The sequence below is a fragment of the Jaculus jaculus genome, chromosome 1 (genome assembly GCF_020740685.1).
Source record: "Jaculus jaculus isolate mJacJac1 chromosome 1, mJacJac1.mat.Y.cur, whole genome shotgun sequence".
Classification (NCBI taxonomy): Eukaryota; Metazoa; Chordata; class Mammalia; order Rodentia; family Dipodidae; genus Jaculus; species Jaculus jaculus.
In genome coordinates, this window is record NC_059102.1 from 260,874,863 (window position 1) to 261,163,220 (window position 288,358).

Here is a 288,358-nt window from a genome sequence, read left to right on the forward strand (position 1 = left end):
TACAGACTTCAGTGTGAAGGAGGGGAGAGCTTCCAAGACTGGGCCTGGATAGATGGGAAGGAGGTGGGAAACACTTTGCTGGCATAGGGTATGGGGTGGCAGAAGCAAGGACTTGGGAGCTGGGAGAGGAGCAGGGTTTGTGTAAGGCCAGGATAAGTCAAGTTGGGTGAAGGAGTCCAGAAGGGAGAACACCACACTCCCCCTGCATTTGCCTTCCTAATTTTGCTTAAGGGCCTAGAGGGGTGTGTGGCCCAGAGGGTCCTAATTATTCTCTTCGCCGGTTCAACCCAGGGCTCTTGGAACTTCTTTTTCAGGCTTATAATAGACAATGCTAATGTCTTGATTAATATTTAATGGTAATGATGCTAATAATGCCTGCATTTATGTGGTCTCTCCACTAGCTCAAAGAACCCTGAGTTCTTTTTTTTTTTTTTTTTTTTCTGGCTAGCTTAGGCAGTGGGAGGATGGAGGACAGGGCCAGGGCAGTGGACAGAGATCAAGGCCAAGGCACCAGGAAGCTGGAACTCAGCAAAGAGAAATGATCAGGCTAGGGTTATAGAGCCCTGGAGGTCAGGCTGGGCCTAGGACTGGGTGCCCCTGTGCCCTGCATGAGCTCTGGCTTTGTCTTCATGGGGTATCAGGGTCTGAGGAGGACAGCCTTGGTAGGGGCATCTTTTGGACTTTGCAAGAAGTGTGCCCTCCAGGGAGCATGAGAGAGCAGCTTGGGGATCAGTGGTGACCCTGGAAGTGGGCTGGTGACTTCTATAAGCCTGCCTAGGCTGGTTCCTTCACAGCTATGAACCAGGAGCCAGAGGGGCAAAGGGAGGGGACTGGAGTCCTTGAATAGATTTTGCAGGCCTCCTTGAACCTCAGACCCTTGATCAGAATTCCTGGACATCTGTTGTACCATCTCTGGAAATGAACGCATGTCAGTCATGACCTCAGGGCCACTGGGCAGCACTACCCAGACAGTGCCAGCATGAAAAGGGCCGCCCTGGTGCCTGTGGAAGAAGGAAGGCAGGTGGCTGGGAGGCTGTGCAGTCAGACAGAGCTCAGTTGCCACTTAACTATTTATATGCTGGCTGCATGGCTTTAGGCTTCAAAGCCTCCATGTCTTCACCTGTGAAGTGGAGAGGAGAGGCAAGGAATTGGCATGAGTCAGGTAAAGTGGTGTGCATGTGCTGGACAGTAGTGGAGGGGCAAGAGAAACCTCAGGATTTTAGCATCAGTGGCAGGAGTGTCCAGTGTTGGTGATGTTAGTGGTGACAGCCTTACCAGACCGTCTCTGAGGTTCGACTTGTATGCGTTTGCTGGATAGCCATCCTCCATTTCTTCCTCCCTCCCTCCCTTTGTTTCTTCAGATGCAGAGTTGAAGTCCTGGGCGGGATAAGATGCCCATAAAAATGAAGGAGACCCCAGGCCAGTTCAGGTCCTAGTTCACAGGACCCTGGTTCGATTCCCCAGGACCCGCGTTAGCCAGATGCACAAAGGGGCACATGCATCTGGAGTTTGTTTACAGTGGTTGGAGGCCCTGGTGTGCCCATTCTCTCTCCCTCTCTCTCCCTCTTTCTCTGTCAAATAAATAAAAAGAAAAAAAAAGATATTTAAAAAAAAGAATTGAAAACATGGAAGGCTATATTATGAATTATGAGATTTGTTTTAGGGAGAGTAAGGAGGGAAGGCAGATCAGAACGCCCAAGCCAAAACAAATTCTCCCCCTTCCCAGCCGAAGGGTGGGGAGCAGAGATGGGGAAAATCTCACATAAGGAAAGTCTCACACACACTCGTGGAAAACAAATCAGGAAGGCGCCCCAAACTAAAAGCAATCCTCCCCCTTCCCAGCCAGGCTGGGAAGGGGGAGAGGGAGATGGAGAAGATAGATGATTCCCTCACAGAGGGAATCGGGGTGCTAAGAAGGGTAAGGGGACCAGAGTTTGCCAGAGGAGCCAAGAACTTACAAAAGGAGCCAGGAGGTGTGGCTCGGGACCATTTATATGAATCAAACATCCAGTTAGAATGAGTCTCTGGGCTGGAGAGATGGCTTAGCGGTTAAGCGCTTGCCTGTGAAGCCTAAAGACCCCGGTTCGAGGCTCAGTTCCCCAGGTCCCACGTTAGCCAGATGCACAAGGGGGTGCACGCGTCTGGAGTTCGTTTGCAGAGGCTGGAAACCCTGGCGCACCCATTCTCTCTCACCCTCTATCTGTCTTTCTCTCTGTGTCTGTCGCTCTCAAATAAATAAATTAAAAAAAAAAAAAAGAATGAGTCTCATCAGCAGATTCAGGTGTGTAAGGAAGGGACCTGATTGGTTGCTGTGCTTAAGAAGCTGACTGAGGAAGAGCCAGTCTACAGATGTGCTAAGTCCGGGATAAGGCAAGAAGGCCGGAAGCTGTTGCTGAGAAGTTGCTTCCTGTAGCCATCTTGCACGAGATGGAAACAGATGTAAGTTCTAGTCCTGCCTGGGAAGGCAAGGTGGCATCCATGTGTCTGTGGGCCAGGCCCTAGCTAACTACCTGCCAGAAATAGGCTACCTTGGGCTGGAGAGATGGCTTAGCAGTTAAGCGCTTGCCTGTGAAGCCTAAGGACTCTGGTTCGAGGCTCGATTCCCCAGGACCCATGTTAGCCAGATACACAAGGGGGCGCATGTGTCTGGAGTTCGTTTGTAGTGGCTGGAGGTCCTGGTGCGCCCATTCTCTCTCTCTCTCTCTCTTTCTCTCTCTGTCTCTTTCTCTCTCTGTCTATTGCTGTCAAATTAATAAAAATAAACAAAAAAAAATTTAAAAGAAAAAAGTTACCTTGCTCCCCATCTTGTATCACTTCCTTTTGTGTGTGTGTGTGTGTGTGTGTGTGTACCATATGTGGTGTGGTGTGTGGTATATACAGGGTGTGTGTTTGTGCTGATGTGATGCCTGGTGTGCTGGCCTGCACTGGCTGCAGAAGAGCGTCAGGTGCTCCCCTCCATCACCCATCCACCTATTTTTCCCTTAGGGCTGGAATTACAGGTGTGTGTGTGTGCGTGTGTGTGTGTGTATGGCCACCCCTAGCTGTTTGTGTGGCTTCTGGAGATTTGAACTCATGATCTCAGCCCCCTTAGACACTCATAAGTATACTAAACCATGCAGCTATCTCTTCAGTTCTCTTTTCTGCCCATTTCTGAATCAACTCTTTTCAGTTTGCATTGATCCTGTGATCCACCTGATGGCTTTCTGATGCATTCGTTTTCTGCTTGTCATGGCTAAAGAGTGCACTTGCTGCTGCCTACAACCACGTAGCTGAATTGATTCATAACTCAAAGTTCCTATCACAGTGTCTGGTACAAAGGGGGTGCTCAATAAATGATAGCCACAGATGCCCAGAAAATATTGTAGTCATCCACCCATCCATCTATTCGTTTAACAGACAAGTGTTAAGTGTAAGGGCTGGAACTGGAGCGCAGAGGTAGAGTGCTTGCTTGCCTTGCATGCACGAGGCCCTAGGTTTGAGCCCCAGCTCGTCAAGAAACCATATCTATATGTCAAGTGTCTCTTGTGCCTAGAGCTGTGGTACAGAGGAAACTAAGACACAGTATGCAGGCTAGTGGAGCTCACAGTCTAATGGTGGGGCTGATACACAAAACCAGTCAAAAATGCAGTCTGGTAAATGCTATAACCAAAATCTATAGGGTGCTACCTGCTCTGGCCTCATGAGGTGGGAGAACAAAGGAAGTGTTTTTGTCCTCCTCTGAGGTAGGGTCTCACTCCCAGGTTGACCAGGAACTTACTCTGTAGTACCAAGCTGGCTTCGACCTCACGGCGATCCTCCTACCTGCCTCCCAAGTGCTGGGATTAAAGGCGTGTATTACCACGTCCGGCTGTTTTTTGTTTTTGTTTTTTTTCCCCCTAAGAGAAAGCATTTTATTTATTTTTTTTTAATTTTTATTTATTTATTTGAGAGTGACAGACACAGAGAGAAAGACAGATAGAGGGAGAGAGAGAGAATGGGCGCGCCAGGGCTTCCAGCCTCTGCAAACGAACTCCAGACGCGTGCGCCCCCTTGTGCATCTGGCTAATGTGGGACCTGGGGAACCGAGCCTTGAACCGGGGTCCTTAGGCTTCACAGGCAAGTGCTTAACCGCTACGCCATCTCTCCAGCCCAGAGAAAGCATTTTCAAAATCTGTGGGGTGGTACCTGCTCCAGCCTAGTGAGGTGGAGGAATAAAGAAAGCATTTTCGTGGAGTCCTGGGAGGACTCTCAGTTCACCAGTAGCGAGGTGTCTCTGGTTTGGGATAGAAGGAGGCAGTGACTGGGTAGTGCTAGAAAGAAGCAACTTTTTGTGTAAAGTGGGCATCATGGCAGGATGTAGTGTGTCCAGAGTAGAGGGTGCAAGGAAAGGATGCACTTGGAAGAGCAAGCAGGACTTGGGGATCGGAGGAGGGTAGAGCTATGGTGCTGACACAGACCTGGAAGCAGAGGGCTAGCTAGCCAGATGTCATCAGCAGTCAGGGGCAAGGACATGGAAGGACTTTTAGGTATAAAACTCAGAGCTGTCCCAGCCAGCCAAAAGTCCTCACTTGGGTGCCCAAGAGCTTCTCCTATCGCCACAGGGAATCAGAACCTCTCAGCCACGATGCTCCTTTTTGTGGGCCCACATAACTAGGCTTGATTGATCAAACAACAGTAATGAGGTGGAGCTGTGGGCATTTGGTACAGGAGATTAACATTGGCAGTCTGTTGACTTAAGTAAGGACGTGGCCCTTGACAAGTGGGAGTATTGGAGTGCTTCATTCACCCCATGTTTCCAAAAGGCCTTGAGACCAAAAATAGGCTTCCCTGAGAAATAAAAGAATGTGCCTCAAGCTTGCACCATCCATCATTATTTATTTATTTTGTTTTTAAAAATATTTTATTTATTTAAGAGAAAGAGGCAGATAGATAAATAAATAGAGAGAGAGAGAGAATGGCATGCCAGGGCCTCCAGCCTGTGCAAATGAACTCCAGATGCATGCACCACCTTATGCATCTGGCTTACATGGATCCTGGGGAATCGAGCCTAAGTCCGGAGGCTTTGCAGGCAAACGCCTTAACTACTAAGCAATCCCTCCAACCCTTATTTATTTACTTATTTTGGGCACAGGGTCTCATTTAGCCCAGGCTGCCCTTAAATTCACTGTGTAGCTGAGGCCTGGCCTTGAACTCTAGATTTTCCTGCTTCCACCTCCCAAGTGCTGGGATTATGGGTATGTACAACCCTAGCTGGCTTTTTGAAAAAAATACTTATTTAGGCTGGTCATGGTGGTACACACCTTTAATCCCCGCACTTGGGAAGCAAAGGTAGGAGGATCACCATGAGTTCAAGGCCAGCCTGACACTACATCATGAGCTCTAGGTCAACCTGGGCTAGAGTGAGACCCTACCTCAAAAAAATTATTTATTTATTTCAGAGAGAGAGAGTGAGTGAGAGAGAGCATGGGCATGCCAGGGCCTCTTGCCACTTGCAAAGGAACTCCAAACACATGCACCACTTGGTGTGTCTAATTTTACATTAGTACTGGGGAATCAAACCCGGGCCTATAGACTTTGCAAGCAAGTGCCTTTAACTGCCAAGCCATCTCCCCAGGCCCACACATCTGGCTTTTGTAACATCAGTTCTCATCTGAGAACTCCTGTTTTGCTGGCCTGCCCTGCAGAGTGCAGAATAATCAGTCATCATACTTGTAGAGGTCCACTTCCTTGAAATACATGTAGTGTTCGATACATGAGATACATATTTTATACCCACACATGCACACACATAGCCCCTGGAAGATCTTTTGACTTGATGATGGTATGAAAGTGATATATGTTCAGTAGAAAAACATACTTCAGTTTTGAATTTTTTTATGAGTGAAGAGAGAATTGGCATGCCAGGGCCTACAGCCACTGCAATCGGACTTTAGACGCGTGCGCCCCCTTGTGGGCTTGTGCCACTGTGTGTCTGGCTTATGTGGGCCCTGGAGAGTCGAACATGAGTCCTCAGGCTTCTCAGGCAAGCACCTTAATGGCTAAGCCATCTCTCCAGCCCCAGTTTTGAATTTTGATCTTCCCTGACTAGCGACATGTGGTGTGACACTATTTTACTATTTTATCTCAAGCTGTGGTGCAGCACGCTGTGAAGTGATGATGTTTGGTAAATTAGGAGTGGTAAATACATTCTGATTGACAGTGATTTCAATCTGTGGTGAGTTCATTGGGATATAACTGCAGGAGCATCTGTATATGCTACATTTTGTTTGTCTGGAGTATCCCACTGAATCCTTGCCCTTCACCCTTTCTGTTGCTCCTCCTGGTTCTCTTCTGCCTTGATCAGGTTGCTGCAACAAAATACCCTAGGATAGCCAGCTTATGCTACGTCAACATTGCCTTCTCACCGTGCTGGTGGTTGTCAAATACCATGTCATGTGACAACACTTCCTGGTTTGCTTCTTGCTCCAGATTAGATTCCAACTCTTTCCCTGACACCTAGATCAGTGTGACATTGTGATTTGCTGTCTCCTCCTTCTCCTCCTCTTCTTTTTCCTCCTCCTCCTCCTTCTTCTTTTGTCTTTTTTTGAGGCAAGCCAATAGATTGGCCTTATTGTTTAACTGGAGACAAACACACACACACACACACACACACACACACATACACAGAGAGAGAGAGAGAGAGAGAGAGAGAGAGAGAGAGAGAGAGAGAGACGGAGAGTGTAGCAGACAGTTTTATGTCACTGAGATGAACTTTTGGACCAGGCACAATTGTGGAGGAAGGGACTTACTGAAGCTTACAGACCAAGGGGAAGTTCCATAATGGCAGAAGAAGGTGGCCCTGCTTTCACAGGTCCAAGCAGAGAAAGAGAGAAAAGCCACGGCATACAACACACTTTAGGATCTCCAGGTAAAAGTAGGCACTCTATATATCTTCAGATTGAAATTTCAAATTCACCACCACACCTGAGGGCCGGACCCTAAGATCTACCTCCTCCAGCCAGGTGGCTGCAGATCCAAACTACAAACTAATAAAATATGAACTACACTGGGGGCCATCTATTTAAACTACAACAGAGACACACAGAGAGAGAATTGGCACAGCAGGGCCTCAGCCCCTGCCCCCAAACTCCTGACACATGTGTCCCTTGTGCGCATGTGCTCACTTGCATCACTGTGCGTCTGGCTTACGTGGGACCTGGAGAACCAAACATGAGTCCTTAGGCTTTGTAGGTAAGCACCTTAACTGCTAAGCCATCTCTCCAGCCCCACTGTCTCCTTTAGTCCACCCTCTTTTCAACTCACTTCTGTCATATTGACCCATTTGTCCTTTCTGGAAAGGGCTGGACTCGTACTGCATTTCCTTTATGCTGTTTGTTGCTTAGAAAAGTGATCATCTATCTGCATGCTGGATAAATTCCCCTCGCCCTCAAGAACAAGGTCCCCAGAAAACCCTCCAGATCTGCCCTTATCACATCATAGGCTTAGTAATCGGAAACCTACTTGTCTGTATGTGATGGGCCTCTCCATCGTGTGCCTTACATCATTACCCTCTCAGCTGAGAGTTGGTGAACAGTATATGTCTGTCATCTATTCCTCTCTGGGGGTGAGGGTAGAGGTAGATAGGACTAGGTCACATCATACTTCTCTCTCTGCCCTGGATGTCCTGGAGGTCAGGCCAGCACCAGTCTGTTTTAGTGTCAAGTCCCCCGAACAGGTAGAGTGCTGTAGGGGTGCAGGACCAAGTGGTTGGTGGAGGTCAGGGAGGAGACACAGAAGGTGGAAAAGTCTAGAGTGAGCCAGTCGTGAAGGTAGAATGCGCAGCCTGGTCAGGGAGCAGCACTTGGCTTGACTGCCCATTTGTCATCTCCATCTGGTGCGGCACGTGGCAGTGCAGGCTGCAGACCTGTGAAGACGCTGCCCTCACGGGTCACAGAGCCAGCTTAGTGTGCCAGTTCCCTCGCTGCCAAAGGCTGTGAAGAAATACAAGGTCCAGACCACAACTTGCGCAGCTGCGTGGGGCCTTGTGTACTGGCCTGAGCTTGGGCCAGAGCTCTTCTGCTGTTTTGGAAGTAAAGATACGTTTTTAAACAAGGAGCCCAGAACTATATTTGGCACTGGGCACAGAAAGGGTGCTGTTGGTCCTGAAGTTGGTGGTGTGGCCCTACTAACACAGTACCTGTGTCAAAGGCATTAGGGCCAAGTGATTCTCTGAGGTTCCCCACTGCAATCCCAGAGAAACAGGGCTCCATCAGCAATTTCATCCTCTGCCCTTGGCTTTGTAACTCATCGGAGGTGTTGACAGAGACCTCTGAGATCCTCGAAGCCAGGGATATGGTCTAGGTGTAAGAAGGCACTATGATTTTGGTTTTCTTTTTAAATTTATTTATTTATTTATTTGAGAGAGAGAGAGAGAAAGAAAGAGGCAGACAGAGAGTGAAAGAGAGAGAATGGGCATGCCAGGGCCTCCAGCCACTGCATATGAAATCTAGATGCATGCACTACCTTGTGCATCTGGCTTATGTGGGTCCTGGGGAATCAAACTGAGGTCCTTTGTCTTTGCAGGCAAGCAATGCCTTAACTACTAAGCTGTCTCTACAGCCCATGCACTGTGATTTTTTTAAAATCATTTTATTTATTTATTTATTTGACACAGAAAGAGGGAAAGAGAGATTGAGAATAGGCATGCTAGGGCCTCCAGCCATTGCAAACAAACTCCAGGCGTGTGTGCCCCCTTGTGCATCTTGCTAACATGGGTCCTGGCGGGTTGAACCAGGGTCCTTTGGCTTTGCAGGCAAACGCCTTAACTGCTAAGCCGTCCCTCAAGCCCTGCACTGTGATTTTTAAATGGTTAAAAACTCACAAGGCTACTTCATGACGCATGAAAGCGTTAATGAATAAGGGCTGACTGGAGCACAGCGATGCTGTCCTCCTGTCCATGTCTGGCTGCGTCATGCCACACCTCCAGTTAAGTACTTACAATGGTGGCTGTATGGCTGTCAAGCAGAAATCTTTTTCTACTTGGTTCCTTAGAGAAAATGTTTGCCAACTCTGAGTTCAAGACATTCCTCTGTTATCTGTAGCTTGGGGTGCCAGTCACCGACACTTGGGAATGGGGTTTCTTTTGATTTTAGCTCCATGGTTCTCAACTAGGGAATCATAGTCAATTTCACGTTGCTGGGATGAATTTCCAAATCAGGCACAAGTTATGGGAGGAAGGGAATTCATTGAAGTTACAGATCCAGGGGAAGTTTCATAATGGCAGAAGCAGCTGCCCCCCTTTCGAAGGTCCACGCAGAGAGAAATACCATCATAAACAAGCACACCCCAGGAACCCCTGGCAGAGCTCAAGCACTCTGCACATCTTTGGGCTGTAATTCCAGATCCAAGCCCAAACACACCTTAGGGGTAGACCCTAGGATCCACACACAATAATACCTCTTTCATCCAGGCAGCTGTAAATCCAAGAAGCTTTAATAAACTCCTGAATTTATTGGGGGACACCCATTCAAACTACCACAGGAATATTTAGCAAAATCTGGAGACATTGTCACAGTGGGGTGTTCATGGGGAGTAGAGGCCAGGATGCCTCTCAACATCCTGCAATGCCCAGAACAGCCCCTCACACCTAATGCCCCAGCCCCAAATGTCACCAGTGCTGGATCTGAGAGGCCCTGGGTAAGGCAGGGATGGAGCAGCCAGATCCCTAGACTCCTAGTGCCTTGGAACTGAGCAACCGGAAGATGGTGTGTATAAAGTGAGGGATGATGGGAAGGCCTGAGGGGGAGGAGTCCTTGTCCTGGTCCCCTGGAGTTCTTGTACCACCGGCTAAGGCCTCTGGCAAGCTTCTAAGAGGGGAGGGACTTCTTTGCCAGCACCCCCAAGAGCCAAGATAAATTCCTATATCCTTGGTGAGGTGATGGAAATGGCGGTGATTCATGGCCATCGATATTATGGGAAGCATGGAGGGGCTCCCTGGGGGGGGCAGCAGAGCAGAGTACCCCAACTCAAATTTAGGCGGAAGGAAGATGAGGCTTGGAGCTGCGGGAGGAGGTTGGCGCTGTTCCCACCTGCCTTCTGGGAAGTGTGAGGAACAGATGCTATGGCTGTCAGATGAGAGCTCCTGGCACTTTGGGAAATTGCAGAATTAACAAAAGGATGGTTGCTTTCAGGGAACACAAGCAGGGGCACCGTGTGCACAGCTGGGCCGGCCTCTGGAGACTCCCTTTCCTTGCAGGCGAGCAGCAAGATTCCTTATGCCTGGCCTTGGGGCTGCTTGCGGATGGTATTGGGGGAGGGAGGGCAGAGGTGACTGTGTTGTCAGGCCTGGGGCAAGAACAGGGTCAGGTGAGAGCCAGAGCCAGGGCCAAGGCTGTCGATAGCATGGGTCACAAAAGTGGCAGGGCTGTCTGGAGGTCACCTCATCTATCTTTCTGCCTTTGGGTCCAGCCCCAGCAGATGGCATCTTGCCGGTGGAGGACCCAGGCAGAGGGCTTCTCAGCAGGAATGAGAATTCACCAGCTGTTATGTGCAAAGCCCCCAGAAGTAGCAGCCAGTTCTCTTTGGAAGCTTCATAGACAAAGAGGCATATCTGAGGCTCTGCAGGAAGCCAGTGTGTGCCTTCTCCTTGTGATTGTGAGCAGCCAGAGGGACCTCACTCAGGACACTAACCTGACCTGCAGAAATGGCAGTCTTGGGCTGGAGAGATGGCTTAGCAGTTAAGGCGCTTGCCTATGAAACCTAGGGACCCAGGTTTGATTCCCAGTACCCACGTTAGCCAGATGCACAAGGTGGTGCATGTGTCTGGAGTTGGTTTGCAGTGGCTGGAGGCCCTGGTATGCCCATTCTCTCTCTATCTGCTTCTCTCTTTCTCTTTCTCTCAAATGAATAAATAAAATATGTTAAAAAAATAAGTGGCAACCTTTTGGCTATAGGGGTGAGGCTGAGGAAATGGCTCAGTGGGTAAGATGGCTTGCTGAGCAAACACGAGGGTCTGAGATGGCCTGAGTGTAATCCCCAGCACCCATGCGAAAAGCTAAGTGTCGTGACACATGATCTATAACTCCAGGCCTATGGGGAACGGGCAGTGGAGACTGAAGAATTGCTGGGTTTTGCCGGTCAGCCAGTCTGGCTGAGATTGGCAGGCCCAGGTTCAGTGAGAAACCTCATCTCAAGGAAACAATCTGGAAAGAGAAACAGAGGACACCCAAAATCAAGGCATGCACATCTATACACACACACATGCACACACCCGCACACACACACACACACACACACACACACACACACGTTCACTCATTATACATATGCCATACACTACACATAGTATACACACATACTCATTCACTATATATACACCATAGACTACACACACCAAACACACACACCAGTGCAAATGTTTTAATGCAATTTGGAGTTAACTTCAATCTGAAGAAAGTCCTAATCCTGAGGTCTGAGATGTTAGGCATTTGTTCAAGAGAGCTGTGGGATCTCTCCCAGGTGTCAGGAACTGGTCTGCTGGTGGAGGGTTGACTAAAAGTTCCCCAGCCTGGTGATCTGGAACAACTTTATCCTTGCTTGTCAAACCTAGTGACTTTTTTTTTTTGGTCATTGGAGCTGCAGCAGCTGAACTATAGGATGGGGGATGGCAGCAGGGGAGCTGGGGACATCTGACAGTCTGGAGACCCCTGGGAATTGACTCAGAGAGCTCCTAGCTGAGCCGAGCATCCATCCAGTGGGGAAGTGAACTGGCCATTGGTCATGCCCGTGACTGGAAGGGTGAGTCAGGCCAGAGGGCAAGGAGCAGCAGACAGATGCCGGAGGTCACAGGCCTCATTTGTTAGAGTGCCATCTCTCTCTGTCAAGCCTCTCCAGGGGCCAGCTGACAGATGCACCACGGGGAAGGGCAGGGAGCCTCCTCCCCATTGGCCAGCATGCTAGCCTCGTTCCCCTCTCCTACCAGGTTTCCCTTCGCTCTCTGCATTGTTAGCTGGAGGCCCCAAGGGGGTAGACTTCAGATACAGGGAAGCCGATGTATGTTGGTTTTGTCAGAGGGAGTCTCTGAACCAAGAATCTATTTGGCTAATGAAGTCATAATTACTCCCCGCTCACTAATAGGATGAAAGCTGGGGGCTCAGTTAAAAGGCACTGATGGACCCTCGAGAGTCATCTGATGGTTCTGAAAAGGGGCTGGAGAATTAGAAATGGAAAGGGGTAAATGTTGAGAGAGAAAGGGATGCGGGGTCCTTTCCCCGGGCTGGGGTCTGCCTATTTCTGGGAGCCTATAACATTTAGCATAGGATAATATTCCTGAGAATTCTCATATGGCCTCTTCCTGCCCCAAACTATCCCAAACTCCCCTATACCTAGCACAGCTCATGGCTGTCTGCTTTATTTTTTTGAGGCAGGGTCTCATTCTAGCTCAGGCTGACCTGAAATTCACACTGTAGTCTCAGGGTGGCCTCGAACTCATAGCAATCCTCCTACCTCTGTCTCCCCAGTGCTGGGACCAAAGGCATGCACCACCATGTCCGGCTTGCTGTCTGCTTTTGTAGGAGGCTGATTAGTTGGGGAGAGCACAGGCCCAACTATTTCTATTGGGCTTTGGAATGAGCACAGTTTGAAGTTTGTATTTCCCTCCACCTGGCATTTGCCAGTGCCGTCAGGCAGGACATGTGTGACGTGAGAGCCTGCTTTCCCCAAGGACCTTAGCTGTTCGGAAGTGGCAGGAGGTGCCTTTGATTCAGGTGGTGAACCCATTTCAAACTTAGGAAAAAAAAAACATTGTGAGAAATAATAGCTGTGGTCTGCTTCTCATGCACAGTCCAGAGAGCACCCAGGATTGCCCAAGGAATACACCCACGAGCCTTGTTTGCCCAGCCCAGTTCGCCTTGACCCACATGGCCCCATAGAAAACTCAAGAAAGCGGCTGTGGCTCAGAAAGGACTTGGTGGTTTTGTTTTTCACAGAGGTGGTTGCAGGGCCTCGGCAGGGAGAAGTTTGCCAGCATTTAGAGTTTTTTCCCCTTTTGGTGGTTTGAAGCAGGTTTCAGCCCAGTCTGACCTTAAGCTTATATGTAGGCTATTGAACTGACCATGGTCTCTGTCAGTTCCCCTCCACGGGGACAGATTAGATGGAAGAACCGTCATAGTCAGAAGAACCCTAAATATCATGTCCACGGCCTGCAAGAGACCATGGAAATGAGATTCCAAGTCTCAATGTGAAACAGCTTGGGGGGGAGGTAATTCCATCTGATTTCATCAAAACCAGTGTTGTAAGAGCTTAGAGAGAGGACACTGGCTCGGTCGTCTCCTATGGTCATCCTTCTGGGACAAGCTCGGGCCTTCTGGACACCTGGCCTTATCTTCTGCCGTGAGGGATGACTGGCCGGTCAAAGGCTGAGCTGTGTCTGCACAGCCAGGCTGGAGCTGGAAAGAGCAGGAGGGAGAGGGCGAAAGGCGGACAGTGCTTTGGGACAAGTGAGCATGGGTTCCTAGGCCTGGAAGAGAGACAAGCTCCCTTAGTGGGCTTGGTAAAAATTAACTAATGGGGCGTAGGACAAATCCCTCACTTTCAACACTCATCATTGTCACCCCCCAACTGCTGCTGCATGTACTCGATTTAGGAAGATAGGTATTGCGTGTACCCCACCTTCCACACCTCCCACCCCAGTGCTGCACAGGTCATAAACACAGTCAGGCAGGAAGCCTGGACACCAGTATATCTAGTTGTACTAGGGACCAGTCTCATGTACTTAGGGATCACTCACTGTGCCTGGTGAGGGTCAGGCTGGGGGAGCCACAAAGATACAGGTGGCATGAGGCACTGGCTCTGCCCTTGGGGGTGTTATAGCCTGGCTAGGCATGGAAGAGAGGGGTCCTTGAAGTGTCAAGGAACTCATGTTGAAGGCCAAGGGCAGGAGGAGCAAGTGATGGAGAAAGCCCCTAGGAGAGACAGCGCAGGGGCCAGGGATTTGAGCAAGCTGAGAAGAATACAGAGGGCTTTTGAAGAAGAAGACAGGCTGGAAAGAACATTTTCGTAGGCAGGAGAGGAAAGTGTGATTACATAAACTCTTAGAATTTTCACATCTGAAGTGATTTGATCTTTACCACCGCTTGTGAGGTAGTTACAATCATCACCCCCATTTTATGGATGAAGACCATCAGACAGAGAGGTCAAGTCACTTGCCTGAGGCCACAGGCAGCGCCTGATCGATCCGCAGTAGCTCAGGTCTTACTCAGCGTTCATTGCCCTCATTGTCACATGACCATAACCTTGGCATTGCCCACAACCTCTCCTGGGCTCTCTTGCCACTATTAAGGGGGAGAAGGAGGGATTGTTGCTGGAGTGTGTTGAGAGGTTGGTAGGGGTTGCTCTGGCACAATGTCCTTGAACTGTAAATGCCAGGGTTGATTTTTTTTTTTTCAGTAGATGCCCATTCATACCCTAAGTGTAGCGGTGGTAGCAGGTTTGAGTCAAGCTGGCTAGCCTTGTCATTTCTCTTGGGGACATTTTCTTACCGTTTGGAGTCAGTTTCCTCAAGAGTAACAGGATAGATGGCTGCCTCAAAGGCTGTGTGCTGGGTGAAAGAAACCATTTAAGGCTGGGCACGGAGCTCAGTGGCATAGTGCTTCTCTAGCATGTACAAGACCCTGATTTATTTTGAGGGGGGTGGTTTCAAGGTAGGGTCTCGCTCTAGCCCAGGCTAACCCAGAATTCACTATGTACTCTCAGGGTGACCTCGAACTCACTGCGTGTTTGATCTTCAGTACTGTAAGAACGTTTGTATAAAGCACACATGACAGTGGACGGTGTCAGCCTCTTAAGTGGTTTATGTGACTATCATGACTCAAGGGCCAGCTAGTGGCCTCTTGCCTCTTTGTCATCAGCATTATGAATGGCTCAGTTCCCTGCCGGTTCCATGGTCTCAGAAAGTCAAGGCCCCTCCCATAATTTCTGTCACCCAGGAGGCTCCGGCTCAGACCCTGAACTCTTAGGCAGTCTCTGTTTTGCCTTGCATCCGTGTAGAATGCAGAGGTCACCATTTTTGCTATTTGGCATAAAACATCTACTAACTCAAAGCAAATTCATGAATGGACTAGGCATGGCTGTCAAGGTGGAGGCCCTGAGGGACCATGGCTTTCTCACTGGCCTCAAGCATTAGTAGCCTGTAGCAAAAGGACCAGGTAGGGCCTGGTGAGGTGGCGCACACCTTTAATCCCAGCATTTAGAAGGCAGAGATAGGAGGATCATTGCGAGTTGGAGCCCAGTTTAAGGGTACATAGTGAATTCCAGGTCAGCCTCCCTGGGCTAGAGTGAGACCCTACCTTGAAAGTCCCCCAAAATAAATATTAAATAAATAAAAATAAAAATAAAAAGGTATACCAGGTAGGTTTGTTAAAGCAGATACCAGTTTCCTAAAGTAGACCAGTTTGTGTTTCTTCCAGTTCCCGGTTGGACTGTGGACGGCACTGTTCTAAGATCTTTCTTTTGCCTGTCTGGTCGCCTCCAGTGCTCCTCGGTTGTTCAGAAGCCCTCAGACCTCCCCTTCTATTATGAAGGACTCAACTTGATGCTGTTTGCAGAACCTCCTATCCAGTCAGTTTTGGACCCCTTCACTTCTCGGGCGTCAGCACTTTTAGAAGACAATTGGGATTTTAAATACATACTAAGGATCTCTTACATGCTTCCATGCAAAATCATGCTGCCTCAGGCTGCATTTGGCTCTCTACAGTCAGAATGCTTGCTTGGGTTCCGTGTGGGTAAGGTCAATTCCTAGTGAGCCCAAGCTTGGACTCAGGGTCTGTGTGTGCTAATTACAGGTCAACACAATGCCATGCTTTTACGCACTGAGATCTGAGCAAATCAGCCACACAGGATGGGGTAGGAATGGCAGTGAGGCTTGGAGCAGGACTGTTGGGCCACAGCTGTGGCTCCAAATTGCTCTAAGGTCCACTGCCTGGTCCTTGCTTCAGCAAGAACTGACATCAAACAAATGGGCCCTGATGCATTAAGTAGGGAGGGGGAGGTTGGAGTGGCCGTGTCTGCGTTTCCGCATGTCATATACCGCTGAGCAGTGAGGCTGGGATGAATTCCCCAAGTGCAGCGCTGGGCAGCTGGGCAAGAGCTGGTACAGCCTTTGCTCTTAATAAAGATTGTAAAATTGCTCGTCCCTCTCCCCTCTCCCCCGCTGGGTCTGATAATCCGACTCCAGGCTGGAGATTAGCATTTCTAATGAGCTGGGAGGTGCAGCCTAGGGAAGACCGGTGTGAGGGATGGCTTAGTCTGGGGTCCCTGGGGCTCTGAAGAGGGGCACGTGCTTCGTCTGGCTTCGGTTGAATGGAGGTTGGCTTTCTTCAAACAACATACTTAACTTCCTTTCTCCACTTCCGCCCCCCCCTTGGATGGATGGATGCTCCTGCTCTGCCCTAAAACGTCACTGCACGTTCAATATGCAGACATCCCAACCCCAAAGATGAAGAAACAAAAGCTTGAATTCACCTAGCTACTTCTTTCAAGTGAATGACTGTCTCACTCTTTCAATCCCATTTCTTCATTTTGCCCTTTAAATTGGTACTTACTAAGTGATAGGTGTTGGGCTCTGGAAGCAGACATGAAAAACAAAAGCTCTTATACTCAGGATAGTCACAATTTAGCAAAAGAAACAGACAATAAATGTCACTCCGTGATGCCTAAAATGGATGCAGGGGAGGCACAGTGAGGAATGGAGACCCCTGTAAAATGCGCACACAGAAGTCTCAGGGAAGCCCCGAGACAGCATTACCTAAATTGATGCCGAAGATGTGTCTGGATGAACTAAGTCATGTGTGCCCGAAGTCCCAGGATCACGGAGGCTGAGTCCCAAATCAGCCTGGACAGCCCAGCACAGAGGCCACGGTTTGATTTCAAGGAGTCTGGGAAGGATAGTCTATGAGGCAGAAGGAGGAGGGAGTTTAGAGGTGTTTCAATTCTGAAAGAGGCAGGGTCTGAAGTCTGGTGCTGAAGACCTGATGGCCAGCTTCAGTGAGTAGCCCAGAACTGGCGGGAAGGGCACATGGAAGGTCAAGAGGAGAGCTTTGGTCCATAATTTTGAAGGGGGGGGGGGGCGGTTGAGTTAGGGTGACTGGACTCCTGAAGGTAAAAAGGGCAGGAAACTTTTTCTTATCTTTTGTCTACTTACAAAGAACTGTTTTGCCACAGTCAGGACCCCTCCTGGGAGGGAGGTCTTTTAAACATTTTTGTTGATTTAAACATTGTGGCTGGTCAAGTTACTGCGTATCAGAGCTAATCTCTTCCTGAGACAGCCCCTAGCCCTAACCAACCAGCTGGACCTCTGGTTCACCTGGGCCAAAAGACAGCCCACCACCCTAAGGATATAAAGACCTCTGATCACTTGGGAACTTCCAGCTGTGGGTGAATTTTCCCTCCGTTGGGCCTGGGCTGGCTCAACCAAGGCTCAGGCCCAGGCCCAGCCAGGAGGACCCCCAGCCCTTACTATCTGCATGGGTTCTTTATCCCCTCCAGCTTCTCCCATGGCAGGAGCTCCATGAACTTTCTTTTTTCTTTCCATGCTTTCCCCCCCCTGGATTCGTACCTGGTCACATGGACTCGAGCTACACGTGACCCATATGGGCTTTTGGGCTCCACGTGGTGTACTTCTCTCCACTTTATCTCCCCTTACCTCCCAGCCTCCGCCTTTCTGCAGTCCTTTGTAAGATCTGAATAAAATGTGGTATTTAAAAAATCATTCTCTTGAATCTGGAACTGCCAATTCTTCGGTTAGTTTGCAGAACTCAGGGCTTGGGGTTCCAGGAAGCACCCCAGAACCCCAATTTCCTCATTACAATTTGTTTATGAATCCTTTGTCCAGGAGTCTCTAACATCACTTGCTTATTTGACCATCTTCTCCCAGGACGGTGAGCTTCGCTAGATCTGCAATTCTATTATCATCATGAATCCATATAGAGTGGGTTTTGGATGCATGCTTTTGAGTTGAATTGAGTTATGAAACCTGGGGGGTGCAAGGCATTTTTGGATGTCAGGGAGAGCTGAAAATAGGTTACAGTGACCAGGATTAAGGGCGTGTGAAGGGTGTGGTGGAAAAATGAGAATTGAGGGTAAGAGCACCAAAAGGTCTAACAGGCCAAACCCAGGAGTTTAGATTTTTCTCCTTTAGTAGTGAGCAAAGCTTCAAGGAAGGGAACAACATGGCTATATTTGTATTTTAGAAATATCCTCTCGCTATGGTGTCATGGGGAGGAAGGCAATATAGGAGGGGCAAGGACACTTCATTCAGGCCACCAGGGCTTACTTGGATCAAGGATGAGACTCATACAAATCAATGTGAGGGACAGATATTTAGACTTAGTATGGATACATTGTATGTTGGTACCGTTCTTTCCCACGTCCCTACCCCCATTCTGCTGGGAGCCCTCCTTAGTGGGGTTGTGGGTTATGTGTTGTGGGAGCAGCAGACAGTTATTGGGGAGAGGCAGTGCCTCTGGACATGATGTCCCGACCTGTGGCTCTAACAGTCTTTCTGCCCCCCCCTTTCCACAAAACTCCCTGAGTCGAGTTGGGCAAGTTTTAAGTCTACTTCAGTGATGGGCTCTTAGGAGCCTCTAGGTCTCTGCCTTGGTAAGTGTTGAGTGCCCTCAGGGTCTGTCTCCTTCACCCTGGTGCTGACTGTCAGGCTCACCATGGAAACTGAGTTAGTGAGGGACAGATTTTCAGAGACAATCTGTGAATTCAAGAGTGACAAGATCTCTCTCTCTCTCTCTCTCTCTCACAAATAAATAAACAAATTTATTTTTTTTGAAAAGAAAGAAAAGGACTGGAGAGATTGCTTAGTGGTTAAGGCATTTGCCTGTGAAGCTTAAGGACCAAGGTTCAACTCCCCAGAACCCATGTAAGCCAGATGCATGTGGTGGTGCATGCTTCTGGAGTTCATTTGCAGTGGCTACAGCTAGAGGCCCTGGTGCACCCATTCTCTCTCTCTCTCATAAATAAATAAATTTAAAAAGAAAAAGAGTGACATGAAGGTTCAGAAGTGTGGGATATGCCCAGTGAGTTGCCTAACAAATCAAGGGGAAGCAGACCTGGGAATAAAAGTCTTGTTCTAATCTAATGAAACGACAGCCCCTCTCTCATGTTAGAGAGCATCATGAGGACCTTTGCAGGGAGAACAGGCACTGTGGGCTGGAGGGTTACTTAAGGGTTCCTTTGGTCAAGAGAGTTGGGTCTGCATTTTGGTGGTCTTTTTTTATTTTTTGCCCTCATTTCCCATTTCTGCCTATGAACCATCAATTATCTTTGTGCCGAGTGGAACTGCCTCCCCGCCTTATACACCAGCCTGAGGATAGAGATGGGGTGAAAGTGTCTAGGGCCCCTCACTGCTTATCCTCTTGCCTCTGCGATGACACTCCCTTGGTCTTCAGTAAGGCTCATCAAAACTACAGGCTCACACACCAGGGAAGGCTGCGGTTGAGCCTGGCTCCTCAACCTGCACCGCCCCTTGTCTTTAGTATCTGGTAGTTGGTTGAGATTCCTTTTTTTGTGCGCATCTGGCTTATGTGAGTGCTGGGGAATCGAACCCAGGTCATTAGATTTTGCAGGCAAGTGCCTTAACTGATGATCCATCTCTCCAGCCCTTTATTCATTCTTTTAGCAACGTTAAATGTCTGCTTCGTGTCAGGCACGGTGCTGGGCATATACTGATGTTCTCCCACCTACTGGCAAAGGATGCAAAAAGAGGAGCAGTAAAAGATGAGGCATCATTGCAAATTTCTTCTCAATCTCTTAGCTTCCCTGTCATGGTGCTTTTTGTTTTTTGTGGCATGTGCACACAGCCCTGTTGAACCAGAGGGTGTCTTCATGGCTGTACATATTACTATACTTGTCACTCTGTGTTTAAAACACAAATTGTGTAAATGAGTTTTCCAAACTAAGACCAATTTTTAGATGGAGGCTGGTATGGTAGAATGCCAACAGCAAGGGTCTGGAGAATGGCTCACCAGCTGAAGGTGCTTGTTTACAATGCCTGCCAACCTGGGCTCAGTTTGCCAACACCCACACAAAGATGAATGCAGGTGGTACATACATCTGTGATCTCAAAGCCCCTATGACAATGGGAGGTGGAACCAGGAGAATTTGAAGGTCACAAGCCAGCTAGTCTATTGTTTGCTTGTAGTCTGGCAGTTCATTTGCCACAGTGGCAAGAGACCCTGTCTCAAAGAAGGTGGCGCACAAGTTCTCAAAGGTCAAAGTTGTCCTCTGACCTCCACATGCATGCCATGGCATGGGTACCCATACACATGCTCACAAGTAAACAAGTAAATATTAGAAAAAAATTCCACCTCCAGAGCAGGCTGCTTTCTGGTGCCCAGGAGGAATTCTTTGAGTCATGTGTTTGTTTTTTTTTTTTGCTATTGTTTGTTGTCTGAAGCCCAGGCTGACCTTGAACTCACTATGTAACTCATCCTGGCCTTAAATTCTTTCTTAAAAAAATACTTTTATTGGGCTGGAGAGATGGCTTAGTGGTCAAGGTGCTTGCCTGTGAAGCCTAAGGACCCATGTTCTACTCTCCAGATCCCACGTTAGCCAGACGCACAAAGGTGAGGCAAGTGCAAGGTCGCATATGCCCACTAGGTGGCGCAAGTGTCTGGAGTTCAGTTGCAGTGGCTGAGGCCCTGGCATGCCAAATCTCTATCTCTCCTCTCTCTTTCTTGCTTAAGAAAAAAACAAATTAAAAACATCTTTATTTATTTGCAAGCAGAGAGCAAAAGAGAGAGAGATAGAAAAAGAGAAAAAGAAAGAGACAGAGGGGGGAAATGGGCACACCAGGGCCTCTTGCCACTGCAAACAAACTCCAGATGCATGCACCATTTTGTGCATTGGGCTTTACATGGATACTGGGGAATTGTGCTCAGGTCCTTCAGACTTTGCAAGTAAGCATCTTTAACCATGGAGCCATCTCTCCAACCCCTAGCCTCAAACTCTCTCTCTCTTTTTTTGTTTGGTTTTTCGAGGTAGGGTCTCACTCTGGCTCAGGCTGACCTGGAATTCACTATGTAGTCTCAGGGTGGCCTCGAACTCTCGGCGATCCTCCTACCTCTGCCTCCCGAGTGCTGGGATTAAAGGCGTGTGCCACCACGCCCGGCTCCGGCCTCAAACTCTTGATCAGCTACTAGCCAAGGAAAATGAACAAATCACATGACTACAAGGTCTATTTTGAACAATTTTATTATACGTTTAGTGTTCTCTATACAAAAAAAATCAGTTTTTTTTACAGTGATTCAAAAAAAAAAATTCTGAATAGTTTGGCCTTTTCATTGCTCATGCAGTCAGTTTATAAGTCCGTATATTAGATGGTCCTCCATGGCCCAGAAGTCCCAGCTGAAGGTTCATGACATCCTCAGATACACATCTGTCGCTGACGAAGTTGGTTAATGCAGAGTAACTAACACAGAGGAAGGAGAGGACATGACGTGAAAGGGTTAAAATGAGCCTGCCATGGAGAGTTAAACGTTTAACCAATGAGACAAGATCACACAACCTGTGGGTGTGTGCCGAACGTGGGAAGGGCTAGAGACACAGGGGAAGACGCTCTCCACTGAAAACACCACGTTAGAATGGTGAGGTGGGGGAAGTATGTGATGAGGGCAGGGCAATGGTCCTCCAGGAGCCAGCATGGGCTAAGGGTGGGACCAGGACAGGTGGCGGCCCTGTCACAGGCGACTGATGCTCAGCTCGAGAGAGGTGAGAAGTTGGCAAAGAGCTGGGGAGCCGGGCAGAGGGTCAACACTGACTGAGGACCTCACGCTGGAGAATCAGAAGAGCAAGTAGGTCGGGGTAATCTGGTCTGTGTCGGTTTTGAAAAAGAAACAGTAGTGCACAAAATTCTGGACATCTTTCCCCAGACTTTTGTGTTTATTGCTTCACTGAAGTCTTTACAGCTGCTGAACTCCAGCCCAGCAAATCCCAGGGTGGCAGGACGGCCTGGGCCCTGCTTCTCTCCAGCAGCCAAGGGCAGAATAGATGGAGACCCCCCAAACTCACTTCTGAGGAATACCGCGTACCAGATATCAGCATGTGAGAGAAAGCACAGACCTCATCCTGGGGTCCTGTCAAAGTTTCACAGTAGCTGGCCCTGGGCTGCCTGTAACTGCACGGCTGGTAACCACAGGCTGTCGCAGACAGGCCGATCTTGAACTCGAGAAATTCCTTTTTAGTGTTCACTCAGGGACGACTTAGGGGCACCGGAGAAATGGTGGAGAGGTGCGAGGGGTAAAGAAGGGGACAGAGCTCAGGTAACACGTGCTGAGGCAGTTGCGGTGAGATGAAAGAACACTGGACAATGGAGTCAGAAGGCCCAGAAGGCTCAAGTTCAAGTCCTACTCCTGCCCTCACCAGCTTTGCTGTCTGAGCACATCCCTCTGCGTCCCTGTATTTTCATCTCCCTGTCTGTACAATGAGTCACTTCAATTCGATCAGCTCTGAGATTCCTTCACATGTGAAATCCTATTCCGTCCTAAGCTAAATGCCTCTGTCTCGGCTTCGTTTCCATCCTCCTCCCCCCGGAACACCCCTTTAGTACTGTGTGCTCATAAAAGCAGTACTACTTTCCTCGGTGGCTGGAGGCAGCTTGGTCAGTCTTGCAGCCTCCCTAGGTGCTTATCCTCCTTCCTCTGTCCTCCCCTGAAAGTATCTCAAGAAGCCCTTTTCTGAGAGAGGAGGCAATGCAAGGCCACTTCCTGGCCTTGGGACTGCGCAGGGTGGGGGACAGCCACAGGCCTGGTCCCATGCAGTTGACCCCTGTCTAGTTGAAGGGAGGCTCTGCTCAACATGCCTATGTCTCCCAGGGCACTGAGACTCCTTCTGACATTCCACATGTGATTTCTGAGCCACCAGGTGAAACCGATGGAGGGTCTTTTGCTTCACTAGAAAGACACCACTCTGTGGTTGATACTGGACCTAAGCACAGCTATGGGCTTGAGCTGGGCAGAGGCTGCTGGGCTGGTGCCAGGGTTGCAGGGCCACCTCACCCCAGGACGGCTGGGGTGGGAAGTGGGCTGTAGGCTATCGCCTAGCAACTTGCTGCTCTCCCACTGAGAAGTGAGCCCTAGCTGAGGAGACAGGCAAGGGAGGGACAAGCCTGAAGAAGCAAGGTAGGGGAAGGTGGGTCCAGAGAAGGTGCCCTTCTGTGGAGTGACAGTGAGGCAGCTTCATAAATACCAAAACAAAAAGACGTCTCACCAACAGGCTGTTAGGGCCACCCCAGGATTGCCTGGCTCAGCCTGGCACTCCAGGAGGAGCTGGAAAGAGCCAAAGCCTGGGCCGCTCCAGGAAGCATTCCTTCTCCAAACCACTCCTCGCTACGCTCTGTCCACAGGCACCTAACATAGGTGGCCTCTCTCCCTCCTCCACAATGTACACCCTGACCACACTCAGTGCTTTGAGGTTCTTTATGGACTCACGCTCTGCGAGATAGCAAGGTCTGGACTGTTTCTCACTGGACACATTTCCTCAAAATACAGCCACAGTCTGCTGTGTGCATGCGCATGTGAGTGGGTATATACCATGGCTGGAGAGGTCGCCCCTTAGATGGAAGCTCTACACACATCCTAATCTCTTCTCGGTGTTGACCATGGCCAGAGAGACTAGGAACACACACTTGGCTCATGTTGCCGATGCCTTTTGCTGGGTGAGTAGTCAGCACGGGATGACTCTTGGCCATGAGATCACTTCCAGGCCTCTTGACTTGCTGCGAGGGGGTAAGCCAGATGTCTCTGATTGCTGGGGGCAGAGGAGATGGGCAAGGGAGGGAATCAGCCTGTCTTTCCCTTTAGGGGAAACTCAGCCCTCTCTGCAGAAGCAGTCTAAAAGATGGACAAATGGGAGGCAGCTGGTCCTGACCTATGAACACATCCACCTCTGAACAAGGGTGTTCAGAGGGTCTGAAGGAAGAGACAGACATACTGAAACTCAGATAGGCTAAGCAAGTCACTCAAGATGACAGGACACAGAGACTCTGACAGCTGGGTGCTTAAACCCACCCATTTTGACTGCCATATCCTGCCCAGATCTGTTGTTCAATAGAACTGAGGTCTCCCCTGGAAGCCTTTCCCTTCCAGCTTGGAGCAACCAGCAGCTTAAGAAAGCATGCTTCCAACTCAATGGTCACAGTAACTTGGTTGCTCAGTTCCAGTAACATGAGCCTTGGGACCGCATCTGCCTTCCCTCGCTTCCTCACATGGTATTCAGGGCTCCAGTTTTGGCCCAGACTGGGTGCTCCAAGTATCTGATACAGGGGTAAATGGAGACAAGCATGCAGGCAGCCACAGTACTTCCAACACAGTTGGAATGGCAGCCTGGTTCATGGGATAGCTAGTCATGGCAAGATGTCCGACACCCCCCCCCCCACCACTCCTAGCTATACTGGCTGAAGCACCAGCAGCACCACCTCCTCTGGAATTGCTGTTGGTACGCTTTGGGGTGGCTGCTTGCGAGCCAGCTGGCAGGGAGTGCTGGGCAGCAGTGCCCTCCCGCTGAGCTGAGGTGGACTCTGGCAGGCTCGGGAAAGCGCTCTCTCCCCTTGCCGGAAGGAGCGGTCTCCCCCACACCACACGGTAACCCCCACACCTCGGAGCCTGTTCTGTCTGGACGCCTGCCATCTCTGCTCCAAGGAACGTTCGTTCTCCAGCCCCAGATCTGCTCCTGCCTGGTGATTGTTGGGGCATCTGTCAGCACCCCGAAACAGTAGCCTGAGAGAGGGGCTATTGGCCTTCTCGTCACACACCAAGCGCAAGCCCGGTAGGACTCCGGAATGAGGAGCAGAAGCAGCCTGAGGGGTTACTTCTCCCCTAGGCCCTTAAGACCAAAGTAGCCCTTCCCAGGTGGTCTGTGTGGTAGAGAGAGGGGATGACTATCTACATCCAACAGTTCCTTCTTCCCCAAGAGCCTGCTGCGCATGCAGTGGGGTTCACTAGCTGAGAAACTGACTACTCTGCTCCCAACCAAAGTATTTTCTGGAAAGGCTGAGTTCAGCTCACACGCATACTTCCCCCACTTTCCCACGAGGGGCAGTGGGCCTAAACTGCAGTGACGTTCAGCTGCATTCAGGAGGTGCAGGAAGAGAGCCAGGGGAGGAGACCCTGAGACTCTTCCCAGGCCCCGGATGTTTACCCTGTCTTCTTTCACCACGAGAGTCACCCCTCGGGCCCCTAGGGAGCAGCCCTGGCCATGGTTTGGACCAAAGGACCACGACACACTGTCTGGTTCAAACAACATTATTGGCTCAGCTCTGGGGTACGGTGTCTTACCTATAGAGTGTGTATATGGGTTTGACCTTCAACAGGACGCAAAGCATTGCTAATACCTCTGCGGCTTAAAAGTGTGGCAAATGATTCTTTAGGAAAGTCTCTGAAAGGAACAGCTCTGGTCCTGCCCAGGCCCCTGGCCAGTAGTTGGAGGCTCCAATTGGAGGCCATGCCAGTGACGTGTGATCTGGGCAGTCAGCTTCCCCCGCCCAGCGACTGCCTCAGGCTGCAGACACAGATACAGGGTGACACTCTAGCTCAAGATCTTTCCGCACTCTGCGTCATGGAGGTTAGGTACCTTTGGTTTCAAAGTGGATTAGGTGGGGGACGAAGGCAGCACCTTCAGGCTGAAAAACCGCAGGCCTGCGAGAGTATCTCCATTTGGGCAGCGGGGTTAGGGTGTGTGTGTGTGTGTGTGTGTGTGTGTGTGTGTGTGTGTGGCTGCTTCTGGTCCTGAAGGAACACTTGCATAGGCTGCCCTGATCTCGAGACACACACATCACTGGAGGCCTCAAGGCTTGCAGGGTGGGGCTGAGAATCTAGGAACTGCAGGGGGTAGATCAGAGCTGCATAAGGCATACGAAGAGCATTGTGTCCTTCCAGGCAGAGGCGTCACAGTACCACTAATACAGTGCACCTCACAGTACCCTGATATGTATGTACCCTAATTCAAGGACAGATAGGCTCAGTCTGGGGGTAGCAGGTCCCCATCCAGAAACCGAGTCAAACACAAGTTGGAGTCAGACACAATTGAAAAAGGAGAAGATAGCTGCTAGAGATGGAAGGGGGAGCAGTGCCTTCACCTTCCCCCCCAAACACATCAGCCAGGCTCCTGCATCACAGGGTGTCAGTTCCTTGAGGGTAGCAGCGTCGACTCCAGACCACGTGGATGGGTATGGTCTTCTCTCAAGCCTGGGTTTCACCGCTAGCAGGAAGTCCAGACCCAGTCCTTTCTTCTCTCCATAGGCACACCAAGTTTCCCAGGGACCAGGCCCCGACTTGCTTCTGCCTGGGCCCCAGTCACTGGCGTCCTTCCCATTCCTCTTCCTGCGTCTTCTAGAGTCGGTGCAGCTCATTTGTGGACTTTCTGGAGGCAGGGCCAGGGTGAGAACGAGGAGCAAGAGGTAAACATCCCTCCCAACAGAACCAGAGTGTGGCAAGGAGGCCTGCCCACTCTGTCCCTGCCAAAAATACTGTCATTTTTTTTTTTTTCTTCCAGAAAGGAGCCAAGCCCAGCTCAGCATGGACAAGGCTGAGGCAGATGGGTGGGGGAGGGGAGGCATATGGCGAGAAAGGCATCCTTGGGAAACACGCCGGCCCAGTGGCAGCTTGAATACTACGGCTTTTCCGCATGTTGTGTTTATGGGTCAATCCTTTTTGCCTCTCTTGTGGTTTCCTGGGGGAGAGCCCACCTATTCTTTTTCCAGGAACATTTTCAAAGGAAAAGAAAATGGAGACATTGGGTGTGGATGAGGAAGAAGCACAAAGCTAAGAAAAGGAAAAAAAAAGAAAGAAAGTACCATAACCAACAAAAATGGGTGAGGGGCATGTGTGCCAAGGTCAAGGGCAGGCGGTGTGGTGGAACGCACAGGGTGGCTACAAGGCAGGGCCAGGGACCAGGGCTCCCTCCAGTGAGCATAGCTCTAGCTCCTCCACACTGGTGACAGTCAGGGGTATTGGGGCATCATCGGGAGGGAGCTTGTAGGTAACTGGTTGGGCACCAGTCCTCACAGCTTGGCAGAACCCCATGGTGCACCCTTGTCCCTGAAGGTGGTGGTAGCTTTGCCGTAGGTCTGCAGTGGCTGTCTCCCCCTCTCCCCTCCTCCTACTTGCGAAGTCGTGGCTGCTCCTGGGGTGCTCCGTCAGGCCAGAGAATAGATGGCATTGACGGGTGATGTGGCCTCTGAGCTCTCGTTGCCCTCTGTCTCGTCCTTGTCCTTTTTGACCGTGTACTGGCCGATGAAGGAGCCGTCTTCGTTGAACTGGCCCTCGCCGCCTTCCCCATAGTCCACCAGGCTGTCATCACTCTCCTGCTGCTTGATGGTCCCATCCAGAGACGTCTGGCTGCCCTGCAGCGGCTTGTTGTCCTCATCGCTGGCCAGAGAGAGACAGAAAGTCAGGACCCAGCCTGCCCAGCACAGCAGAATGCAGGTGGGGTGGGACAGGGCAGATGGCTTCCTGTGAAACGTGTGCTCTGTGCACCCTAGAACCATCGGGACCTCTGAGATTAACCAGTCCCAACCCTCCCTTGCCCAGCAGGCTGAAGCGAAGAGGAAGGTATCTTCCTCTAGGGCAAGCATCTTCTCCAAGGCAGGTGGCATGCTGCTGCAGACTAGGGCCTGGAGCCTACACTTCTAGACTCCTGACTTGGGGTCCTTTCCTAGAGGCAAGGTCACTTACTGTCTACAGGGTGCGTAGGCAAGGCAGAGGATGGCCGCCTCACAAGCAGCAGAGCCGCAGCTCGTGAGACCGTGTGGCGAGGGTCGGGGTGGGGAGTTAGAGTCCTAAGTGTGTCACCCTTTGGCTTTGTGACCTGGCCACAGCTGGTCCATCAAGCAGAGTGGAAGGCGGATATTCCATGACCTGTCACTCTGCAAGACGAGGCTCGTCTTGACAAGTGAGTGCCTTAACGGGACAGGCCTCTCCTCCTCTACTTCCATGTCAGCGTTGTTTGCCAGTGCAAACCAGTGCTAGCCCAGTAAGCAAAAGAACTGGGATGGCAGGAGTGAGGGATCTGCAGAGGAACGCGAGAGGCAGGAAACCTGAAAAGATACTAGGAAGGGTCAGAGGAGCCTGCCAGCCGTCCCCTTAGAGGCCTCCGGGCCCTGTCCTTAAGACCCTCCCTGGTGAGCAGAGCTGAGAGGCTAGGGGAAAAGGCAGGGTTGTCTGCAGGGACAGATGCCCCGTGGGGATGTCTGCTGTGCTGTCCAGGATACCTGGGGTGCTTCCCGAGCTGACATGGGGACCAGGCGCCATTGGCCGCTCATCACAGGAGACATAGCGTAGGAGGCAGATGTGGCCCAACAATGGAGGTCTGGGCCCGGCAGGTGGAGCTGCGCCCTCCCTGTTCCCAGCCCGTTCTTGGCCCCTCGCTGGTCAGGGGGACAGTGGCTGCATTGCCATTACGAGCAGGCAGTGCATTCTAACGGCATTTTAGTTGGCAGACAGCTGTCAGGGCGGGGCTTCTCAGAGCTGGAGCAGAGCATGAGCAGACGGCAGGCTGCTGGCCCACCCTCTCCTGCCCAGAGTGAACGTGGCCCATGAAGGCCTCGCTGAACTGGGTGCTCCGAGGGCAGGGCTCTAGGCAGGACAGCAGCGCAGCGAGGCAAGTGGGTTTCCGAGGTGCACCATCAGATAGGTGGCCAGCAACGAAGCCACAGAACTCAGGAAGGGGAACCCTGCTCTTTGCTCGCAGGCCTGTGTCCCTAGAAACTCAGTTCTTCCTCTGACTTATTAGTTTTAGCCTTTGCCCAGTTGGACTTTTCAAATCAGGCTTTAGGATGGACATGACGGAGCCCCTGCAGCCAAAGCAGAGGGGGCACGTGTGTCAGTCCAGTGGGGGAGACGTGCAGAAGGAAGCAGGTTGGCCTGGGGCAGGTTTCCCGGACCTGTCTGCCTCACCACCCACTCCTGGGCTGCGCTAAGGTCTGGGGAGAAAAAGCCCATCATGTTTGAACTGAGAGCTGGGCTTAGCTGTCAACTCACAAGGAGGCTGCACCCTATCAGGCCAGTCAAAGACAGCACAGAAGGGGGAAGGGCCTCAAGCTTGCCGTTGGGAAGGGAGGCTCACGAGGGGGCTGAGTTGGGTGGACACTTGGGCTGCTTGAGGGGCTCCTGTGTGGAGTGTGGCTCTGCCACCCACTGACCTGGAGTGGCAGCAGAGGTTTAGAAAGTAAGAGAGGTCAGAGGGGAATGAGGTGACCTGGGCCCAGGGAGTAAATGGGTAGAGGTGGTGAAGAAGGACTCAGATCTGATGGTTTCTCCCACCCCAAATAGTCTGGGATAAGATTTCATGACCTACCTTGCCCCATCAGAATATTTTTTAAAATTTATTTTTATTTGAGACAGAAAGGAGAGAGAGAGAGAGAGAGAGGGAGGGAGGGAGAGAGGGAGGGAGAGGGAGAGAGAATGGGTGTGCCAGGACCTTTAGCCACTGTAAATGAACTCCAGACGCATGTGCTACCTTGTGCATCTGGCTTATGTGGGATCTGGAGAATCAAACCTGGGTCCTTAGGCTTCGCAGGCACGTGCCTTTAACTGCTAAGCCATCTCTCCATCCCTAAGCTCAGAATATTCTTGCCATTTAAATGGGCCACTGACAACTTTGTGAAATCCAGACTCACAGGACAGCAGTGCCAGTTGGCAGTCCAGCCCCTGTCCCCTCCAGCCCTGCCGCCAGCTCACCAGTGGTGAGCCCTACAGGGTCATTATCTTAGGGCGTAGTGGTGGGGTGCTGGCTGAGAGGAGGCCCGATGGTCAAGCTCACCTCATAGAAGAGGGGCTCAAGGCTTGTTTTCAAAGTGCAAAGTGAGAAGGAATAATAAGGAAGCCCTACTCATTAGTGTTCCATTGAAGGAATACAGCGGGGAAGGGCAACCTTCTGGGGCACTATCAGGACGTCAGTCTCTCTGAGCATGTACCCATTGTCAAATGGCTGCCAAAGAGGCAGAGGAGGTAGCCAGAGGTGGAGGATGTGGCCACAGCAGTCTTGTGGCCAAGTCGGGCCACTATAAAGCAAGGGGGCCGCTTCACACTGGCCAAGATCAGCTACCAGGTGGAGGAGGAAGGAGGTTACCTACCTGTAATCAAATGAGCCATCCTCTTCTTTGGGGTCTTCGGGGCCTAGGGGGACATCCTTCTTTTCTCGCACTTGGTCGATAAGAGAAGGAAAGACAGGGAGATTAGGAAGCTTGCCCCTGCACTACTGAATTTAGAGCCAAAAGACACCTCCTTGGGCCCCATGGCACGTCCTGATGTGCCCCCTTTGAATAAAGCACCATCACTGATTCCCCCGCCCCGGCTCAGGCAGGTGCTAAGCTGATTCTGCCTCCTCCTCTTCCTCCACACCCCGGCTGGCAAATCTCTCAGCTCAGCTCCTTACCACTTCTCCATGAATATACACCAGAGACATGAGCCTTCCCTTTAATACTGTTTGTCCCTTTCTTTTTTGTTTTTAAATTATGAGGGTGTGTGGGGGGGAATGGTTGCGCCAGGGCCTTCAGCCACTGCACGGTCCAGACACGTGCTGCCCCCTTGTGTGCATGTGTGACATTGTGTGCTTGTGTTACCATGCGTCTGGCTTTTGTGGGACCTGGAGAATCAAACCTGAGTCCTTCGGCCTCTCAGGAAAGTGCCTTAACTGCTAAGCCATCTCCCCAGCCCTGTTTACTCTTTCTTGCTTTGCTGTGCATCGTGATTACTCATAGAGGATTCCTATCCCAGTGACCGTCTTCCTCCAGGACAGGGGACAATGTTTCTGTGATTTCCAGCAGAGTGCCCTGGGAGGGAGGGCACTCCTTATTCCTACAGGAGAGAGGTGCTCTCCTACCTGGCCTCTCTTGTTGGCATGCTCCCTCTTTCTACCGAGCTTCTGAGATGGCAGCATGCCCAGCCAAGACCTGTCCTGTGTGGTGGTGTGGTCGGTCTCTCTGGGCCAGCTGCAATGTTGAGGAGAGACATCTTTTTCCCTGCACCTCTGGGACCTCACACAGAGGTTGGCATACATCAGGTGTTTATGTGAGGGACTTTTTGAGGCATGAGGCTAAATAATCATCTCATTTTAGGTGAGGGAAAACAGGCCTTGAGAGGTGACAAGTAGGTCACAGAACTAGCTAGTAACTGTAGACAGACTAGAGTGAAGGCTCATCTTCACATACCCGGGGATCCCCTTTTTTGAAGAGCTTTCTGGGATGATGTACTCTCTGAAAGGGCAAAGGCTGGCTCTGAGTTTATCTAATGAGCTCCTCATGGGTCCAGGTCCCCCTGACTCAGTGAGTCACCCAGGTTTTAATATCACAAGGAAGGCAGGCTCTCTCGCCAGGCTGGCTGTCTCTTTCTTCTGTGTCTCCCCCCCCCCCCCCGCCCTCCACTGAGGTAAGGTCTTTGCTCTAGTCCAGGCTGACCTGGAATTCACTATGTAGCCTCAGAGTAGCCTGGAACTCATGGTGATCCTCCTATCTCTACCTCCCGAGTGCTGGAATTGAAGGTGTGTGCCACCACACCCAGCTGGCTTTCTTTCTTACAGAAGGAAGAGTCTCGATGCAGAAAAAGTAAAAGAAGCCATCGCTCATCAGCAAGAATTAAATTTCCTGCCCTTCCTTCACTTCGGAAAGGCACAGAGAGCTTCAGGACCTGAGTGTCTGTAGGTACTTGGCAGGAAAGGAAATCAAATCAAGCCTCCCCTTCTTCTATTCCCTTTGTGCTGAGTCTGGGGGGATCCCTGGGGAGAAGCTGGGGGTTGTGTGTGTGGTGATGACACACTGGGGCAGGTGCCATTTCATTCTGCAGTCCTGCAGGATGCTACTCCCAAGGTCACCTGCTACCCTGGCTCTTGTCACCTTAGTCACCCCTTCACAGACAGATGACTCTTTTGGCCCTGTTTGAAAAAAAATAAAATCAATGTTTTTGGAAATGAGAATTCCCGAGGCCCTTGCCCTTGGAAGCTTTTGAAGTTCCGAAGAGATATGTTTGTGTGGGACTTTAGGAAGGTCGGGGGCTACTGGCGCAGCCCATTCTCAAACTCCCCTGCTCTCCCTCTGCAGAGCCACTAGGCCTCAGGTGACAGGTACTGAGACAAGCCTCAGATGGCTGTGTCCTAGCTCCATGGCTTCTCTCATGATTCTGCTGTTCTGGCCCAGACCCCTGCTCCTCCATTCTCTGACACGGTCAGAGAAAATGCCTTGCTTCCGTGACCCTGTCCCAGACACAGGGTCCCAATGACTTTCAGGCAGAAGAAGCCACTTTATACAGATGGGAGGTGAGTTAGGTTCACCTCAGCAGGGGCTGGGCTCCCTTCCACCTTGCTCTGAAGATGCCTGGACTGCACCGTCCACCCATCTGCGTGAACTAGGTAAGCCAAATGCTTGCTGGCAGCTCTCGAGAGGCTACGGGCGCCACAGGCCTGGAGTCCGAGGCTTGGAGGAGCAGAGCCTGGAGCTCCGGACCTGGCAAGGCCGGGTGACCCACGAGAAGGCCTGCCATGCCTCCCTCTGTCTTCTCACCTGGGTACTTGCCACCGCGACTCCTCTTGATGAAGCAGACGATGAGCAGGATCAGCACCAGAAGGGCGATGGCACACATGAGCCCAATGAACCAGCCCTGGGTGGCGATGTCTGCCTGGTTGTTGGTGTAAGCTGGTGGGGAAGGAGGGCCAGAAGCAGATGGTGAGATAGTGTGCTCGGGGAGTGGGTGATCAGGAGATGTGGGGGAGGAGCGCAGCTAGCCGGGCCATCTCCTCCTGGACCCTACCACTACTACCTAGCAGCCTTCTGGTCCAATCTATCCCAGTCAAGGAACAAAAGAAAAATGGTTAAAGAGCCAAGGGGCAAAGATCAGCGAGGAGGGAAAGGAAAGGGCTGCGTGGAGCAGAAAAGCGGCGGAAGGCTGAGCAGGCCCTGTAGGAAGGGGACATTTCCCAAGGACAGGGCATGGCGTTCCTACAGACTACAAGCACTGGCCACAGCCTGGTGGGACTGAGGGAGGCCGTGAGGCAGCATGTCTGGTGAACAGGCCTGTATGGTATCTATTAGGGAACCAGGTAGGGCCACATTGTCTAAACCTCCCGTGAGGATACCTGACAGGATCAGAGTGGCCTCCTTGCCCACCAGCATGGCTTCAAAGCCCAGTAGGCTTTGGTAGCAGGCCATGGGCCAGCTGGAGGTCAGGTGACCCTGTGCCTTTTCAAGTTTTCCCATTTGGATTTGTGCTCCCTGACAGCAAAAAGAATCCAGGCCTCACTGCCCTCAGACAGGCTGGCAGCGACGCTGGGCCTATGCTTTCGGCTCACTCCACGCACATCAGGCCACAAAGGGAGATGCTTCTGGTGGGCTGTGACAAGACGGTATACTTTCTCCTTCCCCACTGAGACCCTCTGGTCATTCCTGGAAACCTGTCTTACAGATCCCTTTGTGACTTGAAAGGCATACTGGTTGGCTTAAAGGACAGGAGCCCAAGAGTCCTCTAATGGTGTCTGTGATGGCCCAGTGACTGGGGCTGGGGGGAGGGTGTGGCCAGCACTCTCTCTTCTTTCTGTGGACTAGGAGACAAAGGGGACGCCTCCAGAAATGCAGTCTGTCATGAAAACCGAGACTCGAGAAGGAAGGATCCAAGGAACAGAATATACCAAAGAGCTCGGGGCGGCCTTGCAAGAGCCAGACACCGTCCACAGCCATAGCGGAGAGCCTTCTCCTCGGGAGGAGCGCGGGAACCACGAGGGCCCAGTGCCCTTGCTCCTGGATCCCAGCACGTGCCAGGCTGTGTCAGAGGGAGGACTCTCTTCTCCTGTCTCCCCCACCCACCCACCAAAGCTGTATAAGCGGGATCCAACAATCCAGCACCTCGGTTCCTCATCCCCATAGGCCATGTGAACTCCCAACATGCTCCGTTTCTTCCTCTTGGCTCTCTTCTTCCTGTGTCTTGAAATGCAAGACCTAGAGGAACTTGTGAGACCTTTCATGCCTATAAGCTGCTGCTTGAGGCAAAAAGCTGGTGCCCTGCCCCACTCAGGTGAATGCACCCGCCACGGTCTCCAGGTCCTGCCAGCAAACTGACTTCAGGCTGCTCTACACCTCGCGTTCCAGGTACCATTGTGAGCCGACCTTCCCTACGCTAGCTCTACACCCTGACTCTTGACAAGTCGGGTACTTGGCCAACTTCTAGCTGGCGATCCTGTCATTCATCTCTATTGTCTCTGTAGCCAGCTGGGCTGTGAACCCACTGTTTCCTCCTGATGCTCGAATTCTTCAAGCATCTTCCACCTCTGAAGGCTGTTGTCACTCCCTTCAAAATGACTCTGACATTCATTGGAATGATCCCCCCCCCAGTTCGCATCTGTTGGTGCCCATGGGTGCAGTGAGGCCTCATGTTTCATAGTCACAATGCTGCTCTCTTATTTCCTGTCACAAGGGGTTCCTGGCTCAGCCTGGCCTTTAGTTTCCTATTCTATGACCCTTCCTGCTCACTGTGTTTTCACACTCTCTCATCCTTTCTCAACCTCCAAATGCTCCACGCCATCTCCGGACTGTGCTTCCATTTCCGCTGCTCCACACAAATTTCAACTGTACTGTTAATCCTGAGAGCAGGGTATCTTTCTGAGTCACCAAGTAAATAGCATGATGCTGTTCACAGAGTGAGTGACCAGTGACTACTTACTCATTAACACGTTGGTTTAACCCTACTGTAAGCGGGCTGACGCGGGATACCGCTCTTGGTTTTCTCCATACTAGGTAGGGAGCTGACGGGTCCTCCCTGTGTATATGACGTGCCTGGCATTAGGTGAGGGCATCACTTCTCTTGTGTTTGGACACTAGTACCGAGCTTTTGCAGAGAGGTTGGTTTGCATGTCTGTAATAACCCATTTGCACCACCGCTTTCCTTATATTTGTTCGAATACTCTGGCAACCATGGGCATGACATGCCTCTTTTCTTCAGAAAGGGAAAGAAGTCATAGTCCTTGGGAAAAGTCACAGGGACAATTTAGATAGTAGCAGGTGACATTCAAATATATCTTCAGTACTGATTGAAAAACATCACCCTTTTCCTGGGAGGTTTGAACACAGAAAGCTATTCAAAACCAAATGGCATCAGCCACACCCTACCAAAGCGAGCCAGCGACGCAAGAGCTAACTGAAGTGGAGAAGAGGATGGTTTCGCTGAGAGGCGACTCCGCAGCTTAGACTGGGAGAAGTCAGTTTTAGCAAGGCTCCAGGGCCACTACACTTGACCACCAATGCCACACTCAATTGATCAGCTAAAGTGGCTTTGAGATGCCGCTATTATCAACCTCCAAAGACCAGCTGCACCAGCTGCTTTTACACCCACCACCTTCAGCTGAAAGTGACAGGAGCCCACGGCTGCGCTTGTCTGGGCGCTGGCCTGGGCAAGCACAGGTCCAAATGCTTCTTGCCCTCGACTGGAAGCACTGGCATACAAGCCTTCCACACTGCATGTGAAGTAAGGCTAGTCTTCCCGATCTCACCCAGGGTTAACTGCTGTCTGTTCTCTATGTCAGATGGCAGTATAAGCCATCCTTCTCACAGCTGGGCATTGTTTGCTGAGACCCAGATGGAGCACAGGTAAACATACACCATGCTCAGTCTGGTTTTGCCTGTGCCTGCTGTTGTCTGAGCCCGTGGTCACCTCTACTGCTTTAACACCGGGAAGCACACTGAGCCTAGGTGTGCGTCAGTTCCGTACCGATGCAGAGGTATATAAAGTGGGGGCCTCTTAAGGGGTGTCAGGGGAGCTGGCAACTTCAGGAAAATGCAATTTTCTGTAATTCTCTAATAAATCTCTAATAAACTCATATTCATCAAGATGAACTTGACTGAGTCATTCTTTGGGCTTTGATGCCATCCCAATTTGGTGTCGATGTTAAGTTTACATCTCTCTGGGAAAGTTTACACAACAGCCCATGACCTATTCAGAAATGAGAAATCTACTTGCTAAGTAGCCAGCTCATCTGACTTCTGTGTACAGCTGCGAGGAATTTGGGTCGGCCACAGAAAAGGAACTCATCACTGGAAGTCAGCATAAGAACTGAATTCTAGAAATAAAGTAACAAACATAACAGAGAAGGCCTTTCTTGAGTGCTCTCCCTCAAGTACCATGGTAGCCCCCTCCATACACACCCTGTGTGGTTCTACAGTCCCTCTGGCCTCCCTCAGGTGCGAGCCACAAGCTGCCTGCTTGCTACTGCTCCTCCCAGCCCCCCACATCCCAGCAGTGGAGAGCGGATGGCGCCTTGGAACCCAGGGTTATGTGTCTGTAGACCCTTAGGTCTTTTTTGACTCCAGAAGCTTCCAGGAGGTGATTAACTTCCCGACGGGCTCTTTCTGGTATGGGTTAGAGAGCCCGTTAGCAGTCCCAGTGGTCCCTTCCATTTCCTTCCCGAGCCACTGCAACATGCCATCTGTAGGCTAAAGTGATGGCCTGTGGTTGCCTAAATGACCTGTGGTCAGGGCCCGCAGATGTGCACGAATTTTTACTTTGATGAAACACATGAATGGGAGGGGGGAGGTTGTGTGGGCTTGGCTTTGGAGTCCACCCATAGGAAGCAGTGTATATTTGTGAAGGATTTAGCACACACAGACTTCAGAAAAATGAAAATATTTTCTTTCCCTACGGGTTTACACGCAGTAGTTTCCAGCCAGCCCAGGAGGGAAATGAACAGCCTGAATCCCAGAGACAGGGTCCGGGCCTGCCTGTTCCATGAGGAAGGACCTGGGAAGACTTGAGGTGCCACCTGCCTCTGAAAGCAGACAAGCAGACTGGCCACATAGGGAAAGAGACACGAGTACCGTATGTGTACTGTTTGTGTGCAGTTGTGCAAATATCTGCATGTGCCCGATACATGCATGTGTGGAGGCCAGAGGATAACACTGTGTGTCTTCCTGCATTGTTTATCTGTATGTTTCCTTGAGGCAGAGTCTCTCACTGAACTCGGAGCTGCTGTTTTCTATCACAGTGGCTGACCACTGAGCCCTAGTGATCCTCTTGACTCTGCTCCCCACAGGACTGGGGCTTCAGGTGTACATGGCGATGCCCAGCTGTTTATAAGTGTGCTGGATAAGTGAACTCAGGGTGAAGCAGGACCTCGTGCTTGTGTGGGAAATCTTTTACCCGCTGAGCCATCTTTCCAACCCCAAGAAACAAATATCGATGGCCACACTCACAAACAGCTCTGGGTCATTACCTTCTCTCTGGCTTTCCCTCCCTAACCCTCATCCATGGCCACAGAGCTTGGCACCCACAGAGGTGTAAAACTAAAGAAGAGGCTGTGCTGGCTTTTATAGTCTCCCTTGGGTGGACCTCTACCCTCAGGCAGTATCTTTGCTTCTCTCCTCTAGGCTAGACTCACATGTGAACAGAAAGAAGCAAGAACAAATACATGTAAGTTCTGAATCAGACTGAGCCACCTGCTGTGCTTGGCCAACTGTCCAGTTGCATGGGTTTCCTGTCATAGGATGGACTGGCTGCTCACTAAGATATTCAGCCTGGCTCTTCTCAAGCCAGAAGCCAGAGACATCCTGAGTCTTGAGGATCAGGAAATGTGTGGGGCAGGTTGGAGGTGTAGTGGGGGAGATGAATCAGGAGGGGCCAGGCTAGAAGGGGGCAGGGTGAATCATGGTGCAGACAGGCAGTGTCTCTCAAGATGCAAACTGCTAGAGGCCTCATGTGGCTGCACGAGGGAAGAGTAATGAATATTCAAGTCAACATTTAAAAATTCACATAAATCATTGTGGGGTTCCCCCCATCCTGTGTGTCTAATAACCAGCATCTGACTAGGGCATCCCTAGAGACAAAGGCTGATTCTTTTCTCTCTTAATCCCTTTCCCTCACCTCCTCTTAGCCCCAGGGCTTAACATACAGGCCACTTGGCTGTCCCTCTGTCTGACTTGAAAGTTATACACAAACCTGCCTGACGTGCCAGTGTCCCCGTGATCTGTAGGTTCCCAGCTACCCCCACTAGCAGATTCCTGAACCTTGCCCCCTCTCCTGAGCCCCAGTCAGCCTGTTCCTTTGACACAATGAAGATGCTTCTCCATCTACAGCCAAATCTCCTATAGAGCCAGAATTTCTTCCTGCCCCTAGAATAATAAAAAGTCACTTGCATTTAGGCAAGACAAACCTGGACCAAAATTCAGTCAACACAAAGCACTGTTACAAAGCCCCGTCACCCACTGGACTTTTTCAACAGATGATGGTAGCGGGGCAGTGAGTCACACTGATCCCAGATTTGGTTGTTTGGGGGGGGTTGCTAGATCAAGACCCTGGGATGGCCCTGTACCCCCATTCTGCATGGAGAAAGTAAGCCCTTGAACACACGGGACAGAACGCATGACTCTCCAGCGGCCCCCACACCCACACACAATGGCTGAGCTTGCACATGCACCGAGCCCTTTTGTTTCAGGAATGGCTGGGGACCAAGCAATCCCTGTCCTCATTATGCACTCCTTTGTTCCCTCTGATCTCCACTCAGCCCCACAGGCTCAGATCACAACGTGCTCTCCGCTGTGCATGCACACCTGGCTCTTCTGGCTTTCTGCAGGCCGGAGACACGCCATGCAAGGTGGGGGACGGGGTGGACATGAGACCTTGTTCCAAGAAGAGACAAGCGGGGAGCTGAGCGTGAGGATGAGATGTTCCATGCTTGCAGGGGACGGCCAGGCCAGATCCCCTCTCACCTGTACTGGTCATAAAGGTGATGGTGGTACTGCTGATGCCCTCGTTGTCCCGGGAATACACCCGCAATGTGTACGTCATCCCGGGATAGAGGTCTGTTAGCTGTATAGGCTGGGCCTGGGCCTTAACAGGGACAGACTTTTTCGTATGGTTGCCTGGGGAACAGAAACCTCAGTCAGCCCACAAGCGGGCACTGGGAGCTGGAGACAGTGCTAGGCTCCTGGTCATCTGTCAAAGGCAGAAAGGGTGGGGGGAGGGGACAAGGAGACAACGGGTCCGGTCTACCACACAGACTAGGCAGCTCCTCCATACCCATCATGCAACCCTGGCTCTTTTGTTTCAGGTGCGCGTGTGTGGTGCGCGTGCATATGTTATGTGTGTGTTCATATGAGTGTGAGTGTGTGTGTGTGTGCGTGCGTGCTTGTGGAGGCCAGAGGTTGACATTGGTGTCTTCCTCACTCTCCATTTTGTTGAAGGAGATAGGGTCAATCACTGGACCCCAGAGTTCACCTATTTGGCTAGTCAGGGATCTACCTGTCTCTGCCTCCTGGGTGCTGGTATTACAGTTGCACCTGTCACCATGTCCGGCGTTTACATGGGTGCTGGGCTCTGAACTCAAGACCTTATGCTTGTGCTGCAAGTGCTTTCCCAGATGGCCATCTCCCTCATCCTTGCAACGTTAGCTCTTACATGATGTCCCTTTCTCGAGGACTCTGTGTTCTCACCGGAAGTTCTCCATCCTCACAGTGGTGTTAATGTTAAACACACCATGACCTGTTTTCTTAACCTCAAAGCACGTCAGCTGACCCTGTTGCTCTGGAAGTGATTCATTTTCCACGTGGGAGCTTTCAGGGAGGGCGAGTCTGCCAGTTAGCATTGCATATATTTGGCAAGATAGGGCTCAAATGCTGGCCTCTCACTCCAGTTTTCCCTCATATTTCTTGTCACACTGTAAATTTTGCACATCAGGAAAGGTGCATGCCTGTGTGTCTGGGCTGTAGGGTGAATGGTGGTGGCGGGAACCTGAAAACATCCACACTTACTTTGGTGTTACAGACTCTGTGGATGAGAACCTCTCCTCCCACTTCAGAGTACTAAGGTTTTGCATTTCTTAAGAGGTCTCAATGGGATGGGGCTAGCCCAGCTGCATTTTCTGGCTGGCTTGTTGACCTCATTGCTTTACTGCTAGACAAGTGTGGCCTTGACCCTGTAGGCCCAGGAGCCCTTATACAGAGAAGGGCTCACTGCACCCTCACGAGAGCGCATGGCTCAGCTCAAGCCACCAGCTCTGTGTCTCTGATTGCAACCCATCAGCATTCTGGGAGCACAACCCGAGTTGTGGCCCAAATCTGTTCACTGGTCTGGCCAGTCAAACAATGTCTCAGTCAGGAGATCAATATAGAGGCGAGGCTTGGCTTCCTTTTGCACTACTCAGAACCCTCATCCTGAGCAAGAGTAGACACAGGGCCATTTCCACAGGCCATGCAACCTGAGGTTTTTGCTAATGGCTTCAGAAGCCCCTTCCTGCTGCTCGATCCTGCTCCTCCCACCTCTGCCATCCAGGGTGGGAATCAATTCCACAGGGTGACGATGAAATCAGGCTAAAAGGCCTCTGAGCCTGGGGGAGTTCTCAGGATCTCCTTAATGGCATCTACTGCTACCCAACCACGGCTGCGTGGCTGCTGCCGCCCCCACCCCACACAGCAATGCTTACTGTCAATGTACTCAACCACAAAGTCAGTTCCGGGCCCGAAATTGTGCTTCCAGGTGATGTTGGCCCATTTACTGTTGGGGAGCACCGTGACGTTCCATATGGACTGCTCATCAGGGGCTGGCGGATGGGTTAGAAGAGGAGTTAGTGGTGAGGAGGGAGGCGACACAGGCATGGAGAGGCTCACATGCACGTATGCACACACACTCTCTCTCACACACAGTCAAATGGGAAAGGACAGAGACAGAAATGGCTGTGCATGGGATCTGACAGAGCTCCAAGCTGCAACCTTGGTGGTCAGGCCAGAGGTAGCCAGCCAGGAATGGGCAGTGGGGAGGGGCGGGGCTTGCACGCCTATGAAGAAGATTGGAAAGCCGAGTCCACCTAAGGGGGATATAGGGAGGATGAGTTTTTAGTCACACCACTTGGGGCTCTGAGTTTATTCTCTCTATAGAGACCTGGTTGTGGATTTGAACAGTGTAGGTAAAAGAGGCCAGGCTTTCCTGCTTCAACTACAGAAGTCTGACAGGAAGAAGAGGGATTGTTTTAGAAAATGAAGCAAGATGGTCTGGCAAGATGGTGGCTCAGCGTAAGAGTGCTTGCCTAGCATAAGGGTTTCATCCCCAGTACTGCCAAAAGAAAATGAAGCAAGAGTTATAATGAGACACACAGGAGGAACAGGACTAAACACAGGAAAACCCTGCTGGGCTCCTGAAAGTAGAAAATGGTAATCAGACAAGTGACTCTGATTTGAGGAGCCCTGGGGTTGTTCTAGGTCAGTGAGAGCCCAGATGACCCAGACCCTGGCCTTTGATTGCCAGGGACTTAGAACCTCAGGGTCCCTAGCACAAAGTGGGCCCTCCTTCCCATCATGGGCTTGATGGCACCGAAAGAAGACAATTCATTCTTGACACCCAGTCCTCTAACTCTCTGCGGATCAGATACCAAAAGAGCCTTGCTTATTGGTCTCTTAGCCCCAGAGCCATTGAGGCCTGGTATCCCTACAATGCCGAAGATGTTAATTATCTAGCTCCCGTGGCAGGGACAAAGCCAATCTGCTGTCTGAAACCATAACCTGCGTACAGGAGAATGGCACCAACCTTCAAACGCAGTCACTGTTTAAAGAGTCCCAGCAGTCTGATTACCACATTTCCCCAGCAAAGATTTAATAGCAGAGGACTGGTATGAAGGCTTGTATTTCAAAGACTTTACAAGTGTGGCTCCTGTATATTTTATTAGCAATGCAAGGGGGCACTGTCACTGACTCACATGTCTAACATAAATGAATACAGTTCATTGGCAATGCATTTATTCATTATCTGTGTGACAAGTGACTGAGTCTTCAGGGCTGGGGAAGTGATAAAAGATTTCCTGATTTTTCACTTCAAAGAAGTGTCTTTTCTACTACAACCCTCTTTGTGAACATCGTGCGTGTTAAGTTGTGTGGGGGGGGGGCAAGAAAGAAGCTCTAATAATGGTAACCGAGGGTCTGCTGCCCAAGAGGAAGGGCCGACAGGCAAGCTTTTTCACCCGGATATTCGGTTTCATTCTTACTGACACCGTTTCAATCTTATAATTCCTAGAAGCTCACAGCTCTTGGCAGTAGTAATGAAATGTGATTAGATGATTTCCCTCCCCCCCCTTAAATTCTGGACTCTATATAATAGCTAGAAAATTTGTGCTTAAAATTTGGTTCCTGATGTAATATTGAGCAAATTTTGGCTAGAGATGGAGAATGGGTGGTTCTAGTAAAGACCAAGCAGTGGGAAACCAAAATGGCTTCAAGGTGGCACTCAGATAAAGGCAGCGTATATGGCAGGGTCAGGATGATGACCAGTCATGAAGGATCTAGAAGGCGAGCTACCAGTGACTACCAGATCAAGAGAGTGAGTGAGAAGAGCTTCACTGACTCCTAGCATATGGGAGTTAGGAGTATCCCCCAAATCTAAAATTGACACATGAAGGACAGCCTGCAAAAAAAGAAAAATTATGCAACAACGTTCTATGCTAAGCTATAAAATAATAGAGATAAAAATTTATTTAAAAAATCCTGAGTCTGGGCCGTGTGGAGGTACATGCCTTTAATCCCAGCACTCGGAGGCAGGGGTAGGAGGATCACCATGAGTTCAAGCCACCCTAAGACTACATGGTGAATTCCAGGTCAGCCTGGGCTAAAAAAAAAATCCTGGGTGGCAGCAGAGCCATTCTATTATATCAAGGGAAGCAGAGATGCTGCACGGATGTCTTCAAGCTCATAAGACGGAAGCCATGACCAAGCCCTCTGCAGCTTCTCAAACACGGTCTATTCTTGGGAGAGTCATGGAGGCAGTCCTGCCTGGCAGTAATACTATTTTTCTGGAAGGTCAGTAAGTGTCCAGAAGCAATATTCATTCAGATCTCGACGTACTTTTAGGATTGCCCTGCTCTGACCAGAGAGGCTCGCTATGGCCCCGGAGGATACCACCTCCACTGATGGCAGCCTCTAATCATCTATTAAGCTTCTCCTTGATCAACTTTCCCCTAAAGTTCCTGTTGTTTAGAGTCTAGTGTTGCAACTCTAAAGCCACGTATTTCCAAACTCTGAGGTGTGTGCCAGCCATGCGCCACCTATCTCCCCTTATGGCTGACTTACCACCCGTGTTAATTTGCTAGAGCAAGTACTAATGGGATCATCAGACCTCCGTCTACTTTCAGAGGCTGGGAAGTGGAGGTGGGAGGCAGTGAAGATGGGACGGCGGCAGGCCTTGCCCAGAAAGCAGAGCCAGAGAAGGGTGGGGACATTACTGCTCTACTGACAGGGAGCATTCTGGGTACTTCCACCAGTCCTGTAGACTGCTTCTTGTTGCTTTTATAGCTGGCCTGTAGGTTCTGGAAGTTAGAGACCCTCTGGGGTAATAAAGGACTGATGCTTGGTACTCAGAAGTATGGCTGAATTCCCCATGGGTCTCCTCATGCTCAGAGTATTTTCCTGGTGGACTTGCCTGTGGGATGCAGGGACTCAGTAAGTTGGCCCCAGGATTGATTCTGACCAGGGTCCTTAGAACCCCTGCAGTTTCCCCTCCAGGCATGCATTTGCGGGGGGGGGGGATGCACAGGAAACATGGATGGGACGAGAGATGGGGCACAGTTGGGTAATCTGGAATAACTTGACAATATCATTTTTTCTGGGTGATCTGACTTTTAAAGAGGAACATCTGCAAGAGTTCCTTGGGAGCAGAGGGTCAAAGAAAGGGCTGGGGTTCTAGGGACGGAACTGACCGGCATGGCCAACAGCCCTTGCTCCTCCATCAGCCTCTATTCCTCAGGTGAAGGCAGGCATGCTGGAACCTGCAGCTTTCATGGCCAGGTGCAAAAGAAGACATCAGATCTTTCCCTCATGCCCTGTCTTCCCCAGTGCACAGCCCTGAGCTGACTGTTCCACATAATGCTTGGCACTCTGAAGTTTGGGGGGAGGGGGATCTGAGGCTAGGATGAAGGGTGCCAAGTGGTGGGCAGCCACCCAGGGAGGGAGCATGTGTGTGCAGGGTGGGGATTCCAGGTCATTAGGCTACACACGTGGTGAGTCTGCAAAGTAAAATAGGCAATGCCAGTAAACACCACCCCAGAGCCCACCACTCAGCTGGAACGGCCTGGGTTTGTCTTGAAATGTTGGGGACTGGGGCATAGAAGGGCCAGGAGCACGGGGACACGCAGTACCAGGTTCCTGAATCTTAGTCCCGGAGGTGGTGGTGGGAGGGCTCTCCGTAGTGGTGGTGGCAGCAGTGGTGGTAGTAGTTGTGGCGACGGTGGTGGCGACGGTGGTAGGTGCGACAGTTGGGATGATGGGGACTGTTGTGGCTTCAGTGGTGGCATCGAGGGCAGTAGCATCAGTACTGCTCACAAGGCCTGTGGCACCCACAGTAGTCGGGGGCAACGTGGGAGGAGCTGGGAGGGAAACGTGAAACAGCCGAGTCTGGTTGGTTTAGCAGCGCCCAGCTGGCACACCCGGCCCCGTGTGCAAGGCAGGCAGCCTGGTGGGGGAGATGAGCTCAGATATCAGAAGCCTCCCCAAGCATCTACACTGGCCCAGAAAGACCCCAGGCAACCGACGGACAGCCATGGCAGGGGAAGAAAATGAAGCTGGGGTGAGGTTCATTTTCTTCTCATGGACTGTGGGGCTCGAAGCACCCGGCATGCACCCAGCCAGGGATGAGGATGGGGGGGGGGGAAGAGGTCACACACACTGTATCGCTCGGACCCCAACAGCAGCACAGAGTCCAGACCACACTGGGCAGGCCCCAGCCTCACCAGGTGGGTCCAGTTCTGGAGCCCAGCTTGGAGCTGGGCCCTGTCCTTCAGAGACGCAGAGGAGCAGCCTGCCACTTCTGCCTCTCACTCCAAAGCCGCCCTTTGTCACACCTGCTTTGTAACTTCCTCCTCTCCTTTGTCTGCCAGGGGTCCTTCCTACAGTCACTCCCACCGAGACTTCTCGTAACTGCCTTCCTGTCTAGGCAACTTGGGGTTCAGGTACTCCAAGTTCTTCCTGTTCATATTAGAATCTAGAAAAAGGGATGACAGTGTGGTCTGTGCTCGGCAACGTCAGCCCAGAGTCACAGAAGACACATGAATCCCAGCGGCAAGGGAGCCTCGTGCTGGGTGCTCTTTCTGTGTAAATCTTCATCTGGGCCACAGCATGGATCAGATCTGGGCTGGCTCACTGACATTCCATCTCCCATCCCAAGCTGTTCTTTGATGTCAGCCTGCCCTGAGGTCTAGTCTATACGTGCGGCTTTTTTTTTCTTTTTTTATACCTTCCTTTCTTTTATAGAAAGGAAGCTTTCTTTTCTTTTCTTTTCTTTTCTTTTCTTTTCTTTTCTTTTCTTTTCTTTTCTTTTCTTTTCTGGGAAGCTATTGCAGGGTCCCCCATCTTTACTCTCCGGCTTAATATTCACTAAGACTCAGAGTGAGAAGGATGATAGAGCCAATCAAAGAGGGACAGAGCTAGCCCTCCGCCTGTCACTCCAGTCCCTGTGATCTGACCACAGTCCACTTTCCAGCGTGGTAGAATGCAGCGACGTTGGTCACACTACCTCCTAAGGGATAGAGCCATCTCCAGAAAATAATGTCCCTCTGCCCCTCCTACCACCTTCCTGAAGGGGGCTAGGCCAGGGACAGAAGTGGAAAGGACTGCCAGGAAACTCTTCTCAGGGGTGAATCTGTACCCTAAATCTGAGCTGTTTTGACCTGAACCTGACCCATTAAAAGCTGCTCATTTCCCTGACATAACAAGATCCCCACAGAGAAGGAGGGTGTGTCTCCGGAGAACCTGCAGCTTCCCAACTTTAAGATTAGAGTTATAACTGGGCCCTGTGGGTAGGGGACACACTAGGGATACGACTGTCCCTTACTTTCCTGAGACTCCTAGGAAAGTTCAAAGCCCGGTGAACCCCAGACATCAGTAAGGCCAGGGGAAGGGAGGGATGGGGGAAGCCTCCCCCTCATATGCTTTTTGTAGGGGTGTGCTCGGCCCAAGGCATCAGGTCAGGGATATAACTCAGTGCTATACACGTTCAGCAAGAGGATCTGCCTGTCCTACCCACCACAGTGCTTGTACACACACACACACACACACACACACACACACACACACACACACACACACGCAGAGAGGCCTCCGAGGCAAAGGCAGCCGAGCCGGGCCTGCTTCTGCAGCCACTACATATGGCATTTCCTGTTGCTATGAGGGACATGGAGAGACGATTTTATCCCTCTGGGCAAGATAGCTCACTTCGTTCCTTATGAATAGCATATTTTCTAGCACTTTCGGGAAGGTGAAAGTTTCACAGGTCTTCTTTCAACCATGACTATCTAAAAAGTGTCACTAAAAAACACTGCTTGAAACTTGAATTGCCCGGCATCAGTATGGCTGAGGCACCTGGGTTTCCCTTCCCTCAGTGCAGGCGCTGCACGTTTCTCAGCCCTCCTGAATCCAAGCCCATCTTCTTCAAAGCTCTCATGTGACCACTGGGCCCTTTACACGCAGGGACGCGCTAATGCCCCTCTCTACTCCCTCAGGGCTGCACACTGCCGAGGGCAGTCTAGTAGGTGCCCTTGAGACAGACACGGTAGGAGAGGATAGAATGGGTTTCTCACTTTGCTCAGTTGCTCACAGATAAGGGCAAGAAATGCCTCTGGATGCTTCCATTTCATCTCAGCCCTTCCCTCTGAGGGCCACTCCTGGCCAGTGTGGTTGAAGGCAGCGGTTCTCTGTGGTGGTACCTGTCTGCTTCCCCTGTGGCTCCAGGGCGGAAGACGCAGGGTGTTAGTGAGAAAGAAGGCAGGGGCCACTGTCCCGGCAACCTCCACAGGTGCCTGCCGCTGGGGCTACCACAGAAGGCCCAGCCTCAGCCGCCTGAGGCCACGGCTGGTGAATCAGCGTACTCCTGGTTCACTCATCACCGAGTCTCTTGTCCCAGGGCTGGACAGGGCCACAGAAGGTGGGAGGACAGAGGCCAGCAGTCAGGAAGGCGAGCTTCCAGACGGCCAGGACAGGTGGGCGAGAGGAGACCCGCTTTCCACGGGGAGACTCATCCTGCCGAGGTCGGTCGGGTCATTCCAACTCGGACTGAGGTGGGAAGCAGATGGAAGGGTTTTGAGCTGAAGTGGGGCTAACTTATAATGTGAGGCAGGGCAGACATGTTTCTGGGATAGGATGTCTTTTTTTTTTTTTTTTTTTTTTTTTTTTAGTCATAGCAAGAACTATGGATTTGGAAACTGTCCTGGTTGGTGCTGAATGGAGACCACAGCTGAACAGAGGACTCAGTGACCTAAGAATACGGGACAGCCTAAAGCTAGAAACCAGGACAGGCAAGTCATCACTATGGGCTGTCTGAGGCACGCTACAAGGCACCCAGCCATGGCTAAAGAGGTCCCACAACTATTTTGGGGAGCATTGTGTTGGAGATGAAGAAAATCAAAGGAGAGATGACGTGGCTTGTACGTTTTTGTCCCCTTGCACCTGCCATGGAACTGAGCTCCTATCAGAAGCCCACAAAACATTTGCTGATCTGACTTGAGTTGAAGATGAGGAAAGGAGCTTCCAGGCATTCCAAGGTGGAATGCTCAGTCCAAAATTGTCCACATGGTGTACATACTACTCCAGCCAAGCCACAGATTGTCAGACAGATGGGCAGCAATCTTAGCAGACTGAGAATACAGGTGGACGAGAGGGCTGATTTTCACTGGGTGAAATAGGAACAGATAAGTTTAGGGGAAAGCGCCCAGGTTTGGAGAGGACGAGGACGTAGAGTGGTGGGCTGGATGGCAGCTTGCTGAAGATGCAGACCCTGAACTCCATTGCCTCAGCACCTGCAGGCTGCCCCAAAGGTGCTCGTGTGCGCACAGCCAAGAATATCTAATATCATTGGCGTGTCTCATTTACAAAAAGTACAATCTGCCCTCACCGCTGCGTCACGTGAAAAGCCAGAGCCTGGGAAACACACTTGATTGACGGCAGACTGTGGGCTCATTCTGCATGGTATGGTGAATTTAGACCTTTTCTAAATGAAAGGAGGAAGCGGGTGTTTGGGATGGCTACCTTTTACCTCCCTTGTAACTGCAGCTCACAGGAGGGCGGCAGAGACTAGCACAGGTACCCACTGAACATGGCAGACTTCCTGCTGCTTGGACCCATTTGTTTTGCGTCCTTCTAGGGTAACAGAACGGAGAGAGGACAGGGAGATGCTCGACCAATGAACTTTGAGCTGTCTTTCCTGGAGCTCTGCCCTTGCCTTCCCTTGGGCCGTTCCAAGTACCTATTATTACGGTTACAGAAGAGATCCATATATAAATAAGAACCAGAAGTCAAGGGAAACTCCTAGCAGGGCAAGGATTGCTCTCTCCCTGGTCCTATGCAAACAGTATGTCTCACATCTTAGCAGAAGGCTTCAGTCCTTCGGGAAGGCACTGACTGGCCCAGCCTGGATGGCCTAGTTACTGGGGGTGGGAGTGGTAGAGAGGGCTGGGAGGAGGGAAGCAGGGTGCCCGCTCAACACCCACAGAACTGGCTGGCAATGAAAATGCAAGGAAGCAGGGTATGCAACAGAAATAGAATCCACCTAGAGGGGGTGGGGAGATAAATGAGGGCAGGTGGGGAGGAAACCAAGTTGGGTAAGGTAGCATTTTACACATAAGGCAAACCTCAGATTCCTGCCTGGCTCTCAGCACTCCCGTCTAAGACTTGCTTCCTTACAGAGTTTGCTTATGGGGACTTTGGTGAACCCCTGCATTTGCACTGCTGGGGGACTCCTCACTTCTCCTTTTACCTTCCTTCCTTCCTTCCTTCCTTCCTTCCTTCCTTCCTTCCTTCCTTCCTTCCTTCCTTCCTTCCTTCCTCCCTTTCTTTTTTTTTGAGATAGAGCCTCACCCTAGGCCAGGCTGACCTGGAATGTATTCTCAGGCTGGCCTCGAACTCATGGTGATCCTCCTACCTCTGCCTCCAGGGTGCTGGGATTAAAGGCGTGTGCCACCACGCCCAGCTCTCACCTCACTTTCTAACTGATGGGAAAATTCAAGCTCACAGGACCAGGAAAGGAGCCTGGATATGATTTTTATCTAGTTTCTCTGGCTTGGTGAGGAGTCCTTCAATGGGACTCAATCCTGCGATACATGAGGACTGAAGACTGAAGGAAGAACTTGGTTAGCAGGGTGGCTTCGAGGCAGACCCGCCTTCCTAGCTCCTAGCTCCTGCTGAGGGGCTACTTCTGAGACCCAAGGGTAGAGATTTTTCTTCACCACGAAGGGAGCGAGGGGATGGCCAGTCTCCCATGCCCACTGAGACTCCAGGTCCTGGAGCTCCAGCCCTTCTCATGGACACACTCGCATTCACTAACCGGAATCCATGCTAGTCAGTAGAACGGTACTGGGCCACATGCAGCATGCAAGGCCAGCATGCATGGTGAGCTCACCCTTTCAGACAGTGGTGGCCTGACCAGGGCCCAGGAGCCAGCTACCCCACTCCAGTACAGACTACCTCTGTGCTCAGAGATGTCAAGCCCAGCAAGGGCTCAGGTGGCCACTGGCGGTACTAGGTCAAATTCAGAAGAAACTACAGGTCCAGACCAGGCTGGGTGGGGAGGTTCTATGTGTTGGACCCCTGTAAGCCAGCCTCTTCTTACTAGGGGCAAACAGTAAGTGACGGGGAGAACACACCTGCTCTCTTCCTCTGCTCCGTGCTTGTACTTACACCTTCACTCAAAGTCTGCCCTCCCCACCACTGAAAGGGTGAGTCTGGAGCGTGCTTTCAGCATGAGCCTCTCCCTCCAGCTTGGCCCTGGCCCGCCTGGGCTATGCTCTACCTGCACTGCCCCATGCCATGCCCATTACCTCTGCTGCTGGTACGGTACCTGCAGTTGGAGTGGCTTCAGACACAGCGCCCAAGGTGGCCAGAGAGAGGGAGAGAGAGGATGAGAGAGGGAAGAGAAAACAGCACAGGTGAAATCACAGGACGAGCAAGCTGAGAAGGTTCGGCTCAAATCTCATTCCAGTTGTGTGGCTAGGTGCTAACTGCCACCTGAGGATGTGACATGATGTTCAAGGTGTCACAGGCAGCCCCCCAGTGGAATCAGACAGGTTCTTATCTTCCCATGTGGGGTTTGGACACCGTTTTTTCTTTCTTTCTCTCCCTCTTTTTTTTTTTTTTTTTTTTTTTTTTTTTTTGAGCTAGGGTCTCACTCCAGCTCAGTCTGACCTGGTATTCACTATGTAGTCTCAGGGTGGCCTTGAACTCACAGCGATCCTCCTACCTCTGCCTCCCAAGTGCTGGGATTAAAGGCGTGTACCACCATGCCCAGCTCTTGGACACCTTTTAAATGCTTTGTTTCAACCTCTATTCAAGGACTAGCCACATAGGAGAGGTAACAGGAGCATGTCACTACCCCAGGTCTTTCCACAAGGGTGAATCCCACCATGGCCTGGTTGAGTTATTCTCTAAGATGCCAGGAGTTGAGGATGGAGGGGTGGACAGAGGAGGGGAGTATACTTGGCTAACCCTCCCCCCATCTCACACTGGAGCTCCGAAGACCTTGACCTGGAATTCTACTTCCTCAATTTTTCTTGTTTCCTACCAGTTGTACTACATGAAATTAAGAACCCAATTGTGCATTGAGAACTCTGGAACAAATCCCCCAAATCCCCCAAATTCTAAGTTGAGAAGAAAACGTCTTTGTTCTATTGTCCCCTGGAGCTGCAGACCTTGCCCTGTGGTGGTGGCTGTGGCTACACAGAGGGGCTTTGTCTGCTGTCCTGTGCTGAGTGGAGATGGGGGTGGGGAGGCTCTGGGTATAACTCCGGAACTACGGAGAAAATATATGATGGCCTGGAAGCCTCTCGGGTAACAGCCTTCATCAATCATGAACCCAAAGTCTCCCAGCCCTAATAACTTCCCGAGTGCCCAGGGCTCGGCTGAGGACACCAGGAGGGGAGCTCGTTGTGATTTCTCTTGATCTACGAGAGCAGAGAGGGACCCACAGCACTGCCAGCCCTCCTTGAGCTTCTGCCCACCTCCTTGCCACCTGCCTGGGTGCTTGGGCTGAAGCCTTGGAAGCACCGTGCTCCCTGGAATGCAGGTTGGGAGGTGCTCCGCAGACCTCATTCAGGTCAAGGTTAGGCCAACGGCACCTTCTGGGGGAAGTACTAGGCTTGATCACATGGGAGCCCCTGGGACTCCTGCTCTCTCCATCTCTTCTTTGGAGCCTGGCCTTTGAAGAACGAATCTACACCCTCTGCACCGCGTCATTTAGGCCTACAATCAGACCTTGTCTATACACTGTGTGAACTTCCCATTACGTTTTTGTCTTGTTTCAGGTGTAGTGTCTGGCATGGTACATTGTGGGTGTTCAAGAAACGGCTATTGGGCTGGAGAGACTGCTTATCAGGTAAGGTGCTTGCCTGCAAAGCCTAATGATCCAGGTTTGATTCCTCAGTGCCCCCATAAAGCCAGATGCACAAAGTGGCACATGCATCTGGAATGCATTTGCGGTGGGCTAGAGGCCTTGGCATACCCATTCTCTCTATCTATCTTTCTCTGTTTGCAAATAAATAAATAAATAAACACATAATAAAAGTAGAAATGGTTGTTGCATAGACCAATGTGCCTTTGGAGAGGCAGGGTGTACCTTCGTTTTACAAGGGGCCACCAATACTGAGGCTTTTGTTTTCGTGCCTCTCTGGTAGTTTACCACTGAAGCCAGTATGTGTGAGTGAGCCAGGAGTACCCTCTAGTGGAGGTTTAGGGCAGTGCAGCTCTGGAGAGGGACGCCTAGCTGGAACATTTCAGGACCTGGGTATGAGCTCACTTGCTGTGAGCAGCTGGCTTGGCAAAAGGCTGTCTCCCAGCCCCCACTTCTCTCTGCAGCAGGATACTCATCTAAGTCAGGCTTTCAGGGGAGATCATATTCCTGCTCTACTCTTGATCAATTCAGGAAGCAACTACGAGCATGCTACTTTACTTCCTTAGCCCCACATGGCCTTGGGAAGTGCTTTCTCTCATATCCTTGCGACCCACACACTTTTCCCTATTCCTTTACAAGGAAAGATGGTCGTCATTAAGTGGCTGAGCCAGTCAAGGCAAAGTGGGGGTCCAGGTCTGCCTGCATGTCTAAAGAGTACTGACTTTTCAAGATACAGTGCTGGCACCTCTATCTTGGTATCCAAGACTGGTGGTCCTGGTGACCCGTGGGCTCCCTTCCGCTCCATCACGGAAGGCCAGGCCCGGCATTAGAAGGATCTCTCTAGGTGTCTGAATTAGCCAGGGCGTTTCACCCCAGAGGCTGGCACCAAGGACCTACCTTCATTCGGGGGCGCTGGAGACTCCTCTGTGATGGCTTCCCCAGAGCCCACCTGTGTCCTGGCGCTGAGGGTGAAGCGGTAGCGGGACACAGGGTCTGCTCTCTGCACTGAGTACTTGGTCTGATTGGGAGAGAAGTTTTCCACCACCTGCTTTCCCATTTTGGTCCCATTAACTGGGGAGAGAGGTGAGTAGAAAAAAGTTTAGCAACGTTTACCGACTGGGTTACATAACCTGCAGCTTTACAGCTACCTTCTTGACTTTCTGGCAGGGGAACTGTGGCTGGTGACCTTCAAAGCTTGGTTGGAAGGCAGAGTACTGGGCAGCCACTCCTTCCCTGCTCTTTGATTACAGCCCAAGGTTAGCGCTTCTTCACCGATCCCAATGTCTCTAGCTTACTGCAAAGTCGTGTGATCGATACTGAAAGATTCAGTTTATACTTCCCAAACCCTTCTGACAAGGACAGGTCTCTTCAGTTCCTCTTCTTATGTTCAAATAGAACTGGGGCAAGTCCCCCAGGGTCTCTGACGTTACTGCCTTCTTTATAAAAAGCCACACTCAATGCATCAGCAAAGGGGGCAGGTCCAGAGATCAATTCAGAACAGCAAATGATACAGAGGTAGAGGGCTGGATACTAAATTGTTTAACAACACAACACTTGGCCTTTTGAGTGTCACAGTGAAATAAGGATTGCCTACACTAGAAGGGTTAAATTTTTTTTTTTTTTAATTTTAGAGAGAGTGAGAGCATTGGCACACCAGGGCCTCAACTACTTCAATCAAACTCCAGATGCTTGCGCCACCTAGCGGGCATGTGCGACCTTGCACTTGCCTCACCTTTGTGTATCTGGCTTATGTGGGATCTGGAGAATTGAACATGGATCCTTAGGCTTTGCAGGCAAGCTCCTCAACTGCTAAGCCATCTCTCCAGCCTGGCTTAAAGTTATTTTCATGTGTGACGACACTCCTGTTCTTGCATCATGATGCTGGGGTTCTGAGGTGAGGACTTCCTAACCTGTGGCCCTGATTTGAGTCACCATTGTAGCCTATCTGCTGTAATGTATTGCCGTCTTACCAAGTGAGACCTTCTGAAGGTGTCTGTGGACCCCTTGCACACACTGCTCATCAGGTGGAAGCACCAAGGATAAGGACTCTTCCCTAGATAGGTGTAGTTGCTGGATCTCCTCAAGGGCTGGGACTTTCTATTAGGTAAGAGGTCCCTTTCTCAGCCACCAGACTAGAAGTTGCCACAGAGAGCTGTGTGAGGTCTCTCCTGCTTCCTGAAGTACTGTCCCCCCACCATGCCCTCTGTACCCATAGGCTTCCTGCCCCCATTTCCTTAGGAGACTCATCTGAACAGGTTTGTGGTTCTGCACGGAGAAAGCAAAAGCCAAAACCTACAGGCCACGTATTTGAGAGTGTATCCAATCAGGATCCCATTGGGGTGTTCCGGGTGATCCCATTCCAGGTTGATGGTCTCCAGGTTGGGCTGCCGGACTCGGAACCTCCTGGGGGCACTGGGTACTTGGGGAAGGAGGAGGGAGCGGGGAGATGAGGGGAGGGGAGCGGAGCAGGTAGGATGAGGAGAACACACAGAAAACAAAGCACAGGCGTGACCTCATGGACCTCTGCTGAACCAGAACCCACGGAACCCTGAGGGCAGAGCCTGCTGCCTATCCTGGGACATGCTTTCACTTGTACGAGACCCAGCGCACCGAGATTCTGATGGCACCATTAGTGAGGAGGAGGGCCATCAAGTTTTCCTTTGGTAACTATCCTGGGCTCTGCACACATTAGGCTCTGATCCTGCAAATAAACCTCTAAACTCAGCAGAGCCACTCCCAGGCAGGGAAGCAGGCAGAGCTGTTTGGTGACAAGGGTTCAGTTCCCAGTTCCCAGGCCTCAGTCAAGGGCTCTCACCACTGGCTCTAGTAGTGGCTCCAGCCTCTGGGCTGAGAGTCCAGGCAGGAAGAGAAATAGACCGAGGTCAGAGCAAGGGTGGGAGTGACGGAGAGAGGCTGATGATGGAACTCAACTGAGGAGGAGGGAGAGAGAGATCGAGAAAACAAAAGGGAAGAACAAAGGAGAGGAGACAGGAGGAGGAGTAGAAAAACGGGAAAATAACAGTTAGGGAGGGAAGAGAAATAGAAAGCAACAAAGCCAATACCAAGAGGATAAAAGAGGCCTGGGGAGGGACAGAGATGGGGAGGTGTCTGGACCCCAGGGTCAAATCAAGCCATCAGCCTGTCGGAGGTCAGGGTAGCACAGGACACATTCTGCACACTCTACACACAGGCCAACTCTCATGAGTGCTTCTCGATGCTGTGGAGACGTGTATAGGTCTTGGGAGCTGGTGAACTGGACATCAGGTGGCCGGATGTACATGTGGCCTTCACCTTGCAGGTGGCTAGGGCAGTCCGGGCCCCACAGTGTTCTAGGGGGGATCAGTGTGCATGACAGCATCTGGAATGCATTCAAATAGCACAGGCCTCTTGAGACACAAGCTCTTGTCAGGCAGGACACCTTGGTGATGGGGCGCTCTGTGGGCAAGGCCGCTCAGCGTCAGGTCATCAGCTCTCCAAGGCCAGGCCGAGGTCTGAAGGTGCTGTCCATGCCAAGCCACGCTGGAGCTGCTCCAGGCCCACTGGTGGCATGACCCTTGTCCTGCCCCATCCCTTAAAATTGTGGGGCAGACCTACCTCCTTCTGGGGTGGTGAACTCCTTGGTTTCGCTGCGAGGGCCGTCGCCTCTCCCATTGACCACAACCATTTCCAGCTTGTAGTTGCTGTAGGGGAAGAGGCGGCCCACCACACCCCTGGGGCGGTCACCAGGGAAGCTGGCTTGCTGTCTCTTCTGAGACACCCACAGGTTCTTCAGCAAGCTGCTCTCCCTCCAGTAGTAGGCCTTCGGGACAGAGGCAGGTTGGTGAGGGGCTGGCAGCAGGGCCGGGTTAGTGGTTAGTGGTGATAGCGACCACCTTCCCTTTGCTTGGTACGGGCTCCCCGTCTCAAATAACCTCATCCGTCCCACACAGGGTGGGGGAGCAGCCTCATGGTCCTCGCTCATTGGCCACTAGCGAAAACGAACGACTGAACATGAGAGAGAGCTGTGTGGTTTCACTCATTTTTCTGAGCCATGCCACCACTTTGGGGAATGGCTAACTTGGCCAAACTTATATCTGCGCTGGCCCATCAGGAGGCTTATTTCCAAGCTGGGTAGCACGTTGCTCAGGAAGTCCATGCCAGAATCACAGATACGAGCCAGGAGTCCTGTGCCCAAGATCACCTCATCTTGCATTAGTACAGTTTAGAGGGGCAGTGGATGAGCACCCAAGAAGCCAGCTGCCCCAAACTGTCTGAATGTGAGCCAAGGTTAACTTAGTCCTTTGAAGCCAAGTGATCTCAGATTGTTGAAGGTCTTTAGAGACGACAGTCCCAGGTCCAGGTCAGTGAGGGAAGGGGCTGCAAGTGGCAGAACTTGCATGGACAGAATGGCCTTGCAGGGTGGTAGTGTTGGCACAGCGGAGGTCTGGTTAGCACTAGGTAAGAAGCCACCAGTGAGCTGTGTCACAGCGGTCACCAGTGAAGTAAGGGGACCCAATGGGCACTTTATCCAGAAAAAAAAAAAAAAATCTCCAGGCAAGTAGGTTAAAAGTTAAAGTTAACAGTCAGGAGTCAGGAGCTAGTTCCAAAACACATCATCTGGTGATTGTCAAGTTTATGTACCAAGAAGGGGCTAACCCTTTCTGTCTGTCCCCAACTGTCCTTCAGCCAACTCTGAGGTCTTGATGATTCAGAGGTCACAGATCCAGTAATAACCCAGGTTGTATCTTTTCTCATTGTGCAGCCAGCTAAAATGCAGCTTTTCCTGAGGGACAGCCCCATGTCACTGGCCCCCCCCCCCCAGGACTTCCTTTCCCTCTCCCCACCTTGGCTCAGCCTTTTAAAAACTAGTAGAAACTGCTCCCGGACAGGAGACGTCAGAGCCTTGGTAAGGTGTCTGGGCTGAGTAGTGGAGTTGGCTGTGACACCTGGGAGGCCACGTGCACCTTTTGGTGGCTTTTGTCTGTTAGTATGACTTTCAAAGCCAGGCTGGGGGAAGCAAACAGCTCAGCGGCGGCCTCCAAGGGGAGGAGCGGGGCTCATTGCCTCAACCCTGCACATGAAGATACGTGTGTGTCTGTCCACGCATGTGTGACGGACAATGAAACACCAAGTGGCACTCAGTACCATCACAGGGGTTCTTGCTGAGCAGGACCTCTCAGTACATTCACAAGACACATCTGGGTATGGGCTCATGCACGCAGACACCAGCCACGCGAAGCTTCTGTCAGCGAGGGACCGTGTAAATGACAGTGGTCCTCGGACGGTCACAGAGCTGAGAGTGTCCCATCACCTATCGATGGTATCATAAGCCATCATACTGTCTTACCGCAGCATCTTATGTTTGTGGGGATGCTGGGTGAATGAGCCAGCAAATAAGTTATGAATGGTGCGTACTACTTGATATGTGATTGTTTTATATTATTTACTTTATCATTATTTTGGACTTTTTCTTTTTGCAGGGCTGGGAGTCAAACTCAGGGCCTCATGCACGCTAGTCAAGCACTCTATCCCTGAGCTGTGCTCCTGGTCCCTATTTGATACACCTTATCTCTCTGCTTGGAAAAGATAGTTTATGATAAAGCAGTTGGCCGTGCTAAGCTGGCAACAGTGTCACACATCTTGTGTTTTCTGTTTCTGCTGAAGGCATCGGGAGACCATGCAGAGTAAATGACCCATGCCATTTAACTCTGATACTGGCACAATGACACCCTCATCCAGCGATGCGTTTCTCAGGACATATCCCTGTTGCTATGACACACACACACACACACACACACACGAACACACCAAAAACACAGCATGCATATGTTTTTCTCTAGGTATGGTTTTGAATCCTAGACATTATCTTGAATCACCCTGAGATTCCGTAAATAACCCTAGGACCCTTTCCAAATCCCCTACGCCCCATGTCTGCTACCCCCTTGCCCTGGTTAGTGAGCAGGTGGTTAGAAGGGTGGGCACTGGCTTTCTCACTCGGTATTCTCTGAGCTGGCCCTGGACCGTGTCAGAGTAGACGCGGTTCCACTGAAGGCTGATGGCTGTGCTGTTCATGACCCGGATTTTAACTTCGGTGGGTGCAGCTCTGGGATCTGCAATGTGTTGGGACAGACAGCCGGTTACGCAAGCAGGGCTGGCCCTCAGACTTTGGGGTCCCCTCTGAAATGTTCTCTGATGGTCTGTACATATACTCTACTGCATACTGGGTACTCCAGGGCAAAAGGATGGCAGTTCAGATGCCTATACCTCTGCCTACACATATTTAGGGGGCAATTATTTGTGACACACATGTGCAGAGCTCACATGACACCCCCTTCCCTATGCCATTCTCTGCCTTCCCTTCCTGCTCTGTGACCTGGGAGGCTGCTGTCTCCGGACACCCTGGGAACCTGGTTTTTGGGCTTCTGGGTGGGGCTGGCCGATAGGAGGTGCTAACATGAGGTGCCGGGGCTGCTGCTGGGCTGCAGGCTGATGACACCGCGCTCTTGAGCCCACAGCCGCTGCCACCAGGGGCAGACCTCCCAGGAGCCAGCGACTCAAGAGTGCCCACCAAAGCGCAGAGGGCCGCAATGGCTTCCTGCTAGCCCTTGAAAAGGCTCATGGGCCTTGCTACTTGCCTCTAAAGCTGTTCACCTAGTATCAGTACTTGCTTTTGAGTGTGCATCTGTTTACTGCCAGCAGGAAACATTGCCTGCACAGGGGAGGTCCCTTTATCTTGCTCAGGAAGGGAGTGTGGCCCTACAGCCCCTGGAAAGGGAGGGTCACTGCCTCTCCTGTAACAGCCCCTTCTGCTCTCTGCCCTGCTGCAGGAGCATGTGTGGAGTGTTTATTTTCCTAGAGCCAGCCTCTTAAAGCATCTTTTTTTTTTTTTTTTAAACGTTCAATTCTAAGGGCCAGGGGTACTGCTGGAATGCTGGCAGGTTGGTAGGTGAGGGACAGCCCTGTCAGGGCTCTACGGACGTCCACTGCCTCAAGGCTGCCCCTGTCTGCGGGAGTCTGGCCTATTCCCTGCCTGGCCTGTGTCCGGATTCCTTGGAGCATCTGTAGTTCTTTGTCTGTTGGTCCTGACAGCTAAGTGCCAGCATGGCTTGGCAACCAAGCAGCCTGGCTGAAGATCTGAAGATCTGGTCTGATGTTCACGCGTGACACTTGCTGTCACCGAGTCCTGGCAAGCCTTTCTCGCTGTGGAGTGTCACTACCGCAGTGTGCTAGGCTGAGTGTGGACGTGTTCAGAGGGCATTATCGCTACTCCGGCCATGTACTCTAGGCCACTGCAGGGGAGCCCCTCTTTCTTGGGAACCACTTGCCCTCCCATGACCTGCCCTGAGGTTCCCATCCTGTGAGAGGCAATTGGCAGTGAGAGGGTCCTGCCAGGAAGGGGAGGTGGGTGGGGACTCACAATCTTCACCGGAGTACCCGATGACGGTGTCAGGCTCGGGGCCCTTCCCAAAGTCATTTTCGGCCTGGACACGGATCTCGTAGGGCACATAGACAGGAGTCTGCCCCACCACGTAGCGAGAGCCCCACACCGTGACGTTGTTCCAGGTCTCTCGGGTCTCTCTCCGTCTCCACTTGACAATGTAGCGCAGGTTGGGGCCAAAGGCAGAGGTGGCGTTCATGGGCTGTGCAGGGAGAGACAGACAGGCAGGCAAGGGTGGACAGGGTGCTGGCGAGGAGTTTGGGGCCACCCACAGAATTCCCTCTCTGCCTGTGCCAAGTACTCTACTTGGGCCTCCATAGTATTGGCCAGTCCTTTTGAAGAATAGAACAGGGAACATGGCCTGGAGATCCCAGAGTCCTAGGAACTTGGCGGCACCTAGATTTCCTATGATAAAAGCTTCATAGGAGACAGTCCCTTTGACTTGGAGCCAAGTCACAGTGACACAAGGAGCAAAACAGGTGCACAAGGAGCAAAGTCTTTTGGTGTACTGCCTTCCTAAGACAGTAGCAATGACAAACCAAAGGCCGACGACAGCACCCTCCTCTCCAGAGTGAGAACGAGAAGACATTTGGCTCTAACAAAAGCATGCCTCCTGCTGATCAGCTCACAGTTCGAGAACTGACCACAGTTCTACCAAATCCTCATGTCCGCCATGCCTTCAACACAGAACTATTTACAGATGTGTGGGGGGGGCGTTTTCTTTATTCTCCTGGAGCTTGCACTCAGAACCAGGTGTCCAGAACTTGTGTTCAGCCCAGAGCACCTGGCCAGGGCTGCCGGAGTCCTGGCCCTCAGAGTGACAGGGCTGGTCACGATTTTGAGCACTATATCCCCCCATCCATTACTTATGGTACTGGCTGCATTTGTATCTTTCAGACTTATAAGTAGTTTTTAAAGTCTTTTTATTTTAAAAAATATTTATTTGCGAAAGAGAAAGATGCACATGGAAAGAGAATGGATGCACCAGGGCCTCCAGTAATCGCAAATGAACTCCAGATGCGTGGGTCACCTTATGCATCTGGCTTATGTAGGTACTAGGGAATCAAACCTGGGTCCTTAGGCTTTGCAGGCAAATGCCTAAAGACATCTCTCTAACCCAGAAAATGATTTTTTTGAGACCACACATCCCAATTCTGGTTTGGAAAATGTAGCCAGCGAGCCAATATGAAGAGGGGATTTGATAATCCTGACCTGGAAGAAGCCTTTCGAGGTATCCAAGCCCTCTTCAGGAAGAAGCGAGCCCGGCCCCAGCCCCACAGCAAGGACCCAGCTCACATCAAGCGTGGACCTGGTGTTTCTCCCAGGTCTTTCCTGAAGCCTAACCTGCATGTCTCCTAATTAGTCTGTTTTGTGTTGCTGGCATTCTCCATGATGTCCGCCAGACTGGTAGACTATGGAACTTGGTCACCTTTGAAGGGTTAATGGACCACTGACCTTGGACCACTGACTTGAGTGGACCATAAAACTTCCCTGGACTGTCGCATGATAAGGGACATCTGTTATATAAAGGAAGCTCGTAACTCAGAGGTCCAGCCACAAGTGCTATCAGGCCACCTGGGCGGGTCCTTACCTTCCTCCTGTTCTTTACTTCCAAAGACTCCCCGCCCCCCACCGCCATCCTGCACCCTTTATATCTCCACTCTCTCCCATTCAAGTGTGGCAGCATTTTTTTTTAACCTCATCCTGGGAAAGCTGCTGTCCCTCAAATAAAGAATAATCTGTGCTGGCCTTTCCCTTCCCTCTTGTATTTCTCATGTCGCTCTAGTCAATCCCAAGTTCTACCAACCTTTGCTCCTATCCCTGCTCTGAAACCCTGCTCTGCTCACTGGTGTGATTTCTGAATGCCTGGCTTGTATATGAGTTTGGTTTTCAGACAGCAGTGACCCTCAAACCAGCTAGATAGTTGGGACCATACTATGGCCTGTGCCCCAAAGTCAGCCGAGAGGGCTGGAAACAGCCTTGAACAGGGCACCAGGGACTTGAAGAGAAAGGGCTCCCAGGTGCCCACTACCAGGTGAGCACCTTGTTGCAGGCTGGGGTGGGGAAGGACCCTTACCGTCCATGTGATCTCCATGTTGTTCTTCCTCGTCCCCTCCCCCTTCACATCGCCAGGATTGGACTCAGGGGCTGGAATCCAAACAGACACAAAGTGGAAGTCCCATCTGTGCCTTACGAGGGCGCGGGAAGAAATCTGTCTCCCTCCCACCTGACTGGCCCCCCTTCTAGTGCTGGCTCTTCTCAGAATCGCTATTTAATGAACTCACTCTCTTTTTCTCCTGAGCATATGTACTCCTGGCTGAAACTTAAATCCCCAAAGCAGGGTTAATTCCTTTTACATTTCAATCCTTTACCAGACAGCACTTATCCTCAGGCTTTTCAATGTGCCAACACCACATGGACAATCCGCTCCTTCATAGATGGCCCGCTAAGTATGTTTCACACCACGCTGGCTTATCTGTTTAATGTTTTAGGGGAGGCATTCCCTCCTCTAGGAGCTGGTGTGAGCTCAGAAATGTAAACATTATCCAAGTGTTTTGGGAAAAGAAATCCAATGTAAGACCAGATTAATATATATGTATATGTATGTGTATGTATATGTGTATATATATATATAATATTATATTATATTATATACATGATTATATATATCTGTACACCTTTGCCATAGCTCTCCCCTTTCAGTCAGATAATCAAGAAAAATTGATAATAATCAAGTGGCAGTTAATATTTATTGCACATTTATTATGTGCTAAGCATAGCAGTAAGTAGCTGACATGTATGTTCAAACAGGAGAGTGCAGAATGTCATTACTGTTCTGTCACACAGGTGAGGAACCCAGGCCCTAAAGAGGTAGGTATATTGTCCAAGTTCCTGTGGCTGGGAGCTTGGGGGAGTCGGTGTGACCTCGGGGAGCCTGGGGCAGCTCAAGTACTCACGTGCTCCGCTGGTTCGGTAGCGCTCAGATGGGAGGCTGGGGTGGCTGCTCCCGACCTCATTGACAGCGATGACCCGGAACTGGTAGTTGACGTATGGAGACAGCTGGAGGACAGCTGAGTTGACACTGCCTGGGAACTTGGAGTGATCGTGCCAAACTCCTGGTTGGAACTGGTCCTCTTCAAACTGGACAACGTAGTCTGAGTGGACAAAGGGACCAGAGCTGTTTCAGAAGCTGAGTCACAAAGCCCCGATCCATAAATACGCCCTCCTTAGTGCCCATTCATTTCGATAACCTTCCTTTGGTTGACAGTGGCACATGGGGAAGTCCTACCCGGACACAGGAGGGGACCGAGGCTTCTGTGCATGAGTCTAGAGGGGCAGAGTTGGGAGCAGACACCAAGGAGGACCCACTACCAGTCCTCTGTGTAAGCTGACCTGTGATGGGACTGTTGTTATCATCCCCCGGGATCCAGGTCAGCCTCACGCTCCTTTCAGCCAAGTCAGTGAGCTCCAGGTCACGGGGTCGCTCTGGGCGCCCTGGCAGCAGAGGGAGAAGTCACCATATGCAGACAAGCAGAGTTAAGCCAGTCCTTCTCTATGGGGTGGCACCTGTCCTGGACAAGTCCCCGGGGTTGTCCACCACCAGCAGGAACCAACCCAGTCTACCCTGGAGGGCCAGTGCAGGGACTACCCCCACACCTCCAGGGAAAAAGGGAGATAAAGATGATCAAAGAACATGGAGCAAGGAAATACAAAGGAGCAGGCAGGGCAAGAGAGAACTGGGCCATCCATCCTGTTCCTGCGGACCTGTCAGAGCCTGTGGAGTAAGGCTGCAGCTTTCCCCCGAGCCCTGCTCCACTCAGAGAAGCCGAGGAAGAGGCACGGGGCTCTAGACTCTCATGACAACTGCCTTTTACTCCGTGTGCCAGGGCTCGGAAGGCACCAGAGCCTGGCAGGGGTCTGGAGTGCTGAGCAGGGCAGATAGGTGAAGATAATGGGGAAGATACAAAGAATAGGCCAGATGGGAAACAGATTTAGTCTAGAAATTTCAGTGATGGGCGCAGGACAGAAAGGGCATCCCTACAGGAGTGAGGGAGAAAACTTTTTGGGACTCTAATCTCCCTGGGACAGCTCTAGCCAGTGTTAGTACTGTCCTGACCTGAAGGGACGTTCATCTACCCATAGGAAGGGGTAACCAGCTATCTCTACGATTTGGCTGGCTACTAGAAGGACCTGGAAAGCGAGTCGTGCGAGCTCATATTAGCGGTGTGGAAACTGGAAATTGTACACAGATAGTAACAGATGTGGGAATCTGTCAAATGATGAGTCTATAGCTTTCCTGACCAGCCCTTAGCACTTCTGAGGAGAGCTGGGGGAACAGCGGGGGTGTGTGGTGGAGGGCAAACAATGGGGGGAACAGAAGCCCAGAACCGCTATGCTCAGTCTGCAGGGCTGGGATACGGCTCAGGGAGGCAGGTGGCCGTGAGCACCTGAGAAGAAACCACATGTGGTGGGGCATGGAGAGGGCTGCCCACCAGCCTGCAGTGTGCCGTCCTCGCCCGAGGCATCTTTCTCCTCAAGATTTCTCCCCGGGAACTTAGAGAGAGCCCTGGCCAGGGCCCGTGATTAGTATCAATTACCTTTGGGCAGGGCAGCCAAACGGTTAGTTGGAGCGGCCTGATCAGCTGCAAAGGTAAGATGGGTTATCCAGGTTAGCAGGTTATCGAGGTTAAAGGGCTTCTGAAAGGATAGGCATAGGCAGCAAGGTTTCGCCAGAGTCCCTGGGCTGTGGTGCCCCAGGCAAAGTAGACCCTCCCTCGATCCCTCAGAGAGCCCGACCTCCCTCCAAGGCCTGGAGCAGGGTCTCCGGTTCCCTCTCCACTTTGTACTGCTAATAGACCTGGGCCCACCATGGCAAGCCAGTGTGCCCTCTACTGCAGGGGGGCAGGAGACAGAGGACAGAGGTGATGCAGGGACAGTCATCTTCCCCTCTGATTGGAATGGCTTACTATTTGGACACAGGGTCAGGAAGAGAAGGGATCGCCTTGCTCAGCGCGTCACGCACTGAAATGTCTCCAAAACCCGGGAGCATGTGGGAAGGGAGGAAGGCCGGTGGAGGCTGGACAAAGATAAAGCTTGGGGGCTGGAGAGATGGCTTAGCGGCTAAGTGCTTGCCTGTGAAGCCTAAGGACCCCGGTTCGAGGCTCGGTTCCCCAGGTCCCACGTTAGCCACATGCACAAGGGGGCGCATGCGTCTGGAGTTCGTTTGCAGAGGCTGGAAGCCCTGGCGCGCCCATTCTCTCTCTCCCTCTATCTGTCTTTCTCTCTGTGTCTGTCGCTCTCAAATAAATAAATAAAATATTTAAAAAAAAAAGATAAAGCTTGGTCTAGCATTGCGGCTGGGGGCCTTTAGTCACCTTGGTGGAGTGGATGTAGATGGGAAGGAGGAAAGAGGACCGCAGGCAGAGGTCCCTCCACGCTCTCTGTCACTTTGCACCCTTAGGCTTGGCCTGGGGAGGTCAATGATCTCACTCTGGGGTGTGAGCCCCAAACTGTCCCGCACATCTTGGTCTGAGAGTGGCAGCTTCCTAACTAACCCCAGAGAGGTTGCTACACGTGACGGCTGCTGACTACAGGCATTGCACCGGGAACAGCCAGGGTCCATCCAAGGCTGCTCCAGCTGGTGGAGAGCGGGGAGAAGGGTCACCAGCGCTGGCGTGGTTACCTAGCACAGTGAGGTGGGCCTTGGCCAGGTCTTGGTCCAGCTCGGTGCTGGCCATGCACGTGTAACTGCCTTGGTCCCGTTCTGCCACACCAAAGATGGTCAGGGAGTCGTCTTCCTTCTTCATCCTGCAAGGTGCCATGCTGGGGTTGGCAGGTGCCTGGCACGGCCGCTGCTTCCTCCCAACAGGGGGATGGTAGGAGAAGAGAGAAGTGGCAGAGCCAGGATGGGCGGCCATGGCGCCCCTCAGGGGTGTGAGGTGCCATCTCAGTGCTCTGGCTTGATGCAGAGGGAGAGGGCAGGTGCAGCTTGAGCACCCCTGGAAGTGCACCCTGCCCATCTCAGAGCTGTGCCCCAGCTACGCACGTCCCCCAGACGAGGGCACTGCGACTCCTCTTTCCAAGGCAGACTAGTGTCTCTCTTCTTCCCCAGCTCCCAAGCTCCAGACTTGTGAGATCTGCCCCCAGGCTCCTCTAACCTGTCTCCGCTAGAGGGAGAAAGCTCACCCCACAGCAGTACAGGATTGTAAATCTGCCGGTGCCAACAGGTAACGAGTGCCTGTGTCCATTCACAGTGTTCAGCCCCCGCCCCCCCCCCGAAAAAAAAATATTTGGATGTGGCTGGAAATGGTTGGCACCTGAGGGCCTGGAAGAGGAACAGCAAGGGAAGCCCTGGGGAGGGAGTTTGGGATCAGTGGTTCTCAATCCTGAGTGCAAAGTAGAAACACCCAGGGAACTTTTAAACACTGTCAGCACCCATGTCCTACCTCTACGCCAGTAAAATCAGAGCTAGGGTGCCGGAGATGTAGCCCGGACACAGTGAAAGAATCCAGAAGCCTGAGAACCAGCAGAAACTAGTGAGGTGGATAGGGCCAGCTCTGCCCTCTACCGGTCACCAGGAGCATTGCAAGCAGGACTGGATGGATAGAAGAGAAAGGCAAGGAAAAGAAAAAGATGATGGGAGAGAACAGAGGGAGAGAAAAATGAAGAGAGAAGAAAGGTAAGAAAAGAGTATAAGGATAGCATAGAATGGTATGTGGGATGTTCCTGGAAGGGGGTTCACCAAGGCCATCACCCTCTCCTAGCAGCTCCTTGGTGACATGCATGGAACCAAGAGCCAGGGTCAATTGCCCTGCAGATAGGCAGCATAATGCAAGGAAGGAGACCGGAAACCTGTTTCCAATGTGGAGAGGCTCGTCGTCTTTCAGCCAGGAGACGGTGAGCCTCAGGGAGGGGTCGTGCTTCACGCGACACTCCAGCTGCACGGTGGTGCCCTTCTTGGCTACCTGGTCCTCAGGCATCCGGTAGATCCTGGTGGGGTCTGTGGAGATGTCCAGAGAGCTGGCCATTGACCTCCTTTCTGTCCACCACCCCCATGTGGCCATACAATGTGACATGCCTGACCTTGAGATGGCAGACATGGTGTACAATTGTAAGAATGGAGAAGAGTTCTCATGTGGTGGGGAATCAAAATAGTATATTATTCCCAAATAGTTCTCCTCTGTCTGAAAAATAGGATGGGGGGTGGTGGTAAGGAGGTGGGTGGACAGCAAGTTTCCTTCCTCATTCCCTTTGGATCAAGTTAATAAGAAGCTGTCTGGATGTTCTTGACATCCAGGAAGGATGGGCCAGTGCACATAGAGGAGCCCACCAGGATCAGACATTAGTCAGGGGCATTTCCAAAGAGACGGATGCCTACGGACCCCTGTGAGCATGGATCTCTTGCCCCATCTGAACTCTTGCCTGGCAACCCCCTTGTTTACCTTTGACCTCCAGGCGGACTTGGTTCTCAGCCTTGCCGAGAATGTTGGTGGCCACACAAGTGTATATGCCTTGGTCCTCTTTGCGGATCATCTTGATTTCCAGACTGCCATTCTCGTAGACATGGTAGTTGCCACCATCCAGGTTGCTTCCTTGCCCATTCTTAAACCTCACAACAGAGCAGCCGAACACAGCACACTGAGAAAGGTCTGGCCTGAGAGCTGGGCAGCAGCAGAGACCGTGGGGACCGGGGAGGAGCCCTCTGCCAGGAGCACTAAGCCTTGCAGGCTCTGCTTAGAACCACTAGGTGGGTCTGGGGTGAATCTCTGAGCTTCTGTAAACTAAGGGGGGGTTCATCGAGACAACCAACTTTGACTCTTGAAGGTTCCTGGGTCTTGCCGAATGTCAATTACAGGCCAGGAAAGTGAAGATGTGACCCCTTCTGGGGAGGGTCTGGTCTCTTGGGACTTACCATCGGAGTGTGGGAATGGGAGAGCCGAAGAAGGGGCAGTCTAGCCGTGTCCGGTTGTACAAGATAACCCTGATGAGCTGGTTCCGGGGTGAGAGCATCCGAGGCGGCACATCTGAAATCCCCAGAGAGTCAATTTGGGTGCAAAGTGCGACCTTTCCATTCCTTCCTTTCTGGTCTTATCACTGCATGACTTCTGTTTACAGTAGCCAGACACCTTCACCCAGCCGCTCGCCTTCCTTCTGAAAGCCTTCAGTGTAGGTGAGGAGGGGTACACTTATCCATCCGCCTCTCCCTTACCTGCCCTACATTCAATCCAGCTATTGCAAAGGTTTTTATTTTTTTTCTTCTTCTTCCAAATTATCCCTTAGGCTCTGGCACCTCCCCTCCACATCTCTGAGGTATCTCATAGCTACCAGTTCCCACTGCCCTCTCTCTGCCCAGCGAGTGTGGCAAACATGCTCAGAACAACTTCCTTCCTACCCAACTTTTCTGATGCAATTATTAACTCTGCGCTCCTCTGGCTCAGTGGAGTTCAAACCTCGCATCTTTCCCCCAGACCTCATCTTCAGTATCCATGCTTCCCTCATCCTGCCCGGCCTGGCTGGCATCCAGAAAGGAAGGTGTATCCTGTGACCACACCCCAGGAAGGCCCTGCTGCAGACAGCCAGAGGGGAGAGTGACGTGAGAGTATGCTCACCGAGCACACTGACGAAGGCATTGGCCAGCAGGTAGCCATGCTCGTTGGATGTGTTGCACTGGTACACGGCCCTGCTGCTGATCTGGGTGTCCCGGAAGATGATGGTGTCACCGGCCACCTCACGGTTTGGGTTCGGTGGTGCTGCTACAGGTGAGAAAGAGGTGCTTCTCAGAAGAAATGGAGCTGGGCACAATGAAGGGCACACGGGGCTCTGGCCAGGAGTCCCCGAGGTGACCAGTGTTCTATGGAAGAAGCAATACTAGGTGGGTCCTGGGAGACCCAGCTTTGTACTGAGCACTGCCGAGACTCGTGACCTGGGCTTCATGGGATTTTGTTTCTCACTCTATTTGACGGGAATATGAATCCCTGCTCAACCCAAATAGCTGGGCACGTGGTTGAAGATACGAATTTTGGGAATAGAAATCTAAGCACGTCACCCACCAGCATTGTTCAAACCCTGTCCCCTTCAGTTCCTGGTCTATAGAACAAGAATGATATCACCTTCTGACATTTTTTGTGAAGATAACCAGATTGTTTTCATACATATGTAAAGTGATTAGCAGAAGGCCCAGAAATACTGTCTATATTATTGTACTTAAATCAATTAATTTTTAAGACAGGATCTTGCTATATAGCTTAGGAACTCACTATGTAACTCAAGCTGGCCTTGAAGTCATGGAAATCTTCCTGCCTCAGTCTCCTGCATGCTGGAGGTACAAGTATTAGTCCCCACACCAAGGAATTCTGAGCATTTGATCCGATGCACATTGGAAAGGATACAGCAACATCTAAATGGCCCAAACCCACCACCTTCCCACCTTCCAACACAGACTATCCACACGCTCAAAGCTGAGCCTGTAAGCCTAAGCCTGATGCAAGCTGAGACTCCTCACACTTGCTCAAAGGTCTTCCCAAGAAATGTAGCCCACACAGAGGGAGGCCATGCCTGCCCACAGTTCTCCCCTACTGCCGGCTCAGGGTGCAGATAGCAGAGGATGGGGGTAGCTGTGGGGCCTTGGCCTGTCCGCACATCACTCTGGGACCGGGGGCAAACCAAGTAATGCATGTCTCAGGAAAACGTCATGCACCTCTCCCCCACTCTAAGGAATAAGCTAAGTGAATGATAATTAGCTGTCAAGTAAAAGTTTTCTAGAAATTGCTCAGACACTAAAACCACAGATTAATCACTGGGACCTCATGAAATTACAAAGATTTTTGCACTGCAAAAGACACTGTGAATAAAGCAAAGAGGCAACCTACAGAATGGGGAAAAATCTTCGCCAGCTATATATCTGATAGAGGATTAATATCTAGGATATACAAAGAACTCAAAAAGTTAAATAATAAGGAATCAAACAACCCAATCAAAAAATGGGCTATGGAGCTAAATAGAGAGTTCTCAAAGGAAGAAATACGAATGGCATATACGCATCTAAAAAATGTTCTACGTCACTAGTCATCAGGGAAATGCAGATTAAAACTATACTGAGATTCCATCTCACTCCTGTCAGATTGGCTACCATCATGAAAACAAATGATCATAAATGTTGGCTGGGATGTGGAAAAAGAGGAGCCCTTGTACATTGTTGGTGGGAATGCAATCTGGTCCAGCCATTGTGGAAATCAGTGTGGAGGTTCCTAAAACAGCTAAAGGTTGATCTAGCATATGACCCAGCTATAGCACTCCTAGGCATATATCCAAAGGACTCATCTCATTTCCTTAGAAGTACGTGCTCAACCATGTTCATTGCTGCTCAATTCATAATAGCTGGGAAATGGAACCAGCCTAGATGTCCCTCAACAGATGAGTGGATAATGAAGATGTGGCACATTTATACAATGGAGTTCTACTCAGCGGTAAAGAAAAATGAAGTTATGAAATTTGCAGAAAAATGGATGGACCTGGAAAGGATTATACTAAGTGAGGTAACCCAGGCCCAGAAAGCCAAGCGCCACATGTTCTCTCTCATATGTGGATCCTAGCTACAGATGATTGGGCTTCTGCGTGAGAATGAAAATACTTAGTAGCAGAGGCCAGTAAGGTAAAAAGGAGACATAAAGGGTAGAGAAAGGAAGGGAGGAGGATACTTAATAGGTTGATATTGTATATATGTAATTATAATGATTGTAATGGGGAGGTAATATGATGGAGAATGGAATTTCAAATGGGAAAGTGTGGGGGTGGGGAGGGAGGGAATTACCATGGGATATATTTTATAATCATGGAAAATGTTAATAAAAATTGAGAAAAAAAAAGTTTTCTAGAAATATAAGAGCAGTCACTGGACTTGAGCTTGCAGAGGCCATGAGATCATCCAGGATCACTGAAACCCACAGGGGAAGCGGGAGCCTGGCCTCACAGGCGGCATTCAGCAGTGACTTGGGGCCTGGCAGAAGGTAAAAGGAGATACGCTCAGCATCTTATCGTCCACTCTGGGACCCACTCAGCAAAAAGGCGCCAAGAAAGGCGGCGCCACCGACCTGAACATCTCCTTCCCGACACATTTCATGCATGTGATTTCCTTGCCAGCCACTCTCCTTAGATGCTCCCTGAAAAGAGTGACAGGTGACCTTCCTAAGCCCAAGGATCATCTGCCGGCCCTGGGCTACGTCTACTGAGTGGTGCAGTCAAGTGTGCTGCCATTAGCCTGCGGCTCCCTGAGTCTGTAGGGACAGAGAACTGCGGGTCGCAGGCTGGCCATGTCTCTGTTCATGGCGGGGTAAAAGGCAAAGGTTCGGTCTGGCTAGAGCGGGAGTGTGGCAGTCCACAGCTTCCCTTGCCTGCCAGCCCTGAGTCCTTGTGCAATTAATTCACTGAGCTGATTAGAGCCCATTTTTCCTCACCAGCTTTGTCTGAACCAACAAAGACACAGCATTTAGCACAGTGAATGTCTAAGAAGGTGTCCCCCCTTTGCCTGTCTCTCCTGTCTCTTCTTTTTTCCAGTCAAGTTTTTAAAAATATATGTATATATAATTTATTTATTTATTTATTTTGATAGAGAGAAAGAGGGAGAGAGAGCAATGGGGGGGGGGAGACAATGGGCAAGCCAGGGCCTCCAGCTACTGCAAACAAACTCCAGATACATGCACCACCTTGTACATTTGGCTTACGTGGGTCCTGGAGAATCAAACCAGGATCCTTTGGCTTTGCAGGCAAATGCCTTAACCGCTAAGCCATCTCTCCAGCTCCCAATCAAGTTTTAAGTGAGCATACAGAATAATGGGTTTCATTATGATATTTTCATTCATGTATTCACTATACCCTGCTCATATTCTTCCCCCCACTACACTCCCCTGTCTCAACACCCTGCTGGTCCTCCTTATCCCCAAATAGTCTCCTTTCTGCTTTCATCTCTCTCTTTCCTCTCTCTCTCTCACATGTATAAATAAGTGTGTATAGCTAAGTTTGTAAAATCTAGACTTTGCATATAAGAGGAGACATACAATATTCTTTTTTCCCCTTCCATTGACCTCGTTCTCTCACCTCTTTAGACCTCTTTCTCATCTTTCATAGCTCTCTTTCTGCATTCATGGCATTAATATAAATAAAACATTCATTAAACTCTATATTCTACACATGAGAGAAAACATACAATAGCTGTCTTTCTGAGCCTGGCTTAGATCACTGGCCGTGATGATATTTAGTTCTAACCACTTTCTTGCCCATAGCATAATTTCATTCTTCTTTATGGCTGAACAAAGTGTCATGGTGTAGGTGTACCACATTCTCTCCATCCATCCATCCATAAATGGAAAGTTAGACTGGTTCCATATGGTGGCTACTGTAAATAATGCAGGAATTAACATGCAAGTATCTATGTGGTACACTGACTTGGATACCTGAGGGTATATACCAGAAGGGGAACTGATGGATTATGTGTGTGTGTTGTTAGTGGTGGTGGTGGTGGTGTGTGTGTGTGTATGTGTGTGTGTGTGAGTGTCATAGTGGGTATGTGGAGGTCATCAGACAACTTTGGGTTTTGGTCCTTGCCTCCCACTTTGAGGCAGAGTGTTTTGTGGTCCACTGGCCATCTGGCCATGAGCTTTTGGACATTCTGTTGTCTCGACCTCCCACATCACTATAGATGTGTGCTTGGGTTATAGGCTCCCACCACAGCATCCAACTTTTTATTTATTTTCATAGAAGTGTGTGTGGGGGCATGCTAGGGTCTCATGCCACTGCAAAAAAACAAAAAAACAAAAAAACAACAACAACAAAAAAAACGCCAGATATATAAACTATTATTTGTGTCTTTGCGTTTGGCTTTATGTGGGTGCTGGGGAATTGAGGCCCAGACTAGCAGATTTTGCAAGCAAGCACCTGTAGCTGATAAGCCATCAACTTTTTATATTTGGGTATTCACACTTGCACAGCAAGTGCTTTATCCACTGACACATCTCCCCAGCCCTATATGGTAGTTCTCTTTTCAGTTTTTTTAGAAATATATATTGTTTTATCTTATTAATTTATTCGCAAACAGAGAGATGCAGAGAGTATGGGTGTGCCAGAGCCCCTAGCCACTGCAAATGAACTCCAGATGCATGGGGCACCTTGTGCATCTGGCTTATGTAGGTACTGGAGAATCAAACCCAGGTCATTAGGCTTTATAGGCAAATACCTTAATTGCTGAGCCATCTCTCCAGCCTCTATTTTCAGGTGTTTGAGGCATCTCCATACTGGTTTCCATAGTGGCTGTACCAGTGTACAGTCTCAGCAGCAGTTTATAAAGGTCCCTCTTTTCCCACATTCTTGCCAACATGGTTGCTATTTGTTCCCTTGATGGTAGCCATTTTTTTTACATTTTATTATTATTTATTTATTTATTTATTTGAGAGTGACAGACAGAGAGAGAAAGAGGCAGAGAGAGAGAGAGAGAGAGAGAGAGAATGGGCACGCCAGGGCCTCCAGCCACTGCAAACGAACTCCAGACACATGCACCCCCTTGTACATCTGGCTAACGTGGGTCCTGGGGAATTGAGCCTTGAACCGAGGTCCTTGGCTTCACAGGCAAGCGCTTAACCACTAAGCCATCTCTCCAGCCTGATGGTAGCCATTTTGACTGTAGTTTTAATTAGCAATTTCCTGAAGGATAAGAATGTTGAATATTTAAAAAATTTTTATTAGTATTTTATTTTTTGGTGTGTGTATATACGTGTGTGTGGTGTCTGTATGTATTCGTGTGTGGGGTGTGTGTGTGTGTGTATGTGCATATAGGTGCACATATCTGTATTTGTGCTTGTGTACATGTGTGCAATATGCATGTGGTATATGTCTATGTGTATTGGTGTGTGTGTTTATGTGCGCATCTATGTGTGTGGAGGCCACAGCTTGCTGTTACGTGGCCTCCTCAGTTACTCCACCTCATTTTTCTGAGACACGGTCTCTCACTAAACCCAGAGCTCACAGATTCAGCTAGACTAGCTAGCCAGTAATCCACACGGATCTGTTTGTCTCTGTCTCCCCAGCACTGGGATTGCAGATGTGCATCACCACACCTAGCGTTTTTATGTGGGTGCTGGGGATCCAAACTCAGGTCCCCATGCTTGTGTAGTAAGCATTTTGCCTGCTGAGCCACCTCTCTGGTTTGATGATGAGTATTTTTTCAAGCATTTATTAAACATTTGTATTCCTTCTTTTGATAACTGTCTCTTCAATTAATTTGTCCATTTATTGATTGGATAAATTATTTTGGGGGGGAGGTGCTTAATTTTTGGAGTTCTTCATAGATTCTAAATGTTAGTCCTATCAGATTTGTAGCTGGCAAAGATTTTATACTAGAGCTCCTGTAGACTATTTCTTGACTCTGCTGTTTTCTTTTGCTGTACAGAAGCTTTTAAAATTTCATGCAATCCTATTTGTCAATTTTTTAGGGTTATTTTCTGAGCGATTATTTTTTTTAGGGTTATTTTCTGAGTGCTTATTTTCTGAGTCTTTTATAGAAACTCCTTGCCTATATCTTGAAGTGTTTTCCCCTAGGAGTTTTAAAGTTTCAGGTCCTACATTAAGGACATTGATTTTTTTTTTAACAGAGTGAGAGATATGTATCTACTTCATTCTTCTATGCCTGGACATCTGGTTTTCCCAGCACCATTTGTTAAACAGGCTATCTTTTTTTTAATGCATGTTTTGGGCACCTTTGTCAAAAAATTAGGTGGCTGTAACTGTGTAGATTTATATCTGGTCTTCTTCGATGTTGGCCTATTCATCTGTGCAGCGGAAGTACACTTCTTTTGTTACTATGGCCCTGAAGTACAATTCAAAACCAGGTTTTGCCGTTCCTCCAGGAGTGCTCTTCCTGCACAGGACTGCTTTGGCTATCTGTGGTCTTTGGTGCTTCCACATATATTTTAGGATTGTTTTGCTAGTTCTGTGAAGAATGCCACTGGAATTTTGATGGGGACTAAGTTAAATTAGTGCATTGATTTTGGTACTTTATGAGAGAGAGAGAATTGGTACACCAGGGCCTCCAGCCAATGCAATTGAACTCCAGACACGTGTGCCACCTTGTGCGCACGTGTGGCCTTATGTGCTTGCGTCACCTTGTACGTCCGGCTTACATAGAACCTGGAGAGTTGAACACGGGCCCTTAGGCTTCTCAGGCAAGTGCCTTAACCACTAAGCTTCTCCAGCCTGGTCTTTCCATTTTCTAGTGTACTCTAATTTCTTTCCTTTTCCTTCTGAGTTAGTGTCTCACTCAAGGTTGTACCCACTTCATAGTCCCAGGCTTGCCTTGAACTCCCAGTGACCCTCCTACCTCTATCTCCAGAGTGCTAGGATTAAAGGGGTACATCACCATGCTCGGTTCTTTAATTTCTTTCCTCAGTGTTTTAACATTTTTATTGTAGAAATGTTTTACCTTCTTGATTAAGTTTATTTCTAGGTGTGTTTTTTTTTGAATATTTTGTAAATGAAACTTTTTTTCTTCCTGATTTCTTTTTCAGAAATTTTATTTTCACTGGTATATAAGAAAGCTACTAATTATTGTATGTTGATTTTGTATCCTGCTACTTTGCTGGATGAGTTTTCTGGTTTAAGGGTCTTTTAGGTATAGGTTCATGTCATCTGTAAACAGGAGTAAGATGACTTCTTACTTTCCGATTTGTCTTCTGCCTCTGTCTTTGTCCTGTTGCTTTAGTTAAGACTTCAAGGAATATAGTAAATAAGAGTGAAGGAATAGATACCACTGTTTCATTCCTAATTTAGTAGAAATGCCTTCAGTTTTTCTCCCTTAGCATAATGTTAGTTATAGACTTGCTGCATGTACACTCCACCATGTTGAGGTATGTTCTTTCTATCCCTAGTTTCTTCATGAAGGTGCCCTGAATTTTGCCAAGGGCCTTCTCTGTACTAATTAGGATGATCATGTGATTTCTGTCTATAAGTCTATTTGTAGATGTTAAACCAACTTGCATCCCTGGTATGAAACCAACCTGATCATGATGTATGATCATCTTAATGTGTTCATAAATTCCACTTATAATTTTAATTTTTTTATTGATAGTTTTTCAGGGAAATTGGTTTATACTTTTTATTTCATTTTTAAAATATTTTATTTTATTTATTTATTTGACAGAGAGACAGACAGAAAGAATGGGCACACCAGTGCCTCTAGCTCCTGCAGATGAACTCCAGACATATGTGCCCCCTTGTGCATCTGGCTAACGTGGGTCCTGGGGAACTGAACTTGGGTCCTTAGGCTTTGTAGGCAAACACCTTAATTGCTAAGCCATCCCTCCAGCCCTTATTTATTTATTTATTTTAAAAAAATTTTGTTGTTGTTTATTCTTATTTATTTGAGTGTGACAGAGAGAGAAAGAGGGGGAGAGAGAGAGAGAGAGAGAGAGAATGGGCGCACCAGGGCCTCCAGCCACTGCAAACGAACTCCAGACGTGTGCTCCCCCTTGTGTATCTGGCTAACATGGGTCCTGGGGAAATAAGCCTCAAACCAGGGTCCTTAGGCTTCATGGGCAAGCGCTTAACCACTGAGCCATCTCTCCAGCCCCCTTTTTTATTTTTTTGACAAGGTCTTTCTGTAGCTTAGAATGGTGCCCAAGCTGGCCATAAAGTTATAGTGATCCTCCTTTAACAGTCACCTGAGTGTTGGGATTATAGGTGTGAGCCTCCACACTTGGCCTTACAGTTTTCTTTCCTTCCTTCCTTCTTTCTTTCTTCCTTCCTTCCTCCCTCCCTCCCTCCCTTCCTTCCTTCCTTCCTTCCTTCCTTCCTTCCTTCTTTCCTTCCCTTTCTTTGTTCCTTCTTTCCTTTCTTTCTTTCTTTCATTTTCATTTGCTCCTAACAATTTTTTCATTTCCTCCCAGATTGATTCAATAAACCACCGTCCATTCACGAATATATTTCTCAAACTCTACACATTTGTGTAGTTTTTGTGATTTCTCTTGTTACTGATTACTAGTTATATTATTATTATCTGATAACATACAGGAACTTATTTCAGTTCTTTTGTATTGTTAAGACTTGCTTTGTGGCCAAAGATGTGATCTATTTTAGAGAAAATTTCATGGACTATTTAGAAGAGTGTGTACTCTGCAGACATTTACAGCCCAGTTGGATCTTGTTTTTGAAAATCCAAGAGCATGGTGGTGCACGCCTTTAATCCAAGCACTTGAGAGGCAGAGGTAGGAGGATCTCTGTAAGTTCAAGGACAGCCTGACACTACAGAGTGAATTCCAGGTCAACCTGGGCTAGAGTGAAGATCCTACCTCAAACACAACAACAAAAATACAAATAAAAATCCTGACTGCTGAGTTGAGGGCATTTACATCAAGAGATCCACTGATTCTTGTCATCTTGTTGATTAAGTTTCTGGTTAGTCGGGGTTACTGTTCATTCTTTCCTTATCCTCTATTCACTTTAGGGGTTCCTAGCTTGCTGTGCTCAAGATGATGCATTCTGGCTGAGTTCTTTACTGTTCTAGTCCACTCAAGGACTTTAGCACTTTCTTGAGTGAGATTGTCCTTTTCTTTGATGTTTAGGACTTCAGGTATCTTCTTTAGTGCTGGCTTGATGGTTATGAATTAATTTAATTAGTGTTTGTCTTAAAATATCCTTATTTCTCTCCCCATCAATTCTGAGAAACACCTGCTGCATTCTTGGTTAGTATTTACTTTCAGGCTGGAAGTATGTCACTCCATGCTCTCTTGTTCTTAGGGTTATGTTGAGGTCTGATGTTATTCTGATGTATTTGTAAGTAAGTTGACATTTTTCTCTTATAGATTTTTTTTGGTTTTGTTTTTGGAGGTAGAGTCTCACTCTAGCTCAGGCTGACCTGGAATTCACTATGTAGTCTCAGGGTGGCCTCAAACTCAGTGATCCTCCCACCTTTGCCTCCTGAGTGTCAGTATAAAAGGCATGCACTACCACATCCAGATTTTACAGTTTTTAATACTGTTTGTTTTGCATTTTTAGCATCTTGACTATAATGTGTCATGGAGAAGTTCTCCTGTCATGACTGTTTGGGATTCTCAATACTTCTTGTGCTTAGATGTTCATATTTTATACTAGATTTAGGAAGTTTTCGGCTATAATTACACTGAATAGATTTGCTATCCCTTTAGTTTTCATTCTCAGCTCCTTCTTCTACCCCAGAGAGAGTTCAGTTTGGTCTCTTGCTATTCTGTGTTGCTGATTTTTTCATACATAGTGCTGATTTTCTTATTCATTTTGTTGACCTTCTTCTCCAGGTCCTGGGTTAATTACCTTACCTCATTAATCTGTTGGTTTCAATCCTCTTTGAGATGAACTAATCATTTTTGCAAATAAACTTCTGAATTTGTCACCTGTCATGTCCTATCTTTAGGATCTTCAGTAGTGAGGAACACTAGTCTTTTGGAGAAGTTTTGCTGCCTTGCTTGTTTGTGTTTCTGTGCTGTGACTTACACATATGTTGGTTTGGGAATCTCATTTTTTTTTTGATTTTTCAAGGTACGGTCTCACTGTAGCCCAGGCTGACCTGGAATTCACTCTGTATTCTCAGGGAGACCTTGAACTCACGACGATTCTCCTACCTCTGCCTCCCAAGTGCTGGAACTAAAGATGTGTGCCACCATGCCCAGCTGGAAATCTCAATTTTATTTAGGTATCTTTGTGAGTTTTTTAAAAAATAATTTTTTATTTTATTTAAGAGAGAGAGAAAATGGGTGTGCTGGGGCCTTCAGCTGCTGCCGACGAACTCCAGATGCATGTGCTACTTTGTGCATCTGGCTTACGTGGGTTCTGGGGAATTGAACCTGGGTCCTTTGGCTTTGCAGGCAAACGTCTTAACTACTAAACCATCTTTCCAGCCCTCTTCTTGAGCTTTTGAAAGGTCAATCCCCAGTACCATTCAGAGAAGAGAAAACCAACTACTGTGACAACAATGCCACCAAGCCAAATAAGATATAGCAACACATGGAACATTGATTAAAGCCCATTAGACCAGTGAGCATAGAACAGAAACAGGCGACAGGAAGGTGGCAAGCACTATGAAGCTAAACCTTATTTAGGGTTCGTGTAGAAATAGTGCATGAGGGAGATAAGGAAAGGGGTCAGGGAAAGGGCAGTAATGCAGGATAAGCAAGGTTAAGCAGAGGGAAAAAGGGTGGAGAAAAACGTTATGAAGGGCAAGAAAAAAGAGCAAGAAATAGCAGGTGAATAAAAGATTGCCTGATGATGAGAAAAATCTGTAAACTAGATGAGATTAATGTAAGAAGAATAAAAAACAATATAGCTGGGCCTGGTGACGTGTACCTTTAATCCCAACATTTGAGAGGCAGAGGTAGGAGGATTGCTGTGAGCTCAAGGCTATACTAAGGACTACATAGTGAATTCCAGGTCAGTGAGGGCTAAAGTGAGATCCTACCTTGCAAAACCAAAAAAGAAAAAAAAAGAAACTAACATAAAAGACTTTATTTAAGAAAAAGAAGACATGTAAAGTTACAGTAAAAGTATGATAAAAAGAAAAGAAAAACAAACACAAAGAGTTATAAAAGGAAAAAAGGTTGGAGAGATGGTGCAGCAGTTAACGTACTTGCCTGCAGAGTCTAAGGACCTGAGTTTGATTTTCCACTACCTATGTAAAGCCAGATAGACGTATAAGGTGGTCATGTGTCTGCAGTTCATTTGCAGTGGCTAGAGGCCCCGGCATACCCATGTTCTCTCTCTCTCTCTCTTTCTCCCCATCTGCCTCTTTCTCATTCTCAAATAAATAAATAAGTAAATAAGTATTTTAAAAAGGGAAACAGATTGGCCAAAAATGAAACAAATACATATAAACACAATTACATAAATGTAATAAGGGGAATAAAAAAAAAACTTAAAAACAATTGAGCTGGGCATGTTGTTGCATGCCTTTAATCCCAACACTTGGGAGGCACAGGTAGAACGTTCACTATGAGTTTGAGGCCACCCTGAGTCTACAGAGTGAATTCCAGGTCAGCCTGGGCTAGAGTGAGATCCTATCTCAAAAAAACAAACAAACAAAAAAACAAAAATCACAAAATCTTTAACAAATAAGCTAAAGTAGAAATACTATTAAAAGTACAGTAGAAAGGAGCTGGAGAAATGGCTTAACGTTTAAGGCATTTGCCTGTGAAGCCAAAGGACCCAGGTTTGATTCCCCAGGACCCACGTAAGCCAGATGCACAAGGAGCACATGTGTCTGGAGTTTGTTTGCAGTGGCTGCAAACCATGCTCTGGCGCAACCATTCTCTCTCTGTCTGTCTCTCTTCTCTATCTTGCTCACTCTTTGCTTGCAAATAAATAAATAAGTAAAAAACTTTAAAAGTACAGTAAAAATAAAAAGAGGAAATCAAAGTCTCCCTTCCCCCACACAAAAAATCCCACGGAGAAGTGTTGTAGTAACTTCTTTCTGGGCCCTTGAAAATTGGAACCCTCCAGATAGATCAGGGGTGGGAGGTGGTTGGTGAACTCGTGCCCTCTTGTCTTTCCCGCGGGTATGCTGGTGCTGCCCCCATACTGAACGTTGTCTGATGTCTGCCAGAGCTGTCTTGACTTTAGTAGCATCTTTCCTTGCATACAAGGGTCTTCTGCTGTCCACATTAAGCTTGTAACCTGCAGGCTAGACTGGCTCTTCCACCCGCCCCAGTTTCTATATCCCTGGGTTGAACATATTCTAGCATTGGGAATTGCATTGGGAATGGGGAATGCACCCCCAGTACTGAGATCTGTACAGCAGGAGCTGTCCTCATACTTTCTAAAGCTTCCTGGGGGATGTGTTTATGAGTTCTCAGACCCCAGCAGTGAACCTCAGATAGACAGGTGGCCCTAGAGGACAGCTTGCTGGCTTCAGGCTCAGGGCTATCAAACACCAGAGTTACCCTCAACCGATGAAGTCAGCTCTCAGCCACTGAGGACCAGGCTACCCTTCCCTACACGCTCAGCTGCCTGGGCCAGGATACCTGCCACCTGTACTTGTCAGCTTGTCAGCTAGCTCATCCTGGGGCTGTGACAGGTTGAAACTCAAGATTCCTACTTGTGACTTTTTTCTTGTCTGGTTTTCAGACAAGAAAATAGTAGGTTCCCTCTCAATGTGGTACCTGGCCACAGTCTTCCAGCCAAAGAAGTGACTGTCTCAGCAGAACCCACATCTGGGTCTGAGGGCGTTTCACAGGGGCTGCCTGGCTTGCCTGGGGGATGAGGTCTCTGCTTCCCATCCGTCATGTGCCTACAGCTATGCTTGACGTGCCTTTCTTCATTTCACAGTGCTGCCATTCGTGTCTCCACACTTTTCAGCTGGCTTATAGTGAATTTTGAGAATTTCTGAAGCCCTTCCTTTCTTTAGAATGGAGCACTTCTTCATCCTGGCTCTTTTTTAAAAATGTATTTTTTTGTTTATTTTTATTTATTTATTTGAGAGTGACAGACAGAGAGACAAAGAGGGAGAAAGAGAGAGAGAGAGAGAGAGAGAGAGAGAGAGAATGGGCACGCCAGGTCCTCCAGCCACTGCAAACAGACTCCAGACATGTGTGCCCCTTGTGCATCTGGCTAACATGGGTCCTGGGGAATCGAGCCTTGAACTGGGGTCCTTAGGCTTCACAGGCAAGTGCCTTAACTGCTAAGCCATCCCTCCTGCCCTAAACATATTATTTAAAAATATTTTATTTATTTATTTGAGAGAGAGAGAGATTGAGATTGCATCCTGGCTCTTCTCCTTTACAGTACCCCAAGGCAGCTTCTCTCTCCTTTTTCTATCAGTCACTGCTATGACTATGAAGTTACAACCTGAGTCCCTGCCATCTACTTTGCCCTCCTTCACCCCAGTTTGGTTGACATCACTGCTCACACTTCCTCTGACTCTCTGAAGGAAGCAAAGAGGGGAGAGACTATAATGAAATACTAGACTAATATCACCAGCTCAAAGGGGACCTGGCGACCCCTAATCCATCCATCGGGCTAGGACTAAAATTTCCCGCAGTCTGTTCCCCCTCAGTGACTAAGCTTGTGCACCTCCTCGCTCACGGGGAAGTTCATTCTTGTATCTTTCACAATGTCACATGACTCTGTCTCTCAGGTGGCCCTCATTAGAGACAAGGACTTGGATAACCCATGACAATAGGAGAGCTCTCCTCCACCATCCACGCTCCATCCACAATTCGGAGCCCAGACCTGAGATGAAGTCGCAGTGCATAGACTCTGAACTGGACTTGACAGTCACGGGGCAGAAAGCAGAGTGACGAGAAAACCCTGCAGGAGCAGAAATTCCCCCAAACACGGGGGCTGACCTCAGAGTTCTAGGCCCCCCAGCTGTTCTTCTCTTATGCAAAGATAAGGCAGGCTTCCTGCCTCTGAGATGCTCAGAGAGGCAGGCCACCGGGAACAGTAGCAATGTGCTGTCCCTTCCCTTCACTTCTGGGGCAGCGAAGCCTCCGGAAGGACAAGGACAGAGCAGGGAATTCAGGCGGGACCGCAACTCAGTACTCACACTGCAGTGGCTCCCCGTTCACCATCCACTGGACAGTGGGCTTAGGGTTCCCATTGGCTCTGCACACCAGTCTCCCATCCTCACCCGGAGCCAGGATCAGGTTCTTGGGCTCATCCAGCCAGTAGGGAGCAGCTGGAAAACAAGGCAGACAGAGGCAAAGGAGTTAGATGGCTTGGAGCAGGCAGGAGAGGCCAGGAGGGCTCCTGCAAAAGGGCAGAGCCCAGCTTCTAGCCCCAGGCCCTTCTGCTCAGGGAAACTGCTGCACTCACCCTGCAAGTGGCTAGCACTGTACAAGTGCCCGTCTCTCTAGCTGAGCCCACAGAACAGAGGCTGTTGTGAGAATTCCCCCGAAGGGGTTAAAACACAGGAGGCTGGGGCTCATTTTAGGCCTACTGCATCAAAGTCCCTAGGGAAGGGCTAAATGGCTGACATTCTGAGAGGTCATGAGTGTTTACAGTAGGGGATTCCCAGGGGTTCAGTCCATTGCCCTGGGTTGGATCCTTCGGAGTTCTATTGTCACAAGAATAGACAGCTTAAGAAAAGCATTACATTCGTTCTTTTAGGCATTGATCTTTGCTTATAGCAGTTCTTAACTGACCACATCTTCCAATTAAATAGATAATTCTGTAAGTAGACCACTTTTTTTTTCCCCTGAGAAAAGGATCATTTAAATCAGATTCTAAAAGGTATTGTTACCATCAGAGAGGGGTGCCACACACAAACGTGGCTTGTCAACTATCGACTGTGTGCTAAGAAAGATCTGCCCCCAGACTTCGCTGTCCCCTTGAAGAGTGACTCGCAGCCCATCAACGGCTGGGATCCCCGAAGACAGGAGCTGTGGTGCTGCAATAGCTAAGGTGAGCTGTTTCTGCCTCGAGGGGAGGGAAATCGCCACGGTGACTCCCCACTCTTGAAAAGAAGCGCAGTGCCATGCACGGGTACACAGACAGGGTGAAGACGACACAGCACAGACAGCAATGCCAAATGAAAGAGAGAAAAGGCTGTGGGAGGAAAGTTACCTGCTGAAGGAGCCCCGGCGCCAAGGGGAGGTGGGGGATACTCAAGGTGACTCTCCTTCCCTCGACACCCAAGCCCACGTGTGTGTCGGCACCACCTGGGGGTGACTGCCACCGTGGCAGCTCACCACTGCCACTAGCCAGTGCATTGGAGGTTCCTCACTCCCTCAGCCTCCCCCACCCACCCACCCACAGAAGGAAGGGTGGTCATGGCGGTTAGGTGTTCAGGGCTGGCAAAATAATCATAATGAGAAATACACACAACGTACCCTTTACTCTCACCGAGATCGTGTGCCGGATGCTGCCCATCTTGTTGGAGGCCAGGCAAAAGTACTCCCCAGAGTCTTCTTCGGAGACATTGGTAATACGCAGGGCCTTGTTAAAGTTCTCGAACTTGGCCTTGTCAGATGGGAGGTCCCCACCTTTCTTGTACCATGCGATGTCTGGTGTTGGTCTGGTAGAAGGGTCAAGCAAGAAACAAAGGGTTCATCACTGGATGTGGCCCTTGTCTTCTAGAGGGTCTTAAAAGTATACTTGGACCCAAGAGGAAGGGGATAGGTTCCCTAAGAGCTGAGCTTTTCTAGTCAAAGGAGACTATGCTGCCAGAGAGAGTCCCTGGAGGACAGAGCCAAGATCCCATGTGATCTAATGCACGTGGCAAGGTGCCCAGCCATCTCGTTTTCTCCGGTACTGAAGCAGAGATGGCCAGCATGGGATGGGGATGGTTATGACATGTGAGTCTTGCTTGCAGAACTATCTGTTCCCCTTCCCAGTGTGCTGCTGCTGTAGCTGCACACGTGGCAAGACCAGAGCATGGACAGACGTCCACCGCATCCTTTCAGAGGGTGGCTGGAAGGCAGGGGCGGACTGTACGTACACTCCAGAGGCGATGCACTCTAGCAGGAGGTCCATGCCACGCAGCACCATCTGACTGCTCGAGGTGCCCTGGGGATACATGAAGCTGGGTGTTCTTTCGGCAACTCCTCGGGCTGAAACAGGACAGAAGAAACTTTCTGTGAGCCTCCTGCCCAGGGAAGCCAAAGCTAGCAGGCTAGAGAGAAAGTCATCATGCCTCCTGTGGGTTCTCCCAGCCCAAACCACCCCCAGGAAGTGGGCATCATTAAGAGGTATGTTAGGAAGCCTGGGGTCCTCAGCTCCACCAGCACGTGTGTGACAAGCTCTAGGTTCTATAAAAAGGTCTTCTGAGAAGTTCTCAGAGTCCCTGAGCCCTGGAACAGGGAAGAGGTTGTCTGAGCAGTGAAGGATCTGTTCCTTAGCATCTTGTGTTGGGATCCTAGGGGTGACTGTTAGGACCCCAGGGCAGGCCATGAAAGAAAGAGAAGGCATGGTTTGGGATCCCAGGAAAGACAAGGAGCTGAGATAAAGCCACAAAGCCCCGTATAAACAGTGGGTATGTAGGGAGAAGTTGGAATGGCTTAGCAAAGACACGGAGAGAGTGAATGAGGGAAACAATAGAAAAGCTCTCTGGGACCAAGACGATTCTGCCTCTTCACTAATGACTTTAGAAGAGGCCTGGCGAGGAGGTTGTTAACTGAACATGAGAAGGGGAGGAGAAAATGAGAGCGAAGATGGACAAGACGATCGACAATTCAACTAGATTGGAACAGCCAGTGGGCAGGTGGAAATCCATGCAGTCCATGCAGGTTTGAAAGGCCAGGTGATCCACAGGTTGACACGGTCAGGATGGCTGTTTCCTTGTGGAAGGGGCATGCCAGTCTGGGTGCATCCATGTGGAGTGGCCCCCGCCTTGCCTAAGCCTTGCCTCTTCCCCAGTTCTCTTTGTACAGCTCTATGGAGCTTGGTAGGGAAAGGACGGATTTTCCAGCTAGGAACCCCATGGCAAAAGGGAAACTGAAGGCGGCACCTCTGCCCAGAGATGGAAGCCTGTAAAGGGTGAAAGATAACATGGCCAGAGGCTGCTGGAGGTTGACTGGGTCTCAGACTCAGCTGGACAAGTGGGAGGTGGAGGCAAGGCAGAGCTGCCAGGAGCCCTTGGAGACCCCTGGAGCGAGCACACAGGTATTCATCTGGAGTGTCACTGGTGCTGGTAGAGTGAGGCTTGAGTGGTGGGGATCCACCTCCTCTGCGGCACTGGTGCTTCCTAAGGGAGCTGGCTGGGCTAGCCAATGTCTGGCTGCACCGGGAAGGCTCCTGTCCTAGGCGCTCAGCTTCTCCCCATCAGCCACTGGGGAACATCTCACAGAGGTGGCTTCCGTCCTGTCTTTTTGTCAAGGGAAGAAAGGCTGGGACATATAGAGAGGTAGTGAGCTACTGGCACATACATGGCACAAAGCAAGGACTCAAGAAATGGTTGTTGGATAAATGAGTTAAAGGGAGAGAAGAGAACCAAAAACAAGGCAACAATTCACCCCATATGCTGTCTCTATTTCTGTTGTCGTCCTCCTCTGTCCCATTAGCACACACACATACACACACACATACACACATACACACACACACACAAATGTAGCAACTATAGGGTTAATCCATTATGTGGTTAATTGGTTACTGTCTACACCTATAGAAGCAGCCAGTTCTTAGTACCAAGGAAGCCAGGCACCGAAGCAGCAGCTCCCCCCCACCCCTCAGCACCATAGTCACCAAAAACAGTCAAGGTAACACACAGTCCTGGGCACCATAAGGGTCAGGGAGATTCCAGAGCCAGAGGCTCATGTAGGTTGGACAGTCTGTCCAGACCTGTGAACCCTGTGATGATGTAGATAGAAAAGGTCACATCTCAGTTGTCATACTCATTCCGCAAAGGGACAAAGTCTGCTGGAATCAGTCTGTGACCCTGTGGACACTTCATTCATCCCACAGCATGCAGCAGAGCCCACGTGATCAGCAAAGCTGTGAAGTTGGGGAGGAGGAACATTAATGAGCACAGAGCCCTGCTCTGGACGCCGAGAGTCACTGTAGGATGACCAGAACAAGCTATAGTGATACCACGTGTCTAGGGTGTGGACCAGCCTTCACAGAGTTATCTCAAGGAGGAAGAGACAACTGGAAAGCAAGCAAGTTGACAAAACATGAGATACCTTCAAAGTCATAGGTTATTGTCACCGCTTGGTGAGCATCTATACGAGTCAAGCATGGTGCTGAGCAGTCTGCCTATATCAATCACCAGCATGCCTAGTCCAACAAACTTTTGGGGTATCACTTCTGTTTCTTAGCAGAGGAAATTCAGGCTCCATGAAATCAAGACCCTGCTCAAGGTCGTATTTTAAATTCTGTACTATTTCATCCCAAACTTGTGATGTGTGCCACTCTAAATTGCCTCTGTCTAAAGCTGGAGACCCCACTTGTCTGTGTTTCTGACAGGCCATTTTGGAATATATTCCTTACTCTGAGGGCAGAGAGGTGAGCTGCTCTGGTCTGTCCTATTCTCACATCTCAGCTAAGATCCCCATCTCGCCTTGGTGTCCACTGATAAATCCAGACCCGAGTTGGGGAAGAAGATGCTGGAGAGGGGCTCAGGAAGCTCTAACTTGCTTCACCTGGGTTCTTAGGGGCCCAGGAAGCTTGCAGAAGAGTCAGGGTAACCCATGGCTTCATGAAGGAATGAGAAGGCTGGAGCTAAAGGGAGGTTAGGAAGAAACTGAGTGGCTGTGTCAGAGAAATTTGTATGAAAACTTTGGGAGGTTCTAGACACTGGCATTGGAAGCCAGCATTTCTCATTTCCTTCCCAAGAGAAGGAGACACAGGAGCCAGTAATTACCTAGATGAAGATAACTACTGGATGAAACTCTAGTGGTGAAAGATGAATGCCTCTCTTTAGAGGTCACAGGACAGTGCTGTTTAGCATTCAGAATCAGCCTGCCCTGGGGACATCCATTTCTTTTATTATTATTATTATTGTCTATTTTTATTCATTTATTTGAAAGTGACAGACACAGAAAGAGGCAGAGAGAGACAGAGATAGAGATAGAGATAGATAGAGAGAGAGAGAGAGAGAGAGAATGGACACGCCAGGGCCTCCAGCCACTGCAAAGGAACTCCAGACATGTGCACCCCCGTTATGCATCTGGCTAACGTGGGTCCTGGGGAATCGAGCCTCAAACCAGGGTCCTTAGGCTTCACAGGCAAGTGCTTAACCGCTAAGCCATCTCTCCAGCCCCAGGACATCCATTTCTATTCGTTCCTGATGTTCAGGTTGGGGTCTAGCCTGACATCAAGCAACCCTAGACTCCAGATGCTAAGCCCATACCTGTATGGATCCAGGAATTGTTGTCTACATGGACCCACATGACCCCTAGCCGAAGAGTGCCTCTTATAAGCTTTGGCTCAGAGGGGGTTCATGGGTCTCCAGGGTCAGCCAGAGGATGTCAGGACATGAGCCCACTTCCATCACTTTTGTCAAGAGTGCTGACAAGCTTAGCATTTCCCTTAGGTCGATGCTGCCTTTCATCAGAACAACACAGTTCAATACATCAGATGTACATGAGGACTTTTGCCAAAAGCAACTTGCTGGGGGCAGCTGGCTCCTACATTCAAACCACTCATCTGCCTTCGATTCTCAGAACTAGAGTCAGAGACAAGTGGGGCTGGATTCCTGGCATCCAACCCACCTTTCTGGCTTTAGGAACAGCTGACCAAAAAACACAGATTACCAGAAAAGCTCTGGGTCTAGAAACATCTGATATCTCTTGCTGTTAGCAAATTCCTTTTGTAAATCTAACTCAAACCTGTCCTGTAGTAGCCAGCCACAGCTTTTTCTTACCCAGTCCTTTGGATCTGGGCAGCTTATTTATTTATTTATTTATTTTTAGTTTCTTAGAGTGAGAGAGACAAAGAGAAAGAGGCAGACAGAGAGACTGAGTATGTACACTTCAGGTCCTCTTGCCACTGCAAATGAACTCCAGATGCATAGGCCACTTTGTGTATCTGGTTTCATGTGGGCACTGGAGAATCGAACCCAGACCTACAGACTTTGAAGGAAGTGCCTTTAGGCTGAGTCACCTCTCCAGCCCCTGGACAGCTTTTGTTTCTTCAGTGTGTCATAATGCTTCTCACTGCAGAGTGCTTTTCCTCCTGTAAGCATGCCTGCCTTTCTGCCCTGGGCTCGTCAAGCTCTTTGTGCTGCCCATAATTTCAGAGACAGATGGTCTATATAAGATATACTGCACACTAAACCCTTCCCTTTAAAGCCAATGATGGCTTGTATTTATTAAGCATTGATAATGTGCCGAGTATCCTACTAGAAACCATGTGCAAACTACTCTCCTCTTTAACCTTTCCAACCATCCTGTGAGGTTGGTGTTCTGGCCATATGGCAAATGAAGAAACAGGCATTAAACGACTTGCTCAGCATCATTCCATGGTATGTTGCAGACCCTGTATTTGATTTGAGACAATCTACACTATAAACCACCTGCTCTCCAGCCTGGATGAAACCCAAGGGGCTTCCCCTGCCACTAAGCAGGTCAGGAGGCATCTGGCCCATGTTCAAAGGATGCCAACCCACTGTGCAAATCAGAAATAAGAAATCTGGATAGGGTCATCCTATTGCTTCAAAAGAGACATGTCACACTGGGCATTTGTCATTGATGGTGTCCCTTTGTCCAACTCTCTGCATTCAAGAAGAACTTCCTTCCTTCCTTCCCTTCTTACCTTCTGGGACTGTCAGACATGAGCTTTATTTTGACTTTATATCCTCCTTTCCAGCAGGCTCATCAGCCAGGCCCTGCTATGGACTGAGGACCAGGGGCTCAGTCTCCTTGTGAACTCTGTTCATTTCATAGTACTGAATGTTTCTCACAACTCTTGTTCATTTTCTTGTAATAATACTGAACTCTGGGCACAACTGGTTCAAGTGGCTGGAATCACTCAGCAACTGTGAAACAACTCTATGTTTCCTCACATGGACTGTCTTATATAAGGAAAGGAGTTTGGGCCAAATGGCCCCTAAGGGATCATCTAGCTCAGCTATACTATGGCTTCTGGAATACTTCCTACAATAGGTTACTTGGGTAACCTTCGATTAAAAAAAAAAAAAAAAGGCACATTCCATACCAGCTCTCTTGACCCGACAGTGGTTGGTCCCATCATGACGAAAATAAATAATCCCCAGAATCCAAAAAGAAGGCCCCTTGCTTCCAAGGACAGCAAACCACTTTGGCAGAATCTTAGTGTTGTCCTCCCTGCCTAGTGCCTTTTCCAGCTCTGTCTCTCCCTCCCTTGTCCCATGCCCCACTCCAGACACCAATTATTGTTTATATAAGTGCATCACAATATGGATATTTCTTACTTATCTAAGCCCCAATGACCCCCTTGGGGTGCTGCAGCCTCGGTGGCGGAGGCTTAACTGATGATGGGGTCAGCTGCCTTGCTGAGCAGGGAAAACAGGACAAACTTGAGTCACAGGAAGGAGAGGCTCAGGTGTGGAAATGGTCAGTTCCCTTATTCATTAGACTTAATGGGCAGCTGTGGGATGAGTTAGAGATATCTATGACTTGCATATGGGGCTGGTGACTCTGGCTTTGCATTCATTGCCAGAGGACAGAAGAGGAACAGGGGCTGAGGACCATGGATGGTCCAATGTCATTCACACTTATCTAGAAAGAGAACTTGGAGCTGGCCTCTTACTATCGTTTTCTCAATAAAGAGAGCTAGGACCTAACTATGAAGGCAGTATACCGGAGAAGCAAGGCTAGCCTACAAAGTGGACAATTCACACCCAGACAATGCAAAAGAATTGACAACTAAAAGCTTTCTGTGATTTTTACACTGCCATCCAGAACCAGACTTGTTTCCTCCTTAGTGTGGCTCACCTATTCTCAGGCATTCTCTGATACAGTTTGAATCCTAAGTATCCCCCATAGGCTCATGTTTCAAACTCTCCTTGCCCAGCTCATGTTGCTATTTTTGGGAGCCTGTGGAACCTTTAGGAAGTGGGGCCTTGCTGGTGGCAGGTCACCAGGGTGGGCCTTTGAAGGGTAACCTGCTTTACCCTCCGCTTCCTGGTCTGTTGTGATGTTAATAGCCTCCTGTTGCGTGCACAGAGCTACTTCCTATGCCTTCCCTCTATGATAAACGAAAACTCTCTGCAACTGTGAGCCGATGTAAACCCTTCATCCTTTAAGTTGTTCCTTCTAGGCAAAAGTAACTGAAACACTCTCCATCTACCCACCACGGATTGCAACGCTTCTGCTAAACCCTCCAGGGAACTCTCTGAGGCCCTATCCCAGTTACACCCTCCTGTTGAGGCTGGCACATGAGCCATCTCAAGCCCCCACACTGGCTCCCTTCCTCCTAGTGGACGCGTCCTGAGGTCTGCCTTTAACACCTGGCCTGACCAGCCGTCAGCTCTGCCCCCAGCAGGAGTTAATGACACGGAATCAGTCAGGTTAGGCAAACTGGGTTAGGACAGGAGAAGTTACTCCCAAGGTTACCGCCACGACTCACCACTGTACATGTCAGGGTGGTTTCTTAAGGACGAGTCATTATAGGGGTGGTCTGCAATAAACAAAAGAGGGTGAGCAAACAGGGGGCCACAGAGAAGTCACGGAGGCACACATGGGGAGAAAGAAAACAAATGCAAAGCCGTAACACAACCGAGGAGAGCACCAGTGGCGTTTGCAAATGAAAGACATGGCACGTTTGGAAAAGGAGCACGCTTGGCAAAGAACAAGCAACACAAAGCAGCTCAAAAGGAAAAAAAAAGGTTAAATCCTGCAAAAGAAGGCAATGATAAGATTCTTTTTAAAGTAAAGGAATTAGGCTTGAATTCTGGTCGGTCCTTCTATATTCTGAACGAATGAGGTAAGGGTCAGCATGTGTAGCAGTCCCACCTTCAGCCCAGGCCCCAGGACCCCTCTGCAGGCCAGCTAGAGGTAAAGGTGTGCTAGTGAGCTCTGTGGAAGTCAGCAGAGCCCTACCTGGGCAGAAGCTAAGCTACAGGGTGCGTGGGGAGGGCGCAGTGAGAAGACAGTCACCGACAGATTTGGGGGGGGGACAGAGGACCCCTTGGCAGTGTCAGCAACATGCACCTTCTAATCTGACCTGGGTCTCTGTTGGGAGAGCTTGGTGGAGGTTCCAGAAAAGGAGTTTGGGACAGGACAGTGAGAGAGTGGGCTGAGTCTTAACCTTGGCCCAGGAGAAGCCTAGGCTGTGCTGCAGTGGAGACTCGGTTCTCTGAACCACGTGAGGATGAAGATATAAAGGAGCGGGATCAGTGGTTGCCGTTCCAATGTGGGGTCATTAAAACCCTTGGCATTTAATTCTCAGTGAAAAGACATTTTGGAACCTAAACACACTACTGCCTTTACACAGCTTGTACTCTCCACCACCACCCCCTTCCAGGGTTCAAGTTGTGACAGTACCCAGGGGGAGAAAGGGGGTGCAACTGGCTAGAAGCCAAGCAGACAGCCATCAGCAGCCAGAACACAGTCCAACTGCCTAGGGGAGGCCAGATGCAGTGCCAAAACATTTGCATATTTGAAGGCAGATCTAAACCCGTTACAACTAATTATAAGAGGGTTTGTGAGTTCTTTTCTGGGCCTGGCGTTGAATTGCACCCCCAATCTGCTTCACACTGACAGGAAATTTTTCATTATTCAGAACTACCTCTTAACGTGGAGACCTCGCCTGCTTGGGAAGTCAGTTTGGGCATACCTGGGCAGAAGGTGGGAACTGATCCCCAGTGGGACAAAGGGGCAGGTGGCACGGGTAGGTGAGGTGGGACTAGGCCTCGAAGGGACGATTTCTGGTTTCTCCTGGGGAGCATGCTGGCGTGCACAGTTGAAAGGACCCTGATTTTTGTGTGTGTGCACCTAAGCCGTCAGGTGTAAGTGAGCCTCTCTCTTCCAGGGGAGTAACTCCTACACACAGTGGACCTCTCTGAGTCTTTGGGAGCATGAGTGACAGATGCAGGGAGACTCTGACTGTTCTTGAAGAGGAAGTACAGCATGCAGTCCATTGTCTGCCACAGAAGACCCTTTTCCTCTTACCAAGGTCCCTCTGTGTTTCTTCTCAACTTTTTATTGATAACCTCCATACAGAAATGGAAATGCAGTGATCACAAACCCCTCCCACCACACTACCTTTTCTCCCTCCTACATCTTCCCTCACCTGATCCCTTCTTCTCAACTAATCTCTTCTAATTTGATGTTATAAATCTGTTCCCTCTTATTAGGCAGCAAAGTGCCTCTTATTGTAGCAGTCTGTCACAGTGTGGGCAGAAGGACAGGTGCCCTCTCGTCCAACTAACTCCATTTGTCATTTGTTTTTTGTTTTTCTTTATTTTATTTATTTTTTTGGGAGAGAGAGAGACAGAGAGAGAAAGAGGCAGAGGGAGATTGAGAGAGAGAGAGAAAGAGAGAGAGGGGGGGGGTAGAGAATGGGCAACCCAGGCCTTTTAGCCGTTGTGAACAAATGCCAGAGGTGTGCGCCCCTTGTGAACATGTGCAACATTGCATGCTTGCGTCACATTTGCATCTGGCTATGTGGGACCTGGAGATTGGAACAAGCATTCTTAGGCTTTGCAGGCAAGCACCTTAACTGCTAAGCCATCTCTCCAGCCCTATTTTTTAAAAAAAATTTTCAAGGTAGGGTCTTGCTCTAATCCATGCCGGCCTAGAACTCACAGTGATCCTCCTTACTTCAGCCTGCCAAGTGCTGGAGTTAAAGTTATGCACCATCACATCTGGCACAGAAAGAGAGAGAGAGAGAGAAAGAGAGAGAATGGACACATCAGGGCTTCTAGCTGCTAGACACATGTACCACATCTGGCTTTTACATTGGGTACTAGGGAACTGAACTTGGATTGGTAGGCTTTATAGGCAAGCGCTTTAACTGCTGAGCCATCTCTCCAGCAGCCCCCCCCCTTTTGCATGTTTTTATGAGAGGGAGAGAGAGTATGAGAGAGAATTGGCATGCCAGGGCCTCCAGCTACTGCAATCAGACTCCAGATGCATAGGCCATCTTGTATGCATATGTGACCTTGTGTGTTTGTGTCACCTTCTGTGTCTGGCTTACGTGGGATCTGGAGAATTGAACATGGATCCTTAGGCTTTGCAGCCAAGAACCTTAACTGCTAAGCCATCTCTTCAGCCCTCATTATTAATTTTTTTTTTTTTTTGAGGCAGGGTCTCACTCTAGCCAAGGCTGACCTGGAACTCACTCTGTAATCCAGTGGTGGCCTTGAGCTCACAGCAATCCTCCTACCTCAACCAGGGCCTTCAGCCTCTGCAAATGAACTCCAGCACATGTGCCACCTTGTTTATCTGGCTTTACGTGGGTCCTGGGGAATTGAACCTGGGTCCCTTGGCTTCATAGGCAAGTGCCTTAACCACTAAGTGCATGCCTTTAATCCCAGCACTCTAGAAGCAGAGTTAGAAGGATCGCTGTGAATTCGAGGCCACCCTGAGACCACATAGTGAGTTTCAGGTCAGTCTGGGCTACAGTGAGACCCTACCTTGAAAAACAACAACAACAAAAAATATTGAGATTGCCCTGCATTTTGTAATATATATCCTTATTCCTTTCCATCGAGGCAGTTAATAAAAAATAATGACATGAGGGGCTGGAGAGATTGCTTAGTGGTTAAACACTTGCCTGTGAAGCCTAAGGACCCCAATTGGAGGCTCAATTCCCCAGTACCCACATAGGCCAGATGCACAGGGGGGAGCATGCATCTGGAGTTGGTTTGCAGTGGCTGGAGGCCCTTGTGCGCCTATTCTCTCTCTCTCTCTCTCTCTCCCTCTCTCTCTGCCTCTTTTTCTCTTTGTCATTCTCAAATAAATAAATAAGTAAATAAAAATAATAAATAAGAAATTAATAAAAAATAATGATATGATTGATTTATTCCCAAATGGCAAACTGTGGGCAGACTGTTTGGCCTCCCACCCCGGACCTGGTTCTGAAGGTACAAGCAAAAACCTGTGTCCTTTCTAGACAGGAAAGTCAAGAGATCCCAACTGAGCTATTTTAAGCAACTGTGCCCAATTCTAGGCTGGCTCAGATGCTCAGAACTTGTTTCCAGACAAAGCTGCCCCTGGGAGAACTCCAGGAAGCCAGCAGGGCTCTGTTCCAGTCACCAGGAGGGTTTCTTGTCATTTGGAGGAAAGAATTTCCAATGAACAGGGGACTCAGAAATGAGGCAGAAATAAGCATCCCTTACATTCCCTGGTAGAAGAAAGGGTGGTTCTGAAAAGTTCAGTGTCTAAATATCATCGAAACTTAGTGCTTCATTCGTCCCTATATCCTCCATCCTCAGCCCAGGACAGAGGTCACCCAGCCCAGGCCTTGGAAAGGCTGGCTTTTACCATCACCCTCTCCAGGTGGTAACATGAAGGATCAACTGTTCTCTTGAAACAAGTCTGTTTCTCATACTGGTTCATCCTCATTACCAGCTCTCTTGGCCACTGAGGCCACTCGGAGGTTCTGGGCAGACCACACTGTCCTTCCAGCTCAGCCAGCTGGCAGGCAGTCACCTGAGGCACACTGAGTAGACACAGCAGTCCAACCAACTTTCTTTTCCAGGGATCCCCGGGTCGGGGTCAGAGAACCAGGGAAGGAGCCAGCAGGGCGGTGGGGGGTTGGGGGGAACCTGGGTCACTCTGCAGCAACAGGCAGGGATCACGTCTGTGTTTAGGAAGATCGTGTGGGTGCATGTCACATCATGGGAGCCAGCAGTCACTGGGAACAGCAGGTAAGGGTAAGGGACACTGCTGGCAAGAAACAGGTGGTCAGAGGAAGGGCAAAGGAGTTCAAAGGAAAAGATTAGCAAGAGAGAAAAGAAAGCAAGGAAGAACAGACGAAGGCAGTAAAGGAAAGGAAGGAAATGGGAAGAAAAAAGGAAGAAAGGAGGAATCTGCTTCCTCACGGATCCCTCTGTGACAGCAGAAAGAGACGCAGCTGTGTTGACTCCGCAGCGCGCCTGCCCTGTCAGCAGCACGGAGTGACGGGGGCTCCCTGTGACGGATGCAAGGTGAGCGCACCCAAACCCCTTCCCACGAGACCCCTCAGGGTACTGCTGGCTCCTTCCTCTTGGTCCTCGGGAAGCCAGACCTGTAGACACTGCCAGTACTGTGATGCTGGTGGCCTATGGACAATTCTTCCCTCCTACAACACCGACAGTGATGTCCACAGCACGAGTCAGCTCGGCTTCCTCCAGCCATGGCACACATGCATGGTGAAAGCCACCGCAGACAGCTGGCAATGCCCCGAGCAGGCTAAAGAGACTGTAGTCCAAGCTTCCGGCTGGCCTGTCCCTGTGTTTCTAAGTAAGGACCATCAGCCCTGGAACGGGCCAGGAGATTCTCACTTGCTTTTGTATTCGCCAAAGAGACTCGGGGAATAAAAGCCAAAAACACACAAAGTAAAACAGATCTGTAGCTTGCAGACACAGCAGTCCCATGCGCTTCAGCGAGTGAATATGACAGAACCAAATGCAATTCACTCTGCTGTGTCCGCTCATTCTACTAGTGTACGTTCTGGCTTTCTTCTAGAAACAAAGAATAATTAGTGTCTAGAAGTAAAGGCAGTAAGTACACGAGAGGACGCCTGATGATTATTTAAAGTGGGAGCACCCGAATGACAACTGAGGCTCCAGGAGGCCCGGGGATATATCCAGGCAAGGCAGAGCCTGGGCCTTGGGGGGGTGACTGTTTCCCACCACAGCTTGAGAAGTACCGGCTTAGCTTAGGACCATGTTTGACATAATGTTTTTGCATCGAGGGACACTGGATAAGGCGGCGGCAGTGGCTCAGGGACAATGATTCCAGAGAGGCTGTGAGCCAGCTGCGGGCACGTGAGCTGCATGGGCTCAGGAGCTGCCTCCTCCAGTCCCCAGGCATGGGCAGGACCCGCACTTACTGGTGAGGACCTTGAGGGTGAAGGGGTTCTTTTGCTGGATGGTGTGAGTGAAGTGGAAGCGCGCGTTGCAGCTGTAGTCGGTCTGCATGTCCTGCAGCATGACGTTAGAGAAGTACAGGTCCCCGTTATGGCCTTGGGAGACACGTTTGTCCTGGGTGATGGGCTCCATGGCTGTTGAGAAGGAGAAGGGTGATGTCAGTGATGATCATCACAACAGCCCTGAGGCTCGGACATTTCAGAAGGCCAGGTGGGGGCCAGGCACTTGCCAGCATTTTTTTCTAATACTCTCAACTCTGCAGCAAGGCTGAGGATGAAGTTAGCATCATTATCTTTCTTTTTACTTGTGGGCTGGAGAGATGGCTTAGCAATTAACGTACTTGCCTGCAAAGCCAAAGGACCCAGGCTCAGTTCTCTAGGACCCCACATAAGCCAGAGGCACAAGGTGGCACATGTGTCTGGAGTTCATTTGCAGTGGCTGGAGGCCCTGGGGTGCCCATTCTCTCTCTCTCTCTTTATCTTCCTTATGCTTCTTTATCTATCTCTAATAAATAAGTAAATAGTCTGAAAATTTTATGTATGCATGTATGTATGTGTGTGTGTAGATGTCCACACAGGAGGAGGCCAGAATTGTAGTTTTTCCACTTTGTGTCTCTCAGATGGAGTCTCTCACTAAACTTGGAGCTGCTGTTTTCAGTCAGACTGGCTATCCAGCAAACCCCAAATTCTCCTACCGCCACACCCTTCAGGACTGGGTTACAGTGATGTGTGGCCATGCCTAGCTTTTTCTGTGGGTGCTGGGAATCGAACTCAGGTCCTCATGCTTGCATTGGAAATGTTTTTTATCCTCTGAGCCACCTTCCCCGCGCCCTGACAATCATTTCTTAAATCATCACGTCAATGATGCTAACTGTTGAAAAAGAGTTTGCTACTCCTCAGAGATCTGTTGAGGGCCTACTATGTACCAGGCCACAGGAGATGTGTATTGGCAAAAGAGATGAACAAAAAAGACAGTTCATCAGATCCCTAGCCTGGCAGGAGAGACAATAAGTAAATAAGTAACCATAATTTGGTGCAGAGAACAGGCCTACGAGGCCATAAACTGCCATAGACTATAGAAGAGCCTCATCCTCCAGGGGCCCTGAGTTGGTCCCTGAAGGCTCTGTGTCTGTGTCAGGTAAAAGAGCCAGACGACATTCAAGGTTTCTAGGAAGCAGTTAAAGTGTGCTAACAGCTGAGAGGATGTGGCCTAGTCAGGAGCAGAGGGGTGCAGGAAGGAAGGGGCAGGAAAAAGGCTGGAGAGACAAAAGGACCAGGCCAAGAAGGGTACTATGCCAGGAAAGGGAGTCTAGACTTGTCTCCAGGTGAGGGAGAAGCTAGAAGGGCTCTAAACATGTGAATGGACAGAACAGTGGGGACGCCAATTATGGGTATTATAAACCAGAAAAAAGCTTATGGGTATTATAAGCCAGAAAAAAGCTGAGGGTCGCCTGGGTTGGGGAGATGTCGGAGAGAAGGTGGGCCATGGACACATCACCGGGTGTCAAATGTGATGTGACGGGTGGGGGGAGAGAGTCTGACCTGAGCGCGAGCAAGCCAACCCAGCCTGTGGCCAGACAGCCTTCCTCACAAATGTGATGAGGGAAAAGAGGGACAATGGCTATGCGCAAAGCCAATCTCCCCACAGCACAGCTCTCAGTAACGCTTCCCTGGCACAGTCTCACTGGAAGCAGACTGGAGAATAATTTAGGGATGGACAGATGGAAGGATGACAGGAAGGTAAGTAGATGGATATGCAGGTTGATGGGTGGGCAGATGGATGGATGGATGGACAGGGAAGGGAGGGGTGAAGAAGGGACGGCCGAGGTAGACAGGAGGGGAGGAAGGGAGGGGGAAGGAAAGCCAAGGAGATAGAAACAGATAGGTAAAGAGAGAGAAGGAGAAAGAGATAAGGAGAGCCTTTGCTCACCTTCACCATGCTCCCCTTGTGATTTCATTGAAAGTGTGGATAACACTGAGCTTCTTCCAGACAGGCTAAATGAGCCTTGGTCCACGACTGAACCAGAACAGTCTCTCAATGTTGCCTGGCCCCTGCTCCACACACGACCTCCCCTCCCACCTGGCAAAGTCGTCATTCTCCTCTTTACCCTCTGTCCTCCTAGAAGTAGAAATTGGAGTAAAACCAGATTGACTAAAGGTCAAAGAGAAGGCTTGGTTTCAACTGCCTTCAATTGGCCCCTGAAAACACACATTCTCCTGATTTTCCTTGTGTTCTTTTATACCTCCATGAGCACAAACACCCAAGAATGTCCTGTGTGTATGGCCCAGCTCTAAGCCCTTTGGATGCACCGAATCATTTATCCTTATAATAATTCCATCAATATAGTGGCAATTCTCTATTTTTTTTTTTTCAGGAAGAGGAATCAGAGGCCCAGAGGTATGTAGCAACTTGCTCAAGACCACACAGCGACAGCAGCCTCTCTGCAGAGCTGTGTTCTCAGGCATGTGGCTACTGGGAATCGGCCTCCCACAAGTCGGATGTCCCAGCTTGGGAGGAGACATCTCATTCACCTATCTGCTACAGCCCCTGGGATCGGACCTCTGTGAGCTCACGTTTCCCCACTTACAGCTGCTCATCCAGAAGATGACGGGGGATGGCAGGCCAGGTGGGGGGTTGCACTGCAGGGTCAAAGGGGCCCCTTCTTGAACCACGACGGGATCCAGGTTTTCCTTGGGCCACAGGGGAGATTCTGGGGAGAAAGAGACAGAGGGGAGGGGGCAAAATGAGATGGATGGCTGGGGCTGTGCAGGCTTGAGAGAAGAAGAAACTGGAGGACGAGGGAGGCAAGAGAGAGGGCAGGCAGGGCAGTCCTCGGGAGGAGGGAACAGAAAGGAGGGAGGCCCTTTTGTCACAGGGGTGGCTCATCTTCAGCTGCCCTCTCCTCTCCCCTCATCCGGTACCCAGATTGGCCAGTGAGCTTAGACCAGACTGGTCTGGAAACTCCCTTTCTGAAGACTTTTCTGGGGTGAGGAAGATTCATGGAAGGCAGTGGCTCCCACCCACCCCGATCTGCCCAGGAGCTGGTACCAGAACCACCCCCATGTGGGCACTCACTGGACACCTGCAGGCGGATCCGGTTGCTCAGTGCTGTGCCAAATTTGTTTCGGGCAAAGCACTGGTATTCCCCTTCATATTCTTCAGGCCGCCCGCCACTGCGGAAGTCAATCACTAGGGTCCCAGACCTTCTCCGCATGGACACCCGTGGGTCCTTGGCAATGTTGAAGAACCTGCTGTTACGAGTCCAGTGGAAGCTGTGGACAACAGGGCCGGGCAGACTGTATGTTGGGGCTGGGGGATAGACTCCTGGTGAACCTCAGAGCCTCGCCCCTCACTTAGTGGTAAACTTCTACCCAATCACTACACCTCCATGCCAACAGACCCAGTCCTGGCTAGGCACAGCTGCCTGGTGACCTGAGAGAATGCAAAGGCCCAGGCCCACTGGGTCTGCTGGGACCACGCCCGCCATGAGTGCCGTTCCCAGCCAAGGCTGATATTCATGGTCCTGCGTGGTGGCTACTCAGCTCCCTCTGCGGGTTTTTGTTCTGTGTGTGAGCACCATAATTGAGGGACAGCCAGTAAGTTTTTAAAAATCTAGTCAGCTATTCCTTTTCTTCCCTCATGGTATTCCCAGTCTCCTCTTAGAAATGCACACTCCATTTGTATTTCACCAACTGAAGTGCACCAGAGGACGGGCTCTGCTCCTCTACCCCTTAATCATATCATCTGAATCCAAAGTGGATGGCAAGGCTGTCTGTGCCCTGCTTGGCCATGCCTGGGAGCCATGGAGGAGGAGCTTGGGCGTAAGGGCGGCTCTGAAACAGTGCTCATAAAGAGCGCAGCAAGTCCCCCTGGCCTGGGGCAGGGTGGGCACACGTGCCTGCTCTAGCCAGGTCCTCATGTTCTCTGCTGCCCCTGTTGACCTGGTTATAAGCACAAGTGACAGGAGCAGCAGCAACTGCTCAGTGTCACAGAGTCCTCGCCCCACAGAGGGGGAGTCACCAGAGGCTGGCTTTTCCGTGTGATTCCCTTCAGAGTGAGGGAATCCCTGTTGGTTCAGAGGTTGGGCTGAGTCGCACAAGCCCAGGGCCAGAACAAGCCTCTCTGCCCAGCCTCACCTCCCCAGTTCACAGGCACAGCCTGTCATGCTGGAGCCCAGCTGTGCCAGGCCCAATCTGTGGCAGCTACTTTGGTGTTGGGGCTGATGGCTTAACATCTGGCAAAAACCCAGAGTGGGTCATTTGGCAGAAAGACATCTGGGCCTTGGGGTTAAGGCATGGGTTTAGATCTGGTTCTGCTCCTTTTAAGCTGGTGACTATGGAAAAGACACTTAAAAAAATCTCTGCTCAATTATGGAGGACACTGGGCCTGCCACAGAGGAAGAGAGGCAAGCGATGGCAATGTGGGGAGCAGCATCCAACAGCCTCGACCGAGCAGACTTCTCGCTCCTGCCTGCTGATCTCCTGTTTGCGCTTGTTGAGCACACAGCGTACACAAGCTCAGCAAGAGAGCCTCGAGTTAGTTAGGAAGAAGAACTTCTTATGAGACAATCATGATGGGGATGGAGAGATGGCTTAGTGGTTAATGCACATGCCTGGGAAGCCTGAGGACCCAGGCTTGATTCTCCAGGTCCCACGCAAGCCAGATGCACATGGTGGTGCATGTGTCTGGAGTTTGTTTGCAGTGGCCAGAAGCCCTGGCATGACCCTTCTCACTGTCTAATAAATAAAAATAAATCTTAAAAAAAAGATAATCATGATGGATGAGGGCCACACAGGGCAGTGTAGAATGTTCCACCAAAAGTCAGAAAACATAATATCTAAGTGGGTGTGCTGGTGCTCTGTTGGACCATCTGTGGAGGCTGTGACAGGGGGACCATGAGTGTGAAGCTAGTCTGGGCTATACAGTAAGGCTGTCTCAAAAATAAAATTAAGGGCTGGAGAGATGGCTTAGCGGTTGAGCGCTTGCCTGTGAAGCCTAAGGACCCCGGTTCAAGGCTCAGTTCCCCAGGACCCACGTTATCCAGATGCACAAGGGGGTGCACGTGTCTGGAGTTCGTTTGCAGTGGCTAGAGGCCCTGGTGTGCCCATTCTCTCTCTCTCTCCCTCTCTCTCTGTCTCTCTCTAGCCGCTTCTTTCTCTCTCTGTCTGTTGCTCTCAAATAAATAAATAAAAATGAACAAAAAAATTAAAATTAGAATTAAATTTTAAAAAGGATGATATGAGACAAAAAGAAAACCCCACAGTTTTACTGGAAAGACTCAAAACTCACTAATGTGCCAAGAAAAAGTGAGAGTTGAGTGTTCAGCATTAAATGAAGCTTATCACACCCTCCAAGGCTCAGGGGCCACTACAGAAAAGACAGTGGGAAGGATGTGAGAGCCAAAGGATGGGGCGGGCGCTTTGGAATGCTGTCTTCCAGGCGCCGAGGGGCTGGTGCTTAGGACACCATGGCTGTCATTGACCTGCATGATACTGGGCCCGTCATGTTGTCATGGATGATGGAGAAGGGCAAAAACATGACATCAAAATAGAAGAGAGTTGGGCTGGAGAAAAGGCTTAGCGGTTAAGGTGTGTGCCTGTGAAGCCTAAGGACCCAGTATCCATGTAAGCCAGATATACAAGGTGATACATGCATCTATGTATGTATGTGTGTGTGTGTGTGTATACACATATACACACGTATATATATTACAGTGGCTAAAGGCCCTGGCATGCTTTCTCTCTCTGCTCTTTTGCTCTCTCTCAAATAAATAAATAAATAATTTTTTAAAAATAGAAGCAAGACTGGTTGAAGAGAAGGGATTCAATAGAAATAGGGTTGGGAGGGTACAAAAGAAAGTAATGGGAGGTGATTATGATCAAAATACATTATGTATGTGTATGAAAATTGTCAATTAACAAGTTTTTTAAAGGCCTCTAGTCTGGGCTTCTTATGGTGAGCCGAGACAAACCATCTATATATTCTAGCCCCAGTTTCCTTATCAGGTAAATTTTCTAATGACTGAAACTTAACCTTCTGCTTCCTATCGATGTGTATGTTTTTATGAATGAACTGAATTTTTAGCCACTTGTTTTTGTTTTGTTTTTCGCTTTGGGCATCACCAGGCGCAGAGGCAAGTTTAAATGGCAGCCTTTCAGGGTCCTCTCCCTTCACTCACCTGGGTGCAGGGTTCCCCTTGGCTTCGCACTCAATCAGGATGTTATCACGGGGGTCCACGATGTGGTCCTTCACTGACTGCTTAGTGATAGTCGGGGGCTGGGTCACTGCAACAGGGCACACGGGGGCAGGGGTCAGAGTTACAGAGACCTGCCCTGAGCTTGGCCTGAGGAGGGCTAAGATCAAGAGCCTTAGGAGCAGCGAGCCGACGTGAGCAGTGCCCTATGCTAGACATGCAGCATCTTAAGTGGGGCTATAGAATGGGGTGGGCGTCAAAAGCCGAGCGTAAGAATCCTTTTCAGAAGAGCTATGCACAACGGAAAGCCAGGTTTGTATTACTCAGGCTTATATCCCAAGGCCCAGCACACCGCAGTGCATGCCAGTTAATAAACGTGTGCTGAACGAATACGGAAACACAAGCAGCCACGGCTGGAAGTTTTACAGCCACGGTGGTTCTGAGCCCCGAGGCTCAACAGATGGTCAAACTGTGCTAAGGCAAGAGTGAAGTGAAAGAGGCTTTAGTTCCCAGAGTTTCCCTGTGTAGCAGCAAGCCCCAGCGTTCTTCCTAGCCACCAGTGGATGGAGGAGTCACAGCAGCCGTGGAGCACCTGAACTTCTGAGCACACATGCCTCCTCCTTGTTGGCAATAGGACTCTCTGGGAAAGCTCTGCCCTCCAGTTAGCTGATAAGGGCTTTAGGGTTGAGAAGCCCCAGCAGGGACAGCAGAGAGGCCACCAATCCCAGGCCCTGCCTTCTCACCTGGCTTCTCCCAGCCCCTCCTTCCTCCCTCAAACTTCCCAGAGGTGCACGTGAGGGACTTACGCTCACTCTGAATGCTTGCTGTTAGTTCCAGTAGGTTAGCATTGGGGATGGGGGGAGAAAAAAAAAGAACATTGTTATCGTGCAGAACAGACCAACTAACTGTCAGGTGCCCTCTTGCTCCAGCATGCAGGGGGGAAGTGGGGATCACACTGGCATGGGACTGTCTCCTCCCAGCTGCAGAGCCAGGAAGGGTTGGGGAAGAGACCCAGCAAGGGCACTGCATTCTTCAGGAGACTGGAAGCTCACAGTGCAGGAGCAGAGTCTACCCAAAGGGAGATGTCACAAGAGAAGTCCAAATGTCCCAAAGTGACTATGCCTGTTGAAAGATGCTTCCTGGCACCTGATGTCATTGAGGGAAGAGGGTTTCTTGGTCCATAGTACACAGGGGAGGCTGAGTTCAAGATGGAGGTACAGGGGAAGGAGTGGACTTGAGCCACTTCTGCAAGGCAAAGGCCCAAAGTGTGGGAAGCCCTGAGGGCCCAGCAGGCCCAAGGCCTTATTGTTCCCGTGACACCTCTTCTCTCACACACAAAAGCAGGTTCTCTCCTCGCTGTCTCCTCCTTCATATCCTTTGGAAAACTGGCATGACCGCTGCCCTCCCACAGCAGAAGTGTGATCACCCTCAGAAGTCCTGATCCTGAATGAGAGTCCAGGCATGTGGCTGAGCCCTCTGCTCCATGCTCTGTTGTCCACACAGGAGGCAAAGAAGTGGGTGGCGGGCTGGAGAGATGGCTTAGCGGTTAAGCGCTTGCCTGTGAAGCCTAAGGACCACGGTTCGAGGCTTGGTTCCCCAGGTCCCACGTTAGCCAGATGCACAAGGGGGCGCACGCGTCTGGAGTTCGTTTGCAGAGGCTGGAAGCCCTGGTGCGCCCATTCTCTCTCTCTCCCTCTATCTGTCTTTCTCTCTGTGTCTGTTGCTCTCAAATACATAAAAAAAAAAAAAAAAAAGAAGTGGGTGGCACACAGTCTCCATCCACAGCATCATCTGAATGTGCACCGGCTCGCATACAAGTGTGCTCCTGTACAAGCGTGTGTGCCTGTGTTTGAGATCTGCTTCTCACACTTGAGCAAGCATGTGAATCATGGTGGAAATAAATGCAGGTTCTGGTTCAGCTGGTCTGGGCCTGGAAAACCCTTCCTCTGTCTTTCCCTCCCTTCTTTCCTTCTTTCTTCCTTTCTTCCTCCTCCCTCTTTCCCTTTCTTCCTTATTACTCCTTCTTTCCATCCTTACTTCCCAATGCTGAGGGTGGAACCCAGAGCCTTGCCAATGCCAGGCAAGCATTCTCCCACTGAGCTGAACTGCAGCCCAAAGCCCGCATTTCCAAGCGCAGACTGATGCTGGGCTTTGTGTTCCAGGGGGAGTCAGGCCTTGGAGAGCAAGCCTGTGAGCTCTTTGTAGGACACAAATCTTGGTTCAAATGGATCTGCAGAAAAGAGAATATGTGCCTCTGTGACTTTCCAAGTCTTTCCTCATGATGCCCTCAGGGGGCAACGGGATAATCTCATGTCAGGCTGCTCATGTCAGATGTCAGACACATGGGTGACTTTTTCAGAGAAGGGCTGCTGGGGGGAGTGGGAGGCTGTCAGCATCGGGGTGGTGCTGTGATGATCCTGACGTCCCCCCTACCCAAGGGGACTGAAACACAGAGGAGGCATGTAGGGGCTCGGAGAGGGTAATCTTCACAGCCAGAGTTCAACTCGGACCAAGGGGTGCTGAAAGAGTCACAGCGGTCCCAGAAGCACAGGGAATGGGCACTTGAAGGAGAACTGAGGCCTGGCCAAAACGAACACCCCACTAGGCACACTGTCAGCCAAGGAGTCCCCATAGTATGACCTTTAGAAAAGTTCCAAGAGGGGCTGGAGAGATGGCTTAGTGGTTAAGGCACTTGCCTATGAAGCCTAAGGACCCAGGTTTGACTTCCCAGAACCCATGTAAGCCAGATGCACAAGGTGACGCATGCACACAGGTGGCACATGTGCACAAGGTGGCGTATACATCTGGAGTTCATTTGCAGTGGCTAAGGCCCTGGCATGCCACTTCCTTCTCTCTCTCTCTCTCTCTCTCTCTCTCTCTCTCTCTCTCTCTCTCTCTCTCTTTCATAGAAAGAAAGAAAGGAAGGAAGGAAGGAAGGAAGGAAGGAAGGAAGGAAGGAAGGAAGGAAGTAAGTTAGTTAGTTCCAAGAGCCCAGTGTGGTATGGCCCATGGAGTACTGAAGGGACATTTTATTCTCCACCTACCCAGGCCAACCTGGGCAGGACACAAAGGAACGGCAAGTCCAAGAGGAAAGGCAAGTCTGGTTTCTGAACACATGCTCTACGGTGCTCTCTACCGCAGGACCTTCTCTGCAGGTTTCTCCTGTCAGGGACCAAGAATGGTACTTCTGGAAAGACCGAAAGCCAGCAGGGTTGGCACAGGGTTTAGGGTGCTAGAAAGAAGGGACCATTCTCCTTTCGATCACAAGCTGGGCCCTTTATTTTAAGCCAATGGATCTCTTAGATCCTCACATATAGCTGAGGGCTCTGGCCTCAATCTGGCTGGAAGCCCACCACAGGGTCTTCTTCACCTCCAGGGAATCTTGAATCTTAGGAGGGGCCATCATGTGGTTAAGAGCACATGGAAGGGGCTGGAGAGATGGCTTAGCTGTTACGGTGCTTGCCTGCAAAGCCAAAGGACCCAGGTTCAATTCCCCAGGATCCATGTAAGCCAGATATACAAGGTGGTGCATGCGTCTGTAGTTCATTTGTAGTGGGGCTGGAGGCCCTGGTGCATCCATTTTCTCTCTCGCTCTCGTCTCTCAAATACATACATAAAAATAAGATATTTTTTAAAAAAAGATCATGTGGAAAGTTGGCCGCACAGCCTGAATGGTCTCCTGCTGTCCTGGTGCCTGCTTAAGAGCTTTTTACAAACCCATCCTGGGTCAGAGGAGTGAGTTAGCCTGGTGTGGGACTCAGCAGGCTGCTGTCCTTGGCACTTTGAACAAGGCAAAAGAGAAGACCTTCATAAGAGGAGGTTCTCAGGTGAGCTAGAAATGGATGGCTGCTGTCCCCTAACTCCCCACTGCCTATCTGGCTAGGGGTCTCCTGAAAATCTATTTGCCTAAAGGGACAGTGACATTTTCAGCCTCCACTATGCTCCCAAGGGACAGAACTACCCCAGAAGACAAGCTGCCAGGAGAAGGCAGTGGGAGACAGTATGTTCTGGGAAAAGGTCGGCAACCTCCTCTCCCTGAACCCAGATGCACTTCTCTCTTATTAAAGAACTTGCTGTCTGATCATGTCAAGTGGAGAATGAATTTGTTCTTTTGGCTTCCAGGCAGGAGAAAAAGCCTTTTCCAACCTGGCCTTGCAGGGCCAAGCAGACGCCTTTCCAGAATGCAGAGCTTCACGTATCTCTTTTCTTCCTGGGCTCTGGTAGCCAGTCTCTGGCTCCCTCCCCTGAGGACAGGCATCCTGTGGCATTGTTTGGATGCAGGTGGGGAGGAGCTTTCTCTCACTTGGCTGCTCTTCTCCATGGGTCCATGGGAGAAAAGTGCTGAGCTCCCTTTATAGGAGGGGGAGAGATGGACAAGTTTCCAGCAGACTCACTTTTTGACAAAACCACTCTGGCTGACGAAGCTAGCTTGATTTTTTTTTTTTCCTCCAAAGGTCATGCTGTTGTCCTTCAGCCTGAGGGGAGGGAGGTGGTGAGGGGCAGAGGAGTGCATGTGACTTCACTGGCATCGCAGTGGAAGTCGGAGGCTGGGCGCTTCAATGGAGGATTGTGCAGCAGCCCAGGGCGCTGCTCCAGAGAGCTACCCTGCCAAACCTTGGAGCGGAGGTGGTGCCCCTGCCCTCGAGGCACTGGGAATGAGTAGGATACCTGACAGAACAGCCTTGGCCTGAGACTCTCAGGCCCTCCTCACCAGCAGATGGGGAAGTTAGGAACACTTGAAGCCCAGGCAGCAAGACTGTGGGGGAGGGGCTGTGGTGCTGTGCCCAGGGAGAACCCTGGCTAAGGAGCTCCTCCTGCACGGCTGCGTCTTCGTCGAGTTCAGCTTCTGCAGGCTCGTCTGGTCTGCAGCAACCAGAGACATGCAGAGGTGTATTCCGGACACATCCAAGGCCATCTGGAGCAGCATGGTCAAGGGACCCCTCTCTGTCAGGGACGAGCTCCTGTCAAATGCTGGCTCTGCCACTTCCCCACGTCCTAACCTATGCACTATGGATGACACCCATTTCTGGATTTGCTAGGAGAATCACAGCTCCGAGTTCTCTGCCTGGCTCAGGACAGCTGTAATTCCAGTGAGTTCCAAGGGGGCTAAGAGGAAGCCGGATGACCATCAGCATGTCAAATGTCATGGCAGGGTCAAGAGACCCAGGCTGTCTTCCGCCTCCATCACCACGAGGGTGTGACTTGAGCAAGCAAGGGTCTGAGCTTCTGTGAACACAACATGGGAGGAAGGGTCCTCCCCGGCCTCCTCTGGGACGCTGGAAGGGAGTCAGTGGTGCTGGGGGGAGATCAGGATTCTCGGCCCGCTTCCCCAGGTAAAACTGAGAAATTCAGATTCTCAGTGTGGATGCCAAAGCCATCGGTTTGTGGTCCACCTTTCAAGAACCCTCCCCTACCAGCCCTAGACATGGTGTGACAGGCGAGTAAGGAGAAGTGGCAGAAGAGAAACGACCCTTCATCATCTTCTCGGTAACTCCATTTCCTCTGCGCCCTCCTCTCCCGGCTGCGCCCTTATCACACTGCTTATTAAGTCATCTGCCTGAGGCTGGTAATGAGGAACTCTCCTTGAGCCAGCCCCAGACGGTCACCATGGGAACACTGCTCACAACTCTCCTCTCTTCTTCCCTGCATGTGTACATGCACACGCACGCACACTCAGGCAGCTCCAGGGCAGCAGGGGTCTTGTCTGGCCTGCATCTAGGACCAATTCATAGTTACTCTTGCCTCTGCCAACCAGAGATGCGCACTCCTCTGGGAAGCTGTTAGTGGTGACTCGGAGGGCACTTCTTGGAGACTGTGTTGGTCTACCCAATCATCTGTTAATTGAAGTGAGTCCAGGTCTGTGTGGGCATCACATGGGTCCCATATATTCCTTGAAGCAGGGGACTTGAGATAGTCCTGTTGTGCCCATCCCTTGGCCCTGGGATGCTAAGATGTCTGGTAGAATTGTCAGAACGATGGCAAGGCTCAAGGAGCAAGGGTGGCAGTCAGTGGGCCACCAGCAAATGTAGCAACAGAGAGAACAAGTAGAGACCCAACTGTTAGTTCAGAACGTTGGGTTCAGACAGGGCCCACCCCCAGAAGCAGAACATGGATTTTGCTTTTTTCCTTTTAAGATCTTATTTATTCATTTATTAGAGACAGAAAGAAGGAGAGAGAGGGAGAGAGAGGGAGGGAGAATGGGTGCACCAGGGCCTCTAGCCACTGCAAATGAACTCCAGACACATGTGCCACCATGTGCATCTGGATTATGTGGGACCTGGAGAATGGAACTGGGGTCTTTAGGCTTTGCAGGCATGCGCCTTAACCTCTAAGCCATCTCTCCAGCCTGGATTTTGCTTTTTGATCTTATTGTGGGAATGCTGGGACAGGAGGAACTTGTGCCAGCTTCTTCCATGATAACGTAAGATTGCTCATTTGGCCAGGTTTCCTGCAACTCTCCCAAGGGCCAAAAGGTCTGGGCATGTCAGCTTTGGATATTTCAGGTTAGACAGACAGGTAAGGGCAGCACACCACCCCACACTTGGCCCTGGAGACCACTTTTAAGTACAAGTCGTGTTCATGGGGGTGAACGAGGAAAAGGGAAGCGTTCCCTCAGCATTCCAAACTCGGTAACCTCTGGTTCCATCTCACAGGCTCCTGGAAGCTCACCTTTAGCCAGCCTGCATCTTAGCCTCTGATTTCCCAACGGGAGCCCCACCAATTCTTTAAAGAAAATCTCAGCTCTGCTATCCAATCCCTAACTCCCTGCCTCCCTCCCTTACACTCCTCTGCCCCAAACCAGAAGGAAATGCAAAGCGTATAGGCAGGACTCACGATCCATCGGAATCTCGATGGCCCCGCCAAGGCTGAGGAGGAAGAGGAGGAGAACCACCGCATGGACCCAGGGCGGTGCCTGCTGCCTGGCCATCCTCAGCCCCAGGCCCTGCGCCCTGCTCCCCAGCCCCCGGGGTCTGGCTGCCTCGTGTTGGTCTCCGTAGGCCTCCCAGAAAGAGCTCAGCTGGGGAAAGAAAGAAAACAGCAAGTCAGTTTTTCTTGAATTTATGATTTGCTCTAGTAATCAATTCCACGGAGCCTCAAAGGACTCAAGGAACCCCCTGGTGATAGAGCAGGGGACACCCTAGAACAGGCGCTTCTAAGCTCAGCACCATTAACACTGGGGGATGCACAATTCCTGGTGAACTCTTGCATATTGCTGGATGGCAGCACATTGCCTCTGGTCCCAGGAGGACAAATCCACCAGCAATTAAAACCCAGAGCTATAGGGGGAGGTACATGAATTGTGTTGTTCCTTACACATGGTACAACATTATTGACACACAAAAATACAGTTTCTAATTTAATGGCTAGTGACACAGTGTATTCTGTACCATGGAATTATTTCCTGTCTTACTGTCACCTATCTAGTTTCCGCTTTTCAAGTTTTGAAGAAATAAAGATAAACAACATAAAAAGAAATAAAAGAGAAAGACCTAGTATTGTAGAAAGAACAACTCTGCAGAGAGCAGTCAGGAAAATACACACTGGCCCACAGCCCAGCACCCACAAGACACCACACACTGAGCTCAAAGACAGTCACCACCCTCTCAACCTCCTGGACCATGTGCTCACAGTGTGCCTAGAATGGGCTGTGTTTGGGGAGGGGCAGAGAAACAAGATCATAGGAATGTCCTCTGATCTCAGTGGGAAGGATAGGACTGTCTAAAAACAAGATATAACTAGAGCTGAGGCACCACAGTAAGGCTATCTGAGGCTCTGCAACACCGACTTAACAATTGCTCCGGTTTTCTGGCATCACAGGCCCAAGTCAAGGGGACGGCAGGGGGCCCATCTCCAGAATTCTTTCAGATTTCCCACTGAACAGTTGTCTATCTGCTGGACACACAGTTCTGCTCCTGCTTTATCTGGCAGGAACTTGAAGCCCTTAGTAACTTCACACACCACCATTTCCCATCCATGCCCAGGGGCCAGAGGACAGCCCAGGGTAAGAGCTCCTGAGTGACAGGGAACAGGAAGCTCCTAGAGACCTGGAGCAGGAAGCAGTTCACTGACAACTGCCTCCCCTATGCCAGGATGAAGGGTTCTGACTCACACTTCAGTAGCTGGGCCCAACACCAGCCTCCAGCTCTGTGTATATAACTGGGTTTCACCTACCTGCGTCCCTTCCCATGGCTGCCATTTTGGCCTTGATCACCAGTGTTCACGTCAGAGTTATTGCTACCTAAGAATCCTACTGTCTCTACCTTACCCAAGATTCATTCATGACCAGATATGTTATTTCTTTCTCTCTTTTTGTCTGTGTGCATGGTGGGCATGTGTACGTGTTCGTATGTGTGTGGGTGCATATGAGTGTGTGCATGTGTGTGTATACTTGTGCATGTGTCTCCCTCAATTTCTCCTCACCTTATTTTTTATTTTTAAAAATTTTTTGAAGCTGGGCATGGTGACACACGCCTTTAATCCCAGCACTCAGGAGGCAGAGGTAGGAGGATCGCCGTGAGTTTGAGGCCATCTTGAGACTCCATAGTGAATTCCAGGTCAGCCTGGGCTAGAGTGAGACCCTACCTCGAAAAACCAAAACATAAAAAAGATTTTTTTGCTTGTACGTGTGCATGTGGTGTGGTATGGTGGTGTTTGTGTGTGTGTACCTGGGGCACCCCATATGCTCGCCTTCAGCAGGGGTCACTTGTCTGTGGGTAGCTGGAATGGAACATAAGGTGTCCTCCATCACTCTTCTACCTGATCTTGTTCTGAGCTGGAGTATTTTTTCACTAATTCCAGAGTTTGAAGAGCTGCAGAGATTCCTGGGTCTCTGCTCCCTTGCAGGGCTAGGGTTATAGGTGCATATGGCCATACCCAGCTGTTTTACGTAGGATCTGGACATTTGAATACAGAAAGCCTCAGGCCCTCATGCTTGTGCAGGTAGTGTACTTAACCACTGAACCATCTCTCCAGCCCTCTTCACTTTATCTTTAAAAGCATTTATTCATTTATTTAAAAGAGAGAGAGAATGAGTATCGGTGTGCCAGGGCCTCTAGCCACTACAAAGGAACTCCAGATGCATGTGCCACCTTGTGCATCTGGCTTATGTGGGTACTGAGGAATCGAATCTAGGTCCTTAGGCTTTGTAGACAAGCACCTTAATCACTAAGCCATCTCTCTAGCCCTCCACTTAGTTATTTTAGACAGGGTATACTGAACTTGGAGCTCACAGATTAGGATAAGCAGGCTAGCCAAGAAACCCTGGGGGTCCTCCTATCTCTAACTTCCCGTGCTTATGGGTATTATAGCCAGCTCCCCCTTGATAGTGTTTGGCATACTCTCCAGTTGCTATGGTCCACCTTATGTGGACCTGAGGGTGATGTCCACCCTCTGCTCATTTCATCACTTTCCCCTGCCATCATGGAGCTTCCCCCTCGAACCTGTAAGCCAAAATAAACCTCTTTTTTTTTTTTCCCCACAAGCTGCTCTTGGTTGGTTGATTTCTACCAGCCATGTGAACCTGACTGCAACAGTAAAGTGGTACCGAGGAGTGGGATTGCTGCTAGACATCTGCTGTGTGGCTTTGGCCTTTTGGAGCTGATTTTCAAGAGGAATGTGGGAGGATTGGAAACCTTGGCCTAAGAGATGCCTTGCAGTGCTGTAAGTACAGCTCGATGGACTATTCTGGTCAGAGCTGGAAGACCTGAATGCAGTAAGAATTATGGACTGTGAGGTTTGTCTTATGAGGGTCAGAAAGAGCTCTGCTTGGACTGGGCTAGAGGCAGGTTGTGTGAAAAGTCTGCTGTTATGCCCGTGTCCTGAGAAGCTGTTCAGGGTTGCACTGCATAGAAATGAACTGGTGTGAGCAGAGAGATATATGGCACAGAAAAAATGAAATCTTTGGGCCTAAACTGCTGCCCACTCACCTGCAAATTGTTTGAGAGATTACAACCATTGAGATTAGGCCAGCTGACTTGCATTGGGGCAACAGGAAGAATGTAGACTCTTTTGAAGGGGTCTGAGTGTTCAAGGAGTGTCCTGTTCTTCAAAATCTCCTTTATTCCCCCCTGGATTAACTAATTGACACTCTACCTGGTATTGTGGAGTATAAGAAATGCTGGAAAGAGGGTCATTGAATTTGCAACACGGTCTTGTGTTTTGGAAATGGCCATGGGCAGTGTGACTTACTTAGAATCAACCAGCTGGTTAGCACAAAGTCAGGAAGATACTCTTAGACTAGCCTTTTCAAGTTCCTTGCCTCTCATATGCAGGTAAGTCTCAGAGTGAAATTGCTGTTTTAAAAGGAAATGTAGGGAGCCAGGTGTGGTGGCACACGCCTTTAATCCCAGGACTTGGGAGGCAGAGGTAGAAGGATCATGATGAGTTCAAGGCCACCCCTAGACAATCAAGTGAATTCAAGGTCAGCCTGGGCTAGAGTGAGACCCTACCTCAAAAAAAAAAAAAAAAAAAAAAAAAAGGAAATGTATGGTTGGAGAGATGGCTTCACAGTTAAGGCACTGGCTTACAAAACCAAAGAACCCTGGTTTAACTCCCCAGGACCCACATAAAGCCAGATGCATAAGGTGGCGCAAGTATCTGGAGTTTGTTAGCAGTGCCTGGAGGCCCTGGTGTGCCCATTCTCTGTCTGCCTCTTTCTCTCTCTCTCTCTCTCAAAATAAATAAATAAGTAAAATATTTAAAAAAACAAAAAGGATGGGCTGGAGTGATTGCTTAGTGGTTAAGGCACTTGCCTGCCAAGCCTAAGGATGCAGGTTCGATTCCCCAGTACCGACATAAGCCAGATGCACAAGGTAGAGCATGCATCTGGAGCTTGTTTACAGTGGCTAGAGGCCCTGGTGCATGCATTCTTTCTCCCTACTTCTCTCAAATAAATGAAATAAAATAAAAGAATAGAATAGAATAAAATAAAAGGAAATGTATAATTTGATATTGTTCTGAAAGATAAAAAAAAATGCCTTATGATCACTCAGTTTTACTCCTAGGCATACGCCTGAAAGGGTGAAACACAAGTACTCAAATTTGCAGGATGTAGAGAAACTAAGCTGGAACTGAGCTGGGGGGCGGGCACATGGAGAAGAAAGGAACAAGCCACTGTCAGGAAGGGGGGCTAAGGGGGTGTTCATGGGAGCCTGCATTTATTCTAAGCATCCCGGGTTTAAGCAGGAGAGAATGATGAAATCTGGGTGTGAAGGCCACTCTGGCTACACTGTTGAGGCTGGGAAAAAGCTTTTCCACAGACTGACTCCAAATGTATAAGCGTGGAAATGATGAACAGGTGCCAAGATGAGCACAGGAGTGAGGACATTTCATGGCTAGCTGGCCTGTGCTTCTGGGTTGACGGGGTGTATGGTCTCCTCTTCCCCACAGTGGTTTGATTCAGGTGTCCCCCATAAACTTAGGTGTTCTGAATGCTAGGTTCCCAGCTGATGGAGATTTGGGAATTAATACCTTCTGGAGGCAGTGTATTGTTGGGGGTGGGGTTAGGGGTGTTATAGCCAGTTTTCAGTGTTTGGCACACTCTCCTGTCCCTGTTATCCACCTTATGTTGGCCAGAGGGTGATGCCCACCCTCTCATCATGCCATCGTTTCCCCTGCTATCATGGAGCTTCCCCTCGAGCCTGTAAGCCAAAATAAACCTCTTTTCTCACAACCTGCTCTTGGTTGGGTGATTTCTGCCAGCAATGTGAACCTGACTGTAACACCTACCCATTAGACCTCCACCACTGTGGATTCAGCATGAAACTCAGTGCTGAGAGCTGACAATTTTTAAAATTTTTAACATACTCCTGTCCCCCCCTTTCCCACTACCCTCTTCCCTGTCCCAGCCTCCAGCTAACTGAATAACTTTTAGTTTTAGGAACTGCCTTTCTTCTTTCCCTAGCTCTACTAAGAGACATATGACAACAGACCCCCAGCCACGAGCTCTGTGGTGGCCAGTACAGGACAGGCAGGGACTGGTCACTGTAATGACACATGGAACTCAGAAGCTCATGTGTTGAAGGCTTGGTCACCAGTGCAGTGGTATTTAGAGGTGATTGGACAGCAAGGGCTCTAACCTCACCAACACCAACCCCAACCCCAACCCCAACACCAACACCGACCCCAACCCCAACACCAACACCGACCCCAACACCAACACCAACCCCAACCCCGACCCCAACACCGACCCCAACACCAACCCCAACCCCAACAGAGTAATCCTTTGGTGCACTACAGGTGAGTAGACTTTTGGACAGTGGTGGAAACTGGGCTTGGAGGGAGAATGTCCCTGAGAGAGAGGCCTGTTTGCCAAGAGGTGAGCAGCTCAGCGCCACCACATGCCCCAGGCCCCCCGCCAAGCCGGTCTACTTCCCAAGGTCAGAAACAAGGGTACCAAGAGACCCTCTGGACTAAACCCTCTGGAATTGTGAGTCAGATTTTTCCTTCCCTCCTGTTGATTTTCTTAGCATTTGTCACAGCAATGGAAAAGCTGAGCAGCACAATCAGTGACCTTTGGTTTCCAGATCTGAGGGACTGCTTCCATCTCAGGACCAAACAAGGAAGCCAAGTGTGTACTTCAGTCTATCACCTAAGACGCCCTGCAGCTAGGACCTGCTTCTAGCTTCCCGCCTACGTGAAGATGCCTACGTGAAGACGTCCTTTCTTTGTGATAAAGTCTGACCACTCCTCGCTGGCTCCCTTGATGGAAAAGCTCTGAATCAATAGATCCTGACTGTACTCACTTGGGTTGATTCTGTACCCTCCTTACACAAGCCACTGTCTTTCTAGTGTGCCTGAATCTCTTGCCTCACCTGACTCTCATCACCCACCCATAGATCTTTGGGTGACCTCTACCAGGAGGCTTCCCTTGGTTTCCCCATACCACTCTTTCCCACCAAGGCTAGAGTAGGTCCTCAAACTCTCAGAGAATTCTGGGACATTTTCAGTGAATTGAGAGCCAACTCTTAGTGTCAACAAATTGTCTCCTACTATCCCCTGAGTTCCCTGGGACTGGAGACAGCGTCTCACTTACCTGCATGGCATTGGTCGAGCCCAAAGAACTGAACAGACACTTACAAGGTGCTCCCCAGCATCCACACTGTCCTCCACCCACCCACGGAACTGCACACTTCCTGAGAGAGCTCCTCTCCACCCCTTCCTCAAAGATTCCCATTCCACTCCAGTCTCCAGCCAGTCAGCATCCCTGTGTCCCACCACAAGGTCATAGGAACAGGTATCTGTTCTCATCTTTGGACTTTTCGCTGAGTTGCCTGGGAAAGACAAGTGCTCCCTGTCCCAAGAAAGACCTCACAAGGATACTCATAAGGTGGAGGCTGTAGCTGTTGGGATGGGAATAAGGATCTCCACGGGGAATCTGAGAATCTAACACTGTGGATGGCAGCAAGGGAATAACAGAAGGCTTGAGCCCCATGCACTGAACCACCAAAATCTTCCAGAAGCCTTAGCGTAAATTTTTATATTGCTTATACAAACATGTTAAAAATCTCCTCGGGGGGGGGTGCTGGAGAGATGGCTTAGCAGTTAAGGTGCTTGTCTGCGAAACCTAAGGACTCATGTTCAACTCTCCAGGTCCCACCTAAGCCAGACACACAGCAGTGCAAGTGTGCAAGGCTGAACGTGGACACAAGGGGGCGCACACGTCTGGGGGTTGATTGCAGTGGCTGAGGCCCTGGTGTATCAGTTCTCTCTCTCTCTCTCTCTCTCTTGCATAAAAAAGGCAGTCTGTTGGGCTTGCCTAAAAAACAAACAAACAAACAACAACAAAAAAACCTCTTCAAAGTATGGAGAGATAGATCAGCGGTTACAGTGCTAGCCTGCAAAGCCTAATGACCCAGGCTTGATTCCGTAGTACCCAGGTAAAGCCAAATGCACAAGGTGGCTCATGCATCTGGAGTATATTTTCAGCAGCTGGAGACCCTGATGTGCCCATTCTCTCAGTCTGTCTCTCTTCCCTCTATCTCTCTCTGCTTGCAAATAAATAAATAAATAAGTTCTTAAAAAAATCTCCTGAAGAACTCAACACTAAATCAGATCTCTATCATGCCTGCCAAGGCTCAGGGAACACAGTGGAAGAGGGGAACAAAGATTTTAAGAGCCTCAGGGTAGGTAGGAATAGCCTGAGGTACCGTTCCCTCCCACCTTCCACAGAGACTGAATGAGCTTAACACCCCCCCAAAAAAAGCCTAAAAATAAAACTCTTCAATTTTTCAGTAAATGAGTTGGGTTTTCTGTCATTTATAGCAGACAGTGCTGTCAAAATCAGGACTGCTCCTAGAATGTAAGCTGGACACTCAAGCCTCTCCCGCCCCCACCTTTTTCTGTATAGAAAATGTGTCTCTTCCCCCCTGCCTTGGCCCTTCTCAAGACCTACCCCTGGCTACCAGCTCTGAGCTTCCACATTTCCCCAGATCTTCTCAACTGACTCCCTGCCTCACAAAACCATTGCGTGTGTCCTATGACTTCCCTGTAGATACCTCACCACACCCTGTAACTCTCTTCTCTGGATCCCCTATTGGCCTCCTGATGGCCAAATCCTGCGTCCTCAGTCTGTTTTCTGGCCAACAGTCTGCTGGAAAAGGTCAACCACTCCATCCATTCTAACGTCTTCTCTTCCTAGGCTTCGGAGACACCACTCTTAGGCACCTCCATTTTCTAAGGTCATGCTGATGGACTCTCTTCTTCTATGTCCCCACTGAGGCCCTGTTGTCCATCTTTACACTCCTCTCTGTCAGTGGTACCCAACCAATCATTCAAGCCAGACACCTGGGAATCGCCCTTAACTCCCTGTTCTTGTCATGGCTCACATCTGGGTAGGCACCGAGGACCTGGGGACAGTTTACTTCTGTGTGTCTCATTTCCTCCTCCTGTCCTCACACTCTCACTCACCGCACCTGTCACACACATCCTCACATAGACCATTGGGATGAACTCCTAGCGGGCCACCTTGTCCGGGCCGTGCCCATGTTGTTTTATGGTGATTCTTCATTCCCTGCCCTAAGTGCTTATGCCAGTGCTCCTCTCAAACCCTTCCATGTTGCCCTGGTAATCCAAACATTGACTGTAGCATGGGAGGCTCTTAGAGAGCAGCATCCATTGGGGTGCTCTGCCAAGCCCTCCTGTCCATAGCCAAGTGACCCCCCCACACACACCACACACCTTTACATCCTCTGTGACTGGAAGGGTCTGCCCTTCTTATCAGGTGGTTAGTTCTCAGTCTTCAAGGCTCCACTCAGACATCCTCTGGGAACTCCTGTGCTTCCTGCCAGGTTTGCTGAAGCAGAGCTGAGTGTCCACCTCCACTCCACTGCACACCTGCCACTGCACTCCACTGCCCACCCTCCACTGCACTCCACTTCACACCTTCCACTGCACACCCTCCACTGCACTCCACTGCACAACCCCCACTGCACACCTGCCACTGCACTCCACAGCACACCTACCACTGCACTCCACTGCACACCCTCCCCTGCACTCTACTGCACACCTGCCCCTGCACTCCACTGCACACCCCCCACTGCACTCCACTGCACACCTTCCACTGCACTCCACTGCACACCTGCCACTGCACTCCATGGCACACCTGCCACTGCACCCCATGGCACACCCTCCCCTGCACTCCACTGCACACCTGCCCCTGCACTCCACTGCACACCCGCCCCTGCACTCCACTGCACACCTTCCACTGCACTCCATGGCATGCCCTCCACTGCACTCCACTGCACGCCCCCCACTGCACACCCCCCACTGCACTCCACTGCACACCTGCCACTGCACTCCACTGCACACCTGCCACTGCACTCCATGGCACACCCGCCACTGCACTCCATGGCACACCCTCCACTGCACTCCATGGCACACCCTCCACTGCACTCCACTGCACACCTGCTCCTCCACTCCACAGCACACCTGACCCTGCACTCCACTGCACACCTGCCACCACACACCTGTCACTGCACTCCACTGCACACCCACCCCTCCACTCCACTGCAAACCTGCTGCACTCCACTGCACACCTGCCCCTGCACTCCACTGCACTCCTGTCCCTCCACTTCACTGCACACCCGCCCCTGCATTCCACTGCACACCTGCCCCTGCACTTCACTGCACACCTGTCCCTCCACTTCACTGCACACCTTCCCACTGCACACCTGCCCCTCACTCCTCTCCACACCTGCCTCTTAGCACACACTATGGCAAGACTGTGTTCAAACTAAGGATAGAGACTTTCTGCAAAGGCCCAGAGAATAGTAGACTAGGCTTTGTGAGACATACAGACTCTGTCACAACGTTACCGTCAGAGCATGAAACTAGCTCTAGTTTGCAGTGAACCTTTCCTCCTTTATGAGACTCTGAAGGCTCAGACGCTGCCCTGTTCATGCCCATGTCTTCAGTGCCTGGAATAGTCCTTGGTAGGGAATGCTTATGGAGGGGTTCAAGTAAAAGTCTCTGTCTATTCTCTAAGTCTTCTTTTTTAAAAAATAGTATTTATTTGATGGGCTGGTGTGGTGGTTTGATTCAGGTGCCCCCCATAAATGTAGACATTCTGAATGCTAGGTTCCCAGTTTCTGGAGGCAGAGTATTGCTGCAGGCGGGTTTATGGGTGTCATAGCCAGTTTCCCCTTGCCAGTGTTTGGCACACTCTCCTGTTGCTATTGTCCACCTTATGTTGGCCAGGGGGTAATGTCCACCCTCTGCTCATGCCATTGTTTCCTCCTGCTATCATGGAGCTTCCCCTCGAGTCTGTAAGCCAAAATAAAGCTCTTTTTACCACAAGCTGCTCTTGGTTGGGTGATTTCTACCAGCAACACAGACCTGACTGCAACAGTAAAGTGGTACTGAGGAGTAGGATTGCTGCTAGAAACCTGACTATGTGGCTTTGGCCTTCTGGAGCTGATTTTCAAGAGTAATGTGGGAGAATTTGAAACCTTGGCCTAAGAGATGCCTTGTAGTCTGTAAGTACAGCTTGATGGACTATTCTGGTCAGAGTTGAAAGACCTGGGTACAGTAAGAACTATGGACTGTGAAGTCTGGCTTATGAAGGTAAGAAAGAGCTTTGCTCGGACTGGGCTAGAGGCAGTTTGTGTGAAAAGCTTGCTGTTACGCCCGCGTCCTGAGAAGTTGTGCAGGGTTGCTTTGCATAGAAATGAACTGGTGTGAGCAGACGGATATGGCACAGAAAAAAAAAAAAATCTTTGGGTGAACTGCTGCCCATTCAGCTGCAATTGAGAGATTACAACCTTTGGGAATGGGCCAGCTGACCTGCACTGGGACAACAGGAAAGAATGTAGACTCTTTTTTAAAAATATATTTTTATTTATTTATTTTGAGTGACAGACAGAGAAAGAGGCAGATAGGGAGAGAGAGAGAGAATGGGTGCACCAGGGCCTCCAGCCTCTGCAAACAAATTCCAGACGCGTGCGCCCCCTTGTGCATCTGGCTAACGTGGGTCCTGGGTAGTCGAGCCGAGCCTCAAACCGGGGTCCTTAAGCTTCATAGGCAAATGCCTAACCACCAAGCCATCTCTCCAGCCCAAGAATGTAGACTCTTTTGAAGAGGACTGAATGCTCAAGGAGTGTCCTATTCTTCAAAGTCTGCTTTATTCCCCCCTTTGGATTAACAAATTGGCACCCTACCTGGTATTGTGGTATATAAGATATGCAGGAAAGAGAGGATCATTGAGTTGGCAACATGGTCTTGTGTTTTGGAAATAGCTATGGGCAGTGTGAAGCAGGTTTGCTGGGTGCCTGCATGGAGATTCCATGGGGCCACGAGAATGAACCGTGGGTTGCAGTGGAGATGCCAGGACCACAAGATGGCTGCTGAGGAAAGCTGCTAGCCACAAATGAAGTTTTCCAGGTCTGTGAATAGCCTAGCTGGAGGGGGCAGAATTGGAATACCAGAGACTTGTTGCAGGATAGAGTTATCAGACTTGGAGACTTGTCACTGGCTAGAGTTGTTGGACTTGGAGCTACAGAGTTTGGTATCTGCACTGTTTAAATCATGTATTGCTTAAGTATTTCTTTGCTATTTCCAATGCCTTTTTTTGTAGTGTGAATTCTGTGCCATTATGGGTTTTTTGAGTTTTTTTTTTTTTTTTTTTGTATTATGGCTCAGTTAAAAGATCTTGAACTATGGGATGTATGAATATCATTGGAATTGATAAAAACTATGGGGACTTTTAAAGTTGGATGAATGCACTATATTTTATATCACATATGGTTATCAGTTTATGGGGGCCAGGGGCAGAATGTGGTGGTTTGATTCAGGTGTCCCCCATAAACTTATGTATTCTGAATGCTAGGTTCCCAGCTAATGGAGATATGGGAATTAACACCTTCTGGAGGAAGTGTATTGTTGGGGGCAGGCTTATGGGTATTATAGCTAGTTTCCCCATGCCAGTATTTGGCACACTCTGCTGTTGCTATTGTCCACCTTATGTGGGCCAGGGGGTGATGTCCACCCTCTGCTCATGTCATCGTTTTCCCCTGCCATCATGGAGATTCCCCTTGAGCCTATAAGCCAAAATAAACCTCTTTTCCCACAACCTGCTCTTGATTGGGTGATTGCTACCTGCAATGTGAACCTGACTGCAACAGCTGGAGAGTTGGTTTAGTGGTTAAGGTGCTTGCCTACGAAGCCTAAGAATCCAGGTTTGATTCCTCAGTACCCACATAAGCTCAATGCACAAGGTAGTGCATGTGTCTGGAGTTCATTTGCAGTGGCTGAAGGCCCTGGTGCATGCATATTCTCTCTCTCTATCTGACCCTTTCTCTATAAATAAACACATAAATAAAATATTAAAATAATTGGGAAAATAATTATTTATTTGAGATACAGAGAAAGAGGCAGACAGACTGTGAGCATTGGCATTCAGAACCTCCTGCCACTGCAAAGGGACTCCAGACACATGCCCCAACTTATGCACCTGGCTCTCCATAGGTATGGGGAATTGAATCTGGGCCATCAGCCTTTGTAAAATAAAAAAGGCATCTTTAACCACTGAGCCACCTCTCCAGCCCATGTCTTCATTTTAATCTTAAAGATGGAAATAAACATTCCTGTCATGCCAGCCTCTCCTGGTTGTTATGAGAACCAGAAGAAGACCTCATGCAGAGTGTGGAATGCCAGGAGGCAAGTTGGTCACACTTCAGCAGCATCTGAGGCCACATGGCAACAATTAGCTCCTGCTAGTTCACTGGCTACATGGAGGCAAGGTATTTCTGTTGTGGTAGTTTGAATGTGAATGTATGAATGAATGGCCCCATTGACTCAGGTGTTCTTTCAAAACTGAGCTTACAGGACTAGAGAGATGGTTCAGCGGTTAAGGCCTGCATGTGACCCGGATACAATTCCCCAGCACCCACATAAAGCCAGATGTACAAAGTGGTGCATGCATCTGGAGTTCGCATGCAGTGGCCAGAGGCCCTGGCATGCCCATTATGTGTCTGTCTCTCTTCTCTCTGTCTCTCTCTGTGTGTAAATAAATAAATATTTCTTTACAAAAGCTAAACTTGCAACTTTATTCCCTAGCAGGCAGATTCCTGCTAGAAGGGGCGTGTCACTGGGGGCAGATCCCGGGGTCCAGACCAAAGCTGCTAGCAGATCTAATTCCAGCCTAAAGGATGTGGAGAGCAGTTTGACCCCTGGTGGCTTGTGTTTGCTGCCTGCTGATGTTTGCTCGCTGCCGTTGTTTCTCTCTGCTTGGCTGTATGGAAGTCAGTGGCTTCTTCTGCCATGGATGGAGCCGCCCTGGATCTGCAAGCCTGAAATAAACCCCCTTCCTCTCATAACTGTGTCTGGTTGGATGTTCATCCCAGCAATGTGGCGCTCACTTCAACATCTGTTTCCTCTTCATATTGTGTAAACCTAGTCCAGAAAGGCGTGTGGTCTGCCGGGTCACTGGGCTGGGCTTAGCTGAAGGCTGCTCTCTGGCCCCTGCCCCTCACCTCACTGTTCTGCTTACACAGAGCAGGGGTGATGCTACCACCTTCCCTCAGGTTCCAGATCCACAGGGGGCTTGGGAAAGTGTGGCAAGGGACAGCTCTCTAGTCCGAGGCCTCCCTGAGACTTGGGGACTCTCTCTGGGTCACAATCAGCAGAACTCTAAAGGCTTACTTAACGGACGTGAGAAGGACCAGGCTGCTGCTGGTAACTGGCATCGAGAACACAGAAGGAGGAGCAAGTGTGGTCTTTTGTTGCGGCACAGGGAGACTCAACCTGGCACGAGATATATTCAGTTTGAAATGCCTCACAGCTATGAATAATAGTCCCGTAGGCTCTCCCAGGCGGTGTGCCTGACTTAATGCCTAGGAATACACCAGCAGATTAGAGCTGCTGAGGCCACATGCCAGCAATTAGCTCTTGGAATAAACTAATCAAGTGACTAGAATAGTGCCACAAGAGCTAACGGAGGCACACATCCACACATCACTGCCACAGGAGGTTGTGGGGGAGCAGAGAGGCAGTAAGAGCTCACCGTGCCAGTGCAACCCCCAGGCTCTGTGCATTAGATTTAAGAAGACAGGCAGCAGGACGGGTGTCATCGCTGCCCAGAGACAACCTGCGCAGGAGTCACAGGGGAGCTGGAAGGTGGCGGAGGGGATCGGAGGCACATCCAAATACAGAATGGGCACAGGTGAGTTTGCTTGAGTGTAAGGCACCTCCCCCTGAATGGTTCCTGGTAAGAACCCATGACATTCTCAAATGTCTTATGCATAAAAGTGAACCTGAGTAGCTCAGGCTATCACTATAATCTCAATCTCACTCATATCCTTTTTTCTGTCTTAAAGAGCCAGAGTGAGGTGTGTTTGTGACCAGCCTCGATTACTTTGTCTTGTTAAAAAAAAGCAGTTGAGAAGCCAAAGGGATAAGCTCACAGCCTTCTTCACATTCAGTCCAGCACTACAGTCCCTCTGGGTACTCCTTCCAGCCCCCAGGCTTATACCTGTCCCCTCCGGGGACAGAAGCCCTACACCCTCCTTGCTTTGTAGTGCAGATTCTCTCCCACACTTGGTCTCCAGCGGGCCACTCTGCCTCAGCACTGTGAACTCCCTGCTCCCCCGCACACGCCATGCCCGCTCCAGTGCTCACTACCTCCTGCCCTGTGCTATTGGCTGTCCGCATGTCCATCTCCTGCATCAGACTCTGAAATGTGCTCTGTGCCTTGTCTCGCTTTGTGGTGAGACAATACAGGAAGTCCTCGTGGGCTGAGTGAACAGCCATCTTGTCTGTTACTTCCTATCACTGGGAGGTATTTGGCCCATCAGTGAATCAGTCTAATACATCCTCAGTTAACTTAAGGCCTGGTCGGTCTGCTGTTAAGTGGCTATGCATGAGCAATGAAGTCAGAGCCATCACCTGGCCGCGCTGTCCATGTGGCCTCCTCGCAAGCATAGCCATCTCTCCTCAGCACACACACACCAGACAGGCTATTTTCCAGAATGTCTTCTTCACTGACTCTCAGCTTTTGGACTGCACTCTGTCAGGGACATCCCGGTTTTTCCGCCCTCCGGCGGACTCTCAGAATCCAGGTGCAGGTGCCCCAGCCTCTTGCCCCTCATGCTGGGATGGTGGCTCAGCCCTGGGCTCTGGAAACCCTCTGAAGCAAAGGGGGCAGCCTGGCACAATGACCCCCACTCCCTGTGCCACCTACTTCCAGATCCCTCTGCCTCTCCCATGCCAAGGAAGGAAGGAAGGGAGGGAAGGAAGGGCGGAATAAAGGAAGGAAGGAAGCAAGCAAAAGACTATCACTCAAGGATGAGACACTTCTGCCCGCTCACAGGCAGCTCACAAACATCTAAGGCCAAGATAGGGATTACTAGGAATTCAAAATGCCAGCCATAGATGATCACCAGCATGTTCCAAGGAGACAGACACCAAGTAGGCAGAGAGGAGAAAGGCAGAGGGATCTTGTGAAGATGACAAGATGCGTCAGGGAAGCAAAGCAAGGAGCTCCAGGCTTCCCTCCTCTGACTGCACCTGTCACCGAATCTCACTCTTCGCAGGTAAACTACGCTAGCTTGAGAGAAGAATGGCTGACAGTCTTGGAAGATTCTTGCAAGTTGGGAAGGACAGAAGTCCTACCCCCCAGCACTTGAGCCCTCTCTTCTCCTTGATCTGGGATCCCTGGTTTGGCTTTTATCATCTGTGAGAAACTTTTCTCAGCAATTACCCATTCATGTGTCTTCACATGGGGAAAAGGGCACCCCTGGGGATCAGGACACTGGGCATGGAAGCAGCTGTCTGCCCAGCACTGTCATTAAAGGGGAGTGGCTCATAGGAAGGATGTGGAGGGACAGGGATAATTATCCTGTGTGACAGGTCTCCAAGGGTGGGGCCCAAGAGATATAAAGAATAAGGAAGAGTGAGAGAGCTAGAGAGATGGCTTAGCAGTTAAGGTGCTTGTCTGCGAAGCCTAAGGACCCATGTTTGACTCTCCAGATCCTATGTAAGCCAGACACACAAAGGAGAGGCAAGAGCAAGGTCACATATGCCCACTAGGTGGCGCAAGCATCTGGAGTTTGATAGCAGGGGCTGCAGCCCAATTCTCTTTCTTTCTGTCTCTCTTTCTCCCTCAGGAAAAAAAAAAAAATAATAATAATAATAAAAAGAATAAGAAAGAGGAACCAGATGAGAGAAGGTGAAGATGGGTAGAAGGCCAGAAACAGGACAGTGTGTTGATGCTTGTTCCCCCTGGCATGTTAAGGCTAACACTTGCTAAGTAAAAGTCAGACACAAAGGACTACATATTGTGTATTTCCATTTAAACGAAATATCCAGAACAGGCAGATTCATAAAGACAGAAAGTAGACTAGTGCTTGCCTAAGACAGGGGCACAATGGAGAAGGGGAGGGATTGCTAACAGTATGGCTTTTGGGGGCATTTAGAGTGGTGATGAAAATGTCCTAAAGTTTATGAGTATAATGGCCGCCAACTGGTAGACACTGATGGGACACTACAAACATTAAAAATCATTGAGTTAGGCTGGGCGTGTTGGCGCAAGCCTTTACTCCCAGCACTTGAGAGGCAGAGGTAGGAGGATTGCCATGACTTTGAGGCCACCCTGAGACTACATAGTGAATTCCAGGTCAGCCTGAGCTAGTGAGCTAGAGCAAGACCCGACCTCAGGGGAAAAAAAAATTGAGTTAATGCTTTCTACCAGTAAATTTATAGCATGTAAAATATGTCTTTATAAAGCTATTATTTTAAAGTACTGATAAGAAAAACAACATATAAGGGGCTGGAGAGATGGCTTAGCAGTTAAGATGTTTGCCTGCAAAACCTGATGATTGGGGTTCAGTTCCCCAATCCCCACATAAAGCCAGATGCCCAAAGTAGCATATGCATCTGGAGTTTGTGTACAATGGCTAGAGGCCCTGATATGTCCATTCTCTCTCTCTCCCTCACTTTTTGTCTTGCTCTATTTGCAAATAAATACATAAGATATTTTTAAAAAATTCGTGGGCTGTAGAAATAGCTTTGGGGTTAAGGCACTTGCCTGTCAATTCCTCAGTACCTATGTAAGCCAGATGCACAAGGAGGTGCATGCATCTAAAGTTCATTTATAGTGGCTGGAGGCCCTGGCATGCCCATTCTGTCTATCTCCCTTTCTATCTCCTTCTATCTCTCTAATATAAATAAATAAATAAAATATTTTAAAAAACAGTAGATAAGAACTTGGAAGATATTGTCAGAAAAAAAATTGTGATACTTCCTAAAGGAAACTGAAGATTAAATTTATACTAAAATTTCAAATTTTCAATGGAATTAAACCAACTGTTTATTAACGGGATCCAATAAATGATTGTTAAATTTTATAAGATTTCAGGAGAAAATCACACAATTGTGAACTGAAAATAAAAGGCTAAGAAAACATTAAGTTTTGAAGTTTATAATTTCAATACATTAAGTATACTGATTAGTTAAAAATAATAATAAGGGGGCTGGGGTCATGGTTCAACAAGAGGACCTGCCACATAAACAGAAGGGCTGAATAGGGACTAAGACCATTCACTGTCCAGAATCCACATTAAAAACTGGGCATCCCATACACGTAAAGCTGGTCCTATGGTGGGCAAAGGCCAGAGAATTGCTGGCGCTCATTGGTCAGCCAGTATTGGTCAGCCAGTCTGACTGCAAACAGCTGCCCTGGGTTAAGTAGAGACTCTGTCTCAAAGAAACAAAGTGGAACTGTGAGAGAGGAGGCCACCTGCGTTCTCCTCTGGTCTCCTCAGGTGTGTACGTGTGGTGTGCACAGCTGTATACCACGTGCCTACATCACACACACCACCATAAGCACTACGCAAATGTGAGATGATAATAATACAAGACAGTGCTCAGTTCTCATGCACTACCTTAAGCAAGCCACCGTCTAGCCACGATCCCCACTGTAAGTTATAACATCCTCTATGAAGGGAAGGTGACTCTCGAATAGCCAGCAAGCAGCTTTCCCAAAAGGAAGCTAACAGTGAGTGCCCGCCTGTCCTTAGCTTTCCAATGCCCTGCACTGCTTGGTGGGTTCCCAGCCTTGCTGAGTGGATGTCCAGTTGGAGTTCAGGCCATCTGGATAGATCTATTTCCAACATCCCTCATGTGAAGCTGTTTATTCCTGCTTAATGGGGGGGGGGGATTCAAGTCTAATCTGATCAGACACAGTTCTAAAGCTAGTTAGAAACTAGGCTGATTCAAGAAAAAAAAAAAGGCAAGAGTGTGGAATAAATTTGTGGTGGGGAAAAGAGAAGTGACCCTCAGCTTTGTCTCCAGATTATGAGCTTCTTGCGAGCAAAGGAAATGTCTTCTCTCTTATCCCCAGCCTGTCACAGAAATGTCAGCACAGAGCAGAACGGAGCTGGGCTTAAAAACCAGCCAGGACCCCATGCAGAACAGGGGGAACATGCCAGACCTGATGTCAGAGATTTGGCTTCAAGAGGAAGTGACATGTACTCCCTCTGGTACATGAGGGGCCTGGGCGTGGAGCCCCACACGTCGCGCCTCAGGTCCACTCAGTCACCGAGGGCCACATGCTCTCTAGTCATCTGCTTGCTCTCCCTTATGGCTGTAGGTCTTCTATCTTTAGGCGTGGAACACATACGCTCACTCACGGCTGTGACAGCTGTCAAACGAACCCGTGGGCTCATGTGTACGCATAGCATCTAACCAAAGGCCAGGCATACGTGTGCCTTTAAGAATCACAGGGCTTCTTTCCCTTCCCCTAAATCATAATTGATGAACTGTTTTGCTACATAGCTTTGGAGAATCCGGGCTCTCACATCTGTTTCACACATCCATGAGGCAGATGACACCTGTGCACATAACCCTACGCCAGGCAGTGACCCACGGAGCCACCGTTCACCCTCACCATCCATACAGGCACTACGCCCACGCAGAGAGACCAGGCGGCCATTAAAGGGTCCCAGAGCAGCCCCAGCCCCTCTGTTCTCCTCCCTTAAGCTCCGCCTCGCCCTCTTTCTCCAGAGCACTCCACAGCCCTCATCCCACAGCTCCTTCCCCCAGGACCCAGCTCTCTGGCCATGGCCATCGAGAGGAAGTGGGGTCCGTTCTGAAGGGATGCCCAGTGCGTGTCGATAGTGATTTAGCTGCTGATATTCCGAAGACGGCCCATCGCGGGTGCGTTCTTTTTTTTTTTTTAATTATTTATTTATTTATTTGAGAGCGACAGACACAGAGAGAAAGACAGATAGAGGGAGAGAGAGAGAATGGGCGCGCCAGGGCTTCCAGCCTCTGCAAACGAACTCCAGACGCGTGCGCCCCCTTGTGTATCTGGCTAACGTGGGACCTGGGGAACCGAGCCTCGAACCGGGGTCCTTAGGCTTCACAGGCAAGCGCTTAACCACTAAGCCATCTCTCCAGCCCCGCGGGTGCATTCTTACAACAACTCTCCTGTGTGACAAGTGGAGCGCAAGTCGGGCACAGAAGCTAGGAAGGAAGGCAGCAGGAGAAAGCGGCACCTGCCCCGCCACCCTCTCCCTCCCGCTGCCTTCTACATTTATATCCCATGAAGACAGCAGCCTGCATCCAACTGCCATCTTAGGGCCGGCTCCTACAGGCAGGAGGGATGTGAAAACAGGAGGTGGGGGGTGGTACAAAAAAGGGGGGTAGGCAACAGACAGGGTGGGATTTTTCCCAAGTTTTAAGATATACCATTTGGCTAGGAGACTGGTTGTGAAGTGCTGATGGATACATGTGCTGCCACCAGACACACTGTGTGCCCAGTGATGTCAAGGAAGCTCTTTGCCTTAATCTCTGGTCCTCTTAAAATCAGGAACTCGGTGGGGAGTGGGTGACACGTCTCCAGCCTCTGTTAGAAATATAGGCTAGACGGGCAAGGATGCCTTTAATCCCAGCACTTGAGAGGCAGAGGTAGGAGGATCACCGTGAGTTCGAGGCTACCCTGAGACTACATAGTTAATTCCAGGTCAGCCTGAGCCATAGTGAGACCCTACCTCAAATAACAAAAAAAAAAAAAAGAAAGAAAGAAAGAAAGAAAGAAAAGAAAAGAAATATAGGCTAGAGGTTACCAGAAACGTGGTACACGCATTATTTTAGTGCTTGAGAGGCAGAGCAGAGGCAGGAGGATTGGGAGTTTGAGTCCAGCATGTTTGAGACCCTTTTTCAAAAAAGGAAAGAGAAAATATAAGGGCCCAAGGAGAAGTGGATGTGATCGCATCACTTCTGCAGGAAGGAGGTAGACAGCAGGTGCTCCTTGAGGGGACCAGCTGTCTCTGTTGTCAACCCTGTCCCCATACCCTAACCCGGTGGATCTCAGTGTTCATGGGCCAAGGTAGGTTGGTGCCACTTCAGTGACCCGGAATCCGTTTGGTGAGGCCAAACAGGGCCCAGCGCAGCTCCACACCCCTGACCCCGCAGACCCACAGCTCTGTGTCCTGAGCCCATGCTGTGTGTCTGTGGTGGCCTGTGGTAACGCTTCTGGAGAAGGGAGGCTGAGCTTCTGGCTGACAGGCAGAGGGGCTTATGGGTGAGAATGCAATTACCCAGATGGATCCATTTGGAAAATTGAAGGCCTGGGGAAACAGGGTGGTTTCCCTGCCATGCGTCAGAGAGCAGGTGTCTGTTCCCAGTGACCTGAGATGACAATGAGCTGGGCACAGGAAGGTGCCTCCTGCTGGGGTGGGAGGAGAAGGGAAAGGGTGAGGAGGCTTATGAGCAGATGTCTGGGGCAGCTCCAGATGGCAGTGGGCTACGAACAAAGGGAGGAGGCCCAGAGGAGGAGCGGAGGGTGGGGCTCACTCCTGAGGTGGCTTTCAGAAGGAGCCACCAAGTCTGATCTGGAACATGAAGGGCACTGGCTCAGAATCGCTGTGCAATGTTTTCAAGAGGCTCGCACCAGCCATGAAGTGTGTTCTGAAAACCCAACCCCAACCCCAAAAAGTCAGCCACAGAGGACACAGAGGACGGCACCGATGGCACCGGAAGGTAGAGGCCACACGTTCTCAGGTGGGGCTTTGGGCCAGATTTTTTAACTTCTGTGGATTTCCATTCTGTCATTAGTAAAAGGTGGGTGATCAGGGTACCACCTTGAAAGTCTGTTATGAGAGAAATATGTGGGACTGTTATAATGATGACCATTGTCACCAGCTAAGAGTCTAGAGGAGCCTTTGTCTCAGGATCTGTTGCCTCACGATAACCCTATGTCCCTACATGCACATAGTCTCCCCACTCTTAGGTTCTCTGTGTCTGACAGTCTCTGAAAGATGTTTCCCCTTCACCATGTCTGGCCCTGCATTCGGGTATCCACGTTCCAGGAGGAGCTATTCTGCTAATTAGGTTTGTGGCATTTGGAGAAAACAACTTCCCAGAGCTTCAGTTTACTTACCAATCCTACGGAAATGGGGATGGAGCCTGCCCTCATCCCAGAATTACAGTGGTGAAATGGCATACTTTGTGAGTGACGTGCTGTGAAGAAGCAAAGCCTGGTACTCAGACTTCTACAGACACATGTGTCCAGAGGTACAAACTGGACTGAGTATGCTGTGGCCAGGTAGATGCCGCAGGAGAGCCCACGGTGGCCATCCAGATCCAGTGGTGAGCAGTGTCAAGGGCAGTAGGGAGAGCACATGAATAAGTACCCAGAGAATGCTGTGGTGACCCAGGGCTGGACTCACCCTCCAAGTGAGTTGCAAACTTGAGTATCTATGTCCATGTGGTTTTATGTGTTCATTTATGCCACTTCTATGATTATAATCTTCCACATACAGTAAAGTAAAAATAAATAAATAGGACTGGAGATATGGCTTAGCAGTTAAGGCACTTGCCTGCAAAGCCAAAGGACCCTGGTTCGATTCCCCAGGACCCACATAAAGCCAGATGCACAAGGTGGCCCATGCATCTGGAGTTCATTTGCAGTGGCTGGAAATCCTGGTGCACCCATGATCTCTCTATCTGCCTTTCTCTCTCTCATAAATAAATAAATAAACAAATAAGAGAAAAATAAATAAAAATAAAAAACACTCTCTTCGTGATTACATAGTATAGTTTTTACTAAAATGATGGGATGAAAAGCCCCGCAGTTAGCCTAATCTCCCCAGGGACTCTTGAGGCCAGAGCCAGTTCTATAGCCCAAACAGGAGCCACATGGAGACTCTTTGGACATGAGTACATCTGTGTTGCTATTGATACGAGTTAGAAACTTGCTCTTACTACTAACTAACAGGCACCGTGCAGGGCTCTTTAATAGTTATTTAATGTTGTCTCTACAAGGTGTTTGCTACCACACCTACTGTACAAGCTAGGAAACTGAGGTCCAGAATGGTTAAAAGACTTCCTGAAAATCCAACAGCAAGTGAGGCTCATCAAGTCTGCCCAGACCTTAAACCATGTCACTAACCAGCACATTCTACCTCTTCTTCTTCATCCCCCCTCTTTGCCTCCTCAGCTCTTTTTGTCTGGGAAGCCAGAGACTCCTGGAAACAAAGCTGGAGCAAGAAAAGCACACTGCAATGGGACAGACACAGCCAAACTCAAAAGAATAAGGGGCCTTTCTTCATACAGTCATCCGGGTTAAACTGCCCAACACCCAAACAGCCAGCTTGGGATCTACCACCAATTATGCTGATAAAAATGAAGTGGCACTTGTCTGTGAAGCCTAAGGACCTAGGTTCAATTCCCCAGGACCCACGTAAGCCAGATGAACAAAGTGGTGCATGCATTGGAGTTCGTTTGCAGTAGCCGGGGGCCCTGACATACCCGTTCTCTCCCTCCCCTCTCCCTGTCCTCTCTCAAATAAATAAATAAAAGTAAAATATTTTTTAAAAATGAAGCCCTCGCTTCTCACAGAGGAGAACAGCAGCTGCTAGCCCAGTGGAAATTCTAACTCCAAATGGCATGAAGCAAACCCTGGGCACGAGGTACGGTCTCAGTGCTGTGGGCCTTGCTGCTGCCTCTGCCCTGAACAGCCATCATCTGCCGGGCTCAGAGCCCCACCCAGAGGAGAGGCCCTCAGGCGGTACACCCACATGCTAGGGCTGTCACTCTGGAGGCTCCCAGGGTGTGCAGGCCCAGGCAAAGAGTACTTTCCAATTCTTTCGGTGGAGTGGACAGAGGGACAATGGCAACAACTAATGTCCACTGACTTCCCTTGTGAAGAGGAAAGAGCCAGCACTTGCCCAGCACAGCCTCCCTGGAGGGCAGGCCCTGGCCTGTGGCTTTGTGGCTGACTCCTGGCTTATCTGTTGGGGCAGAAGGAAGGCTCCTGGAGCCAGGCAGAGAACAGAGAGCCAGGACAACAATGCCCACCCCCAACCCCACACTGACTGATGCCCAGGTGTGCCCCACTCACCTTCTCTGCTTCATTCAGTCTGCTCTTCAAAACACCAGCAGAGGCTCCGTGCCAGTCTGAAGAGGGAAAGAAAAGTCCAGGCTCCCAAACAGGACATAAGTCAACCAACCTGTCTCAAAGTAAGCACAAAGAAGAGCCCCAGGGTTACTCTAGGGGAAGCACAGGCGTTGTGGTTTGGGGGTTGTTCATTCATTGGGATAGTTACGTCTCTGTCCATAGCCATTTGTAGTTTCTCGAAGCGTCATGGCACCTTTGCTTGGGCGGCAAGAAATGGCAGAGGATGCAAGGTGCTTAAACATGCTGGCCTTTGAGACAGCAACTGTCTTCCTCACCCGTAAAAGCCTCACTTAGTACGCTGACACCACAGTCAATCCCCATTCCCTGTTTCCCAGAAGGAATTGAATTCTATCTAGAAGAATCTCTCCTCACTCAGGGGAGAATTTACCCATAATTATAATTTCTTTCTTTCTTTTAATGTGAGAGAACAAGAGTGGGGAAGGGGAGAGAAAATTGGCATGCCAGGGCCTCCAGCCACTGTATTTGAACTTCAGATGCATGTGCCACCTAGTGCACACGTGCAACTTTGTGCACTTGTGTCACCTTGCATCTGGCTTACGTGGGACCTGAAGAGTTGAACAAGGGTCCTTAGGCTTCAGAGGCAGATGCCTTAGCCGCTAAGCAATCTCTCCAGCACCATAATGATAATTTCTTAATGTCCTTAGGAGAACTACTATGTTTGTATTCCCTATCTCCAGATAAGAAAACTGAATTTGCCATAAAGAAATCCATGACACATTGGAAGGAGGTCTAGCTTTACTGTCAAAAGATATGGATTTTAAATTCTAGTAGGTTATATCACGTGTGGGTCTCGTGTGCATCAGTTTCATTGTCTGTAAAATGGGGAGCAGGTATGATAGGGTGAACCAGTGAGGTCACTGGGCTAGTAGTTGGCATTTGGAGGGCTCAAATCTGGCTTGGCTGATCTTGGCTGTCACCTTGGGTGGAGAAGCACCGAGATTAGTGAAGCCTACTTCTGTGTGTCTGTGAGGAGGTCATAGAGGAGATCACGGGGCCTTCCTAATGAATGGATTAATCTGTTGACGGAGTCTACGTTGAACAGGCTCCTGGGAGGCGGTGGGGCTATGGAAAGCGAGACATGCGTGAAGGAGGTAGGTTGCTGGGGGCTCTCTCTTGCCCTGGCCGCTTCCCATCACTGCTCCACTCTACTTCCAGGCAGACTCGAACGGAACAACTCTGCTCTACCGCGCCCTCCTTGCCACCATTTTAACGCGAACTAAAATAAATCTTGCCTCCCTTAAGTTGTTTGTGCTGAGTATTTTGTCACAGTGATGAGAAAGTCTGCCAAAAAGTCCTGGCTATAATTCTTTTGAGCAATAATTTCAACTTTCTTAGCACAGATAATAAATTTCATTTAATATCTGCTTCACATCACAGTGAGTCTGCAGGAAATGATAACTTCCATCAGCATGAGGATAATTTAGTCATATCTATTCCAATTATGCATTTACTATTTTTTAAAAAATACATTTTTAAAATATTTATTTATTTGTTTATTTGCAAGGAGAAAGAGAGAGAGAATGGGCCTCCAGCCTCTGTAAAGAAATTCCAGGCGCATGCGCCACTTTGTACATCTGGCTTTAAGTAGGTCCTGGGGAGTTGAATGTGGTTCTTTGCAGGGAAGTGCCTTAACCTTCTAAGCCGTCTCTCCAGCCCCGTACATTTACTTTTATTAATCTCTCTCTCTCTCTCTCATCCACACACACACGATTATGCTTTTATATATGTTTACAGGACGATAAAGGAACAAAGCACACATTACACAGTGAAAGGTCTGTGGGAAGGAGATACAGTGAGAGGACAGGGATAGGAGCCAGACTCTGAATGCACTTGGCAATGTGGCTCGTGATATGTAAGAATTTGATAGAATTATAGAACATAAAATATTCAAAGTCCCTAATGACTGCTGGCTGATGAGCTGCACAGAGAGAAATTAAAACATGGTGATTTGACTCTATTTCATTAAGTAGATCCTCTTCAAGATGAAGAGGATAGTCCCATCTGCCCACCCTCACCCCAACAGGAAGTCCCAAAGTATTTCCAAACACTATTACTGGTAATACTACAGCATCACTATTACTGTTTTACTATTTCTATTTTTATTTATTTATTTGAGAGAGAGCAAGAGAGAATGGGTACATCAGAGCCTCCAGCCACTGCAAACAAACTCCAGACGCATACACCACTGTGGTGGTTTGATTCAGGTGTCCCCCATAAACATAGGTGTTCTGAATGCTAGGTTCCCAACTGATGGAGATTTGGGAATTAATGCCTCCTGGAGGGGTATATTGTTTGGGGTGGGCTTGTGGGTGTTATAGCCAGTTTCCCCTTGCCAATATTTGTCACACTCTCCTGTTGCTATTGTCCACCTTACGTTGGCCAGGGGTTGATGTCCACTCTCTGCTCATGCCATTGTCTTCCCTGCCATCATGAAGCTTCCCCTCGAGCCTATAAGCCAAAATAAGCCCATTTTTCCCCCACAAGCTGCTCTTGGTCAGGTGATTTCTACCAGCAATGCAAGCTTGACTGTAGTAGTAAAGTGGTACTGAGGAGTGGGATTGCTGCTACACACCTGACTGTGTGGCTTTGGCCTTTTGGAACTGATTTTCAAGAAGAATGTGGAAGGATTTGAAACCTTGGCCTAAGCGATGCCTGGCAGTGCTGTAAGTACAGCCTGATGGACTATTCTGGTCAGAGTTGAAAGACCTGAATGCATTAAGAACTATGGACTATGAGGTTTGGCTTATGAAGGTGAAAAAGAGCTTTACTTGGACTGGGCTAGCAGTGAGAAGATTGCTATTATGCCTGTGTCCTGAGAAGTTGTGCAGGGTTGCTTTGCATAGAAATGAACTGGTGTGAGCAGAGGGATATGGCACAGAAAAAAATATCTTTGGGTGAACTGCTGCCCATTCAGCTGCAACTGAGAGATTACAACCTTTGATATTAGGCCAGCTGACTGCACTGGTGCAACAGGAAGAATGTAGACTCTTTTGAAGGGGCCTGAGTGCTCAAGGAGTGTCCTGTTCTTCAAAGTCTGCTTTATTCTCCCCTGGATTAACAAATTGGCACCCTACCTGGTATTGTGGAATATAAGAAATGCAGGAAAGAGAGGGTCATTGAATTTGCAACACAGCCTTATGTTTTGGAAATGGCCATGGGCAGTGTGAAGCAGGTTTGCTGTATGCCTGCATGGAGACCCCATGGGGCCATGAGGATGAACCGTGAATTGCAGTAGAGACCCAGTGGAGATGCCAGGACTATGAGATGGTTGCTAAGGAAAGCTGCCAGCCCTGGATGAAGTTTTCCAGGACTGTGAGTAGTCTAGCTGTAGGGATGGAATTGGAACTCCAGAGACTTGTTGCTGGTTAGGATTATTGGATTTGGAGATTTGTCATTGACTAAAATTGTTGGACTTGAAGCTACAGAGTCTGATGTTTGCCCTGATTGTTTTAAATCTTGTATTGGCTAAATGTTTTCTTGCTATGCCCAATGCCATCTTTTGCAGTGTGAATGTTTATTCTGTGCCATTATGGGTTTGAGGGGGGATTTTTTTTGTATTATGGCTCAGTCAAAAGATCTTGACTATGGGGATGTTTGAACATCAGTGGGATTGATAAAAACTATGGGGACTTTGAAAGTTGGATGAATGCATTGTATTTCACATCATGTATGGATATCCATTTATGGGGTCAGGGGCAGAATGTGGTGCTTTGATTCAGGTGTCCTCCATAAACTTAGGTGTCCTAAATGCTAGGTTCCAGCTGATGGAGATTTGGGAATTAATTATTCCTGGAGGCAGTGTATTGTTGGAGGCAGGCTTATGGGTGTTATAGCCAGCTTCCCCTTGCCAGTGTTTGGCACACTCCCCTTTTGCTATTGTCCACCTTATGTTGGCCAGGGGGTGATGTCCACTCTCTGTTCATGCTATTGTTTTCCCTGCCATCATGAAGCTTCCCCCTTGAGCCTTTAAGCCAAAATAAGACTATTTTTTTCCCACAAGCTGCTCTTGGTCAGGTGGTTTCTACCAGCAATGCAAACCTGACTGCAACAACCACCTTGTGTAGCTGGCTTACATGGGTCTTGGGGAATTGAACCTGGGTCCTTGGGCTTTGCAGGTAAGCACCTTAACCTCTGAGCCATCCCTTCAGCCTGAGCAACACTATCATTATTTCAAGTTGTTCCTTGTTGGATACAACAAATGAGTCAATACTGATATTGAAGGAAAATAAGAATTCTGGTTGGAAATTCAGAAGTCTTTGGTAAGAACTGGGAGCATCTGTGTGAAATCCACATATTTTAGCTTACTTACACATGTGGCATGCTCTCACACTCATTTTCTAACTGTCCCCCATAAAGCTCAGAAACAATGGCCATCACAGTATGGGTGAGATCTCTTCACAACCAGACTGTAAACTAAGTCAGGCTTCCTTGGAGAAATAACTGATTCCCAATGTGGTAGCACAAAAGCACAAGGCAAGCCCAGCACATTTCATTTCACCAAAGAGCAATGAAGTGAAAAGACTGCTAGAATTACAGGCAGATGGTCAAGTGGAACAGCAGTGAGATCCACAAGTGTGACAGACAAAAGTAAGACAAATGGGTCTGTTGTGGCTCGAGCGTCAAATGTCTCCAATCATCTCATACATTTGAGTACTTGGTCACCAAATGGAAATGCTGTTTTGGGAGGTTGTAGAACCATTTGGTCATGGGCCTAGCTGGCAGACAAGGCGCACTGAAGGCTGGAATGTTAAAGCCTACCTTGGTTCTAGCCCAAGTCTCTGCTTCCTGATCCCTGAAACAGGCCATGCCTCAAGCTTCCACCACCAGAGATGGAGCCCTGGCCGCCAGGCCTCATTCACCATGAAACTGGGCAAAGTAAATCCCTCATCCCCTAAGTTGCTTCCATCAGATATTTTTGGTCCTAGCAGTGAGAACAGTAACTAATACAGTGTGGAATCTGTAAATTCCTGATAATATTTTAAAAATAATTCAAAATAACCATTAGTCACTTCTAGAAGCTGAAGGAAGGTAGCTCTCTAGTCTGAACACTAGTCCAGAAAGAGAAAGAAAAGGGGTAGGGGATGTAGAGCAGAGGATGATGGTGACACTGGCTTCATTCCATTACTCCTTTCTCTTTTGTGAGGCATTCCTAAAATCAAAGCAAAATTAAGTAACAGAATAGCTGGACAATAAATCATTTGACCATTAATTCTTAACTTTATTCTGAATGAGTCATTTAATCCTAACAATAATTCAGTATGACAGATAATATGATACCCTTGTTAAATCTCAGGAAATATCTGTAAAAGAATCCATCAAAAGCTGGCCATGGTGGTGCATGCCTGTAATCTCAGCATTCAGGAGGTCAAGATAAGAGGGTAGAGAATTCCAGACAAACCTAGGCTACACAGTGAAACCTTCTCTCAAAAAAAAATCAACTAACCAACCAACCACCAAACTAAAGGATCCATTTCCAGGATTCAAATACACATGTTTGTATACCAAAGGCCCACTGTTCTATGGCTACCTCTTCAGGGAGGATCACTTACACAGCAGTTTGAACATTTCCTTACCTATCGGAGGGCATCTGGGGCTGCAACGAGGTAATGCATAGGAAAGAGATTGGAAAACTAATCTTCCTACAAATATTTTACTGCAGCTTGAGACTGGAGACCCATGCTTCCTTATGGAAGTGGTGTGAGGATCAAATGAGAGCTGAGATTTGTAGGCAGACAGACGACAGAGAATCCTTAGAGATGAGTGAGATGACTCTCACCACTAATGCTTTCATCATCATTCACAGGACCCCAGGGTGAAGCAAGAAGTGAGACAGTATCCAGGGAGCAGACATGCCATCTGACCCAAGGACAGGAAGCTTCCAGGAAGGACATCTGACACCCAGGGAGGAAGAGGGATCAAGAAGATACCCGATAGCCTGTCGGTGGGCAGAAAAGGGTCCGGGCAGGATGGAGAAAATGCCTCAGGCACTGTCCTGGATTCCAGCAGGTAGTGGGGGCATCCAGACAGCAGCCTATCAGCCTCCTCTGGATGAGGTCTGGGATGGAGGAGACACAGTAGGTGCAGAAGATGCTCTCAGCATTGGGAAGAGGACCAGGCATGTCGGATGATGGAAGGTGAGTCTGCAGTGACTAGCCAGCTCCGAAACATGGTCTCCATGATCCTAACAATCACTGTCCCACTGAGCTATATCTCCAGCTCAGTCTCTGTGTTCCTAGTTGAATGTCTGTGGGGTTCTTCATCTCTCCCCAGCAAATGCTAATTATTCTCTGATTGCCTATCCCTCTGCCACAGAAGAACCACTAGTATAGAGGAATCCCTAGTTTCTCACCTGGGGATCCCCATGATTCTACAAGGGCACACTTCTCAAGTACAAAGTCAAACTTCTCTGGACTCCTGGCTCTGGCACTTTCTCTCCCTGGGTACTTAAGTCTGTGTTCAAGGAACAAATGTTACTCTATCTCTGTCTCTCTGCCTGCAGGATTCATAAGCGTTTTAAAATTTCACTTTACTTATTATTTGACTAGCTAATCCTTTCATGTGATTTGAAATGCAGACACAAAAAATATACAGTAAAAATATGCGGCAAATATCCCTCCTAATCCCCGGAACCTAAGGGATTCCTACGTCTTACCCAGCCACTATCTCTGGCCAACCACTGTTACCAGCTTTTGCGCATCCTTCCACAGATCATCTATGAATATGTAGACTTAAAAGAAAACAAGATCGCCGGGCAGAGCCGTGCACGCCTATAATCCCAACACTTAGAAGGGAGAAGAGGGAGGATTATGATTTCAAGGCCAGCCTGAGCTACATATTGAGTCTAAAGCCAGCCTTGGCCACGTAGTGATACCCTTCTTCAAAACATAAATGCTGTGTATGATTTCCCTTCCTTTTTTTCAGTCAACAAATATCCTAAATATCTTTCTATAAATGTTCATGTAAAACTGCTACACCAACAGGGGCACAGTATCATGAGACATGAACATGTCAGCATTTGCTTACTCAGTCATCCCTTGAGGGACATTTAGGTAGCTTATAATCATTTGACATGGAAAGTGGCTTTGACACACATCCTTGGGTCAATGTGAATTCTTACATTTGCCAAGACTATTTTTAGGATCAATTCTTGAACACAGGCTTTTTGCATAGAAGAGAGTTTGACCATATTACTCTCCATGGATGGTATGACACTTCATGCTCCCACAGCAACGGACACAAGGAGTTCCCGTTTCTCTTTTGCCAACACTCTGCGTTGCTGGCAGTAGTTAATTCTTGACATTCTCATCCACAGACATCATTATCTCTTTCGTCATTCTCTTATGACTAAGAGGGATAGTGTACATCTTCATTTTCTTTGAATTATTGCTATTTGCCCATTTTTCTGCTGAGTGGTTGGTTTATTCTTTATTCTACCAGTTTCAAAGAATTCATCTTACATTGAAAGTTGTCTCTTTGTATAATGAGACGCAAGTCACATGTACCATTGCCATCCTATCATGGTGGCTTGAATGTAAGGCATCCCACATAGCTCCATGTGTTTGTGATTAAGCCTCATACTTGATGCCCAGCTGGTGGAGCCTTTGGGAGGTGCAGCCTTGCTGAGGAGGTGTGTCATGGGGGCAGGCTTGGGGGTTTTATAGTCAAGCCCCCCTTGCCAAGTGCTAGCAAGCTCATTCTTGCTACTTCCTTCCTGCTGTTGATATGAAGATGTGAGCCAGCTGTCTGTTCTGCTATGCTCCTCCCAACGATGAACACCTGCCCCCAACCTTGGAACTGTAACCTCAAATAAACCCTTTCCTTCCAGAAGTTGCTTCTGGTAGTGTGTTTTGTCTCAGGAATGAGAAAGTAACTGATACACCTACTTTATGGTATTTTGCACTGTGAAATGTTTTCCCTAGTTTTAGAAATCTTTTATTTCCATCTTGTGTCCTACTTAGACCTTCTTTTTTAAAAGTTACTTTTATTTTTAATTTTATTTATTTATTTGTAAGCAGAGAGGGATAGAGAGAAGAGAGACAGACAAACAGAATGGGCACACCAGGGCTTCCAGCCATTGCAAATGAACTCCAGATGCACAAGCCCCTTGTACATCTGGTTTACATGGCTCCTGGGGAATTGAACCTGGGTCCTTTGGCTTCGTAGGCAAATGCCTTAACCACTAAGCCATCTCGCCAGCCCTAAAAGTTACTTTCAATGTTTTCTTTAGCATTTTTATGATTTAATTTTCTACAATCCAATCTTTTATCTACCTGGAACTTCCTTTGAACTCACAAGAGGGAGGAATCTAACGTTAAGATTGTTTTCCCAACATTATTTATTGAAAAACTCACTTTTTACTTTCTGATTTTAAGTATCAGTCTCTTTATCATATACTAACTTCCTTGTGTGTTTGGTTGGGTCTATTTCTAAATACTTTCTCTCACTCATCTGTTTATTTCTTCTTGTTGGTACTTCCATGCTTTATATTTGGTTTTATCTTAAGAATTTCCTATTTCCTTTTTCTTTTTTGTTTGTTTTGTTTTATTTTTTTGAGTCAGGGTTTTGCCCTAGCCCAGGCTGACCTGGAATTCACTATTCTCAGGGTGGTCTTGAACTCACAGTGATTCTTCTACCTCTGCCTCCTAAGTGCTGGAATTAAAGGCGTGCTCCACCATACCTAGCTGAATTTCCCTATTTCTTGCTTTTAATTTTTTTCTACATGAACTCAACAACCAAATTCCACAATTCTTTTAAAAATATTTATTTATTTATTTACTTGCAAGCAGAAAGAGAGAGAGAGAGAGAGAGGGAGCAAGCCAATGGGTGCACCAGGTCTTCTAGCCACTGCAAACTCCAGATGCATGTGACACTTTGTGCGTCTGGCTTTATGTAGGTACTAGGGAATCAAACCTGGGTTATTGGGCTTTGTAGGCAAGCACCTTAACCACTGAGCAATCTCTCCAGGCCTCATTCCTTAATTCTTAAAAAAAAATTCTCTCTCTGTCTCTCTCTTAACTAAATAAATTAATCAATTAATAAAATATTTTAAAAAGAAAATTAGATATTTCACTGGAGTCGTGTAAAGATTATAAATTGCCTTAGAATTAAGATATTAATGACTTTGAAAGTGACATGCAAATGAGGAGATGTAGGACACAAAGTAGCGGCTCTGCAGAGTGACCAGACATGGAAACCGCACAGCAGGAGGCTCTCAGTTAATAATATTGAATTGCATTTAAGGTTTTGGGGGAATGAGATTCAGCTATTCTTCACAAACACATAAAGAAATTACATAAGATGTGACTATGCTAACCAGGCTCTTCTAAAAACTGTTTATTTATTTATTTATTTATTTGAGAGAGAGAAAGAAGGAGAGAGGTGGGGGGGGGGCGGGGGAAAGAAGGGGTGTGCAGGGCCTCCAGCCACTGCAAACGAACTCCAGATGCATGCACCCCTTGTGCATCTGGCTTATGTGGGCTCTGGAGAGTTGAACTGGGATCCTTTGGCTTTGCAGGCAAACGCCTTAACTGCTAAGCAATCTCTCCAGCCCTAATTTGCCAATTTTAAGAACCAGCTTACTATCTATCTGTACCTTATAAACCACATTACATATTTTAAATATATATAACAAAACACATGGATAAAAGAATATAGCACGTACTTATAACATGCCCATCAGGGCTCAGGGAGCAGTGCAGGAGGGGGCGAAAAGATTCCAAAAGCCACAGAGTGGGAAGAAGTACCCTGAGACATTGTCCCCCACACAGAGACTAATGCATTCACAACCCCACAGGGAATACCAATAACCCCACTGAGCAGGGCCCACAGTGGGATGGGGCCAGGGGAAAGGATGTAAGAGGACAACCTGAGGGGAATATGACCAACATGTGCTTTGTTCATACAATAAAGTTCATAATTAATAAGTAAAAATTATATAAAACAAAATGTAGCACGTGGTTTCAATTTGCTCAAATTTTCTTTAGAATCTTTTCAACTGCTTTTTAAAACAGTTTTTTCATATACATTATGCATATTTCATCATGTTTATTACCATGCATTTAATCTTTCATTTATTTATATATTTATTTATTTATTTGAGAGAGAGGAAAAAAGGGTGCACCAGGGTTTCTAGCTGCAAAGGAACTCCAGGCACATGCACCACCTTGTACATCTGACTTATGTGGGTTCTGAGGAACTGAACTTGGGTTCTTAGGCTTTCCAGGCAACTGCTTTAACTGCCAAGCCATCTCTCTAGCCCCTCACTAAATTGTTTTAAATGATGGTTTCATGTTAATTTTGAGCCCTAGTATAGTGAATGTTATTGTTCTAAATAATCCACAGTTCAAAGAGAAAGTTTCAAGTGGGGAAAAAAAAAATCCTTTGACCTGAATAAAAATGAAAATACACTGTGCTAAAATCCATGGGAACACAGCTAAAGCATTGCTCAGAGAAACAGCACTAAATCCATACATGTGGGAATGAAAAAACATCCCAAATCAGCAACATAAGGCTCCACCTCAAGAAATAAGGAGCAGAGGAGCTGGTTAGATCCTAAGCGAGCAGAAGCAAGGAAGCAATAAAGAGTAGAAAGCAGCGGACATGGAAAACCCTCAGAAACAATAGGGACATCAGTGGTGCAAGGACCTGATTCTTTGAAAGAACCAGTACAACTGACAAAATTCTAACTACCCTGAAAAGAAAAATGGCGCAATTGCCGACATCAGGTATGAGAAAGTGATGTCATTACACAAGCTGGCAACCCCAAGAGGATAATGAAGAAACACATACACAAACTTAAAAACGTGGATAAAATGGACCAAGCCCTCAAAAAACAAACTACCACAACTCTCATGGGTAATTCAAAAATTAAACAGCTTTATAATTAGCAAGAAAATTGAATTTATAATTTTATAACTCACAAAAAAGTAGATCTCCAGGCCCAGTTTCACTAAAGAATTCTAGCAAATTTGTCTGGATAAATGTATATACTATGCTTATCAAACTGCCCTAGTAAGCACTTCTCTTAATGTTCATACCCTTACATTAATGCTACTCTAACTTTGGGTAGAGAATCTTCTCTTTTCAGATGGCAGTGACCTTGGGATGACTCAGAAGGTATCACAGTGCTGGAAAGAAGTGACTGGAGTACTGAGTAACATCTCGATCACACCTTCCAAGGCTCGGGGTCTAATGCGGAAGAGATGGCAGAAAAAATGTCAGAGCCAAAGGAAGGGTAGGACTCCTTACAATGTGCTCCCTCCAGACATAAAATGGCCTGGATATCTATGACCTCACAGTGCCTGACACTACCTACACAAGACCATCATAGGAGGAGGAAAAGACCATGACATCAAAATAAAAGAGAGACTGATTGAGATGGGGAGGGGATATGATGGAGAATGGAATTTCAAAAGGGAAAGTGAGGGGAGGGAGGGTATTACCATGGGATATTTTTTATGATCATGGAAGATGTTAATAAAAATTGAGGAAAAAAAGAATTGTAGCAAATTTATAAAGAACTAACACCAGTTCTATGCAATTTTCTCCACAATGTAGGAGAGGTGGGACCTTCTCAATTCATTTTACAAAACGAGTGTTATCCTAATGCCAAAACCAGACAAAAATCAAAGTAAAAGAGGAAAAAAAAAACAAAACCAAGAACCAAAGTCCCAAGAAAAAGAAGCAAAAAACATAAACAAACAAAAAAATAGATTGCTCAGCAGTTAAGGCACTTGCCTACAAAGCCTAGTAACCTGGGTTCAATTCCTTAGTACCCACATAAAACCAGATGCACAAACTGGCACATGTATCTGGAGTTTGTTTGTAGTGGCTAGAGGCCCTGGTGGTTGCTCACTCACTCTTTCTCTCTCTCTCCTTGCAAACAAATAAATAGGTACTTAAAAAATATAGACCACATAGTATCTCATGAATATAGACTCAAAAATCTACAATAAAATATCAAATAGGGACTGGAGAGATGGCTTACCAGTGAAGGCACTTACTTGCCTGCAAAGCCTAATAACCCATTCAATTCCACAGTACCTACATAAAGCCAGATGCAAATTAATAAATTAATAAAAATATAAAAATACTATCAAATAAAATTCAGCAATATATAAAAAAATTACCATGACTCATTCACAGAATACAAAGCTGGCTCAATATTTCTAGATCAACCAGTGTAATCTACCACATTAACAAGCTCAGGAAGACATCATGTAGCCACACCAATAAATACAGGAATAACATTTGACAAAATCCAACAGTATTCATAGCTTAAAATATTAACAGAAAAATAGAAATTGAGAGAAACTTCCTCAACTTAACTGCTTTAAAAAAAATCTACAACAACTCACAGCTAGTATTATAGTTAGCAGTGAAAAACCCCAGTACTGGAGACAAGGCATGCCTGCTCTCATCAGCATTACTCACCATAGTGCTGCATGTTCCAGCCAATAAGTCAAGGGAAGAAAATACAAGTCAGAAAGGAAGAAGAAAACTATTTCTAATTTCATATGATGGTCTGCATAGAAAATCCCAAAGTATCTATTAAATTCCTAGCACTAAGTGATCTAAGACTGTACCATATAAAATAAATATACAAAATCAATTTTATTTCTGTATGCAAGCCATTATCATATGGAAATAAAAATTGAACATACAATACCACTTCTAACCCCTCAAAAAAAAATCCTGAATAGCTAAAAGAATTTAGAAAAAGAAGAAAAGTAGGGAGGAGGAATAGTGAACCCAATTTAAAGACATTATATAGCTACAGTAGTCAAAACTATGTGTTAGTTAGGGATGGCTCAGGGGATAAAGCACTTGCTGTGCAAGCCCAAGTACCCGAGTTCGAGTCCCAGAACCCACCTAAACCTGGATACCGTGGTGGGTGTCTGTGATCCTAGCCATGCCCATGGGTGAGATGGGAGGTGGAGACAGGACTCTGCCAAGTTCACAGGCCAGCTAGTTGGAGTCTGACAACGAGAGACGCTGCCTCAAATGAGGCGGAAGGTGAGAACGAACACCTGGATATTGTCCTCTGTCTCCACACAAGCACTGCGGCATGTGCGCACCTACACTCACACACGTAACCACGCACACATCACACATCCACACACGCCAAACAAAACACAACAAAACTCTGCGTTACAGGCAAGGGAACAGCCACAGAGATCAATGCAACATAGCAGAGAACCCTGGGATAGGCCCACACAAACATGCTCCACGGATCTGCAACACAAAGCAATCCAATTGAGAAAACGCAGCCTGATAGTGATACAAACACAAGGGTGCTGCAGCAAGCAGACGTTCACAGGCAAGAAGAAAGGAGAGAAGTAGGTCGTTAACCGAAGTCCTAACAAAGACTAACTCGAAATGGAAGGCACGCTTGAGCGTAAAATGTAACAGTGTGAAACTTGTCAAATGAAGGCAGAAGAAAAATGTCAGGATCTTGGGCAAATCTAGTTACTCCAGGAGAGTCACACCCCTACACACACCCTCTCCACATCTACCAGTGGAATGTTGGGGAGCAAATCTTTCTCACTGTTTAATTTCATCTACAGATTTAGCCACTATGTCTAAAAACAATGACCCCCAATTTCAATAGCATTGATCTTTAACATTAATCACTTTTATTTGCTTTTAAAAATATTTTATTTATTCATTTGCATATGTGTGTGTGCACACGCATGTGCATGCACACGCCAGGGCCTTTTGCTACTGCAAAAGAACTCCAGACGTATGCATTACTTTTAAAAAAAAATATGGATCGCTTCACAAATTTGCATGTCATTCTTGTGCAAGGGCCATGCTAATCTTCTCTGTATCATTCCAATTTTAGTATATGTGCTGCCAAAGCGAGCACTGCACTACTTTTTTTGTGTGTTGGCTTTACATGGGTACTTGGGCATCAAGCCCATGCTGGCAGGCTTTGCAAGCAAGTGTCTTTAACTACCAAACAATCTCCCCAGCTCATTAATCACTTTTAATATTATCCAAAGTCCCTTCCATGCTAGACATCCTGTTGCCTCATAAATTTCACTATTTACATCAGAATTTAGATAAAAATTAAATAAATTAAATGCTAAATAAATAAATCAAATATCATTTGATCGGTGATTATATCTCTTTTATTTCATAAGTTCTCTCTCTCTCTCTCCCTTCTTTATTTTATACTAGATAGGTGCAGGTAGGAGGGTCTTGAGTTCCAGCCCAGCCTGAGCTATGCAGTAAGATACTGCTTCAAACAAAACAAAAGAAACAGAAAAAAAAAATTTCAACTTTTGGAGAAGGGCTTCAGTTTTTCTTTGCGAAAATAGAAACAGTCAAAGCAGGACTTGTGCCCCCCTCACCCATCCCCCCAGCCCGTGCGTGTGCCATGCCCCACTTTCTCTCTGTGGCTGGGGTGGGGGTCTATGTTGCTGGCCCCTCTTGCCCACTCAGGGGCAGTGCTCCAGATAGCCCACCACCACCACCATTCTTCATCATATTTTTCTCTTCAAACACAAAGCGAACATTTTTGGCTAATATTAACTGCCTATTTTGATAAATATTTTATTTTCACAGCTGATCCTTTTTTAAATATTATCATCACCACACTATGTGAGGACAGGGATGGGTATCTGCTTCCTCTTCAAAAGATAACACTGCTATTCAGTGATTCAGACTTGCCAAAGCATTTCGATATATTCGTGATCATTACCATCGAAATCTTTCAGTGGAGTAGATATCATTCCCATTTCATAGATAAGAAAGTTGCAGCTTGGGCTGGGGAGGTGGCTCAGTGGTTTAGAGCACAAGGTAAGATGGATCAGCCCCACGTGACCTTGCCAAAATGAGCAGGTTCTAATGTGGCACCGTGGGGTGAGGCCCTATCCTGAGTACGTGATGCTGTCCCAGTCCGTTACTGAGACCACCTGAGTTCAACTCCCCAGCATCCACCCAGGCAGCCAGGAGTAGCCAGGCATGCCCCAGGCCTATGTGGGGGGGGGGGGGGGCAGAGACTGAAGACTCGCTGGGCTTGCAGAAACGGCAGCTCCAGGTTCAGTGTCAGATCCCGTCTAAAGGAAATACGGGGATGAGCCATAGAGGAGAGCACCCCGCGGGCTCAACTCCACATACAGGTTGTGTGCCTGTGCACACACATATGCATACAACACACACGCACGCACGCACACACACACTTGAAGCTCAAATTAATTTTAAAAGTCCTTTCTCTGAAGAAAATTAGTCACTTCATCCAAGGTCACAGAACTCAGAGTAGAGCTAGGAGCTGAATCTGGGGCTCACGGTTTCAGATCACGTGGCCTTTCTTCTTTGTGCTCCCTCTCACTTTAATACTGACTGGAAAATGGAGGACTTGCGCAAGGTGACATGTGATTCACTTGTGGGACAAAAGCAAAGTTCTGCTTAGTCCAACATCCCTTCTAGTAGACTCAAAGGTCTCTTTCTTTCTGTGGGGAGGTGTTGAGGAGGCAGGTGGGGAGACGGGGAAGAGGCCATTTTTGCCAAGGCCACAGCATGTGCCACAATGCTAGACGGTGCTCCAGACGCAGCTGTTCTCCAGAGCCGGCAAGCGACAGGTGTGTCCTATGCTGGCACCACCAGCCTGGACTGTGAGCGAAGCAGAGGTTTGGGTGAGAGAGAGAGATGGCCAAGTGTTGCTAGCTCCACCTGAGCCTCGGGAGCGTCTCCTTGGCTCTGACAGGGCTCTGAGCAGCCACCTAAATCTACATCTGGCATTCACTTCGTTCCCCCTTCCACCTTACAGCCCTCAGTGAACCTGGAGCCCCCCACTTTTCAGTTAGGCTGGCTGACCACTGAGCCTCGGCAATACTGCCGTCTCTGACCCCTCAGCACTGGGGTCGTGGGCGTGCTGGCCATGTCCGGCATTCTTACAAACCAAACTTGGTCTTTACCAGTTCCTACTTGAGGTTAGGAATATGAAAGTTACCAGATTCGTGTGTGTGTGTGTTTGTGTGGTGTGTGTGTGTGGCTGGGGATTGAACCCAGGGGACTTGTGTATGCTAAGCAAACACTACCACTGAGCCACATTCCCAGCCCAGAAGCACAAAGGTTAAATACAATCACAGGCGCCAGAGTTTTTGAGCATTCCTCAGAGCAAACAAACAAGTGACTGCCCAGGAAGGAGGGTTATTGTTTTAAAAATATATTTCCTTGGTCCTCAAAGAACTAGAACAAAGCAGGATTGTACTGGCTGCCTCCCCTGCAAGAATTCATTCTAGACCCGTCTAAATGCCAGTTCAGATGCCGCTCAGAACGCCATCACCAAACCCCACGAGCCACAGCAGCGGGTGGGGCTGCAGTGTGCGTCCCCCCCTCCCCCCGAACTCTACAGCAGTCTCAGGCAACGAAGCTTAGCTCTCTGCGTTCAGACTTTTGGTCGCCCCAGCACTTTCCCTCTTCCAGACTGTTCTCATGATGTCTTTCTAGGTGGGAGAATGGGTGAGCTGTGCTCAGAGCAAAAGCCTCTGAACCAAATATTCTCCAGGAAACCAATAGATTGGGATAGCTACAGAACATGGATCCCACCTGCAAAACCCAGTCCCTCCATTCTCAACCTCCAATAGATGAGGGAGGAAGAAGTCTGGAGAAGGCAAGGGAGACTGCGGGTGCTGCCTCTCCAGCTTGGAGAGCAGATCTCCCAGGCCATCTTCATAAGCTGATATCCTGACTGCCCACTGTCTTGGTCACTACAGCCATACTGAGTGTCATCAGCAGAAGCCAGGATGAATGAACGAAGGCAAGAATGAATGCATGGCCTTTCCTAGCCAGCTCCCAACGAGCAGAGGTGAATGACACAAAGGGGCAGGCAGAGCCGGATCCCTGATGACCCGCAACAAAGCGACAGGTTTATTTCCATTCAGAGGAGGCGAGAATGGGGGAGGTTCCTGGGAAGGTGGGACTGTTGAGTTTAGATCCTAAAAGCTTGGGGAAGGGGCAGGCAGTAGGTTGGGAGGGAGAGGTGCAGGCCATGTGACCCTAGGTTGTGGTGTGAGCAACAGCTCAATGCTGGACGTAGGGCAGCAAGGACACTAGTTTAAATAGAGAAGAGAGTTCAAATGGAACAGTAGTAGGAGAGCTGGAAAGAAGGGGGGAAGCTTTGAATGCCAGTCTCTATAGGATCTTGCTTTAGCCTAGGTTTACCTAGAATTCATTATGTAGTCTCAGGCTGGTCTCAAACTCACAGTGAGCCTCCTACCTCTGCCCCCCGAGTGCTGGGATCAAAGGCGTGCGCCACCACGCCTGGCGAGTTTTCTCTTTTTTTTAACTATGCAAATAACATGTGGCACATTCTTGCAGTAAAAGGTCTGAGAAAACTAGATGAAACTAACTCACCCCTCAACACTCTCTTCTCTCATCCAAGTCCCCTTTCTAGGTGATAGGGTTATTAGTCCAGTAGGTACCCCTCTGGCCGGCTGAAAAACTCGTGCAACAGGCCATGGGAGCCACTGGACCTTTCTGAAACAGGATTGTGCTCAATGGGAAAGGGTCAGCAGAGGTGAGCAGATGACTATTGGGAACAGAGGGAACAAGGCACTAGGTGGAGAAGAGTGAATCGGGCAGGAAGAAAGTGAGCAACAAAGCTTGGCAATGACACTAAGACTAACCATTGGCTGATAAGCGATAGAAGGATAGAAGGTAACATAATTCAAAGACAAGAGCTGAGGGTGACTCTGAAAGTACAGAGGCAAAGAGCATTAGCTTGGTGGTACAGCACTTGTCTGACCTTAAGCCCCTCTCCCCATGTTTATAAACTGGTTGTTATAGGGGTCATTCATTTACTCAGGAAAAAAAAATAGTCACATGCCCAGAGCATATAAGATGTATCCGTAATGTCTACTAAGCACAAAGGAGCTTACGTAAGGCCCTGGAGTCCATTTCTAGAACCCACAGAATAGACATAATACCAGTTTAGAGTTGAGCAGACCCTAGAGAGTTGGTTCAGAAGCCTAAGTAGCAAAGAACTTAGGAAGAATAAAAGCCAAGGAGAGTTGGTAGGGAACAGGTCTACTTACAAAACCCAGAGCATAGTAGCACGTGCCCATATTCTCACTTGTTAAAGAGGTTAAAGGCCAACACAAGACAGCTTGAGCCCAGGAATGCCAGTCTGGGCAGTATAGTGAGAAAATGTCTCAAAAACACTCTGAGCTATTATCTTCCTTTGTGATAAAATAATTTTAACTAGTCTCTTTTTTGCAGTCTTTTTAATTTTATTTTTACTTTTTTATTTTAGAGAGTGAGAGAGAAAACTGGCATGTCAGGGCCTTAGCCACTGTAATCAAACTCCAGACACTTGTGCTACCTAGTGGGCAGGTGCAACCTTGTGCTTGCTTCACCTTTATGCATCTGGCTAACATGGGATCTGGAGAGGCAAGTGCCTTAACCACTAAGCCATCTCTCCAGCACTCTTTTCTGTTTGTTTGTTTGTTTGTTTTTTGAGGTAGGGTCTTGTTCTAGCCAAGGCTAACCTGGAACTCACTATGTAGTCTTAGGGTGGCTTTGAACTCACAGTGAGCCTTCTTCCTTTGCCTCCTGAGTGCTAGAATTAAAGGCATGCACCACCATACCTGGATTTATTACTATTCTTTTTTTTGGGGGGGGGAGTTCAAGGTAGGGTCTCACTTTAGCCCAGGCTGACCTTGAATTCACTATGTAGTCTCAGGGTAGCCTTGAACTCACGGCAATCCTCCTACCTCTGCTTACCAAGTGCTGGGATTAAAGGTGTGTGCCATCATGCCCAGCTTATAACTATTCTTGCTACCAAACAAACAAACAAACAAACAAAAAGCTAAGGAAGACTCAACTGATTCCTGACTTAACAGATATTCTCTTCCTATTCTCCCAGATGTAAGAAATGAGTCAAAATATGGCCAAGCCCAGTATGGTAATACCATTTTCCCTCTTTGTTGTTGATTTAAGGATACGCATATGTCTAAGGTGGCCAGTGAGTCATGAAGTCAGCTGGGGAAACCTCTGACAAATATTTTATCCCTGTAAAAGACACAGCAGAGGCCTGACATTTTATTTTCTTCAGCAACAACTATTTTAGGAATGTGGCAGCCATCTTGTAAGCATGAGGTGATAATTCTGGAGACTAGGAGTTGTCAAGCTAAAATTACGAAAGGAAAGGCAGAAAGAGGCTTGTTCCTGTATAATTTAAGTCATGCTCCAAGCCTGAAACCATCTACCTTCAGTCTGACTGTTACCAGAGGTAATTAGTGTCCTTTCGCTAAAGCCCATGTTATTTGCACATTCTGTTAGTCATCTGAAGGTAGGAAGAGATCAACTGGTGAGCTGACTTGTACCAGCTTTTGCTATGACCCCAAAATGTTTCACTGAGCAATGAAGTGCCTGCTGTAGCCCGGACTTGGTGAACAAGAGGGAAAGGCAGAGGAAAGTACTGGACAGGGTCAGAAAAAGCCTAAAATGACAAAGAAGCTGCCAAGCTGACTCAGAATGATACAGTTCAATGTAGTTTAATCTAATTGGATGAGCATGAATTGCATGTCTTCTTGGGGACTAAAATGGTGGTGAACACATGGTCCACTATGGTGCCTCTCCCTGCCTTTTAGCAACTGCAGACCAAGTGCTGGGCCCTGTTGCTAGATCACCTCTGTCTTCTTCAAGGGTTCTGTTTCATGCAACTCAACATGGCTATTTTCAGGGCCTCTCAGAGATGTTCTGTCTCCACAGCTCCCTGGAGAGTGCTGCCTCCACCAATGGTTTCAACCACCTCCCACTCAGACTGATTCCTCTTGCACTTCCTCTTCTCCCACAATTGGATCCATATTTTCAGGCCTTTACTCACCATCTCCACTTGGATCTCCTATTAGGGATCTTAAGACAACATACTGCAAACCAGCATCATGACATTTTCTACCAAACCTGCTCTTCCTACTTGTATGGCCAGTGGGTCCCCTCTCCCATCTAGTAGTCCCGCAGCTAGTCCTGAGGAACGGACTCTGCTCTCCGAGCCAGCCATAGCAATTCCTATCTACCTTGGCTCCTAAGTCTCAGTTTGCTCTGAACCCCCCCCCACCCCCCCGCCAATGTTCAAGTCTCACTGCATCACTACAGAACCAGATCATGATTTTCCAAACTCCTAACAACATTTATCCTTTTCTTGAGCTTCTGTAAGACGAGTAGTATAGTTTTCCTTTGCTGAAACTACAGACTGCAGACATGAACGTGGAACATCTGGGTCAAAGCCTAGGTGGGTGTACTGTGACGCAGCCCAGTGACTCTCCACCCGAGATATGATGATGTATGCCAAAATGTAATTTCATATTTTTTTCTAATGATCATTCTAAAGAAATAAAACAGACACAGGTGAAATTATTTTGTCCTGCTCAATCCATTCTTTTCCCCACGTAACCAATATAGAAACATGACAGAGGTAATTTACTCTACACATAGTAAGTCTTCTACAGCACTTGGCTCCTAACTTGGGGCCAGCCACAATCCAAGCGTGCCAATGGCTGCCACACTGGGCATCACAGCCTAGACCAACCAAACGATAACAGGGTACGTCAGATGTGACCTAAGACCTGTACCTGGGCCATGAGCTGACCATGGCTACATGAGGGACATCTGGCACCACCATCAGAAGACTCTCCCAGCTTAGATTGTTGTGTGGAGCAACTAGGTCTGAGGGTAGTCTGTTGCACAAGAGATTATGGATTCAGCAGTAAGCAGGTCCTCTCATCTTCTTCCTCCTTCTTCCAATCCTTTAAACTGATTTTTAAAAGATAATTTAAATTGATTCTTAAAAATATTTTTATTTTATTCTATGTATATGTATGACAACTTCATACGTGTATATCATGTATGTTAATATTTACCCCCATCACCTTCTTTTATCCCCCACCACTCCCATGAACCCTAGTAAACAGTGTTTCTATTGGTTAAACTGGAAGTAGTAAGAGTTCAAGACAGGAAGGAGTGGGCTGGAGAAATGACTCAGTGGTCAAATTGCTTGCCTGCAAAACCTAATGACCTGAGTTGGATTCCCCAGTACCCACTTAAAGCCCTGTGAACAAGGTGGCTCGTGCATGTGGAGTTCATTTGCAGTGGCTAGAGGCCCTGGTGCGCACATTCTCTCTGTGTGTCTGTCTCTCTCTGCTTGCAAATAAATAAAAAGTATTAAAAAAAAAACAGAATGAGTTTACTATGCAAGGTGAATAGAGAAGGGTGATGCTAACCTAATGTTCAAATGTGCAGTTAGCATTAGATCATTCACTCTTACACACATATTTCTGCTTAACCACCCTTGAGCCCCACTCCCAATGCTTATAAATTGTTTGCTATAGGGCTCATTCATTTACTCAGGAGAAAAATAATGACATGCCTAGAGTACACAGGCCTATCCCTAATGTCCAGTAGAAATAAAAGGTGCCTACAGACTTTTTTCTCTGGGCCAGGCTAGATGCAGGGTGTGTTATTCAGCCTTTACTTGCTGTCACAAAATACCTAACATAAGCAACATAAAAGGAAGAAAGATTTACTTGGGCTTATTGCTTCCAAGATTTCAGCCCACGGTCAGCTGGCTCCATGGCTAAGGGCCAGTGGTGAGGTTAAACACCATGATAGGAGCATATAACAGAGTCTTCTTACCTTGTGACAGCCAGAAAGCAAAATGAGATAGAGAGGAAGGGTCTTGGCACAAGACAAACCCTTCAAAGGCATGTCCCCAGTGACCTACTTCCTCCAAGCAGGCTTTCCTCCTTACAGCTATGAACTCATCAGTGGATTAACCTATTGACGAGATTGGTACCCTCAAGGTCCAGCCACCTCTAATAGAGCCACCAGCTAGGTATCAATTCTTCAACACGTGAGCCTCATTGCAGGACACTACATATCCAAGTTAACACAGGGCTCCACAGTAGCCAGGGTGGAGATAATGCACACACCGGGTTTCCTTGCAGCCTGGCTTAGTCTGGCCAACAAACTAGAGGTTTGGTCACAGTCAGATGAAAGAGTCCATTCTGATTCCTGCCCATTGTGGTGTGTAGAGCTGTGGTCAAGAGCCACTTATGCTCCTCCCAGCCTTATATGGCTCCAGGACCTTGGGCCATTTCTCCCATTCCCAGATACTGCTGAAGTGACCAGCACTTGTGGGAGCCTCTCACTTTCATATGTCTGTCCCAACACTGCATACACTTATGTCTATGTCTTTCCTGTGCCTCTTGCTCCCAGCCCCAGGGCTTTGTCCTGACAATGGGTGTGAGGCAAAACAGGGCTAGAAGAGCTTAGGCTTACACAGCCCACATCAAGGAGCTGATGCCCAGTGGGATGAGTCTGACCAACAGAAACAGTACTGAAATGCATAGTCACTGGCTGGACTTGGTACCCAAAGGACCTGGGTCCACAATGCATCTTTGTATTGGCTCGCCCTCACTGCCTGCCTCTCTTGCTTCTCTCTCACCCTGGCCTTTCAGGCTGTACTTCCTAAGAAAAGAGCTTGTGCCTTAGGTTCTGATTTCTATTGACTCCTGATAAGATGCCAAGTGACTTAGGACCAAGAAGTTATCTTCACATTATACCCTCAACTAAGACTTCAGACGCCTGACTTCTAGTTGCTTCGATGGAGACCTGAATTCCTGATTCATCAGCGAAGTAATGTCTTCTCTGTCTGTCCTCCTATTCTTGCCCCCAGAGGCCTGGCCCATCCCCAGGGGATCAGGCTGGGCATCGAGGAATGCATGACACCTGTCACTTCTTCTATGATCCTGTGTGTTCACAGTCTAGTGTCCTCGGTGATGTGGGAGCTCTGGGAGCCACATACTCCTGGCTGCTCCCAGGACCTGTGATATACCAGTTTAGCAACCCTTCCTGAATGAATGGATGAAGGGTAACCTCCATCTCAGGGATCAATCTCCTCCTGCAGGTCTAACAGACGAGTCAGGCAGTTTGCCTGTTCTCTGCCTCTTAACCCAAGTTGGAAGGGCGGCCCCGGGAGATGGGGAGCCCAACACACTCTTTGTGGTCTCGATCGAGGACTCTGCTGCATCAGCATCCTCCCTTTCACACACAGCAGCAGCAGGAAAGGGTAGGCAGCTGCCAGGCGTCAGCGAATTACCCTTTCCAGCAGTGGCATGGTGCTGAGATAAGGTGGGGTCTGGTTACAATTAGCAGCACACATTGATGTTAATGGATTCTACAAATTTGTACTCTGAAGACCTGATGACAGCTCCCAGCCGCCAGATAAATATCACCAATTATCCTGGGTACATTTGCCTTCCCTGATTATTACCGAGATTTGGGAACTGCTGAGAGCCTTCAGTCTAACCTGAGGAAAGGAGACAGGCTGATATATGCTATGGACATGTCTGGGCTGCCGCCTTCAGAGGAGGATGGCCTGGGGGAAGAGAAACACTGGCCCGGATCAGAGATGACACTGGCCCACACGGGAGACAAGGTGGGCAAAGACAACTGTAACCCCCAAAACTCTCTTCGGAAGACAGTGTCATCCACTGGCATAAAACAAAAAGGCAGGACATGACCCCGAGCCCACAGACATTCTGTGACTTGACCACTTCGGTTTCCCTTGCCTGTTGGTTGGGATAAAGAGACACTTGCACCAGACAGGTATGGAGTGCTGTCCTCCAAACACTGACAGCCATTGCTAGCAGCAGCAGCTGTGACAGTCAGCAAGAGACCCTCAAGAATGGGCCTGATTGACATTCCCTCTTAGAAAGAGGAAGCAGGGTCATTGGAACCTCGCCTGAGATCTCAGACACTCCCTCCTGAGCACCCTAACCTGTTCTGTAATCCTGTCCGCTACACATGATTTCATGGTCTCCCAACATGGCTGTTCCTTCCCCGTATGGTGTGTGAGTTTTCTTACATGTGGTGGTGGTGGTGACTACATGGGTTTTGTCATGTAAGACATGAGCCAGCTGAAGGTGGAGTGCCCATAGGGTGGCCTCAGGGTGGTGGTCTTCTATGTGGTATGGAGTGGCACGCCTGCTTGATGAGTGGGGTCTACTTCACAAGTATGGGGATGCCTTGAAAACGGTTCAAAGAGCAGAGTGCAATTCCTGAGTGGCACAAAAGGACAAGGCTGTGTGGCTGCTGGTATGCAGAGTAACATGTGCCTCCGAGGCCCAGGTGGCTGCCCAAGAGGAACTTGCTCATGTCAAGGAGGAGCTACAATGAGAAAAGGACATGTGGCTATCATACTCCATGTGGCCTCTGATTTGTTTGGTTGAAGACAGGAGGAGAGATAGGTGCTGGCTCGCTGCTTCTGATAGTTGGGGTGGGGCTGCAAAAGAAAGAGTACATTAGATTGGTGCTAAATAGTCCCTCTTGGGGATCCAAAACCTTGGAGCATATGGGAAGAATGTAACAATAAGGAGGAAAAAAAAAATGAGGTAGGAATGAGTAACAGGAAGGAGCTAAACATGAGGTGGTCTGCGCTGCCCAGTTCACTGTATCCACCGGGGAGTTAAGAAGGAATTCAATTCAGTGAGGACCTCAGGACTGCTGTAGAACTTGGTGGTTTTGCTGAGCCTTGGGGTAGAACATGATCTTTGTGAGGTAGGAGACGCTAGTGACCATTTGAGCTGAGTGACTTGGACCAGCATGTAAATTGGGTTTGTAAAGTGCTAAAGCAGTCAAGAGGGGATAAGGAAAAGGGAAAGCAAGAAAAGGGAACTGTCTGGATCACTCAGAAGCAAATGTGGCAATATCTGTGTGACTATTCCCCAGGGCTCCTAGGGGGAACAGGACAGAAAGCCAAATGCTGAGTTTATCCACCTTCTGAAGGTATTAAAGCCTGAATGGCAACTTAACATTGGGGTGGATCCTGGGGGATGTCAGTGAACCCTCTACATCAGTTGCTCTGGAGGAAGGAGCTTCCGTGGGGAAGGAACCACAGCAGACACTTCCCTAATGGGGTGGCCCAGGTTGTCTCCAGGTGAGAACCATGCAGGGTGACTGGAAGCCCCACAATAAATGGCAGATTTCTTTGTCCCCAATGAATGTGCAGAATATTTGGGCTTTGGTGGACACTGAGAAAAGGTGCACCTTAGTTCCAGGTGGCCCTTCAGGAGCAATGAACATCAACTGATGGATATGGAAGTAGAATGTTGCAGATGAAAAGTATTACTCAACCTGGGGAGATGGATCAGCGGTTAAGATGCAGGCCTGCAAAACTTAAGGACCTGAGTTTGATTCCCCAGTACCCACGTAAAGCCAGATGCACAAAGTGGCATATTGCATCTAACTTCATTTCAGTGGCTAGAGGCCCTGGTGCACCCCCCTCTCCTGCTTTCTGTCTTACTCTGTCTCAAATGAATCAGTACACAAAATATTTTTAAAAAAGAAAAGAATTACTCTTGACCTAGTGGATGGGCAATTTTGTTCCTTAAGTACTTCTCCCTGGGAGCAGGGGGTTAGAAACTGTTTGCCTAGCCAGGGGCCCTTTCAGGTGTGGCCAACGAAGAAGCAATAGCCCCCTGCAACACCGGCCTGGAGACTGTCAATCCTGGGGACCCTGTGTGGGCACAGCAGGTGAGTATGGCCCTGCTCCTGCTTTGCCCAGGGCATAGCACAGCAGCATCAGCTAGTCCTACCTAGCCCAAGGTGGCGACAGGGGTGGGGGAGAAAGGGGAAGGATGCTCAGGAGCCTGTGATAGCACTCCAGGAAAAGAAGTGGGATGGTCCATGAAAAATAATTATGGATTATAGAGAGCTAAACAAAGTGATGCCTCCCACCCTCACTATCCCCATCATTGGTCTTTTGAGCAAACAACTGACACAAGTGATGAAACCTTTTCATGTTGTGCTGGGCCTTGCTGAAGTTGTTCTTCATATCCCCTCAGCTGCTGACTCCTGAGACCAACTGGCACCTAATTAGAAGGGATGGAAGTGGGCCTTCGGAAATTCTGCTCGCTCTATAAGAAAAAGCTTCATCATATACATGATATGGGTCTAACCTCTGTGTATTACAGATGTGCAAACACAGCCAGAGGATCAGGACGGGATCAAGGACAGGTTCAAGGGCCAGACACAGCTGCGAAAAGCATGGGAGTTTTATGATTGGGTAAGCCAGAGAGGTGATGCCCAACACAGTGAAAATCCTACCCACAGCCTGTGCTCACAGACATTATGACAATGGCTGAAGAGTTACCTAGGATTCCTGCATGGATGAGAAAAGGCACACTCAAGAGCTATAAAGTTGTTAAATGAAAACCTTAGTGTTAAGAATGGGTCATCTTTTGTGAATTGTTGGCCAGTCTCTTGAAACTACAAAAATGATAAAGTCTGCTGTTATTTCTGTCAGTAGCATGTCAGACTTAGTGGGGTGGCAGTTTGCACGTGAATGTATGTCCCCTCCCCCCCCCCCCCCGCCAGATTCAGGTATTTCATTACGTTTTTAACTTGGGTCTCCAGCTGCCTGGCTGGTGGAGCTGTCACTGGGGGGTAGATCCTAGAATCGAGCCCAAAGGTGTGTTTGCTGGTTAGTGGTGGTTTTCTCTCTCTGCTTGGATTTATGAATGGAAGCCAGCTTCTTCTGTCATTGATAGAACTACCTCCGGATCTGTAAGCTTGAAATAAATCCCTTCCTTCCATAAAACTCTCTTTGGTTAGATGCTCACCCCAGCATTGTGAAACTGTCTACTACAGAAGGCAAGAGCCTATTGCTGAGGAGAATGAACACTGGTTGTAGGATATGGAGAAACTGGGACTGAGCTGGAGGCTCCGTCCTTATTGGCTGGATTTCACAGTGCTGAAAGGAGCTACACAGGCTTGGGGGTGGGGAGAGAAATGTTGGCCAACATTCCTACTTACTGACAGGAACTGTGTACTACACTACCAACTTTCCAGGAAAGATGTACCTAATGGTACAATAGTGGCATTACTGTTGAGGGTACTATCAATTGCTTGCTTATTGGATTTAAGGCCTGCTACACAGAAGGAACTCATGTCTGGTATTATAAACCAGAACAAAAACCTGTGACTGGCATTCTGCATGCAGTTCAATGGGAGAGAGAGAAATCACCAGTGAACGTACTCAACAGTGGACACTGCAAGTCTTAAATTTTGTCAGCCAGGCCAAATGAGCCAACGGGTGCAATAGTGGCACACCTGTCATGGTGGAAACCAACTGCCCTCTAATTGGACTGGAGCCCTGCTCCATGGAAGAGAATACATCCCTGACACTGAAAACTTAAAACAAGGGTAGTCATGAGTCCTAGGGGTGTAATGTCTGCTGCTGTCTCACTAATTGTATATACTATGCTTATCAAACTGCCCAGTAAGCACTTCTCTTAATGTTCATACCTATATATCAATGCTACTCTCATTTTTAATAGAGAACCTTCTCTTTTCAGATGGCAGTGACCTTGGGATGACTCAGAAGGCATCATGGTACTGGAAAGAAGTGACAGGATTTCTCAGTACTGCAATATCTCTATCACACCTTCCAAGGCTCAGGGTCTAATGTGGAAGAGGTGGTGGAAAGAATGTAAGAGCCAAAGGACAGGTTGGACTCCTTATAATGTGCTCCCCCCAGACACAAAATGGCCTGGATACCCATGACCTCACAGTGCCTAACACTACCTATATAAGACCATCATAATAGGAGGAAAAGATCATTACATCAAAATAAAAGAGAGACTTATTGACAGGGGATGGGGATATGATGGAGAATGGAGTTTCAAAGGGGAAAGTGGAGGGAGGGAAGACATTACCATGGGATATTGTTAATTAAAAAAATAATAATAATTAATTAATTTAAAAAAAACTGTGGCTGGGAGAGGTGATAGGCCTCAGTGAAGAAGCAAGTGCTATTCTGTTAAGTTTATATAATTGTGTCTGTCAAAATGCCATCTAAGCATCTGTGTGTTTTCTCATATGTTACTGTGGCTATCAGCCTTGGTCAGGGAAGCGTCTTCCTGAAGTTAGCGGTGACTACTATAGAGACTTCATTAAGCTGTTGAAGACTCAGTGGCTGCTGCTGTCGCACAGTGGCCCCATGCTCAGGCACAAATGGAAGAAACACTCAAGCACTGATACCGCCTTCTCTAAGGCTCAGGGAACCCTGCAGAAAAGGGGGATGGAAAGAATATAAGTGGGAACTAGGGGTGGAGTGTTGGAGAGAGTTGTCGTCCGCACATAATAGCCACTGCCGTCTTCATCAGAAGCAGCTGTGACTACAAGCAAGAGCCTCTCGCCCGAGATCTAAGCTGCTCCCTCCTGGACCTCGCAGCTAGCTGTCTATAATTCTGCCCAGCTAAACGTGGTGCTGTCGTCTCAGGCTCTGTGTGAAAGGGGGATTCCCATCTATGCAGCTATAGAGAGGACATCATCCTGGGGGAAAACTTCCCAGTGATGCAACTGTTTTGGGGTCACCTAGACTTCATGAATAACCCCTCTCCTATGTTCTGTAAGTCCATAAAACCCACTATTCCTCAGGATGAACTTTCATAGACTCAGAGTTTGGTCAGTCACTGGTGCCCTATCTAGAGAGAGGAGATCTCCCCAGAGAAGGACTCACACAACATGGACCAAAACAGTAATGTCTCATGACAGTTACGATGTACAACAGACAACCTTAAAAACACTTTTTTTAAAAAAAAGTAACCCCTGATCCTAAGGAGGGAAGGTAGGAATGTGACACAAGCCTTTTTGGAAATTCTCTACTTGATTGCTTCTGGTTTAGCTTTTATTTATAGAAAAATCCACCAGGTAGAGAATGCTATATAGTATCACTTTTTCTTTTCTTTTTTTGGAGCTAGGGTCTCACTCTAGCCCAGGCTGACCTGGAATTCACTATGTAGTGCCAGAGTGGCCTTGAACTCACAGCGATCCTCCTACCTCTGCCTCCCGAGTGCTGAGATTAAAGGCGTGCACCACCATGCCCAGCTTCACTTTTTCTTAAACTTAAGAAATACTGACTGCTTTTGGAATTAGACAGTGTCTCCTGGAGCTGGCTGAAGATAAAATGGGCTTCTACAGACTTCAGCTGAACTGTATGACAACAAATCCAGGATGTGGTCCTACTCCTCCTTTGGGCCCCAGAAATTTACTGACTCCTAGAATCAATGTGCTCCATCCCACTGTCTAACCCTCATCCATCCAAAAAGGACACCCACTTCCAACCTCAAGCTGGCACCCACCTGGAAACAGAAGGCACCGAATTTCGAGAAACTCTAATTTTGGGGCAGCATAAGAACTTTTTAAGGTGGTATATCCCCAAATTGCCGGATTGTGCTGAGTACCAACCCATCTTATTGGTTATTTTTGCAAAATGTTAGGTGCCATGTAATCAAACTGAAGTTTGAAAAGGGAAAGATAGAAAAGGCAGAAGATTCCACTCTGCCTGAGTCAAGGTGATGAGGAAGTCCCCGTGTCTTAACCCTACCAGGACAGTAACTTTGCAAACAGCCAGCCTGCATTAGTTCCATCTCTGCTGCTGTCTTCACCTCCCTCCTGCCTATAAAGCCAAACCGCTCAGCTCACTGGGACAACTGGCCTATTTTAAAGGATAAAGTGTTATCTGAGTCTACAACTACAAAGTAAAAGGTAATTAGGCCTTAACTAAATTCCTGTAATTTTATCTTTCGACAGGTGAAATGAGGTTGAGCTGCTGGCTTAGGGCTTCATCTTGCATTACAGTGCAGAGACTTTGTCTGGATTTGGTGGAAAGACATACAACAAATAAATGGTCGAAGGCAAAAGGGGAGACCAATGTGAATGAACACTAGTGACAGGAACTCAGGAGAGAGACGGAGCAGAGCAGCAAACCCAGAGACAATCTGTGACCTCTGGTTGTGAACAAGGACACTTTATTGTAAGACCTCAGGGCACTGGATTCCCTTCCAACAGCAGTACCATACTGGAAAAAGACCAGGACTGCACAGGCTGTCTACCCACAAAAGAGCGGGTAGATCATAGCTGTCGATCCATAGTTCTAACTGCAGACTCCCAAAGTCAAAAGCAAACTGGGTTCCTAAAAAAAATTAAAGAATTACTCCATGAACCAGCAAGTCAATTTCCATGTTTGTACCCCAAAGGACTGAAAGCAGGAACTTGACGTACCTGTATAATCCATGTTCACAGCAGTATTTTTCAGAAGAACTCCAAGGTGGAAACAACCCCAAAATCCACTGAGCAATGGATGGGTAAGTAGAGGGAAACTCATCCATGCAAGGGGATGTGCTTGCAATGAAAAGGAGTGAAATGCTGGTACAGGCCGTAACAGGGCTAACCCTTGAAGACATCACGCTCAATGCAATAAACCAGCCACAAACAGGACAGATGTTACGTGACGACTCTTACACGAGATAGAGAGCTCAGAGTCAAGGAGACAGAATGGTGATTATCAAAGTGGATGGGAGGAGAAAATCCGGAGTGAACAGCTGTTTAATAGGTGATGTTTCTGTTTGAAAAGATGAGGAAGCTCTGGAGGGGAGGCTAGGACAGGGTAGTTGAGAGTTTCAGGCTAACATGGGTTACAGAGCAACATCCTATCTCCAAAACAGCAACCAAACTGTTCTGGAAAGTTCTGGAGCTAGATGGTGGTAACAGACATGTAAAGGAACACAACATTGTAAATGTACTTAATGCCACATAGCTGTATACTTAAAATGGTGAATTTTGGTCTATTTTGCCACAAGTGTAAATCAACACAAGTGGTTGCCCCAGTAAAGTTAAAATCTTTTTGTTGTTGTTGTTGTTTTTGCAAGGTAGGGTCTCATTTTAGCCCAGGCTGACTTGGAGCTCACTTGGAAGCTCTAGGCTGGCCTCAAATTCACAGTGATCCTCCTACCTCTGCCTCCTGAGTGGTGGAATTAAATGCATGTGCCACTAAGCCCATCAGGTAAAAATCTTGACAGAGTGGTACTAAAGGAGACAATATTTGGAATCAAAAAGGACCACCAAAATCTTTAAAACCTGCCATCATGTTAGTTAACTGGTCTCCAACCACAATACCATTTCAGAGGTATGGGGACTCTCTGGGTTCCCATCTCTGCTGTGCCCCTGACTGTACAACACAAGGCAAAGGGGTCACTTTTCCCTGAGCCCCAGTTTGCTAAGCTATGTAAGGTGTTGAGTTAGATGACCAAAGTCCTTTTCAATTAAGCCAGGCACTCTAACATCAGGTCCTGGAGCAGCACCAGGGAGCATATTAGAATACAAATTATCAGGATGGAGAGATGGCTTAGCCATTAAAGTGTTTGCCTGTTGGGGCTGGAGAGATGGCTTAGTGGTTAAGCGCTTGCCTGTGAAGCCTAAGGACCCTGGTTAGAGGCTTGATTCCCCAGGACCCACATAAGCCAGATGCATAAGGTGGTGCATACATCTGGAGTTCATTTGCAGTAGCTGGAGACCCTGGCATGCCCATTCTCTCCCTCCCTCTCTCTCTCTCTCTCTCTCTGCCTCTTTCTCTGTCTGTCGCTCTCCAATAACTAATAAAAAACAAAAGAAGTGTTTGCCTGCAAAGTTAAAGGACCTCGGTTTGATTCCCCAGGATCCATGTAACGAGATGCACCAAGTGGCACATGCATCTGGAGTTTGTTTGCAGTGGGTCTGCAGTGGTTGGGGGCCCTGGCATGTGCATTTTCTCTCTCTGTCTGCCTGCCTCTTTCCCTATCTTGCTCTCTTAAATAAATAAATAAAAATTTAAAATATTCAAATTATCAAGCCCCACTCAAGACTTTGAGTCAGAACCTGTGTGTGGACCTAGCAACCTGGCTGGACTCAATAAGCTGAACTCTGAGGACTAATGGGATAGGACATTTGATGTTCTTATAACTAATGACCTGGGTAAAGACGACAAACATTCAAACACAAGCAAATGTATTAGCAAACAACCAGGAATAAAAATATTTTTTAAAAAAATGAGGTGTAAGCGATTTGGGACTTAGCACAGCGGGACGGTGCTTGCCTGGCAGGGACAAAGGCCCTTGGGTCTCCAGCCAAGGGGGAAGGAATGAAAACAAAATTTTAAAAGAATCAGTTTTTCTGAAGTCATAATATATTCAAATGAGTGCTGTCTTTAAAAGATAGACAATCTATCACCTGTTTGTCTAACGAAGGTTTCTGCTCAAAGAACTTTAAAACCTCACTTATAACCCATTTCTGAGTCAGATCCGAAGCTGAACAAAATCAGCTTCACTTGTTTGGAACTGAAAGTCTCTTCAGCTTGATTCTAGATTGATGGTCCTAATTATCTGCTTCTGGAAACCAAATTCCCTCTAAAAGGAAGAAGACTGCCCATCATGAAGGATATTTACAGGCAGTTCCTAACTATCACCCAAACATGTTTTGAGTGATGATGAAGTTATCTGGGCGACATCATAGAAGCCCATCTAGAGAAGACAGCACTCCTTCACCAGAGCTGAGCTGAGGATAGTCAACAGGTTTTTTGAGGGGAGCCAGCACTCTCCCTTCAATGTGGGTGGAACCAACTTGCTATCTTACATATGAACTCCCAGAGGCCAGAGAAGCTGAGGAGTTTATCTAAGGTTATGGAATAAACACACACAGGGAACCAGAAATCAGCTTTTTGAAGAATCCTGCCTAGGCGACTGGCCACTGGACCAGGGAGTAGGGACAAGATCATCAGAAGGCTCCACCCACCAGGTTGTGATGTCAGATCGGAAGATGAGTCTCCCAGCCCAGCTGCTTTCTTCACAAAACAAGACTCTTTTGAATTTACTGAATATTTTGGCACTAGCCCTGGTTAATTCTTTCTCCTTCAGTGGGCTGAAAAATATTTCTAGCATCCTACATAGTCTAGCAAGCACAGAGGGTGAGGGTGGAAGATTCTTTCTCCACCAAGCTGTACAGAATATCTGGCCTTAGAGAAGGGGGTGCCCGGTGGACCATGCCCCTGGGGGAGAGGGCAGAGAGAAGGTTCTATTCTCAGGGCTACTGGCAACTTGGAACTTCTGTGTGACCTCGACTAGACTTCCTGCTTGTCCCACATGGTGTTATTCTAAAGTCTTCACTTGACAACACATCAAGTTGCTTTGAGAATCCCACCCTCACCCCTCCAAAGGCCTTTGAAGTCACCTTCTCTTCCTGGACCTCTCCCCAACAACCTTATAGGTGACATCTACACATAATGTCAGTTTTACATTGTCCTCTCTCTCTCTCTTTTTTTTTCCCCCTGTGTAATTTTCTAGAGAGTCAGCTCTCAGAATCAAGGTGGAATGTGAAATTCTGTTTATTTTCCATAGCATCTTGTAGTTATCTTCTCATTGCTGGGACAAAGCACCCAACCAAAAGCAGCTGCTGGGCAGAAAGTGTTTTTGGTTGTTTTTATTTTGGCTTTGTTTCAAGGGGAAGTTTCATGATGGCAGGGGAAAGATGGTAGAGCAGAGGCTGGGCATTGCCTACTTGCCAACATTAGGGGGACAACAGCAGCAGAGGAGTGAGCTGGATTCTAGCAAGGTAGGGGGGCTGGTTAGAACACCTCCTCTAGCAAGGCTCCCCTTCCCAAATTGCCATCTGCTGGAAACAATGCATTTGGAACACATGAGTTGATGGGAGTATCTGACTTAAGCCATCACATGCCTACTACAGTGGTGGGCATAAGGTGGGCACTGAGCCATGTGCTGGTGATACGGATGAAGGTCATACTGTCACGTATACCTACTATGTGCTGGGCACTAAGACAAATGCTCTACTGGTGAATGTAGTTAACTACGTAATAGCACTATCCGCAACTAATTCTATCGTTCAAAGTGGGGCTCCAGAGGTGAAAAGCCTATCCAGCGTCAAAGGGAGGCGATCAGGCGCAAGCCCTGGGCTCCAGCAGTGAAAGCCTTAACAGTGCGCTCCCTCGCAGTTAGCGTGACCACACCACTTCTCTCCTGCTTGTGTCTTCGCCACCCCAGCCCCACTCTGCTGCTGTCCCCTCCCAATCCCAAGAGGGAAAAGACTTCAGAACCCATAGGCGCGGTGACACGTGCCTGTTATCCCTGCCCTTGGGAGGCTGAGGCAGGAGGATTTCAAGTTCCAGGTTATCTTGGGCTTTAGAGAGAGACTCTGTCTCAGAAAAACAAAAGTGCCTATTGAAATTTGCACTGGGCCTTGAAGAGGTGGAGGAGGTGGGGAGGAAGCTGGCAGGCAGAGCAGGTAGCCCAGGCAAACCTTCTTCCTCAGGCTAGTTAGTGCCTTTCTACCCCAGGCCACTCGATAAACAGGTATTACCCTCTGAACACAATGTCCTCGGAACACCATGCTGCCAGTGCAGTCAGTGCTTTCTACCATTCTTTAAGTGTCCCCGGCCCTGGCACAGTGGGGTGGCCACATGATAGCTGCTGTCTTTTTTTTTTTTTTTTTTTTGACAGCGACAGACAGAGAGCGAGGCAGAGAGAGAGAAAGAGAGAGAGAATGGGCGTGCCCAGGCTTTCAGCCACTGCAGACGAATTCCAGATGTGTGCGCCCCCTTGTGCATCTGGCTAACGTGGGTCCTGGGGGATCGAGCCTCGAACCGGGGTCCTTAGGCTTCACAGGCTAGTGTTTAACCACTAAGCCATCTCTCCAGCCCAGCTGCTATCTTTATTTCATGCTTCCCAGTGAGGCACAGAGGAAGATACCGAGGCTCTGAGGCACTCTTGCCATACCTCACTGCCACCTGGCTCTCCTGCCCTGTCAGCAGCTACGCGTCAGGACCCTCAAGCTCAGGACCTAGTTCTTCCAGCAGCAGCAGCAGCGGGGCCTCAGGCACCTCATCTTACAATAAGGAGGTCATAGCGTGGCTTGCAAAGGGGCCTTTCAGCTGCTCAGGTCTGCAGCTCTGTGACCAGGCGCCGAAGCTGCAGTGCGGGTCACATGCTGTCCGACACCGGCCAGGCTGCAGACAGTGGAGAGCTGATGCCATGCTGGAGATAGGGCCTTATCCCAGCCGGCTCCCTGGGAACCCGACCCTGCTCCTCCTCAGCCACAGCCAGCTTTATTGTCTTCCAAAGCAACCACTGACCTCTGACCTGATGGGTTCCTGGCTAAACAAAGGATAGCAAGCTGTGGCGCTGAGGGTTAGGCCATCTTCCACCTGCCAGCTGACTCCTGTGCACACAGATGCTCCACGCCCCAGCTGCATAGGTCACGAGAGGAGGACCAGTGCTCCCCAGAGGGGCCGCCAGCCAACATGACTTCAGAGAGAGATGAAAGCGACAGGGAGGGGACTAGAGAGCACAGTTCATGGGCCACTGATCCAGCGCCGACCCAGCCCTGTGCCGCCTATCACTCCAATTTGGCCTTTCGGGGAAAGAATCCTCCTCAGCTCTTTACCTTGTTCTGTCCTAGTTCACACTCCATCCGGGTCACCAGACCTGCTCCCCAGTGCCTCACAAGGGCTCTACCCCACATTTGCTTAAACCAGGGGCCCACGCATATTGTCCAAGCACTTGCCTTAATAGACCTACATTCTAAAAACTGTCCAACAGCTAGAAAGGTCTCTGGAGAGCACCCCCAATGCACCCCGTCTCAAGACCTCACATGTGTGACTTCCAAATTTCGAACTTGACTAAGACATACACACCTTCCAAAGGGACAAAACTCTCCCAAACTCATGCGAGCCCACGAGAACCCTGAGCCGTCGCACACACCCTAATGTAAGAGACGTGATCTTAAACCCAAACGTACTTCAATGAAAATTGTCAATTGCCAACTTGAATTGTAAATCAGAAGTGTGGCCTTTATTATGGGGAGGATAACAGGAAAGCATATTGCAAACATGCTCCCAGAGCTCAGTGAGATGTACTGAGCTTTAGTTTGTCATGCATTCATTATTTATTGAGTCCCTTGCATGTGCTGGGCAATGCCTTTGGCAAGAGGATTCAGGATTCAGAGAACTTACCATTCAGTGGAGGAAATGGGCAATAAACCAGTAAAGATATAAATAATCCAAGTGCAGGTTTTGGAAAATGTTACAAGAAATATAAAACAAAACAAAGAAAAGAGGTGAAGGGTAAGGAAGGGCTGGTTTACATGGATAGAGACCTGAATAAAAAAGAGTGAAGGCATGAGCTGAGAGGTGATGGGGAAACAGCTCTGAGCAGAAGGAGTAGCAAGGAAAGGCTTGGGGTAGAGTCAGGCCAAAGACCAGTGTGGTGGAGCAAAGAAGCATGTGATAGATTAGGACAGAGGGATGTGAAGGGCCAGGTCACATGATACCTTATACACCTTGGACATGAGTTTGATTTTATGTGAAACATGAAGGGCAGTGACTAAGGTTAAAAATGTCCAGGAAGGGGATGGAGAGATGGCTTAGCAGTTAAGGCACTTGCCTGCAAAGTCAAAGGACCCAGGTTCGATTCCCCAGGGCCCACATAAGCCAAATGCACAAGGGGGAACACACATCTGGAGTTTGTTTGCAGTGGCTGGAGGCCCTGGCTCACCCATTTTTTCTCTCTCTGTCTCTCTCTCTCTGCCTATTTCTGTATCTCTCTCTCAAATAAATAAATGAAAATATTAAAAAAGAAAGCATTCTATGGGGCTGGAGAGATGGCCCAGTGGTTAAGGCACTTTCCTGCAAAGCCTAACAACCCAGGTTTGATTCCCTAGTACCCCACATAAATCCAGATGCACAAAGTGGTACATACATCTGGAGTTTGTCTGCAGTGGCTAGAATCCCTGGTGTGCCCATTTTCTCTGTCTATCTTTATCTCTCTCTGCTTGCAAATAAATAAGTAAATCTTTAAAAAAAAGCACTCTCTGGCACTTGTTAAAGTAAAGAAGGCAGACTCTTCAGGACCACTCACGTAGGCACAGAGAGCACACGATGGGGGAAAGGGACTGGCCTCAATTCCTAACACATCATGGGCAGGTGGGGCTTTGTAGCCAAGGAGCCAGGTGCAGGCAATGCATGGAAACTGCTAAGAGGAAACTTGAGCTAAAGCTACCTAATAGGATTCTTGCTGCAGACAGGCCGGATGACTGGACATCACCTGGATGGAGGCTGAGTGGAGGCGAAGGATCCCGGTCAGATATTAAGGGTGGTTAGATATTGAGGAGTTCCTGTTAACTGACTCAGCAGGACCCCTGTTAAAGCAGGATTTTGCAAGAAAGTACATAGATGAGCCAGGAAGCCCAAGATTTGGTCAAGCAAGGAACACACACACACACATATATTGGTGTTTGTTGTTGTAGATGAGGGGTGGAAATAGGATCTTGCCGGTAGCCCAGGACGGGCATGAGCATTTGATCTTTCCTTCTGCCTCAGTCTCCAGAGCACTGGCATGACAGCCAACAAGGAAATAGTCTCTGTAAGGAGCACAGCAGTGATCCGCTTCTTCCTGTCTGTGTGTCTGTGTCCACCCTCCTGTGTACTGTGCTCCAAGGCCCATGCTTCCCCGTCAGACTGGGTGCAGGTTGCGGACACAGCCTGCATCCCGGCTCATAGAGAGAAGCTTCCTGATGGCATGGATTATGTTTCCCCCAGTGTTTTGGTATCTTTCTCTTACCTCCAGGAAAGGTTCCCACACAGAGAGAGCTAACTGGTGTCACCACCAATCCAGGGGCACATTGCAGAGGGAACTATTCATATTGACTCTGCCAGCTTCCAGAATCAGAAAAAAAAAACAAAACAGAGGAGAGAAAGGTAAACTGGCTACTGATGGACACAAAATGGCCACTGGACCTTCACCCACCCTACCACTTCATGCCTAGTGGCTCTGTACTGGTGTGGTTGACCTCAGGTATCGCCTACTGCAGATGGCTTAGCAGAGGCACAGGCTGGTCAGCCTGAGGTCCCAGGGGCTAAGGTGGTGTGCAAAGTTGGCCCCGGCTCCATGCTAACAGAACTGACTGTCACGCGGAAGCACAGACCCCAGGTCCTGCTTCACCGCCACCAACAGCTGCTGCTTCCACCACAGCCCTGCTGCCACTGCCCCAGAGGAGCCACAGTTGCCTGTATCCATAGCAACCAGCATTTGTGAGACACAGCAGCAAGAGGGAGGGCAGAAGGGCTGCTGCTTTTGGTGTTGGTTTTTCTGGTCAGTTCAGAAAGCCCGTGGTTGCTGAAAGATATGTCTGTTCCTCCTTTCGTCTGTCCCCTCCACCCACCCCCACAGCAATGGGCACATGGACATGATGGACATACTGGTTCTCTTTGAAGCTCATCCTGCACAAAATCTTGCTTTTACAGATCATGGGAACCTCATGTGAGGGCAACTAGGAAGACGACAGAAACCTAACGCACGCAAGCTGGAAGGAGCTGGAGTGGTTCCATCTACCTGTCTCTAAGCCAGAGGAAATCTCACCCCATCTCACAGTGAAATAGCTCAGCCTGTATTTGAAATAAATACATTAAATATTAAGATGAGACAAAGCAAAATTAAAAGTCCAATTTAAAAAACTACTTGTCTTCTGCTCCTTAGAGACACCAACTGGGACTGGGACAGGGGCTGCCTCTGCGACAGTTCTCTCACCCCACTTAGGTTTTGCAGGCAGGCCTCTCAGTTTACCACCATGCTCTCCTCCTTGGAGATTACAGCATAAAGATGGGCAGGAAGGAGTGGCTGCTGCCTGGGATGTGTGGAAAGAAGGTTCAGCCCTCCCTCCCCCGGCTACAGCTGTCTGTCTTCTGTCTCTAGCAAATTTGCTGACACACAAATTGGGCCTCTCATGGACTGGGATGTTCTACTAGCTTCGTCCTGAATGAGAGGGCTAGCAGCCCCAGAGGGTCCTGGGACCATGTGTCCACACCGCAGTAACCCAAAACCAGATGGTCACTGAGCAAGGTAAAGCTGGGACAAGATCAGCCCCTGCTTTACTCTTTAAAAAAATTTTTTTAAAAATATTTTCTTTGTTTATTGGAGAGAGATACAGAAATAGGCAGGTAGAAAGAGAGAGAGAGGAAAAAAAAGGTGCACCAGGGCCTCCAGCCACTGCAAATGAACTCCAGATATGTGCACCTCCTTGTGCATCTGGCTTACGTGGGTCCTGGGGAGTCGAACCGAGGTCCTGTGGCTTTGCAGGCAAATGCCTTAACTGCTAAGCCATCTCTCCAACCCAATTTATTTTGGCTTGTGCTTTTTTTCTTATTTTTGAGGTAGGGTCTCACTTTAGCCCAGGCTGACCTGGAATTCACTAGGTAGTCTCAGGCTGGCCTCGAACTCACGACAATCCTCCTACCTCTGCCTCCCGAGTGCTGGGATTAAAGATGTGCGCCACCACACCAGGCCCTGCTTTACTCTTGACAGTTGTCTTCATCCCCCACTCTTCTGTTTTGAAGCTAAGTTTCTTTAAAAGAAGCCGGAGTGGGGAGGTGGCTCGGTGACTAAACGTGCTTGCTTGCAAAACACACTCACCTGGGTTCAATTCCCCAGTACTCAGGTAAAGCCAGAGGCACAAAGTGGTACATGTGTCTGGATTTCATATATAGTGATTACAGACCCTGATGCTCTCTTGCTCTCTCTCTCTCTCTCAAATAAATAAGTTGAAATATTTAAATAAATAAAAATAAAATAAACCTGTGTATACAAGTAGAGAATTGTATTGAATTCTCTTTTCTCCACCTGCTTCTCCCATGTAGGAAAAGGACATTTTTCTTAAGTTCTACCCTATCTTCATTCTTTTCTCTTCAAAAAACTGCTTTATTTTCAAAATAAAAACAAGCCACAGTTCCCTGTCTTGGCAAGAGAAAAATGTGCTATTTGGCTGCTCCCAAATGCTATAGGAAAGCAGAGGCTGGAAAGATAGCTTAGCAGATAAGGACCTCAGTTTGATTTCCCAGTACCCATGTAAGCCAGATGCACATGGTGACTCATGCACCTGGAGTTCATTTGAAGTGGCTGGAGGTCCTAGCATACCCATTCTCTCTCACGCACTTTCTCCCTCATGAATAAATAAATAAACAAACTAAATTTAAAAAAAAACACATTCCTGATACTTAAGACAGCCTCTGTCACCTTTACTCTCTGTTCCTTGACTTTCCCTGCACTCCTCATCCTACACGGGCTATGGGTAGCATGAAGTCATGCTCATTAGCTCTGCAGGATGCTGACAGCCCCTGAGCCAGCTCTGTGACCTCTGTGTCCTATAGATTGTTATGTGGGGAGGACGAGTAAATGAAGCAGTAGACAGATGTTCGGAAATTTCTTTGCCACACAAAAAGCGCCAGTCATTGTTAGCTTTTAATTCTGTGGACCACAAACTTTCTGACAACAGACACCAACCTGTGTTCTCAGTTTGTTTTCAGTACCTGGCACACCGTAGATATGATAATCCACATGGGTGTGATGGCTTACACGGGGAAGCCTGACAGTTGGGAGGCTAAAGCAGGGGTCTGAAGCCAACCTGAGCACCCAGAGAGACTCTGCCTTAAAAATAAATAAACAGGGCTAAAGAGATGGCTTAGCAGATAAGGTGTTTGCCTGCAAAGCCTAAGGATCCAGGTTCCATTCCCCAGTACCCATGTAAGCCAGATGCATAAGGTGGTGCATGAGTCTGGAGTTCATTTGCAGTGGCTGAAGGCCTTGGCACACTCATTCTATCTGGCTCTTTCTCTCTAATAAATAAATATAAAGGTTTTTAAAAATATAAGTAAGTAAATCGCCAGGAGTGGAGGTACATACCTTTAATCCCAGCCCTTGGGAAGCAGAGGTAGGGGATCACAGTGAGTTTGAGGTCATCCTGAAACTACATAATGAATTCCAGGTCAGCCTGGCCTGGAGTGAGACCCTACCTCAAAAAACCAATTAAGTGAATAAAGTATTAAATACCTGAGTTTGGATCCTGAGGACATTGGTCAGGTGTGGTGGTGCCTTTACTTCCAGCACTTGGAAGGCAAAGGTAGGCGGATCACTGTGACTTCAAGGCCAGCCTGGGCCTACAGAGTGTGTTCCAGGTCAGCCCAGGCTAGAGTGAGACCCTACCTTTAAAACAAGCAACCAACCCAAATCTGGACATTGTAGTGAGAATCTGTAATTCCAGCATGCTTATGGTAAGATGGGAGACGGACATAGGAGAATTTCCAGAAAGGTTTCAGGCTAGCTAGCTTGGTGAACAGAGTGTTGAATGAGAGACCTTGCTTCAAGAAGGCAAGGACCAACATCCATAGTTGTCCTTTGACCTACAGACACACACCACCACCACTACCACGATACATGTTCCCCCACCACAAGAACAGGCATACATACATGTACACAAAATAACATACATAAATTTAACATGCTTGTTGAACCTAGTTGAAGGGGCCAAATACTTGTGTCCCACTTTTGTGTGTTTCTGCCCTAGGCCAATTCAGCTTAGCCAGAGTCCCCCACTAAGTGGAAAGCTATCTTCATGTGAACTCGTCTCTTTCCACCAAGACGACTCTTTAATCAAACCCACCTACAGGAAGAAAATGCTCTAGAAAGGGCAAGGCTCTCTGAGAACCACCCCACCAGGCCTCTCAGCAGATCTGCCCCTCACCTGCCTCCAGACAGTGTTTAGGAAGCAGATGTGTAACGCACTGGCAGAAGAATCGCAACCCGTGGCTATAATGCTCTTCCTGCTGGGAAGAATTCTGCTCTAGAATACCCGGATCTGCCCATCCCATGTCCTCATCCAGAAAATACCAACTGCTGTCACACAAACCAGTACCCCATATCAAAGAGAGTCTAAGAGATGGAACACGATAGGCCAAGCAGGGGCCGTTGATGCTGTGTGGTGGGTATACAGGGGCTCATTAGAATGTTCTCCCCGCTTTCATGAAACAAATCAAACCCTTAATTCTAGTTCTGTATTTTATCAGAGCTAGGGCAAGGAATCCTCAAAGATTTTTCTTTTCAAATCAGAGGGAACTCCAGGCCTGGATTTCATTGTAAAAGGCAAGGCCAAGGAAATTTCCCTGGTTCACTTGCCTTTTTAAGTTTCAGGGAGATTCTCAGGTGGTGTAGAGGACGAATCCTGGCTAGAATGAGCTCAAGTTCTGAGACTCTCCTCAGATCCTCTACCCTTAACTCCTAGCTCTGACTGTATCACACAGGCGGGCCATGTATGAAGACCACATTTGAGAACAGAGCTAACACAAACCAGGACCCCAGACCAAAAACGAGCAAGCTTGATGAAATTTACTTCCATTTCTTTCCTTGATGTTCTGTTGTAATCCTGCATTTAAAGGCTTATTTCAAGCAACCTCCAGAAGTCAGCTGGCGACCAAGAGAAACTGAGACACACCGAAAAGAAAATTTCTACAGAAAGGAATTCAAAATTCCCTTGCCTAGGAAACCTGGACCCCCTAGTAGCCAATAAAGGCTGATGTATTTGCCGCAGGCGCCAAGTTAGAGGGTAGCAGGCCAGAGACAGGAATGCCCAGCACGGATCCCCGTGTGTCGGCAGGCTGAAGCAGGGGTTGCTAAGAGGGTGGTGTGCGCTGAAGGAAATAATGGCCTGACTAGCTAAGATTATGCCAATGTCCACGACGGCAGCATTAGTACCATGGCCAAAATGCAGAAGCAACTCAAATGGCTATCAACCAACAGCCAATCAATGAAATGTGGCAGGCACATTGTTCTGGTTTGAATGTGAAATGTCTCCCATAGGCTCAGGTGGTGAACATCTGGTCTGGTAACACTATTTTTGAATGGTGATGGAAACTTAGAGGTGGGCCTGGCTGGAGATACTATGTCACTGGGGGCATGCTTTTGAAGAGGATACTGCCACCTGGTCCCTTCCCCTCCTCACGCCGGGCTCCCTGACTACGGTGATAATTGCTAGCTGCTCTGCTCTACCACACCCTCCCTACTATTCTGCACTGAAAGCTCCGAAAATGTAAGAAAAAAAAAATCCTTCCTCAACGTGCTGTCCTCAGGGAATTTGTAGAGTGGCAAGGAAGCTAAGTAACACATATGTGCAATGGGATATCATTCAGCCTTAAGAAAGGAGCCCCAGGGCTGGAGAAATGGCTTAGTGGTTAAGCGCTTGCCTGTGAAGCCAAAGGACCCCGGTTGAAGGCTCGATTCCCCAGGACCCACGTTAGCCAGATGCACAAGGGGGCGCACGCGTCTGGAGTTTGTTTGCAGTGGCTGGAGGCCCTGGCGCACCCATTCTCTCTCTTTCCCTCTCTCACTCTATCTGCCTCTTTCTCTCTCTGTCACTCTCAAAAAGAAAGAAAGAGAGAAAGAAAAATAGATAGATAGAAAGAAAGGAGCCCCAGGCTGGAAAGATGGCTCAGCAGTTAAGGTACTTGCCTACAAAGCCTAAGAAGCTGGGTTCAATTCCCCAGGACAGACGTAAAGCCAGATGCATAAAGTGGCACGTGACTCCACTGCAAACGAACTCCAGATGTATGCGCCCTCTTGTGCATCTGGCTAACGTGGGTCCTGGGGAAACCTGGGTCCTTTGGCTTTACAGGCAAACACCTTAACTGATAAGCCATCCTTCCAGCCCTCTCTCACTCTTTTTGTCTTTCTTTCTCTGTCTCTCTTTCCCCTTGGAAATAAATAAATGCATATTCAAAAAAGAAAAGAAAGGCCACCCTGATACCTGAAGCTCAACAGCATTATACTAAGTGAAGTCAGACAGACATAGGAAGAAAAATACTGTGTGATTCCATTTACCTGGTGTCTTAATGTAGCGCAAGTCATCAAGACAGAATGAAGAATGGTGTTTACTAGGGGCTGGAAGGGAGAATGGAGAATCAATGTCTAATAGGAAAAGCTTCAATTTGGGGGTAAGGCAGCATGAAAAGACGGGGGAAACCAAGAGGACGTGAGAAGGGAAAGAAGTCCTTTACTCTGGAATCCGGTTGAGTCACAAACTTCAGAACAATCGATAAAACTAAGATTGCACCAGAATCAGAATCTCTCTTCCAAGAGACATCTTAAACAAGGCTGTTAAAAACAACAGACAAGGCTTACATGGGACCAGAATGTTTGTGGCCTTGATTTGAACTGTGTAGAACTCCTCTCTCATCTCCAATTCTAAACAATGAACTTCATAAAACACCTTACAATATCATTTACAACAGGAAATTCTTTAAGATAATAAAAATAAGTAAACTAGCTCATATGTGTTTTTAAATATCTTATCATTTATTTATTTGAAAGAGAGACAGAGAGAGAGAAAATAGGTGTGCCAGGGCGTCTAGACACTGCAAACGAATTCCAGATGCATGGGCCACCTAGTGCATCTGGCTTTACATGGGTACTAGGGAATTGAACCTGGGTCCTTAGGTTTTGCAGGCAATTTCCTTAACCACTAAGCCATCTCTCCAGCCCTTATACATGTTGTTAACTTAAGTTTCAAATTTTGCTTAATCTTTAAGCCTTCTTGTGAATTCTGTTCTCTGAGCACTGTAACTCAGCCATAGAATCATATATCTAGCCATTGTAAAGATGCCTAAGTATGACTCTCATGAGAAGCCCACATCTGTGCCCCAGGAGTGAGTACTTTTTCTACACAGACTGTTTAAATACTTAATAAAGTCACTTTGTCTCATTCTGACTTGTCTTGAAATTCTTTTCTGCAACATAATCAAGGGTATGCCTGGAGAGGATGTCCCTGGGGGAGGGGGAAGGGAACTCCTTGGGCTGTGGGTCACAGTGCTGCCCTGCATCTCCCACTGCTGCTGTCAGCATGGCCATGGCAATGCCAGGCTTGGAGGACAGAGTCCTACTCCTCACTTTGAATCTCTCAGCCAAAGACCAAATCCCCTTCCCTGATGTTTCCCTAGGTTCATTGCTGAAAGGAAGGAAAGGAAGGCTCTTTTTCCTGCTGCAGCGGTGGGGGAATCTGCTTGTAGGGACCATGGTGATCTGTGTACCTCAAATAGCTACTATTCTCCCTCGAGGCTTATCAAACCCTCGAAGTAACTCAAAGAAAATATATCGTATACTGCGTACTACATGATTCTATTTATATGGAAAACCAAATCTACGGTGACAGAGAGCCATCAGAGGTTGCCCAGGACCAGGGCTGACGGAAGTGGGATTGACTGATGGAAGAAGGATTGACTGGTAGACAGAGGACTGACAGCAAATGAGATGGAGAATTTCGAGGGCGATGAAGACATACCCTATCTTCATTGGTACTGGTGACTTAGGAATCAAAACCCACTTGATGGCTGTACTCTTAACATAAATACGTTTTACTGACTGTAAGCTATACTTCAATATTACAATTGATATGGAAAGTTAAGACAAAGGCTTGAGATACAGCTCTGTGAATGAGTGTGTGCTTAGCATGTGAGATGTCCTACCACCACACACAAAAAGTTACCTTTAAAAACCAAATTAAGAAAACAAAGGACTGGAGAGATGGCTCAATGGCTAAGGTGCTTGCCTGAAAAGCCTAACAACCCAGGTTTGATTCCTCTGTACCCACATACAGCCAGATGCACAAAGTGGCACATGCATCTGAAGTTCATTTATAAGTGGCTAGAGGCCCTGCCATGCCCATTCTCTCCCTCTCTCTCTCCTTGCAAATGAAGTAAAAAAGCTTTAAAAGCTAAAAACAAATTTAAAAGCCCTTAATTTGGGCAAGAGGGTCACATACTAGTATAGTGAGCCCTTAAGAGGCAGATTTTGTTTATTGGTTTGGTTTTGTGTTGTTTTAAGACATAGTCTCCCTGTACTATGTAGCCTTGACTAGCTCTGAATTCACAAAGTAGCCCTGGCTAGCCTAGAACTTGAAGCGATCCTTTTGCCTCACCAACCAGATTACAGGCATGAGCCACCACACACATAAGAGGCAGATCTCAAAGGCTTAGGAAGGAAGCTAATTGACCTCAAGGCTGTGTAGTATCAGGCAATGCTATGTTGCTTCTAATACAACTTCAGAACTCTTCTTCCACTTCTCCTATCAACCCCAGAATTTAGATTGAGACAAAGGCCCCATTAGGGTCACTCCCTGGACTGGCCCTATACCCTCCTGACGTCTGTCAGCATTTTGGAGAATGTTCCCTCATAGTCTGTGTCTTGTTTCATTTTTAAAGAAACACCTTAACCTTTACCACCTCCAGATTCCCAGCCCTGCTCTTCCTCTTCCTCCAGCACACACAGTTTCTGAACAGCTGGCAGTCTTTCTTTCCTCTCCAGGTCTAACCTGGAGGCGGACAAGGGACCTTGAAGGTTGTGTCTTCCCTTCAGACTATTCTGGAAAAAGGCCTGCAGCATGAAAGGGGAGGGAGTAAGGAGGCAGCACCACAGACAGGGGGTGTAAGCTTGCTCACTCCGAAACCCAGCTCCTGTGTAACATGTGTTGATATCAACACCTTCTAGTCACCCCCTTCCAAAGGCACAGTGGTTCTAGAGAAAATACAGACCCACTTAACCGTTCTGATTCTCCATCTACAAAATGGAGGTTGTGACGTCCATGTCATCGGGTGCCACATCAGAAGGGACTAAATGAGAATACCTGTCAAAAGAATGGAGCAGTGACTGCAGACAGTGGGAAGCACTGGGGGCTCTCCCTCTGACCTTACCCCGCCTAGTCACTTCAGAAGCCGTGACAAATGTGGGGCTGGTTCCATCCTGGGGCCTCTTTTAACTTTCCTTTACCAGGAAAAGTACATTGTGTCCGTACCAGAAATGTACCAGACCGTGCTGGATTCACACCAACATGCAAACGTGGGCCCGCAAGTATTTTTTAAAGACAAGAGAATTTCCTTTGAGGGATGCAAAGTGTGTCCGAGTGTCTGAAAACACGCTGAGATGAGGTTCAGACCAGGCAGGAGGGTGATGTCTGGGAAAGGCAGGTGGTGGGGCAGGACAGGAGCCGGGAGCTGGGGAGGGGAAGGGGAAGACCCAGAATGGAGGGCTGGAGGCATAGGAGCTGGAGGCAGGCCCCAGGAGCCTGTCTCAGTGCAGAGGGGGAGTGAGATGAAGCCAGGCCCCACACAGCTGGGTTACTGCTGCGCTGTGAGGAAGACACGGGAAGTTAGAAACTAGATTCAACGAGAAGAGGGCTCACCACCAGATTCACCAAACTGGGCCAAAGGCAGCCTGGGCAGCAGAACTGGCAGTGGGCACGTGGCTTGCCACCACCTCCTACAATTACAGCGTGCTGTAGGAAGCAGAGGGGTTGGTGGTGCTGGAATTAAAGGCCTGAGCCAGGCTGAGTTGGGGCACACACTGGCACACAAAAGCACCCCTACATAAGACCCGTACTCCAGCTCAAGGAGGCTGACGGCTGAGTGCCTATGGTGGTTTGGATCAGATGTCCCCTTTAAATTTGTGTGTTTTCAATGCTTGGACTCCAGTGGAAGCAATTTGGGAGGTGGAGCCTTGCTGGAGGAAGTGTGTTACCGGAAGGGGTCAGGTCTTTGAGGTGTTATAGCCCCGTTTCCCCCTTGCCAGAGCTCAACTCACTCTCTTACTGCTTTCTGCCAGCTGTGGTGGCAAGATGGTGATGCCCCCATCTCTTCCCCTGGCATCATAAAACTTCCCCTTGAGACTGTAAGCCAGACTAAGCCCTTTCCTCCCATCAGCTGCTTTTGATCAGCAGTTTGGTCCCAGCGACATGGAGGTGACCACCACAGCAGCTGGACACGGGGTCTCCTCCTTCCTCCTGCGCTACTGATTTCATGGATCACTGCTGATTACGAAAAACTCCAAAAGGCAGGTACTACTAATGTCACAGCTGACAACTGAGGAGAAAGGAGGTCACCTAGCTGGGGGTGGAACTGGACAGGGCCAGCCACTTTGTGACCCCCAGGGTGTAGGTGGTCCTGCTCCTTACCGCAGCTCCTCAAGGGAAGAGGAAGACGCCACCCCATCCTGCAGATCACTCCGCAGAAAATAAAAAGTCAGCGACAGAGCTGCCTCGGCCCTACCCAGATGGCTCCTGGGTCCTCTGAAGCCTCTCCTTCCTCAGCAGCTGTCCCTAGCACACAAGACTGTAAGCACTGGGTCCTTACAGAACAGAGCACACCAGGCTCTGGAACAGAGGCGAGACAGGAGCTGAGGGTTCTTTTTGGGTGACAAGCACCCCAATTAAGGGTAGAGAAACATCCATGAAGCTTGGGCTGTGTTCTCTAGCTTCGTGGGTCTCCCCCCACATTCCACCAGGTTCTTAGTATGCCCAAAAGCCACTTGAGATGGCTGGCTGTGTCCTGTGCATACTGACTACAGTCCAGTATCTCTCAAGGGCAACCAACTGCTGGTCCAAGGTCCAGGAAAACAGAGTTGTCACAAGGCCCAGGTTATCCATCCAGAGTCCAGCCTGCCACAGAGCTCCTCCTGGACGGTAGGCACCCAGTGCTTTCTGATGAAGAACATTCCATACGGTGCCCTCAGTGGCAGGAAGTATTTCCTTACTTCTGGACTAGCCCTTCTCATGGCCACCAAAATAGTCATAATCCACTGTCACCTTCTTTTAGAAGGTGGTATAGAATAAAGTTTCCAAGAGTCAGTTCTTGGGCCTGGGTAGGGGGACCAGACGTAGTCACTGATTGTAACACCGGACAGCATGCTAACCTCTTTGGGTCTGTATCCTTGAGCCTGAGGTGGGGACAGTGCAGGTTGTTGAGAGGCTGTGCTCAGGAAAGGGCCTGTCACTGAGTCAGCCACCTGAACAGTGGCCATCAGTTGATGGTGTGTCATCAGGGCAAGGTCAGCTCACTAATTCTTTCCAGTATTCCTCAATAGGGGACTGACTAACACCTTGACCCATTCTAGTCTCTATGTAGAAAGCCTTGTCTAGGTTCCTGAACCTTCCAGTAACTTCTCACACAGCTGACAAGTGTATGGCAAAGCCAGTAGTCTGCTCTGCATCCTGCCTCAAGGTTTGGTGGAAGTCACATCACTCCTCCAGGCCAAGTGCCTGCCAGGCTGCTGTGAATTGGCTAAGCATGCCTGGTCTAGCTCTCCCCCCGCCTGTATCCTCTCTAGTCAGAAGAGCAAGCAGCCTGGCCCAGAAAGCCCAGAAACAGTGCTCCCAGGACCAGCAGATGCTTCCTCAGCTGTGGGAGGGGCTGGACGCACAATTCGTTGCGTCAGAGGGGGCCCAGAAGAGACTGCACTCCTGTGTAGCCACACAGAGCATCGTGCTCTGCTTTATGCACCAAGGTGAGGGCACCTTGAAATGTTCCCAGTTCCCAACCCTGTCCTGGGGGAAGGGCTGGCCTATCTTGGAAGAGGTTGAGCCCTCTGGTCTCAGCCAGGGATGGCATGCTCTTCCAATAGCCTGGGATTTGCCCATTTCGGCCCTAATGCAGCCTTCCTGAGCTAAACAGGGTCACTGAGTCTTCATCCCAAATGAAGCTTCAGTTGCTGGGTTCAAAGAGCCTTGCATCCACGAGGGCAGGACACACTGTCCCCTCTAACAGACCCCTTGTTTCCTCCCAGCCACAACCAAACCAGCACACCCTCTCTTAGACAGAGCTGTCCTGGAAGGAGCGCCTCCCTAACTCCCAAACCAGGCAAGAACCTCACCCAAAGGACAAGGACCAAGCGAGGACCCTCAGATCCTAACAGAGCCAGCTGAATCTGGCCTGAATGGGTTCTAGCTTCACCTGTTCTGGCTTAGAACTGACCAATGTTCCCCAGAATCAGGGTTCTTCCCCAGAAGCCAACTGGCAAAATGGACGATTATCACTTCCTCCCAGCTAGCACCTTCATATCCTTGCTATGACATCCAGAGGTGCCAAGACTGCGCCAGACAGCCTTGGCTGCAAGGAGACTTGGGCTTGGGCTGGAGAACCCCAGAGCAAAAGGCAGGACAGAAACAGAGAGGCTTAGCCTGGACAGGTCTAACCACAGAACCAACGCAGGCTTGTTACTGGAAGTGTAATTCCAAATCTGGCCTCTGTCAGCATGTCTTCCGGCTTCTCTGTTGCCCAGGCTGCCCTTGTTTGCAGAACCAGGCTCACCCGACCACCTATGCTAAGGCTTTGGACACTCGTCCCTTGCCTGTTCCTCCTAAAATTATAGCTTGTTGGGGGCTGGAGAGATGGCCTAGAGGTTAAGATGCTTGCCTATGAAGTCTAAGGACTCAGGTTCGATTCCTTAGTACCCACAGAAGCCAGATGCACAAGGTGGTGCAGGCATGTGGAGTTCGTTTGCAGTGGCTAGAGGCCCTGGTGTGCCCATTCATTCTCTCTCTCTCTCTCTCTCTCTCTCTTAAATAAGTATTTAAAGTTACAGCTTGCTGAGGATAGAAGACCTCTAATATGGCTCTCTGCCTTTTATTGGCTGCATTCCTATGGGCAAGTTACTTCAAGCCTGTGGGCTCCATACCCCCAGCCTTGACTAAGCCCAGCCCACTCCTGGCCTAGGGTGTCCTAGTCCTTAGTGCACCAGAGGCTAGGAAGGTTAGAGCAGAGAAGGAAGGGGTAGACAGCAGGCCAAGGGGCAGGGGACACTTACCATCCCACCTCTCTGTGGTTCATCCTGTGTCTCCTCAGATGCCCTCCATGAGGATAGAGGGGGATGGAAAGCTGCTGTTTCTCAGGCGCCAGACCATTCCAAGACCCTAGCTAGATTCTCTCCCCTGGGCGCTGGACTCAGAGCAAACACGGCAGCCCTTGCCTTAGGAAGAATCAAACTCATTCCTGGTGTGCCCTGCTTCTTGCCAGTCCCCACTTGTCACCTCCCCGCCCTACGTGGCATCAACAGGGCTTTATTATCTCAAGCCCACCATGTCCTCTGAGAGTGCCATGAATGGAACGCCACACAATAACTTGTTTCTTAATAACCGCTCATCCCCTCCCTCAGCCAGGCTTGCTCGCTCGCTCACCGCCGGGTCCCCCTCATGCATAATGGAGGAGTTGTGTGGCCGGTGACACAAGCCAGGCTGTGCTCCTCAGGCTCTGAGGGGATCGATGGGGAGAAGTACCAGGCTGGGCCAGGCTCCCCAAGGTGGGGGCAGCGGGGACAGCAGACCCCCCAGTTGTAATTCAGAGATGTAATGTTTTGTGGGGGAGGCTCTATGTGGTGGTGGGGCTGGCCCTGGGCCAGAGGCAAACCCCGCATAAACCGAAGCCAAGGGTGCAGCTGGGAGTGTTCCACTTAGTCAACACCAGTCCTGTCCGTGACTGGCAATGGCTTTTTTTCAGCTTTAGACCACTGGTCCACTTCTTTCTAAGGGTTTGGGACAGACCTATCTCTTTCACCTGACAGTCCATCACACTTTAGCTATGACTGTGACAACCACCTTACAACTTCTACTATCTGCTGGCTAAACATCCCCAGTCCCTGTAATGGCCCCTCAAGAACCAACTTCTATTCTTTCTATCCTTCTACTTCCCCTCTGAGGGCAAGCTGCAGCAGGTCACATTTCCCCAAAGTCTGAAACCCTCTGCTACCCTCTTGGGGGAATGGGCTGCTGCAAGTCTTTTGGAGGGAACTCTAGAAGAACACATAAAAATCTTAAAATTTGGCTGGAGAGATGGCTTAGCAGTTAAGGTGCTTGCCTGAAAAGCCAAAGGACCTTGGTTCAATTCCCCAGTACCCACATAAGCCAGATGCACAAGGTGGTGCATGCATCTGGAGTTCATTTGCAGTGGCTGGAAGCCCGGCACACCCATTTGTGCTCCCTCTCTCTCTCTCTCTCCCGCTTTCCCTCTCTCAAATAAATAAATAAAAATTAAATATTTTTTAAACTCTTAAAATTGCTTATGGCCTTTGTTGTGTAAGTCCCATTTTTGGAAGTGTGCCTTGAATTAAAAAAAAAATCAAAACTGATGAGAATATTTATGTCATACAGGGTTCACCAGAGTGCTGACACCCTCAGAATCTGTGGGAGCAATTTTCCAGGATGCCCAGAGGGTGCCAACACCAATGGATCTCAGGTTGCCTGTATAAGATGATGTTTCTGCGTAGAACCTACGCAGTTCTCCCCTGGGCTTTAAATATCTCTAGAGTACTTACAATTCCTGGTACAATGTAAATGATATGTAAATCAGTATTACACTGTAGTGTTTAGAGGATAATGGCAAGAAAAAATTCCATAAATGTTTCACACACACATAAATTTGTTTTGAGTTTTACTTGGATCTACAGTGGAGGGCTAAATGTATTGATTTAAAAAAAAAAAAAAACCTGAAAATAGTGGAGCTGTTAACACTAGAAAAAGTGATAGGCAAACTATTCCTGACCATAGGTTGGACAGACAATAGATACAAAAATTATGATTTCTGAGGCCAGAGGACCTGGGTGCAAAATTTGATTCTGACTTTTCTTTTTTGATTCTGCCTTTTATTGGCTACATAACCATGGGAAAGGTACTTAACCTTTCTGGGCCTCAGTGTCCTTACTTATATAACTGAGATAAACAGTATCATATTACATTACAAGGATGCAATGAATGACGATGTCTGATGCATATGGCAAATACTAAAAAAAAAAAAAAAAAAAAAAAAAGACAAAAACTCTCAAGCTCTTGCTATCATAAGCAACAAAGTACAATGATGAAACAATATAGGGTAACATTTTAATAAAATGGAAGATTAAAAAAATTGAAAAAAACAGATCGATGACGAAAATAGAATGGCGTGGATTGTTTGCATTTTTCCCTGTGTGTTTATTTGTATTTTTTAATTTTCTGGAAAGGACATAAATGACAGGGAGATTTTACATGGGGTATGGTGCCCGGAGCAGCACAGAGAAGAGGGTGCAGTCGTCCCTCTGGGGCAGGCTCGTCTCGGCCTGTCCCTTCGCCCACCCCGCGGAGCATACCGGCCCAGCCCCTGGCTCTGGCTCCTCCAGCCCCACATCTTGCCTCAAGCCCAGCTTCTTCGCAGGGCTGCTGGCAAGCCATTTCTCTTGCCTACAATGAGCAGGACTAGCAATATCCGCACTGGGGGGAAGATGGTGGAGAAGGGAACACCAGAGGGAGGAGAGGCGTTGGCTCTAGGATTCGGAGTTGAAACTCAGCACGCACGGGGAGGGGGCAGAAACCTACCCGTGCCGAGGCAGCCCCGCCTCCAGAGGAGCAGGGTGGAGGGTTTAATCGGAGAGTCCAGATTTAGCCCACATTAAAGAACATGAAGCTGTGTGGCTCCGAGGAAGCTGGGCAGGCATTCGCATGACCCTTTCTGATGCCTGGAGAGTGGGGGGGGGGGGGGGAGGACCCATAGAGTAGCCGTTCCCACCACTGTCCCTGCTGTTTCATCCCACAGGAGCTCAGCTCAATAAAAGCCAGGCTTCTTTGACTTTTCTCCAGGCGGCCACAGCAGCCATCTCCCAAAGCCTTCTGTAGACACATACAGCTCTTTTCCCAGCCCAGGGAGCTGACTCGGGGGGAAACAGGAGCAGGCGTCCACTGGAGGAATGTTTGTGTGTGAGAGGGGGACTTGTCAGCCTGCCCTAATGTGGGTCACATTGACAGAGGACAGCAGGCGCCAATACAAAATGGCTGACGTGACAGCTGGCAGGCCTGGAGGGGCACTCATGCCATCCCAGACGAGCAGCCAAGTCATGCTCTCCTCTCCCACCAGCCACAACCCCCCTCCTGAGAGGTCTGCTGTGCCATGTCCAGCATGCTGCTTTGTACAGGCCAGAATAGATCCTCCACATAATGACAGGGGTCTACTGACCCCTTGGCCAAAGGCTGCTGGCAGGGAGGGGACATTAGCTGGACTGAGTGACCCAGAAGCCCTCAACCAGTGTCAGCTAAGGGTCAGTCTCATCTCTGCACGCATACTCCTTTTCCCAGCATAGACAGCGAATGTTTTGATAACAAGGGACTTGCAGTCACGATGCAATGTCTGAAATGTTTAAACGGAAGCTGAGTGAACCTATCAGAGCTGTAGAAACCCCAGTACAACTGCACCTGAGGTCCTATCCACGAATGAGACCCAGGATGACACAGGGCTGGTGGCAGCCATGGAGAAGTAAGTCGTCCAAGTGAGCTGGGCGAGGATACATAAGGAGCCCTGTAATCTCCACTGTCCACTTGATAAGTGCCTTGAGATTAGTGATATCTACCTCTGGGTATGTCTGTAAGGGTGTTTCCAGAGGGAACTGAGGGGAAAAGACCTACCCTGCAGATGGGCATGAACTGTCCCATAGGCTGGGGGTGCGCATGGAGTCAAACGATAAGAATGAAAAGCTAGAGCAAGGCGTGACGACACATGCTTTTAATTCCAGCACTCAGGAGGCAGAGGTAGGAGGATCACTATTAGTTTGAGGCTGCCCTGAGACTACAAAGTGAGTTCCAGGTCATCTTGGGCTAAAGTGAGACCCTGCCTTGAAACCCCTCCCCCCAAAAAAAAGCAAAAAAGAAAAAAGAAAGAAAAGCCAGCACAGTACAGTCTCAGTGTCTGACCGCCGTGTTGTGAGCTGCTCTGTTGCATGCCTCTTCCCCATGCCACCATGATGCGATGGACTGACACCTCTGAAGCCATGAGCAAAATAAAGAATTTCTTAGCCGTACATTGGTGGTGCACACCTTTAATCCACGCACTTGGGAGGTAGGAGGCTCGCTGTGAGTTCAAGACCAGCCTGGGACTACATAGGGAATTCCAGGTCAGCCTGGGCTAGAGTGAGACCCTACCTCAAAAGAAAAAAAAGTTTTTCTTATATTGTTTCTCTCAAGTATTTGTTCACAGTGACTAAAATTTCTGATTGATGTAAGCCTGCAAGGCAGCCCCTGCCTGAGTCAGGGACACCTGGGCCTGTCTCTGCTGGGGTGTGACTGTGTGGGTATGTCAGTGATGGTGCCTGTGTGTGAGCATATGATTGTGAGTCTGTGGGAGGCATGTGTATGTGTCTCTGGGGAGCAGTTTCAGGTTGTGTGTGTGTATACATGTGTGTGTGTGCCCCAGTGTGTGTGTAAATCTCAGTGCAACTGCCTGGCTTAGATGCATATGCATATACCTGCCCCAGGTTGTCTATTATTTGTAGATGTGTGTCTTAATGTGACTCAGTCAGGGTACTTGGGTGCCTGTCTGTCTCAGTGTGTATATGATATCTCAGTACATGTGTATGTAGTTGGATTTACAAGCTGGTATTGTTGGGTGAGAGATTTGATAGATTAAATATGTGTTTTAATGCTAAGCCTTCTAGTTCAATGTGATTCCTATCCAAGTACCTCTATGATTGTTTGTGGTCATGCATGTCTATCTTGAAATGCACATGGTATCTGTGTTTCCATGAACATCGTGTGTGTGTGTGTGTGTGTGTGTGCATGTGTGTGCATGTGTGTGCACGCGCGCATGGGCAAAAGCTGGAGAAGGACGTCTCACAGTCTCCCGTTACTACTAGAACACGCTCCAGTTGAGAGCAACACTGAGGACTCTTCCGTAGATGAGCCCTGGGTGGCTTCCTGATCTGCCCCAGGTGGACAGTTAGTAGCTTCCCTGTCAACATCCAGCAATCTGGCTGGACTTATTTTCCCCCAAATGCTGAGAAAAGCCAGCTCCATGTCTCTGCCTTGTCTGATTCCAATCACCTTACTTTAGCTTGGCCTGGCAGGCCCTTACTAGGCCCACCCTCTAAGGCCCAGTGCCATGCTTCCTCCTCCAGGAAGTCTGTCTAGCCCTGTGGCTGGATATGGATGCTCCTGTGTGTGGTACCTGGAAGAAAGATCACTGGTAGCCAGATATGGACACTCAAACTGACATTGAAAGACAAAGCCGCGTTGGATTCGTCATTTTGGGACAATCTACCAGGAAGACTGAGACGCTCCAAAAGGCTGACCTGCCAAATGTTGATGCAGACGTGGCCCAGAAAGTGGGCCTCTCATGCAGTGCTGCAGGATGAGGACACATGACACCCTTCAGAAAATAAAGTCGCAGTGAAAGCGACACAAAGCTGAGCACACCTGTATCTTGAGGTCTAACAGCCGGACCTCTACCCAGTAAAAAGCAGTACTATGTCCGCAAAGGTCCATTAAAGGATGACTGTACTCAATGTATATGCACTTGCGAGCAGATCAAAGAGATTCACATTTCCCAGTTTCAAAATTTACTACAGAGCTATGGTAATCAAATCAGTGCAGTTATGGCACAAACAGAGAGAAAGACCAGTGGAATAGAACCGAGAGTCCAGGGCTGGGGAGATGGTTCAGCAGCTAAGGTATTTGCCTGCAAAGCCTAACTACCTACGTTCAGTACCCAATATCCATGTAAAGCCAGATGCACAAGGTGGCATATGCCATGTGGAATTTGTTTGCAGCAGCTAGAGGCCTATTCATTGTGTCCCTCCCTCCCCCCTCCCTCCCTTCCTCTCTCTCCTTGCAAATAAATGAATAAATAAATAAATAAATTTTTAAAAGAAAGAACTGAGAGTCTGATACGTGTGTGTGTGTGTGTGTGTGTGTGTGTGTGTCTCCAGTTCCACTGAATGAGTACAGTTTCTTTACAAATGGCATTGGATCAAAGAATTTTTCACATGCAAAAATAAAAATAAAAAATAAAATGAAGCTGGGGCTGGAGAGATGGCTTAGCATTTAAATTGCTTGCCTGCAAAGCCTAAGGACCTAGGTTTGACTCTCCAGAATAAGACAGATGTAAATGGTGGTGCATGTGTCTAGAATTTATGGCTAGAGGCCCTGGTGCGCTCTCCCTCTCTCTCTCTCTCTCTCTTTCTCTCTCTCTCTCTCTCTCTCTGTCTCTTATAAATAAAATATATATTTTTAAATGTAGCCAGGGGCTGGAGAGACAGCTTAGCAGTTAAGGAACTTGCCTGCAAAGCCTAAGAACCCAGGTTCAATTCCCTAGGACCCATGTAAGCCAGATGTAATAGGTGGTGTGTTCATCTGGAGTTCATCTGCAGTGGCTGGAGGACCTGGAGTGCTCATTCTCCCTTTATATCTGCCTCTCTCAAATGAATAAAATATTTTTTATAAAAATGAAGCTGGTGACAGAAAAATGGAAAAAAAACTATGCTGCATGCAGTTCATGGGAGAGAGAGAAATCATCAGTGAAGATACTCAACAGTGGATACTACAAGCATTAAATTTGGCCAGCTAGGCCAAATGAGCCAACAGATGCAATAGTGGCATGTCTGTTATGGGGGAAACCAACTGCCCTGTAATTGGACTGGAGGCCTGCTTCATGGGAGGGAATACATCCCTGATACTAAAAACCTACAACAGTGGCAGTCATGAGCCCTAGGTGTGTAACGTCTGCTGGTATCTGGCTAAATGTATATGCTATTCTCACCAAACTCCCCAACAAGCACTTCTCTTAATGTTCATACCCATATATTAATGCTACTCTCACTTTTGGTTAGAGAACCTTCTCTTTTCAGATGGCAGTGACCATGGGATGGCTCAGAAGGCATCATGGTGCTGAGAATAAGTGATAGAGGAGTGCTCAGCACAGAAATGTCTCTATCACACCTTCCAAATCTCAGGGTCCATTGCAGAAGAGGTGGCAGGAAAATATAAGAGCCAAAGAAAAGGTAGGACTCCTTACAACGTGCTCCTCCAGGCACAAAATGGCCTAGATATCCATGACCTCACAGTGCCTGACACTACCTATACAAGACCATCATAATAGGAGGAAAAGATGATGACATCAAAATAAAAGAGACTCATTGAGAGGGGGAGGGGATATGATGGAGAGTGGATCTTCCAAGAGGAAAGTGGGGGAAGAGAGGAAATTACCATGGGATATTGTCTACAATTATGGAAGTTGTCAATTAAAAAAAAAGAAAAAATGGATCAATGACCTGAATATCAGAGCTAAAGCCCTACAACTCCTATGACAAAAGGCAAATCTTCATGTCCTTGGGCTTGGCAGCAGTTGTAGATGTGACACACAAGCAAGGAACGAAAGAAACAGACAAATGGACTGGATGTGGTGGTGCACGCCTTCAATCCCAGCACTTGGGAGGCAGAGGTAGGATCATTGTAAGTTCAAGGTTACCCTGAGGCTACATAGAAATAGACAAATGGGACCTCATCAGTACTTAAAATGAGCATTATAAGACAGTACCAGTGGAAAAAATCTATAGAATGGGAGAAAATATCTGCAAATAACATATCTCACAAGAGTTTAATGTCCAGAATACATGAAGAATCTATGAAACTCAACTACTAAAGATAAAAACATTCAAATTTCCAAATGGGCCTGAATAGAAAAGAAAATATAAAACTGTCCAAGAAGCAGGGTTTTGGAGATGGCTCAGCAGTTAAAGGCACTTGCTTGCAAAGTCTGCCAGCCCAGGTTTACTTCCTCAGCCACCATGGAAAGCTTAATCCCAAAAGTGGCACAAGCATCTAATATTCCATTTACGGTTGGCAAGAGACCCTGGCGTGCCCTAACACCAACACACATACATAAATAAGTATTATTTTATTTTAAATATTTGATTTATTTATTAGATAAGGAAGGGGAGAATGGGTGTGCCAGGGCCTCTAGCCACTGCAAATGAACTCTAGATGGATGTACCACTTTGTGCATCTGACTTTATGTGGGTACTGGGGAATGCAACCTGTGTTTTTTAGGCTTTGCAAGCAAGTGCCTTAACTGCTGAGCCACCTCCCCGACACTAAGTGTTATTTGAAATGTCCAAGAAGTGTGTGAAAAGACGTTGAATATGACTAGTAATTAGGAAAATGCAAATAAAACCCACAATAAGACACTACCTCATATCTACTAGCATGGCTATAACCAATAAAATAGAAAATAACAGTGTTGGCAAGATTGTGAAGAAATTAGAGCTTCCCTACATGGCCTACAAGAGTGCCGAGTGATGTAGCTACTGCAGAAAAGTCTTCCAGCTGCTCAGAATGCCTAACAAAGAGTTACTACATGACCAGGCAATTTTACCTCCAGATGTATATGCTCCAAAGAATCAAAGACAGGGACTTGCACATGTTTGCATCCATGTTCCATAACAGCCAAAGGTCAAAACAACCTCAGTGTCCTCAACAGACGAGTGGCTAAGTACAATGTTGTATATCTATATGAAAGACTCTTTGGTCATAAAAAGGAACAAAGGGGCTGGGAAATGCAGCTCAGCTGGTAGAGGGCTTGCCTAGCATGCATGAGGCCCCAGATTCCACCCACAGCAACACGCACACACACACACACACACACACATGCACACTCACACACACACTCAAAAAATGAAAACAAAAATAAGGGATGAAGTTCAGCTACATGCTACCATATAACAAACCTTGAAAACATGCTAAGTGAAACAAACCAGGCCCAAGGAGACAGTCTGTATGTAATATGATTTCATGTATATGTACTAGTCTGAATAAGCAAATTCATAAGCATTACATTAGAGGCCTCTCAGGGCTTACAGGGGCCATGAATGGGAGTTACTGCTTAGGAGCTTGATGCCTGGTGGGGTGATGATAATCCTGTATGTAGACAGCAGTGATGGCTGCACATCCGGGACACAGTGGCTGCCACTGCACTATAAACTTAAAGATGCTAAAATGGTTATGGATATGTAATACACACCCACAACTTTAAAAAATTCAAAAGAGCTGCAGCATCCTTCTTTGCTTTGCTGTCAACGCCATCAATAGATGACCCCAAATAAAAGACTGCTGGGATAAGTGAGACAAAGACATGAAATAGTTTTCAGAGGAGCTATTTCTCCCGAGGGTGACAGTCTTCAAACCTTGGAGTGAGTTACTGTGGTGACGGAGTGGTGAGGGGATCTATTTTGGGCTCTGAAATTCCCCTGACCTTGTCATCCACTTCCAGGTCTGGTAGAAAAACGGGGACAGTGTCTCCAGCTTCCCATGTGCCTCTGAAATTTCCTAAGAATCACATGAAACTTCTTAGCCATCACCCCCCACCCAGGCCACTTGCAGACCTCTCTCCTACCATTCTCATCACTTGTGACTTTGTGTTTTTAAACAAAAAAGAGAATCACTACCACCCATTAAGTCAAACATACCTATCACATTGGCCTGGGTGCTTTTCCCAAAGCTTCTTTGCCATAATTCTGAAACTGGTTAAGCAAGATATGTCATCTAAAAGGGTGGCCCTGACAGTCCAGGCTACAGCAAGAGACATACTATTTTGTTTTATTTTTATTTACTTAGTTAGTTAGTTTTTTGAGGTAGGGTCTCTATCTCAGGCTGACCTGGAATTCACTATGTAGTCTGAGGATGGCCTTGAGTTCACGACAATTCTCCTACCTCTGCCTCTTGGGTGCTGGGATTAAAGGCGTGTGCCACCATGCCCGGCGAGATATACTATTTAAAATTTTTTTAACTTATGGCTGGAGAGATGGCTTAGTGGCTAAGACACTTGCCTGCGAAGCCTAAGGACCCAGATTCGACTTCCCAGAACCCACATAAGCCAGATGCACAAGGGACAGACTCATGCACACAAGGTGGCGCCCAAGTCTGGAGTTCATTTGCAATGGCTAAGGCCCTGGTGTATCAATTCTCTCTCTCTCCCTCCCCCCTCCCCGTTCTTCTCTGTCTCTCATTTAAAAATAATAATAATAATAAACTTAACTCTCCAAAATGCCACCTATACTTCTTTCCAGCCTCCCTTCTCCTCACAGAACAGCAGTGTTTCCCACGTGGTCCCCTTCCCAGCCAGCTACCCTAGATGCCCTCCTGCCCTTAACATGAAGCTGCCACTTCTTAAACCATGGGAGTCTGGCTGGCCTTCCCCTAGCAGCTGGGAAGCAATAACCATGTCAGCCATCCCACCACACTTCCAGGTTATCTACTCCCAAATGAAAATCTTACTGGCATTTCCTCAAGGTGTACATAATTGAATAGCCATTCATATTAACTTTTTATTGTGTGCCTGGAAAGCCTTCTGACTCCTAAACGAACACACCAGAATTTATACATTTAAATGAGTGCTATCTCCTTCACAGCAGTCCCCTGGGGAGCTATCTACATAGCCAACAATGCACTAGCTGCAAGCATCTTCTTTTGGAACTGCCTTCAAAGTCTGCGCATCCTTTGAAGGGCCCCCATGGTGGCATCATTTCATCCATCAGGGTACACGTGTTGAAAGACAGCTGAGGACAGGAAGGATGGAAGGAGAGTGATACAGTTGGGAATCGTGCTTGGTATCAAAAGAAAGAGAAAGGGAATGAGTTTTAACGGCTACGGCTCTGGAAGATGAAACAAGATTCTGAGCACTGGCTTCATTAAAGAAACACACGTCAGCCCCCTAGGAGGTGAGGCTTCGTGGGGGGCAGCATGGGGGGGTGACAAGAATCTGCCACTATCAGGGAGAACAGTGATGGCCATCCCAAGATTCCTGCATGTTCAACCATGCCATTATTCCGTCTTGACCAGGGACTAGAGACCAGAGACTTTCTGGAAGTGATCCGCGGTCATGAGCCTGGAGCCCCACGGGGAAGTCGGCTCCCTGTCTCCAAATAGCACAGATGGCATGTGTGCAGCAGCAATCTGGAGCTACTCATCCTTCAGTAACTAAACTCCAAGTCACCTTGTGTGTGACCCAGGCACTCCACTCCTGCATATACACCCCAAAGAACTGAAAGCAGGGGCGCAAACAGAAATTCGTACACACAAAAACAGTTCACCTGGACGTGGTGGTGCACACCTTAAATCCCAGCACTTGGGAGGCAGAGGTAGGAGGATGCTACCTAGTGACTACATAGTGAATTCTAGGTAAGCCTGGGCTCCAGCAAGACCTTACCTTGAAACCCCCCCCAAAAAAAAAGAAAGAAAGAAAAAAGAAAAGAAATGTTCACAACGGCACTTTTCACAGCCCAGTGGCTCATGAATGGATACGCAGCACGTGGTACACAGACAACAAAATGAGGTCCTGATGGGGAATGGAGGACTGATATGCGCTGTAACGTGGCTAAACCTTGCAGACACTGTAAGTGAAAAACAAAATCAAAAAGACACAAAAGGCCACAGAGCGTGTGATTCCATTTATAAGAAATTTCCGGAATAGACAAGTCTGTAGAGAGACAGCTCAGTGGTTGCCAACAGCTAAGAATGGTAAATGGCTACTCGGCTAGCGGGGGTTTCCTTTGGGGGAATGATGAAAGCATCCAGGAACTAAAAGGCAGAGATGGTTGTACATTTAGTACACTGGACTAAATACCACAGAATTAGGTATTTTCAAGTGTTTAGGGCTAGGGTGTAGCTCAACAGCAGAGGGTTAGCATGTGAAAGGCACTGGTTTCAAACCCCAGCACTGACCAAAAAAAAAAAGGTTAAAATGTAAATTGTGTGTATTTTACTGTAAGGAAAGAGGCAGGGAGAGGCCGGTGACGGGAGGACAAGGGCTGCTGTTCCCAGCTGGCGGCCTGACAGAGGCAGTGCTGACACTCTCACAAAAAGTATTTACTACAGGACTGAAGGCTTGAGGTGGTGAAGGGCAGGGCACGTGGGATGACTGTCACTGGCCAGTGTCTCCTGCACCACCTCAAACTTTCAGTCCTGTAGTAAATACTTTCTTAAGAGGATTAGAGAGGCCAGGTGTGGAGAAGGGTCTCCTATGGGGAGAGGCAGGGATAAGCCAGAGGCCATTTGCAGTGCAGCTGGGATCTTATGCACGCTCGCACGTGCACGGCAGCATGGACATCAGATTACAGCCATACTGCCATGGCTTGTGACCTGTCAGGGTGTGAGCCTGTGAGCTGGGGACCAGGAGGGAAGGAGCTGCCCTCTGGCTGGAGATAAGGCTTTTCCCCACCAGCAGCTGCTTGTCTGAGGCCCACAGGCCTCACTCTGACAGCCTCCCTTCCTGTCCTGACCCCCAAGGATGCCTACAGATGCTCCTGGGTGCATCTGAACTCCCAGCTCAGGCTTTATCAGAAATGAGCACCCCACACAGACAGCTGAGGTTGGTCTCCAGCCCTCCAGTCCCCATGGCAGTCTCTAGCCTAGAGGTATACCTCCCTAATCCTTGTACAGAAGGATTTATCAACTCAGAGATGTGACAAGACCCTTAGCAGCAATTACACGACTAATAACATTAAGTTTTAAATGGCGATTATAAGCCCAGATCTCTTATTAGTTGCGACAGCTAGTGAAGCAAGGGAGCAGTGAATTTTAAAGTGTGTAAATATAACTTTAAAAATTCAATAGTCTCAATTAGTGCAGCTGTTGGGCCCAAGACCCAGCCTCTCCCACCATGGGAGAAAGCCTGCTCCTATCCTTCCACTCCATTTTCCACTTCCATTCTCCATAACCACACAAATCTTTCCCGGGCTCTTGTAATGTGGCCCCAATAACAGACGCCCTGACACAGTGCTTACTGGACTATAGTGGGGGACACCAGCTTTCTGGTTAGCTGCCTGCTAAGGACTGAAGGACCAGCGAGTAGCTGCAGCCAGTGATGCAATGGCACCCTGCTTGAAGGAGTCGCTCTGATCCCACCGAAAGCACAGTGTGGTGAGAGGCCGATATGAGTCCAGCCGCTAGGGGAGGTCGCCAGACAGGCTATGAGAAAAAGCAGCACCCTGTGTGCCTGTGCAGAGAGGTAAACTGGCCTGGAGGTCAGGAGGCCAGTGAGAGGAACCCTCACTTTGGGCTTTCTGGAAAAAGCCAGAATCACAGCGTCGGTGGGAATGCTGTCCGGGTCTCTATTTTCACTGCACTGAATAGACACAATGGAGTGGGCCCAGGCATGGCAGGCTCCCCTCCACAGAAAGATTCTGGAAACACAGAAGAAAAATGATGGGGGAGGAAAATTTCAAACAAAAAGAAAGAAAGGGAAAGAGAGAGAGAGAGAGAGAGAGGGAGAGAGAGAGAGAAGCCAAGCAAGGAAAGGCAGCGTTGAGAGGTAACTGCCAGGCAGACCTGTTGCCATGGCAACGCCCTCCTGCCTGGTACCCAGGAATACATTATTGATCAGGGGCATGCTTCTCCATCCTCCCCAGAGCCCCCAGTGCCCTCTTTGCTGCCACCATTATTCCCTCCCCCATTGCACCTGTTCTGCGTTTGCTTGAAGGAGTGAGTCATTCTGAGAGCCACCAGGAGCCCAGAATCACCACAAAGCCCAGGGACACAACCCAGGCACTCCCTTGCCATTACATGACCTTGCTGTTCGAGCCACCTGTTATAGACAAATTATGCCCTCCTCAGACTGCTATGTTGAAATGTTAAACTTCAGGACTTCAGAGTGTGATTGTATCTGAAGACAGGGTCTTTAAAAAGGCAACTGAGGTAATGTCAGGTCATCTGAGTGGGTGCTGGAACAACAGACTAGTGCCATTGTAAGAAGGCATTAGGGCACAGGACGCACAGCGGCACAATCGTGTGAAGACACGGGAAGGAAGGAGATGGCCATCTACCGCCAGGTAGAATGTTCTCAAAAGAAACCAACCACCGCTGGGGATACCTTCATCTCACACTTTAGCCTGGAAACCGGGAAGAGTTACTGTCTGTTGTTTAAGCCACCTGGACTGTGATTCTTGATACTGGCAGCCTCGGAAAACACAACTCCCAAGTGGGACCCCTGGAAGGCTGTCATTTCAGAGTGCCCCTGCAGGACCTCAAACTACCTCAGCCACTGGGTCAGAGGACAGTGAGATGCCATGTGTTCTTGTCATGGGTCCCAGGGGCTAGAGTGAGAAGACGTGGAGACCACCAGACACACAAAAGAGCCAGCTCCAAACCCAGCCCATAGCCCTGGCAGCAGGAAGGCAGGTACGGGAAGAGCAGGAGACAGCACCTGTCCTATGTCATGCAGTCACCCAGTTTCTCGGAATCCAGTCCTCCAGCCTAGGAGGACATGAAGCTAACTGGTGGCACAGCCGTGTGAAAAAGAGGGAAGTCACTGTCCAACTCCAGTGGGTGAAGCTGGAGGGGTGATTTTCATCTCAGAAGATAAGCACTAGTGGGCAGGACTGGACAAGTTGGCATTCTGCACAATGCCAGTGGAACTGTGAAATGACACAGCCACTGTGGGAAGCAGAATCACTAGATGACCATCCATGCCGCGCCTAGCAATATCCCCACAAAAGCCAAAAACGAGTGCCGAAGTGTGCCCTGGTAAAAGTGGCATCACTCACAACAGCCAAAGGTGGAAACGGCCCAGAGCCCACCATCAGGTGTATGGGAAGGAGACTGTGGTAAGAATCATGCAACGGAATGGGATTCAGCCCTCACAGGCAGCACCAATGCATGCTACAGTGTGGACAAACTCCAAAGCATCAGTGAAAACTGAAAGAAGCCAGACACAAAGTCTGCATGCTGTATGTTCTCTTTAATGCGAAATGTCCAGAATTGTCACAGCTACACAGAGAAAAGGCCCTTTAGTGGTTACCAGGGGCTCAGAACAGGAGGTGGGGGTGTTTGCTCTATGGTGACGCAGAATGTTGAAACCAGAGAGGGATGGGACTGCATAACACTGTGAATCCACTAAACAGCCTTTAAATTGTTCATTTTTAAATGGTTGATTTGGGGTGGAGATAGTAGGAATTGGACCTAGGGCCTCATGTACGCTATCTTCAGTTCCTTTTTTCCCACTTTTTAGTTTGAGACAGGGTCTCTGTAAGTTATGTATAGCCTGACCTTCAACTTGTTCTGCTGCCCAGGAAGGCCTTGAACTTTCAATCCTCCTACCTCAGCCTCCCAAGTAGCTGGGATTCCAGGCCTGTGCCACCAGACCTGGTTAAAACTATTGGTATTATGACATGAAAATTTCACCTTGCAAATTACTAATTTTTTTGTCTCTGCACACATCCCTGCGTCCCTCCCCACCTACACACTGTTCTGTAGCTCTTGTATGTGTATGTGGCCTACGTGTTTCTGTGACATTCTCCATCAGGTCCGGCCTTCCCTCTGTCCACCACCCTCACCACTCAAGTGTCCTTAAGCCCAGCTTCATATGCGCAGCCCACCGCATCAGCCCGCAGCGGCTCTCCTAGCCGTCTGTGTGCCGCACCCAGCGCCCCCCACACCCCCCGGGTCCCACCCTGCTCTAGTCAGCTCTCTCTTCCAACTAAAGTATGCTCTCGGGGGCAAAGAGCACATTTCTTTCAATCTTATTACAAGCAGAGGCAAACTGACTCAAGCACATACTAGTTTGAACATCCCTAATCCAAAAGGCTCCAAAATCTGAGAACTTTTCGAGAGCTGAGCTGATGTGCTGTCTGCAGGAAAGCTGCATCTTGGAGAGTGGGAGAAGCGCTGCGGCTAGCGTCGACTGACCTAGAGCAGAGCCTCCATCCCTCCCTTTCTGACTGAGCCCAAGGTCCTGGTTAAAACGCCCAGCTGAAACCATCTACGGCTTCTTGGTTTCTGTTTTCGACCAATTAAGAAATGAAGAGGCATGGGCTGGAGAGATGGTTTAGCAGTTAAGGCATTTGCCTGCACAGTCAAAGGATCCCGGTTTGATTCTCCACAACCCACTTTAGCCAGATGCACAAGGGGGCACGTGCATCTGGAGTTCATTTGCAGTGGCTGGAGGCCCTGGCACATCCATTCATTCTCTCTCTCTCTTTCTCTCCTTCCTCTCAAATAAATAAATAAATAAAATGTATTTTTAAAAAAGATATTAAGAGGCAGGGCTGGAGAGATTGCTTAGTGGTTAAGGCACCTGCCTGTAAACCTAAGGACCTAGGTTCGATTCCCCAGGATCCACGTAAGCAAGATGCACAAGGTGGTGCATACATCTGGAGTTTGTTTGTAGTGCCTAGAGGTTCTGGTGCACTCATGTTCTCCCTCTCTTTCTTTCCCTCTCCCCCTCTCACTCTCTCTCTCACACACATGTAAATAAATAAAAATGTTTTAAAAAGAAATTAAGAGGCAGGAAGATATTTCAAAAGAATAAAGATGATTTTTGAGTAAGAGGGAAAGAAAGGGGAAGAAATCAAGCTCCTCCCAGAGGAGGGGTCTTCCAGAGTTGGAAAAAAAATGCACACAATCTAAAAAAATGTTCTACATCACTAGTTATCAAGGAAATGCAGATTAAAACTACACTGAAATAAATAAATAAAAGTACACAAAATATTTTTAAAAAGGGCTGGAGAGATGGCTTAGCGGTTAAGCACTTGCCTGTGAAGCCTAAGGACCCTGGTTCGAGGCTCAGTTCCCCAGGACCCACGTTAGCCAGATGCACAAGGAGGCGCACACATCTGGAATTCGTTGCAGTGGCTAGAGACCCTGGCGTGCCCATTCTCTCTCTCTCTCTCTCTCTCTCTCTCTCTCTGTCTCTCTCTCTCGCTGCCTCTTTCTCTCTCTCTCACTCTTGAATAAATAAATAAAAATACACAAAAAACTACATTGAGATTCCATCTCACTCCTGTCAGATTGGCTACCATCATGAAAACAAATGATCATAAATGTTGGCGGGGATGTGGAAAAAGAGGAACCCTCCTACACTGCTGGTGGGAATGCAATCTGGTCCAGCCATTGTGGAAAACAGTGTGGAGGTTCCTGAAACAGCTAAAAATTGATCTACCATATGACCCAGCTATAGCACTCCTAGGCACATATCCTAAGGACTCATCTCATTTCCTTAGAAGTACATGCTCAACCATGTTTATTGCTGCTCAATTTATAATAGCTGGGAAATGGAACCAGCCTAGATGTCCCTCAACAGATGAGTGGATAATGAAGATGTGGCACATTTATACAATGGAGTTCTACTCAGCAGTAAAGAAAAATGAAGTTATGAAATTTGCAGAAAAATGGATGGATCTGGAAAGGGTTATACTAAGTGAGGTAACCCAGGCCCAGAAAGCCAAGTGCCACATATCCCTCATATGTGGATCCTAGCTACAGATGATTGGGCTTCTGCGTGAGAAGGAAAATACTTAGTAGCAGAGGCCAGTAAGTTTAAAAGGAGACATAAAAGGAAGAGAAAGGAATGGAGGAGGGTACTTAATAGGTTGGTATTGTATATATGTAAGTAGAATGATTGAGATGGGGAGGTAATATGATGGAGAATGGAATTTCAAAGGGGAAAGTGCAGGGGGCGGAGGGAGGTATTACCATGGGATATTTTTTATAATCATGGAAAATGTTAATAAAAATTGTGAAAAGAAAAAAAATCACACACACACACAGTTTCTGTGGGAATTGAACCTTTATTGAAAGGGGAAAGCTGCCCATCCTGAGTGTGGGGTTGGTGGGCTTGAGTGAAGGGGGAGAGGCGCTGATTGGTTCACTGTGCATCTAGAACTGCGCAGGTCTCAGGAGGCTCCTGAGGCCTGCCCACCAAGGCAGCAAGGGTGGTGGGAACTTCCTCCAGGCCAGAAAGAAGGAGAAGTGGAGAAGCAATTGCCTCCTTTTGCCATCTTGTACCAAGGGCTCTTTTCCTAATCTACCTAACCCAGAAAACTGTTTCCTGCAATTTTCCAGTGTCAGAGCACCTGACAGTGCTATCAGAAAGTGGAGACAATGATCTCTCCGCAGATAAAGGAACGCGGTACATTACAGAACACAAGATATAAGATGCTGTGGGGAAAAGCACACGTAGCGGGTGCTGTGTACACTGGCGGCCATGCCTTGCACTTCAGCCTCTCTGAAGGTGGTGAGATCAGAAGGTCAGCTGCCTGGCCACCCAGAGCAGGTTCAACAAGGGGACTGAATGGCTCCTTCTTGGACAGGACTTTACAGCAGCAAAGACAAGGGACTTTAGCTAAAGAGACCCCTCTCTTGATGACAGAGAGTAGCAGAAAGCTTCCAGGTCTGGGGGACCTGTGCTAAGCTGGGGCTGTCTGCCTGTCCCGGAGATGAATGCTCAGAGGAGGGTTAGCCAGCCTGGAAGAACTCTAGAGTAGTTTTCACGCACAAAGACAAACAGACAAGTGAAAGGAGGCAGCAAGTAAAGGGTAAATCCCAGGGTAGTGCACACCCACCAGTTCAAGGGTCCCCTCCCTCTCACAGCAGCTGCTGGGAAGCTACAGGTAATTAGGGCAGATTATAGGATTTCCCAGGTCAGGAGGGTGGAAGGAGATGTCCCAACCAGGCTCTATTGTCTCAGATCAAGTTCCCAGGGTCTGCCTTGGCCCCTTCCCCTAGGCAGGCATTCACCACCAGGGGGTTAAATGTTAGCCAAAAGTGAAGAGACCACATGTGGCAAGAATAGAGGCAAGTAAGGTTACCTACATCCAGTCCCCGCTTGTACATTCCCTCAGGGAGCCCATGGCCCCAGATTCTGTTCCTGCTGTGTCTATGAGAAGGTCAGACAGAAAGGTTGAGTGGGAGAAGACTGGTAGCTAAGTGATAACTTCAGCAAGGTTAGGCTAGTGGTCAAGTGTAGATTTGCAAGACAAGTAAGAAAGCTCACCCTGGGCCCCTCAGAAAAGAAGCCAGGCAGAAAAGCCCCACCGTGTACTCTCTTATAGCCTATCTTTCTTCTATCCTTCTCGCTCCCTCCCCACAGGCTGGCACTCCATTGCCAAGAGAGACCCAGGGGTATAGCCCACTGGCCCACAGGACGGGAGCATTAGACAAAAAGATGGTGTTCTGAGAAACCCAGCTGAGAAACTCATTTGCACCCTCCCTCACCACAGGGACTCGATTTGCCAAGTGGGACAAGCCAAAGGCATCAGAGACTTCTCTAAACTTGTCAGAAGACAGAGAGGGGCTGGTATGGGCTTCGCATGATGCCAAGAACCATGTGAATACTGTGTTCAAGAAAGACACAGCAAAAGTCTCCCACCAGTAGGAACAGAATACAGAGTACCCGCTCAAGGTTAAAACTCCTGTGCTTCATCTTAGCAGCACCCAAAATACCACGAGAGCCAGAGTCAGGCTTGGATATGCATGGATGCACAAAGAAGGTTCTAGGGCTGGAGAGACGGCTTAGCGGTTAAGCACTTTGCTATGAAGCCTAAGGATCCCGGTTCGAGGTCCGATTCCCCAGGCATGGGGCCAGTGGTCCCTCTTCAGCACCAATCTGTAAAACTGACTACTCTTGCTGTTTTCTTCCTTTTCTTCTGGTGTGTGTGTGTGTGTGTGTGTACATGAATGCAAGTGCAGATCCACATGTGCCAGTGAGTGTGTGGTGATCCGAAGTAACCCACGTTAGCCAGATGCACAAGGGGGCGCACGCGTCTGGAGTTCATTTGCAGTGGCTGGAGGCCCTGGCGCACCCATTCTCTCTCTGTCTCTCTGTCTCTCTCTGTCTCTCTCTGTCTCTCTGTCTCTCTCTCTCTCTCTCTCGATTGCTTGCTTGCTGTCAAATAAATGAATAAAAATAAACAAAAAAAAATTTTAAAAAAGAAGGCTCTAGGCTGGGAATCCAGAACATTGCTAGGTCTGAACAGGACATGTGGAACACCTACAACGCACACACGGGGCTTGGGGGGAGAAGGTCAACAGTGAGGATTAACATATAAAAATATAAGCAAATGTGATTATGGGAACTAAAAGCCATCCTCAATTATCTGCCATAAATGCCCAGGCCCAGGCCAGCTTATTTCTAAACCTAAACACATTTTCCAAGCTGGCCACTTTCAATACAGACTCCAAGTACATAAAAGCACTCATTTTCAGCACCAACAAAAGAAAAATTAGGAAGGATGATCTAGGTACATTTAAAAAATTATTTCAGGTAGTTTTTTTTTTCCAAAAATCAAATTTGAGCTGCAGATTATCTGGGGCTGGGACTTTACACAGCACTGGTCCCCATCTGTTAGTGTGGCCACTAAGTATCCACCCAGGCTGGAAGCGCAGACAGTCGGCAAGGGACAGAGTTAACCTGCAAACCAGCCTGAATTATCGGTAGTAATCTTTAAGACAGACCTTTCTGTGTAGCCCTGGATATGTTGGAGCACACTTTGTAGCCCAGGCTGGCCTTGAACTCACAAGTGCTGAGATGACAGGCATGCACTCCAATGCTCAGCTCAGTACCTAAAATTGTGATGCCAATGAAGCCATCCCAGCCATCCTACCAAGATAAGGCATGCCCAGGAGGCTAGCAAGAGTCACATGGCACCGTCAAGATCTGCCTGTGAGTCCCAGAGCCAGACCTCAGGGATCATCTATCAAGGACTGAACTTTGCCAAAGATAAGCTTGAATTACTGGGAGAGAAGGACTGCTCTTGCGTCTGAGCCTCAGGACAGCTGTCTAAACTGTCAGAAGACAGAGAGGGGCTGGTATGGGCTTCGCATGATGCCAAGAACCATGTGAATAGTGTGTTCAAGAAACACATAGCAAAAGTCTCCCAGGTATGGGGTCAGTGGTCCCTCTTCACACCAAGCTGCAGAACTGACTACTCTTGCTGTTTTTTTCTTTTCTTTTCTTCTGGTGTGTGTGTGTGTGTGTGTGTGTGTGTGTACACGAATGCAAGTGCAGACCCACACGTGCCAGTGTGATCCGAAGACAACTTCAAGGTGCCTGTCCTTTCCTAGGTGACCCACACACTTCTGGGTTCTCCTGGCTTTGTCTCCCATTGCCACAGGCACACTGCGATCACAGACACGTGTGCCACTTTGCACCCAGCTTTACGTGAGTGACGAAGAGGGTCAAACTCAGGTCAGCAGGCTTGCAGACAAGTGCCTTTAACCAGTGAGCCAGCTCCCCAGCTCCGGCGATGGGGTGATCACTGTGCTCTTCCTCACCTGCACAAGGTTTCGTTCTTAACCATCCCCACTAACGGCTCACTACAGATAAAATGAACAATGGGCAGCAGAAGGAAAGGGAACTGAAATCATGAGGACACAACACCACTGCCGTTGGCAGCAGTCCACAGGTAAGATGTCGCTGAGAATGGTCACTCGAGCAGTGGCTCGGCTCCTACTCCCCTCGCACCTCACTGGCAGAGTCGGCCTCATGGAGGAGGAAGAGAAGCATCAATGTGTTCACTGACTGATTACGTGCAGGAATTAAGTCCAATGCTGTTAGGAGCCCTCTGAGAACCCTTGGGTTCAGAGTCACAAGCTGGGAAAGGAGTCTTGCTCACCAGTGCTTCGCTCATTGCCCCACTGAACTGCCTAGAAGAAACTGAAGCCTAAAGAAGAGAGCGAGCACTGGTTGCAGCACAGCAAGGGACCAGGCCATCCTCTGCTACCATCAGAGACACTTAATCGGTCACGTTTCCTGGGTAAATAAGTGGAGGAATGAGCAAACCTCATGAAATAAGTCACTGCAGGGCCAGTATTTGGATTGTGGCCCCAGAGACATGTTATACCTGCTCTTGTCACCTTTTCAAGAGTTGGCAGAGTTTCGCTAATGGGCTCTAAGCAGGGGCTGAGCACTACTGAACACTTCTGTGTCAGATAGTGCGGTGGTCTAGCAGAAGCAGACACTGGCATCAGAAACAAACAGGGAGACTAACGAACCTGGAAGGTGGCTGCACTGTCCCACTCAGGACTCCCGCCCTCCAAGCAGCCCCAGAGGGAGAGCTCAAGAAGCCAGCTAGAGGTACGACCCCAATGCAGATATGCATAAGCATGCAACACTTGCCCAGTGCTCCAGCCCCAGGCTTACCTCAGCATGTCATACCTGACTTTTATGGTTTTAATAGGGCAACTTGTTCAATAAGAGGTTGCCCAGTGGGTAAAGGTACTTGCTTGCAAGCCTGACAGCCTGAGTTCGATTCCCCACTACCCAGTGAGGCCAGATGCACAAAGTGGCAGAGACCCTGGCATATCCATATTCATTCATTCATTCTCTCTCTCTCTCATAAGTAAATAAAATAATATAAAGAGAGCCAGGTGTGGTGCACACCTTTAATCCTAGCACTGGGGAGGCAGAGGTAGGAGGATTTCCATGAGTTTGAGGTCACTCTGAGACTACAAAGCAAATTCCAGGTCAGCCTGGACTAGAGTGAAACCCTACAGAAAGAAAGAAAGAAAGAAAGAAAGAAAGAAAGAAAGAAAGAAAGAAAGAAAGAAAGAAAGAAAGAAAGAAAGAAAGAAAGAAAGAAAGAAGGAAAGAAAGAAAGAAAGGAAGGAAGGAAGGAAGGAAGGAAGGAAGGAAGGAAGGAAGGAAGGAAGGAAAGAGGGAAGGAGTGAGGGGAGGGAAGTAAGGGAGGTAAGGGAGGGAAGAAAAGGAAGGAGGGAAGGGAGGAAGAAGGAAAGAAAGAGAAAGAAAAAAGGAAGGAAAGGAAGGAAGGATGGAAGAGATCAGGCAAGGTGGCTCAAGCCTCTAATCCCACCACTTGGGAGGTAGAAGTAGGAGGATCACAATGAGTTCAAGGCCAGCCTGAGACTACATAGTGAATTCCAGGTCAGCCTGAGCTAGAGTGAGACTCTACCTTGAAAAAGAAAGAAAGAGAGAGAGAGAGAGAGAGAGGTTTGCTGATTATGTGCCTTACATGAGTTGGGGCAGGAGTGGCAGTTGCAGGCAGAGACCAGAAGCTACGTGATAGCTCTGAAACAAACTGGGAAGAGCAGCAGATACTCCACAGCCCTTGCTCTCATCCGCTCCATCCCTAACAGCGGGGAGCTATAGCAACTTCCACAGTGGAACAAAACCAATGAGAAAAAGCATGCCAAAAATCAATGGTCATTATTTCCACATAATTGGGTGGAGGGGTTGTTGATTTTTTTTCTCCATCTTTATGATTTTGACCTTTATAAATTATGATGGATCTGGATACTTTAGTATATTTTTACCTTAATAAAATGTGCAAAAAGAAAAAAAAATAACAGTAATAGCAAAGGGCATTGCATTGAATTACTACTGTGTCTTTGACCTAGTGAGTCTCTGCTGAGAGGTGGCATCAATTCATGAACACAAAATGGGTGAGGGAGAGGATCAGTCCTCCAGGCTGTGCCTGATGTCCTTGGACTCCTCTGTCCCTCAATGGATCCTGTGAGCTTTCACCTCAACCTAGGACAAACAGACAAGTCAAGCCTAACAACCACCTCTCCCATCCCCTCTCACTGCCCTTCCGTACAAGGAAAGAAGCACATACAAAGTGGCCTGCCACCAAATAAACGAGGCAGGAGAAGGGGGGGCCCACCCAACAAAGGTCTAGGGAGGAATCCTGTGTAACCTGCTAGATGTGGCGGCTGGTGATGCAGCTAAGCGGTAGAGCGCGGGCCCGGCGTGCCCAAGCCCTGGGTTGCAGCCACAGCACTGCACACTACAGCCCGGTAAACAGAGCTGGAAACCCCGGGCTCTGAGTCAGGCAGGCTGAGGCGACTCCCGGCTTTGCCTGTAGTTTGCTGCGTTGTTTTTTTTTTTTTTTTTAAATATTTTATTTATTTATTTGAGAGCGACAGAGACAGAGAGAAAAACAGAGGGAGAGAGAGAGAATGGGCGCGCCAGGGCTTCCAGCCTCTGCAAACGAACTCCAGACACGTGCGCCCACCTGTGCATCTGACTAACGTGGGACCTGGGGAACCAAGCCTCGAACCAGGGTCCTTAGGCTTCACAGGCGAGTGCTTAACCGCTAAGCCATCTCTCCAGCCCTGCTGCGCTGTTTTGAGAAAGGTCCCTTCATCGTGCTTCCCTTTCTCTTGAGGGAGTTGATATCCCTAGTCCCAAACTCAGATTTTCCAGGAGTCCTGAGAACTATCATCTGCTTCTTCATGACAAGGAATCCCTCAGGTGATCAGATCCACACCTTCATTGTCCTGTTGAGACCACCATGCCCCAGCAGGAAGGGACAAGTACGCCGGCGTCATGGCGGGCCTCCTGGCTGGAATGGGGCTTCTTGGGGTTCTGGATAAACAGTAAAGTGTGCAGTCAGACTGAAGGAGAAGGTTTTGAATTCAAGCTCCACCAGCACAGCTTCCTAGCTGAGGGACACTGGGGAAAGGTCACTCCAGTTCTATGCCGATTAATCATGGCTGACATTCAAGGGTGTCAGCGAATGAGAGGGCATGTGTTAAAGTGTTTAGCATGTTGCCCAGTACACAGGAAGCTCTCAATATGGGTAGCTGCCATTGCTTAGCTTATCATTACTACTGCCTGATGCTCCTGCTTTGACAAAAGCCAGGGAAGGAGAGGTCATAGGCCAGGAAACCCCTGTCCCCTACTAGTGGTCAGACCAAGTAACCAGAGTCAATTTACACGCATCTGAGTTTTCTCAGCCGGGAGCATAAAGAACTCTGGGTCAGCCTCAGCTAGAATGAGACCCTATCTCAAAAATCAAAAGAAAGAAAGCCGGGTGTGGTGGTGCCCACCTTTAATCCCAGCACTGTAAGTTTGAGGCCACCCTGAGAGTACACAGTGAATTTCAGGTCAGCCTGGGCTAGAGCAAGACCCTACCTTGAACCCCCCCCATCAAAAAAAAAAAAAAAAAAAGAAAAAAGAAAAAGAAAGGAAGGAAGAGGGAAAGAAAATTTTTGAGCTGGAGAGATGGCTTAGCAGTTAAGGCCTCTAAAGCCTAAGGACCCAGGTTCGATTTCTTAGTACCTATGTAAGTCAGATGCACATGGTGGCATGTGTGTCTGGAGTTCGTGTGTAGTGGCTAGAGGCCCTGGTGCACCTATTCTCTCTCTCTCCCTCTCTCCCTCCCCCCCATAAATAAATAAAAAAAAATTTTTTTTATTAATTTCTGAAGACATTTTATTTTCCAGGCTGAAAGACAGGTCTTCAGTACAGGACAGTCACATTATGCCCTATAAGTGGATGCTACGGTGTAGCCATAAGCCTCCTGAACACTCTAGGCAGGGACATGGCTGCATCTTTTGCCTCTGCAAGACCCAGGGTTCCTGACTTCCATCTGGACACCACATATGAACAACTGCTCCAGACCTGAGTGGCAAGTTCCAGAAGTGTCCTGGGATAGGGATTCAGCACTGCTTTCAACAAGGCTTCAAAGACATGGAAATCCAGGCATGGCAGCTCACGCCTATCCTCTCAGGTGAGTTAGGAGGATCAAGAGTTCAAGGCCAGCAGGGAGGTCCCTGATGCCCCCAAAACATTATAGGCCATTGCCAAGGCCTTTAGTTTCCCGCCAGGAATAGATGGTAAGACCCTATTGCTGAAGACTCCACATACTTGGGCTGCAAGGCCACTGAGAAATCCTGCTGGAGCTGAGCTGATAACCTCCTCCATGTAGACCAGCTGACAGAAAGCTGGAAGAAGCTGTTCTTTAATCCCACCCCTCAGTAGGCAGTGTAGGAGGCCCACCATGAGCTCCAGGTCATCCTGAGACTGATACCTGCTCATGAATGGGAAGATGCTCACCAACTAGTGGCACAGACCAGCAAACTCTGACCCAGAAGCTGCTCTAGCCAAATAAAAACATTTTAAAATAAAGTTTCAAAAACAAAGGCCAGGTGAGCCAACAGTGCCCCCTTTAAGAATCTAGTCTGAAGGGCTGGAGAGATGGCTTAGCGGTTCAGGCGCTTGCCTGCAAAGCCAAAGGACCTCGGCTCAATTCCCCAGGACCCACGTTAGCCAGAAGGCACATGCATCTGGAGTTCGTTTGCAGTGGCTGGAAGCCCTGGCCCACCCATTCTCTCTCTCTCTCCCTCCCCCCTCCCTCTCTCAAATAACTAAATAAAATTAAAAATCCTATGATTGGTACAACGTGAGATTTGTGATTGGTTCATAAATAAAGCTTTTCATAAAAAAAAAATAATCTGGTCTGGAGCCAGGACACACACCTTTAATCCCAAAATTCAGGAGACAGAAGTAGGAATTTGAGTTTGCCATGTGTTTGAGGCCACCCTGAGACTACATTATGAACTCCAGGTCAGCCTGGGCTAGAGCGAGACCCTACCTAAAATAAATAAATAAATAAATAAAGTTTCAAAAGTTGAGCAAGTTCCAGCTGCCCAGCTTCAAGTGAATGCAGAGTAGAGCTGCCTCCACAAAGCCAGCAACAAAAGTCAGCTAGCCAGAAACCATACAGCAACGGCGATGCAGGGAAACCAGAGGCGCTCCCTAGGCTTGGCTACCAAGTCTTGCGGCTGCTGGGGAAAAGCCTTGGAAACCTGCCAGCACTGAGAGAGTGCCGTGCTTGGCCACATGGTGTTCTGGGTCCTGTTTCACTGAAGAGGCCTTAATTAGGTGGATTGCTCTCTATTCCCCACCTAGAAAACCTGGGGCCCACTTCCTACTAAGCAGACAGGCATCCACAATGGACACCTAGGTGGGTCTCTCCTTGATTCATGCTAGATCCTTAATGGGAGATCAACACTCTGTGCTTTGGTTTCAGTAGAAATTGCATCTTGGCTCAGTGTACTAACATGGTACAGTCTTCGAATAAGGATATAATTAGATCTAAGAAAATGGCTTATTCTGAGAAATGGACTCCAAATCCATGCTATGAAACATGTACCCACTTCTCCCCTGTTTACAGAGGAAATCAGAGAAGATTTGATTTATTTGCCAAAGATCACGAAACTGGTGATCAGATAGCCAGGTTTGAAGCGGGCAGTCTGACTCCACAACTCTTGCTTGCACACAGACTTACACCACCAAGACCACATGCACTTAGACATTGCCCACCATGGGCTCAGGAAAACGAAGTCATGGAGTGGAGGACAGGGAAGAAACTGAGACACCAAACACAGCTAAGACAGCCTGCGCAGCACACAAAGAAACACGGTTAAGTGGCGCCGGGACGGTCACAGTAAGAATGGCACTGCATCAATGCCTGCATCCTTACAGTAGCAGTGAAATATGATTTTGGGAGACATTTCCATGGAGGAAACTGTGGAGGCCTACGCTTCTTTGTAACATTTCCTACAAGCTCATGGGGATTCAATATCTCTATAAAACTTTCAATAATAATAAAAACAAGGTCACAGTCCCAACGAGCAGAATATTTTTAACCATCACAGAAGGATCACTGGCCTCTTCTGGTCTGTCCTCAAATACTGGCTCCAGAGACCCCAGTGATGTCACAAACCCACAGAGAAACAAAAAGCATTTTCAATTTCAGAAGTCATTAACACAACTTTTCATTATGCCATCTCAAAGTTCCCTCTTTATTTTTTTCAAATTTTCAGGAATACAAAGGAATCATGACATATGTTTGAAGAGGATTTTCCCAGTCTGACTCAGAATGGGCTCAACCTTTGACCTAGCTCTGACCCAATCCCACACCATCCTTCCAGAGTCTTCCTGGAGCACCCAGGTTCATAGCACTTAGAGCCATGTGCCACATCTCCTTTAAACCTCAGCTCTCCCACACCAATGACACACGTCTCTAGCAGCCAGTATGTAACACCCCATTTGTGTCCCCAGCTGTCAGGGCAGCATGACAACACACCCATGGCCCCATGGTTAAGGTCAGCTTGTGACATGAAGTAGAGTCCTGGACCATCTGCCAAGCCCATTCCAGTCCTAGAAGCCTGGCAGGCTTCCCGCTGGTTCCCACAACTCTCAGGGCAGGTGGCGGAGGAACAGCCACAGGTCAGTGGGAAAAGAAAGATTCAGCACCAAAACCCAACCTCTGCAGACAGGCTCTCCATGGTCATGCGTGGAATGGATCACAAGTGGCCAGGCTGTACTTCAGGCCTAACTGGATGTCCCTTCCCACCAGGGGGCAAGGGGAACATGGTGGTCACATATAATCAGAGACCAAAAAGAAAGCATTCTATAAGGGCTGTCAAGGAGAAAGAAGGGAGTACAATAAAAACTGAGATTTAGCCAAAACCAAATGGAAACAGCTCAATGTAGAACTCTTGGCCCTTCAGTGTATACTCTGAGCAGGGTGTGGTGGCTCATGTCTACAATCCCAGCACTGGGAAGTCTGAGGTAGGAGAATCACCATAAGTTCCAGGTCAGCCTTGGACTAGAGTGAGACCATGCCTCAAAAGAAAAGGGGGGGGGGGTGCTAGAGAGATGGCTTAGCAGTTAAGGCACTTGCCTGCACAGCCAAAAGACCCAGGTTCAATCCCCCAGGACCCATGAAAACCAGACGCACAAAAGGGAACATGTATCTGGAGTTCATTTGCAGAGGCTGGAGGTCCTGGAACACCCATTCTCTCCCTCTTTTTCGCTCTTAAATAATTAAGTAAAAATAAAATATTTTTTTAAAGCCAGGCATGGTGGTACACACCTTTAATCCCAGAACTTTGGAGGCAGAGGTAGGAGGAGCACCATGAATTCAAGGCCACCCTAAGACTACATAGTGAATTCCAGGTCAACTTGGGCTATAGCAAGTCCCTACCTTGAAAAACCAAAATAATAATAATTATAATACAATGAACAATTCATAAATGAACATTAGAAAGTTTTGGATGTCATTATACTGGTCATGATATAAAAAACAACATCCCGGGCCTACAGAGATGGCTTAGTGGTTAAGGCACTTGCCTGCAAAGCCAAAGGACCTAGGTTCGGTTCCCCAGAACCCACATAAGCCAGATGCACAAGGTGGCACATGTGTCTGGAGTTCGTTTGCAGTGGCTGGAGGCCCTGGCACATCCATTCTCTATCTTCCTTCCTCTCTCTCTCTCTGCTTCTTTCACTCTCTCTCAATAAATAATAAAAAATAAAATTATAAAAATAATATTAAATAAATAAATTAAATTAAAAATAAAATAAAATAAAGAAAAACTACATCCCATCACAGAATTTCATGGACCACCTAAGAGAAAAGTGAGCCCAATTAGAAGAGAACTAGATACAGAGTTGGTTGTACCTTGGAGAGGAGCCTTAGAAATTGATAATCGTTAGGATTTCTTTTTTAGTGGTGCTGGACATCAAACTCAGGGTCTTGAACATGCTAGGCCAGCCCTATACTGCTGAGCTGCACCCCTAGGCCCTAGAAACCTGTATCTGAAGGCACTAGCTACGGTGATGAGAGGGGTGATGAGCTGACATCACCCCTGGAAGTACGGTGGACCAGGAGAGCTGCATGACATTCTCTCCCTTTCATGTTCCCATTTTCTTTGATTAGCAGAATAAAACGTAAGACTAGGCAAACAAAACAGATCAGACAGGTAGGTGCTGAGACTCTCAAGCAGAGCCTGCGGGTGATCTGTGGGGATACTTGGAGGAAGGTGCCCCAGCCTCAGCCTCAGAGGCTGAGGAAGACTGGCAACTGAGCAATAGCTTGCTGGTGTGGCACCAGCTAAGCCTCATACAACTCCACTTCCTGACAGAAGATTCAACTTCCCGTGAGGCCCTTGGAGCAAGGAGGGGCCCACCAAATCTGTGCTGGAACCAGAACTGCCTGGCAGGCGATGAGCCACGATCAGATTTTGAAATCAGACAGACCCAGAGTTGATCGCAGCTCTGACACAGGCGGGCAACTTGTCACTGTAAAGGAGACACTAACTGATAATTCAATGTGTTGCAGAGCAAATTCCTCCAGACTGAAATATTCCCTCCTAAATGGAGAAGAGATGCTCTGGAGACTTGGAGAGCAAGACTGGGAGCGTTGAAACTCAAAAGGGTGCAAGACTCCCCCCATAGGGTTATATGAAGGGTAAGTAACTTCTTGGGGGAGACTCTCTAACCAGCTGGGCGGCCTGCAAGGATTGCAGCATGCTCCACAGATGAAGCTTCCGTGAGTCATCACCAAGGCTGGGGTGGGGTTCTCGGTGATGCAGCTGTCTTTGAGCCACACACCCGCCTGTAAGCAACCTCTCACCCTGCTCTTAAGTAACTCCAATAAACTCATTGGTTCACCAAAACTGGTTTTGATACAATCATGCTTTGGTCTGTCATAGGTGCCCTATTTGGGGTGAATGGACATGAGTTGTGTCTCCTCAGGAAAAAAAAAAAAAAGCAAGCTCCTTCTGACATGAGAGTTGTCACTCAGTGACATGCTTGTTTAAATAGCCCTCTGAGCTGGGTGTGGTGCTGCACGCCTTTAATCCCAGCACTCAGGAGGCAGAGGTAAGAGGATGGCTGTGAGTTCAAGCCCAGCCTGAGACTACATAGTGGATTCCAGGTCAGCCAGGGCTAGAGTGAAACCCTACCATGAAAAACCAAAAAAGAAAGAAAGAAAAGAAAAGAAATGCAGACCCAGACCTCCTGGCTCTGCTCTGTGTACACAGAGGCCTGAGGAGCACTACAGGGCAGAGAGACAAGCTGACTTCTCCTGTAGCTGACAGAACAGCTCCCCACCCCCAGCTCCAGCTAGGAGAAGCCACCTTCTGCCAGCCAGGTATGACTACGCTTCTGCTTCTCTTGTCTCCTCCTGAGCTGCTCCTCAGCCCGCATCACTGGACTCCATGTACTGGAGCAGCTAGAGTCTCCACAAACCCCTCTGTGCCTGAGGATGTCTGAGACCTGTCATCATTTTTTTGGTATAAGAAAACAAGGAAGTTTCTTCCTTTTTATTTTTATTTTTTTGAGGTAGGATCTCACTCTAGTCCAGGTTGACCTACAGTCTCAAGATGGCCTCGAACTCAACAGCAATCCTCCTACCTCTGCCTTTCGAATGCTGGCATTAAAGGTGTGTACTGCCACACCGGCCCCCTTTTCAGACAGTTGTCCCACCTCTCTCCTCAAGTACTCTTTGTCATAGAAGAAGTGAGCTCAGGACAGCACCGCCTAGCTCCTTAGCTCAGGTCCCAGTGAGACCAAGCTGCCTACCACCCATAAAGACAGCACTGTCACGTAGGCATGGAGCTGGCTGGTACCAGCTAAGCTCATGAAGAAGGGAATCCTCCAGAGACGGCCAGACAGAGGCACACACATCATCTGTCCTCCAGCATCCCACATTCCAACCCCCCTCCCTGCTCCAGATCCCTGTTACCACTTCTGCCTTTGTTTCTGTCGTGTGTGTGTGTGTGTGTGTGTGTGTGTGTGTGTGTGTCATTTCTCACACGTGCCTGCCTTTGCGCTCCCAAGAGACTAGGACCAACTGTCCCCAGCTCCTCCTTTGTCACTGTCCACAGCACTGTGCCCAGCAGGGGCCCAATAAATACTATTTGTGGTCACATGCACATGCTTTCGAAGGTCCAATCACTAGCTCCAGGCTAACAAAGAGCTACTCACAAACAGGCATTTGTTAAGGATGACTGGCAGTGCATGGGGATTCTGTGGGAGAAATAAGATCACAGTAAGGTGTCCCCCTGGAAAGGCATCCACTCTGGTCCGTGACCTAACACTCAAAGATACTCTGGCGAGAGACCCAAGGAAACCAAGCATGTCCATGACAAGGCAAGTCCAATGGTCAACACAAGGAACATTTTTCTTTTCTTTTTTAGATTTGCCTACTGATTGGCCTTTTAAAGCTTTTCCCTCCAGTAGAACTTCTCCCACTCACCCTCACCCCCACCCTACACCCCGCCCATTACATCACAGTGAACAGAATGAGAGTAAAGACACTTGAGTTATCATGGGAGATATATCAAGACCAGAACCTCATAGTCAGTGCCCACAAGCATCTGCCATCTGGGCTCATCTTGCCCACGGCTAGGCTTCCAGGGCCAGAGAGGCTGCAGGGCTTAGCCATCCACTCATCCAAATGTCCCAGAGAGTCTTGGATTAGGCCCCTTGGAGCCCAGCCATAATTCAAGGTGCCTTCCCTTAGTCCATGCATAGAAGAGTGGAGGAAATCTTGGAGGTTGTTCTCATTGTGAAAATGAGAAAAGTCAGGGGAAAACACAGCCGGCACAGATGACTACCTGGATTCAGCATGGTGCTTCCTTCAGCAAAGCGTTGAGCTCACCCTCATTCAAACATTTGCTTTGAGTTATGCTAAAAAAGTTATGGCTGGGCTGGAGAGATGGCTTAGCGGTTAAGCGCTTGCCTGTGAAGCCTAAGGACCCCGGTTCGAGGCTCGGTTCCCCAGGTCCCACGTTATCCAGATGCACAAGGGGGCGCACGCATCTGGAGTTCGTTTGCAGAGGCTGGAAGCCCTGGCGCGCCCATTCTCTCTCTCTCTTCCTCTATCTGTCTTTCTCTCTGTGTCTGTCGCTCTCAAATAAATAAATTAATTAATTTTTAAAAAAAAAAAAGTTATGGCATGAGAGACCAAAAAGTAAGGGCAGGAGGCCATGGTCAAAAGTTCTGGGGCTGGAGAGATGGTTTAGTGGTTAAGGCGCTTGCCTGCAAAGCCTAAGGACCCATGTTCAACTCTCTAGATCCCATGTAAGCCAGACACACCAAGGTGAGGCAAGCACAAGGTCAGACATTCACAGTAGGTGGAGAAAGTATCTGGAGTTCAATTACAGTGGCTGAGGCCCTGGTGCACCAATTCTCTCTCTCTCTTAAATAAAAGAAAGAATTCTGACTGCACTGAGGGCTAAGTAGTCTAATCCAGTGGCCACAAGCCATGTGTGACTATTTAAATTTAAACAACTTAATTCAACGTTCTGTTCTTGAACAAACCTGTACTCCTAGCACTGAGGAGACATAGGGTGGAAGATTATGAGTTTGAAGCCAGCTTGGGCTATATAGTGAGAACCTGTCTCTTAAAATTTCTTTTTCAAATCTTCAGTCACATGAGCCACTTTCAAGTGCTGGGAGCCATATGGAACTTAGCAGCCACCATGTTCTATGGTGCAGATACAGAACATTTCTAGCAGCACAAACAGCACTAGTATCAAGCACTAGGATATTTTATTTGAAGCAATGAGTATATTTTTCCAGGAACTTCTGCCTTACCCCAGTGTGCTGAAGGGGTTTCCAGCGTTTTTTGGAAAGGTGAACAGAGGGAGAACACTTTTGCAATGAAGGAAGCTATGTGCTGATGTTCTCATGTGGCTGTGAAGACCCTGAGGTGGAAGAACGTGCCAGGTCCTCATGTAGCCATGAAGACTCTGAGGTGGAAGAACGTGCTGGGTCCTCATGGGACCGTGGAAACCCCGAGGTGGAAGAACATGCTGGGTCCTCACGTGACCATGAAGATTCTGAAGTGATACTTGCAGGGCTAGTACTTGGGTGCTCTTAGCACACATCTGTGTAGTTTCTTCTTCTGAGGACCCATCCTTTTGCTTTTAACAGGAGGACTGTGAAGTCAGATGCTGTAACCAGTTGACTTCCAGAAGGCCAAGATGCTATGTGGTTCTAGCCAGAATGGATCTTTTGGACCTGTTTAATGGCTCTAAGCATTTACTATCTAACCTGGCATCACTGGAGAGAAGTCAGAAGACAGGTCAGCACTGTGGACAGCGACATGCTCCCACTCAGCGCTCTTGAAGCCTTTGGGCACTCATCCTCCCCTCCAAACCCCTTCCGAAGGAACTAGGTGCTTTTGGGGGGGGGAGGGTCCTGCACACACACTTCATTCCGCTAAAAAGCTTCAAACTTTGCTCCTCAACTCCAAGACAAAGTCCAAGGCCTCAGGCTGAAAGGGAAGAGCCCTGAAGTCTGGCCCTTCCACTCTCCAGCAGGGACAATTCACCATGCTGACCACTGTAGTCACTGTCCTTCCATACCTTTGACTGTGCCCCTTTCTCCACCAGAAACACCACTTCTTTACCTCTGCCTGTTCAGATCCTTCCCACTCTAGAGAATCCAGCCCTTGTGTGCTCTTCAAAACCTCCCCAAGGACTTTACCCAGCAATGATTTCCTCCCCTTCTCTGACATCTCAAAGAATGTCTAGTTTATATGGTGCTTTGAGGAATTTAATAACATATTATCTTATATAAATACCAGGTTCACTGCAGTTTTTAAGGTTCCAGGATGGGTCGTATGTGGAAGAGCAAAGAGCTGTATAGACATGCAGAAGTTCAAGTCTTCATTTCCTGACCAGCAAAATAATGGACCTGGGCTAAAATATTCCTAACATTCAAAATTGTGCATTCTTGCTTGACAAGATTGCTCAGTGGCTAAAGGTGCTTGTTTGCAAAGCCTTCCTGACTGGGTTCTATTCTCCAGCACCAGGTAAAGCCAAATACACAAAGTGGTACATATCTAGAGTTTTATGCAGCAGCAGGAGGCCCTAATACACCCAGGTAGGGTCTCACTCTGGCCCAGACTGACCTGGAACTCACTATGGAGTCTCAGGGTGGCCTTGAACTCACGGCGATCCTCCTACCTCTGCCTCCCCAGTGCTGGGATTAAAGGCGTGCGCCACCACGCCCAGCCACACCCATATTCTTATTCTCTCTGTCTCTCTCTCTCTTTCTCCCCCTAATAACTACATAAAAATATTTTTAGGGCTGGAGAGATGGCTTAGTGGTTAAGTGCTTGCCTGTGAAGCCTAAGAACCTTGGTTCAAGGCTCGATTCCCCAGGACCCACGTTAGCCAGATGCATAAGAAGGTGCACACATCTGGAGTTCGTTTGCAGTGGCTGGAGGCCCTGGCATGCCCATTCTCTCTCTCTCTCTCTATCTGCCTCTTTCTCCCTCTGTCTGTCACTTTCAAATAAATAAATAAAAATAAACTAAAAAAATTATTTAAAAATATTTTTAAAAGATTTGTGCATTCTCTCTAAAGAAGTTGCCAATAGCAAAGTGCTTTGCTTCAAATAACATGTTAGATGCAGTTAACAGTGTGTAAAAGCAGGACAGAGCACAGGGCTGGTTTTAGCTAAAATATCCTGGGCTAGTTCCCAACATGGATTACAAAGGCTTCAGTTCCACTCTGTAATGATGACCAGGAAGAGATATAGTTTCCATCCTCACCTACACCAGCATAGGAAAATTGTCTATGGCCTCGGAGGCATTTTCCTTCCTGAGGAACATATGGCTTCCAACATGGAAAGATACCACACAACGGGTTCTCTAACAATGGCATTGTAGTAACTTCTGGCATATGAATTTTTTCTCACGTGGGTCAACTGGCAGCTGAAAGTAGGGTACTAACTTCATTACTAACTATGCATAAGCCAGACAGATCACAGAAAATAACAAAAAGCATAAATCTTGGCGGTCCCCCAAATAAAACTAGTTGGTCTCAAACCTCAAGGCATTATAAGAATGGGAGAAAGTGACAAATTCCAACTTAATCGTATATCGTTCCTGTAGAAATGAATTATAGTTGTGCCTCATATTGAACACTGTAGCCTCAAAGTACTCCCCTATGCATCTCAGCACAAGAAGACACAGGCTGATTATTTTCCTCTTGCCCAAAGAGAAACTATGGTCAGGAACTTTTAATAACTGTTTGGTTGCAAATAAAGCTCACACTAGAAGCAGAATCTAGTTAGAATAATTTCACTAATGTAAGTAGCACACATACACACTCAGAGAACTCTTAGCACAAAAGTGATGAGTTATGGCCAGCTGTGGTGGTGCACACCTTTAATTCCAGCACTTGGGAGGGCGAGGTAGGAGGATCACCTTAAGTTTGAGACTATCCTGAGACTATAGAGTGAATTCCAGGTCAGGCTGGGCTACAGCAAGACCCTACCTCAAATAAAAGGAGGGCCTGGAAAGATGGCTTAGCAATTAAGGCACTTGCTTGCAAAGCCTAAGGATCCAGGTTCGATTCCCCAATACACACGTAAACTGGATGCACAAGGTGATGCATGCATCTGGAGTTCATTTGCAGTGGCTAGTAGCCCTGGTGTGCCCATTCTCTCTCTCCCTCTCTCTCTCTTTCTCTCTCTCCCCCCCTCTTTCTTCTCTCTCTCTCTGACTCAAATAAATAAAATACTTCAAAAAATGCAAGTTTTAAGCTGGGCGTGGTGGCATGCGCCTTTAATCCCAGCACTCAGGAGGCAGAGGTAGGAGGATTGCCATGAGTTTGAGGCCACCCTGAGACTCCATAGTGAATTCCAGGTCAGCCTGGGCTAGAGTGAGACCCTACCTCAGAAAAACCAAAAAAAAAAAAAAAAAAAAAAAATATATATATATATATATATATATATATATATATATATATATATATATATATATACACACACACACACACACACATACACACACACACATACACACACAAGTTTTCCTGGGCATGGTGGTGCACGCCTTCCTTTAATCCCAGCACTTGGGAGGCAAGGTAGAAGGACTGCCATGAGTTCAAGGCCACCCTGAGACAGTGAATTCCAGGTCAGCCTGGACTAGAGCAGGACCCTACCTCAAACAACAACAACAACAGAAACTACAAGTTTTGCTGGGTGTGGTGGCACACACCTTTAATCCCAACAGGAGGCAGTGGTAGGGGGATCATCATGGATTTGAGGCCACCCTGAGACTACATAATGAATTTCAGGTCAGCCTGGGCTAGATGGAGACCCTACCTTGAAAACAACAACAACAAAAAAAAAGTGATCGGGAATTTGAACTAAATACTTGTTTTTTAAAAATGTCACTATCACAGCCAACTTGCCAGCTATAGTAAAGGAGGGAATTCTCATTCTAGGAAACTCCTTAGAATTGGTCTGCCAACTCACTCTAATCCCAGAAAAATCACAAAATCTGAGGACACACACTGACAGGAACTGAAGCCTTTGTAACCCATGTTGGGAACTAACCCGGGATAGTTTAGCTAAACCCAGCCTTGCATCCAACATATTCTTTGAAGCCCTTACTGCATGCATAGCAACTTCTTTAGAGAGAATGCACAAATCTTTTTAAAATAGTTTTGTTATGGGGAGAGAGAGTGGAACATTGCATCCGGTCAGCACACCCCAGTTGGCCTGATTTGCATCCGGGAAGGCTAGTTCAGCATGAAGCCAGAGCTCCCTTCTGCTAGGAGACTTTCCCCAAGCTAGCCATGCTAAATGCTCAGAAAAGGAAGGTGGGGAGACCCTAATAGGACTGGACTAAGAACTCAGGGTACCTGCTCCTCCCCCAGCAGAAAGTCTTCAAGTGTTCCTACCCAAGGCCCACATAAGGCACTTCCTTCAGCATGATGAAGCCTAATGTCACGTTCTGTCAACCCCACAGCACTTACTCTCTGGAATTAGCAACCGTGCCTTAGGTTTAGACATAGACAGGCTCTCATAAGCCACTATGTTGCTCCAAGCAGATGTTGTGGCATTCCTGATTCAAACAGCAGGAGCCCCAGAAAAGTCAGGTAGTGGGAATGATTAAACCTTCTCCATAAGTTCATCTCTCACCTAAGGGCAGAACTCGGAAGGAAGCTAAGAATGGGACGCAGAGTAGGGAAGGTAGAAAGGAGCCAAAAGGGAATCTACCTGGCGTCTTCTCCAACTCTGGGTGTCCGGGACTCTAGGACTGAGACAGACATCCTGCTCTTTCAGCCCCCAAGTGGATTGCTAATCCAAGCTGTTTATCTCGTTAACTCTGTTTATTGTGATCCTGGTAAGAGGTTCTGAAACCCTCCAAGCCCCTCTCTAATTAAATTCATTAGAACAGATTGGGGCTTTCTTTCTGGATCTGAGAAAAATTAACAACATGATTAGCATCATAATGACACGGGGAGAGGGGCTGCCAGGGAGGCCTTTAGGAAGGGGCTGGGTCAGTATCAGAGGGAAGAGTACAGAGGAGCAGGTGAAGGGGGAGAGGCAGATGCTCAGGCAGCTGCTTCCAGAGGACAGAGCCGCAGGAGCTCAGAGAATGACCCCTTAGTGCCCCAATCACTATAATTTTTTTCATGGCATTGCTTTTGGGAAAGTAAAGTCAGAGGAAGAGATTAATCAATGACAAGAATCCCAGAGACAAGACCTTGCAGCAGTCTTCTGATTTTACAGAGGAAGAAAAAGATGGGACCAGAAGTACCACACAGCCCCCATGCCCTGCATGCTGACGTCCTCTTCCTGCTAGGCTGTGCTGCAGGGCCAAGAGGAAACGGGGCCAGTCAGAGCAGGCAGGATAAGGCAGGCTACTTCTTTCCTGGAGAACCTAAGCTGGCCAAACATTTGCTTATACATCTGATGTGCTCCCTGGGCAACTTTAAAGCTAAGCTGTTTCCATTGTGCCCTGCCACCTCCCTCACTCCTCCAGCCTGATCTAATGCCTTCCTGGGAAACATTACAGCCCACAGTTTGAGTGGCAATGAAGCCTTAATCACAGTGCCTTACATTGCTCCCAAAGTGTTTTCCTGCATCTCCATCTCGTTCCTCCTTTGGGAAGCAGGAACTGCATTTCTGGGTCTTTTGAAAGGACACAGCAAGTATTCAAAATGGTATTCTGGCCGGGCGTGGTGGCGCACACCTTTAATCCCAGCACTCGGGAGGCAGAAGTAGGAGGATCGCCGTGAGTTCAAGGCCGCCCTGAGACTACATAGTGAATTCCAGGTCAGCCTGGACTAGAGTGAGACCGTACTGCAGAAAACAAAAACAAACAAATAAATAAAAACATAGAATGGAATTTCAAAGGGGAAAGTGGGAGGAGGAAGGGTATTACCATGGGATATTTTTTATAATCATGGAAAATGTTTTTAAAATTTGAGAAAAAAAATTCAAATTAAAAAAAGAAAACATAGGCTTAAATTCTAGCTCTGCAATTTACCTGTTCTGTGATCCTAAGCAACAACTCCTTGGAAGTCTTGTTTCATTATGTGTAAAACCATAATCCTGACAATAACTACTTTTGGAAAGTAAACTCTTAGGGCTGGAGAAATAGCTCAGCAAGTTAAGGCACTTAAGGCACTCGCCTGCAAAGCCAAACAACCTGGGTTCCATTCCCCAGGACCTATGTGAAAAAGCCGGATGCACAAAGTGGCGCATGCATCTGGAGTTCGTGTGCAGTGGCTGGAGGCCCTGGCATGCCCATTCTCTCTGTCTGTCTCTCTTTTCTCTGTTTCTCTTTCTCTGCTTGCAAATAAATAAATAAATAAATTTTAAAGAAAAAACAAGCTCGCTCTTATGAGGGTTAAATGAGGTAAACAAACAAAATGCATAGTAAAGCACTCAATGATGATGACTACAGCTACTATGCTGCTTGCATTTTCCTTGGCTGACCTCAAGACCTAATGAGAGAGAAGGGTGGCTCCAGGGTTCTCAAAGTGGCTGGACAACCTGACAGATGTCCTGGGTCAGCAAATATATAGAAGGGCCTACACCAACTCCTACCACAGTCAATGCCTTCTGGGACCCTCCCTGAAGTCCCAGACACTAGGCCATAAGCATTCCACATCTGTGCTGCAGCGAGGCTTGGGTCCTTGCTCAACCCTGAGTCACTTCACAAAGGTTTGGCTCAAACTGTTCCAGTCAAGGCAAGGATCTAACCAAACAATTTGACTATCACTCCAGGTCCTCTGTCCATTGTGACCATCTCAGCCAAGCTCTTCGAATGCCAGGAACCCTCCCAAGTCTGCTATAGTATTTCTTTTTTGTAATGTTTTAATTTATTTATGAGAGAGAGATGAAGTAGGAGTGCCTCAGAGCCTCTTACCATTGCAAAAGAACTCCAAACACATGTGCCACTTTGGGAGTCTGGCTTTATGTGGGTACTGGGAATTGAACCCAGACCAGCTGGGTTGGGAAGCAAGCACCTTTAACTGCTGGGCCATCTCCCCAACCCTGTTTCAGCATTTCTTTTTTTTAAATTTTATTTACTTAAGACAGAAAGAAAGAGGCAGACAAGAGAGTATTAGTGTGCCAGGGCCTCCTGCCACTGTAAATGAACTCCATATAAATGTGCTACTTTGTGCAGCTGGCTTTATATGGGTATTGGGGAATTGAACCTGGACTATTAGGGTTTGCAAGCAAGTACCTTTAACAGATGAGCCATCTTTCCAATGTCTGTTATAGCATGACTTATGTAAAGTTTTAATTTATTTTCATCTCTTTCTCTCCAAATCAACTTACATGCCCAACACCTAGCACAGTTCCTGACACAGGTTCAAAAGCTCAGGACACACTACGTCCCGAACAAGCTTGGCTATGTAGCGAGTAGAGCGGTGACCCACACAGAAGAGGCTGGGTCCAGTCTTACCCTTGGGTCCTTTTCCCAGCTTAGCTACATGGATTCAAAGTAGCCTGTATTCAAGTGCTCATCTTCAACCTCCCCTTCTGTCTGGACTTCTCTGATGACTCCTGCCAAACTCTGACACCCCCAGTGTCTCCGTTTTTGAACACTGACTGCCATTATTCATTGTAACCCTCTGTTTCCCAAGAGTGACCCAAGTACCTCTCCCAATTATCACTTTCCTGAGGTGATCCAGATCACCTGTCCCATTATCACTTTCCTGCCCTGCAACCAAGGAATTCCAATGGCCCACATCACGCCTTAAGTATCCCATAGTCTGAAAGGGAAAGGGCCCTGCTCAGGCTTTCCCCAAATAAAGTCTGTCCCTGCTATTGATCCGAGTCTCCCCTCTCTTTTCCTTTTGCACTTTTCTCTAACACCTGTGACTCCACAACTCTTTCCATGTGTCATAGCTCACTATACTGTTCCTCGCCTTACTCCTGAGCATAACCCTGTGGACATAATGGCATTTGTCCATCACACTGGAAACTCCCCGAGGACAGAGAGAGCCCCTCCTCTGTCTTGCTGTGATATTCTAAGCATTTCCAGACCATTTGGGTCCTTAGGAAATGGAGCTGAAGAGCTAAGAAGCTTTGACCTTGTCCCAGAGTTCTCTATAGCTGTTTCCCCCATCAGGCTGCAGTAACGACTAGTGGGGTTCTGCTACACACTGAACATGGGTCCTCATGCTGGTCAAGATAGTGATCCTGTGACACTTTGAATCTCACCTCCTCTCCCATTGGCCTTTTGCCTGGCCGCCAAGGTCAGGATCAGCTCTGAGCTACCGATCTGGATGCCATAGGCCATGGCTGGGGGGGATGGGCTGTACCAATGGAATTCAAGACACTGCTATTTGGCATCCCTGCCTGCCCATCCTCACTCAGGCTGATGTGTGTGATTTGTCTGATGACCTGTCTCCCTCTTCCATTACGCTGGGAGCTCTGAGAGACTCCATTCTGTCTTGCTTTCCCTCCTGTGACCTCAGCATTAAGCAGAACCATGTATCATGGGGTGAATGAATACTGGCGACAAGTAAGAGTGGACCCAGCCTGAAGTTCCTCTCACTTTTCCCCACCACAGCTCCACTCCAGACAAACAGAGTGAGAACTGCTCGGCCCCTTCCTTTATGATGGCCGAAGAATTTTGTTCTCTAGACAAACGGAGAAACCTCAAACCCCCAAACTCTTGGATGGTCTGAGAGATCTCAGTGGCCCTGGCTTCCAAACCAGCCTGGGGAAGGATGGGAGGGAATAAGTTGCGATAAAGTGATCACAGCTTAGGAAACCTGTCCCTGAGTCACAGTAAAAACAGGACCTTACGCCAGTTTGTCCCTGCCCCCCCCCACCTCACCCCACGACCAACCGAAAACCAAAGCCCATATTGAACCTCCAGATCTCAGCCACCTCCACAGTGTGCCCCTGAAAGGACCAGCTCTTGTAAGCGGAGCCGACAGCGAGCCAGTACGACATAGCCAGCATGCCTTTTCCTAGCTCTCCTGGGAGCTGGCTCTGCTGTAGGTGTGCCTGGATTTAACTCCCTGCTGCCTTTGTGATGCCAAACAAGAGGATGAGGGCTGAGACTCACTGCATAAACCGGGAAAGTATGTACACTGTTATCACCCTCCCTCCCCCGCACTTGACCTGAGCCCCAATCAAGCACTTCAACGTCAGAGCCTTGATCCAATCAGCTCCCGACAACAGCTGCAGGTGATGCCTCCTCGGGTACCAGGAAAAGCTGGCAGCCCTGAGGCCCTGATGCCAGCAGAAGCGTTCCACCCCATCCTCATTTATGACAGGGAGGGGACAGACAAGGGTGACAAAGCAGGGGGCAGCCAGCCCCACAGCAGCAAGTCCCTTGGCTAGGCACCACCCGTGGCCTGAACACAATTATCATACGCATCAGCTAAAAGACTCCAACCCCGCAGATTCCAAAGTGAGGAAGTCTCAGTCTGTCCACAGTTTACACTTAACCTCCTCATTTAAGCCTCTGCATTTCAGCAAAGGATCTCAATACTCGAAGTGGGGGAGGCCAGTTCCTGTTTCAGGGTGGTCAACACAATTTCTGGGGCTATGTAAGAGTCCCTTTTTTCATTAATATCATTCATATTCATTCTCCTCTCTGTCTGTCTTTCTCTCTCTCTTCCCTCTCTCTCTCTTTCCACCTTCTTCCACTAAATCCAAAGATGAGGAGTAGAGATTTCCTCTCTGAGGAACTTACTCAGTCAAGACAAAAGGTCCTTCCTCTCTTTCCTTTGCTTCCCCCTCACATAATTCCCCCCATCCATAGCTCTTGGCCTGCCTTCCCCTGCTTGTTCCCACAGTCACAGCTGGTGTGGCCCCGATTCCCAGGGGCTTCTATGCGCCACACACATTTTTCCCAAGGTTCTACTTATGCTTAAAGTTTTATAGGAACTGAATTGCCTGTCTCTGGCCATGTACAAACCACTCAACTCCTTCCCAACCAGGTCTCCATGCCTGTGGCCTGCCCTTGCCTTGCTAGAGACTGGACTGCGCCCCATCAGGGCTTCCCACAGTTCCAAGGTTAGACAAGACACACCAGGCCCTCCAGCCAGACAGACAGAGATGGGCAAAAGAAAGTCATTGTCATACACTCCTTCAGACCTAGAGGAGGGAACACAAGCATGCACGCACGCACATACACCATGCCAGAAGCCAAGGAAAGGACCAGACTCAGACCCCGTCACAGGGCAGGAGAGGGGCTGCTGTAAGGACCAGCGTCTCAGTGATTCAGCACTCTGCCCACTCTCAGCCCAGGCATGGGCCATACTCATGTCCACTCCTGATGCCAGAGGGCTGACTTGAAGATAGAGGAAGTATCCTTTCAAAATTCCCAAACCCTTTAGCTCTCCAGTAACACTCCTCAGCCAGCGTTTCCAATCCAGGGCTCAGGACAAGACCCAAGAGCCTCTAGGGCCATTCTCTTGAACCTGTCTTTTTACCAGCCTTGTTTCCCTTCCTGAGTCCCTCTAGGAAACAAAGCTCAATAGTTCCATAGGTGGACTGCATCCACAACCGTGAGTCTCTGGGCCTGCAGAGCCCTAGGCCTCCGTGGCAGAACAGGAGCAAGGGAACAGTGGTCTACGGGTTGCAAGCAATCCAAGCCCGGTGGCTTCAAGCATCGCCAGGAAGGACAGGTGGAAAGGTGATGGGTGGGAGAAGGTGGGATGCTCCTGAGGGTCCAGGGTACAAGAGGAAACAGGGAAATCCCTGAACAGGGCCTGGGACAGGTTGTGCAAGGGGCACCGAAGATGACAAGCCGGGAGAGAGCTAATGGAGATGGGCACTCTGCAGAAGGATGGGGACAAGGAAAGGAAGGGGAAGGGCAAGGAGCGGGACTCACGAGTGGAGCACGAAAGGGGAACTAAAACAGGATACTGAAGGAAGTATTAGTCTAGAGGCCAGCAAGAGTACAGGTAAGGAAGAGGACAGAGAGGGAAGGGGAAGAGCGAGGATGCACGAAGGGGGAGGGGAGGCCGCCAAGGAGCCAGAAAGGGTGTTGGGGTGTGCAGAGGGTGGGAGCTGGATGGGGTTGGCTGGAGACATCGCCAGAATCGCATGGATTCTGTGCAGGTGACCGAAGCCGTAAGGAGATGGCACAGGGATGTGGAAAGACGTGGAGGTGGGGGGGGGGGGATGGGACAGGTCGGGAGATGCAGATGAACAGAGGAGGGCGGGAACAAGGGAGTGTCACTCGATGGGTTTCCAGGACCCCTGTTCTGTCCCACTTCTCCACATACACACCCAGCCCGGTGTCCGCGCTCGCCTTACCTCCAAGGGCTCGCGCTCGGGCCCTGGGCGCAGTCGGAGCTGTCCGCTGCCCGCGCCGCCACTTCCCCCGCGTCCCCTGCAGCGCCTCTCGCCGCCAGCCGCCGCCGCCGCCGCATTAGGGCAGAGACCAGACCGTGCGCGTCCCCGAGCGGCCGGCGCGCCCCCGACGGCCTGCGTGCGCGCCCCCGCGCCCCTTCCTGCGCGCGCGCGCGCGGAACCTGGACCAGAGCTCGCCCGGCCCGGCGAAGCGCGGAAGGATGCTTTCGCTGGGGAGCAGTTCGCAGAGCCTGGATGGAGGTAGTCTTCCCTTCTCCGCTCGCTCGACCGCAGGTGATCCTTTTCCCCAAGGGCCGCAGTCAGCGCCCATGCCCGTTCGCTCTGCGCCTGCTCCGCGCTGCACACCGGGGACAGGCACCCCGGAGCCCCAGAAGTATCGTGTGTCTGTCCTGTAGACTTGCGCTTCTTCAGATGGCGACTTCTTGAGGGCAGGACTTTGTCCGGACAGCTTGGGGACGCTCACGGTAGACTGTCCAAAAATGGCTGTGGATGGAAGAACCGGTGTAAGAAAGGTGGCAGTGCTGGGGGCTTTAAAAACTAGATTTTTTTTTTTTTTTTTTTTTTTTTTGTCTGCCTCAGGAAGACTCGATCTTTGTCCCGGACTTCACGTAGGGTGGGGAAAGCCCTGGACTGTAGACCAGAGAATTGTTAGTCCAGCTTCAGTAACTATGCGATTGGCCAAGCACTTCCTCCGCTGAGAATGCGAAGTTGACTGTATATTTGCATAAAGTACCCCTCCGTTTGACTGCCAGAAGCCATGAGACAGACACACAAGCAGAAACCTGGGCACAGGTCTCACCCTGGAATAGTTGGGCATCTGAATCTTAGCCTTGGAGAAGCTTTCAGAAGTTCGCCAACTACAAATCAAAACGGGAGGCCCCTGGGAAGCCTACTTATAAGGTCCCATCAAGCCTATCCCGAGCCCCTTCTCCGTGTTCACACAGCTCCTATCCTGGTACCACCTCCCGTTGTCCTTGAGCCTCCCTGCCTGCCGGTCAGCCATCCAGCCTGTGAACTCGGTAGAACAAGGAAGACGGAGATCCCTACCAGACTCCAGCACATAGCAGGTGCTCAATAAATGCTTGTGAAGGAATCCATGCACTAAACTTCCTCTCCTAAAATGTTCCTCTCCTCCGCGAGGCACCCTCAGGCCTACAACAGCAGATATTGGTCAATTTCACATGCCCATAAGCAAAACCGCCCCTAGGTGTTGTAATCTGTAGGGCCCCTGTTTATACAAACCATCTGAGTCACTCAAAATTAGCACTACAGCATCACACTGACCTCTCAGTCCTGTGAATGAAATGTCGCCCTATTGGATCCAAGGGGCACCAAGGAGATAGTCACCTCACCACAGGGGCAATAGCGTCAAGGCTAGAAAATTCTGAAGGGAAGGATTTGAAAACTGTTCAAACACCACTCTCATCCCTCATAGGTCCCAAACAAACACCAGAGGGACAGTTAGAAGACTTAAAAACAAAACAAACAAACGGTAGGGCTGGAGAGATGGCTCAGCAGTTAAGACACTTGCCTTCAGTGCCTAGGGACCAGAGTTCAATTCTCCAGTACCCATGTGGAGCCAGATACACAAAGTGATACATGCATCTGGAGTTTGTAGTGGCTAGAGGCCATGGTATGCCCATTTCCACTGTCTCTCTTCTATCTCCCTCTGCTTTTAAACAAATACTTTAAAAAAAAAATACCAGGGTACCTTAAGTTTGGTCCCAGGGCAGGGCTTCTGTGAGGGAGTAAGGATACTAAAAGTATCCAGTTGGGACTGGCTCCATGAAATAAATAATAATTTCCATTTCTAAGTGCCCACTCTATGTCAGTGGCTGGTTTCCTATATCTTACTAATGAGGCTTCCCATAGCATCAGAAGGCAGGTATCTTCAGGTGTCAGGTGGAGCCTTAGTGTGCACTCTGGAGGCCCTGGTGGAGTCCAAATGCTACTTCTATCACAGCAGACATGGGTAAACTGCAATTTACTTATTCTCCTCTTTTTTAAAAAAATATTTTTATTTATATTTGAGAGACAGGGGGAAGGTAGAAAGAATGGGCATGCCAGGGCCTTTAGCCACTGCAAATGAACTCCAGACGCATGTGCCACCTTGTGCATTTGGCTTACGTGGGTCTTAGGGAATTGAACCTGGGTCCTTAGGTTTTGTAGGCAAGCGCCTTAGCTGCTAAGCCATCTCTCCAGCCCCTTATTTTCTTCTTATTGCTTTTAATAATGACAAGAGCTATGGAGCTGGGGATGTGGCTGTGTGTGCAGGGAGACTGCCTAGCGCGCAGGAAGCCCTGAGCTGGATCCTCAGCGCTGCATCAAACTGGGCACGGGCGCTCACTTCTGTAATCCCAGCACTTGGCAGTTGTGAAGACGGGAAGATTAGAAGTTCAAGGCCATCCTCAGCTACATAGGGAGTTCAAGGTCAGCCTGAGACTATTTGAGACCCCATCTCAATAAATAAATAAGACATTATTATTTAAGCTATTCAAGTATATAGTTGCATCTAAGTCCAATTTTGCTACAAGATTTCTTATAAAGTACAGTTCCTCATGTTATCCCTCCCCGGAGTTCATCCTTGTCTACTCTTTGACCTGAGCCCATTGCCCACATATCTCTAAACCATATACTGTATTACCACTTCTTCCTTTTTCTGTCTTAGGCCATTAGTCTTGATTCTGCCTCATGGTTGATAGCCTTTAATCTACAGCTTCACCTCACATAGACCCTTCCTCTCTCCTTCCCTACCTCCCGACTTAGTTGTATCCTGATATTGGTTCTTTTAGAATTTTTATTGTAATCATTTAACTCTATTCATAACTGATCTGTAAGTTTCTAGAAAACTTTTAAAAATTTTTCTTAGAGCTAATAATTGCTATTTTTATTTGTTAATTTTTTTAATCGGGTCTCTGTGTGTGTGTATGTGTGGATACATTTGGTGTGTATGTACATGAGTATGTGCATGCCTCTCCATCTACTTTGCTTGAGACAGGGTCTCTTTTTGGTGTTATGTTTTTGCTGCTCCATGTGTGGCAGTCTAGCCGGTCTGCAAGCTTCTGGATTCTTCTGGCTCAGCCTCCCATTGCCATAGGCACACTGGGATCACAGACATATGTACCACTTTGTGTCCGGTTTTATGTAAGTGCTAAGAAATGAAACTGGAGCCAGTAGGCTTGCATGCAAGCGCCTTGAACTGCTGAGCCATCTCCTCTCGTTTAATAATGTTATGAGCAGTTATCACATATATCACCTCAAGTTCTCCATCAATTGTCTACGTTAGCATGTTCAGATCCATTATATATTTTATTAATTTTATCTTCTTGAAGACACTTTTCTGAATCCTTCTGACATCTCTATTGGTTCTTCCATGTCCAGTTTCCTGCTATTATTGACATCTCAACACCCTAGTGACTTCATGTGTAAATGGAGTGTTGTGAAGAAGGATGAGATAACTCATGTAGCACAATGTTTGTCCTATAGTAAGAACTCAATAAATGTTACCAACATGATTCCAGGTGAGAAAACCAAAATTCTAGTAACCAACCCAAGTCCTAGCTCAAAGCCCATGCAACCAGAAAAGCCCATTCAAATCTACCTTGCTGTTCTATGATGGGCCTTAAAAATTTTAGATTTATAATTCTAGAATCTTCCAATATGGCCAGGTTGAAGGGAGATGGCATTTTTTCCAGGAAAATTTCTGGCTTACCAATGAGGTGAACTTGAGTAGTTCACATCACCTTTTTTAACACTTCCTTTTGCATCTGTGAAATGGAGATAAAGTCAAAATCAATGTGAAAAGGCACTTTGTAAACCAAAATTACCTCCTCAGATGTTAGTTATCACCCTTCCCCTCATTCATGTTTTTTAAAAATTTTTGCATGTGTACATGTGCATAGTGTGCATGTATGTATGTGTGCATGTTTGTAATGTGTGTATGCACGTTTGTGCATGTGGAGGCCAGAGGACAACTTCTGCCCAGCATTTTACATGGGTATAGAGGATTCAACTCAGCCTTACAAGGAAAGCACATTAATGAGTTCTCTCCAGCCCCTGATTCATGGTTTCTAACAGCAACGAGAACTGAAGCTCAGAGAGATAGAAGATTCCAGTGATTATAACAGAACTAGAATTGGGACCCTAGTGTGAAGAAATTAAGTCTGAGCCCAAGGAAACAGGAGACCCCTCCCTCCCCCACAGGCCTGGGTGAGGAAATGGGCATTTTTGCAGCCCTAGAACTGATGGTGTGCCCTGCTCAGGGAAGGGGCACCACCTGCTGGCGATGGACTCTCATCACCTCCCTATGGGCCCTACAAGCTACTATGCTTGCAGTCAGAGACAAGTGCAGGCATGCCGAAGGCTGAGGGCCAAGACAAGGCCCCAGCCGTGTCTATTACAGCCACTCTTTTCCATTGAGTCCCCAGGGAGTGCAGGGAGACAGGAAGATTCATGCATTATTGGTAGATAATTCATTTGGCATGGACTTTGGGAGATCAGTTTGGTAGGAGCATCAAGACAAAATGTACCAGCCATCAGTGCCACCTTTGAGAATCTAGTCTGGAGCTGGGGAGATTTCTCAGTGGTTAAAGGTGTTTACTTACAAAGCCTGCTGTCCTTGGTCCAATTCTCCAAAACCCACCTAAAGCCAGATGTTGGACAAAGTGGATCATGCTCCTGGCATTCTTTGGCAGCAGCAAGAGGCCTTGGTGTGCCCTCCCTCCCCCAGGTCTCTCTCGCTCTCTTTGCCTCTCTCATAAATAAGTAAAATTTTCAAAAATCTAGTCTTCAAAGGCTTGGAAGATGCTCAAACGTTGAGGGCACTTGCTTGCAGAGCCTATTGGACCAGGTTCAATTCCTCAGTGCAACCAGCTATATAGAGTGGCACATGCATCTGATGTTTGTTCTTGTGGCAGAAGGCCCTTTCACACCCATTCATATTCTCTCTCTCTCCTTAAAAAGGAATAAATAAAATATTTTTAAAAGAATTAAAAACCTTGTCTGCAAATATGTGTATACAAGTCATCCAGGAGTGCAAGCATGAGGATGTTCACTGCAGCCCATGACAAGGGAATGAATCAACACATTAGCATACATACAATGAAGTGGTCTGAAGCAGCTTTTAAAATATATATACTTTTATTTTTATTTATTTGAGAGCAACCAACAGAGAGAGAAAGAGGCAGAGAAAGAAAGAGGCAGAGAAAGAGAGAGAGAGAATGGGTGCACCAGGGCCTCGGCCACTGCAAAGGAACTCCAGATGTGTGCGCCCCCTTGTGCATCTGGCTCACGTGGGTCCTGGGGAATCGAGCCTCAAACTGGGGTCCTTAGGCTACACAGGCAAGCGCTTAACCGCTAAGCCATCTCTCCAGCCCTGAAGCAGCTTTTTAAAATGATAATTTAGATAACTTCAAAAAGGAAATGAGGGGGCTGGAGAGATGGCTTAACAGTTAAGGTGTTTGCCTGCAAAGGCAAAGGATCCCAGTTCGACTCTCCAGGACCCATGTAAGCCAGTCTCTCTGTCTATCTGCCCCCCTTTCTCTCTCAAAATTAATAAATAAGAATAAGGAAAAAGATTTTTTTAAAGAAAACGATAACAACATGTAGAGTGTTTGCCCTTTCTGGGAGAAAATAAAAGCAATTTGGAACAGGTTAGGAGATGAGGTTAGAGTGCCTTAAGGAAGCTAAGGTGGGCCCTAATTTTCGTTGAAGCCTTTCACATAGCAGGCCCTGGCATCTCTTACGTCTCTTAATCCTCATAAGGACCCAACGAAGTGCAAATAATTGTCTAATGAGGAGACAGGACCTAGCGTGGCTGGTGGAAAGGGGCCCCCTATGGGGAGGGCATGACAAAGGTTTGCCTTGAAGGCCTTATTTTGCCCTTGATTCCTAGGAGGTGACCTTTAGGCCCTTTGAATGAATGTCCTGCCTAATAAGACTGTTGGTGCCTACCTGGGGACCTGTGCCACACCTGGTGGTCAATGCTAACAACTGAAGCACCGTGGAAGACATAATGTACTCCCAACTCAGCCTCAGAGGGGCTGGAACTAAGGTCAGCCCCGCCCCCCGTCAGCCATATTTAAGTGACTGACTGAGACCTGTAAAAACTCTGACACCACAGCTGGAGAGGCCTCTCTGGTTGGCAGCATTCATGTGCGTTGTCACACAGTGCTCCCGGGAGAAGTCAGAGCTGTTCACTCCTCTCTACTGAGACAGGATGGTAGGAATACTGCTCGTGGAACTCTCTGGAAGTCACGGCATCTGTCTTGTCCCTGCGTCCTTTTGCTGTGATAAACCATAAACCATGAGCACTTTAGCTCTCATGAGCTCTATGAATCCTTCAGCAAGATGCTGGCCAAAGCATAGTTTGAAGGCTGTCCCCCTCCCCAATTTTATAGCAGGTACTAGAAAAGTAGGGATTCGAGCCGAGGCCTCCAAGGCCCAGAGAAAGCCTCCTTCCCACCACACTACATTCCTCAGTCTGAGCCATCGTGTGACAGGTGACAAGGGTTGACATGTTGAAATCACAAGACAAACTAAGAGCACAATGACAGGCATGCCCAGCACTGCGTGGTGGGTGGCTGGGGGTTCAGAAAAGCAAACCGAGCAAGTGGCATGTTCCAAGGAAACACAAAACGCACAGGTCTGAGGAAGTCCCAGACATTCAGGCACTAGCAATGCAGGAAGACACACATGCACAAGTCTTCCCCCACACCCGTGTTTATGTTTGTTTGTTTGTTTGTTTGTTTGTTTGTTTGTTTAATCTGGGTTCTGGGAGTCAAACTTCAGGTGGTAATGCTATCTTCACAACCCTGCTATGACATCTTTTCAAAACCTCAACTTAGGATGGAGAGATGGCTCAGGGGTTAAAGTCACTTGCTCTGCAAGCCTGATAACTGGAGTTCAGACCCCACCCCCCCAGCACCCACGTTAAGCTTCAAAGCCAGCCAGATGCAGTGGCTCACACATCTGCAATTCCAACAAACTTATGGCAATGGGAAGTGAAACCAAGAGATTCCTGAATCTTGTGTTGCCAGCTAGCCTGGCATCTCCAGCAGTAAAACAAGAAAGGCTCTGTCTCCAACCAGCTGGAAGCAGAGGATCAACATATCGAGATTGTCCTGTGCCTTAAATGTGCACCTATACACACATCACTATCATCATACACACACATGCATAGATTTTTTTTAATTTGTTTTTATTTGAGAGCGACAGACACAGAGAGAAAGACAGATAGAGGGAGAGAGAGAGAATGGGCGCGCCAGGGCTTCCAGCCTCTGCAAATGAACTCCAGACGCGTGCACCCCCTTGTGCATCTGGCTAATGTGGGACCTGGGGAACCGAGCCTCGAACCGGAGTCCTTAGGCTACACAGGCAAGCGCTTAACTGCTAAGCCATCTCTCCAGCCCTAGATTTTTTTAAAAAAAAATATAGAACAACTCTCTTCTTGAGATTTATCTCTGGCCCACCATGATTGAGGAGCAGCCAAGAAAAAAGCCTGTGGCTTCCCGAAGTCAGGGTCCTCCCTAGGGCACATGGGGATAGTCTTTACAAGAAGCAGATGAAATGCCACTCCGGGCACAGCTTGGCTATGGAGGGGAGGCGGGGCAATGTGAGGCAGGGAAGAGAAGGGCATAGAGAGGAGGGAGGCAGTGAGGGGAGGAGAGGCAGTGGAAGTGAGGACTAAGATGGCTCAGAACAGCCTGTCCCCAGCCCCTACTCTGGCCTGTGTGTCCTCCTGTTCCTGTTTCTGGGGCAACACCTGGAAATGCTCTAAGCTCCTTGGAAGGCTGTGTATCTACCATGAAAGGCTGACCCTCATAACTCCAGGAGCGGGGTGTGTGGACCATTCTCTGTCACATGAAAGGCTCATGTGCATTTATGAACAGCAGCAATGAGAAGAGACAATTCTGCTGCGGCCAGTGAGCCAACCAGCAAGGAGAGAAGCCCAGCTGTGAATGCTCTCTAAGCACCTAGAACCCTGGTTTTCTGGCGGCTTTGGAAGCTTGATCATTTCTATAACTTGCCACATAGTCCTGACCCAAGAAGAGGCTGAGCGGGGTCCAACACCACCTGGGAATCCGGGAATTAAAAATCCCACATTAAGGCCAGGCCACATTCTGCTTATCCCTGTTATAGGTAGGGAAGGTGCTTGGAGGTCACCCCCCACCTTAGTGAGCTAATTATAACAGGTGATGGTGACCAGAGAGGGGGAGTCATCCTCGTCTGACACAGCTACTAGTAAGAGACAGCATGAAGAAAGAGTGTGTGGGGCTGAGGGAGATGAGAGAAGGTGATGAGGGGCGTTATGATCAAAATGTAATGTATATGTATGAAAATGCCAAAAAAATCTCATTAAAAGAGCTTTACCAAAGCCAGGCGTGGTGGCACACGCCTTTAATCCCAGCACTCGGGAGGCAGAGGTAGGAGGATTGCTGTGAGTTCAAGGCCAGCCTGAGACTACATAGTTAATTCCAGGCCAGCCTGGGCTAGTGTGGGACCTACCTTATAAAAACAAAAAAAGAAAAAAGAAAAAAGAAAGAAAAGAGAGTGTTTTTCCCAGGGCTGGATAGAGAGCTCAGTTGGTAAACTGTTTGCCTTCCAAGCATGAGGATTTGAGTTATATCCCCAGAAGCCACTTTAAAAAAATGCCGAGGGTGGGGGGGGGAGGTGGTGACAGGTAGATCCCTGGAGCTAACTGGCCAGCTAGTCTAACTAATCTCATTGGTGACCTCCAGGCTAAAGAGAGACCTCATCTCAAGAAAAGGTGGATGGGGGGCTAGTGAGATGGCTTAGCTGTTAAGGTGCTTGCCTGCAAAGCCTAAGAACTCATGTTCAACTCTCCAGGTCCCACATAGACCAGATGTACAAAAGATGAGGCAAGTTCAAGGTCATATATACCCACTAGGTGGCGCAAGTGTCTGCAATTCAATTTCAGTGGCTGAGGTCCTGACATGAAAATTCTCTCTCTGTGTCTCTCTAAAAAAGAAAAAAAAATTAATTTTAAAAATTTCAAATAAAAAAATGAAAAAGAAAAGGTGGGAGGGAAGTGGGGGTGGTGGCTCATACCTATAATCCCAGCACTTTGGGAGCCTAAGGTAAGAGGATCATCATGAGTTTGGGGCTAACCTGAGCTATAGTGACAACTTAACTAAGAGAAGAAAAAGTGGGTGGTGTTCCTTAGAGATGATACCCAAGGTGGTCCTCTGACCTCCACATGCATGCACTCATGCATTTTAAAAATTATTTTTATTGGGCTGGAGAGATGGCTTAGTGGTTAAGCACTTGCCTATGAAGCCTAAGGATCCCAGTTCGAGGCTCGGTTCCCCAGGTCCCACGTTAGCCAGATGCACAAGGGGGCGCATGTGTCTGGAGTTCGTTTGCAGTGACTGGAAGCCTTGGCGCGCCCATTCTCTCTCTCTCCCTCTATCTGTCTTTCTCTCTGTGTCTGTTGCTCTCAAATAAATAAATAAAAAATGGACAAAAAATATTTTTTTAATTTTTATTAGCATTTTCCATGATTATAAAAAAAAATCCCAAGGTAATTCCCTCCCTCCCCCCACTACACTTTCCCCTTTGAAATTCCATTCTCCATCATATTACCTCCCCATCACAATCATTGTACTTACATATATACAATATCAACCTATTAAGTATACTCCTCCCTTCCTTTCTCTTCCCTTTATGTCTCCTTTTTAACTTACTGGCCTCTGCTACTAAGTATTTTCATTCTCATGCAGAAGCCCAATCATCTGTAGCTAGGATCCACATATGAGAGAGAACATGTGGCGCTTGGCTTTCTGGGCCTGGGTTACCTCACTTAGTATAATCCTTTCCAGGTCCATCCATTTTTCTGCAAATTTCATAACTTCATTTTTCTTTACCGCTGAGTAGAACTCCATTGTATAAATGTGCCACATCTTCATTATCCACTCATCTGTTCAGGGACATCTAGGCTGGTTCCATTTCCCAGCTATTATAAATTGAGCCGCAATAAACATGGTTAAGCATGTACTTCTAAGGAAATGAGATGAGTCCTTTGGATATATGCCTAGGAGTGCTATAGCTGGGTCACATGGTAGATCAATCTTTAGCTGTTTTAGGAACCTCCACACTGATTTCCACAATGGCTGGACCAGATTGCATTCCCACCAGCAGTGCAGAAGGGTTCCTTTTTTTCCACATCCCCACCAACATTTATGATCATTTGTTTTCATGATGGTGGCCAATCTGACAGGAATGAGATGGTATCTCAATGTAGTTTTAATCTGCATTTCCCTGATGGCTAGTTATGTAGAACATTTTTTTAGATGCTTATATGCCATTCGTATTTCTTCCTTTGAGAATGCTCTATTTAGCTCCATAGCCCATTTTTTGATTGGGTTGTTTGATTCCTTATTAGTTAACTTTTTGAGTTCTTTGTATATCCTAGATATTAATCCTCTATCAGATATATAGCTGGCGAAGATTTTTTCCCATTCTGTAGGTTTATTGTTTATGTGAAAGAAATGAGAAAGAAATAAAGGGAGGGAGGGTGTATGGGGACGTCATGGCCTCCTGCCACTGCAAACAAACTCCAGATGCGTGGGCCACTTTGTGCATCTGACTTTATGTGGATACTGAGGAATCGAACCCAGACCATCAGGTTTTAAAAGCCAGCCCTTTAATCACTGAGCCATCTTTCTAGGCCCAGTACATGCATTAAAAAAAAAAAAAGATCTTTTCCTAACAGGGGGTGCTTGTACATGCCTTTAAACCTAGCAATCAGGAGGCTGAGGTTGGAGAATCACTGTGACTTCAAGGCTAGTCTGGACTACAGGCTACAGAGTAAGTTCTAGGTCAGTCTGGGCTAGGATGAGACCCTGACTCAGCAACCCACCCACACCCCATAAACACACACACACAAAGAGCTTTTCCTATGCTAGGTGTGGAGGCACATTCTCAGGAGTCTGGGACAGGAGGTGTACTAGTTTGAGCCCAGCCTGGGCTACACAGTGAGACTGTGGCTCAAAGAAAAGTCTCCTCTCACAGCCGTCTTGCAACAGCTAGGCTGGGAGGCTCCAGACAACTGTGTGCTCGCAACCACATTCATCAAAACCAAGTGGTTAAAAAACAATTAACATCCCTCCTGAAAGCTTTTGCCCACATTATTTTTGTGGTATACTGTTTAAAGATGTAGCTGACACAACTCTCTGTGGAAACATCTTTTGCCCTACCAGTCCCGTGCTCCTCTATGCCCAGTGCACACCCTACCTGAGCGCTTAGTGCGCTGGATATCTGTCCTGGAAGTTCCCCAGAGCAAGGACTATCTCAGTCTGTGTATCCATGGGACCGAGCCCAGCACACTGACCACAGCTGAAGCCCCATACGTGCTGTTGAGTAGATGAGTGGATACGTGCATATGAGCAGAGCCGTGTGCATCACCTGTACTGTTTCATGATGGCAGCCACAAGCCATCTGAGACCACTTAAAAATACATTAATTAATATTAAAAGTTTATTTCTTAGCTGGGCGTGGTGACACATCTATAATTCTAACACTCAGGAGGCTGAGGTAGAAGACTCATCATGAGTTCAAAGCCAGCCTGGGCTAGAGTGAAACACTGCCCAAAACAAAACAAAAACAGGGCATGGTGTACACAGATTTGGTCCTAGCACTTGGGAGACTGAGGTAGGAGGATTACCATGAGTTCAAGGCAAGCCTGGGGCTACAGAGTGAGTTCCAGGTCAACCTGAGCAGTAATCAGACCCTACCTTAATAAAAACAAAACAACAAGCAAAAAAGATGTCTGTAAATACTGGGGCAACCCAAGACACCTCAGAATGACAAGGAAAGAAAAAGTCAACTGCCTAGCATGAGATGAGTCATTGCTATCACACACAGCAGGACTCGGGAAGCCTTACAGAGAAGTGGTAGATTGAATGAGTGCTGCTCTCACAGTTCATCTGAGAACCTCCTCCAGGGAGATGGTGGTAGAAACTGAAGAGACTCAACTCATCAAAGCAGAAAATCAGAAGCTGTCAAGAGCATGACACTGAAGGAGACGTAACAGCCACAACCTCCAAGGCTCAGGGAATGTTGTGGAAGAGATGTCAGAGAGAATGGAAGAGCCACAGGGTAAGAAGGTAAATTCTAAGACACTGCCCCCCCCCATCCAGAGACTGACTGGCACATTCATGACCCCACAGGGAATAATGATAATGCTACTGAGGAAGGCATTCAGTAGAATAGAGTCAGGGAACATGATAACCTGATGGAAATATGACCAATTTGCAGTGTTTTCATATATTAAAGTTTCCAATAAAATTTTTCTTAAATGTTAAAAACATTGCCAGGCATGGTGGTGCACACCTTTAATCCCAGCACTCAGGAGGCAGAGGTAGAAGGATGGCTATGGGTTTGAGGCTACCCTGAGACTACACAGTGAGTTCCAGGTCAGCCTGGGCTACAGTAAGACCCTACCTCAAAAAAAAGTTGAAAGTATTTATAAGGCTATAAACATTAATTCTTATAAAGCAACTTATAAAAAATTCAGTTCTTCAGTCACAATGACCATATTGCAAGCACACAAGAGCATCACATATGAGCAGATATGTACTAGACCAGCCACATAGGTAGTAGACCCAGACTGAAGACCGTCAGGAAAAGCGCTGGGGCAGCTCTGGTGCGCATGACGATGGATGGTGCCTGGAGTCTCACAGCGCCCAGTCCACACAACCGTTCACAAAGGGTCTACAGGAGCGAAGCACTGCCCTGTGTTGGAGACAAGATAGCTTCTCGATGAAGAACTACACCAACTTCTACAGTCTACGACAGGCCTGAGAACATCCCAAGGCATCTTCTACAAAATGTCCCCATCAGGAATGAATTCCAAATGAAGTAAGTGGGTTTTGATTAGGTGTCATCAAATATGTCATGAGACACACAGAGCAAAGGAAGGTAATATTTTTAAATATTTTATTTATTTATTTATTAGTAAGAGGGAGAGAAAGACAGAGAGAAAGAAAAAAAATGGGTGCATCACTGTAAACAAACTCTAGATGCATGCGCCACTCTGTGCATCTGGCTTATGTGGGTACTGGAGAATTGAACCTTTAGGCTTTGCAAGCAAGCGACTTAACTGCTAAGCCATCTCTCTAGCCCCAAAGGAAGGAAATCTGAAGAGTGTTGGCAGTCCTCTTTGCCTGAAAAAAACAAATGCCTGGTTCTCTTCTATGAGAAATGGACAGTCATTGCCAGAATCCGGTTCCTGAAGAAATAAACATATTAGACAGAGTAACCTGCTGGCAATTGAAATGCAGCCAAATAAAGCACTGTGTTCATGTGGCAGCCTCTGATTTTCCGCATAAAGTGAGATTTACAATGCTCTTGCCTATTGTTCCTATAAACTATGAAATGTCCTGACCCTTGCAACATTTCAGCCTCCAGACTATCGGGCTGACATTGCCTCCTAAACACAGCAAGTCTATAAAGACCTAGCAGACCACACTGTGTGTCTGGGTGATCGCTCAGCAAAATGTAGACCCTGTATGCTGAGGGTCCTTCTCCCCTCCTGTGTGCTGTTGCCCCCTGCCAGGGGGCCTGGTCATCCCTGCTCTGGGCCAAACCTGACAGGCTGGGAAAAGCAGGGGGCTTTCCCCTCACCGTGGTGCTTGGCTGCAGACCCTGGCACCATTCCCTTCTGCCTCTACCCTGTCTTACTCCCCCACCCCCAATTCCTGATGACCATGGGGATCAGGAGCACCAAGAGCCCAGAGGCAGCAGCTGAGAAGTCAGCCTTTGACTAGACACCCCCAATTAGTTGATCTTATTAGTGACGATTTATTGGCACAGACTCCTGGAGCATGGCAGGAGGAAGGAGCCTGGCTGAAACACCGGATTTCAGGTCTGTACGCTGAGCACCTGAGCTCAGCGGCCTGTGCATGGGTGGTCTCCCTCCTGTTCCAGACAGACCCTGGAGAGCAGCTCAACCCAGCAGACAAGATGGTGTGTGCTTGTAGGTGTATAGAGATGACATATAATTGTGTCCCTGTTTGTGTAGGCTTCCCTTTGAGGGCCCTCCAACAGTTAATTAGTGACAAAGAATTCTCTATTAAGGGACCCTGGCTTTGGAAATAACAGTCTGTCATTTGATCTTGCTCATTTGCGGGGTTCCAGTGGATGATCTCTTCCTTCCTAGGGGTCAGTAGCTAAGCAGTGAAAGCTTGGAATGAGGCCTCATCTGTCACCATCAAGGAAGCTGGGACCAAGTTAAGCTGGGCCCTGTTCTCAGGCACAAGAGGGCATTTCCAATGATTTGATGAGCCAAGGAAATTATTCAAAGCACCTGAGACATCTTCATGGCCCACTGGTGCTTTCTGTTTTATGAACCCCATGTCCTCCCTGCAGAAAGAGGAGGATGCTAGAGAGAGGAGCCCAAGATTGTGTGTGTGTGTGTGTGTGTGTGTGTGTGTACTTGTTGGGGAGACCATGCACCTGAATTAGGGGTGTGCTGGTAAATATTTAACATCTCGTTTGCGGGACAGAAAAAAATCCCATGTGGCTTTCTGACTACTATGGTGTCACTCAGCCCGCAGTGGGGAGATCTGCACCATACACCATTGCGTTGTTTCCGCACCAAACACCATGGACATAAATAACCTTGAGATCACAGCTACTAGTAAAATAACTAGAAACTGCTGAGTTTTGATTTTTTTTTTGGCAGAGTTGGGGATTTAACTCAGGACTTCATCGTATGTGCTAGGCAAGGGTCCTACCACTGAGCTCCACCCACAGCTCTACTCTGACTTTTATTTTTAAATTTTTTTTTCATTTGCAAACAGAGAGAGAGAGAGAGAGAGAGAGAGAGAGAGACAGAGAGAGAAGAGAAACAAACACAGAGAATGAGTATGGGTGAGGCTCCAGCCACTGCATAGGATGTGCATCTGTCTTCACTGGGTACTGGGAAATCAAACCTGAGTACTTAGGCTTTGTAGGCAAGTGCCTTAACCACTGAGTCATTTCTCCAGCCCAACTCTACCAGCTTTCAAAGCATACTTACATAATTGTAATATTCTGTATGTTTGTTTCTTTTTTTCATGTTATGTTTATGTGTCTTTTTGTTTTGTTTTGTTTTCAAGGTAGAGTCTAGCCCAGGCTGACCTGTAATTCACTGTGTGGTCTCAGGCTGGCTCATGGCGATCCTCGTACCGCTGCTTCCCAAGTGCTGGTATTAAAGGCGTGCACCATCATGCCCAGCTATGTTTCTTTTTATTATTGTTGTTTGGTGTACGATGTGGGTGGGGGTATATGTGCCCCTGTGGAAATCAGAGGGCAAACTTGAGGTGCTGCTCTCCCCTTAAACCTTCTTTGAGACATGGTCTTTCTTGCTGTTTGGCCACTGGGAAGACTACATTAGTTGACCCACAAGCTTCAGGATTCTACCCATGATCTCTCCTTGCCTTAGGTTCACTGGGATTGCAAACATGTGTGTGACTTTGTGACTAGTTTTACATGGGTGCTGGGCTTCCAATCTCCAGTTGGCAGGTTTGCAGAGCAAGTGCTTTTAACCACTGAGCCATCTCCCCAACCCAATGCATTTTGATTCTTTTATACCTTGATTCTTTTTTACATTTTTGTTTTTGTTTATTTATTTATTTGAGAGCGACAGACACAGAGAGAAAGGCAGAGAGAGAAAGAGAAAATGGGAGCATCAGGGCCTCCAGCCACTGCAAACAAACTCCAGACACATGCGACCCCTTGTGCATCTGGCTAATGTGGGTCCTGGGGAATCGAGCCTCGAATTGGGGTCCTTAGGCTTCACAGGCAAGTGCTTAACCGCTAAGCCATCTCTCCAGCCCTACCTTGATTCTTATTAAGAGTTGTGTCTCATGATTGACTTGCAAAGCGGCTGATACCCAGCACTTGGCTTTATGAGCTGGCACGGGCTGGCTGCAGCACACTGTGCTTTAGAACCACTCATTCACACGTGTGACCCTGCTATTGTCACTTGTGGTTTAGAACTTCTGAGTCATGGCTTCCCTGACGAGCTCAGTGAGGCTGGGTATGGGGCACGTTTAGCAGCAGTCGTTCCGCTGTGGGTGACCCAGGCCTATCCACCACAGCGGCTCATGCTGTCACCTCCCAGCTGCCATGAATGCTGCGGCCAGTGGCAAAAGGCTCAGTCCTTGCTGTCTGAAGCCCGGCTCTGGCTGATAGTAGCCTCTCCCTGGGATGCCTGGAGGTCATGGTGGCTAATGACAGTCACAGATGCAGGATGTATGTGCACATCTTTGCCCCAGGGCTGTCCTGTGCTGTGAGCTGGCCTGGGGCGTCTATGAACCAAGAGCTTATCTTAGCTCAGAGCCACCCCGGCTGGACAGCTTCTTCTCTGACCTTCCTCTGCTATCATCTGCTTCTTGTCCCAGGACATGTTCCCTCACTGTGCTCAGTGTGGGTGAAAATAGTGTGGAGGGCAGGAGAGATGGCTTAGCGGTTAAGTGTTTGCCTGTGAAGCCTAAGGATCCCGGTTCAAGGCTCGATTCCCCAGGACCCACATTAGCCAGAGGCACAAGGGGGCACGTGTGTCTGGAGTTCGTTTGCACTGGCCGGAGGCCCTGGCGCGCCCATTCTCTGTCTCTCTCTCTTTCTCTCTCTCTGCCTCTTTCTCTCTGTCTGTCACTCTCAAATAGATAAATAAAAATAAACAAAAATTATTTTAAAAAAGAAAATAGTGTGGAGGTGAGCACATGGCCTGTATCCAGAAGCAATAAGAGGTGACAATGGAAGCCCAGAGTCAAGCAAGGTTGGGGGGAGGGTTATTGCCAGGCACTGGGGGAGGACAAATGGACCCGGTTGGCACCAAGATCCTGCTCCAAAAAAAATCTGGTTGGGGCAGCTCTGGGCTCAACTTTCCCCACTTCATGGAGTCCTCAGTGTGATGTCAGGGACCGCAGAATGTGACGCAGACCTGTGGGTCATCAGCCTGGCCGGGGTGGGGGTAAGGCAGGGGACGTGTAATCTCAGACAGCATGACGAGGCTCACTGTGCGCGCCTGTCTCTGACTGAGAACTTGACATATGTGGAAGTCACTGAGTTAGGTGACTCACCATGAGGAAACCCTGGAGACAGAGGGCAATGCTCTGCTCAGGTCTCCCAGCCGGCAAGCTGAGAGGCAGGCTGAAACCCCTTTGGCAAGACTCTACCTCTCGGCTCTTAACTACTAGAGATGTGTATTTAAACAAATGGAGCTTGGGTCTCTAGTATAAAACAGCTTGCAAAACTGTTTAGGATAAAACTTCAGTTTGTAGCTTTTGGATAAATGCTTCTTTTCCTAAGGCAGGTGGCGGTAGCAGGGACTCGGTCATTGCTACAACCTTGGTGGAGTTGTTAGAAAAGCTTCCGGTCTCTATTCCATTGGATGGTGAGCAAGTGGAAGAGGGACTGGAGATGGGTTTTTTTTTTGGGGGGGGGAGGAGGGAGGGATGAAGCCTGACCCTAAGCTTGGAGATGTGACTGCAAATTCATGAGGTCCCTTTCCCTCTTTTCCAGGTTGTGGCAGGCGCGGGAGGGACAAAACAGGGCACTGTCTCCCCACATCTGGGCTGCAGCCACCTTAGAGACCCTCTGCCTCTGAGAGAGCGTGCCACTGCCGTACAGATTCAACCTAGGTGGGACCAGGGGACAGGAGTGGCCCTGAAATGATGGGGCTACAGGAAAGCGGTCATCGTGAAAGTGCCACCTGTGGATCAGGCTGGCTTGCTTTGATGAGCCGAGAGAAAAGAGCTGATGGGAAAATGTGACGAAAGGAGAACATCTCTCTGCCTTCTAGCCGGCGCCGGGCGAGTCACCAGCGGCGGCTTTCTCCTGCCCTACATCCTGCCTTTGAAGAGGTTCTGAGGTTGTTATTTTAGTTTACCAATCAAAGAAAATACCTTCTAAGGAAAGCAGAGCTGCAGGAAACGGACCCAACTTCTGCCCAAAGCTTGCCAGGGCAGAGCCCGAGGTGCCGTTTGTAGTTCTTTCCCACCATTGTTCCTGAAACACTCGACTGGCCATCGCAGGCTATGGCACAGGCTGGCAGGGGTTGGTGCTCCCATTGTATAGACAGGAAAACTGACACCCAGAGACAAGATGGGACTTGCTGAGTCTCACTGTGACCCATGGCACCCCACTGGGTGTTCTCAGGATAGCATCAGATCATTGCTAATTACCTGATAAGTCCAAGCCACAGATTTTAGAACCATAATTGGATCTGTGGTTGGGAGGTAGTCCAAAAGGAATAATGAAAAATAGAACTGGAGCTCTCTGACGCAGATGGGACAGTCCATCAGTTGTACTGGCTCCCACTGGCCCAACTGGGGTGATGAACAGAGAGACTGACAGTCCTGGGATACTGAGGGACCCAACTGGTCACACCCACAGGGCCAGGCCTGGGAGAGAGCTGGGACAGCTCCAGCTGTCCTCTCCCAGCAAGGACAATGAGGACACTTGTCAAGGCGCAAAGAGAACTGCCAGCTAAGTAAAGTCCCCTTGGGGGGTGCCAATCACATAGGCAGAGCTGACTTCCCACAGAGCTGATCTTAGCCTCCAGCCCCTCCAGAGGTCAAGCTAATACTGTTTAACCCAAAAGTCCACTCCATGTCACCTTGTACCTGGTGTGGCCCAAGACCTTGAGGTAAACAAAGGCACACCAGAGAGAATGTTTCAAGGGTTTAGGAGTCCCCTCCTAGGAGTCAAAACCTTCTGCCCCACAGGGACTAACCCACATCAACATGGTATTCAGGACTGGAGAATTCCTAGTTTCTCCTCCATGTGGCCCTTTGGTTCCAGACTCTTCCATGGAAGGGACCATTTTAGACACCAGTCCATGACCAGTCGCAGAGGCCAAACTAGACCTCAAGAGGAAGACAGGGGCTGGAGAAATGGCGTAGCAGTTAAGCGCTTGCCTGTGAAGCCTAAGGACCCTGGTTCGAGGCTCGGTTCCCCAGGTCCTACGTTAGCCAGATGCACAAGGGGGCGCACGCGTCTGGAGTTCGTTTGCAGAGGCTGGAAGCCCTGGCGCGCCCATTCTCTCTCTCTCCCTCTACCTGTCTTTCTCTCTGTGTCTGTCACTCTCAAATAAATAAATAAAAAATTAAAAAAAAAAGTTTTAATAATAAAAAAAAAAAATTTAAAGAGGAAGACAGGCTGTGTTCATTAGCGTCTCAGAGCTCTCTAACCATCCTTCTTTCCCTCCCCTACCACCTGGCCATGCTAACAACTCTGGGACTCTAGGACTGCCTACTGACATGGTAACTGAAGACGCCTCTGGGCTAAGAGGAGGGAAGGACACCTTCCCCCCATCCCATATGTCTGCACACCACCCAAAGCCCCTCCCTCACAGAGCAGCTTCTCTCCTCTCCATAAAACCTTCTCCCTAGCCTTCTCTTGTTAGCTCCCCTGCTCCAGGTACATGCAGTCCCTTTTCCCTCCTCTCTCTTTCTCCTTTTCTGCCCCCCTTTCCCCTCCCCCATTACAATGAAGTCTAAGATCCAAGAAACTGTTCCCATTGTGAACCCAGCGATCTTAGCTCCATAGTGTGCCACTTGGCATCCAGAAGGCCTTGCCTCAGAGAAGGTCTCCCTTCTTTCCTGAGTGCCAAGCCCCAGCTGAGTCCCAGGCAGGAACTGGTCTCTGCTGTGTCCACAAAGCGAGCCCTTGTCTGGGAGCCTATGGGTTGAAGACCTCACGGGCCCTGGCCTGTCCCCCTCCTCTGCGCAGAGCCTTCCGTCTAGGTTTGGGCCTTGCTGCTCGCCTCCCAGCCTGGAGCCTGGGGGTCCTCACTCTGGATTTCCCATCCCTAGATCACCCTTAGCTGCTTGGAGAACTCCTCTTTTCTGTCTGCCCAGCACCTGCCACAGAGGTCAATACAGTCCCCATTGTCCCTGTGGCCACCACTGTCAAAGTCAGTCATGTCCGATCCTACACATGATGCCATGGAGGGTCCACCAGTCTGGTGCTCAGCAACCGCAGATGGTCAAAGCCGACAGCTCCAGTGACTTGCTATAAGACATGCTATAGGTACAAATGCACACTTGCATCTCAGTGGCCAGTCTCAGTGGCTCTTTATGCAGAGTGGTTCATAATGTGGTCATGCATCTCAAAATCTCTCTTGTGCCAGAGGGATTTAAGGCCCCAACCCCTCATGAAAACTCCTTGGCCTGGATGTACATTAGGGTTCAGATGTTCTCGGTTTAGATATAAGTTGGTGCTGGTATTTTACACTACGCTACACTCAAGGAGGCCTGGGGCAGATCTCTGTAATTCAAACTTCCGTGTTTTTGCAGTGCAGTGTAGGAATAATCATGAGGAACAAAGTAAAGCTCTAACACAGTCTTTTTGTCAGTTTGATCAAGTTTTTGCCACTCAATCACTACAGGTTTCATCTGGCATTGCTACTTATAAAGTATAAAAGCCAGGTGTGGTGGCGCACGCCTTTAATCACCTCAGACTGCAGAGTGAATTCCAGGTCAGCCTGGGCTAGAGGGAAACCCTACCTCAAAAAAGCAACAATGGCCTGGAGAGATGGCGTAGTGGTTAAGGCACTTGCCTGTGAAGCCAAAGAGCTCATGTTCCGATCCCCAGGTCCCATGTAAGCCAGATGCAGTGACACAAGCGTGCAATGTCACACATGCGCACAAGGGGGCGCACACGTCTGGAGTTCATTTGTAGCGGCTGAAGGCTCTGGCATGTCCATTCTCTCTCTCTTTGCCTTTCTCTTTCAAATAAAAGAAAAAAAAATTTTAAAAATAAATAAAACAAATAGAGTATGAAAGCAGGATTAAGGCTAGTATTAGAGTTGAAACAGCAAGGTTGGGAATACCGGGGAAGAGACAGACATAAGGCTTGCCACTGGGTATGAGATAGCCAAGCTAACCAGACATTAGGCAGGACAAGGCTCTGGGAACAAAACAGCAGCGCTGGTCTCAGCGAGTCGCAGGAGCCCCTCCCGAGGAAGCATCATCGGGCAGCAGTGGCCTTTCCCCTAGGAAACCTCTCAGCTTTTGACGCCTTCATACACACTCCTGCATGTAATGCATCTGATTGTAACACACAACGAGTTGCAGGTGAGAATGGCTTCTAAGAGAGCCTCCACCTATTCCAGGAAAGGGACCACCCTGGGCCACCCCAGGAGAGGACACGGTGACGAGGAGTGGTAGGCCAAGGCTCGTAAGGCCGGGTGCTGGTGGCAGGCCTTTGGTAGCGCCCCTCCCTCATGCTGGTCCCCCCTCAGCTCCGGAGGCTTGCACCTGCTCCTGTGTTTGCTGTCTCACCTGCCACCAGAACCTTGCCTGCTCGCTCCTCTGGGAGGACAAGCACCAAGACTACTGGTGCCATGGTTGAGATCGGAGGGAACGTGGGATGAGGCACCTCTCCCCACCCATGACAGGGTCAGTCAGGTACTAATAGTCGTAAATGGTGAAAGCTACTCGGTTTATTAAGCTTTTTTTTGAGTAGGTTAAATATTTTCGTGGATTCTCCTTTATATATTTCATAAACATCTCGAGATATGTCCCATTGGTCATTTTTTAATTTTATTTTATTTTTGGTGTGAAAAAAAAACAAGATTTATTTTGGCTTATAGACTCAAGGGGAAGCTCCATGATGGCAGGGGAAAACGATGGCATGAGCAGAGGGTGGACGTCACCTCCTGGCCAGCATCAGACAGACAACATCAGCAGGAGAATGTGCCTATTTTTGTTGTTGTTGCTGTTGTTTTTTGAGGTTGGGTCTCACTCTAGCCCAGACTGACCTGGAATTCACTATGTAATTTCAGGGTGGCCTTGAACTCATGGTGATCCTCCTACCTCTGCCTCCCGAGTGCTGGGATTAAAAGCATACACCACCACGCTTAGCAAGCTCTTCTTTTTTAAATGCTTACTATAATTCTTGGCATGTGTATTGAATGAGTGGGTGGATTTGCCCTTCGGTTCATGTGATTATTTCCTTAGAGGTGGTACACAGGAGAATAAACCTGTCTTCAATGAGTCATCCAGACCCTGGTTGGCCATGGTAGACAGCTTTCCCCTCAAGTGTCCATAAAGACTCAATAATCTACAAAGCATTTTCTTCCCCCTCATAATCCATTTTCCTCTCTGAAAAGCAGGCAGGAGCCTGGAGCAGGAAACCCACAGCCAAGTCACATGGGACACAGCAGGACCTGTGGGGAAGGGAACTGGGCAGGTGACACAAGACTTGGGCTCTGGCACCAGCTTATCCATCATGCCCCAGGAGTGTGACTACTGTTACATCTTGGCCTCCAGTGTCCTCACCTTATAGACAAGAAGATATTGCCAACTTGTCATCAGAAACACCGGGGGAGATTTAAAAAACTACAGACTCTGGTTGTGTAGGCCTGGAGTAGAGTCTAGAAATCATATCCTTTTAAATAAAGAGTCTTCACTATAACAATAATGCTGCAGTGGAGGACTGGAGAGATGGCTTAGCAGCTAAGGCATTTGCTTACAAAACCTTACAAGCCAAGTTCAATTCCCCAGAACCCATGTAAATCCAGATACACAGTAATGCACGCGTCTGGAGTTTGTTTGCAGTGGCTGGAGGCCCTGGCATGCCCATTCTCTCTCTCTCTCTCTCTCTTTGTGCTTGCAAATAAATATATAAAAATAATTTTTTAAAAGGGGTGGAAAATAAAGGCCTACAGGAATGACATTTCTGCTTATCTCTGACATTAAGCCAATATACTCCTGAAGCTGATTCTGATAAATTAAAATGCATGTGGTATGATCTAGTCACTAAAGCCATAGCTCAAGAAAAGAGAAGAAAACGCATCAAGAAGTTAAAGTGCAAGGGGTAGGGATGGTAGCTTGGTAGTAGAGTGTATACCTGTATGCATGAGGACCTGGATTTATTCCCTAGCACTGCCAAAAAAAAAAAATTAAAATGCTGGGTTGGAGAGATGACTGTGGTTAAGAAAGACACTTGCCTGCAAAGTCTAAGGACCCAGGTTCGATTCTCCAGGTCTTGCGTAAGCCAGATGCACATGGTGGCACATGCATCTGGAGTTTGTTTGCAGTGGCTAGAGGCCCTGGCATGCCCATTCTCTCTTTTTCTTTCTCTCCCTCTGTCTGACTCTAATACATAAATAATAAAAACTATATTAAAAAATTAAAATGCAGCTGAGTGTGGTGGCACATACCTTTAATCCCAGCACTTGGGAGGTAGGGGTAGGAGGATCACCATGAGTTCAAGGCCACCCTGAGACTACATAGTGACATCAAGATCACCCTGAGATAGAGTGAAACTCTATCTTGAAAAACCAAAACAATAATAAGTTTTTAAATGCTGCATTAGAAAGATTCACTTAGTGCAAAAGGAAACAGTAAAGGAGTAAGAGAGAAAAAGAATAAGATCTATAGAGAACAAAAAGTAAACTGGCAGGCAGAGATCCAACTCGCTCAATGAAACATTAAAAGTGAGTAGATTAAACAATCTAATCACAAGACGTGGCTCAGAGTGAATGGAAAGGACCTGGTGCAGCTGTGTATGCCATCTCCAGCAAACACTTGGTGTTTACAGATACAGACTGAAGACGGAAGCTGATGATCATGTGACCAGCAACCACGAGAACAGGGACAGCCACGCCGACTGACAGCGCACAAGAGACTCAGGATGAGATGGGACATTGTTCACGAGCCCCAAGTGGAGGTGCCAGTGACAGCCATGGCCCTGGCAACTGATAGCCAGCTGCCCACACGTCCCCGTAGTCGTCTCTCTGCCTACCCAGGTGTGGGAGGCAGAGGCTGCGGGTTTTGTCATCTTCCTCATCTCTCAAGTTCTATGAAGGCTAAATGGATGTTTCCTCAGCTCTTGAAATCAAAAACCAGCCTCTTTCTTTTCAGGCTGTTCCTAGACCAGCAGATGAAACAGGGGTGAGTGATCACATGTGGAGGATGGAATTTTGTGCCCACGAACTATTAGTATTTTTTCACATTTTAAAAGGTTTTTTTTAATGTATTTTTTTAAATTTTTTGTTCATTTTTTATTTATTTATTTGAGAGTGACAGACACAGAAAGAAAGACAGATAGAGGGAGAGAGAGAGAATGGGCGAGCCAGGGCTTCCAGCCACTGCAAACAAACTCCAGACGCGTGCGCCCCCTTGTGCATCTGGCTAACGTGGGACCTGGGGAACCGAGCCGTGAACCGGGGTCCATAGGCTTCACAGGCAAGCGCTTAACCGCTAAGCCATCTCTCCAGCCGTTTTTAATGTATTTTATTTATTCATTTATTTGAGAGGCAGAGAGAAGGGGAGGCAGATAGAGACAGAGAATAGGTACGCCAGGGCCTCCGCCACAGCAAGTGAACTCCAGATGCATGTGCTACCTTGTGCATCTGGTTTATGCAGATACTGGGGAATCAAACCTGGGTCTTTAGGCCTCACAAGCAAGCACCTTAACTGCTAATCCATCTCTCTAGCCCACCATGAATTAGTGATTGATTGATTTTTTTTTTTTTTTTTTTTTTTTTTTTTTTTTGGTATTTTGAGGTAGGGTTTCACTCTAGCTCAGGCTGACCTAGAATTCAGTATATAGTCTCAGGGTGGCCTTGCACTTACATCGATCCTCCTACTTCTGTCTCCTAGGTGCTGGGATTAAAGGTGTGTGCCACCATACCCAGCTAATATTTTCTTAATTACTTATTTATTGATGTCTGTGTGTGCACATGTGTGTATGCCAGGGTCTCTTGCTAATACAAATAAACACCCATCTGGCTTTATGTGGATGGCTGAGGAATCAAATCCAGCATAGCAGGCTTTGTAAACAAACACCTTTAACTGATTAACTATATTCCCAGCCCTGAATATTTTTAATATTTACTGTCAGAGGCCAAAAAAGGGGTATTTTATAATGATCAAAAGGCCAACTCATCATGAAAGTACAACTTAAATACATGTGTATCTAATAAGCACCAAATTACATGAATCAAAATGACAGAAATAAAGTAGACAAATGGATAGGAATAGTCAAAGGCTTCAATATCTCGCTTTGGAAAGCAAGGAGAACGACTAGACAGAATGGCATGGAAATAGAAAAAAATAAACACTATAAACCAACTGGACCTAGCAGATATCTATGAAATACAACCAAGAATATATTCTTCTCAAGTGCTGTGGAGGATTCGCTGAGATCCACCATATGCTAAGCCATAAAACAAGCCTCCGTCACACTCTTGAATATTTATGTCAGAAAATCAAAACTAATGTTCAAACAAAAACCTGTACACAAATGTTGATAACAATTTGTTTATAACAGACAAAAACTTTTGAAAACAACCCAGATGTCCTTCCATAGGTGAATGGTTAAACAAACTATTTCAACATAATGACTGTGGATTATTATTTTAAATTCTCACCACTTAGAGACACCTCCTGCCCCCACTTTTGTGAACATCCCAACATCCCACATATATCTACACACAAATGAGTTTATACTTTCAGTGACTTTAAAAAAAATTTTGTTTGTGTATGTGTGTCTGGTATGTGTGTGTGCACACATGTCACAGTGCATGTGTGGAGATCAGAGTGTGACCCTGGCTGTCGTTCCTCATCTTCTACCTTGCTTGAGGCAGGGACTCTCACCCACCACTGCATTTGCCAGGTTTCGGCCTGGGAGCTTCTGGAGTTTCCTGTTTCCACCTCCCATTTCACTGCGGTGCACCGACCGGATAACAGATGCTCAAGGGGCAGCTCTCCATGGGCTCTAGCTTCCAAACTCAGGTGCTTACGCCTGCACCATAGGTGCCATACCACTGACCCATTTCCATCTCCCCAGTGCACTCCCAGCAACTGTCTCTCTTCTTCTAAGGAATGTTTTTTCAAAGGGAAGTCGGATCTCACATCGTATCAGAGGAGTGTATCTCTCAAAGGGCAGTATCTCTCAGAGGAGCACATCACAGGTTCTTGGTGTGGGGCTGGGGAACACTGCATGTCTTGAAAATCTTTCCAGGTGATTCTGAACACCCTCTTCTCTAAGGAGGCATCTGACCTTCACCTCACTACCTAGGGCAATTCACAGTAGGGTATTGCACCTGTACTCTTAAAAAAATTAGTATTTATTTACATGTGTATGTTGGAGGGGTAGGTAGTATACCAGGGTCTCTTTCTGCTGCAAATGAACACCAGACATTCGCACTGCTTTTTGAGTCCGGCTCACTTAGATGGCTTGGGAATTGAACGTGGGCTGACAGGTTTTGCAAGCATGTTTCTTTAACCATTGAGCCATCTTTTTTTAAAAAATATTTTTGTTTATTTTTATTTATTTTAAAGTGACAGACAGAGAAAGAGGCAGATGGAGAGAGAGAGAGAATGGGCGCGCCAGGGCCTCCAGCCACTGCAAACGAACTCCAGATGCGTGCGCCCCCTTGTGCATCTGGCTAACGTGGGTCCTGGGGAATCGAGCCTCGAACTGGGGTCCTTAGGCTTCACAGGCAAGCGCTTAACTGCTAAGCCATCTCTCCAGCCCCATTGAGCCATCTTTATAGCCCTGGACTGTTCTTGTTTGCAAGCTACATTTTACACTTCACATTATTATACCAAGTGGCTACACAGTATATATGTATACATATATATATATATATTCTATTTCAGCCTGAGCTAGAGTGAGACCCTACCTTGTAAAATATATATATATATATATTTGGTTTCTCAAGGGAGGGCCTCACTCTATCTTAAGCTGAAATGGAATTCACTATGTAGTCTCAGGGTAGCCTCAAACTCACTGTGATCCTCCTACCTCTGCCTCCCGAGTGCTGGGATTAAAGGCATATGCTGCCACGCCTGGCTTAATTTTTTTTAAACTTTTTTTTTTAATTTTTATTTATTTATTTATTTATTTGAGAGCGACAGACACAGAGAGAAAGGCAGATAGAGGGAGAGAGAGAGAATGGGCGTGCCAGGGCTTCCAGCCTCTGCAAACGAACTCCAGACGCGTGCGCCCCCTTGTGCATCTGGCTAACGTGGGACCTGGAGAACCGAGACTCGAACCGGGGTCCTTAGGCTTCACAGGCAAGCGCTTAACCGCTAAACCATCTCTCCAGCCCCTGGCTTAATTTTTTAATTATCCCAGAAATTAAAACTAATTGCAGCCAGATGTGGTGATGCACACCTTCAATCCCAGCACTCACTCAGGAGGGGCTGGGGATTGAGGGAGAAGAGCTCCTGGGTAGCAGCAGGGGCCTGGTCTGGGCCTTGGGCGGAGCTGCCCTTGGGTTCACTAGCAAGCACATTTCTTTCTCTTTTCCTTGCCTCGGTTTCTCCATGATACAAGGGGTTGGTATGGGCTCACGTTTTGCAAACTATAGGTACTGACCGGTTAATGAGCTGCCAGTTCTGTTTAGTAACTTGTGGCTGCCTTTGCTGGTTTGATTTTTTTTTTTCCTCCCCTCCTAGGAAGGACAGAAAAAGACAGGGGGAGTGTCCAAATGAATTATTCCTAGTAAGGCTGGGCAGTTGCTTCCCAGACACTTTTCCACACAGGATGCCCTGGGGCTGCTACATCCACCCTAAAATGTATTTCTGATAGATGGCCTCGGGTTGTGACCCTTGCAAGGCCCCGCTCAGGGGAGCCCCAGGCTGGAGCTGTCAGTTCTAGTTCGGACTGTTCGGGTGAGAAGGCCTATCATGTGGGGAGGGCCTGGTGGTGAGCTAATGCGATCTTTCCTGGGCGCTCACCTGTTCTTCCCCGGAAGCCCGGGCTCCAAGCAGACTTCTGAGAGGCTTTCCCACGGGACCTCCCTCTTCCCCTACCAACAAAATCAACACCACAGGATAAAGTCAAACCTCTCAGAGCAGCTCCGTCCCGAAGTGACCAGATGGGCTGATGAACCGGTGTGCGCGCAGAGGCACTGGGGCGCGCGGGGGGCCATCGTTCCAGGTACAGACGATCGTGGTGCAGAAGGCAATGGGAATCCAGGGCTAAGGAGGTGCCGAGGGAGCCGTGGGGCTTGAGGCCCTGGGGGCTTGATGATAGACCGTTTGGTTCCAAAAAGCCAGAGTGGGAAGGAGACTGTCCCAGAGGTTTTCGATCCCCTCAAGAGGCTGGTGGTTTCTGCAGAATAACGCAGTTGCAGAGGGCAACGGCTGGCACTGGGGGGCAGCAGAACACTGATGTTGGCAGTGCGGGGTCTGGCTGGGAGGGGACCATCTGGAAGGTGGCCTCCAAGGGAAGCCTTGAAGTCACTTCATGTGGACAGACTCCAACATGGTGCCCACCAGGGCCAGCTGGAGCTCGCTCAAAAAGGTTCATGACAGCAGATAATAAAATTCCCTCATACTTATGCAACTGGTTTGCTAAACAGCTTTCATTAAAAAATTTACAACTACATATATTAAAACATAGCAAGCACTAAAATCCCTAATTTTCTAATGACGCTGAAATCTATTGTCGTTGAAGGTTTTTCTTTTCAATGCTAACTTTTCTTTTGTAATTAATTAATTTATTCGCAAGCAGAGAGAGAAGAGAGATAGGGCAAGCCAGCTGCAAATCAGCTCCCGGTGCATGTGCCACTTTGTACATCTGGCTTTCCGTGGGTACTAGGGAAATAGAACCCAGGTAGTTAGGCTTTGCAGGCAAGTGCCTTAACAGCTGAGCCATCTCTCCATCCCTGCCATTGAGGTTGTTTCAGACATTTACCCATCCGTTAGATGGGAATGTTGTAACACAGTGCTACTGCATGGAACTAAGTAACACCATTAAACTGGACATGGGACACGGAAGGGCTACGTCGCAGAAATCAGCAAATGCCAAACACCAGGACTGCTGAAAAGCCAGTAGTTAAGCATTTGCCAGCACACCACTGAGATCCACTCTCTTTCTATACCCAGTTCTCCCATCTCTGTCCCCACCCAACCAGATGACACTCCCAGCCCAGTTCGTCTGAGAGAGTTTCTTCAGAGGTTGGGAGGTTGAAGACCTGACTTTGACCTTTAGGTCTGAGAACACTTCATGACCTTACTTGAACAGGCAGGCCTGGAGAGATCTTAGACTGAGCAGAAATTAGGTTCAAAAGGAAAACCTCCTTGCCCTCCCCATGACTCAGGACATCTGCATAACAGGGCTGGAAAGAAGACAGGAGACATGAGAACTGTCTAGCAAGAGTTTGAACCACTGCTATGGGAGCATGAATTTGGACCTTCACTACTTGTACCCAGGACAGAAAACCTGCAAGGGCTGAAGAGATGGCTCGGTGGTTAAAGGCACTGCCTTGACAAGCCTGAAAGTCAGTGATGGGGCTTGATCCCCCAGTACCCACCTAAAGCCATTTTTACAAAGTGGCACATGTGTCTGGAGTTCCTTTGCAGTGGCAGGAGACCCTGGTACATCCAAACTCACTCTTTCTATCTGCCCCACCCCTTTCTCACTCTTTCTTTTTCTCTCTCTCACTCAAATAAATAAAATAAAATAATCATGGAAGATGCTAATAAAAATTTAAAAAAATAAATAAAATAAAGCTTGGGCCAAGAAACATAGACTTGGCTTACTATAGAGAACCTCATGGAGCCCTTCAAATAGAGGATGAGACGGCTCCTGAGTATTACTTTCCTCGTGATGGGATGCTTACCAGAGGATTTAAGAGTCATAAAAGCTGTGTGGTTCACAGCAGCACAGCATTACCTGGAGACCTACTGAAACAGAATCTGAAACTTACCCAGACTGGGTGACTTGTGAGCAATAGTAGCTCCAGAAATATTAAACTCAGTTGAATGGCATTGAGATGGGTATTTCTTAGGTTATTATTTATAAATAATGCCATGCTACATGGAAACAGCCAGTTAATACAGTACAGTAATGAGATGCTAGTATAACTATTCATGCAGTCAAAAGAATAAGATTAATTTTATAAATCAGCAAACATGAAATTCAAGTGATATTATTATGTGCAAAAACATTCATAAAATCAACTTTTATTATAGGTCACCAATGAAATAATTAAAAATAACATTGTGTGTCTAAAAGAAAATACGCAAATGCATTTCTTATAATCTTGAATGTACAAGAGCTGAGTATAGGCCAAACCCAAATGTCATAAAAGAAAAGTCAAATAGGCTCATACCACATAAATAAAAACTCACATTTCTATTTTATTTAAAAACAAAAACTGGGCTGGAGAGATGGCTTAGCGGTTAAGCGCTTGCCTGTGAAGCCTAAGGACCCCGGTTCGAGGCTCGGTTCCCCAGGTCCCACGTTAGCCAGATGCACAAGGGGGCGCACGCGTCTGGAGTTCGTTTGCAGTGGCTGGAAGCCCTGGCGTGCCCATTCTCTCTCGCTGTATCTGCCTCTTTCTCTCTGTCTGTCACTCTCAAATAAGTAAAAATAAAAAAAAAAAAAAAAAAAAAAAAAAACTACTGGTGGGCTGGCGAGATGGCTCAGCAGTTAAAGTGCTTGTCTACATCGCCTAACAACCCAACTTTGATTCCCCAGTACCCATATAAAGCCAGGGGGCATGTGCATCTGAAGTGTGTTTGCAGTGTCTAAAAGCCCTAGAGAACCTATTTTCTCTCCCTATCCTGTCTCTCTCTCCCCCCTCCTTGAAAATAAATAGATTTAAGAAAATTAACTTAAAAAAAACACTACTGGTAAATATGTCAAAGCACGAATAGCAGGTTGGAAAAATGTGTGCAACAGTGTATACAAAGAAGAGAGTACTTTGATAAAGAGCTATAAATCATATAAATCAAGAAAATGCTAACAACTTAATAAGTGGATAAATGTCATAAATAATTCATAAAAAAGAAATAAAATAACTGACTTTAAACATGTGCAAAGAAGCTCAACTCATGCAGAACTCAGGTTAGCACTGGGATGAGATAGGGTTCTCAGATTTTTAGGTTGGGAGCAGTTAATTCTAGTGAGAAGGTAACAGACATTGTCATAGAATGCCATTTCTATGGAAGGCTATTGGAAATACCTGTCACACCTCTCGACACAGCCATCTTATTGATTCACATTTTACGCTGACAGATATCCAAGAGTATTATTTTGACACTAATTATAACAACAAAAATTAGAAGAAGCTTGAGTTCAATTAATTTGTTAAAAATACTATGAAGCCATAAAAAAATAAGATAACTTGGGTGGGAGAGATGGCTCAGCAGTTAAGGTGCTTGCCTGCAAAGCCTAACCCCTGGAGTTTGATTCCCCAGTACCCACAGAAAGCAAAATAAACAAAGCAATGCATGTATCTGGAGTTTGTTTACAGTAGCTGGCGGTCCTGGAGCACTGATATATTCTCTGTCTCTCTCACTTTCAGCTTCCAAATAAATAAATAAATTTTTTTTTTTAAAAATTAGACAACTCTATAAGGACATTAAATATTTTTCTTGTTGCTGTGACCAAATACTTAACAAGAAGCAATACAGGGGGAGAGGATGATTGTAGCTCACAGTGTCCTGGTGGGGACCTCATAGCAGTTGGGGCTCTGGGCTTGGTATGGAGCTTGTGGCCGGTTCCATGATGGCAGCAGATGGGAAGCAGAGGGAGATGACACTGGCTCTTGTCACCCTTTCTCCTCCTCCTTGGCTTAGTGAATCTGGGCCCCTAGGCTGGGATGGTGCCATTCACATTTAGAATGGGTCTTTTCTCTTCAGCAAAACCTTTCTGGAAAGGTTCAGAAGTGTATCTCTTAGGTGATTCTAAATCCAATCAAGTTAGCAATGATCACCTCTATGTTTTTTACATATTTTATTTATGAGAGAGAAAATGGGCATGCAGGGACCTCTAGCCACTGCAAATGAACTCCAGATGCATGCATCACCTTGTGCATCTGGTGTACGTGGATTCTGGGGAATTGAAACTGGGTCCTTAGGCTTTGCAGGCAAGTGCCTTAACTGCTAAACCATCTCTCTAGCTCCCACCTCTATGTTTTAAATTTTAAAATCCATGACCTAAAACATTATATATATATATAATGTTTTATACACACACACACACACACATATATACATATATATAGTATGTTATCTTTTGTATGAAAATATAAGCTTTTAATTCTTACAAAACTCTGGGATGATGAGAGACAGGTATCAGTGGGAACTAAGAGAACTTTGAGCCAGTAATCAATATCTGTTGTAATGTTAGTTATTATTTTAAATTTTGGGTTATTTATTTATACACACACAAACCTGCACGTGCGTGTGTATGCACACATGTGTGTGTGTGCATGCCCTAGGGACCACTGAGCCATCTCCCCAGCTTTTTAACCACTCAGCCATAACCCTAGCCCCTGTAATGCTAGTTCTTTAAAGTATGTAAAGTGTGTGTGCTTAAAATGCAGGAAGGAGGCTGGAGAGATGGCTTAGCCATTAAGCGCTTGCCTGTGAAGCCTAAAGACCCCAGTTAGAGGCTTGATTCCCCAGGAAACCATGTTAGCCAGATGCCCAAGGGGGCACATGTGCCTGGAGTTCGTTTGCAGTGGCTGGAGGCCCTGGTGTGCCCATTCTCTCTCTCTCTCTCTCTGTCACTTTCAAATAAATAAATAAATAAAAATAAACAAAAAAAGATGCAGGAAGACCCTGGCTTGGTGGTGCATACCTTTAATCCTGTTCTCAGGTGACGGCTATTATAAACAGCACCGCTGTCTTTGTAAGACAGCCAGCTATCATGGCACGCAGCCTTTGTGACTTGAAAGAGTGGTCACTTTCTTTGCTCTAAGGACAGGGGTCCTTTCCTGCCATGAAAATGAAATGCCAGCAGAAGGGTGGCACACAGCTGGCCCCCTACTAGGCACTGAGGACCCTGAGACTCCCTCACCATTACGGCAGTGTCCTGTGGGTCCAGCCTCCCAGCCTTCTGGAAACATGCAAAACTGCAGACAGGTCTCTCCCCTCTCTCACTACCTTGCAATCCCACCCTACCTTACCCAGAAATAACATGAATTACTGGGGCTTAAATTTCCGATTGCAAAATCCATAAGCTTGGGGGAGCTGTCACCAAACTTATGAAATGCCTATTCTCTGTTGAACTCTGGTAGGCAAACCAAGTTCAACGACACAAACAAAACATGGATTCTGCTCTCAAGGAGTTCATGGTCTTTGGAGGAGATAGTCACGTGAGCAAAATCAATACACTGTTGTTAGCACAGGGATAGAGAGCTGGCCGTGTGTCGGGAAAATGAGCAGGATGGATTATGCTGGCCAGGACCTAGGAGGAGGCAATGAGGCTGAGTACAATGAAGGCCTGCACCCCAGGCCAGCTACTCCAGCTGGGCTCTCTCCTTCCTCAGCAGAGGAACTGCCTGAGGTGAGGTAAAGAACCCTGGTTTTGCTAGGGGAAGGGCCAGCATGAGGCAGACCCTGGTGAGACCTCTGGTGATGTAGCAGCGGCGTGACGCAGGGGACAGGGCGGGAGGGCCTGGAGTGGCCTCTGGTGGCTGACTATGCTGTGTGTGCGTGCAGCTGGAAGGCCCCTTCTCCCTCACAGGAAGCATTCTCTGGTCCAGTCTGAGATGAGCGCAGTCCTCAAAGGCCAGACCAGGCTCTACCATCGCTGAGGCTCTCAGGGAAAAGACCTAAGGGCAGGGCACTCTTGCTCCAGGCCCAGGCCTGACCCCCCAGAAGGGAGACTCCCTGTCTCATGCCTTTGTCACCTCGCCTCACTCCCACCTCAGGGTCCCGAGCACAGGAGGCCATGTGAATGGTGATCAGTACATGGCCACAGAGAGGGCATGGGCCAGCCCTTAATGTTTGCATTCCTTTATTTACTTTTTACTTTTTTAAAAACAGGGTGTAAGGGCTGGAGAGATAGCTTCGCAGTCAAGCGCTTGCCTGTGAAGCCAACGGACCCTGGTTCGAGGCTCGATCCCCCAGGACCCACGTTAGCCAGATGCACAAGGGGGTGCACGCTTCTGGAGTTCGTTTGTAGTGGCTGGAGGCCCTGGCGTGCCCATTCTCTCTCTCCCTATCTGCCTTTTTCTCTCTCTTTCTGTAACTCTCAAATAAATAAATAACAACAACAACAACAACAAAAATCAAGGTGTACCAGTTCCCCTCTCATTGCTGGGACAAAAACACCCAACGAGAAGCAGCTTGTGGGAGGAGAAGATTTATTTCAGGCTTACAGTTTCAAGGTGGAAAAAGCAGGGCAACCAGTTCTTAGGTCCCATCTCCATACATCATCATCAGCAGCAGCAGTAGCAGCAGAGAGGGAAACAGAGAGAGGAGGAGGAGGAGGAGAGGGAAGAGGAAGAGGAGGAGAAAGAACAAGAGAGAAGGAGCAAGGGAGGGAGGGAAGCAGAGGGAGACGGAGAGGGGGAGGGGGAGGAGGGAGAGCAAGAGCTCTGTAATCCTGAACATCTAGGAGGCTGTACTAACACTCCTCGATGCCCAACCCTGTGACACACCTCCTCCAGCAAGGCTCCATCTCCCAAACGTTTCACCAACTAGGGGCGAAGTAGGTAGCTTAATCACAAACACTTGGAGCTATGAGAAACATTTTACAATAAAGCCACCACCACACAAAGCCTCACTATGCAGCCCAGGCCTGCCTCACACCCCATAACCTTGCTGCCTCGGCCTCCTGGGTGCTAGGACGGCAGGTGTCCACCATCGCACCTGGCTTGATATTCGCATCTCTTGAAGTAGGGGCTTAATGTGATGGGAATATGGCAGAATGACTCCATTGGGGGTGGGGGTGGCTTTGGAAGAAGGCAGAGGCAGCTGTCAAGGACTTCCTCCTTGGGCTCTGCTCTGGGAGAAATCTAGAAGCTTGTGGGATGAGATGAGGAGCCTGCAGCTCTGTCCCTCAGATGGGCTCAAGCCTCCAGCACTTTCTACTCTGAAAAGGTCCAGCCCTGCGGGGCCAGGGAGGGGCTTCCTGAGAGGAAGCACGGAAGGCTGATGGAGTCCCAGAGCCTATGGTGGCAGCTACCAACCGACCTTCCCTGCAACTTGAGAAATTCAAGCTGCCGCAGTGCAGGGCAGGCTTCCAGAACCCGCTGAGAAGCGAAGAGCGTCCTCTCTGCGCACATCCATTGCTCCTCGGCCGAGGACCTCTCCCCACATAAAGAGCTTCCTGTGCAAAGCTCCTGCCTGGAGCTCCGGGAATCCTATAAAGCCACTGCATCAGTAGCATGTCATAAATATTGATGCCCTGCTGATGCGCGGCGAGCATGTGCTGGCGGGGCTGCTGAGGGACACGCGAGGCCGACTCTGAGACAACAAAAGGCGAATTTCAGCTCCCTGCGTGCATTCTGGCCTCCAAGACGCCGTCAGCTTCAGATCCACCCTGATGGAGCAGATGAGTATCACCAGTAGGTCACACTAGTGGGTGTTCTGCACAGTTGGGAAGGAGATGCCAAGGGTCATGTCAGCCCATCCCCATACCCATGTTCTGAGATGAGGGGTATAGGAGAGTTAGCATGGCTTCCAGTCATCAAACACTGCGGTCCAGGGTTCAAGTCCTGTGTGTGTTAGATATGATGTAAATGTGTCCATAGCTGCACAGAGCAAGGAGAGTCAGCTGGCAGCTGCCACCAGGATGACTGGTAGCAACTGTTTCGCCCCTGCACAGAGGTGGCTGACCCACGGTCATAGGTTCTGAGTTTAAGTTCTTGGCCTGGACGGCATCTTCAGGGCGTGCTTGGAAGTCAGTATGAGGGCTCTACAATGTGTGCGCAAGGTCCAGGGGCCTGGAAAAAGCCTCACCACATCTGACACTGGGGGTCAGGGTTATAGGGGTGAGAAGGTGACCCACAGCACATAGTTTCCAAAAGTGGCTCAGGAAGCCAGGCAATTCTCACTGTCTCTCCAGAGCAGCTGAGCCCTGGGAGGAGCTTAGGGTGCCTTGGGGTGATGCTCAGGGCGCTTCTGGGGAAATTTGGCACACTCCACTCACCCGATCTGCCCCTTCAAAGCCTCTGGCCCCAAAAGTCTGAGTCAGTAGTGTGCTAGCTCTTGAAAGCCAGCTGTGGGCCTCTTTTCCCGTCATGGCTGTGTGGGAGTTCGTGTCGGCAGCACAAAGGCCGCCAGTGGTGGTCATCATCCCAAAGGCTGGAACTGGCCTCCTCAGCCTGGCCAGCCAGGTGTGGACCAGAGCAGGTGGAAACAAAATGTTTCCTTTGCAACAAAACGTCAAGAAGGTTTCTCAGGAATATCCTGCTCTGGTGATTGTCCATATGTACCTTCTTAAGGAAATTACTGCCTGCTGAGACATGCACTTTGTATTTAAAACCTGTAAAAATTATCTGTAGCAACAACAACAAAAAGTTTAGGCAGTGCACAGGGGCACACCCCTATGATTACAGCTCCCGAGAAGCTGAGGTGAGAGGATCTCGAGTTCAAGTCCAGCTTGAACTACAAAGGCAGAAGTAGAAGGATCGCCATGAGTTCGAGGCCACCCTGAGACTACATAGTCAATTCCAGGTCAGCCTGGGCTAGAGAGAGACCCTACCTCAAAGCGCGTGCGCGCGCTCATGCACACACACACACACACACACACAACCACAACAACAAGAAAACCCCCCTAATGTGCATATTTGCAATAAAATACATATTTTAAATACAGAAGTCCGTGTCTTTACACAGGCAGTCCATAATACCTGTTGGGGAAAAAAAGTGAACTGGGGTCTCCCAAGACCTTTTGTTTGGGGCCACTATTCAGACAGACTTTGCACCAGGGAAGTAATTTGGGCTCAAAAATAGATGTGCAATGGCAGGCAGTCAAACTGTGAAAAGCTGTGTGCTGGAGCTGGGTCCCAGCTGTACATAGGAAAGTGGTATGTTTGTATTGCAGAGTGGGGAGGCTATGGATGCAAAGAACAAGAAACAAACAAACAGGTGGAGGAGAAGGGAATTCTTCATCGCAGCAAGGAGATGAAGTTCAGTGCAGAGAGAAGAGCATTGCCCTCCTGCACACTCAGAAGAGAAAAGTGACCTTGACCCCAGTGGATAAGCCTGTCGTGAACTCCGCCCAGGGCAGGCAAGCTTGGTGGGAGAGTCCTCAGACCCTGGCAGTGCCCCTGGTGTCGTTCCCTCTCTTTGCTGGAAGATGTCATGTGAAAGTTCCCAAGAGCACCACACTGCATCAGATGGGCCAGGCCCTAGCCAGAAGGTCATGTGACTTGAGGGCCCACACCTGACATTCTGAGCCTTTTTCCTCTCCTCTCCTCTTCTCTCCTCTCTTTCCCTCTTTTTTTTTTTTCTTTTTTTTTTTTTTAGGTAGGTTCTCACTCTAGCCCAGGCTGACCTGGAATTCCCTATATAGTCTCAGGGTGGCCTCAAACTCATGGTGATCCTCCTACCTTTGCCTCCCGAGTGCTGGGATTAAAGGTATGTGCCACCATACCTGTCTTCCTTTTTTTCTTTTTCTTTTTCTTTTTTTTGTTTTTTGGCAAGGTCTTACTAGGTAGCTCAAGCGGGCCTCAAATTCATGATCCTCTCACCCCAGTATCCCAAGTACTAAGATTACAGGCATATGTCACCTGCTCAGCATTCCCGACCTTCTTGAAGTCTACTGGAAATTCTGACAAATTAAGGCCAGACAGGCAACAACTACCACCTAACCTTGCCTTTTCCCATGGCACCAAGGAGTGAGGCTGGCAGGGAGGAGGCAGTTCCTAAGGAATTCGGGTGGCCTGGATGGTGGAAAGCATTTTATGTAATGGGAAGCTGTCAAAATTTAAGGCTCCAAAGACCTCAGTTAAAATCCTTCCCCACCATTTGCTGGCTATGTGACCCTGTTAAAGTCTCTCTTCCTCTCCAAGCTCAGCATCACCATCATGGATGGAGGGCTCACCTCCCGGGGTGGCTAAGAGGCTTGGAGATAACATCCACACAGGTGCCTAGCACATTGCGCTGTAGCCCGTGCAGAATAAGCAAAGACCGACTTGCTCACTGCTGGTGCGGTCACTGCTCTCTGTAGGTGGTCCAGAACTTATCCCTCCATCTCTGCCAACTTTCCAAAGAGTGATCACTAGGACTGGCCTGGAAGGAAAGGCGACTGTGATTCAAGGAAGCTAGGATATAGCATTGCTTCCAGACATGGGGACATTCATTTGCCTCAGGCAGACTCTGTCTGCTGGTGCATCCAAAAAACCGCTGTGCATATGTTTGCCTAAGCAACTGCTTGGTTGGCCAGCTGGCACCTGCAGAGCCGCTCTGGGCATGTTCAAGGGCCCCAGCTCTGCAATGCTTGTGCCATTCTCACTTCCTAGCCTGCAGGGAACACATACGGCCCTGGTAGAAAGACGGGGCTGCGGGGAGAGGGTGTGGAGAAACCAGTGGTCCTGGGAAGACCCAGAGAGCTTCCTCTGACTGCGCACCTTCAAAAGGAAGCAGGGCAGACAGTGTAGGGTGGCTGACAGCACAACCCAGAGGGCCCAGCCATTCTCTGCTCTCTAAGCTCTTTCTGGAAGGTTCTGGATGTTCACAGTTATCACAAGATGCCTGCTTCTACTGCCCTAACCCCAGATTTGGGCAGCATCTCAGGTCAGAAAAATATAAATTAAAATGCAAAAATCTCCAAGTTGGTTATCTGTTATGTAATCCAGACCATCTATTTGGAATTAAGGAAAAAGTGGCCCAGTGACCCATATATACAGAGCTGGCTTCAGGAAGCGCCATGGTGGTCATAGCTAGGTCACTGCCTTGTGCTCTGGGCATGAGCCTCAGGAATGCTGCCTAGTCAGCCACCAAGAACAGCCTTTGCTTGGGCCATACACACTGCTCTTCTGACCATTAGTAAGGTACACGCAGGTGCCACTCAGCATGGGCCAAAAGGGGAAGGTGAGAGAATAGTGGGCAGAGATCTTTGTTTCATTTACCTGTATAGTCCAAGCACCTAGAACAGCCTCAGTCCATAGCAAGTGTTTAGTGAACAGTTGATAAAGAAACAAATGAGGGTTAGAGGGACACCTTAGCAGTTAAGATGCTTGCCTGCAAAGCCAAAGGACCTAGGTTCAATTCCCCAAGACTACCATTAGCCAGATGCACAAGGGGCACACACGTCTGGAGTTTGTTTGCAGTGGCTGGAGGCCCTAGCGCACCCATTCTCTCTCTCTCTCTCTCTCTCTCTCTCTCTCTCTCTCTCTCTCTCTTTCTTTCTCTCTCCTTCTCTCTTTCTCTGTCAAATAAATAACTAAATAAAAATAAAAGATATAAAAAAGAAACAAATGTGTGTGGTCTTAGTCTCTTGAAGGAAACAGACATCACACTCAAATGTGGAGAATTTGAAGAAAATCTACTTATTTATAAAGATAGGGGTGAAGGTAGCTTTGTGAGTGGACTCAACTGAGCCAAGGCATGATCAGTCATTTGGTTAAACATAATTTCTAGGTATGCCTGAGAGGAGTTATCCAAAAGTGGTTGGCACTTCAGTTGGTAGTCAGAGTAAAGCAGATGGCCTTCCCCAGTGTGGGTGGGCATTATTCCGTCCATTGAGGACCTGGATAAAATTAAAATGTTAAGAAAGGTTATATTTATTGTTTGCCTGACTGTAAGCTAGGAATCTACTCCAAAAGTCATATGGAGATTTAACTCTCAGCGTAGGGGCATTGAAAGGGGAAACCTTTATGAGGAGAATGGGTCCTGAGTCTCTGGCCACAGCTTTGAACTAATGCCATCATCTTGGGCATTAGTCACAGTGGGAGCCGGTTCCTGACGAAAGGAGTCAGTCTGGCTCTGCGCTTTCTCTCTCACATGCGCACTGTCCTTCCACCATGTTATGATGCAGAATGAATGCCCTTGCAAGATAATGGCACCATGCGTACAGACTTCCCAGCTTCCAGCACTGTGAGCTAAACCAACTTCTACTGAGTATAAGTTACCCATTCTTGGTCTAGAAACACCAGTCTCAGGGCCCAGCGTGTGACTCTTTGTCCAGGGCTTTCCCCACACCTTGCCTCATTCTTGGTCCTGGGTTCCTTTGGGCTACCAGAGAGCATGGGTGGGTGGCCCTCTTTCTTCTTCAAATAATAATATATTTATTTATTTAGCTGCAAGCTGCACAGAGAGATAGAGAGAAGAGAGACAGACAGAGAGAAGGGGCATGCCAGGGCCTCCAGCCACTGCAAACAAACTCCAAATGCATGAGCCTCTTTGTGCATCTGGCTTCATGTAGGTACTAGGGAATTGAATCTGGGTCATTCAGCTCTAACCACTGAGCAATGTCTCCGGCCCAGCTCCTCTTCTTGTCTCTTGTCTGAAGGAGTCTGAGTGCTGCCTCCCAGTACTGGTTCAGCAGTTCTGAAGTCTAAATGCATCCCAACCATCCGTAGGAAGAGCCAATGGACTTTGCAGAAAAAAACAATGCCGTTGTGTGAGTATAACATAACAATTTAATATGTTTCTCTCTCCTCCCCAGCCTCTGTCTGAAACAAGCTGGCAAGTGTTCACAGTTTGCCTTTAAGTAACTTAGGGAAGGATTTGAAATTCCCATCTGCCCTACTCCCCAACCAGCAATGTTTCTTGTCACTGGCTAACAGCATTTAAAATATTTACAGCCCTTTCTTTGCCCTGGGGGTGTTTCAGAATAAATCATTGTTACCTCCAATAAATCAAAAATTAATCTCCAGAAAGCTCGATGCCTGTCTTATCCCTCAAATAACAAGTAGCAAAATCTATCCAAGTGACATGACATCAACTCAATCAGTGTTTCCCTGGCGTTCCCAGGGAGAGGGTGAATTATGGCAGAGGCAGCAAGGGCTCCACACTGCCCCCTGGTGGAACTTCTTCCCGGCCAGTGCCTCGGCTCTGGGATTAGATCCAGGCAGGCTGCCCTTGCTGTTACACTAACTCCTCCCAGGTCTCTTTCGTCCTGGGAAAAACTGTTTTGTCCTGAGAAGGTACCTCCCTTTCATTTCAGTTCTTCTCTTTTCCTCCTCTTAGACGTCCTTTCATCTCAGTTTCTCTCCTGTCCAACTCTTTCTTTACACTGTATTGATGCCAGCATTCAGGAGGCTGAGGTAGGAGAATCATGATGAAGTCAAGGCCAGAATGGGCTACAGAGTGAGTTCCAGGTCAGGCTGGGCTAGGAAGTGTGAGAGAAATGAGGGAGGAAGGGAGCGACAGAGAGAGAGGCAAGCTGTATTACTGTTTCTTTTTCTTCCCTTCTCCCTTTCCTTTCAAAGCTCCCTCAGTCGGCTTCCTCCCTCCCTTCTCTCTTTCCCTGGAAATCAGAATAGAACAGGAGTTAGAAATCCAGCATGTAGACTGTGTGCCACACTAAGTAACAGCCCCATGATGTTATCATCACTTTACAGACAAGGAATCTGCATACTGTGATTCGAATGTGAATTGTCCTTGGTAAACTCATGCGCTTGAACACTTGGTCGGTCCCCAGCTAACCTCACTGTTTGGGAAAGTTGCATAATCCGTAGGAGACAAGGCCTTGTTGAAGGAAGCGGATCACTGGGGGCAAACCTCGAAGTGTGATAGCCAGGCCCTGTTTCCTCTTCACTCTGTGCTCCTTGACTGCAGACACAATGTACCCACGCAGCCACAACCAGCCGGAGCCATTTACATGGGCACAGTCATGTCTACCTCCGGTTGAAACAGCAGAGACCCGAGCCCCAGCACAGTCCTCCTTAACTCCTCCTCTTGGACTGTTTGCACGGGCCTGACCTTGTACAGAAGACCGTACATGCAGAGAAACAGTCTGTAGCTGCATCGTCTGACCTTGTCTCCCATTCCCATGCCTTTAAAAAAAATATTTGATAAAAGAAAGTTGTAGTCAAAGTTCTGCTTGTGGATAAATCAAACCAACACTGGTTAGGTGGGGTTGCAGTGTCTCCAGGAGAGCCTGTAGATCAGCCCATGCCAACTTTATCATTTGTGTCTTTCTTTCTTTGTAATCCTCCAGTTGCCCCCAACAGGCCATAGCCTACTAAGTTGTACTAAGTTGTTTCCCTATCTTTCCTCAAGCTGTGAGCCAAAATAAACCCTTCCTCTCTTAAGGTGCATTTTTGTCAGGTCCTTGTTCATATCAGTTAGAAAAATAACAACACACTGAGGCTCAGAGAGGTAACTGATGGATGGTTAGATTCCAGAGCCCTTTCAGAAATTATACTGTGTGCAATTTAGATACAGTGGAACTTTAAAAAGTGTTTGCAATTAAGGGAGGGGAGATGGGTCGGGGGGGAGGACTTCAGGGGATGGTATTGTATGTATGTAAGTAGATGAGCAGATTACTGGGGGTGGAATGGCCTAAGTGAGGTCAGGGGAAGAGATTGAGTAAAAGAAGGGTGGGGGAGGCTTAATAAAAATTGAAGATATTGGCTGGACATGGTGGCACACGCCTTTAATCACAACACTCAAGAGACAGAGGTAGGAGGATCCCAATGAATTCGAGGCCACCCTGAGATTACATAATGAATTCCAGGTCAGCCTGGGTTAGAGTGAGACCCCACCTCAAAAAAAATTCAAGATATTGTGAATAAGCCATATGAAAACCAAGTTTTAGGATAATAGCACACCCAAAAACCATAGACTGTTACTAGAAAAATTCCAGTGCCAAGAATGGGATACCTTCCAGTGAGCTGTTGGCCAGGAAGGTCTATGATGACCCCAAAACATTACAGACTATTGCCAAGGCTCTTGGTTTTCCACCAGAAATAAATGGTAAAACCCTATTGCTGAAGACTACATATACCTGGGCTACAAGGTTACTAAGAAATCAAGTTGGAGCTGAGATGAAAACCTCCTCCATGTAAACCAGCTGACAGAAAGCTGGAAAAAGCTGCATTGCATGCAGCTCTATGGGAGATAGAAGTCATTAGCAGTGAAAACAGTGGACACTGCAAGCTCAAGTTTGGCCAGTCAGGCCAAATGACCAAACGGGTGCAATAATAGCATGTCTGTTATGGAGGAAACCAACTGCTCTCTAATCAGACTGGAGGCCCACTCTATGGGAGGGAATACATGCCTGGTACTGAAAATCTAATCAAAAGCCTATGGTGGAGGAGGTCATGAGCCTTAGGAATGTAACATCTGCTCTTGTCTGGCCAAATGCATATATTATGCTCACCAAACTGCCCTGTAAGCACTTTACTTAACATTCTTACCCATATATTAATGCTGTTCTCACTTTTGGTTAGAAAAGCTTCTCTTTTCAATGGTAATGATCACTGAGATGACCCAAAAGGCACCATAGTGCTGAGATGTGACAGAGGAGTGCTCAGCACTGAGACATCTCTATCACACCTTCCAAGGCTCAGGGTCCACTGCAGAAGAGGCGGCAGAAAGAATGTAAGAGCCAAAGGAAGGGTAGGACTGCTTACAGTGCAATCATCTAGACAGAAATTGGCTTCAATATCCATGACTTCACAGTGCCTAGTACTACCTTCACAAGACCCTCATAACAGGAGGAAAAGATGATGACATCAAAATAAAAGAGAGACTAATGGAAAGAGGGAGGGCATATGATGAAGAGAGCATTTGTGAAGGGGAAAGTGAGAAAGGGGAAGGAATTATCATGGTTTATTGTCTGTAAGTATGGAAGTTGTCAATAAAAGATAATTTTAGAGGGGCTGGAGAGATTGCTTAGTGGTTAAGGCATATGCCTGCAAAGCCTAAGGACCCCAGTTCAATTCTCCAGGTCCCATGTAAGCCAGATGCACATGGTGGCACATGCGTCTGGAGTTCGTTTGCAATGGCTAGAGGCCCCGGTGTGCCCATTCTCTCTCTCTCTCCCTCTCTGTCTCTAACAAATAAAAAAATAAAAGTTAAAAAAATATTTTAAAAAATGTTTTCAGTTTACATGGTAGGTGAGTTCTGTATCACTGAGCTCTACACCCAGACACCAAGCCCCATGATCCTCACTGGAGCTGTGTGTGTGACCACGTGCATGTTGGAGACAGGGTCTCACCATGTGAACTTATGTCTATCCTCCTGCTTCTGCCTCCCAAGTGACAGGGTTACATGTGTTAGCATACTTGGCCGACTAATGCTTCATGTCTCTTTAATCAAGAGACAAAAATTAAGATCTTCTTCTGGTTGTGGTGGTGCACGCCTTTGATCCCAGCACTCAGGAGGCAGAGGTAGGAGGATTGCTATGAGTCTGAGACCAGCTAGGGACTACAGAGTGCATCCCAGGTCAGCCTTGGCTAGAGCAAGACCTTGTCTCAAAACAAACAAACAGAAGAAATATAGATGTTTGAAAATTTAAAATCTGTATTTGGAAATATTAACTTAGGAGAAAATAGACCACAACAGTTTCCATTTGTTAATTCCAAGTGGTAGGTGCACAGATGTTTATTGTGTCATTTCTAACATCTCTTCCTGGATGTCTGAAATACTTCACAGCTTCATTTTAAGTTAGAGAAATTCACATCCTTGGGGCTGTGTAGAAAATGAAGGCTGTTGTAGTTACCTTCTCCTTGTTGGGACAAAGCGCCCTACCAACAGTGGCTGGTGAGAGGAAAGGGTTTAGGCTGGCTTACAGCTTTGAGGGGAAGCTCTATAATGGCAAGGGAAAGGATGGCATGAACAGAGGCTGGACATCAGTTCTGCCACAGCAGGCAGACAACAGCCGCAATGTTCTAGCAAGGGGGAACTGGCTGTGACATTTCTAAGCCTGCCCGCAACAACACACCTCCTCCAGAAAGGCTCCACCTCCCAAATTCCCATCAACTGGGGGCCAAGCATTGAGGACACATGAGTTTATGGGAGGGCATCTGATTCAAAGCACCACAGAGCACAGGGTCTGGAGATGAACTAGGGGACTGTTGTGGAAGTTCAAGCAGGAGGCATAGACAGAGGCCTGAATAGAGGCCAGGGCAGTGGGGTCAAGGGCATGAGCTACTTTCAGAAGATCCTGGGCACATGGAATGGGCAGATCTTGACGACCAGTGGAGGAGAGGGATGAGGAACAAGAAGGGCACTGGGATTCTTCTGGGTTGGCTGGGTGGCAGTGAACTAGGGTCACACTGGAAGAGAGCAGAAAGTGGTTGAATCCAATTACGAGGTTCACAAAGTGATGTGTAGAAAGGATGAGAACGACTATGCCAGAAGAGTGTGGTATGAAAGAGAAAAAACTTAAGGAGGGACTCATAGGGAACCAACGAGGTGGCAGAGAGGTAGAAACTCAATTAGAAATTTGTTCTCCTTGGGCTGGAGAGATGGCTTAGTGGTTAAGGTACTTGCCTTCAAAGCCTAAGAACCCAGGTTCAATTCCCCAGTACCCACATAAGCCAGATGCACAGGGTGGTACATGCATCTGAAGTTTCATTGCAGTGGCTGGAGGCCCTCCCATGCCCATTCTCTCTCTCTCTCTCTCTCTCTCTCTCTCTCTCTCTCTCTCTCTCAAACAAATAAATAAATAATGTATTCTCCTAGGAGGCTGGTGGGGAGTGAGTTTCGGCAAGTAAAGACACAGAAGTGTATCTCTACCCACTAGCCACTCCCTTTGTATACCTGATTCTGCTTTTCCCAGTTTCTGATCCTCAAACCTCTCTGCTAACTTCACATATGTCCACATGTATTGGTAAAGGGACATGCAGACAGAAGCCGTGTTAATTACTTTTCTCATCTCTGTGACAAAATACCCAAGAGAAAGAACTTTCTTTGGATTGCCATTTCAGAAGGTCTTTGTCCATCATGTCATGGGAAGCACGGTGGCAGGTATGGCTCAGTCGGTGGCGGCAGCTGCTCACAGAGGAAGCCAGCTGCAACCTGACGAGGTGGGTATGACTTTCAAAGACTCAGACCTAGTGACATGCTTCTGCCAGCCAGGTCTCACTCCCTAAAGGCTCCACTGCTTTCAAAGTAGTGCTACAGGTTAGGAACCAAGCATTCAAAACCCTGCGAGAAACGCCCATACCAGGAGCTAAAACATGCCCCCATCTGCCAAGAGCGGCAGAGCACATCAGGAGGAAGAGTGTGAGTTTGGGCCTGGAGAGCGGGAACCCAGCAAGGTACAGACCCGGAGCTTCTCACTGCTGTGTCTTTGCCTTTTCTTGACACAACTGCTCCTCACGGAATGTGGATGTGGGCTGCTTGCTTTCTGATTTGCCTCTTTCTATTTTTTTTTTTTTTTTGTCTTTTTGTGGTAGGGTCTCATTCTAGCCCAGGCTGACCTGGAATTCACTCTGTAGTCTCAGGGTGGCCTCGAACTCATGACGATCCTTCTACCTCTGCCTCCTGAGTGCTGGGATTAAAGGCATGAGCTATCATGCCCACTCTTTTTTTTTTTTTTTTTTGAGAGAGAGAGAGAGAGAGAGAGAGAGAGAGAGAGAGAGAGAGAAAGAATGGTTGTGCCACAGCCTTCAGCTGCTGCAAACAAACTCCAGACACACGTGCCCTCCTGTGTACCTCCTGTGACATTGCCGGCTTATGTTACTGTGTGTCTGGCTTATATGAGACCTGGAGATTTGAACATGAGTTCTTAGGCTTCCCAAGCAAGTGCCTTAACTGCTAAGTCATCTCTCCAGCCTTTCTTTTTTTTTTTTGTCTTTTTGAGGTAGGGTCTCACTCTAGCCCAGGCTGTCCTGGAACTCACTCTGTAGACCCAGGCTGGCCTTGAACTCAGACAGATCCTCCTACCTCAGCTTCGTGAATGCTGCGATTAAAGGCGTGAGCTGCCATACCTGGCTTAATGATTCTGTTGAGTTTGATTGCACAAAAGCTACGCAGAACATATATGCTAAGTAAGGAGAGGAATAAATAGATGGAGGGAGCGGATGGTGCTGGTCAGCAATGTGTGAAAGTCAGGCCTTGAGGACGCTGCCTGGCGGAAGGGGTGAGGAGCAGGTGGGATGGCGGTGAAGTTAAAGACGTCATGCTCAGAATGGAGGCCATGGAGAGGCCTCTCGGCCTGTCTCCAGTCACTTCATGATCATGTGTAGATGTGACGATTATTTAGTGGCGAAAAGAACTTAGCAAAGGCAAGACTGGCACCTAAGAAAGTAGTCAAAGAGCTTCTCTAGCCCCCATCACCCTCAATTGCACCACCCACCGTCCATCTAACCTCATTCCCAGCCCTGCCCAACAATAGGGCTATTTGTAGGCGCCTAGATGTCAGAACCTGACTATGCATACACATCCATTACTGTCCCAGAGATATCGCAATGGAGTGGCAGAAGCGTGTTAAAGAAGGAATGAGAGCTGAAGAGATGGCTTAGTGGATAAGTGCTTGCCTGTGAAGCCTAAGGACCCCGGTTCAAGGCTTGACTCCCAGGACACAGGTTAACCAGATGCACAAGGGGGCACACGCGTCTGGAGTTCTTTGTAGTTTTCTCTATCTCTATCTGCTTCTTTGTCTGTCTGTCACTCTCAAATAAATAAATAAATAATTTTTAGAAAAAAGAAGGAATGAGATTTTACATATAGCGACAGCAAATGAAGACTACTGTTGAGCTTCTTAGCTGTATAAAAACAAAGAAATAGGGCTGGAGAGATGGCTTAGTGGTTAAGCGCTTGCCTGTGAAGCCTAAGGACCCTGGTTCAAGGCTTGGTTCCCCAGGTCCCAGGTTAGCCAGATGCACAATGGGGCGCACGTGTCTGGAGTTCGTTTGCAGGGGCTGGAAGCCCTGGCGCGCCCATTCTCTCTCTCTCCCTCTACCTATCTTTCTCTCTGTGTCTGTCGCTCTCAAATAAATAAATAAAAAATAAAAAAAAAAAAGAAATAAATGTCACACTAGAATGGCCTATGGAGTCAATAAAAGTGTTTTTGTCTGGATTTTGTTCAGTTCAGGAAGTTATTGGAGGAACTTGAACATAGTGACATGCTGAGAGAAAGGAGCCAGCAGAGGTTAAAGCTTAACTTGAAGTGAATTATATTCCATTAAAATTAAATTAAGTATGCTCTTTGCAAAAAAATCACTGTTAAGCTGGAAGTGGTGGCTTATGTCTAGAATTTCAGAATAGAGAGGCAGTCCTGTGGGTGATAGAATCCTGCACATTGATGGTGGTTCTAGTGGTCCACAGATATATCTATTTGCCAAAACTTACCTACTAATTCTAATATCTCTATCACACCTTCCAAGGTTCAGGGTCTGTTGCAGAAGAGGTGGCGGAAAGAATGTAAAAGCCAAAGGAAGGGTAGGACTCCTTACAACGTATTCCCCCGACACAAAATATCCTGGATATCCATGACCTCACAGTGCCTGACACTACCTACACAAGACCATCATAATAGGAGGGAAAGATCATGACATGAAAATAAAAGAGAGACTGATTGGGGGGGGGATGTGATGGAGAATGAAGTTTCAAAAGGGAAAGTGGGGGGAGGGAGAGCATTACTATGGGATATGTTTTATAATCATGAAAGTTGTTAATTAAAAAATAAAAAAAAACTTACCTATTGAGCAGGACAAGGTGGCACACACCTTATCTCAGTACTCAGGAGCTGAAGTAGGAGGATCATTTTGAGCTCAAGCCAGCCTGGAGCTACAGAGTGAGTTCCAGATCCACCTGGGCTAGAGATCCTACCTCAAAAAAACAAACAAACAAGAAAATCTCAGCTATTTGCTAAAATGTTGCATTTGATTATATGTAAATTATACTTCAACAAAATGTTTAAAGATATAAGAAAAAGCCAGGCATGATGGCGCACACCTTCAATCCCAGCACTTGGGAGGCAGAGGTAGGAGGATCGCCATGAGTTCGAGGCCACCCAGAAATTACATGGTGAGTTCCAGGTCAGCCTGGGCTACAGTGAAACCCTACCTCAAAAAAAAAAAAAAAAAAGATGTAAGAAAAAAAGAATACTGATGCTAAATCCTAAGATAAAATAGAATTAAAACTAAATAGAATAGTTAATCTGGAATGCAAGGTACAATTTATTCTTTGCATCCTACCTGGCAAGAAGGGTGGAGGAAGAGAACACAGATATTCTAGGGAGTACAGGATAGGAGGGAAAAGGGATGGGGTGGCCGGGAGTCTCAGAGCAGTACTGGAAATTCAGTTCAATAGCCCAGCACGTCTGTCTTCTGTAGGGGAGATTAGGTACACCCATTTCTCTGGGGGTAAAGGTGGTCCAGGCAGGCCTCAGAAGGCACCATCTAATGACACAGGCCTCTGGCCGGCAGGAATTCACACTCCCATATCTGCTTGCAGCCGCCTTGCTTTCACAGGGAAAGGCATCCAGGAGTGGGAGACACGGGATGCCTCCGACCACACACGATCATGCAGCTAGAACTACAGAATTTGGTTGTTTTTCTGCCTTGGGTTTTAAGGCAGAAGAGATAGCCCAGCAAAGTCTTACACATGTTATTTGGAAGTATTGTGACAGCCAAGAAATTGGGCTGGTGTCAAGAGAAACCACAAGCGGCTGTTTCCTTTTTATTATTTTTAAAAAGCAGTTTTGATCTTTCCAGCCCTGTGAGGAAAGAAGTTTACTAAATATACCTCTGAGGGGGTGTGTGTTGATTCCAGCGTTTATCTTCTTTGATGCCAGGGCACACTCATCTTTCCTTTCTCTCGGCAGGCACACAGGTTTCTTCCCTCTGGGCCCCACCCACTCCACTGAAATCTGTGGTGCCCCAGGAGAAGGTGGGCCAGCTCCTTTCCTGCCACCATTACCTTGTGATTACACAAGCAGAAAACTGTCTTACAGAGTGAAAGAAAATTTATGGCTTATGTAACAAAAAGTCAAGGGTGCGGGGAGAGTGGGTGGCCAGGCTGTGGCTATGGCTGGATTAAGGCTCAAATTCCGCTAAGCTAAGACTTCGGCCATCACTCCTTTTGCCCATCCTTGACATTGGCTTCCATCTAGACTCTGGTTGGAGAAATCCGCACCCTAAAAATCTTCTCTCACATTCCCAAGTCCTCTGATGAAATTTGAGAGACGGTCATGTGCCCAATTTTGTAACAATCATTGTGCCCAGGAAAATGCCACCTGCTCACTTGCTTAAGAGCTCAACCCAGAACCCACAGTACTGAGAGACAATGTTTGCTTTTGGGAAGGAAGTTGTCAATAGGAGGCTCATTTGACCGTGTCCACTGCACTCAGGAGCACCCAGTAGGCAGACTATGGGGCTCAGGTGAGAGGCCACGACGTCTTCATTTCTCCAGGGCTTAAGCGCTTCAGGAGCAAATATGGCTCTTACTGGTCCACGGAGAGAGAAAGCTAAAGAATTCCTCGGGCCATCTCTCAAGTCTCATCCTTTGGCCCCAACCTTTCCCCTATTTCTTCCCGCAGTTGAGCCCTCTACTGTAGTTTAATAAATCTCATTCAGTGTAAGGTCAAGTTCAAGTTGCTCAGGCCCAGCCGTAGCTCCACCACCGTTCACTGTGTGTGTGATGTTGAGGGAGTGGCTCTCTGAGCCTGCTTGGTCATTAAGCCTGTGAGGATGACGGTAGGTAGTACATTCCGCGTTGACCCTGGCTTTGAAGGCTAAAGGAGATTGCTCACGAAAGCGCATGTGGATCAGTGGTAATTCTTCCTTGGCCCTTCTCCTGGACTTCAGATCTTAGGTTCCCTGAGGCCAAGGGTAGTTACTCCGGTTTTGGACTGGGCTCCTTTGTTCTCTGGCTTCCCACTGGGTTTGCCAATGGTGCTGGAGATTTCCTACCTGTACCTGCCTTGCATGTGTATCATATCCTTGGTAATGGCTGTGACGTCCATGGACACAGTTCTGTGACGTATCCCCTCCTTCATAACTCCACCTCTCACTTCTGGTGACGTGGCTTTTGCCCCTTAACTTTGCTCACACTTTGCTCTGTCATGCTCTCCATGAAGATGCCTGGTCCAACCATCTAGTATGGCTGCGGCTTTTTGCTGAGAGTCTGGCTAAAACAGTCTTTGGTGACAAGAGAGTGGTCCTAGGACGCAACCTTAAAGTTAGATTCTGGTAAGATCCATAGGGTGGGAAGGAATATCCAAAGACACAGGCCTTCCCACAGTGACAGACTGCTGTTCTCACAACTCATAGCCTACAATTTCATGGTAAATACTAGCAATCCCATTAAGGAGCACCCTCAGTGGAATGGGGGCAGGGAGGAGGGAAATGATGGTACCAACATATAATGTATCCATACAAAATTTCTACTTAATAAAAAAAATGGACTAGGCATGATTGCGTGCACCTTTAATCCCAATACTCGGGAGGCAGAGGTAGGAGGATCGCAGTGAGTTAAAGGCCACCCTGAGATTACATAGTGAATTCCAGGTCATCCTGGGCTAGAGTGAGACCCTATCTTGAAAAAAAAAAAAGGATTCTGGAGCTTGGGTGATGGTTCTGTACTTAAAGACGCTTGCTTGAAAAGCCTGCTGCCCCAGGTCTGAATCCCCAGTACCCAGGTAAAGCCAGATGCACAAAGTCGCACGTGCATCTGGAGTTCATTTGCTATAGCCGTAGGACCTGGTGTGCCCATGTGTGTGCTTTCTCCCTCTCCCTTTCACTCTCCCTCTTTCTCATCAAATAATAAGATAAAATCTCTTCATCTTCACATTTTTCCTTACCCTTCTTTCTCATATTTCTTTTCTTTCCTTGTCCCTTCATAGAAAACAATATATAAATTTGTAAATAATAATTCAAAAAAGATGGATCCTGCCACCAAGTGTCTCACTTAAACCCTGAATGTATAAATAGTATAATTGCTGAGGGAAATAGGACACTGCTGTGGCATAAAGCAGCATTAAGGTTATTCAAATGGCTCAGTCAGCAGAGTGCTTGCCCTATAAGCATAAGGGTCTGAGTGTGGATCTCCAGCACACAAGTAGAAGCTGGGCTTGGTGGTGTGTGGTTGTCAGGCACTGCCAGGCACAGGCTGGAACCTTCAGGAGATGGGCCTGAACTGCCAGGCATGGCTAAAGACCCCCTGGGCTACAGGAGGCCACTCTCTCTCCAAGCCCGACACACCTGGACTTAGGCTTTGCTCATAGCCCTGTGGCCTTTGGCCAGTTGCCTAGGAAACTCCTTATCAGCCAGCAGCCTTCACACAGCCCATCCCCTTGTGACCCTCTTCCTGCTACTATGTAGATCACCTATATCTCCCTACATGCTGGAATGAACACCCCTAGGCATTGGCTAGCAACCTTTGAACCTACCAATCCTCTTAGGACCCTCTCCCCACTCTCTCTCAACTGCTTATAAAAACTCAGTACCCTGACAAATAAACAGAGCTACTCTCTCAAGCTGTCCCCCTGGTGTATTTCCCGTTGCACTCATGGCTGCTCAAGACCCTGCTCCATGTTTGCCTTGATGCATTTGGGGAACCATGACCCTGAGGATCCAGGGACGCACATGTGCCTATGATCCCAGTGTTGGGAAGACAGAGACAGGAAGATCCCTGGGGCTTGCTGGCTAACTAGCGTCCAGGTTTAGTGAGAGACTCTGTCTCAAAATATTGCCAGGCATGGTCGCTCACATATAATACCAGCACTTGGGAGGCTGGGGTCAGAGGATCTCCATGAGTTCAAGGCCAGCCTGGACTAACAAGTGAGTTCCAGGTCAGCCTGGGCTAGCATGAGACCTTGCTTAAAAATAAAATAATAAAGCCAGGTATGATGGTGCACATCTTTAATCTCAGCACTCAAAAGACAGAGGTAGGAGGATCACCATGAGTTCAAGGCCACCCTGAGACTACATAGTGAATTCCAGGTCAGCCTGGACACTGCCTCGAAAAACCAAAATAAATAAAATAAAACAAATTTTAAGGTATTACTCCAATTATTCTTTTTGTTACTGTAGTGTAGAAAGCTAGTGGAAGACAAGATTTAGATCAACTGATTGTTATGGAAACAGTGGTAAATGCACATAGTACCTGTGGAATAGACCAGTTACTTCTCACTGTGATGGAGAAAGAGAATGAGAGAGAGTGAGTGAGTTCCTATTACGACCTTAACAGAATCCCCTACTTCATCCAGCCTCAGAGAGACATTTTGGTTCCCTGAGCCTGAGTCATGGAACAGAAGCTGTTAAGGTAAGAAAGGCCAAGGGGAGACGTCTGGGAAGTTGGCATTGCATATCCTCCCACCCTCCAAAAGAGGAAATAAAAAGCAAGCCCACATTCCCCAGGATTCTGTAGAGATCACAGTCACCATCGTGGACTTGGAAGATAAGATGCTCACCCCAATTTCCCACAGGCAGCCCAGTTCCACCAAAGTTCATCATGGTGAGCCAGTCATGTTCTTGTGCTTTCTTTTTTTAAAAATATTTTATTTATTTTTATTTATTTATTAGAGACAGAGAGAGGATGAAAGAAAAAGAGAGAGAGAGAGAGAAAATGGGAGCACCAGGGCCTCCAGCCACTGCAAACGAACTCCAGACACATGTGCTACATTGTGCATCTGGCTTACATGGGACTTGGAGAATCAAACCTGGGTCCTTAGGCTTCACAGGCATGAGCCTTAACCACTAAGCCATCTCTCCAGCCCTTTCTTGGGCTTTCTTACACAGCATTGGCAAGGCATTACTTATAGAAACACGAGAACCCCAAAGCAGCCATGGCATTGAAAAGCCTCATGCCAACGTGTTTGATGATACAACCTCACCATAGCTGAGCAGATGGCGCGCCCTGTGCCTTGGTCTCGCCTCTCCTAGACACTCTATCTCCCACGAGGCCATAGACCTTGAGCACAGTGCATGCAGCCGGCGCAGGGGCCATCTGAGATCTTAGGCGAGGTTCTAGTGACCCTTCCCGACTCCTCCTCCTAGGGAGGCTCAACCTTAAAAGTCTCAGCTGCTTCTGATAACGATGACAATAGTTGCTTTTTTCTCAGAGGACCATGACACACAACACAATCGCATCCCTATTAGACTACTTGGTCAGGGAAAAGGCCATACAGATTGTAGAGAAAGACTGTGGACTTAAACTTGGTTTAGGCAGTGCTTCTGGCTGCTGCTCCTGTCCTATCTGAGTCACTTTGTAAGAGCTGTGGTACCTGGTATATCACCAATAAGTGGGAAAATGATTTTTCTCTACATCATAATTACAACAATGAGAAGCTCCGAGACAACAGTTGACACTCATGGTCACTGGGGTTGTGACAATTCTCCTGCTTACTATCGTAGTCGTTTCAAAGGAACCTTGGTACTTCACAGGATTTCATCCTGGTTACCTCTATTGATGATACTGCACCAGTTAAATGTGGTGACCAAGAGCTCCTGAAGCTTTTAAAACATAAAGGTATGACAAAAGTGGAGAGAGACCCCATAAACTGTAGGCTGGTGATACTGGCATGCTGATGACATTGCAAGAGGTACACAGGACTAGAGAACTGTGGGACACACCTTCCAATTTTATTTATTTATTTTTTTGTAATTTTTATTTATTTATTTGAGAGCGATAGACACAGAGAGAAAGACAGATAGAGGGAGAGAGAGAGAATGGGCGCGCCAGGGCTTCCAGCCTCTACAAACAAACTCCAGACGCGTGCGCCCCCTTGTGCATCTGGCTAACGTGGGACCTGGGGAAGCAAGCCTCAAACCGGGGTCCTTAGGCTTCACAGGCAAGCGCTTAACCGCTAAGCCATCTCTCCAGCCCACCTTCCAATTTTAAATTGCTCTGTGTTGTACTGTGCACTGCAAGAAAAAAAGCCCCTTGCTTGGTGGACCATTTTGATTTTTTCCTTTTGAGGTAGGTTTCACTCTAACCCAGGCTGACCTAGAATGTATTATGGAGTCTCAGAGTGGCCTTGAACTCACAGTGATCCTCCTACCTCTGCCTCCCAAGTGCTGGCATTAAAGGCGTGTGCCACACTACCTGGCTCCTTTGATTTTTGAAAGAAAACATTTGAGTGTTCCACTCTGGCTCATTTACTCAGCAACCCGTGGGGTTATCATTTTAGGGTGGGTCAAGAACAATCTAGAACTCTGCACCAAGTCCATCCTGCAATACCAGTTATCCTGTAACTGAAGTCTCATGACCTAGCAGATCCAGTGGTACTTAATGTGACTAGACACTCTGTGAGCCCTGAACCTGTGACCAAAGGACACCAGTGGTTCTGTGACCTGAGGGGTCAATTACACATTGAGTGTTAGCTCATTTGCCAAATCACAGTTAGGGAAGTATAGCAGCATTCCATTAAATGAGTTTTTCTATATGAAATGAGGACAGTGTAGGTCCAGGGAACACAGGCAAATGGACCAAGATTCTCACAGCTTCTAGTCTCACTGTTTCATCATCTATTCCTCCACCCACAAAAATGCCCTCATGGGAGGTTACTTCTGACAGGTTAATAGAAGAGAAGCCTGTGGTTTTAGTTTACTAATAATCCTATTTGTATCCTGGCATTGGTCAATGGATTACAACTGTACTCAGAGACGGCCATGAAGGACCATGGCGAAGGATAGCCTCCCAGTGGGAAGAAATTTGGACAAGACATCTGATTTGCTTAGAAGGCTGGCTGTGGTGATTTGAATGTGGAATGTCCTCTGTGGCCTCATGTGTTTGTGATTAAACTTCGTGCCTATTCCCCAGTAGTGACAATTTGAGAGGTGGAGCCTTGTTGGAGAAAGTGTTTCTGGAAGTGAGTTTTGGGGTGTGATAGCTTAGCTCCCTTTGCCAGAGCTAACTCACTCTCTTTCTCCTTCCTGCCAGCTGCTGTGGCAGGATGTGATGCCCCGCCTCTGCTCTGCCATGCTTTCCTACCATGATGAAATTTCTGCCTTGTAAACCAAAATATACCTATTGTAGTCAGCTTCATGTTGCTGGCAGAAAATACCCGAGCAAGAGCAGCTTGTGGGAAGAAAGGGTTTATTTTGGCTTGCAGACTCGAGGGGAAGCTCCATAATGGCAGGGGAAAATGATAGCATGAGCAGAGGGTGGACATCACCTCCTGGCCAACATCAGGTGAACAACCACAGCAGGAGAGTGTGCCCAACACTGGCAAGGGGACGCTGGCTATAACACCCATAAGCCAGCAATACACTGCCTCCAGAAGACTCCAGCTCCCTAATTGCCACCAGCTGGGGACCCAGCATTCAGAACACGTAAGTTTAAGAGGGACACCTGAGTCAAACCACCACAAAAGCCTTTCCTCCCACGAGCTGGCTTGGGTTTTGTGTTTTGTCCCAGCAATGAGGAAGGAAGTAACTGCAACGGTTAAATGGACAGAGTATTCAGTTTTGTGACAAGACAGTCACTAACAGAACAACTTGACTGGCCAGGGACTTGGAAAAATGAGCCATGGAAGACTGATATGACAGAGGGAGCAGGAGAAGAAAGAGTATGTGGATGAAAGTCTTGGAATGGTGAAGGCTGTGATGACATTGCTGGCACAGGGAAGCATGGAACAGCACTAACTGCCAAGGAAGCTTCCGCAAAGAAGGTAGCAAGATGATCCCCAAGGTATGGTCAACTTCTTTCCCTAGCTACCGGCTGCCCATTCCATGGCCCCATGTGTCAAGTGGCTATCATGGCAGAAATGGCCTCATGAAGGTTTTTCTGCCAATCACAGCATTTGAGTGTCCAACTTGCCAACAGCAGAGGATATCACTAAGTCCTACTGAGTCCTAGAAAGAGCACAATCTCCACGGTAACCAGACAATCACCTACTTTTGAATCCTCTGACCTCAGAAAGGGCAAGACTATGTTCCATCATCTACATATTTTTCTTGAGTGGGATTCCTTTGCCAACATGATCATCAGGGAACTAAAAGAATCTTACCATTATGGTATGTAACATAGAATCCCCTTGAATAAAGGAATTCATATATATATATATATATATATATATATATATATATATATATATATATATATATGCATATGTCTAGGTGTTGGGGGGTAGGGTCTCACTCTACCCCAGCTCACCTGGAATTCATCATATAGTTTCAGGCTGGCCTCAAACTCACAGCAGTCCTCCTATCTTGGCTTCCTGAGTACTGGGATTAAAGACATGCACCACCATGCCCTGAAGAGAGAGGCAGAGACAGAGAGAATGAGTAGACCAGGGCCTCTAGCTGCTGCAAATAAATTCCAGACACATCGCCACTTTGTGCATCTGGTTTTATATAGGCACTGGGGAATCGAACTTGTGTTAGGCTTTGCAGACAAGTGCCTTAGCCACCATCTGAGCCATCTCTTCTGCTGCCCAGAAATTTATTTTCATGCAGCAGTAGCACACTGGTGGCTTCGTGAGGGCTGGGAGATGCTCAGTGACTGGAGGCACTTGCTTGGTAGGCTTGTGTTCAGAGAGTTCAGTATCCTGCCCTATACCTCATTGTCTGAAGACAGCTGGTCTGAGAGATGAGTGGACTGACCAGTGGAGGCTCATCTATGATCCTATCTGGCTGATCACACCCTGAGCAATTAAGGTACTGCTCAACAGGATGCATATATCTTTAAACCTGTAACCAAAAGATGACACAATTTCCCACACAGCATAAAGATGGAGGTCTGAAAACAAAGTAGAAGTGGGGGGATTCTCCACCATGACACCTAGTGAGACCTTTGAGGACTTTCCCCTGGGTGCACCTTCTAGCCTTGCATGTATGGAGCTCCTAAAACTCTCACAGGATGAAGAATATCCAACCATCATTCATTAAATTGAAAGTCGACACCTCCTACGCTGGCCATTAGGATCTCTATCGTGTGCAAACCAATAAAATTCAATAAGGTACTTCTGTGTTTGGCTAGGGTGATTGGTTCAGTGAAAAGAGGATACTAGACTGCTCTTATGACCCAATAGTACCGGCAATTTCAGGGCCTTGTGGGGTTGGCTCTAGAATGCCATCACCATGACCAGTGACAGAGGGGAGTCTCCAGATAGTGCCAAGGAGCACAGGCTGGGGGCCACCCTTCATCCCTTCTCCATCCCTAGCGGGTGAGAAGGCAAGGTTTTTGAAGTTCAATCCAATTCGAAAAAATTTGCCTCAAAAGCTACAGAAGTGACTGTGGAGCCCAGTCTACCCAGTGGCTCATGAAATAAATTGCTCTGGTGAACTAAGCTTTCTAAGTAACTAAGTTTTGTTCTGAAAACTCTCGTTAACTATCTTTCTGAAATGTCTGACTCTGCTTTTTTTTTTTTTTTCTCATCACAAGCCCAGTCCAGTGGGCACAGTCGATAGTTTATTTGATGAACAGAGATGTTAAAGAGCCCCAAGATGATTGCTTCCAGAAGACCATGTCTCAAGGTGATAATGCAGATAAAGCCAGGGAAAGAGTTGGGGCTGAATGAATTGCACAGAACAGAAATTACTTTATCAAAAGATAAATTCCTGATATCAGTTTGATTCAAAATCATTTGCCTTTGGAAGGAGGAGTCCCGAAGAAGTTTTGGTTAGCGGAAAGCTTCTGGGAGCTGAGAATTTATTGATATAGTGATAACGGCTGTTAACCTGAGTTGCTCCTGCTATGAGACATGCTGCATTTTCACGTCTCTCCTACCTGTGCTCTTATTAGAATCTTTCATCAGCCCTTTGAGGTAGCAAAGCATGCTAACCCCATTGAACACTTGGAACAATTGAGCACGGGGCTGAGACTTCCTGCCATCTGGGGCAGACTAGAACACAAAGCCTTCCATTGGCCATTGTCTGCTGGTTTGGTTTCTGTTCGGGGCTTTCTCCTTGGGCCTTCAGAATGGGAAGAAGCAAACATCTTTTCATGGATCTTGAGAACAGAAAAAAGAGCAAGAAAATTTCAACTGGGGGTTCCGTTGCAATGGGAAATCTGGGCTACAGAATGAGCACTGAGAAGACTAGGAATTGCCTCAAATGTGGGAAATTAAAAGGACAGGTTTCTGCCCTGTGGTAGAAATCCCAATAACAAAGCATAAGGACCATCCTTCTGCTATGGTGACAATATCCAACCATTGCTCTAACAGTCCCTGCCAGGCCTATGCCACCTGCTTCAGGAAAAAGTCCGAAGGAGGGGCTGGAGAGATGGCTTAGCAGTTAAGGTGTTTGCCTGCAAAGTGAAAGGATCTAGGTTCAGTTCTCTAGGACCCACATAAGCCAGATGCACAAGGTGGTGCATGCATCTGGAGTTCATTTGCCCTGGCTTAATCTCTCTCTCCCTCTCCCTCTTTCTCTCAAATAAATAAATAAAATATTTTTTTAAAAAGTCTGAAGGACTCTGGCCCATGGATTTCTTCTTTAAAGGGGAGAGAACTGTCTTCGGAGCCGACAAGGTAGCCATTAACACGAGGTGAGCAGAGATGCAAAGCAGGAGGAACCAGGAGGCAGGAACCCAAGCCACAGAGCACAACATCAGGCAAATCGAATGGAGTTTGGGGCTCAGCCGACTTCCCACATATGCAGGAGGGAGAATTATGCCGGATCTTCTTCTTTTTTTTTTTGGTTTGTCGAGGTAGGGTTTCACTCTAGCCCAAGCTGACCTGGAATTCACTATGGAGTCTCAGGGTGGCCTTGAACTCACAGCAATCCTCCTACCTCTGCCTCCCGAGTGCTGGGATTAAAGGCGTGCGCCACCACGCCCGGCTATGCCTGACCCTCTTGAATTCCAGGGCTGCTGTGGAAGCAAGACCACAAGCCAGGAAAAATGTATACACTATTTAGAAACATGTGGGCTAAAGACAAGCACTGAGTGTCTCTTAGGGACCCACCACCACATGAGATTGTCCACAGAGAAGATAAAGCTAGGCTTCTCATAAGGCAAGGGAATCCTGCAGGCCACCTACATACATGCATGACATGTCCCACCTGTTGTCAGGAGCCCCAAAACACTTTCCTCCTCTTGACTCCATTTTCTTTTCCCACTGTTTGTGTCCATCCCGCTATCTGCCTTGAGTCTGACCTATTGGGAGGATGAGTTATGCATTTTGTCTCACTTGGAAGTAAGCAGACAGAGTCTCCTATGTCTTTGTGCATCAGGTTTAACATCTGCCAAATGGAGAAGAGGAGGAGGCTGAGGCTGGGTACCCCATTCCATTTGACGATTTCTGGGGCCCTTTTAGATCCACGAGCCAATAGATTGAGTAGTTTGCCTCTCTAGAGGGAACTTGTGTGTGTAGAGGACGAGGTCTGTAAACCGTGTGAGGGGGAGAAAAGCAGTGGGGTTCCTCGCAGCCCAGGAAGCTCGGTAGGAGAAAGAGGACTGTCCACACAAGGAGAGTGAGCGCTGAAGGAAATTCAGGAGAATGGCCGGGGCCTCCGGATTCGGCAGCACTCGACTCCGACGTCTATGTATCACCTGTTGCTGGTCTCTGGTCTCCCTGAGAACCACTTAGACATGTCATACATGCAGTCTGATTGTTTTTTTTTTTCAGTATATTTTATTTATTTGTTTGTTTATTTATTTATTTGAGAGAGAGAAAGAGGCAGAGAGAAAGAGAAAAAATTGGCATGCCAGGGCCTCCAGTGACTGCAAATGAACTCCAGATTCATGAGCACCTTGTGCATCTGGCTTATGTGGGTCCTGGAGAATTGAACCAGGATCCTTTGGCTTTGCAAGCAAGTATCTTAACCACTAAGCCATCTCTCTAGCCCTGATGGGTTTTCTCATACTTAGGAAGCCTAGTTTCATCCCCTCTCTGTGAGGGGAGAAGCACAATTTCCCATCCCCTTCCAAGGCAGTGAAGATTAGAGCCAGGCATTGAGTTAACATAGCTGGAGATAGTACGTCAAGAAGCAGGGGCAAGAACATCAGAGTCTATCGGCCAAGCCATCCAACAAAGGCTCAGAGAAAAAACATGCAGGGGCTGTAATGATTGCTCAGTGGGTAAAGAGACTTGCTTGTAAGTCCTGACAGCCTAGGTTCAATTCCCCAGTACCCATTGAAAGCCAGATGCACAAAGTGTTGTAAGCATCTGAAGTTCATTTGTAGCAGCAGGAGGCCCCAGTGCACCCCTTCTCAATCAATATCTTTATCTCTCTCTCCTCTCTTTTTCTCTCTTGTTATTTCAAATAAATATTTTTAAATATATTATTTTGATTTTATTTATTTGAGAAAGAGGCAGGTAGAGATAGAGGGGGTGAGAGAGAGAGAGAAAGAGAGAATAGATGCACCAGTGCCTCCAGGCATTGCAAACACACTCCAGATGCATGCACCACCTTGTGTACTGGCATTTGTGGATCCTGGGAAATTGAACCTGGGTCATTTGGCTTTGCAGGCAAGCGCCTTAACCACTAAGCCATCTCTTTAGCAGTCAGGTTCACATTGCTGGTAGAAATCACCCAATCAAGAGCAGCTTATGGGAAAAACAAAAAGGTTCATTTTGGCTTACAGGCTCAAGGGAGATTCTCCATGATGACAAGAAAAACGATGGTATGAGCAGAGGGTGGACATCACCCCCTGGCCAACATAAGGTGGACCATAGCAACAGGAGAGTGTGCCAAACACTGGCATTGGGGAAACTGGCTATAATACCCATAAGCCCACCCCCAACAATGCACCTCCTCCAGGAGGCTTTAATTTCCAATTGCCATCAGCTGGGGAACCTAGAATTCAGAACTCCTAAGTTTATGGGGGGGGGGCGGCACCTGAATCAAACCACCACAGCCCTCAAAGAATTTTTTTTTTAATTTTTATTTTATTTATTTGAGAGAGACAGACACAGAGAGAAAGACAGATAGAGGGGTGAGAGAGAATGGGCGCGCCAGGGCTTCCAGCCTCTGCAAACGAACTCCAGACGCGTGCGCCCCCTTGTGCATCTGGCTAACGTGGGACCTGGGGAACCGAGCCTCGAACCGGGGTCCTTAGGTTTCACAGGCAAGCGCTTAACCGCTAAGCCATCTCTCCAGCCCAAGAAATATGTTTTAATGCAGGAAAGTGAGAGCAAGAGGGAGAGAGAGAATTGGCATGTCAGAGCCTCCAGCCACTGTAATTAAACTCCAGATGCGTGTGCCACCTTCTGCGCATGTGCAACCTTGCATGCCTACATCACCTTGTACATCTGGCTTATGTGGGATCTGAAGAGTCAAATATGGGTTCTTAGGCTTCGCAGGCAAGTGCCTTAACCGCTAAACCATCTCTCGAGCCATCAGATATTTTTAAAAGCATGCAGCAAGTGGTCCTGCAGAAGGTCTCAGAGTCCATTCCTTATGAACACACCTGTACCTTGGATCTGCCAGGCCTTGCTATCAGGATGATTTACACTGAGGGGGAGGAAGGAGGTGAAGGGAGTCCACAGAGCCTCTCACTTGGCTCCCCAATTTCCACAGCAAGGCTGAGCAGGATGAAGACTTTGACTGGAATAGATAAATGCTGAGCACCTCTGCCCTAGGAAGAGCTTTGCAGGTCTTGGGAGTGAGCCAAGAACGGCTCTTATCAGAATAGTTGACATGCTAATTTAAGGGATGTTTCTAGGCTATTACGGAGTCTGAATCTTTAGTGGAACTGGCTTTTTTTTTTTTTTTTTTTGAGGTAGGGTCTCGCTCTAGCCCAGGCTGACCTGAAACTCTGTAGTCCCAGGCTGGCCTCAAACTCACAGTAATCCTCCCACCTCTTCCTCCCAGGTGCTGGGATTAAAGGCGTGCACCATTATGCCTGGCTAAAAAATTAAAGCATCACTGGAGCCTATCTGCTGGTTTGTTGTTATTGTTGTATTTGTTTTTGGTTTTGGTTTTTGGAGATAGGATCTCACTCTAGCCCAGGCTGACCTGGAATTCGCTATGTAGTCTCAGGCTGGCCTGAAACTCACAATGATCCTCCTACCTCCACCTCCTGTGTACTGGGAATAAAGATGTGTGCCACAATACCCAGCACCTTTAAAAAAAAAAAAATCAGGGCTGGAGAGATGGCGTAGCGGTTAAGCGCTTGCCTGTGAAGCCTCAGGACCCTGGTTCAAGGCTCGGTTTCCCAGGTCCCATGTTAGCCAGATGCACAAGGGGGCGCACGCGTCTGGAGTTCGATTGCAGAGGCTGGAAGCCCTGGTGCGCCCATTCCCTCTCTCTCCCTCTATCTGTCTTTCTCTCTGTGTCTGTTGCTCTCAAATAAATAAATAAATAAATAAATAAAAATCAAAGTGTGATTTTTTTCCGTGTGATTCTTATGCCCAGTGATGTTGAAAACCTTGTGAGTTCTTTGAGTGCCTACACACTCAAACATTAGACACTCAACAAAAATAGTTGTAAGACAGGGGGCT

The 288,358-nt window shown here is 48.2% G+C and overlaps 1 protein-coding gene and 1 non-coding gene across 9 annotated transcripts; both read right to left on the reverse strand.

Moving 5' to 3' along the window:
* Positions 1 to 25,246: 25,246 nt before the first annotated feature.
* Nfasc (neurofascin) lies at positions 25,247 to 225,491 on the reverse strand. Of its 8 annotated transcripts, XM_045150421.1 has the most exons (32): positions 181,575 to 181,593; positions 131,218 to 131,326; positions 108,216 to 108,399; positions 102,188 to 102,205; positions 101,367 to 101,472; positions 98,264 to 98,460; positions 97,776 to 97,898; positions 95,152 to 95,322; positions 83,192 to 83,303; positions 82,584 to 82,768; positions 81,299 to 81,430; positions 67,359 to 67,502; positions 66,662 to 66,773; positions 66,192 to 66,358; positions 65,602 to 65,749; positions 64,433 to 64,557; positions 63,348 to 63,392; positions 62,143 to 62,244; positions 61,707 to 61,904; positions 60,827 to 60,897; positions 58,729 to 58,951; positions 57,306 to 57,421; positions 54,927 to 55,131; positions 53,629 to 53,751; positions 52,230 to 52,403; positions 49,788 to 49,802; positions 44,101 to 44,328; positions 40,408 to 40,524; positions 38,696 to 38,848; positions 32,513 to 32,644; positions 30,092 to 30,161; positions 25,247 to 27,386 (listed from the first exon to the last, which is right to left on the reverse strand). In XM_045150421.1, exons 3-32 carry the CDS (start codon positions 108,307 to 108,309, stop codon positions 27,155 to 27,157), a joined length of 4,038 nt encoding a protein of 1,345 aa, XP_045006356.1. In that variant the 5' UTR covers positions 108,310 to 108,399; positions 131,218 to 131,326; positions 181,575 to 181,593; the 3' UTR covers positions 25,247 to 27,154. The 8 variants fall into 8 exon arrangements, with proteins under 8 accessions (XP_045006356.1, XP_004663614.2, XP_045006313.1 ...); XM_004663557.3 differs by lacking the exons at positions 54,927 to 55,131; positions 57,306 to 57,421; positions 181,575 to 181,593 and adding an exon at positions 225,407 to 225,491; XM_045150378.1 differs by lacking the exons at positions 54,927 to 55,131; positions 57,306 to 57,421.
* Positions 145,056 to 145,162, reverse strand: LOC123458146. Its single transcript, XR_006635444.1, has one exon. It is a non-coding gene; the product is annotated as a U6 spliceosomal RNA (small nuclear RNA).
* Positions 225,492 to 288,358: the final 62,867 nt, after the last annotated feature.

What these genes read in the sequence shown, in the direction of transcription:
- Nfasc (XM_045150421.1), bottom strand. Translation starts at nt 108,309, where the DNA reads ATGGCCAGGCAGCAGGCACCGCCCTGGGTCCATGCGGTGGTTCTCCTC. An exon ending in AAGGGGAACCCTGCACCCAG is followed by an intron (nt 98,461 to 101,366) that starts GTGAGTGAAGGG and finishes TGTTGTCCACAG; the next exon opens with CTTCCACTGGACTCGTAACA. An exon ending in CCCATTCCCACACTCCGATG is followed by an intron (nt 66,359 to 66,661) that starts GTAAGTCCCAAG and finishes CTCTGTTGTGAG; the next exon opens with GTTTAAGAATGGGCAAGGAA.